Consider the following 288,358-nt stretch of genomic DNA (forward strand, 5'->3'; position numbering starts at 1 on the left):
CAAACACAAGTAATATTTTAATATATATCTTTGTTCAATAAAAACAGTTCTGACACATTCGTAATTTTAAGACTAAGTTTCACATATAACATAAATATTCACAAAATTAATTCCTCGTACCGTCTAATTGTTATACAGTTAAGAGTAATCATTCCATTTTTAGTGCTATGTGTACAAAATTTTAGTTTTACAAATGTCTTTAATCAAAACTATAAAATTTTATTTCAGTAAACAGTAAAAGTTTTTACTGTTAGGTGACATTGGTTGGTTCAATGTTAGTCAAAAGGTAGCTGTGGTGATATTGGTTTTAACCTCTTAGCAACCTCTTAGCAACCTCTTTGCATGAACATTGTTTAACCTTCAATATTACCTCTTATTCAAATCTATGTATTAATTCATGTAACAATCTAAGTCATGTTTTGTGCTTAATAAAGCCTTAGTTTCTGATGATAAGGTTTATTATGTCAGTAGCGCAGTACTGTGTCAATGTACGATAAGAAATCTTGTAACTATGTAGCATTTCGCTGGCACTCATGACATTATTTTTTAGCATTTGGTTCTCTCTACTTTTGGCACATACAGTGTACTATTTTCATGTCGTCATATAGTTCACAAATACGAAATACGTCACAAATACTATATTTGACGTTGTTGTCAAAAAGTCTAAAAAATTAAATTCACACAAATACCTAAATCCCTGTGCGAAGTGTATGTAACCGATAATTGCTCATGTGAAAGCAGATTATCTCCAGCTGTTCTTTTCGCGCGTGCCCTAAATGTCAGCGTGTATAGTGAAATCTAACATATTTGATTTCATTTAATCAAAAATATAAGCTCTAGATTTCAAGACACTTAATGTGCCGTCACCCGACCTCTGTGAAAGGTCCGGGGGGTACCTGACGGGCGCTACGGGCGTCTCGATGCTGTGGTTGTCCGGAGGGGCGCCAGGCTAGCGGACTGCTAGGCCGTTGATGTTGGGTCGTGGGTACTCTGCCCCCGCGTGCCCCGCCAGGTACACGGCTTGAATCTAACCTGAATGGTTCTCCCTTGACTGTGAAGGCCGCTCGGCCGTGTGGAGGACGGGAGACTACGGAAAATTATTGTACACGAGTTGGTGAGAATTACCTTTGATTTAGTCCCGCTACAAAAACTCTCACCAACACTTGGCGTCGTCTAGCGGTTACACAATTAACACAAAAAAACACGACACTACGCGACACCAATGGTTACCGCGGCAGTCTCGCGGGACGTGGGTCGATGCTCGCTGGAGACGGCCAGCGCCGAAAGTTAACGGGTGCAGGGGGGGCTCTATGAGCGGGCCCATAAGTTTGGAGAAACACTTACGTGAGTGCAGCCGGCAGGCATATGCACGGCATCCTTAATTAAAAATACTTTCGCTGGAGTCGGCCAGTACCGTACGTTCCGTGATACGATACGTAGCGCGGTATCACACTGAAGACGGTCGGGATAGGCCCGGTTCCGCAAAATATGCGCCGAGTCGACGTGGGCAGCGGTGAATTAATAAAAGGTTTTAAATTTGAAGATGTAGTACAGAATAAAAATAATCAATGAAACAAACTTGAATGCTGCCCACGGACACACGTCTGTTCCCGGCGCGGAGTGGTTGGAGACTGCCGAACATGGCTGCCTCGCAAGGAAGAGAAACTTTCTCTTCTTTGTGAATCGGCACCAAAAACTTATAATAATTTAATTAGTTATATGATGAGTAAAAAACATGCTCCAGGTGCTTGATTAAAACTTTGCACCTGGTAAATATTAGCCTAAGGCTTAGCAATTGTTTTACTTGAATAATTAATTTAAAAAGCGGCACCAAGTTGGCGACTATAAATTTAACTACAAATTGTCTCAATGTGCACTGTTTGGGTTTGAATTCCCTTAGTTTGGCTAGACCACTATCATAGGCCAATTAATCAAGGCCCGTAGCCGCTGTGGCTAGTAACGAGGGTTGTTTTCTGTTCCGTGCGAGCCGCGCACGCACGGAATCTCTACGACGCACTTGCTCACTGCATGTGATTACTTAATTTCGTCCTAATGCCTCGTTTGGGCATTGTTTTCCGTAATCGAGCCCCCGGGGTTTCGTGTCCTGTTGTTTAAATTCAGTTAATTGAGGTCACGCCCGGGGCGCTCGCTTGACTCAATCCGGCTGGGCGGGGGGTGCGTTCCGATAACGGGATACGGTACTGGTGGTGCGGAGCACGGGCTTAACGGCCATGGTCGGTATGACGTCAAATGTAATAAAAATATTGTGATAGTTTACCTGTGCTAAAATTATATAGTTAGATTCGTGTTTGGTGTGTATGACATCGTATCAAATATTTCTGCGAGACTGCCGAGACTCGCAATAGCTACAATGGAGCACCTGTGTTTACTGTTCATATATCCGCCTTATCAGCTCACCATGACTGCACGCGGCAGTATGTTCGGCCGCTGAAAACGCTAAAAACAAACAGGTAATATACAGACAATGCAACAAATAATGTTGCTGCGGGATGTCAATTTGCGAGTTTCCTACGAGACCAAAGTTCGATAGGTGACGTGAACGCTACCCTGTGGCCTGGCAGTTCATTGTAAACACATTAATTAGGCGGCAATGCTGTATTTGCTCGTAAGGGATTCAAACCCATGGTCTGATTCTAATTACTGTTATTTAACCCAAATTAACTATAATAATATGGATGTGCAAACAGCTTAGCTCCCGGTATACAGCATTTGGTGGAAGTAATTTCGTAAATTGAACAGAAGTCGCATGAAACATAAATGTGCAACCGCGGAGCTGTCCAGTTTTCTTTATCTTAATGGGAGCAGTTTAATCACATAGTTTAAAATTTCCATCTGCAAATTGAATGATTCGATAATTGACTTAACTACTCCGGCAGCGAATACTAGTGGCAGGTGCATAAACGTCCTGAAATTTAGTTGAAAACACAATTTGTGTATATTTATCACGCTCAGCCTTATTTTGAAGTCCAAGTTTCGTAAGTGTATTTTCAACATGAGAACACATGAATTTGCTCGTTAACGAGATTGGATGTTACACATCACTGGTGAGTACTAGAAGACTCGCTCTATTTTTATTAGCTCATTATAATAATTACATTTTATCCTATCCCCAAAAAAACATTTATAAACTAGTTGTAATAAAGTAAACATCATTTCAGTTAGTCACTCAAAACAACCAAGAAGTTATCACAACTGGAGGTAGGGTGACAGTCTGCCGTCTGATATTTTACGAGGACCCGCGGTGGGAGATATGATGGTAACATATGGTTTTGTAGCACATTGTACTTCAGAAGCAACCAGTCTGAACTGTTTCACACGATCTGTGTACGCTATTAATCGGGTATAAAAAACTACAGCAACGATGTAAAACTGATCTGAAAATAGGAAAACGAACAATGTTAGACATTACTGTTTATGTCCACCTGGAAAGAATTGGTTCGAGCATGAAGATGAATGCTGTGGGTCAGGGGCGAAAATCTAAAGGATTACCGGGGGCGGAGGAGGTTGGCGGGATTAACTTTATCGATTCCGTTCCTCAGTTACGTTTTTATAAGCGCAAGCAAACCCCCTCAGAGAGGGTCTTTTTGATCCCAGAGGAAGCCCTGGCCCCACTTCCCCTCCCCCCCCACCAACCCGACGATCTACGTCCATGGAAATCTGTTCTAAAGTTAGTCGCTCTGACTAGTGATTCGTTAACAAATCAAGCCGCAGCTATATAAAGGTGAGTAATAATTTTTCAGATGTCATCACGAAAATAGTGACATTAACAAAGATTTTAAAAACGTGTTAGCGAGTATTTATCTTTAAAATTAATTTTAACAAAAAAAATGTTTGTAATTGGGAAAGAATGTGAGGGGGATAAAACTTATATTATCTTCAATATTAGCATGGCAAATATTACATACACACATGCTCTAGCTTCTTACCTCTGCCGCCGCCCGGGTTCTCGTGTTCGAGACCGGGCGTGTATCCTAGCGGGAAAACTGGCTCCGATTCAAATTGTGTTCCGGGAGGGCGTCAGATTAGCTCAGCGTCTAACCAAATTTGGGTTTCGTGGGTGCGTTGCCCTGCGTGGCCTGCTAGGATCGTCTGCGAAGTTCGTGGTTGGAGGGGTCCCTAGCTTGTATCACATCACAGGCTTTGTGCAGCATAATATTAATGGGTTTAAGATTTTCAACATTTACCGCAGTTTGCAGAAGCCTGGCATTCAAGTGACAAAGAGTGCACTTTAATTTTCAAGCAAAAAAAAATTTAATAAAATAACAAAACAGCAACAAGCCTTGTAATTTTGTTTTTTAAGTCATTTCAGCCTTTTTATGATTGTACTATTACATAGGTATGAATGCTTACTGAAACTTTACTTTTAATTTTTATTTCAGTTGCATAGAGAAAAAGAATATATTTCTGCAATACAGACTCGTAATACTTACCTGTTTGTAGCTTTATATCTATGCATTTTTTTGGTCATGTTTTGAAATATTTTGTGTTTATTTTTTCAGCTAATTGTTCATTATTATTATCAAAATTGTAGTAATTTTTATGTTATTGATGATATTGTGCTAGCTGTGATATGTAAAATCTTTTTAGTCTCCAGTTAAGTTAAGCAACCGGATTGGTTTCAGATTGTTTGGCGCACTATTCAAATGATATGTTAACTCCTGTTATTGGCTCGAATAACTTTAAAATTATGTGATAGTGAACCAGGAGGTAGAGATTAAAACAGAGGGCTCTTCTGCCATCATGGAAGAATGATTGATGTAATTTGGCTTGGCCCATTTTATGGCCTAACGGATATTCTAGGCATATATCCGAGTTAAATACTGTTTAAGTTTAAAGCCAAAAGAACCTGAAAGTATTTATATTTAGTATGTGTGATATAATTTGTACTACGAAGATATTTGATTATATAAAAAACAGTGGTTGATTTTGTAAATGGCCATATCCATTTTGGTATCTTCAGCGTGAGTTTAACTGTTCACCAATTGAAATTACATAAACGTTTTGACTACTTGAATCTAGAGCGATTAGGCAGCAAGCTTTGATCAGCAATAGTTAGCTAAATCCAGAGGTACTGAACTGTGATTTAAGAGACCTCTGTCTCGAACCTTCTAAGTTTTAAAATGTCATATTTATTTTTTCCTGAACCCAGAGAATTAAGAACTAATATGAAGCACCTAACATTGGTTTCGTAAATTAATGATTAATTTTTAACCAATCTTTTAACTTTTTAAAATACAGAGCACCAGCATAATTTTTTAGCTAGGGAATAGGTAAATATGTTCTTGATTATATTAATGTGAAAAGTATGGTTTTTCTCGATAACAATAATATATAATATTTTAATACTTGTAATTCTATTTAAGATAATTGTGTACTAAAATACATTGTTCATGTTGTTAAGTTTGTGTTTTTATGTTAAAATTAGATATACAGACAGGATACTGCATCAACATAGAGTGATAACCATTTTAGAGAGTCGATAGTAGATAACTACAATAAATAACACTATATACTAATACTACTCTCTTCATGAAGCAGTGTGGTGAAAAATCTGCGAATCATCATTTGATTGTGTGATAATTTTATTCAAGTATACCTGCTGTGAACTGTGATACTTAACTTCAATATTTTCTTAACTCTTTTAGTCCATACATCCACTGAAGTGGATAATTTATATACCAATGATACATGGAGTTTGTCAAACCTTGAATGTGTGGATTAAGGTGTATGGGTTAAAGTGTACCTACATTCTAGTGGACATCATATTTTATGGCTATTAAATAAATTTAATTTAACTTTTATTGATTATAAAATAATTATTCATTAATATTATAATTATAGTGTAAGATTATTACCAAAAATTCAAAAAAATAGTATAGGCCTAGTTCAATAAAAAATAATAATTAGGACTATCTTACGAATTGACATATTGTGACAAAAAGAGTTACGACTTTTTATTTAAAAACTGTGAATGGTGAAATTATATCAGAATATTTCATTTGAGAGAGATTAGTTTTCATTGAAATTTAATTTTTATAGATTATGTATTGTGGTTTTTTGTTTATAAAATATGAATGAAATACTAATCGTAAATTGTTAGTGGAAGAATGAAAGAAAAGTAAAGTCACATCTCGACAAAATAAATTACACATTCCATGTCAGTTTATTACAAAATTATATTTTTTACTATTTACATTAAATATATATATATATCACTTTAATATTTCTCAAAATCACATATCTGGTTCCTGTACACAGTAATGACTCATGACATACCAATTTCACACAGAAATTACATCTTTTCCCATCTTTTCTTCATTGCACTTGAAAAACTGATGCTAGTAATTTCATTACCGTAGTAACTGCCAGCCTTGTTTCACTGATGTGGTTTCATGTTCGACAGTAGGTACACATGATGCACCTAGTAATACAAGCCACTTATTTGCTTGAAGTATTTGCTTGATACCAAGAAGTGTAATAATGTAAACTAAGATATGGTGTTAGTCTGATTATTTTGATGCAGAAGTTCCTACATGTGTAGTATTAGTTGAGATACATATTGTTAATATTGTAAACAGATAAATATTGGTTACAACTAAGCAAAATTTTTTAACTACCTAACCACATTCTACTTTCAAGTATATTTGAGAATTTATTGTCATCAGTGTGAGAAACTTCAAGTTAAAAGATTACAAAAGAATTAAAACAAAACTCTTGTGTACTGATTTGGATAAATATAACCTTTTAGTCACACTCAATGAGTACAAATCATTAGCTCTCAGCCTTAATGTGAGACATTTTGCCATTACTGACTTGATGCTCAGTTTTCACTGCAACGAATGTAATATGCACATTTTCCCACAATACTTACTTAATGTACACATATTTACAAAATGTTATGTGCAAATGTCACACCTCAGTTGACTAAGGAATTGAACGTTCAAGACACTGTATATTATAAACTCTATGTCTTAGCCTTCTAGCACAGTTAAAGATGTGTTTTTTCGGTCTTCTGTATCTTAAAATATACAGATCGGATACCATTATTTACTATGATAACTTCTTACCTGAAATTATGACATTCAAAATAATGAAGTTTTGTGCTATTTCTTTTTAATAGGCATTACACTGCTTTGCTGAGTTAAGCACAATTAAAATTACAATAAACACACTAGTTTTTATTTGCAAACTTAGAACTTGTTTATATGCTTTCATCCATTAATTAAAGCATTAACGGACCATGAGTTAAAACATACACAACACATCTTCCATACAGTCCAGTAAATATAAGGTCCATAAAACTAAGTACATATTTCTACATTTAAGCTACAAAGTTAACTGTTAGGGTAGGTACTATAAATTACGTAGTGAAATATACAAGAAAAGCTGTATAAACTTTACAAAACAAGTAAAGAGACAAGTTTCATCCATCACGCTGAATACCTAACATGAACTATCATATTACATATATACAATAAATATTCAGAGAAAGAGAAAACGTTGCGAACATACAACATTTATAAATCCCTATTGCAACATTTTTAAAGATAACCCATAATTTCTCCACGAGATCACAACTTTACAACCAAATAAAATCTATTTGAAAATAAATTAGTATAGTGAAGTGGAGGGTGCTTCATGAACAGGAATACATCATTAACTGATTGTGATAAGATTATCCTATTTAAAACATGATGCAGTGATGAGATCAACAATTAATACTTTGTCCATTCTCTCAAGACCAGAGATGCTGCCATGTACTGCCTCGTGCACAGATCCAAGGAAAACTGTCGCGTTCGGGCCGGAGCATAAAATTGCACGCTCAATGGCGCTACTGGAAGAAAATAATAAAACGTCCTTCGGGCAGCCAGGGGCGGCTCGAGGACAGGACAAGTCAAGCAGGCATCCTGGCTCGTGCCGATGTTTTTCGCTTGAATTTTAATTGTTCTGCTAATGTTCTCTTTTAAAATATGGACATTAATGGGAAAAGGAAAATTAAAATTTTATCAGCATGTCACAAAAAAAAAAAAAATGAAAAATCAAAGATATTACGATAAAACTCTGCCCACGGGTATCAAATTTGGCTGCGGGGGCAGGGCTTAGCCTTTCGAGGAGTGATGGTTGGTGAACCTGGAGGACTCCGGGCCACTGAACAGGCCTCCTCCAGGGACAATGTGCGGAGAAACAACTGGAGTCTCAATACTGCCACGAAGGCACGACCTTCGAAGAGTCAGCACCGTTTGTTTTGCCTCTGGCTTTGGAGTGCACGAGTATGATTGAAATACTGAATCCAAGTGCGACCAGTATTTTCTGTACAGTACAAATCGTATATTAGTAAATGATATGTTAAATTATACATAAGTTTTACCTTCTGCAGCCAAGTTTAACAAGTGGCCATCTTTTAATTTGTTTAATTTATTGCTGATCTCGCAAGCATAGTATTGTACCATTTACCCTGAGTCTAGCTGGAGCAAGGCCATACAAATATTTCAAAAGATGTAACTGCAGTTATTCACCGAGAAGGGCGGGTTGCAGTATTCTGAATACTTAAGAGTGAACTAGAAAAGAGAAGATCAGAGAGCTGGAGCAGACGATTCACAAAATGTTAAGCTTAAGGAAAACATTCACGTTTAGGTTTGCACAGAAATCCTACTAGCTTGCTTGCAACAACCAAATTAACGCACCCAGCAGTCTTGCATTGTTTGTCCTCTGGACATCTTCATGCTGCCAACAGTTAATATTAATTAGGGCAGCTGTTTAGTTCCATATATGTTCTGACTTGAGTGTGCTTGGGTTTTAGCATACGTTTGCTCTGAATTCTTCTCCCCAGTACACTTCAGCGATGAGGTTGGATCACCCCAATCAACTCCTGTTTCGGTCACGTTGGAATGTGTTCAGGCTTAGTTCTAATCACCTCAAGTAGTCATTATACTCTTAACAGGTTACGTATGTCGCTTTGCACGATGGTTTACAACGCGCTGACAGTGGCTCCGTGGTTGGAGCAGCAAGGTCTAGCGGGCGAGGCAGAATGGCAGAATTGCATGGCAGGTCCACCAGTGGTTGAAACAGTAGGTCCACTTGTGTTGCTGCTGGAAGGCCAGGTCTACCCGTTGTTGAAACAGTAGGTCTGCTTGTGTTGCTGCTGGAGGCCAGGTCTACCTGTTGTTGCTGAAGGCCAGGTCTATGAGCGGCTGCTGGGAGGCGGGCGAGGTGCGGCACGTCCACCTGCTGCTGAGCGACAGGTCCACCTGCTGCTGCTGCTGCTGCTGCTGCGGCTGCGCGGGGCGGTCCGTGCCGTTGAACAGCAGGTAGCGCAGCTTGGAGGTCTCGGTGCGCAGCGCCGTCACCTCGTAGCGCAGCTTGAGGTTCTCCTGCTCCAGGAAGGCGGCGCGGATGGCGAGCTCGTCCTCCTTGGCCCGCCGCGCGTCGCGCGACCTCTTGGCCGCCTCGTTGTTCTTCCTGCGGGCCGGCCCACAAGCCTCACTCCCCGTGCTCCGTACTACCAACATCCTGAACACACTCATTGTTGAACGAATGTCTCAACATCACGGCCGGTGCTAGGTAAATTGGCGCCCTAGGCGAAAAACCTTAATCTCACCCCCCCCCCCCCCCCCCCCCCCACCGCGGCCGGACACCCAAAAAAAATTGTCCTTGCCTCAAAATACATCACGTAAGACTAATATTTTGTCAACAATCAAATGTAAGCAGGCTTCTGTTTTTTTTTTGTTTTTTTACTGTTTGACTTATTACAAATCATAAACAGGTCACCGTGGACTTTAAATAATTACTTATATCAATATAAACATTCCAAACTGTAAAAAAAAAATAATCCATTTTCATCTAGTTTCAGTAATCGTTAAACATATTATATGAGCTGTTATGTGTCGTGCTGCGCCGCCCCCAACTACTTGGCGACCTAGGCGGTTGCCTAGTTCGCCTAAATGGACGCGCCGGCCCTGAAGGGACATCGTGATAATCAGAGACGACGAGGGATGAGGTTAGACTGTAGCGTAGGAGAAATGGAAATGTGAGGGAGGCGGCGCCCCCCCCCCCCCCCCCCAACCCCCCCACAGATAAGCCCGCCGGCTTACGCAACGTCCGCCATGTTTCCCACTAGCGGAAAACCGCCGGGTTTTACCCGGTAGGCAAGTGTCATACCGTTAAACCACCACCCCCCGCCCCCTGTCTCGGCCTCCACCAATGGGTTTCTTGTCCAGTACTTTGATGTGGCTACAAGAAACAGGAAATGTAGGTAAAATGCATCTGGTTGGTCACAAACGTACGTGAGACAGTCTGAACGGCTACCCCGTGGCTAGTGACTGCTGAGCGGAGAGGAGGCTGCAGCAGTTGCAGTGCTCGGATTCTCGAGAAGCGCTAAGGGCGACAGTGGCTCGCGCAGGCCTCTGGTCGGAGGGTGAAGCCTTCTTTTCACAGACGAGAGAGTCAAACTCCCGATCGTGCATCTTGGGTTTTTTTTTTTTTGTTCATTGTAAAAGGTTAGGTTAGCTACATTATAAATACTTTTAAACATTGTGGACGGTTGATTTGGTTAGGACAGCTACATTAAAGATACTGAGAAATCACGTAAACGGTTTCCTGGCCCTGGATGGCTACATATTAAAAACTTATTTTGCCAAGCAACCATAAAATGATTTTACAGTATTTTTTAATGTAGCTACACTTACCTGATATAACCAACCATCCACAATGTTTTAAAGTATTTATAATGAAGCTAACCTATCCTAATCGACCGCCACGCCGGTTTGTACAATGAGATAGAACGGGGGGGGGGGGGGGGGGGGGAAATAAGCTAGCATGAACTTGGGGTAACCTCGGGTGTGTCTCTCTCGTCTGTGAAGTGAAGGTTCGCCCTGGTCGGAGGGCAGTAGCAGCAGTGGTACCAACCTCCTCCGCTCCCAGTAGGCGGCGCTCTTGCCGCTATCGTCCCCGGGGGCGGGCTCGGAGGACGAGGGCTGCTGCAGGGGGCTGCCCGGGGCGCGCGCCGCCCCCGCCGGCCGGGACGCGCCGCCCCCGGAGGAGGCCTGCAGCTGCTCCAGCATGCGGCGCCGGAACTGCAGGTACGCCTCGCTGGAGCCGTAGCCCAGCAGGCTCTCCGTGGCCGCCATGCTGAGCGGGTTCTTGGGGTAGGCCTGGGGGCAAGCGTGCCAACACTAACTTGTAATGGTACTCGTTTTTGACGTGACAACGACTAACAAATCGATGAACGCCGGCTGCAAAAGGATGACTCATTGTCCCGTTACGCTCATTGTACGCTTGCGCCGCATCTATCTCTCTTCCACTCGATTGGGAACAACCATCGATTCGACTTTTTTCGAGGCACATTAAACTTGAAACACTCCCATTCGTTTCCTACTTTTTCCTATCATCGTCCTATCCTTACCAGAATAACACAGATTGGAAGAAGTTAAATAGCAAACATGTATAAAAGTTCTAGTTAAAATAATCTCTTCGTTAAAGTAATAAACATATTTGAATTAATGAGTGCAAATAAAAGTAAATTTATCAATTAAATTGTAGATTTCATTTCACTCCTTCTTTGTATCCATACGAAATACTGATAATTGAATAAAAATGATTCAATTTTATTCATAAAAGTATGCAATCATTTCATCAATGTTTTGTTATGACGTTGTCACGTTAAACTATCGTCCGTAAACCGACTTTACAGACAACCAATTTTTTTTTTGGGAAACTTCTTTGGGCGCGATGTGAGTAAAATATCAAGGCCGAATTTTAATGCAACATTTTCGTGAAACATCGTTTCTTACGCGAAAAGGACAAAGAATAGGTGTATTTTTAATCATTGATTTTACAGTGAGTAATAGTTGTTTATTAGGTAATCATTGTTGATCGATCAATAATTATTGAAATCCTAAGCAGTTATTTCGAAGCAAATAATAATTTTGTTAGTTAATGTTTATTAATTTATTTTTATTTTAATCAAATTTCTACAGAATACAAAATGGGTTAGGATTCTTAAATATCTGAAAAATAAATGAAAGCCAAATCAAACTGTGCTGTTATTTTTAGAAAGTTGTCTTATTTCTCTCTTTCTCTCTCACTGCCGTTTTACCCCTTGCGATATACTTTGACGTCGTCCCAAGTGCTCCGGCTCGCGAGAGCGACGCACTCGAACGCATGCGCGTAGTGTACCTGTTACAGGCCAGCGCGAGCGTTTGCAACGAGTAGCGTCCAATATTCCAACGCAAGAGGGAGAGAGAAAGAGAGTGAGTCGGTAGATCCCACGCACATGCGCGTGGTATTCTTGCTATGCAGCGAAGTAAACAGTGTGAGCGTCGTGAAAACCAAAGGGGAACTACCATTGATGCAGTTTTTGCAAGAAATATTGAAAAAATAGAACTCAAACATTTCGTAACTTACTTAAGTTATCATAATCCCATTGTAAATGTTATATATAGATTTGGATGTTTCTCCACTCGAAAATGATAATTAAAACATGCGATCAATTGTGAATTGTAAGCAATGTTAATAAAGTTTGTCTTAAATAAACAATATGATTTCACTAAAAAATCAATTTCTACCCCTTCCTATTTTCATTTGCACATTACGAAGTTTCACTTCTTCCGCGCGGAGGGACTCCACGCACTATTTTTTTATGAGTAAGTTTTCTTTATAATTGTGTTTTAAAAGAAAATCTTCTCACTAAAATCTCAGGGAATAGTGCACTTTTTGAAGTTCAACGTTTACGCTTAGAAATTTCAGTAATGATTTTGCCTGAGAGAATAAAACAAAAAATACTATATTGTTGTTTTTATTTAGTTGTTTTTAATAATTTTTTAAGTCAAATGTTTGATGATTTCCTTAAAACCAGTCTTAAATTCATATATCAATTGTATTTAATATATGAAGCACACATTTCAAGTTTGTATGAAATACGTGCTTACAAATAACACGTGGGCAAAATGGCATACTTGGAGACACAATTCCTGCCGCTTCTGTTGAGGCGTGTTTTGGTCGGTGGGAGAGGGAACACATTGTTGCAGCCCACTACGGATTACAATAATCCCTACAGATTAATTTCTCTGAAACATAATGCAGCTAAGTTGCTTTACATTTTTTTTTGTTTTGACGTGATAACGTCTTATAAATCGATGAACGCCGGCTGCACGCACGAAAAATTGTCACGTTCCACCGTGCGAGAAAATCTTCTATAATATCAAACAGGTTAAGGCGGGCTTTTTAACTAATTGTTTGTGATTATATTTAAACTAATTATTTAAATTAAATTTGCAAAAAAAACTGTAAATGATATTTGAAAATTAAAAAATTACGCAATTTTTCATCAATGTTTTCTTACGACGTTATCACGTAAAATTATCGTCCATAAACCGACTTTACAGACAACCCCCCCCCCCCCCTTTTTTTTTTTTAATCCTGGAAGGGAGGGGTCCGGTCCCCTGGCAGCGCCCCTGAAGGCCCGTCTACAATAGCAATGTCCTAAACTGTGTCCGAAGGACGCTCGTCGCTGATTGGTCCACGTGACCCTCTGACGTCATGCGTCAAGTGGGCGAAGGTCCGAACCTACCTGGTCCGGAGACATTCGTCAATTTGAACTTTTTGTTCCAACCTGCGTACTTCGGACACAGAAAAAGAACAGAACACTCACGATATTTGAATTTCCCGGTTCCCGTTTGAAAACGTGGTGTTTGTTTTGTTATTGAAGGAAATGGATTTTGCTGTAAGTCAAGAAGAGCCACTTTGCCCTTACTGAATAAATTTATAATATTGAACTCCCACAACTTTCATAAGTTCAATCTCAAACTACAAAGCATCAAAACAATTAAAAAAAAAAAACATTTGGTTTGGCACATTTACTGCGCTCTGGTGACAACTTTAGAAATAAAAACATTCGGACGTCGGACATCGCAGTTGCGGACAGGGCAGTTTTCGGTGGGACAATGTGACGTCACTCACATTCGGATGAGGACACGGACCACGCACGGGTTCGGACTATTGTAGACGGGCTCTGATGCTACCACAGGACTCCAACTGGGACGTGACGGCGGAGCGCGCGAGCGACTGACCTTGAAGGGCCTGGTGGGGCGGGCGCCCTTGTTGTGCGCGCCCAGGATGGGCGAGAAGACCAGCTCCTGCTGCTCCTGGGGGCTGAGCGGCGGCGGCGGCGGCGGCGAGGCCGGGGGCGGCGGACAGGCGTCGCGCCGCCTCCTCAGGCACAGGTCCAGCACCTCGTCCTGGCCGGCGTCTGGCGGCGGCACCTGCGCGCGGGAGGCGGTCAGCCCCTGGCCCCTGGCCCCTCCCCTACACTCCACGCGACACGCTACAGTCTTTGAATATATATACTGTATAGAAGTCGCGAGTGGATAGGATTTACTCTACGTTTTTCAGAAGCGTATGATGAGCAGCTTGGGAACTTCACCGCTGCAGTGCGCTGCCGTAACGCCCTGTATCGTCTTAGTTGTTATTTAGACGTTAGAGCGCAGCACTGTCGCCCGCTGTCATTCCCGCACCCCTCATCCATCATTCACTGCAGCTCAACGTCGTTCAACAGGAGGGGGAAGGGGTGTTTGAAGAGTTTGACACTTGTCCGCTAGGGACCACCACAAGTCGATGCCCTAGAGATGGTGGCGATTGCGGCGGTGAATTAACCAACTACCTCAAAACCGTATTAGAAATTTTAACCTGGGCTGGCGACTTCTATACAGTATATATATTCAAAGGTTCAGCACCGTCTGTGTTCCGTGATCGGTAGAGAGACCGGGAAAAAATTATTTCTCTCAAATAATCACCCAAGGGATGGATATCCAAGAAACAAGACTTTCGTTTCATATTAAACCCACTGCTCTACATTGCTAGCTAGTCTGAGGTTAACTGGATAAGTGTTAAACTTAAATTGTGCATAAAATTCTAACTTGTGTACATAAGTGAAAAAAGGAATGTTATCGAGAGCAACTCAATGGCAGTATTTATAGTTTTCATGGAAAATAGCTCTGCAGAGTTCAAATGGTAACTATATTGTAAAGTTCTGTACCTGCTTTTGATCTGAAGGATAATTATTACTCTGATAACTTCATTTTATCAATTTGTGAATCTCTATATCAGGATAGATTCCAATATCCTCTACACACTCGGGCAAATGCCAACTTTTCATTGGCTGCTGACTTGTGAGTCATCTGGATTGTGTGGGCCTGTGATTCGACGCTTCTACGAGTGACGGGTCTCTAATTGGCCCTCAGTCCTCCAGATTAACAGTGGACCAGTGGCAGAAGCAGCACTAAGGTATAATAATTATTTGAATTTTAGCATAACACGAAATGAATCCGCGAATTTGTCAGGTCTCTAGTGATTGGTTGGACTTGTTTTGAGCAAATGTTTACTGTTGGTACTCACCTCCCACGAAATTAAATTAAATTGAATTGGCCGTTTTTTAGTCATCAATGCCTTGCAGCAGAATTTCAAAGTCTGTTATTTACAAAACCCTCAAAACATTTTTATAGGTACTACCTTTGAATATATTCAAAGGTACTACACAGGAGGTAAGGGGTCGCATTCCGCGACCTGGGACTTCTTGCGGGCCTCGGGGTTCGGGTACTCGGCCTCTGGGTCCGCTACTGGCGGCGATGATACCCCTGTTGGCCAGTCAGCGATGACTGCTGGGGGTCGCTTCATTAAGCTATTAATTAATCTGAGGTACACGACATCGCAGCCAGTGTGGACGCAGACCCACCGCTTATACTAAGTACAGTGTAAACTCTTTGTAACTAACGACAAACTCCTTAAAACGTTGAAATCGCTTGACTTTGGTTGGTTTGCCTTGTTTTATAAACAATAATACACTCTATATAGCGACACGCTCACTCTATTTAACGACAACAATACGGCATTATAAATCATTGAGCAGTACTTTCTATGTTGTCGAAGTTGATAAGAAATGCAGCTGTGTACTTTCTTTTTGTTTGCTGTTTTGTTGTTGTATTATCTAGCACGTGTTTACTACTACTGACGTACCGGAGATTCTAACAAATTTTGTCTTTTGTTTTTGTATGATGAACTTGCACATGTTTACCTCGGTCACTAAGACTTTTTTTCAAGTTGTTACACGTTATCATTACGGCAGTTGCTTACAGACATTCGAACTGTAAACATGGCGAGTAAACGAAAATCTTTGTGTATTGACGAAAAAGTTTTGTTAATACGCTCAATAGAGGCGGGAGAAAAAATCAGTGATGTTGGAAGACGCTTTGGATTTTGCCGCTCTGCCGTGTCTACAATATGGAAAAACAAAGAAAAAATAACAGACTATATGCAATAAGTAGAGACCTGCAAAATTCGCGGATTCATTCGGTGATAGGCTAGAATTCAAACACATATACCTCGTAGATAATTTTGCTATTGGCTTACTGTTCATCTGGACGAATCTCAACCAGTTATAAATTCTCAACCAAAGAAGGATCGAATCACAGACAAACCAGCTGAGAAGACTTAGAAGTCGGCAGCCAATGAACTTGCGTTATTTGCCTGAGTGTACAGGGGTATGTACAGTCTATCCTGAAGCCCATCAAAACCGCGAATTTTGCAGGTCTCTACTTATAAGTGTTATTTGTATTAATATTAATGTTCATGTGCAAAATGTGTACTATGTAAATACATATTATTATAGAATGGTAAAATTATATCTTTTATTTCTCTCTATTTAAAGACCACTCTCTATAACGCCGAAACATGCTCAGTCCTTTAAAGTCGTTATATAGAGTTTACACTGTATATCGTTACACACATCGAGTCATCTCGACGTGGAGTTCCCTCGATGGGGTTTCTAACCACAGAAGACATCGAGAGCAAGTTAAGTGTTTTCCAAGTACGTAATCGTTAAGACGTTTCAATGGCTCGGGTAAGTTCGGGTTTTTTCGATTTCCTATCCTCCTACCGAGAACTTGAGAGGGCATGACGTCACAGCGACAACGTAACGAAAGAAAAACAACCCATGTAATTCTTAAGTATTACAAATAAAACACATTTTGTTTTCTGAAACACAAATTTGCTGTATTAAAACATGTTATGATTTTTAGAATCAAAATTTTATTGGTTGGTAGAATAAGGATAAAGTGTAATTATAAAATATGTAGGTCACTCACTCCCGGGATTAAAAATTTGAGTTTCCAACTGTAGTGACACTGCGACAGTTTATACAGCAGAAGAAAAGCAAAAAATGGGTTTCTTAACACATACGATACCTAAAGTACTAACAGAAAAACAGCCAACGCAATTGCCGACCAAAGAAACTGCTTATCTGTATAAACATAAACATGTTTTTGTTAAATAACCCAAAATATAAAAAAAGAAGCCACGAAAAATTCAGCCGTTTATTATGAACCTATTTAACCCAGGAATGGCGTTTTGATACTTTATAATCTATACTTCACTTGCAAGAAAATGCAATTAAGTTGACTTAATATGTATTTTAAAAAATCCTGTGAAATTTTCGACTTGACGAGATTAAATTTTCTTTGTTATGCAAGCTTGGAAATTGGTGTCTGCTTTAGATGTACGTGAGTTATTTATGATATAAGCTTATAATTAAAGACCGGAAAAATTCGCGAGATCATTTCGCGATAGGCTAAAATACAAATAGTTATATTATATGCAGCCTCTGTTATTGGCTCACAACACACCTAGATGACTCTGGACCAATGAGAAAAACTCAACTGAAGCAGCATCAAATCACAGGCTGATACGTTGGAACGTCTCACAAGACAGCAGCCAATGAGTGGGTGAAATTTGATCGAGTGTAAGTAGAACTATGGAGTTCATCCTACAGGTCATTGAACCCGCGAATTTTTCCGGTCCCTACTTATAATTCAATGTGTTTAGTCAGCTCATGGAGATAATTCGCAGCTCGTTAGACTGCACTGAGGTATTCCCTCGCTAGCGATTTTTTGCTTTGTGATTGGCGGCCGTCTGCGAGAGAAGTAATTGCCGTGTCTGGGCCGGGCCACTGAGGACGGCTGTGATTGGTGTGCCGACAGTGGAGTAACCCCGGCCAACCACGGAGCAGCACGACCCCAGTGTCTCTGCGTGGCTGAAGACGTACCTCGTCGTCGAGACAGCGTCTCGAGAAGTGGGACAGCCTAGGATGTACATCAAGCTCTGTCCCTGCCCGAACACGCCCGAATATTCACCTTCGGCCAACCTCGGGATTTGTTTTATTTTTGCGCAGGAAAGTGCTGACTGGCGGCGGAGTGAGTGGTCAGTGCAACCACGTACCAACAGGGGCGCTTGCGTCCCTGGTCACTAAATCCGGTACTGGACAACTGGAAAAGCGGACCACGAGTCCAAGTGCCCAACCCCCTGTATGGTAGACTCTTTTCTACTCTGTCCAACACTTCATCCAGACCATCCTCTGTCTCCTGTAAATTCCTACACGTAATGCATGCCAATTTGCATCCCGCATGAATGTGCCCAGGGTTTTCCCTGTGTCTAGGCAGGTTTTACCTGGGCCCAACCTATCTCTAGTTATAGTCTAGATTTAAGAGTGAGGGGAGTTGGTCATGGCGCCAATCGCTGCCATGGCTGGCCAATCCCCTCCTAGCACATGATGCATGCGACCCTCTCCTTGCATGGCTAATCCCAGCATGACTAAGCGTATAGGCTTCGGCCTGAGACGCACCTAGGTCCCTCCCTAACCCGGACCCCTCCAAAATACACTTAGTTTTAGTTAGGTTAGGAAAAAACAATCGCGCAGGAAAAATGAATTCAAATATTAAAAGTGGTCGGTTAGGTTATCTGCATTAAAACACTTTAAAACACTATGGACGGTTAGTTAGGTTAGTATAGCTACATTAAAATAAACAGAGAAATATAAATATAAATACAAATAAACCCGAGGTTGGCCGAAGGTGAATATTCGGGCGTGTTCGGGCAGGGACAGAACTTGATGGACATCTTAGGCTGGGTTCACAATTGAAAAAATAACAGTAACAGTAACAGTAGGTCGTGTGCGTAGGATATGAACGCCATGTTTCCTAACCTAACGATTCACAACAGCAGAAAATTGGTCGTGTGCATGGGAGCGAGGTCGTGCGCATAGGAGTGAAATGAATATATTTTATTTCGGTCGCGTACGCATGGCACAACAGCCAATGAGAGAAGAGCAGGGTGCTTTTTTGGCGGGACTAGAAATATGTATATAAGAAAATGTCGAGATAATAATAGAATTATCGTTATTTTGAAAGTTAATATGTTTATTTACAAACACTGCCAACAGATGTCGCATAGTTCACGAAATTTCATTGGCTGAAACTAACAGTAAGAATTCAATTGTGAATCGATTTCGCAGTTCGCACAGGTCGTGTGCACAGGTCGTGTGCTGCATAGCTTGCTATGCACTCGCTTGATTTTTTTAATTGTGAACCCAGCCTTAGGCTTCCCCTCGCACAAGCATTGCGCGCGCGCGGGTGACGTGGTGACGTGGTGACGTCACTGGCCTGATGTCCGACCCGGCACACAGGCGCGAGTTTACCCTCGAGTGACACGCCAATCACCACGTCATCCAGTCAGCAAACACGGCCGCAGATAGGCCCGCCACTCGGCATGACGTCCGTCGTGTCGGTGCAGTTGCGTGTCTGGCGTGTGTCACGCTCGCTCAGTCCGGAGATAAGCTTTAGCCGATCAGATCCTTAGTGTTCCAAGCATTCGATATTCCAGGGAAAAGATTAGAAAAAAATAGTTAATTTCAAAAAATGGTTGTAAAGTCGGTTTACGTACGATAGTTTGGCGTGACAACGTCATAACAAAACAAGGTGAAATTATTGCATACTTTTATGAATAAAATTGAATCATTTTTATTGAATTATCACTATTTTGTATGGATACAAAGAAGGAGTGAAATGAAATCTACAATTTAATTGATAAATTTACTTTTATTTGCACTCATTAATTCAAATATGTTTATTACTTTAACGAAGAGATTTTATTACATGTGCTTAGCAATGGCGTATGTCCAAAAGCTAACATCAGGTCATGCACTCCCATTGCACAAAGCTTTCAAAGATAATATTAAGTTTTATAAATTAATTTAAGAATGACGTAGGCTCATGTAGGACCACGATGGTCGTGTAGTGAATTACAACAGTTCGTCACCTCCGTCCGTGTATCACGAGACCTGCAGCCAATCATACAGCCAGAAAAATTACATCCGTCCGTCAAAAGATTCATAACTCCGTACTTTTCACAGACGGCCGGATAAAATTATAACCTCCAAATGGTTGCAAGGGGTTTGCACGTCAAATTTTATATTAGAATTTTTTTTTTGAAGTTTGTTTAATTCTTTAGTGGCTTCATAATTATTTTTTTAAAATTATGTTAGAACACACTTGGAAAGTTTATGTTTTTGAAAAAAAATCGTCAGATTCACAGAAATGTAATTAATTACGCATGCTAATTCTGGTATGTTGAGAGAGAGAGAGAAAGAGTGAGAAATATTCAGTTGAATGAGTTATAAGAGCATAGTTTACATGACTGTCAAACAAATCTAATTATTTAAGATATTTTTTTCTCCGCAATTCAAATGTTTCTCATAATTTGGCAGCATGTCTAAGGGAGATGATTATGTAGAAAGAACGGAGAGCTGTAAATCGCTTGGCGGACGAACGGACAACGGACGGACGCGACGGACTGTTGTAGTTCCGGCTTAGATCCGAAGGTCGCACGGCTGTCAGATACACTGCAAGTGTAAGCACTCGATTCGCCGCCAAAAAACATTTTTCTCCCGTTTCGTGCGAAAGTGACTTCAGTGGAGTCTCTATTGTATTGCCCACTATTGACTACTGTGATGTGGTGTATGATAATTCAACGGAAGACTTGCAAATCAAATCTACAAAGGATCCAGAATACCTACATTTTAAAGGTTTTTTTTTAATTCTGAAGTCTCGTGATTGTCTCTGGGTATTATGACCAGCTTCGGTTGGTTGCGACCTCGTGGAAGACGGATATGAAATCGTTTAACAATCGTCCGTAAAAATTTTTTTAAGTCCTGGCAAAGTTTATTCGAGCAACGGACTGGTCTCACTAAGTGCTCAGATCAACTGCTTAACGAAGCGACTCCAAGCAGCCATTGCCGACTAACCAACAGGGACACTATCACCGCCAGTAGCGGCCCCAGGGGCGGAGCACCCGGATCCCAAGGCCCACGAGGAGTCCCAGGCCGCTGAATGCGGCCCCCAACCTCCTGCTCTGTGCCTGTAAATAACAAGTTTCGACGGGGATTTGTGAAATAACTGACTTTGAAAATTCGCTGCGAAACTCGGTGACTACAAATGGCCTGAGTTAAATTTCATTTATTTTAATTTCGAGGGAAATTGATTTATTTTTACGTTAAACTCGTGTGTTGTCCAGCCTCAACTTTGTGTAAGGAGGGAGGGAGGGGGGTAATTTAATATTTAGCTGATTAGCTGGCCCTAACTGCTCAGGTTATCTTGTTGATTTTTTTTTTTATAAGTTGAAGTGACGTCCACAAGTTTTCATACACGCTCTAAACCGGACCTTGAACTTCGTATCCCCGGCCACAGGACGTAGCGCTGTTCCAACTGCACAGACTCTGCGACGCGACTGAACAGACTCCCTGCAGAGTTGCGAGGCTCAGAAACACTCTCCGAGTTCAAACCAGAGGTTGCCAAATACATCTCTCAATGTCGCCAGTGTTCCCACAACCACAGCCGCTTACGCGTGTGTGCAGTGTTTTGTAAACCACTTGTATATACCTGCTGTATTCCTGTTTTAAGTTCGTTGCATTTTTAATGTTATTAACTTTTGTTTATACTTATTCTTTAGTAGTGAGCAATTTCTGGATTTTAAGTTCTTAAGCTATTAGTAGAGACCGGAAAAATTCACGGATTAATTTCGTGATAGGCTAAATTCAAACATGTGAACAATTCTGCTGGTTCTGCTATTGGCTTGCAGTTTAACTGGAGCTCTCTGGGCAAATGACAGACTATTGACCAAAGAAGCGTCGAATCACAAGCTACCCAGTGGAGACGCCTCACAATTTAGTAACCAATGTTTACTTGAGAAATGCAGAGGATAATGGAAGCTATCCTAGAGGTCATTGAATCCGCGAATTTTTCAGGTCTCTAGCTATTAGGTTAGTTTAGTATTATAAGTTTAGGAAGTATGATTTCTGTGTAGTTGTGTAGTACACAAACAGGCTGATGACGGGGACTGACGCCAGTTCTCCGAAACTTCGCAAATATTTTGTCACAGGAAACCTACGGTTGTTATGTTGTCCGTAATGCCTGTTTAGCTCATCGTTGTGTTCTTTGTTACAACTGCTTACCATGACCACTTCGCCGCTACCCTACTGCTTGAATCTGTGTGTGAATGTGCGAGTGACTGGTTTTAATGTATACAGTAGCACCTATTTTTTTTGATACTATTTGCTGTATGTTTAATCACTTTCCTTTTTATGTATGTCTATGCTTAATTTTTAATTACTTTAAATTAGTTATGGTTGAATCTTTTGTAATAGTTAATATTTGAACATTAAGTTAAAATTTTAATTTGTTCTCTTAATATCTAGTCAACATCTGCTTATATCATGCTTAATTTTTAATATTCCACTATTTGGTGTAATTGCAGAAAAGTAGTTAAGTGTAACCTCGCCACCAATAAAGACGATAAATAAATAAATTAATTAATTAATATGTTTGCTGCGTTGTCAAGGTTTTGTTACCTGTCTGCATTTACTCTCGTCGTTGTTAGCCAACTCTGCTCGTCCGTGCTGTTGTTTTTTTTTTTTTCATGACTAAATTCCTTCCACGTAATTCTGTGTTTGAATGTGTTCGTCCCTGCTGTAGTCATTGTATTGCACATAATACCTGTTTAGGTTCATCGTTGGGTTTATCTGCTTGACATCAACTGATTTAAGGCTTGTTTCCTGTGAGTTTATGTTTTCATTTTTAATGCTTATTTTGCATGTATGAATTTTTTCACATGACAAAACAGTTGCAAAACTGAAATGACGTTCGTCCAAGAAATTGTGTTAGATATAAATTCTCCATCGCATGAATTATTTAAAGAACGTGTGCAGTGCTGTGGTTAATTGTTGGAGAGGGCTTGACGCCTTTAAGGGGCCCGCCTCGTTAGTGAGGCGGGATGATAAGCGCGACGCTCGCTAGTATGTCTAGTGCGGTATCGCCTCTAAGCGCAAGGCTCTGAACTGGCGCGCATTCGTCTCGTCGTCACAGGACAACTGTGAAATTTGAGCGGTGACCGTAACATTAAATGGCGGAGAAATGAAGGTAAAGGTGTAATGCAAATCCCTTTAAGGGCTTTCAAGAATCTGTACCGGTTATTTTACGCCAAAACAAATTACTCTGAAAACATGCGTTTTAGCCATTTTAACTCTTCTAAATATACAGTGTAAAAACTTGATCCGAAATCAAAAGTACTTTTCGGTCCTATAGGCGAAATCTTAAATGCTTTTCGTGAGCAGACCCCACTCGGATATCTCGAGTAGTTTTGAAATTGCGTTGTTTTTCCTGAAGCTCTGCGCACCGTGTGTGTGTCCGGGCAGGCGGGGCCTCGAAGTAGAGTGTGTGTGTGTGAGTGTGAACTGTGATTGCCTGGGTACCAACCTGCTGATTGGCTCCTGAGGGACCTTTTGCAGTTAAGATACGGAGTGCCTGACCTTGCGGTCGTACCTCCTGCCTATTGAAGTGAACACTCGAACAGAATCACTGACCTGCGGACAGTGCAGCGGCCAGGAGCGCAGTGGGACGCAGGTCGCGACATCCATGACGACCCTCTGGGCTGCGCGGCTGCGGACTCGCTACTCGCTGGCCTCCAGCGCCGGCCGGGGGTCAGTTCGCGCACAGGTGACGTCACCCGCAACCCTTTCCCGCTCCGCCAATGGGCGCGCTCCTCCGCCGCCTCCCCCCTACTCCTCCCCGCACACACACCCCCCAGGCTGCGTGACACATTCCAGCGCGTAACGGCGCAACAGCGGCGTCCGGTAGCGCATAGAGCCTCCCCGGGCTGGCTGCGCTACTGTGGTGTCACTACTCCTGCCACTGCTTGCCTCTGTAAGGCCCCCGCCTACCCGGGCACACACACGGTGCGCAGAGCTTCAGGAAAAACAACGCGATTTCAAAACTACTCGAGACATCCGAGTGGGGTCTGTTTACTAAAAGCATTTAAGAGTTCGCTGAGGACCGAAAAGTACTTTTTGATTTCGGATTAAGTTTTTAAACTGTATTTTTAGAAGAGTTAAAAATGGCTAAAACGCATGTTTTCAGAGTAATTTTTAGGCGTAAAACAACCGGTACAGATTCTTGAAAGCACTTAAGGGACTTGCATTACACCTTTATCTTCATTTATCCGCCATATAATGTCACGGTAACCGCTCAAATGTCACAGTTGTCCTGTGCACTGGGAGAAGACTGCGCGCCAGTTCAGAGGAGACAGCGTGCTAGAAGCACCAGCGAGCGTCGCGCTTATCATCCCGCCTCACTGACACATACACCCCTGATGAGGCGGGCCCTTAAGAACGGTCTCGTCAATTACAAGGAACGCAACGCCAAGAAATCAAAGTAGTCAGAAAGCAAGCAGGTCTCATGACGTAACCAACAGTATCACTTGAAATTGTAAAGATAGTCTAAAAGAAACTGTGAACAATTCGATTTAAAAGTGTTATTTTTTTTCCACTGTTTAAGAGTTTAACAAGTAAAAAACAGGATAGGATATATTATATACATGTAGGGGCGGGCATTTTTTCGCGACGTAATCTAAGTGGCCATAAGACCGCAATACTGCGGCAGCGTTTCCTGCCTTGCAATCGTTGGCTGTCTTCCAGCCATCACTTTGGCCGAGCTGTTTGGGACGCGTTTATTTCTCCTCCCCCCCCCCCCCCCTTACTCCTTGCAACGAATTACTGTGATTGGTGTGCCGACAGTATACTTGTAGCTACCCCATCACGAAACCCAGACGCGAAATAAATTTCGTAAAATATACACGCCCCTAGCTATACATATATACATGGCCCCCACAAGGGTGGGGCTGGGTAGACCCCTGGATCCAGGACCCGGGTTCAGCCCTGCTTATTTTTATCTCAATGCGTGAAATAAATATACCTAATCGCTATGGTTATTTTAAAGTAAAAATAATTTTATAAATAAAGCTTAGTTTGGTCTAAAAATAGTAACCATGATTTTACCCTGCATTTTCAGGTTAATAACATACTAAAAAGAGTGTAGGTAAGAAATAACCATGCTATTATAATGTAGCGCGTGAGTGTAAATTTGTTTTATGGGGTTGGTGGCCGTGGCCGTCTCCGATCCTGGGTGGAGAAGCCTAGGATGTACATCACGTTCTGTCCCTGCCCGAACACGCCCGAATATTCACCTTCGGCCAACCTCGGGTTTATTTATATATATTTATATTTCTCTGTTTATTTTAATGTAGCTATACTAACCTAACTAACCGTCCATAGTGTTTTAATGTAGCTAACCTAACCGACCACTTTTAATATTTGAATTCATTTTTCCTGCGCAAAAAAAAAATAAAACAAATCCTGAGGTTGGCCGAAGGTGAATATTCGGGCGTGTTCGGGAAGGGACAGAACTTGATGTACATCTTAGGCTTCTCATTCTGGGTCCAGGGCCCGTAATCGAATGTGGAGGCCATGCACATATATTAAAAAGAACATATATGAGCATGCGGAACACCTCTGTTCGAAAACGGCTTTCGGAAAACGCAACACGCCGTCGCCGACCCATCATGTACATAATATGTTGCCATCCGGGGCGGTCAGTCAGTGCGTGCGAGACCAGAGATATCGAAGTTTCCTCCAACCCGCTCTCTGTGCGCATTGTGACTCAGGCGCAACCCAAACACTCCCGTCGTGCAATCACGTGCGGATCACGCGTGCGCGTGGAATATCACGCGGCGCGTAAAACCGTGCGATCGGGCCTCCGTCGTGGCGTGAAGCTGAAGGAAGGTTACGTACGTTTCCCTGGCTCAGAATAATTGCTCAGTGAAGCAACCCCAGGTAGACTCTCGTCCGGCCGACAGGGACCTCATCATCGCCGGTGTGTACCTGGGGGCCCGAGTGCCGCGACTGCGCATCGACCCCCGAGGCCCGCCTATTTGCGACCCACAACCTCCTGGTTGGTCCTATAGTAACTTTATTTTGGCTTTTTCTGATATTGTTTTCTAAAGTATGCTGCGAAGCAGTGGTGAATGCAATTGGCCTTGAATATTTAAATTTAATTTCGTGTGTTGACTTTATTTTAAACTCGTGTTGTTGTCCAACACTCCATTTAAGTTTAAGTTTAAAGGGGGAAGGAGGGGGGTGAACATTAGGTTAAGCTGAGCAGTTGGCCTTAGCTGCTCAGGTTGTTTTGATTTTATTACGTTTCCCTAACGTCGACGGAGGAGGGAAGCCCCCCCCCCCCCCCCCACATAAGTTGGGTTAATCAACTGGCGTGACGTAGAGTCGTGTTGCTGAGCATTTTGCACATGGCTGTACGGTAATGACCCTTGTCCAAAGGCAACAAAAGGGGTGGCGGAATGGGAACAGACCTCCCCCCCACCCCCCCCGCAACATATAGTCGTAACCTCAGAACGGTGGTTTTTTTAAATTTCAGTTATAATGCACCTCATTAAATAGCTTAAAATATCTAAAAGCATAGCACAATTATTTATGGACATAAATCATATTGAGTGATAGGAAATAAGGATTTACCCTTCATATCTTTTTAGCTAAGAATTTCTGGTTATGAAAAAAAAAAAACTTGAAGTTCCTCAGATAGCTTTCAAAATGCGTGTTCAAGCATCAGCTCTTCACATAATCTCCAGGGGAGGTCTCCCGGAAACCCCCCGTCGCAGACGTGGCACGGAACAGCTCGTGTGACATGTGACATGCTGGTGTGGCGCCAACCCAGGCGGTGAGGAAACACCGCGGCGCGCTGCCATTGGCGCACGAGCCTCCGCGTGGGCGGGGACAAGTGTCCGCGTGTGCAGCAGGAAGCCCGCCGGTGCAGTCACGTCACTCGGGGCCTCCCCTGCCGCGAGCCGGGGTCCGCGGCAGTTACATACGTGAATACGTATATAATATATAGTAATGTATTCCATAAATATAATTATATTATTATGTAAATATGATTATAATATTATAAATATATAGTTAATAATAATATATTTAAAAATACGCAAAATAATAATAAAATAATACGTTAACATTAGAAAAAAAATTATAAGAATGAATAATTCGCCGATGCCGCACTTCCCTTCGCTCGCGGCACTCTCCGAACTCTCGCCGAGCTGTCGTGGGACTGACGCGGAGGCCGACAGCTTCAGTCCTTCAGGCGCCCTTCTCGAACCGACGAGAGCCGCTGTGACGAGTAGCGTCATCCTGGGCCAGACCCGACGCTTGAAACATCCAGAAAGGCGCCGCCCGTTCTCGCCGCTCCGCGCGGCAGGCCCGCGGGAACCCCAAGGCTGCTCAGTGACAGAAAACAGCTCCGAGGCAGGACGATGCGCGGGGAATGTGGGGGGACGGGGGTAGTTCCGACCCTTGCAATCCGGCCAGGGCACGAGTGGCATGCCTCACGTCAGTGGACGGCACGTGACGTCAGAGGCCGTGCGGGGCCGCCAGCCAGCTCCGAGCCTGGCGTCGCGGTCTGGTCTCTCACGTTCGTAACAATATATATAAAGAACTTTTCGTTTATTGGAGTTGCATACTTCGTTGAAAAGTCTGCCATTTTACTATAATTTCGAACAATGGGAGCCAAGAAAATTCAAACGCTAATTCCTTTATTTTGTTTAACAATACTTAATGATGATTATTTAGCCTTTCAAGTAACTTTTAAAAAAACTCGCACAAGTTTTTACAACACAAATTAATTGTTTTACCAGCCAGAGTGACAAAAAACTTGATCAGCGGTTCTATCCATGCACTGATACCTCCACGACCCCGCAGCTCGCAGTAGCTGGGACGCACTGTAGGCGGCCGGCCTGGGAGGTGGTGGGGGAAGCCACGCTTGCTCGTGTTGTTCTGGCTCGCAGTAGCTGGGACGCACTGTAGGCGGCCGGCCTGGGAGGTGGTGGGGGAAGCCACGCTTGCTCGTGTTGTTCTGGCTCGCAGTAGCTGGGACGCACTGTAGGCGGCCGGCCTGGGAGGTGGTGGGGGAAGCCACGCTTGCTCGTGTTGTTCTGGCTCGCAGTAGCTGGGACGCACTGTAGGCGGCCGGCCTGGGAGGTGGTGGGGGAAGCCACGCTTGCTCGTGTTGTTCTGGCTCGCAGTAGCTGGGACGCACTGTAGGCGGCCGGCCTGGGAGGTGGTGGGGGAAGCCACGCCTGCTCGTGTTGTTCTGGCTCGCAGTAGCTGGGACGCACTGTAGGCGGCCGGCCTGGGAGGTGGTGGGGGAAGCCACGCTTGCTCGTGTTGTTCTGGCTCGCAGTAGCTGGGACGCACTGTAGGCGGCCGGCCTGGGAGGTGGTGGGGGAAGCCACGCCTGCTCGTGTTGTTCTGGCTCGCAGTAGCTGGGACGCACTGTAGGCGGCCGGCCTGGGAGGTGGTGGGGGCAGCCTCGCTTGCTCGTGTTGTTCTGGCTCGCAGTAGCTGGGACGCACTGTAGGCGGCCGGCCTGGGAGGTGGTGGGGGAAGCCACGCTTGCTCGTGTTGTTCTGGCTCGCATTAGCTGGGACGCACTGTAGGCGGCCGGCCTGGGAGGTGGTGGGGGAAGCCACGCTTGCTCGTGTTGTTCTGGCTCGCAGTAGCTGGGACGCACTGTAGGCGGCCGGCCTGAGAGGTGGTGGGGGAAGCCACGCTTGCTCGTGTTGTTCTGGCTCGCAGTAGCTGGGACGCACTGTAGGCGGCCGGCCTGGGAGGTGGTGGGGGCAGCCTCGCTTGCTCGTGTTGTTCTGGCTCGCAGTAGCTGGGACGCACTGTAGGCGGCCGGCCTGGGAGGTGGTGGGGGAAGCCACGCTTGCTCGTGTTGTTCTGGCTCGCAGTAGCTGGGACGCACTGTAGGCGGCCGGCCTGGGAGGTGGTGGGGGAAGCCTCGCTTGCTCGTGTTGTTCTGGCTCGCAGTAGCTGGGACGCACTGTAGGCGGCCGGCCTGGGAGGTGGTGGGGGCAGCCACGCCTGCTCGTGTTGTTCTGGCTCGCAGTAGCTGGGACGCACTGTAGGCGGCCGGCCTGGGAGGTGGTGGGGGAAGCCTCGCTTGCTCGTGTTGTTCTGGCTCGCAGTAGCTGGGACGCACTGTAGGCGGCCGGCCTGGGAGGTGGTGGGGGCAGCCACGCCTGCTCGTGTTGTTCTGGCTCGCAGTAGCTGGGACGCACTGTAGGCGGCCGGCCTGGGAGGTGGTGGGGGAAGCCACGCTTGCTCGTGTTGTTCTGGCTCGCAGTAGCTGGGACGCACTGTAGGCGGCCGGCCTGGGAGGTGGTGGGGGAAGCCACGCCTGCTCGTGTTGTTCTGGCTCGCAGTAGCTGGGACGCACTGTAGGCGGCCGGCCTGGGAGGTGGTGGGGGCAGCCTCGCTTGCTCGTGTTGTTCTGGCTCGCAGTAGCTGGGACGCACTGTAGGCGGCCGGCCTGGGAGGTGGTGGGGGCAGCCACGCCTGCTCGTGTTGTTCTGGCTCGCAGTAGCTGGGACGCACTGTAGGCGGCCGGCCTGGGAGGTGGTGGGGGCAGCCACGCCTGCTCGTGTTGTTCTGGCTCGCAGTAGCTGGGACGCACTGTAGGCGGCCGGCCTGGGAGGTGGTGGGGGAAGCCACGCCTGCTCGTGTTGTTCTGGCTCGCAGTAGCTGGGACGCACTGTAGGCGGCCGGCCTGGGAGGTGGTGGGGGAAGCCACGCTTGCTCGTGTTGTTCTGGCTCGCAGTAGCTGGGACGCACTGTAGGCGGCCGGCCTGGGAGGTGGTGGGGGAAGCCACGCTTGCTCGTGTTGTTCTGGCTCGCAGTAGCTGGGACGCACTGTAGGCGGCCGGCCTGGGAGGTGGTGGGGGAAGCCACGCTTGCTCGTGTTGTTCTGGCTCGCAGTAGCTGGGACGCACTGTAGGCGGCCGGCCTGGGAGGTGGTGGGGGAAGCCACGCTTGCTCGTGTTGTTCTGGCTCGCAGTAGCTGGGACGCACTGTAGGCGGCCGGCCTGGGAGGTGGTGGGGGAAGCCACGCTTGCTCGTGTTGTTCTGGCTCGCAGTAGCTGGGACGCACTGTAGGCGGCCGGCCTGGGAGGTGGTGGGGGAAGCCACGCTTGCTCGTGTTGTTCTGGCTCGCAGTAGCTGGGACGCACTGTAGGCGGCCGGCCTGGAAGGTGGTGGGGGCAGCCACGCCTGCTCGTGTTGTTCTGGCTCGCAGTAGCTGGGACGCACTGTAGGCGGCCGGCCTGGGAGGTGGTGGGGGAAGCCACGCTTGCTCGTGTTGTTCTGGCTCGCAGTAGCTGGGACGCACTGTAGGCGGCCGGCCTGGGAGGTGGTGGGGGAAGCCACGCCTGCTCGTGTTGTTCTGGCTCGCAGTAGCTGGGACGCACTGTAGGCGGCCGGCCTGGGAGGTGGTGGGGGAAGCCACGCTTGCTCGTGTTGTTCTGGCTCGCAGTAGCTGGGACGCACTGTAGGCGGCCGGCCTGGGAGGTGGTGGGGGAAGCCACGCTTGCTCGTGTTGTTCTGGCTCGCAGTAGCTGGGACGCACTGTAGGCGGCCGGCCTGGGAGGTGGTGGGGGAAGCCACGCTTGCTCGTGTTGTTCTGGCTCGCAGTAGCTGGGACGCACTGTAGGCGGCCGGCCTGGGAGGTGGTGGGGGAAGCCACGCTTGCTCGTGTTGTTCTGGCTCGCATTAGCTGGGACGCACTGTAGGCGGCCGGCCTGGGAGGTGGTGGGGGAAGCCACGCTTGCTCGTGTTGTTCTGGCTCGCAGTAGCTGGGACGCACTGTAGGCGGCCGGCCTGGGAGGTGGTGGGGGAAGCCACGCTTGCTCGTGTTGTTCTGGCTCGCGGCTGTTTGTCCCTGGCGCAGGAGGGCGAAAAACAAACCCCCGGGTGTTAATTACAAAGATATTCCGCCTCTGAAGGTTTCCCGCTGCACAATCGCCCGCTTTCCCTGGGCAGCTGCCTGCCACGTGACCTTGAAGGCGCGCAGGAGGCGTGGGGTCTTGCGCCGCGCCTCAGGGTCCGGCCAGGCCGTCACTCAGACAAGCTGTGGCCGCCATCTTAGTTGCCACTGGAGCAGTTCTGTCAGATGGTTCCTTCAAAGTATTTAGTTTCGAACAAGTTTTTTGACGTGATGGATGTCTTCTTACAAATCGGTGAACGCCGGCTGCACGCACGTAAAAGCATGACTCCTTGTCACGTTCCGCCTGAGCCGAGCGTGCAAGAACCGGCCAACCACCGTGCGAGAAAATATTCTATAATATCGAACCGTTTAAGGCGGGCTTTTTAAAAGCAGCAATTAAAAAAAAATTGATATTACGTTATCACGTAAAATTATCGTCCGTAAACCGACTTTACAGACAAACACACCCCCCTTTTTTACCACTATACTATAAATTTCCATTTTTTTCATTTTCCATCCGTCAGTTATAATTCTGCTAGTTCTTTCAGGGTTTAGAAATGAAGTCTCGAGCACGTACGACTTATTTTTTCCCGGGGGTGCATACCTTTGTTTTAAAAAAGAAAGGGAGATTCAAATATTTATTTTTAATGCAATTTTTTTGCACATACACCATTGCAGTTTTGCATTGTTTTGTCACGGGAAAAAAATTAATGAATACAAAAATAAGAAATAAAAATGAAAACATAACACTGTTAACTTTTCTTTATCAAGATGTTCAGGTGCGGGTCGCAGAGCGATGTTTTCCTTTAACATTTGTGACGTGAGGTTAAAGTTAACACAATGTGGCAACATACAAAGATAACATAGCGACGGCCGACCAGACCGGAGAAACTATTGTGTTTCTTTTGTTTCTGTATTTATTTTCATTTTAAGCTATCTCCTCTGGTACTTGAGGCAATTTTTATTGAAGGTTAAAATTGATTTCTTTGTGAACATGAATATTTTTATGTTACATAACATAAAGTTTTCAGAATCCTCAAAAGAACTAAAAAAAACTGTGGCTTCTAAATAATCAAAGAATTTGGTTAATATGCAAATATAATGAGATCGTATGAAAATAAAGCAGGTAGAAAGATGTGTTATCAAAATATTAATCTAAATTCATGTCAAAAATGTTTTAATACATTCATCGTCTAAATTTTCAATTCATTTTTAGTTATTTTACAGGAATCAAATATGTTTGGTAGTTTTCCATAACTATGACACTCACTAGCATGGCATTCTTAACTTCAATACGAACTTAGTTAACTGCTGTGTACGAGCTCAGACGTAAAGTAAACGTAAAATGAACATAACGAGCCCTTTTCGATGCGGCTGGCTCATCAGGCAAGAAATGCAATAATGCAAGAAACGCAAGACGCATACAGTTCAGTAATGACGTTTACAAACACTCGTTTATAAAATTTGCAACTCTCAAAATCACAACGCAAGCATCGCCCTATTGTAAATTTCATAAGTTTTCATGATAAAAGTGAATTAAAAAAAAAGAGCCAAGGGAATAAATTTGATTTAAATTGTTTTACAGTTTCAATTATAACTTCCGTAATTTATAAACGACAGTGGTGTTTGCGTTGTTGTGGTGGGTGTGATGCACAGGCGCTGAACGCAGCCCGCTTCTCGCCGGCGTGGTGCGGGTTGCCTGCCAACGCCAACAGGAGCTGCGCAACCCTGCCTAGCTGGCAACACTGGAGACAACCACTGCGCATGTCTGCACGTGTGTCACTGCCTGCAGCCTCTCGGTCCAGTTGCCACCGGGCCGGGGGAGTCACGCAATCCGCGTCATTAAGTGGACTGTTAGCAGCCGGAATCCGTTGTTTCTATTTCTCATAATTTCATACAATAGAATTAATAGTCATTAGTCATTATAATAGACATTTATTTTACTTTCGAAAATTCACTTTCTCAATGTATTCGCACGAACATGATCCGCCAAGTGCGATATTTCGCGGAACGATACACAGTGATGCGAAGTAGATTATTAAGTGAATTCTCAAAAAAGGTTTCGAAACTTCGCAATACATAATGTTGTCAGTTACTGTAACTTACATTGTCTATGACAATGAGTCATGCTTTTTCGTGCGTGCAGCCGCCGTTCAACGAAGTATAAGACGTTATCACGTCAAAAATAAAGACGGAATCAGGGAAAGATGTCATGTTATGAAGGAAACTCCCATTCAACACGGTGTTGATGACTTGTGCTGGCGCCGTTGGATCGCGGGCCGCCGCTGAGAGAGAGGGAGACAGAGAGAGAGAGAGAGAGAGAGAGACGCACAGGCGAAGGGAAGCCTTCTTTTCACAGACGAGAGAGCCAAACGCCCGATCGTGCATCTTCGGTTTTTTTTTGTTCATTGTAACTCATGATAACTAATGGTCAATTAGGTTAGGTTAACTACATTATAAATACTTTAAAACATTGTGGACGGTTGATTCGGTTAGGATAGCTACATTAAAGATACTGTGAAATCATGTAAACGGTTTCCTAGCCCTGGATAGCTACGCGTACATATTAAAAAGTTATTTGCTAAGCAACCATAAAATGATTTTACAGTATTTTTAATGTAGCTATACTTACCTAATATAACCAACCATCCACAATGTTTTAAAGTATTTATAATGTAGCTAACCTATCCTAATCGACCGCAATATTTAATGCCACGCCGGTTTATACAATGAGATAGAACGGGGGGGAAAGCGAGCATGAAGTTCGGGTGTGGCTGTCTCGTCTGTGAAACGAAGGCTCCCCACAGGCGACAAGATGGCGCCCGGTGACTCAATGCGGCGAGGAGCTGTTGACCGAGGGCTGCTGCGGGGCGCCCGTCACGCGCCATTGTTGTTCCTGCTGCGCATGCGCAGTGCAAACAACCGCCGGCCGGGGAAGTCACTCGCAAACAGCCGGGAAGCCTGAGATGTCCATCAAGTTCTGTCCCTGCCCGAACACGCCCGAACAATTCATCTTCGGCCAACCTCGGGTTTATTTATATATAATATTTACTCTAATTAAAGTAACGATTGAAAAACAGTATTTAAAGATGTAGTCAGCTATAAACACACTACGGCATTCCTTTGTCGACATACATTTTACACTCGCGTATGCGCAGAACACAGCAGCCATCAGCCTGTCCAAGAAATGAAAAATAAACGAATCAAAATACCAACGAACTAAAACTAAAACGAGAAAAAAATTGAAATTCATGATTCATGGCTTCGTCATTAAGAGGAATGGAGAATAGATAGACAAGATGGATCAAAGCGATCTGAGCAAAAACTCACATTTTGGTTCACAGACTTCGTTTGTTAATGATTAAAGATAAAAAGTAGTGCGTGTGTGGAGGAAAAAGTGTTTTTTTACAAAAGCAATGTTGGGAATTACATTTCGTTCATTGTTCTCAACTAAACGTGAATTAAACCCAGCAGTGATCTACGGGCAGTAATATTTCCAAAGGTTGTGGCTCAGCCACCCCTACTCTCGCCTATGGTCAAATGGGGTACCCAAGCGGACCGCTGCTGCGCAGTTAGGCCCGTCCTGCAGTTGCACGTGAACGGAGACACGTCACTATCGCACGGAAACGCAACAAACGACAACCCATTTCGCAAGTGTTCCTGTAGTAGAATATAAATTAAATAATAAATATTACGTTTGTAAAAGAACTTGTGGTGTTTTATGTCTCTAACCTGGCACTTTTGTGGTATTTTTACATTAAATTACATGTTTAGCTTCGTCCATAGATCGAACCAAGTATCGATTCAATATTTAAATTAATGTGTAATTTTTTTAATGAATTTAATATATTTTTTTTTAAATTTGTGGGGCAAAAAATACAAATTTACAAGATGGCGGACATAGCGAGTTATAGGATGTTGGTTGGCTAGGAAATAAAGCCTCTTTAAGAATTCTGAATGAGATTTATTTAAATTATTATTTTTACATAAAATTAAGATTTTTTGCCTCGTCCATTGATCGAACCGATGACTTCAAGGCCTAAGTGCATTTTTAAATTGTGTTGAATTATATTTAATATTAACATTTTTTTTATAATTTTCGAAATTTTTTCTGAATTTCTAGCATACAAATTACTGTTTTTCAAGGTGGCGGCCGTAACGAAAAGTGCAACGCTCTAGAATCTAAAATGGTGGGCATAACGAAAAGTGTAACGATGACATCATACTCAACCAAGATGACGGGCGTAACGAAACATGCAACATTTATAGAATCCAAGATGGAGGCCGTAACGGTATTTGCAACGGTTACAAAATATTAATTTAATCAAAAATATATAGGTATAGGTATATTAAGCTTCCAGATCATAGCACGGACAGAATTTACAAACAATATAAAAATAACTAAAAATTGGTTGTCTGTAAAGTCGGTTTACGGACGATAGTTTAACGTGACAACGTCATAACAAAACATTGATAAAACGATTGCATACTTATATGAATAAAATTGAATCATTTTTATTGAATTATCATTATTTTGTATGGATACAAAGAAGGAGTGAAATGAAATGTATAATTTAATTGATAAATTTACTTTTATTTTCACTCATCAATTCAAATTTTTTATTACTTTAACGAAGAGATTATTTTAACTATAACTTTTATACATGTTTGGTATTTAACTTCTTCCAATCTGTGTTATTCTGCTAAGGATTGGACGATGATAGGAAAAGTAGGAAACGAATGGGAGTGTTTCAAGTTTAATGTGCCTCGAAAAAAGTCAAATCGATGGTTGTTCCAATCGAGTGGAAGAGAGATAGATGCGGCGCAAGCGTACAATGAGCGTTATGGTACACAGCGTAACGGGGCAGTGTGCGTAACGGGACAATTTTTCCGTGCGTGCAGCCGGCGTTCATCGATTTATTAGACGTTGTCACGTCAAAAAGTAATAATCGAACAACAGATATTTTTGTACTTGAATTTGTTTTTTAAACAAACATGGCTATCACAGCAGCTTCTATCGGTCGCACGCAAGAGCTCAGCTCTGCCGAACTAGTCCGCACGGGTCCGTTGCGGCGCTGCGTGCCGTGGTAGAGTCTCTGTTGCGTGAGATCCGTACGCCGCTCCCGTGACACGCAGTGAAGCATGGATAAGGGGGGATAGGGGGTCCACGTTGCGTCGGCGGAGGGGCGGGGCCGACGCTGAGTCACCCTCCGCGCATGCGCAGTGCCGGCCACGCCGCCATCTTCCTCGCCGGCGCCTCCCTTCCCTGCTGGCGGTTGCGTCGCTTCCGCGATTGTTTTTTTTTTCCCCCTGGGTATGAATGGCGGCCCCGGGAAGACTTCTATGGGAGGGGCTACCCAATGTTACAAGCACGGCAGTGTAAATAAATTTTGTATGAAACCCCTTATTTATTGATTTAACATGCGCACCTGTAGGTAACAGCAGACTGATAAAAAAAAAATACTGAATATACCTCCGGAATGCTCAAAAACGTATTATGAGAAATCCTCTTTCGTGTCAGACCTGTTGATATAGGAAGATAACTCTACAGAAAATGGAGACAGACAACTGCAATACATGCTTTTCAAAATACGACAAGTATTAGGCAATACCGTGCGTAGATATTTCAACGTTAACACTGGGCAAATTTTGAATGCATTCCAAGAACTAAATAGTAAAAATATATTCATTCCAATGTATCAGCCCCTATTTACGAAGTAAATGAATATTATTGACATGCTACCAACTTTAATCCTGTTTAGTTAAAATATATTTTTTTCCAAAATATAATTCTGATATTTACTAGGCAGATTTGACTGTCCCTAGTTTGTTTACTGTTTTAGTTATAGTAATAATTAAAGGTCTGCTTGATGTATTATGAACTCCGTAAAGCAAATTCTGTGTCATCGTTTTAAACAGGTTTTACAACAAATTGTTATTACTTATTAAAACATAGAAAAGTTACAAAACAAAAGGATTTCAAATTAAAATTTTAATTAGCGTTTTCATTTTTTTTCATATTTGAACCTGAGATCCATCCAGAAATAATATGAGCTAATGTAAAATAATATAAAATTAATTTTCATGCTTACCTTGCTGTGCCATTTAGAATGGCTAGATGCCGCAATTCGGATGAGTTATGATTAGAGATAAAAAAAATCGCCGATTAATAGAGACCTGTAAAATTCGCGATTTCAAATCCCTAAAGGATAGACTCCATGATCCTCTATGCACTCGTGCAAATTACATCTGCTGATTGGTTACCGACTCGTAACACCTGTTGACTGGAATGGTCGTGATTCGCTAATTCTTCTGTTATAGATTTTTCATTGGCCCAGAGTCCTTCAGATAAACTGTGGCCCAATCACTAAAGAAAAATAATTAGAGCCACGGAATTTTCGCACATTCATTTAGTCGCAAGCTAGAATGCAAACCTCCACACTGTCGCACTGTGTTCATGATTTGACCGCAGTTATCTGGACACGCCCCTCTACGACCGTGAGTCAACGATGTCCAGCTAGGAGAGAAGTAAGCGAATAAGGCAGTGCCAAATAACAAGGATAAAAATGTTCTCGCTAAGAAATCAACCAATGGGAAAGTAAACATGGGTCGAGCACACCTATAACTTTGAATTCTATCCTGAGGCCAGAAGAATCCACGAAATTTCCGGGACTCTAAAAATAATGTCAAAGTATTTGGACTCTATCCTATCGCGAAATGAATCCGCGAATTTTACAGGTCTCTACCGATTAATTAAACGATAGGCTAGAATTCAAATACATATTTTATTTTCCTATTGCCTCACTGTTCATCCGGATGACAGTGGGCCAATGAGGATTCCTCAACTCCGCACATCGCGACTCACGCAGGGAAATCACGGTCCACGCACTGCTTACGACGCTTAACATATTTCCTCTCTCCCAGAATTAGAACCATCCATGTTCAGGCATTAATCATGCCTCACTTTGACTACTGCTATGTTTAGAGACCGGAAAAATTCGCGGATTCATTTCGTGATAGGCTGAAATTCAAACAAGTGTACTATTCTGCTGGTTCTGCTATTGGCTCGCAGTTTAACTGGAGCTCTCTGGGCCAATGAGAGATACTATCGACCAAAGAAGCATCAAATCACAAGCTACCCAGTGGAGACGCCTCACAATTTAATACCCAATGAACACGCGTGTTTACCTAAGATGTGCAGAGGATAATGGAGGCTATCCTAGAGGTAATTGAATCCGCGAATTTTTCCGGTCCCTAGCTATGTTTTTTTTCCCCGATACGACAGTTAAACAGGCGAAGAGGCATCAGAAGCTCCAAGACTTCTGCGGAAGATTTATTTTCAACCTGATATCACGAGACGATCTAATCCTGTACCATCCGCAGTTGAAATGGTTGAAACTCACTCAGAGACGAAATATGCACACACTGGTTTTTACTTGTAATTAGAGACCTGAAAAATTCGCGGATTCATTTCGTGTTATGCTAAAATTCAAATAATTATAACTTAGCGCTGCTTCTGCCATTGGTTCACTGTTAATCTGGAGGGCTGAGGGTCAATTAGAGACCCATCACTCATAGGAGCGTCGAATCACAGGCCCACACAATCGAGACGACTCACAAGTCAGCAGCCAATGAACAGTTGGCATTTGCCCGAGTGTGTAGTGGATATTGGAGTCTATCCTGAAGGTCATTGAACCCGCGATATTTTCCGGTCTCTACTTGTAATGCACTGCAGCCGCGGATACCCTCGGCCAGTTTAAATGACCCGCGCAGCTACCGTAGCCACGAGGCACGATCCACAGACAACTCTGCGCTGGCAATCCCCAGTCATCCAACAGCTTATCAGGACCTCTGGCAACTACGAGCAGCAGCTCTGGAACCAACTGCACCAGGCGACAAGGCAGATTATTCCGAACTTGCGGCCGGCATCCTCACGTTCCCATCCCACATGTGCGCCCTAATAAGTAGGGACCGGAAAAATTTCGCGGGTTCAATGACCTGTAGGATGAACTCCATAGTTCTACGTACACTCGGTCAAATGTCACCCACCCATTGGCTGCTGTCTTGTGAGACGTTCCAGCGAAGCAGCCTGTGATTCGATAAAGCTTTGGTTGGGTGTTTCTCATTGGTCCAGAGTCATCCAGGTGAGTTGTGAGCCAATAGCAGAGGCAGCACTGAGGTATAACGATTTATATTTTAGCCTATCGCGAAATTAACTCGCGAATTTTTCCGGTCTCTACTAATAGGGTAGGGTGGGAGTAATATTCCAGATCCTTTTTAATACACTACAGAGCTTTTTAAAAGAACATAACTCTTAGGGATCGCACCCTTTTGTTGATCGGGAGGGTGTTAGGGCTTCGGCAATGACCAGCGGCTGGGGCCACCAACCCAGCATAGTCACCGCCTCAACCCTGTACCTCACTCAGCTGACCAGACAGTTGGCTGTGTCCTGAGCACTGCTGGCGCCTACATCACGCTGGAACCCAGTGAACCCGTGGTCCGGTGGAGGACTGTCCAACCTCTGCCAGCTGTCCGGGCTAGCACCGGAGCTGTGTCGTCAGGCGACGAGGCAGTCTGACAACCTAGCGACCTTCAAGCACAGGCTTGAGCACCTGCTCAGCGTGATCACTGCGCAGCTCACCTGCTGTGAGAATGTCCATGAGATCGCTCAAGGCGTGAGCGCTGGGCTGGATGCAGACAGCTAACTGCCTCGCCGTATAGAGGTGACTTGATAGAGCCGGCCTTAGACCGGGTTTGTTAATACACGCAAGGAATGAAATACAAAGAGTTCAACAACGACGTTTTCAAATACCCGTTTGTAAAAACTACGCAAGACGCAAGAACGCAATGCAAGCATGAAAGTTATAAGATATGTGTTTCTAAGCAATGACAGGTGTATGTTGAGTGCTTCTAGGCAAGTACAATGCCAAGGTGTGTGTTTCTAAACATTGACAGGTGTATGTTGTGTGCTTCTAGGCAGGGGCGCAACAACAGGGGGGGGCAAGGGTATTTTGCCCCCCCCCCCCCTTCTGAAACCTTGAAGTGGGGGCAAACGGGGGCAAAGAAAGTGCGCTGTGTAATCAATTTTTAGATAATAAAACTGCTTAAATAGCACCATTTTCCACCTTGAAATACAAATTTTCCCGGGGGAGGACCCCCCCACCCCCCGTTTCAATAGGGGGGAATGATGATTCTTTATAAAAAGGTGTATTGTTGCGCCCCTGCTTCTAGGCAAGTACAATGCCAAGGTGTGTGTTTCTAAGCAATGACAGGTGTATGTTGACTGCTTCTAGGCAAGCACTGAACGTGTCGCCAGTGGCAGCAGGCTCCAGCAGGCTCCAGCAGGCTCCAGGGGCAGGAGGCTGGGCCACCCAGGAGACATAACGGGGCCGAGGGATGGGGTTGTCCCGGACAGAGGGGAGGGGGAGGGATATTCGCGCCACATAACGGGAACTGCCTCGCCCCACGTTACGCACGGAGAGGCGAGCATGGCGTCTCCCGGCTCTCGCCCCTTTTCAAGCCGAGCTGCGCCCTTTGTGGCCGGGCCCAGTGACTACCCCTGGGACCGCGATGTAGTCGTCGCGTCGCCTGACAGCCGCCAGGTGCGGGCCGGGGCGTAAACACCCGCGCATTCCTCCCGGCGGAGCCGTCAGGCCACATCGGGCTTAGGTTTGCTTATCTCGTGCAATGGGAGAGCATGACTTGATGTAAGCTTTTGGACATTCGCCATTGCTAAGCACATGTTTGTATGTAGAAGAAAACTACAAATAACCAAAAGACAAAAAAACACAAATTAAGCAAACATTACTGTTGTCAACAGGATATATACACCACATAATATTCCATAACAGAAATATGGTCAACAAACAAAGAAAAACAAAGAAAAATGGACTAAGATAACGAAAAAACCCAACAAATGATGAATTGAACCCCCAAAAAAATTCAGCACAACAGTTGAAACGAGACAAAAACACAACAAAACGAAAAGACGAAACAAACACAATAGTTTTCCAAAACAGAAACAAGCCAGCACAACAGTTGAAACGAGACAAAAACACAACAAAACTAAAATTAAACCTAATATTAGGTTTACTGTTCATCCACTTTCACATCATCTTAAAAATGTTCACATTTTTATTTTCTTTGCTAAGGGGCCTGCCTATGTTTACTTTTAGGTCTGCAACAATTATTGATTAAATTAACTATATTTGTACTTAAGAGAGTTTGTTACGAGGATATTTGCCTACAAGATTCTAAATTCAAACAAAACTCCAAAGAAACATATATTCACAATATGATTTATATTTTCCCATGAATAAATAAACCTATTCCATAGGGTTCAAAATATATTTGTTTCCGTTATGTTTTCATTTTCTTAAAACCTTTAAAAAAAAATTTTTTTTTGTTTAGTGGACCCAATAGTGCGTGTAGTTTCTACCGCCCCGTATACACAAGGTTGGTGATTAGATTATTTGTTACACCTAATCATAAATTACCACTAGCCACAACTATAAAATGAATCATGTTAAGCAGTACTACTGCTGTTGTTGATCCGTTAGTAGTAACGTCTGAACATAATAATCACGACGCGAAAGGAGACACAATAGGGTATTTGATTATAGTTAAAATATTGATTTAAATGTTGTTAGCTTTACAGTAAACATTTTTCAAAACCAATTTAGCCAACGCATTATTCAGAAATATATATGATTATTATAAGAAATCATTAATAAAATAATTAAATTCTCATGTTTGACCACGTGATTGAAAACGCACGGGATTGGCTGAATCTGGCGTGACGTCACCTGCTTGTAAACAGTAAATGCCAGTCGAAGTTTTGTACGGTGCATCGGTGTTTTCTTCAAGGTTTTTTTCGTCATATTAACTAGTATTCTTATCTAATGCTGACTAAAAGTAAGAAATTATTGTAATTATTAGAAAAAATATAATGGAGAACAACTTCATTAAAGCTGAGAGTGGAAACCTCCCGAGAATAGACGCAATAATGGTCGGACTATTTTTTAAAAACAATCCCGATTTTTATGCTGCAGAATTAAAGAACGTGAAAGTAGCGTTGTAAGTGTTATTATAAATGATTAAAATATACTTTTAAATAATTAAGTAAATTAGAAAAGCCTAAAAATATTTTATTTTTGTAAACATTTTATATAATGTTGACAGATTGATTGGTTTGACCATTCAATAACAAAAGTAGGGCTCCCGTTAGAACTAATTTAAAGCGAATAAAAAAATGAAATGAAGTATGTATTTCAATGTATATAGATATAAAATTATTCACCAAATTATATTTTTGTGAACCACAGTTATGTCAACATTACTTTAATAGGTAAGAGTTCCGTATCGCGTATCCAAATTGGTCTCTTGCTATGGATGGCATGACCCTGTACATTTTTGTTACTGTGGTACATAATTTTTCTGTTTTAGTTCGTCGAAAGATCCTGGATATAATCAAAATTTGTGGTAAAATAATTACTAATGGTCGTAAGTTGAATGCACGATATATTTCACTTTTTATTCAAATCAAGATCATAATTAATTGGTAGATCATAAGTTTTTGTTTTATGCAGTATATTTCCACGTACTAAATTTAAACAGCAAGCATCATTTACCACAGGATCAATAATTATAGGATCATGCCATTAGGAGTAAGGGATAAACCTGGATACGTGATACGTAACACATGAAAGCATTAGTACTTGCTGCTATATCTTTCGGGTCTCTGCGAGCGAGCATTAACCACTTTTGTACGATCTTACTGTTCTTCGGAATGCTTACAAATATTTTCTCCGGTGTTTTAACGGACGTGTTAGTGCATTGTGGCACTACGCACCATTTGTAAGCCATTTCACATAACAGTAAGAATATCAAAGTTCTCACTAGCCGCATTGCGACGTGTAAGCTGACAGTTTGTTTACAAGCATGTGACGTCATGACATCAGGTGACCTGCAAACATGGCGTCTCACCGTTTTGGCGGCTTTTTTATTCATTTAAACTTTGATGGTGATTTTCATAGAAAATAGATAACTTCACAAAGAATTAATCAAATTGCTTAGGAATTATGTCATAATGAAAATTTTTAGACATTTACCTAAAACCTGTCAAATACCCTATTGAGCAAAACAAAGGAATAACCTGCAATAACGGACAGTTACATACGTAATGGTTTATGACAGCGGTAGAACAACACACTGAGAAACAGGATTGTTTAAATTAACTTTTTTTTTGACGTGATAAAACGTCTTATAAATCGATGAACGCCGGCTGCACGCACGAAAAATTGTCAAGTTCCGCCTGAGCCGAACGGGCAAAGAACCGACCAACCACCGTTCGCGAGAATATCTTCTACAATATCAAACAGGTTAAGGCGGGCTTTTTAAACTAATTGTTCGTGATTATATTTAAACAAATTATTTAAATTAAATTTGCAAAAAAAAATTATAATTAAATATTTGAAAATTAAAAAGTATGCAATTTATCATCAATGTTTTCTTATGACGTTAACACGTAAAATTATCGTCCGTTAACAGACTTTACAGAACACCCCCCCCCCCTTTTTTTTAAATAATGCTCCGTTAGCAGTAGAATAAAATACGAAGGAAAGAGAGGAAGTTAGTGTTAACTCCAGTTGGTTCGAGTTTAGAAAATGCTACTACACTCAGATGACCGGGAAATATCGTCAACACGCTTGCGGGTGCGCGCAGCAGATGCAGTGTTGGGATGAAAAGTGTCGAGACGAGCCACGTGCTGTAAGCCAGGGCGTCAGGGGGGAAGTTCCGCGCTGCCATTTCCCAGTCGTGCCTTCCGCTTCCGCCACCCCTCCCACCCTCCTCCTCCGCACGGGGGGCGAGGAGGGGGGGGGGGGGGGCAGCTCGCAAAACCCACCCCTACAGCCGCGACCGCACATCTGCCCTGGGAGGGGCGGCGCGGCGACAATAATATAAGTGGTGGGCCCGCGCCCTGAGAGGGTGTGAGGGGGGAGGAAGGGTTGAGGGCTAACGGGACCCGGCATTAGGGCAGACAAGTGGCCCCTCCCCCCGCCCCCCGCCCCCCGCGGTCTGCAGCTCTGTTGGGGCGCAAACACGACGACCACGGCTGACCCACTGGCGCGTTCCTGTCGGCCTCAACCCTGTTATAATGATAATAATAATTTATTTCCCCATTTTTTTTTAAACTTTGTTAACAACATTCACTTAATTAACCAGGGAATTTAGCACTCACGAAAGTAAGCTTGTATGTGAGTGCATCTAAGTCACTTCAAATTACATGCGGTATTTGGACGATTGTAAACATTTTTGTAAATGTATAATAACTGAGAAATAAATATATAAAATATATAACCTAAGAAACTTTGCATTAGTTACATAAAGATGAATGTTAAAAAAGAGCAATTTATTAAAATTCAATATTATGTATAAACAAAAAAACGTATAAATTATAACATTGTTAGATGGATAAATGAAAATATAATTAAATAAAAAATAGTATTTAAGTAAAGTACACGTACAAAGTTCTAACAATAAAACATACTTAAATACTAAAGCCATCTCTTCATCAGTTAAATTATGTAGCCAAATATTAACATATTTTTTAAAGTATTTAATACGAAATTTTCGGACATACGCCTTGCAATTTTGCACTGTCAGTCACGAGAACAAAGAAAAATTCAAGAAAATACTATACATTTATTGACGCTCATCACTGAATCACTCTTTCACTTTTCGAATGTGATCAATTAACTTCGCAAAATAAGTAAGTATTCATTTTGTCGCTGAAAATCAATTGCGATTATTTATGTCCTTATAATTCATTAAGGATGATTAAATGAGACAATTCACCACAATGTAGGTTTTTCAAGAGATTTTTTTTTGTAAAGCTAAGTACACATCATTTGCTTTTCAGATTTAGAATCATTTTATGTATTAAATTCATATTGACATTGTTTTGGTTTTTTTCACGTTTATAACCTTGCTGGATCTTTAGGGCGTTTGAAACTCCCGCCAAGGTGCGGTGAAGAGACATATTTTTGAATAGTGACCAAGCGACAAAGCAAACAAAAAATCTAACTTCCTTTAAGTACAGGCTGAAAAAACATATTTGTAACAACTGCTTACCATGACCACTTCGCCGCTACCCTACTGCTTGAATCTGTGTGTGAATGTGCGAGTGACTGGTTTTAATGTAGTAGCACCAATTTTTTTAATACTATTTGCTGTATGTTTAATCACTTTCCTTTTTATGTATGTCTATGCTTAATTTTTAATTACTTTAGATTAGTTAAGGTTGAATCTTTTGTAATATTTAATATTTGAACATTAAGTTAAAATTTTAATTTGTTCTCTTAATATTTAGTCAACATCTGCTTATATCATGCTTAATTTTTAATATTCCACTATTTTATGTAATTGCAGAAAAGTGGTTAAGTGTATGAAAAGGCGTACTGCCTTAACTTCGCCACCAATAATGACGATGAATAAATAAATAAATAAATAAAAACAACATGGCGGTACTAGGCCAGGTCATCAGCACCACTCCACTCGGGGGTTATTTAAGAGTACAATGAACTATCACCCCTTGCTACGTACATACATGGTGAAAGATCTTCGTAGAAGTTGGCTGACGTGGAAGTGTTCATAATGGGTTGCAAACGAAACACAGGTTTTCCGGGTCGTATTTGGCTTCGGTACTTCGTGTGTGGTTGTGAAATTTTCGACGCGTGGAATAATCCTAAGGACAAAGTAATCGTCTATAACACGTACTGAAACTGCGGTAATTACTTCATTCCGTTGAGAAATGAACAAAACTCTCTAATCGTCCATGTGTAGCTAGTGTAGGGTGACCAAACGTCCCGTAAAAACGGGATTGTCCCGTTTTTTAACGATCGCACACGGGGTCCCGAAAAAGTCTCCCGGGACGCCTAAATGTCCCGTATTTACGTTGGGTTGATGATACACTTTAGTCGCACCTCTCATCAGGCCGTCTTCCCGCCTCCGCGACAGTTGAACTCACCCATTTTAGATACCTTGTTTAATTATGTTTTTAAGTATGTCAGACATACTTATAATAAATAAGTATTCACTGCAAAGTTATTGTTTTTATTTATTATACGCCTCACAATTTAAATTAAATTACATATTCATAGGTAAATTGAAAAAGAATCATAGGTCTCAAATAAGCAAAAAAAGAGCATGTTTCAATGATTACGTCTCGATGGCGGCGCCTCGGACTCCCCTCTAGCTGGAGGGTATCGCCCCCAAACCCTCCTTGGATGTGTCCCGTTTTTTCAAGTTTATGATTTGGTCACCCTAAGCTAGTAGCAATGACGAGATGGAACAGAGCCCTGAAGTCCGTGCTACAACGACACGGAAGAGTAGACCGGTAGCCTAAACGGAGACGGATCTAATAGAACGGAGTGTCTACAATGGCACGCATGCGGGCATGGAACCGTACGAAGTGAGTCCGTTCACGTGACTCCGTGCGACCAATGAAAACCGAGTATTTGGCTGTGGTGGCACGTTAAAAATTCTTTCTCCTGCATGGATATATAGTATTCTGTTATTACTTTGTGGTTCATTTTTAATATAGATGAAAATCTTGACATGCTATGATTTCGAAGCTCAATCTCTTTTGGACGTGATAACGTCTTATAAATCGATGAACGCCGGCTGCACGCACGAAAAATTGTCACGTTCCGCCTGAGCCGAGCGTGCAAGAACCGGCCAACCACCGTGCGAGAAAATCTTCTATAATATCAAACAGGTTTAGGCGGGCTTTTTAACTAATTGTTCGTGATTATATTTAAACAAATTATTTAAATTAAATTTGCAAGAACTGTAAATAATATTTGAAAATTAAAAAGTATGCAAATTTTTATCAGTGTTTTCTTATGACGTTATCACGTAAAATTATCGTCCGTAAACCGACTTTACAGACAACCCCCTTTTTTTTTTATTAAATTAATATTCCGGAACCGTGAAATGCAATCTCATTGGTGGCCATTTGTCACGTTTCCGTGCGCTGTGGGAGCGACAGTGAAATGTTTCCGGAGATCCGTCTCCGGTTACGTGTTCCGTTTCCGATCCGTGTCGTGTCGTCGTGCAACGGGGCCAAGGGACATGTTTGCTGCTCAAGAAGAAGGACGCGACCTGACTCAGCGTGTTGCGACAGTGCTCGGCAGGAGCGCTGCGGTCGCGGCTGCAGATACCATCTGCCCGGTGACGTCACACTCGCCGAGTCCCCGCAACGCCCTGCTAACGACCATGCCACAGTTACAAATCCCCCCCCCCCTGCCCCCACCGACCCGTCTTCTTCGGAGAAAGCACCTCTGGCCCGGGGCTGGGCGCATACTTCCACAGGTCCTCGACTTTCAAGTCCGTGCTGACTGGCGGCGGAGTGAGTGGTCAGTGCAGCCACTCACCACCAGGCTGGTCACTAAATCCAGCCCTGGATACACGAGTCCAAGTGCCGAACCTCCCGCATGGTAGACTCTTTTCTACTCTGTCCAACTCTTTATCCAGACCATCCTCTGTCTCCTGTATTCTCCTCCCCTAATACATGCAAATTTGCATCCCGCATAAATGTGCCCAGGGTTTTCCCTGTGTCTATGCAGGTTTTACCTGGGCCCAACCTATCTCTAGTTATAGTCTAGATTTAAGAGTGAGGGGAGTTAGTCATGGCGCCAATAGCTGCCATGGCTGGCCAATCCCCTCCTAGCACACGATGCATGCGACCCTCTCCCTGCATGGCTAATTCCAGCATGACTAGGCGTATAGGCTTCGGCCTGAGACTTTTTGCTTTCACGGAGGCCCTCCCCTGGAACATTTGAAAAATTAACTCTTACAAGCAAAATTCTAAGCCAACCTGAAACATACATTTCGACGGTGGGTTTTATATATTTTAGCTTGAGAAATGATATTCTTATCCTGGTAAATATCCTCGGGAAAGTTGTATAAATGCTTGCGTTAAAATTACGGTGAAATCGCGTAATTATACGTGGAAAAATATTTGAAAGTTTTGTTTTAATACGATATCATGGATTTAAATTGGTATTGACCAGGACTTTAGTTTAAATTCTATTAAAATTTTTACTTTCTTTTTGCCACTGACGTCCATATTTTTAACAGAAAACTAGACAAACAAGTAGAATAAAAATGGAAAACTCCGGCGCTCGCTCCTGGAGCCGCCCCTGGCCGCGTCGAAGGCAAGAATTTCACCGACGTTTCGGTTGATATTGCAGTCGCCATCATCAGGGTAGCTGCAACACTGGTCAGTGAGATGACACTTTGGAACGAAATTTAATGTTTGTGTTCTTTAAATGTATATTTAGGTAGGGATGTAGGATTTTCTTGATGTAAAGTATTTCAGCATAGTAAAAAACATAAAACACCTTCAAAACAATAGTTAGGTACTTTTTTTAAAATAATTTATTTTGAAGTAGTATGGAAATAAAAATAAATATTACCATATAAAATCAGAGTAATGGATTTCACAACAAAAAAAAATTATTGTTTGAAATAAATGTTAGATTCCACGAGGAGTTGGAGACGGTTGATAAAACAGACAGCAGCAGTTCACTCTTTGCCGCTCCAATGCTTCACATCACTAGCACTCACTAGCTCTCACTAGCGCTCACTAGCGATATCTGTGGTCGTCGGCAACGACGGGACCTGCTGGTGATGATGGCCGCAGTACCTATTTATAGAGACCTGCAAAATTCGCGGATTCAATGACCTCCAGGATAGACTCTACTACACTCTACACACTCGGGCACTTGCCACCTGTTCATTGGCTGCTGACTTGTGAGTCGTCTCGACTGTGTGGCCTGTGATTCGACACTTCTATGAGTGAGGGTCTCTAATTGGCCCTCAGTCCTCCAGATTAACAGTGAACCAATTGCAGAAGCAGCGCTAAGGTATAATTATTTGAATTGTAGCATATCACGAAATGAATCCGCGAATTTTGCAGGTCTCTACCTATTTATAAAGACCGGAAAAATTCGCAGATTCATTCGACGATAGGCTAGAATTCAAACACATATACCCTTTAGATGATTCTGCTATTGGCTTACTGTTCAACTGGACGAAACTCAAACAATTAAAAACTCTCAACCAAAGAAGGATCGAATCACAGACAAACCAGCTGAGACGACTCACAAGTCGGCAGCCAATGAACTTGCGTTATTTGCCCAATTGTACAGGGTAATGTGCAGTCTATCCTGAAGGCCATCGAAACCGCGAATTTTGCAGGTCTCTATTGATAGTAAATTTAATGTGGGAATTTTGAAGTGTGTGGTGGCGCCCTCAGCGGGAGGCCGCTAGGTGCTCAGTTCGCACCGAGCAGTCCGAACTGACAGTTTGAACTGAACTGAAGCCTTCCCCACACACGACCAGTCTTGTGGATGGTGCTGCTGTTGGATGTATCGTCTCATCTAAAAACATGGACGATACTTTGGATGTGTTAGTTGCAGTTGCACTTTCAGTTAGAAAAAAGGGGGGGGGGGGGTGATAGCCAGAAACAACCAAAGAGAATGAAAAAAAGATGTCTGCCGCGACACTCAGCTGTTAGACTGATGGACTGATGGACTGATTGTTTGGACTACGAGACGCTGTTCCCACACTTATTACATGACGGTAACTAAAAAAACTTTGTATGAGAACCTCTATTCCGATTTTTTAATTGCTGGTAGTTATGGGCCCGCCCAACAGATAGCGACACTTGTGGCGTGAAACATGGTTTCAGTTTCCACTGCAAGAGTCGCACTTCTTTATTTCCCTCCTTGTTCTGTGGTTCGAACTGAGGGTTCTCGAGCCCGCGGCCCGATTTGACGGGAAGCCATCAGTTCCGACTGATAGTGCGTGGGGGCCGCAGCGCCCCCTCCCCTCTCCCTAGCGGGCTAAGCCTCACGTGACCGCGCGCCGCCTGACAACATGGCGCGTCATTACCGCGCCATTCGTCTCGCTCGACGCCCGGGCCTGCCCCTTCCGCCATGTTGGATTCCCTGCGCTCCCCGGGGTAACCCCCGTAGACCTGCGGCTTGTGAACCACGCAAGGGTCGCAACTGCAACAACGCAAATAAAGTACAGTTGTTTACAAAGCACGTCGCCAACCATGCCACTTGAGATTGTATAACAGTAGAAAACAAATCTCTTCCTCTGAGATTATTTTGATAATTCATTTTTGGACATATAAAAAAAATATGAAATTGTAAATAATTTGATTTAAAATTGCTATAATCTTTCACTATGCGAAAGTTTAACAGGTAAAAACGCCATGGTTGTTTCTAGGCACATAACGTCTACCTACGTATTTAGAAGTTTTCTGAAACTTAACTTTATCTATGGATAGTTGAAACGCAAGAAGTTGGAAGTTGGGCGATACTTGCGTTGCGGTTTTGTGTCGTGCGTGATTTATAAACGAGCATTTGAAAATTTTGTTGTTGAACATTTAGTAACACCGAATTTCTTGCGTTTTTGCGTTTCCTGAGCAGTTTATCCTTCTTTGTTTACCCTTCTTTAAAATGGCTTATTACTTACCACACCGGCTTATTGCACCAGCCGAAATTAATTATGTTTACGAGGTAACTGCATTCAAATTGACCTTTATTTTCACATAAATTTGTTTCGTGTTACCAACCCCAATTATTTTAATGAAATAATTTTGCCACAGCGACAAAACTCGCGTTGGTTGTAGAACTTTATTCAATCAATCATAATTTAAAAGCTTAGTGTTACATCTTATATACTTTCTCTACTATTTTAAAATAAAAAAGGGGGTTGTCTGTAAAGTCGGTTTACGGACGATAATTTTACGTGATAACGTCATAAGATTAAATTGCTGCTTTTAAGAAGACCGCCTTAACCTGTTTGATATTATAGAAGATTTTCTCGCATGTTGGTTGGCCGATTCTTGCACGCCCTGGCTCAGGCGGAACGTGACAATGAGTCATGCTTTTTCGTGCGTACAGCCGGCGTTCATTGATTTATAAGACGTTATCACGTCAAAATGTTGTTCAGTTGCAACTTCTAGGATGTGGGATGCTAGCCATGGGGAGCACTTTACATGTTAAGTCGTTTAAATAATGTTGTCTTGAAGAACCTCTATCCGAAGTTCGTTAGTCGAATTCGGACTCACGTATTGCACAATATACGCACCAGATGTCAAATTAAATAGTAATTATGATTTTTTTTTTTAGTTTTGTTTTTACACATTCATAGTCGTAAAAAAACCTACTTAAGAGTTTATTTCTATACATTATACATAGGGACCGGAAAAATTCGCGGGTTCAATGACCTGTAGGATGAACTCCATAGTTCTACGTACACTCGGTCAAATGTCACCCACTCATTGGCTGCTGTCTTGTGAGACGTTCCAGCGAAGCAGCCTGTGATTCTATACAGCTTTGGTTGGGTGTTTCTCATTGGCCCAGAGTCATCCAGGTGAGTTGTGAGCCAATAGCAGAGGCAGCACTAAGGTATAACGATTAGTATTTTAGCCTGTCGCGAAATGAACTCACGAATTTTTCCGGTTTCTAATTATACAGCATCTTTGGTAATATTGACTGTGTGGGGTCACACTTGCAGTGCGCTGTCTCTGCTAATGGGGCAGAGTTCCAGCTGACTGTTTCTTGTGAAGCAGTGCTCGATAACGTGTTTTGAAAACAGCGGCGGGCGACTTCTGCCGGAGGGAGTGTCTGGCATGTCATTCCGCAGATGGTTTGTCCAAGTAACTAAATCATCTTCTAAAGAAGGCATGGCCCCCACAAGGGTGGGCCTGGCTGGACCCCTGGGTCCAGGGCCCAGCCTAATTTTATTTTTCTATAAATATTTTCATTTTTATCTCATTGTGTGAAATAAATATACATACTCGCTGTGGTTATTTTAAATTAAAAATATTTTATATATAAAGCTTAGTTTGGACTTGTAAAATAGTAACCATAATTATACCCTGTATTTTCAGGTTAAATAACATTCTAAAAAGAGTGTAGGTAAGAAATAACCATGCAATTATAATGTAGCACGTGACTGTAAAATCGGGGGGGGGGGGGGGGGGGGGGGGTCGTCTCCGATCCTGGGTCCAGGGCCCGTAATCGAATGTGGGGGCCACGAAAGAAGGTGCTACGGTGCGTAGGTATCTGAATATTTTTTCTTATGCGCGGTGTTGTAGCCATGTTTTTACCAACTGTTGAGAAAGCTTAGCATACATGAAATTTGGTGACGCTCTATAAAATTTATATTTTCGAGTTGGGTCATAAAGTTAAATTGCCGTCTGTGATCCATGTTGAGCCAGTTCGTTTTCAATGGTTTCTTGACTTCTTCAAATTAAAAAATCGTAACGTAAACATGCACTCTGCAGTAGTTTCTGAATTATATGTCAGTGTTTTGTCAATGCCGACAAATAATCCTGCACCCTCCAGCAATAGGAATCCTTCTTTTCACAGACGAGAGAGCCAAACGCCCGATCGTGCATCTTCGGTTTTTTTTTTATGTTGGACAACTCATGATAACTAATGGTTAGAGACCGGAAAAATTAGCGGATTATTTTCGCGATATGATAGAATCCAAACAACTGCACCTTTATATTGCTTCTTTGATTGGCTTACAGTTTATCTGAAGGACTTTGAGCCAATGGAAAACCTTCAACCAAAAAAGTATCGAATCGCAAGCGTCCCAGTTGACAGGTGTCATGGTCAGTAGTTAATGAGCAGGTGGCATTTGCCCGTGTGTAGGGGATTGTGGAGTCTATCCTAGAGGTAATCGAAATCGCGAATTTTTCCAGTCTCTACTAATGGTTATAGACAGGAAAAATTCGCGGATTCATTTCGCGATACGCTAAAATTCAAATACATATATGTACCTTAAAGCTGCTTTTGTTATTGGTTCACTGTTCATCTGGACGACTCTGGGCCAATGGGAAATGCTCAACCAAAGAATTATCGTATCACAAGCTAACTAGTTGAAACGACTCACAAGTCAGCAGCCAATGAACAGGCGTTATTTTCCCGAGTAGGTATACTGAGGACTGTGTAGTCTATCCTGAAGGTGATCGAAACAGCGAATTTTTCCAGTCCCTACTAATGGTCAATTAGGTTAGGTTAGCTACATTATAAATACTTTAAAACATTGTGTGACGGTTGATTTGGTTAGGATAGCTACATTAAAGATACGGTGAAATCATGTAGAACGGTTTCCTAGCCCTGGATAGCTACATATTAGAAAGTTATTTGCCAAGCAACCTTCGGGGAACTTCGGGTGTGGCTCTCTCGTCTGTGAACTGAAGGCTCCCAGCGGGGCTGCGTCACGTGTTCGGAGCGGCCTGCACACGTCACCGCGACAAACAGTTGCGCCGCGACCCACAAATATTTGTAGCAGCGACGCGGCGCCTCAAGGCTGGAGGGAAAGGGCTGCTCGGCGAGTGTTTGTCGCTAGTAGTATATGACAGTAGGTCCGGGGACTGGATTATGGGTGACCGCCATCTTGAATTGTGACGTCACGGCGGCCATCGAGGATGATCTAGACCTTCAAAATTTGCCAAAAATAGCCAAAATTTACTCAGAATTGCAAAAAAATTCACCAAAATCTGTAAAAACTTCCAGTTTTTTAGAAAAAAAATTCTGCCAAAAAATCTCAAAAAAATCAGAACAATAAAAATTACCCTATTTCAAGGAAACATTTCCCGTTTTAGTCCTCGAAAAAGTTAACAGCTTGAAAATTCCCCAAAGCGGCTTACATTCCCCATGGACAAGCCGCCCTAAGTCGCCGAGGTCATGACAACGACCATTAGGACGTCATGGCCGCCATTTCAAATTATGATGTAACCGTTCAAAGTATCGTTACTGACGCCATCTTGAAAATCCGTAATTATATGACTTTAATGTGAATTTTTTTAATTAATTAAATTTTAATAAAAACATTCTGCCAATTTGGATTATGACTTCATGTCCGCCATCTTAAAAATTTATAATTTTCATTCAAAAAATCAGAAAAAAAATTTTATTACAAATATTTATTAGTCAAATTTAATTAATAAACGTACTTACATCATAGTCTTCGGTTCGAACCCATTGAGAGCAAAAATAAAAATGGCGACAGATCCTTCCTCCACGAAAACCACGGGCAAACTGACCTCCCACTACTAATACAAAGATATATTTCTCCAGCTAGTGTGTCACGTCCGCCATCTTGTTTTTGTCTGCTGGAGGCCGCCATCTTTAATTCGATATACTGTTTTTGCCTGCTAGAATGTGCTACCGCCATTTTAGTTTTATTTTACCTACTAGAGTGCAATAATTAATTTCCAGGGCGTCCTCCATCTTGTCGGCCATCGTTACCGCCATCTTGGAAATATATATTTATTAGGCTAAAAAATTCGGGGAAAATTCTAAAATTCAACAAAAATTCACTTATGAAAATAATGTTTGATTTGAATCAATTACAGTGATTGGTTTGATAAAAAAAAAAGTTTATTCTAGGTAACATAATATTTATTCTATTAAAGCTGCTTATTTTCAAGTAGCCTAAGTATAGTAGGTATTTGATGTAATTATATTTTTATTTTGAAACATTTTGAATACTTTTATTTACTATAAAGCAAGGGTAAACAGCTACACTCCTATTAACTCAGCATGGAGCCTACTGCAGTTAGTAAGTGCGATGGTGCTGATGCTATCTATGATTTTTGCCGGGGAAAATTGCATCGGTTGGATGCGAAACGTCTGCTCTGGATGCGTTGGAACAAAAAAAAAACTCAATTTCGTTGAAAATGTTGGGTAGGCAGAATTGTACGCTCAGCGGCGTTGTTTAAATCCTGAACGCGCTATGCTCTCGGAGCTTGTAACCCGTTAAGTTCAGTTGCACGGCTGCCATTTTGTTAAGTTTCCGTGCATCGTCTCCGTTGCCGTGTCGCTGCAGTACGGGCCTTGTCGATAAACGGTGGCGAGTAAGAGAACGAAATGACTAAGCCTGGCTTGCGCGACCGGGCATTTATAAAAGTGTTGGGACGACGTGTTGTTATTATTATTTCCGCATTCCCGGTGCAGGGGGTAGGGGGCAGCACGTGCCGGCTGCAGGGTTGCTGATAGACGCGGAACTCGTGGCGGGGGAGGCGCGTGACCCACATCCCTCCCTCCCCTCCAACACCCCCCGAGCAGGGAGGACAGACTCGCAAACAAGCACTCCGCGCGGCAACAATGTTTGATCAGCGCTCGGCCCCGGGTTTCCACACACAGCACGGGACCAGCCAATGGCCGGCCTGCGTTGCTATGCCGCTTTCAAACTGTTCGAAGTAGGTACTCATATACAAAGCATCTCTCACTGTCTCCTCATAAATAGAGACCTGAAAAATTCGCGGATTCATTTCGTGTTATGCTGAAATTCAAATAATTATACCTTAGTGCTGCTTCTGCCATTGGTTCACTGTTAATCTGGAGGACTGAGGGCCAATTAGAGACCCATCACTCATAGAAGTGTCGTATCACAGGTCCACACAATCGAGACGATTCACAAGTCAGCAGCCAATGAACAGTTGGTATTTGCCCGAGTGTGTAGAGGATATTGGAGTCTATCCTGAAGGTCATTGAACCCGTGATTTTTTCCGGCCTGTACTTATAAACGACCCTCTATAAATCTCACTATATTTCTCTCTATGTATAAATCTCTCTGTATCTCTATCTTTTAATATCACAATATCTGTCTCTATACATCTATGTTTCTATTTATACATCAGTCTATCTCCCTATCTACATATTTCTGCATATTTCTATATTTGTATATACCTGATCTATCTCTATACATCTGTATATATCTCTATACCTCTCTCTATATATATAGCTCTATCTCTCTGTGTCTAAATCTTCCTATCTACGTCTTTATCTTTACAAAACAGAAGACGAACACAAAAATTTATATATTTATATATATATAGGTAAACATATATTCTTCTTTTTATTCTTATATTTTCATCTGTCATAGGTGTGACATAGGTATATAAAAACACGCGCATAATCGAATGCAACGTTGTGTTTGAAATTTCAAAGCAATCGGTGAAGAACTTTCTGAGATTTAAGATTTTCAACGAAAGGAAATTTACATTTATTTATTTATTTTTTGGTACAGATTACACTTCAGCATTGTGACTGTTACTCACTTGTGGGAACAAACCGAAATCGTAATTAATCAGGGAAATTTTTTGAATTAGGATACGAATATTTGCCTGATTTTATTTGAACTGCAGGTAACGTCTGAAATGTACATAGCCTATATGGTGCAAAAATAAACAAAAATTAATTTTCACTGTTTATACGTTGTGGTGAAATATCAGTAAAAACTGCAGACGAAAATGGCAATAAGTCTTTGTGTGACTCTGAGAAGTAGTAGTATGCTTATTAGGCATTTCTGTATCTGGTCCTATACACAAGAATGGATTTTGTTACTAATCTGGATGCTAAACTTAGGTAAAGACTTAAGATAAGACTTAGGGCAAAATTAGGACATTTACTAAACGTAGGGATATCTTGTTTGGCTAATCAATATCACAACTTTTTGATTCGAAGTCACTCTAGCGAGATAATCAGCAATGTTCACTGGAAGTCACTAACTATTAAATATATTAAATAAGTAGCCCCCTTAGAATTCTGGGAAGCTAATATGATTCATACAGTGCAGTGTCACAAAAGTATAAGACTACTTCTGACAGTTCTAACCAATTGTAAAAAAAATTATCAGAGACTACCGTTATCAGAACCTTCTAGAAGTTATGTGATCATTCTGTGTGTATTTTATCAAACTTTTTTTTAAAGAAATCAAGACCTTGAAATTGTTTTCTTAATTATTTTGCGAAATTTACTGAATTTGCCTAATGCGTTCGTTTTTATAGTCAATCGGAATGAAACTACAGTAAAATCGCTTGATCAATAGCAATTACAAGAAAATTAAACAATCAGCATTGTGGGAGATCAGGGGCGTAGCCAGGGGGGGGGGGGGTTTAGGGGTTCAACCCCCCCCCCCCTTAGCACAAAATCTTTAATTAATATCTTATTCATCACTCAAACAAATATCATATTAAAATTAATAAAAATTTTACCATTACAATATTTAAATTTAAGAACCGAAAACTGCTAAAATAGCACTATTTTACACCTTAAAATCCAAATTTTCCCGGGGGAGAACCCCCGGACCCCCCGCTTTAATATGGGGGGGGGGGCCATGCTTCTTGACACCCCCCATACACAAATCCTGGCTACGCCACTGTGGGAGATCGAACCTTAATCACTTGATCAGCAGCCCCTTAAGGTCCGCCTACCCGGGCACACACACGGTGCGAGCTTTAGAAGAAACCACTGCTCAAGACATCCGAGTGGGGTCTGTTTACGAAAAAAGTATTTAAGAATACGACAAAGGTGGATGAGTAATTGTTTTCCTACTTTGTTTTTTTAACTTAATTTTTAGAAGAGTGGTAAGGGCTAAAACGCGTGCTTTCAGAATAATATTCAAACACAAAACGACCAGTAAAGATTGTTGAAAGCATCCAAGGGAATTTTATTAAACTTGTATCGACATTTCTCCGCCATATAATGTTATGTCCCACCGCTCAAATTTCATGATCGCCCTGTGACGAAGAGAAGACAGCGCGCCTTGCGCTTAGAGGCGACACCGCGCTAGAAGCACCAGCGAGCGTCGCTCTTATGATCCCGCCTCTCTGACAAGGCGGCCCCCTTAGCCAGGGTTAAGTCCCGTAATACGCCGATAGTAGCCGCAGTGTCTTTGAGAGAGAACTGGCTAGGGTTCAAGCCCCTGCCTTAGATAAGTAACCCTATTCCAAACTCCCACTATTTCTTATGTTAAGATGAAACACTTAAAACAGGTGACATGTTGAAACGCTATGATTTTATTTATTTGAGGCTCGTATTTGGTTTGTAAGACGTTAAAGGTAAAGTAACATTTATCTCGTAGGTAGTCTCTAACGCACTCTAGGTACAGTAGAACCTTCACAAGAACTATTATACTACGCCTTCGTTTGAGAATACTCGGATACAATGTCAGTACCCTTATTTTATCAGATTACATCATCGTTCACGCTGACAACCCCACCCCCCCTCCTTACTCGATCTACACTTGTACCGAGGTCTTAGCTCCTCCACAACCATGCTTGTACGTTCGTGCGCGCGGGAGAAATGTCGTGTGTGTACGAGGGAAATTAATGTATTATATTTATGTCACGGACGCGTGGCGCATCTACGAACCACCAATCAGAGTAGAGTACTGTGGCATTTTGGCGGAAGTTGAAAATCTTTTTTTCTTTTTTGCATCATGGCGGCGAGTAATTGCCAAAATATTGCTCGGGTAATTTCTTAAAATAAAAAATTTAAAAAAACAATCGTTAGTGTCTGGATAGGTGAGTACTTATTTATTTTTTATTTATTTATCGTCTTTATTGGTGGCGAAGTTAAGGCGGTACGCCTTTTCTTACACTTAACCACTTTTCTGCAATTACATCTAATAGTGGAATATTAAGAATTAAGCATGATATAAGCAGACGTTGACTAAATATTAATAGAACAAATTAAAATTTTAACATAATGTTCAAATATTAACTATTACAAAAGATTCAACCATAACTAATTTAAAGTAATTAAAAATTAAGCATAGACATACAACTAAAGGAAAGTGATTAAACATACAGCAAATAGTATCAAAAAATAGGTGCTACTGTATACATTAAAACCAGTCACTCGCACATTCACACACAGATTCAAGCAATAGGGTAGCGGCGAAGTGGTCATGGTAAGCAGTTGTTACAAATATGTTTTTTTTCAGCCTGTACTGAAAGGAAGCTAGATTTTTTGTTTGCCTTGTCGCTTGGTCTAGTTTATTCCAGAGCCTGCTCACGGTTGCAAAATATCCCGACAGACATTTGGATAAAGGTTGTCAAAATCAAGGCATCGAAATGGTTTTTATATGTTGAAACAAAAGTGTTGTTAGTCTGCTGGTCATATATGTGGCAAAATAAACGCTACCAACAGATGTCGGAGTCATTGGCTTGAATTACAATCGTGAACTGGCACAGGTGGAGTGGTTATGCCCTTCTGCCCACTGGTTGCAGCCGTGGCAGGACGCCGCCATGTTGTCGGCCGGCCATTCACAAGCCGCGCGGGGCCCTTGGGGGGGAAGGGGGGAAGTCGTCATCCATCACTGCCCCCCCCCCCCCCTGGGGCGGTCAAGGCACCGCACAAACAAGACCGCGGCCTGCCTCTGACCGCAGACTGGACAACTATTAGCAGGGAGGCCGGACACTCTGTCCGCCATCTGCAGCTACCCGCGTCCTCAGGTTAGCTCTGCTGACACTCCCCGGTTTGTGTCATCTGCCGAAAACATCTCTAAAGGTTTTCACAAGTTTTGTTTTTCAATATTCTTTACTAAGTCTCCTAACCATTTTCATTCACAAAAAAAAAAGGATAGGGGGTTGTTGTCTGTAAAGTCGGTTTACGGACGATAATTTTACGTTGATAACGTCATAAAGATTAAATTGCTGCTTTTAAAAAGCCCGCCTTAACCTGTTTGATATTATAGAAGGTTTATCTCGCACGGTGGTTGGCCGGTTCTTGCACGCTCGGCTCAGTGCGGAACGTGACAATGAGTCATGCTTTCTTCGTGCGTGCAGCCCCGGCGTTCATCGATTTATAAGACGTTATCACGTCAAAAAAAAAATCATTGAGAATGTCTTCCGGGATTATAAACTGTTATAGTAAAATAACGTTTGGCATTTTTTTTTTAAGTTCAGAAAAGATTTTTTTAGACCTGGCTTGGTGCACACTGATTCGAGAGCCGTTTCAGCTCTGGCGATGTCTAGATGTCTGGCAAGTCTTTTGAATCGTGTCCACAGTTAGAGTTGTGATTGCTGCGGCGACTCTCTCTTTGAGATGCTGGATAGTCACCGTATTCTCGGTGCAGGAGATGTTTATTAACGTATTCCCACAGAAAGGAGTTAAGTTTTCGCGCGAACTTGCATGGCACAGTAAATAGGTTGGCATTACAGAAAAACATACAATTCCCCGACTTTACCAGACGTTATAAATTCCCTGCTATTTCAGTTTTCCCTGTTTCTCCTGAGCCTGACAGTATAGTGTTCGATACGCAGTCCATTTGAACAAACAACCCTCTTCCAAAATTTAGTGCTGCATTGTGGGTGCAGAAAGGCGAGGGAAAGGGAATTATGTGGCAAGTCATAGGTGTTGAGTCAACTCGAGTTATTTCAAGGTCTTAGCTCAGGTAGTGACTGATTTAACTATCGGACGGAGTGTTGCGAGACACTGCAGTAACTCCCAATTAAAGCCAAAGGGAGACTTCATAATATTAACTGGTTAATGGATTTTTAACAATATGAGCAGTATATGAATAAAATTCCTTGTCAAATACCAGGTACACAGCCGGGTTTGGTGTTACTTCAAGTCATTTTCGCTTTCATCGGAGTCGTTTCATTATATAAGTATTTGAACATTTCGCTCTGCAAATCTAATGATTCAATAGTCCACGTAGTGTTCCGGCAACGAATCCCAGCGGCGAGTTTGGAAACTACGTGTGATTCACGACAAGAAATGTAGTTGAAAAACAATGTTTGTATATCTATCACGTTCGCCATTATTTTAAATAATAACACATGAATTTGCTAGTTACCGAGGCTAGATGTTACACATCTCTGGCGAGTAAAGACTCGTTCACAATTTTTTTTAAATAATTATTTTGGACATATCGCCATTGCTAGTTCGCACTGTATGTTATAGAGAAAATGCAAAGAACAAACAAAGATGAATGAATACACAAACACACAGACAAGCCAAACTGAGCCGATGCCAAATGTTGAATGCAAAGAAACCACAGAGAATTCCGTGGAAGGAATCAACCACACAAACATCACAGCGCAGACAAACACCGTGGGTTGACAACGAGAACAGTAAACACAAACAACAACTTTGAACTGCGCAGCCACAAACAGATGAACCGAGCGATGATACCACAGATAAACAGGACGACACACCGTCAATACAGCGGAACGCAAGCGAACCCAGGGATGAAGTTAAACAGGTGTTCTGTCGACACGAAGAACGCAGTAGGCTTCCAAAGACAAAAAAAAAAGTCTTATCATGTTTTTCATGTTGCAAATGAACCTTTTCTACAGGGAATTTTATGAAAGGACGTTAGAAGTTAAACTTTCGTGACATTACTAAAATATTAACCTGAAACATTTCAAAACACATATTATAACACTTCGTATATGTTTGTATGCATTTGTTTTTGTTTAAACGACTGAAATCAGTCTGTAAATAATCATTACAAACAAACCTTAACCTTTTTGAGCTGATTATCAATTATTATTACATAACATTTTTTTTATATTTCATAAAAAAAAGTAAAAAAGGACAATTTTTTTTTACCAGTGACGAAATTCGAACCACGTTCCTTGAGTTTCATTGACGCGCGCTAAAAACTAGCCCGTTCACATATTACAAAGAGAATATGTATTATAATCACTGTAATGCCAGATTGCTTAGGTGTTTTAAACCTTTACTTTTTTACTATGACTATTTTAGTTTGCGAAATATATTTCGGGGTAGTTTCACTATCATACAATTTCAACTGGCACACCAATACGTTCGTTAGGTATGTCCCCTGATGTTTACGAAAGTGACTATATTCCGGGTTTATGTTGCTACACGTGGGGTCCGCCATCTTTGTGCCACATTTCCGTTCGTCGACTTCCGTTCCATTTTCTCGCCTTACACCGAGAGCTAAGATGCTAACACATCAGGAAGTCGCGAAGTTTCGGGAAGTGAGATCTGCTCCCATCATCAGGCACACACGGGCTGATGAGAGTACAACTGGAAAGACAGGTGGTCGTCGTGGTTTCAAACCACGCGGGAGAGGTAGCGTGTATTTGTGCTTTGTTCGGCGAGTGAACGCCATGACCGACTCCGACTACGGCTAGCCTAAGTTGGCATGGAGCTAGAAGTTGCCACAGGAGACGGAATGCTGTCACGTATTTGAAGTCACATTTTAACCTCGCCTTCCACCATATTTAATTGTCCCCGCGGGAATGGTGCTTGATAACGTCATCTCCGTCGTTAAAAACCTTCACTTGAATGAATCTAGTAATTTAAAACGGGGACGCACCACAACGCCAACAGCTAGAAAACTGCTGTGTACCACAACGCCGAATTACCACAACGCCGAAATACACAAACGCCGAAAAATGTCATTGCAGGACTGCCACAAAGGTTAGGTTAGGTTAGACTAGGTTAGGTTACGCTAGGCTAGGATATGCTAGGTTAAGTTAGGTTAGGTTAGGTAAGGTTAGGTTTGATTGTGGTATTTCGGCGTTAAGGTACATTTAAGAAACACACACAAATTCATTCAGTTGTTATTTCGGCGTTGGTGGTACACAGCAGTTTTCTAGCTGTCGGCGTTGTGGTCAATTTTGACATTCGGCGTTGTGGTAACGACCCATTTAAAACTGTTTCCGCAGTGCAAACACCGCACTTGAGCCAATGTTTCGGGCGACCAACCAACAGAAGAAGTGACCGCGCAGACGGGGAGCAGGTGCGGACTGACCAGGCGCCGGACAGCTGTCCCGGCGAGCAGGCAGCACGCGACAACAGCCTCCCGCTACCTGGACCAGGCTCCTGTCCTGGCTCGTCTCCGGCCGTCGCCGACACGCGAGGACTTCTCCGAGTCGGCAGCCCGTGGCCCGTCTCGATCCTTATCCTAGCCGCGCCCGTGGCCTCCACCCTCCCCTCCCGTCCGGGATTTCAAAACCAAAACAGAATTATAAAAAAAATTGGTTGTCTGTAAAGTCGGTTTACGGACGATAGTTTAACGTGACAACGTCATAACGAAACATTGATGAAATGATTGCATACTTTTATGAATAAAATTGAAAATTGTACACTATTCCGTGAGATTTTAGTGTGAAAAAAAAAATTCATTTTAAAATTACAAAAAAATTCCATTATAAAGAATACTTACTTGTGAAAAATTATATAATGTTAATACTGGACGCTCTCCTTCAAGGCATCCTCGCTACGGCCTTGTGGACAGTATCCACGACTACCAACACTTGCGTGGCCTCTGGCAACTCCAAAATAACGTCTAGCGTCTGGTGGCAACATTTGTGACCCAAACACAATTGCAAGAGAGACATCAATACAATTTCACAGCTAAATCCCTTAGTTAGCAGAAACGACAAGCAACTCGGCGTGCGAGACGAAACCTTATCTATGTATAGAGACATGCAAAAATTCGCGGATTCATTTCGCGATAGGCTAGCATCAAAACAACTATACCTTCGTACCGCTGGCCCACATTTTATCCGGGGAACTGTGTGCCAATGGGGAAACACTAAACCAAGAAAGTGCCGAATTACGGACAGCCTATAGTTGAGATGTCTCCCGCGTCAGTAGCCAATGAACAGGTGTCATTTACGCGAGTATTTAAAGGACTGTGGAGTCTATCATAGAGGTCAATGAACCCGCGAATTTTGCAGGTCTCTACGTTATGTAACATGTGCTTGCCTGCCTCGCAGGTGCACTTTCACCCGGTAGGCAAACAAGTCTCGACGCGAATGATCGTACACCCGCCTTCAATGGTTGCATCGTGGTTCAGTTGACATGCAGAAGAAGTGTGGTCCCGATCATACTCAACCCGGGCCAAGTGATGACAAGCACTTGAACTTGGTACTGGCCGAAGAGCAAACTAGTGACATGGTTGTCTCGGACATGCACGGAGCAGTTGGGTCTGCAGCGTGGAGCGAAACTAATCAGCGAAATAGTCGCGTTTGCACCTACAGAAGATCCCGTTGTACAGAAAAGTACAGAAAAGCTTAAGCTTTCATCTGCGGACGTAAAAATGAAAATCATTCAAACAAACCAAATTAAAAAAAAAACCTTCCATTAATTTTCGTAACCTTTAAACGCAGTCTCACTGGTTGCAATTTGTTACGTCCCCGTGCCATAGTGGAACGGGCCCAAGAAGCCATTGCCGACAAACAAACTAAATTTAAATCACAACGTAAATAACAGTAAATAATATCATCAAGATTACCAGAGCAGCAAAGGCCAACTGCTCAGCTTATACTAAATTAAACCCCCCCCCCCCTTCTTTTTTCACTTAAAGGGAGGGCTGGACAACACTACGATTTTAAAGTAAAATATAAATTGATCACACGAAATTAAATTTAAATTTTTCGGCCACTTGCATTCACCCCTGCTTCGGAGCATTTTTTTAGAAACACTGTATTCAAAAACGGTCAAAAACAAAACTCACATCAGTCAAATCAGGAGGTTAGGGGTCGCAATCAGGCGACCTGGGACTCCTTCACGGGCCTCGGGGTTCGATGCCAAGTCCCGGTGCTCGGCCCCCTGGGCCCGCACGGGGCGATGATGAAACCCCTGTCAGTCAGACGTCACGTCTGCTTGAGGTTGCTTCATTAAAGCAACTAATTCTGAGCCAAGAAGGGGTAGGTAGGACAAGAAAGACGTCAGATTGGTTTCAAAAAGTTTTAATGCCGAAACAAAGCGGACAGTACATGGCAGGGGCAGCAGCGCTACTTCTTGACGACGTGCGGCAGGTCGTACTTGCCGCGCACGCAGCGGATCTTGACCCCGGGCACGTCCTGCAGCCGCCCCACGCGGCACAGCACGATATTGTGCTCCTGCAGGTTGTGGCCGATGCCCGGCACGTAGGCCACCATCTCCTTGCCCGTGCTCAGGCGCACCAGCACGCACTTGCGGTTCGCCGAGTTGGGCTTCTTGGGCTTCTTGATGAGCGTGCGCAGCACCACGCCCTTGGCGAAGGGCTTGCCGTCCAAGGGCTGTCGCGGCGGGCGCGTCTTCACGTGCGGGCCCGAGCGGTGCATCTGGATCAGCGTGGCCATGCCGGCGCCGCGACCTGCGCGCGGGAAACACACGTCACTTAGAACTGTCATAAGTAGAGACCTGTACAATTCGCGGATTCATTTCGCCATAGGATAGAGTCCAAATACTTTTGACATTATTTTGCTTCAGTGATTGGGCCCACAGTTTATCTGAAGGACTCTGGGCCGATGAAAAAATCTTTAACACAACAATTAGCGAATCACGATCATTCCAGTCAACAGGTGTTACGAGTCGGTAACCAACCAGCAGATGTAATTTGCACGAGTGCGTAGAGGATCATGGGAGTCCATCCTTTAGGGATTTGAAATCGCGAATTTTAAAGGTCTCTAGTCATAAGTTAGAACGATCACAACTTAAAAACACGTAACTTAGGAACACGCAACGCAGAACCACACAACTTAGAAACGTCGTAACGTAGAAAGTCATAACTTAGAAACACGTAACTTAGAAACACACATCTCAGAACAGGCATAACTTAGAAGATTCTATATTGTGTCTTTCTAAGTTGTGACAGCTCCCCCAGTGCACCATCTCTCTGTCCGCGCCTGGCCGGACATCGCAACCTGGCCTGTAAGCCTAGGCTGAAGCGCGAGACACTTACTGCATCGCTTTCTAACTACACTCCACGCCGCCAGGCACTCTGGCATCGCGTGTCCCGCGCATTTCCTGAGGCCCAGTTACACTGTCCAATCTTCGTTTCCAACACCTTCCAATATGTTGTGTCAAATAATAAAGTTGGAGGGTTGTGACGTCACCGAAAAACCTCACTAGCACAGCCATGTTCGTTTTGACAAGCTGAATGATTTGAGTCTCCCATCAAATATTTTGAATTAAGGACTGGTTATAAAATATGTTTGATGTTGGACGTGATTGGCCAATCAAAATACCGTTCCACCACAACGATTTTTTTTTTTAAAAATGGCGAGGAGCACATGGGCGATTTACGAAGTTATACAACTTAAATAACTTAACTTAAATAACTAAAATAACGTTAATATAAATATCTTACGCAAAACATTTTATGAGTAAACTGAAATTGTTTCTATAACTTTAAATAATGCATCATTATGTAACGTAAATTATTGTAATGTAGATTCATATACATTCAAAAAATTAAAAAAAATGAACAAATATAAATACAACATGTTAAAAAAATTCACCAGCACTGTTTAGTTACATCATTGGATTTAAAATTGAAAAGTTTGAGATATCTCAGACCAAAAAATTATTTTTTAATGGTGTGACAGGACTTAAAACAAATCTGAGGTAATCGGTCCAAACGTATTTGATGCAAGAACATCGGAAGCACCTTTTTTCCGTCCGATACTATACCTGCAATTCTACTGTCTAATTTATTGGAGACACGTAATTAGACGGCGTGCCAGGGCACTTCACCAGTTGTCCCGTGTTATCCCTATTGCCGAGTTCGGCCGAGGTCACAGGGGAAGCCTAAGATGTACATCAAGTTCTGTCCCTGCCCGAACACGCCCGAATATTCACCTTCGGCCAACCTCGAGTTCATTTATATATATTTATATTTCTCCGTTTATTTTAATGTAGCTATACTAACCTAACTAACCGTCCATAGTGTTTTAAAGTGTTTTAATGTAGCTAACCTAACCGACCACTTTTAATATTTGAATTCATTTTTCCTGCGCAAAAATAAAACAAATCCCGAGGTTGGCCGAAGGTGAATATTCGGGCGTGTTCGGGCAGGGACAGAGCTTGATGGACATCTTAGGCTTCTCGGGGTCACAGCGATGGAGGGTGATGTTAGCACGGATGACAGATGGATGCAAGGCACCCTTCCCACGCCCTGCTTTATCGTCATCATCAATATTTACTACTCTCCCGTTTTCGTGGTCGCAATTTAATGAAATCATTTTGGGCTTGATTTGCGAGTGCGTGTTCCGAGAGGTCTGCTTCCCTCGGGCGAGTTATCGACCAGAGAGGAGGAAGGGTGACTCACCTCCCACCCTTCCCCCTGCCTCATCTGCGGGTGATGGGAGGGTGGTGGAACTCTAATGAGAGACCGGTGACCATCCTGCTGCTTGCCGGACTCTAACGCGCTCTGCTATCGTCTGCCGCGAGAGCGCAGCTGCGTGCAAGAAAATAGTACGGTCGAGTTGAGGTCTGCAACTGACACTATTCCACTCCTGATGCTGTGACGCAACAGCCTTACTGAGCTCGGATCAGCTTCAAAAGAAAAACACGTTTAGAAATTATTTGTGTACGCATTTTATGTTTACATGAATAAACATATTACTATAAAAAAAAAAAAGTTGTCTGTAAAGTCGGTTTACGGACGATAGTTTGACGTGACGTCATAACAAAACATTGATGAAATGATTGCATACTTTTATGAATAACATTGAATCATTTTTATTTTAATAATAAAAGAATAAATACTTGAAATTATACAAGTAATCAGATTTTTTTTAAAATGCAAGAATAATTAACCTTTATTGCCGAAATTGTTGTAATAAGCAATGAAAACCACATTAACTTTTCACTTCACTTTACAAACACTCGACGAAACAGTTCAAGTGTAGATGACTTGTAATTAATTTTAAAAACTGGTGTTTAGCTATAAAGTTTAAATATAATTATGAACAAGTTTTCATATAAATAAATTGTAATCAAATATCTATCATCAATTATATGAATCACCATAATTTTTTAGTCAATTGTAACATAACCTATTATTACTGCACTCGCCGACAGCGTAACGGACCACAGTGTAACGGAACAATGAGCGTAACGGGACACCGCGCGTAACGGGACACTTTTTCGTGCGTGCAGCCGGCGTTCATCGATTTATTAGACGTTGTCACGTCAAAAAAATTAAAATTTTGTTGAACACAATAAAACATCTCTGTAGCTAACACTGCACAAAAAAAAATTGTAAACAAATTTTGCTGTCCCTTATACGCACAAGGGCCTTAAAAATCAAGGATGCGAACACGAGAAAGACCAAGTATTTTGATATGTTGTCTACCAACGGCGACAGTATCGCTGTGTCCAAATTTTGCTTTACGTTATACTTTGACGGGTCCGGTTCACGTTTCATATAATTTGACCTGGCTAAGAGGACGACAACTTTTAGACCGATGTTGTGACGAATTACGTAGCAAGTAGACATTCACGTAAACTGCCGGAAGCTGATGATGCGCCGCTGGACAACTGCCCCCAAATCAATGGCTATCAACAAGTGGCTGTCGCGTAGCCCCGACCCGCGATGATACGATAATAGGTTGTAGCAGGTTGGATGCTGCTCCAGGTTGCACCATGTCTCTCCGTCATTTTACATCATCCCGTCATCAGGCACTAGCTGATATATGACACTAAACAGGAGGTTTCAACCCTGCAGGAAGGGTGGCATGCATCTGCGCTTCAAGCAGTGGCGGATCCAGAGGTTCACCTCTAGGATTTCAGAATAGCCAGAGAAAAAATGTCTTAAAATTACTAAATTTGTATTTAATCTACCCACACTACACATAACATCCAACCACCAGATTTTATGAACGTATACAAGAAATTAATTATATTAAAATAATTTATTGGTTTCAGAAACAATCATTTTTGTCGGCAATATTGATGTAGCAGACAACTGGTTTTTCGGACGGGGGGGGGGGGGGGGCACTTGCCCCTGGTGCCCCCCCCCCCCCCCCTTGGATCCGCCACTGGCTTCAATCGGGGTTGGCCAGCCATGGCAGCGACTGATGATGACATGATGCAGCGCGTATGAAATCTATGGATTTTTGAACTACAGGGAGTTTCAGGTAGTTAAGGTTAATTGGACCTGGCTATCCTAGTTACCAGAGGCTTCTCTCTCTAAATACAATACAAAATGTTCACAATTCAAGAATCCACAAAATAAAAGAAGTGCGCTTACCTTGTGGCACTGAAGGCAGAATGCTCGTGTTTAAAGTTCTACTAAGAACCTGAGAGAATTTTTGGCAGAGGAAGTTCATCTTGCAATCGTCACGGAACTTGTAACGTACCAGGTACCTGACAAAAAAAAATTAATAGGGTTACATCCTGGTTCTACGGACAAAAAAAGTCACACGGTCTACTCAGAAAGTCAACGTGATAATTCAATTAATCCATAATTCACATTTCTAATATTAGGTTCCTCGGTGGCTGTGGCATTAGAATTCAGGCTTCCTATCACTGCAATTTCGGAGGATCCTCGGTGGAAGTAGGCTTTGCCCTTGCTCTATGGTGGCTCCTATCTTAGCTAAGAAGGAATTGTACAATTGTATAATAAACAGTATACCAGGGTTTCGTTGTTTCCACAACGATATTAAGAACCAAATATTTCTGATTTTATACGTTCTTTAAATGATTCGTGCAATGAGGAATTTTGATTTAATACAATTTATTTTTGTTTGTCATGAAAAAAAAATTCAAGAACGAAAATTAAGAAATATGTAATCTGTTGTCAAACAGATAAACCTAACGATGAACCTAAACAGGACTACACATCGACGACAGCACAGACTAACACATTCAAACGTAAATATCGGACAGAACAAGAATTCCGAGGAAGGAATTTAGTCATGAAAAAAATAATAACAGCAAAGACGAATACAGCGGGCTAACGACAAATACAGTCCGGGCTAACAACGACGAGACTGTTTCAACAATAACGGTAAGTGCAGAAACATAATAACAAAACCTGGACAACGCCGCAAATATACGAACACAACAATGAAGATAAAAAATATATTATCGACAACACAACAACACCACCAACGAACGCAGTTGGTTTCTCTGGTCAAATTTCCAAAGGCGGGTAGTTTGCACTTGTTTCAGGGCTAAGGTCCGTTCACCCCATTACCCCAGGAGACACAGACAGTATCGCGTCAACCAGTCTGCGCAAACACGCCGCGCCGTGGCCAATCCCATGGCGGTGTCTAGGACTGACAACCAACCTCTGGCCTGATCACCTCACCACCATCACCACCATTAACACCATCATTGTAAGTCATCAAAAGTCAAGTTCAGGAGCCACAAGAAGGAAAAATACACACCTGTCAGAGCTATGTTCAAACAAGAAGACATTTTTCCTCGATAACCACTCAATATATAATACATTTAACAGCATGTCCATACTTTCACGGTCCACTACAATCACACATAACACTTATTACCTTCTTGTAAAACAAAAATCATCATATATTACACATTGTTTATATGTTTTCAACTCTAGGAGAGTACCAAGCTTTGTTTATAATTATATTTTTTGCTGTTGTAAGGATCAGTGATTCATCAAGCTAGGCTAGGTTGTATGATTTTTGTGTTTTTTACCCTTCTAGACTAGGTTACCATGTGTCTACTGTGATTCATCCCTCCTATCAAACAAGAACGTGAAATTATGAGTACTTAAGAGGTTTTATACGAATCGCCCATTAACACCAAGGTAGATTCTGTTTGTAATTTATTTTTTACAAACCCTAGGTTAAGTTGGTTAGGTCAACAACCTTTTTATTACTAGCCCTATTACACAGAACCAGAAGCCGCACTTATAAAAACCATCCAGCTTACGCTCAGTCCTAAGATTTTCCACTTGGAGCAAAATATGTATTTCACCTCGCTGGGGATCGAACCCGGGATCGTACAATGCACTTGACCCAAACAGGAACGCAGTGATGAGAGGCGAGTGATCTGAAAACTTAACTATTATGTTCCTCTGGACTACAATGTAATATTGGAGGATTGGAGGTTATTGGGGCGAAAGTGTAATGCAGGCCGTGGATGATTTCTTGCCACCGGCTAAATATCTAATGGCAAGAAGCAATAGAAATTAACAATCACTATGGCCAAGGATATTAAGCATTTGCTGTTACTGGAATGCCAAACGAACTTTTCCACTTACCAATATCATGTAGGTTAATTTCCAAACGTTTGTGGACTGTTATGACATAAAATTATGAAACAACCACGTTATTTATCAAGTTGAAGATTTACGAGTTAGGTTAAGTTGCTGCAATGTACTTTTTGAATTAGCACAGGTCAATTCTAAGACGCTTTTTCACTTATTCTGTCACTGCATTTTACTCAAAAAAAATTATAACTATCGTGATAGTTATCTCTACGAATACTTTGTTTATTTTAAATTTTTCTGTTATGATTGAAAACAAAAACAAAATTAGTTTCCACTATGAACAGTATGTTAAACATTATAAAACCAAAATCCTATAAATAATACGTAAAACTTGTTCCATTTACGGAATTTTAATGTCAGAAATAAAGCGATCTACATATGTAAATATTTCTTATTAAATTCTGATTTCCAATAAACACTAAAAAAAATTTAAACGACAAAAAAAATTACTATTTGTTTACGCACCTTCAATTATTTGAAGGAAAAGCAGACCGTCAACCCGCCAAGTAGCAAGTACCACATGAAATGTGTGTGGATGACATGTGCAGTGGTTATGTGTGATAAAAATAAAATAAATTTTGATAACTAATAGTGTGTAGATATGAGCAGAAAATAAATTTGATGAAAGTTTACACTTATTGTTTCTTCCAGAAGTCACGTCTTACAGTATAGAAAATGCAAGCACTGTTAAATGCATACGGCGTCGGGAAAAGACATCCAGAAGACCCATTTTTCGAAGAAGGTGATAAACTATGTAAACCTTACAAAAGAGAGGGTGTATTTGATGTTGATGATGAAGACCTTTGCCATGAAGTGTAAGTACTTGTATAAGAAATAAGTAAAATATAAAGAACTGACATTAAAAAAAAAAATGTTTTCAACCTAAAAACTTGGTACTTCATTAACATTACGAAAATTTAAATTTGTGCAGGTCAATGAATACGATGTAAATTGTGTTGTAAACGATAAATAAATTGCTTAAAACAGACCTCGGACAACTTTAAGAAAAAGGACACAAACTCATTCTCATCTTTGTATTTAATTATTTAATTACTTTTGAACAATTTAAGAAACAACTGTACAACTCAATAACCCATCATAAAAGCATAAAAAGCTGAACTTTAGGGGCTATGAGATGACATGCATGTCATGTATCATCTTAATATACGTGACAAATGCCTGTTTGTGCAATACTGCATACATAAATTCTAAAAAATTGTATTTAAAAATAAATATTAAAAAAAAAAAATTAGTTATGTTTGTGATGCAAAACTGTATGATTACAAAAACATATTTGATTTTTAAAATTAAGTCTTTGAGGAATGTTTTTCTGGGGAACAGTTATTCTGTGTAACATGTTCTATTGTATTAGTATTACATAAAAAATTTAAGCAAGCAGTTGAATGTATTTGGAATGTGAAACTGTAAAATTAACAAAATATTTTGAAGGTACAAATTTTAAAGCTTTCATATAAATTTGATAAGCAATAAGGAACATTGTCTCCAGGAGCATTAGTTTAAATTGTGTAATGTATCCAATTGAATATTAACATAAAATATCGAAATAAAGTAAGCAGTTAAATGTTTGTGATGCAAAACTGTACCATAGCCAAATATATATTTGATTTTGAAAATATGAATTAGGCCTACATAACTTTGATATAAACTGGATTCCCAATAAGGAACAATTTAATGCCAGGTGGGTTAGAACTAACCCACTAGTTTGTTTTCTTTTCTATTACTTGCCATGTGGTTCATCATAGGCCTACAGTTAATTTTTCTTTTTTTTTCCCTTTAGTATCGAAACATTTTCGTGCACCGTGCTCGGCTGTCATTGGCAGATGAAGTCCCTCCTGGAGTTCGAAGCGCACTACAACTCCGTCCACCGCTACACGTGCGCAAAGTGCAAGAAGCATCTGCCCACGCCTCACTTGTTGGATCTGCACGTCGCCGAGACGCACGACTCGTTCTTCCAGGCCCAGGCCGAGAGACAACCGATGGTGCGTACTCGACCCCGCTCGAAGCGACGATCCGGCCTCCGTGTTAGCGCCCAATGAGAGGTCCCGAGCAGCCGCGATCACAGTCATGCCACGTTCGCTGGCGGCCCAAGGGACGAGCTTTGCTCCTGGTTGAACTAGAATTTTTTTTTTTAAATTTAATTACTGATGCAGCTAGCATTTCTCAATTTACAGCTGAACAAAGATATTGGCTAAATCACATAAGTATACCATATTCATCACTACTCAGTATTTGATTTATACGTTATAAAATTTGCATTGGTTAAAAAAGTCTATGTGCTCTAGAAACCCCCACATAAAACAAATAGGAGAGACACAAGAAGCACCTGAAACACTTGAACGGCGTACATGTTCCTACAACTGCATCTGGTTGCAATTAATTCAAAGTGGTTATTCATGAGTCTGGAGCCCACCCCATTCTTCGAGATTTTATTGCCTTAAAGCTTTTCTTTTGCAAAACTATTCTGTGTGAGAGCCCACATTTATTTTACTCCAGGTACTGCAACCTTTCAGATGGCGAAATATCCAAGATGCATGTGTTTTTTACTCACTCGTTCAGATTGAAGGTTGTGTGCTACACAAACCATGGATCTCATCAGAGTCGCAACGCCAGCCTGGGGCCACATAACTATCACGAATGACAAGATACTCCATGCTACATTATCTTTTGAAAGATTTGTGCAATGGGAATGCATGACTTGATGTAAGCTTTTGCACATATGCCATTGCTAAGCACATGTATGTCTGTAGAAGAAAACTACAAAAAACACAAAAGACAAAAATCACAAACACAGAGTCGCACCTGTGTTTTCGTACCATGTGCGTATCTGCCTGAGGACGGGAGCAGATAGTTCTCGAAACGTCACGTGTTTCTGTTTTAGAAAACTACCTATTGTGTTTGTTTCATCTTTTCGTTTTGTCATGTTTTTGTCTCGTTTCAACTGTTGTACTGAATTTTTTTTGGGTTGAATATTTTTGTGCTGTCGTCATTAGTGGGGGTTTTTTCGTTCTCTTCTGTTTTTTGGAAAACTATTGTGTGTGTTTCGTCTTTTCTTTTTGCTGTGTTTTTGTCTCGTTTCAACTGTTGTGCTGAATTTGTTTTTTTTTTTGGGGGGGGGTTCAATTTTTTTCTGCTCATCATTTTTGTGTGTTTTTTCGTTCTGTTAGTCCATTTTTCTTTGTTTTTCTTTGTTTGTTGACCATATTACTGTTATGGAATATTATGTGGTGTTTATATCCTGTTGACAACAGCAATTTTTTTTGCTTAATTTGTGTTTTTGTCGTTTTCTTCTACAGACATACATGTGCTTAGCAATGGCGTATGTCCGAAAGCTTACATCAAGCCATGCCACATCCGTCGCCCTCACTTTGGCCAGCAGAGGAAATGTTTAAATGATAAAAGTTCAGCAGAAAACAAACGTGCAAATGTCGGCACTCCAGCATAGTTCCAGCACCGCAGTGTAGAGATGGTGAAGGTAGCACCTCTGGCCGGATTCAGGCTTTTATTTGTGCATGAAGTTTGTACCACAAATTTTGCATTAAAAAAATTGGAAATCGTTTACTTCTTTTTATTCTTGAAGCTTTCATTAGTTACGATGTTAGTGCGTTTTCCAAACACAAAAATTCTTAACAGATTTATTTCATTTGTTATGAATAGTTATAACTTGCTCATTACAAACCATTATATCATAAAAGTACGTAATGTAACAATCGAAATGACAATTTTGGAGAAATTAGTATCATGGAATATTTAAGTGTCATATTTGTTTAGTAATATGTTATATTTTTTTAATAAACAATTTTCATAAGAAATAAAACCAGTAACACAGAATTCTCCTGTTTTAAAATCGGGATCGGCCTGAAAACAAAACCCGTAAAATCTCGTCTATGCATTAGTAGAGACATGCAAAAATTTGCGGATTCATTTCGCGATAGGCTAGCATCAAAACAACTATACCTTCGTACCGCTACTGCGATTGGCCCACATTTTATCCGGGGAACTGTGAGCCAATGGGAAACGCTAAACCAAGAAAGTGCCGAATTAAGGACAGCCTATAGTTGAGACGTCTCACGCGTCAGTAACCAATGAACAGGTGTCATTTCCGCGACCATTTAAAGGACTGTGGAGTCTATCCTAGAGGTCAATGAATCCGCAAATTTTGCAGGTCTCTATGCATTAGATAACATTGTAGGTGGAAATGCACAGTATGTGTGCTGTTGTTTGTCGGCAGTACTGCTGCTACGTGGAGTCGTGCCAGGAGAAGTTCAGCGACCCGCCGTCTCGCCGCAGCCACTGCGTGCAGGAGCACAAGTACCCGGCAGACTTCAGGTTCGACGCGGTGCGCACCAAGCACGGGAGCACCCCTCGGAGGCACGGCAAGAGCCGGCCGGCCGGCAAGGGCGTGCTCGGGCCGAGACACGGCATCGGGTGCGAGTGGCACACCAGGGGCCGGCGCGCCTCCCGGGACAGCCCCTTGGACGGCGAGGCGTTCGCGGCAGAGCTGCGAGACAGCCTGCCGCAGTGAGAGTCGGCGATGTTTGTTCCGCCTCGCGTGTCGTTCCTTACTGGCATTTTGCACCAGTAACCGTGTGTCCGATTCTCAAAAAAAAAAACGCACTGTACACGTCAACCCAGGAAACTAAAAATTCCAGATTTTTTTCCTATACAGTTAAATGTCTAGTGAAGTGACCTATAAATAATAGACAGGTGTAAAAAATAAAAGTTTTTATTTTCAGGGAGTAGTTGCGATGATTGACGTGCATAATTTTTAAAAGCAAACAACACAGGTGCAAATGGTGATAAGAAATGTCTTTCAAACTACAAAATTGATGATCAGAATTGACAATATGTGGGAATTGAGCTGAAAAGTAACTCCCACCAGAACTGGGGAACTGGCTGGTTTAAATGGAATGTGATTTATTATTGTATCCAGAATTAAATATACCTATTTTAGTTTCGTTGTACTTATTAAGATACTTTTACAAGTGAATATTAACTGAAATAAAATTAACAATGAAGAACAGTATTTAACTAGTCAGCTATGAACACACTACACCATGCCTTTGTTGACAAATTTTTTAATACTAGCGTATGCACAGTTTTTGATTCTTTGAGCACTGCTCTTAGATAAAATATTGTATTGTGTCATATTCTGTGTCATTCTGTGTCTTACCCTCTTAATATAACAAAGCACTATTCATTAGTAAACCTTAGTCAAAACCAATTTTAATATAGATTGCTAATTTTTTTAAAAACTCAGGAATTGGTTACATTATAAAAATATCTTTTTTGCACTGTATATTTTTATAATAAAGAGCTGAAGAGATGCCTTTTTTTACACCTAAAAAGCTTTATATAACTGAATAATTATGTTTCAAGACAAAAAAATAATACATTTGAGGCATTACTATGAAAGCCAGATCTTGTTACAAAAAAAATTTATTTTACAAACTTTTATTTACATCAGGTGTCCATGTTACAACACTTAACAAGTGAAGGAAGGGTTATAGTTTAGGTCGAAGTCTTAACCTGACAGCCACCCAGCAGGCTAATCAAGCGGCAACTTTGCACACAGATTTGAGACATACCGGCACACGCAGAAGTGGTTAGCACTTGTTCGATGGACGATGGTGAATAAAACACATTCTTATAATTTTTTTTTCTGATCACCTGTAAACAAATTAATGTTTTATAAACATATTATTTAAAAAAAAAAAGCTTTATTTACATAAAGTTGCTAAAGATGATGGAAAATCACATTTATAAAATACTTCATAGAATTTATTTTGCAGTATTTTAAACTTACTCAAACTAAACAACCACTCATATAGGTAATTTATTGTAGGTAATTATTTGAATATCACAATTCTGCTATTACAGAATAATCACAGTAATTTCTTAAAAATGGCACACAAAATAATTTTTATTAAATTTGTTTCAGCACAATTTGCGACTGAAGAATACTACCAGAGTGAGTTTACAGAGTTTGCATTTATCTTCTTTTGGACAACTAAAACATAAATCATTAGGGTGCAATTTTAAAGTGGTGTCACGCGACAGAATAACGAATGTGTGCCACTTATGTCCAACTTTAACTGAAACGTTGCACTAATAAGTGCTGCTTTTAACATGCATTTTGCTTCACATTTACCAGGCTCAAATGTAAAAATTAAGAGATGTGATTTCTGTTATATGGCATGGGGTATGTTACATACAAAATTTGAAAGTTTTAAATAGATTGAATTATTAGCTTCAGGACACTGCAACAGTGATTGACTGGTTATTGCAGCATTTGATGAATTATTAGCTTCAGGGCACTGCAACAGTGATTGACTGGTTATTGTAGCATTTGATGAATTATTAGCGTCAGGGCACTGCAACAGTGATTGACTGGTTATTGCAGCATTTGATGAATTATTAGCTTCAGGACACTGCAACAGTGATTGACTGGTTATTGCAGCATTTGATGAATTATTAGCGTCAGGGCACTGCAACAGTGATTGACTGGTTATTGCAGCATTTGATGAATTATTAGCTTCAGGGCACTGCAACAGTGATTGACTGGTTATTGTAGCATTTGATGAATTATTAGCGTCAGGGCACTGCAACAGTGATTGACTGGTTATTGCAGCATTTGATGAATTATTAGCGTCAGGGCACTGCAACAGTAATTGACTGGTTATTGTAGCATTTGATGAATTATTAGCGTCAGGGCACTGCAACAGTGATTGACTGGTTATTGCAGCATTTGATGAATTATTAGCGTCAGGGCACTGCAACAGTGATTGACTGGTTATTGCAGCATTTGATGAATTATTAGCTTCAGGACACTGCACCAGTGATTGACTGGTTATTGTAGCATTTGATGAATTATTAGCTTCAGGGCACTGCAACAGTGATTGACTGGTTATTGTAGCATTTGATGAATTATTAGCGTCAGGGCACTGCAACAGTGATTGACTGGTTATTGCAGCATTTGATGAATTATTAGCGTCAGGGCACTGCAACAGTGATTGACTGGTTATTGTAGCATTTGATGAATTATTAGCGTCAGGGCACTGCAACAGTGATTGACTGGTTATTGCAGCATTTGATGAATTATTAGCTTCAGGGCACTGCAACAGTGATTGACTGGTTATTGTAGCATTTGATTAATTATTAGCGTCAGGGTACTGCAACAGTGATTGACTGGTTATTGCAGCATTTGATGAATTATTAGCTTCAGGACACTGCAACAGTGATTGACTGGTTATTGTAGCATTTGATGAATTATTAGCGTCAGGGCACTGCAACAGTGATTGACTGGTTATTGCAGCATTTGATGAATTATTAGCGTCAGGGCACTGCAACAGTGATTGACTGGTTATTGCAGCATTTGATGAATTATTAGCTTCAGGACACTGCAACAGTGATTGACTGGTTATTGTAGCATTTGATGAATTATTAGCTTCAGGGCACTGCAACAGTGATTGACTGGTTATTGTAGCATTTGATGAATTATTAGCGTCAGGGCACTGCAACAGTGATTGACTGGTTATTGCAGCATTTGATGAATTATTAGCTTCAGGACACTGCAACAGTGATTGACTGGTTATTGTAGCATTTGATGAATTATTAGCGTCAGGGCACTGCAACAGTGATTGACTGGTTATTGCAGCATTTGATGAATTATTAGCTTCAGGGCACTGCAACAATGATTGACTGGTTATTGTAGCATTTGATGAATTACGTATTAGATTCAAGTCACTGCAACAGTGATTGGCTGGTTATCGCAGCATTTAATTTCAAAACTCAAAAACTGAAGGAAAAACACTGGCATGTGCTGACTACTTCGTACAAACCCGTCTCTTGGTTTTGCTGTTAAGTGGCGAGCCTGCACGACGCTCTCCACTCACGCGCGCGCCTCATGACTCGGTCTGGGCCGCCCGTTCCGGACTGTGTTTCACAAACTCTGCTTGCACCTTCAGGAGGTCGTCTTCCGCCGCTTTGTTGCTGTCGCACTCTTTCTGGAACTGCCGACCGGAACGCTGCTCATTTACCTCTCTTATGCCTTCAAGTCCCCTATACCAATGCTGTATGGAACTTAAAATAATGGCAAATGTTCAGCAAAAGCATCCTTTACTCAACTTTTTAAGTGATGGTACAATGTTGAGGGCAAAGTAGTAACTGTTAACATAGCGAGTGGCATCTCTAAATGAGTGCTCTAGGGCTCCGTTATGATACACTTTCCCACAGTTAGCGCTATTGGTGGTTGGACCTAGATGTCCCATTACTCGTTTTGAAAACAAATATTTTTTTTACCCCCTTTTATCAATTATATTAGATTTTTACAAAAAAAAAATTTTCCAGTGTGCTAATAAAAATTTCATAAACTTTAAATACCATCAAATCCTTAGCATTCAAAGGATTCAATATTCTAGGAAAAAAATTTGAAGACAATAGAGAAAGTAAAGTAAACTTAAAAAAATTCAACACTGATAACCCCAGAACTTCATTAGGTAAAATTTTTTTTTTCATGCCTGTCTAACCATCCCCTAAAATATTGTACTATGTATTAACATGTAATTATATAAATAAAATTACATTATGTAATGATTCTGGAAACCTAGTTTATGGAACAACCATTTAAAGGATAGAATGTATCAACACCATGGTTAATATTTTTAATTTATTGTACATTATTTCAGTTTTGGACCCTTAACACCTAGGTGCGGATTCGATGGGTATACATATTCGAGGTATCTCTGGGATTCAAACCGTAGATTTGGATTCAACCTATCAGGATCACTAATATCTTTATCTTATTACTGTTAGTTTGATTGCACCCAGCAGGCTGACACTGCCGCACCCTCCACCTCGGAGCGCTGAACGCGGCAGTAGTCACCAGCGTGCGACACTACCAGGGTAGCCGCTGCGCGCACCTCTCTGCCGACGGAACTGATCCTCTCGCACATGCTGGAGCTGAGGAACTCTGCCCCGGCCAGGAAGGACACCTCCGCGGACGCGGTGGCCAGCTGCGTCACGCGGTCCATCAGCCCGGCCAGCTCCTGTGCACCGGCAGCCTGCCTGTGTCGAGGCCGAGGGACCCAGCTCGCAGAGCACAGGATAACCCGTGCGATACTGTAGCACGGTCTCATTCACGTCACTTTTGGAAGATAAAAGTTTTTTTTTTTTTTTTAGAAACTTATTACCATATTTACCTGAAAATAATGCGACTCCGAATATAACGCGACCCCAAACTTTTTGATCGTAAGTTTATGAAAAAGACTTTACGGGCTTTAAATCACAATTTAAATACATAGCACTCAAAAAATATTTAAATTATTACATTTATTCCATATATACTTAATACCCTCTGTGGTGCCACTTTCGTCAGTAGAGTGATTTATGTGGTTTCTTCTAAAATACCAAGATGCAGTTAGAAAAAAAAAAAACTGTGTTTTATGACTGTAGTTCTAGAAGCAAAGAATGGGGTGGTGGCCTTTGTCGGCAGCCACTGTGAAGAGGAGCAGGAAGAAACCAGCCTCTAATTTCACTGCATCTCTCATCTGTCACGCCTGTGCAGACGTTCAGGAAGTCCCGGACTGAGTGGCATGAGTGATGCAGTTTATCGGCGGAGCCTGTAGTGGAGGTTCAGGAGGCAGTACTTAACAGCGGTCTGAAGTCACACAAGTGACACATTTAAAATGCAGAGTCTCTAGATTTTTAACTAAGCTATTTTCAAGATACAAATTTGCGATTGCTATGCGACCCCTACTTTTAGTTTCCGCAGTTCGGGAAACAATTGTAACGTTATATTTAGGTAAATACGGTACCATGTATTTTACTTGGAGATGAAATCAAACACTAAGTACGATAAACTCATTCAAAAGGAAGAAGAAGAAAAAATTCAGGCACGGTCAAATATCCACAATAGAGATTGTGCAAGTTTAGAGAACACTTGTTTTGATAAAATTAAAGTTTGACTGCACAAAACTGTGTCCACAACAAATACTAGCTCATTTGAGAAAAAAAAAACAGTTATTCATATAAATATGATTGTTTTTCTTGCTAAGAACAAGATTATTCAACACATTTTAAAATTTGTATCACATTTACTGCCTTTTTTTTTTTTGAAACAACAAACACGTTTCAGAAAACTGCAAAACTTTTTAGCCTGAAACCCATTTAAACATGAACGTGGAGCACCTCGGCGAGAGGCGAGAGGCACTACCGCAGAGAGCCGTGTGCGGATGAACCGGGGCTCGTCGCGGACACGGGGAGGGGCACCCCGGCAGGTACCTGCAGCGAGGTGCGCAGCTCCTGGGACTCGAGGCGGGCGTCCATCACGCCGTCCCACAGTCGCTGCTTGTACAAGTCCGACACGCCGGGCTCCATCAGCTCCGTCATCAGCCCCGCGTGTCTCTGGACGGCCGCCCTGGAACCAGCAGGGCGCATGCACCCTCGGTGGACAGCGAACGCGATCCAAAACCATATTCCCAACTCCGATAACAACATAATCTACCAAAACTTAAAACTTAGAAACTGTAGCAAGCAATCAAATAAGCTGTGTTAGTATATACAGTACACCCTGCAACTTATAAAGCTTTATTCTAAACCTTCCTGTTTCATATTTGTCATTAATTACCTATTTTAATCGCATTTACAACTCTTTCTTGGCCCTGAAGAACAACTTGGAATATGAGACTCAATTAAATAAATTAAAATTTAATTTGTTACATTAAACTTACTTACATATTTAGTAACCTAGCCAAAAAAAAACCGTAAAAAGTACCATAAAAGTATTGTTTAAAGGCTTTTCAAAATAAAATAATTAAATATCAAAATTAATTACAAGAATATTGCAAACAATAAAATATAAATGCAAAACTATGGCCCTGTGACCTTGAGCTTACAACTCTGAATGGCAAAACATAATATTTATTCCTCGAAAACAATTCCCATAAACGCTGGGGAGGGCAGAGTCTTGCAAACGTTACAGGCCTTTCTGCACGGCTCGGCACCACAGGATTAATTTCCGTTAAAAAGAAGGATGATTTACCAGTCGCAAACAAGTCTGATAAGGCTGTCACTTCCAGTTCACGAGTATTCGCGTGCCATGTTCTATCCGATCTGCCAGTGTTCACCTGTAACGACCAGAGACGTCACTGAAGGCGTTGACGGTGAAGGTGAGGAGCTGCAACGACGTCTCCAGGCTCCCAGCACACGCCTGTCTGATGAGGGACCGGTGCGTGACGTCCCCCATGCCCGGGATCTGCACACACGCCCCGAGCACCGACAGCTTGGTCGCGAGCCAGACTTAGTGAGACGCTCGCGAGCGGGTCAAGCCAACTCCAACCCATCAGCTGACGTTCGGGAGGAAACTTTCACGAACGTTTCGAGCTCCGCCCGATTTCGCTACCCCGTCCGCCACTGAAGTTACTGCAGTCCGGCACACGTTGAGGACCAGCAATCTGGCCTGCTTATCCAATGACATTGAAGTTTGCATTGTAACAAAAAGAAAAATTCATATACAGTACAATGGTATTTAAAACAATTAGCAATAAGCTTTTTTACAAAAATAAAAAAAATTAAATACTGTTGAATGTTTGTCTTCTAAAAAAAAAAAAAAAAACTATTACAAAATGAACCCATGAAACTCCCTAGAAAATAGGCAACACTGTACTGAAACCAAAACAGACAGTAACCAAGTTGTCCACATTGTGGAAAGTCTGGGGTAAAGTCAGGGAAGTTACTTTAAAACCTGTAAAAGTCATGAAAATTCCCCAGTGACAGTAATTTAAGCATCACCCAGACTTTGAGCATATTTTTTTTTTCTTCCAGATGGTGTTTCAGGGCACAGTCACTCTCTCAGTAAAATGGAAAATGCAAGGTTCTGTTTGAACTAGTACAGCTCTAGGGATGGTGGAAGCTGGACTGTCTTTTATTTCTTTCAGAAAATTGAAAATTGGTAAATTATTTTTAAACATTTGTCAGGGAAATTTGTAATTTCAGTCGGAAAAGTCAAGAGACATACTGATAACAACAAACTCTGAAGCAAACTGAAAATGCTGGCAGCGCATTTATGAGACCTTGCAGCCTAGCTCAACAACTGGAGTTTGAACGCGATCGACTCAACTGACGCTGAATTTGGAAAGAAAAAAAAATTAATAACTTCTCGTAACAAAATTTAACTTAAATCTTTTAGCTTAAATCTTTAACAAACACAGTTACTTTGGCTTCAAGTTAAAAAGTTGAACATAAAAAAGTTATAACTGGCACACGAACGCATATTTTCAGGTTCATAATCATTTTTTTAAGTTAAATGTTATTTATGCAAGGAAAAAAATTATTGTATTGTAGGAGTAGGTAAATTTAAGGTTATGAAGTTTTTCATAAGCTGCTTTTAAAAAAAAAGTGCACCGCAATACAAAACACAATAAGCAAACAATGTGAGCGAGAGTGATTACATGAGCAGCAGGCATTAATAAAATGAGGCTGCGGTAACGCACTTTCCAAACAGCCTCTCAGAGACAACATCGCTGCCTGTGGCCACACGTTTGCACCGCGGTCACATCCTGACTCTCTGCCCCTTGAGCGAAGCCATGAGGGTGCGGGGTTCAGAGCGCATCTCTGGGTGCGAGCCCTTGGACGCAACCACGAGGTTTCACACGGACGTTGCCGTCGGGTTGTCTTGGAGAGCTCCCAGTCGCCAGCCTCTGTACTCAGCCCCAACTATCACATCACTGCTTCACAGGGCCGGATTTAGGGGAGGGCAACCGGGGCGAAACGGACTTCGGAAAAAAAATCTTTCAACTTCCGACAAGTAAACACTAGTAAACATCTTTTCCTTTGATATTCTTTTTTAGCTGTTTTACCTTTACCTAAAGTACTTTGTACATACATAATTATATTATTGTTAAATATTAACAGATATATTCATTAACACTAAAATTTAATTTTCTATAATTCTTGTCTCCGATTATATTTATGTATGTTTTTTAAATACTAAGAGAATCTACTTGATTTCACTATAAATTATTTATTGGAAAACTCAACTGAAAAAAATTGTTCATTTTATTTGGAAAATAATTTGGGGCCAGGGGGCCTCCGCTCCTCTGTTGCCCCGAGGCCTCCAGACCTCTAAATCCGGCCCTGTTGCTTTATGTCCTATTCACGAATGACCGGCAGCTGCGAGAACCACCTGGAACTGCCTCTGCCCCACTGAGACAGTTCATCAGGTAAAAAAAGTAATTTTCAAACTAGTGGCTACTTAATTCAGTTTTAGTTTCTTCACAGGTTTGTTAAATAATTATTGTAACAAAGATAACCTATTTGTGACACAAGTGCCATCGTCATGGGACGACAAAGCCGGGGATGCAAAGAAAGAAATCAAGTTATTTCTCGTACCTCTACCTGAGTTATCGAAAGTGGTTTTTCCTGTGCATTGCTCTGGGCGTATGCAATGAACAAACCGCTTTTGAAGCCTGTTTCCAGTATCGGCGGGACCCACCTTGCCTGGAAATAAGTAACATTGAAGTATTTAAAAAAAATTTAATGGTAAAAAAATTGTCTACCCAAATTGCATGATCAGTTTGAAAATTGTTTACTTTGTAGTCCACAATGAGACATAATACGTGAAAACATTCTTGCTGTCCTGTGCTGTACCATCTCCAGCTCTCATATTTCCACCACCAGATACAGGTCCCAAGGAGCCGTCACATACTCCCACCATTTGTTTCACCAACACGGAATATGCCTTTTCCTCTACCCTACCTCCTGATCATGTTAATGTCCTACCGATCAATCCCGTTGCCCTCCTTTCCTTATAACACTCTCTGGACCTGTTTACCCCACCCCAAGTCGCTCCGCAGTCACGCCAGGTACTTACACTCCTGTGCCTCCTTGCCCCTTCTAGCAACACTTCCTTCTCTTAAACCTAACCACCTTAGTCATTTATACTCAACCAGTGATTCAGCTTTATCAGACCAGCTTCCAAATGTCCGCGTTACAGGGGAGAAGGGTGGAAAGGTTAGTCAGCTGTATGAGGTGATAAAGGTAGAGGGTGGCTGGGGTTAGCTGGGAACTAGGGTACACAGGATGGAGAGATCATGAGGCTTCAGAGGGAATGGAGGTGAACGGAAAGAGGGTCGGCATGCCTTCCTTGACAGGACACAGGGAGGGAGTGGAATGGGCTGGAGGATGGAATGCTGGGGGTGACAGATGCAAGGGATCTGACGAGACGACTAAAACCGGAGGGGGAGGGGAGAAAAGGGAGGACTCCTTGCCACCGGGTAAAAGCCTAATTGCAAGTCTAATATATCAACTAGCATCCTCCCATCCACTGCTGATACCAGATCCTCTAGTAGTCCAGCTATCTGAGTCTCGCACTAATTTCCCCCTCCTATAACCCATGTTGCCTGTCACCCATCAATGCCAACACATTTATTTTTTTCATAACATACCTGGCTCCATTTCATGATGTAAACAAATTACGATATTATTCGTGGTCGAATCTACAAATGTTATCCTCAAAAACCATACGTCTAGATCACCTGTATTAAGATATTTTCTCCTAATGCATAAAATAAAACATTTCCTTATACCTGCGTATCTACACACTTACCAAATAACCTGATAATACACGAAACGCACGATTACTGATTTTTATTGTAAATGACATAGTGAAAGTTGCTAAAGAAACGTTTACTTCATTTTATTCTCAAAGTTGAGGTTAGGGTACTGTTGTGTATGTTAGTTGATAAACATACGATTAGTTGGGTTCGAGTAGAATGTTTCTTCGAATTACGTAACCGAACTGCTGCAACTTTATATTTCTTTGTTCTCGTTGGATACACGTTTGGGAACCTGCCATTAGATATGTAGTAGGTGTAGAGAGGAACGCGTTTGCTGGAGTCACGGGATGTGCATTCATTAGAGAGATGCTTGAACAACGTTTTGTTTGTGTGCACGCTGCACGGCCGTAAGAGCGCTAGTGTGCTAACTGCTCCATGTTTGTTTACGATTCGTTGCTAAAGCTCATTTGTAATGGCGGAAATTTTTCTTTCGTATTTTTGTTTAGGACTTTAGGTTATTTGCGTGCTACTTGCTTATTGCTTCGAAGGTGGAAACTGTAAAATATCTGGCGTTTATTTATTCAATTATTTAGTGGTCATATTTTCATTGAGGTAAGATTGTTAAATTGAGTATAAAATTACGTATTAAGTAAAATACAATGCCGCCACGTGTACGAAAATGCTGTGTGCCTGGTTGCGAAAATAAATTTGCTGTTAGACACCGCTTCCCAGTTTACGAAGAAACGGTATACAATGAATGGATACAGAGAATAAACGTCGAGAAACTGAAAACTCTCCACCCTTTTAATGCTGTAGATGTGATTGCAAACTTCAATAGTAATTAGAGCTGTAGCGAACCGTATGTATTCGTTACTGAGTAACGGGTGCGCCGTCTATATACGAGTAACGAAACGTTACACACGGCTGCATTTCGTTACTCGCATCTCGCATCTTTCGTATGTTTCACGCATGCGCGCGCATATTCGATGAATTTACGTTACAAAGAACGATGTTTGTTTATTAAGTAAAGTATAATTTGGAAATTCGTCGTCCAAGTTATTTTACTGTTTATTAAAGGTATTGTGTGTGTAGACAAAGTTTGAGATTGGAACAGAAACAACGTAAGAAAGTATTTTTTACAAATTAGAAATATGTATGTTTTTGTTTTTTTATTATCGCGAATTTTCACGTTTTTTTTATTATCTTAAAAGAGATAATATAATAAGGCCGCTCTAATGAGATTTAATTGTTTCTTGGTTAACAAAAACTGTTAATTATCAAATATTGTTAATTGTATATATTCTAATTATTATTATTTACACGACGTCATACTGTACGCGTACGCAATACGACTCGATTCGTTGCATGTTATGCGGTATCAGAAGTAACGAGTAACGATACGATAGTAACGAGTACTGAATGTTATAGTAACGAATACATAAGGGTACGCTTATTTTCGTTACTTTTACAGCTCTAATAGTAATGCTAGCTTGTGACATAGGTGGTTTCAGCATAAATAGCTACTTAGGTCATTCTTCCACCAATATTTATACGGTTAGTACTGTGCACGGCCACAACAGCGCTGCAAATAGTGTTCTAGCTGTTATTCAGAGAGTGGCCTTTCTATCCCTCCCTCTCTTTTCTATGGCTGGAGTGAAAATTCCTTAAGGCCCTGTCACACTGTCAAATTTTAGCTTCCAACTCCTTCCAATATGTTGGATCCAATATCTTTGAGGGTTGTGACGTCACGTTCAACGTCACTATCGCAGCCATGTTTATTTGAGAGATTGAATGTCTAGAGTTTCCTTCAAATATTTTACGTATAGGACTGGTTCTAAAATATGTTGGATGTTGGATGGGATCAGCCAATCAGAGTTATCTAAAATAAAGCGGCCGCTTTTGTTTCCGTTTCCGAAGTGTAATAGTTTAAATATCAGCAATGGCGAATGGGAAATAAATGCAGTAATTGAATTAATACTATTTTATTTCCTGCTGGAATATGTAATTGTTATTGTATATTTTCCTCCAATTGAATCTGTATGTACGGAAGTGCAGGTTAATATATTTGACTAAAAGAAGTTACTGTAGTTTTGGAATATTATGGTCCTTAAACCAGAAAACATCTTCTATTCAACTTACGATCATTATTTGATTGCTATACCAGTTTTGCTTATGTTCAGGTATTGTTGATACACTAAATTAAAACAGCAAGCATTGCGTACAAAATGTGCCATCAGGAATGAGGTATCAAAACTAGGATATGCATTTCGGAACTTTTACCTACAAATCCAAATTAATAACACCTAAAATAAATTTTAAAATATTTCAATTCAGAGACTTAATGTAACTAAAATTATTTTGGCTTACCTAATCAATCTTTCTTATAAGTCATTGTTCTCCTTATTTCACAATAGCTGCTTCTCTGTAAGTATTGTCTGGAATTTTCTGGAATATAGACTCATAATTTCCTGACAATAGATGGTACTGACTTATGTTAAAGCAGCATCTCTGAGTAAGCAAGTAGCTCTGGTGATTTGCAAGAAAGGCCTAGAAATATTAAAATTCTGCCTACGTGTTCACTTATTATTACCTATTTAAGTTTTAAAAGTAATACCATTTTTCGTGAATGTAAATATTTGTGTAGCAGATCCTTGTCAGTAAGCCTATACTTGCCAGGCTGTACGAAACAAGCATACCTGGTCTAATATCTCGTTAAAAAATTATTTTAAAGAGATAATGTGACTGAGGTGAAGTTAGCTTAAAGGCTCAGGTTGAGGTTTGTAACAGTAAATACACTTAATTCAAAATAAAACAAAATTGCCAATTTCTAAACACAGCAAAAATCAACACATTCACTTTAAAGTATAGGAACAATTTTGATGAAATACAAGTGAAAGTGTCCATACAACAGCAGCTAGTTGGGTGAGAAAATAAGCGGGAATGAGAAGGGATATGCCTACTTGCAGATTTACATTTAATTATATGTTTTATTCTTACTAAACATACCTTTAAATATTGTTTTTGAAGAGCACTATAAATTGCACTGACGTCGTACCGACGCTACCCTTAAGCCGGTTTCACCCGATCAGTGGCAGGTTGCCCTTTCGGAGCGCATCCTCTCCAAACCCCGGACGAGTCAAGTGAGAGCTCCGCCACGGGACCTAATTCGATGCATAACTTATAAACATAATATAAGTACAATGATCAGTCCCGTTAATTTCAATCACCACCAACACTTTAATTACTTAGTTAATCAATGCGCATCAGTGTAATTACGTGTAAACAACAGTCGTCCACTGACTTATATTTTCAAACAGTTACTTGCTAGTTTGTCATATATCAAGCCCTCAGCAATTAGTTTCCAGATACTAATTTGTAATTAAGTACCTGGAACGATTTTTTTACTTAAACTTATAGTTGTAAGGTGATATAAGTGTCTTGGCGCGCGGCGCGGGGTGGTGGGGGTAGCCCGGAAGCTACCCCGCGCGGCGGCCATCTTCCGGCAGTCTTCTCCAAGCTCAGGCCCGGGGCGCAACTAACGTTCCGTGAGCGGCCATCATCTTTGAATTCAACGATCACTCATTCTGCCATGTGAGTAATTACCCCAAAACTTCCTTTTATTAGCTGCCCACGTGTCCCCGAGCCCTTTTTCCGCGGATCCGGGACTATCCCGACCGGCTTAAAGAGCATCGAGTGCAACTGCGCCACTGGCTCCACTTGCGGTACTGGCCGTCTCCAGTGAACTTTTTAATTAACATGTCGTGCAAATGCCTGCCGGTATCACGAGCGAATAATTTGTAACGCCAAGCTTCGTAACGCCATCACGCGACCCCCCATGGTAACATACGGCACTGGCCGCCTCCAGTGAACTTTTAACCCGCAAGACTGCCGCGGAGTTAGATCGTAGCGTAATAATTAATTAGTGTTTTCATTGGGTAACCCGGAACTTGTACCGTGTACCAACGTAACTTGTCATTCGTGAGTAACGACTAATAAAGTTACTCAGAAACGTCCCCGTGTGTAATTTCAGTGTTCTTGTAATCCCATCAGCCAGGCATGCAACCCCCTATACCGTAGAATGGGGATACTTGCAATGGTGGGGTAACTTGCAACAAAACTACAGGTAAATATATTTTGTGTGTTGGCTACCATGATTCAGTTCGATGTGTACATGTTTCTATTGCCATTTGTTTACAAATGTCTGTTGCAGCTTGTACATGTTGTTTTAGGCGGTACTTATTGTTTTGTGCATTTGTTTTTCATAAATAAATATTATTATTGAAAATCTGCAAAAAGTAACATCTGGAAACTTCCTGTAGAAGTTCTTAGAAGTACACATCTAAAGACATTGTAAGGTATGTATGGCTTTAATGTAGTGTCAAGAAGTGTATCCTATAGTCATACCATGCAATGATAATTCGTTTTCTGTCAGTTGGCTTTTTTATGAATTTGTGATTCCAGTGGGGTAACTTGCAACCCAGACACACCCACTTTTGTTATCAATTAAAACCTAAAATACAACCTTCACATATGTTTTTCTGTAATTATTACATACCTACCAACTTCATATTAATTCCCCTGTTAGTTTAACTTCGGAATGTTGCCCTTTTATGTAGGTAAATGTAAAGGCTATGTAATTTTTTTTTTTTTTGTGTTTTAGGTTATGGCCAGAAAACACAAGAAAGTTCCAGGACATCGTAGTTATGCCAATTTTTCGAAGGAAAGCCTTTTAGCTGCAATAGAAGATGTAAAAACAAAAGGCCTTTCATACAGACAAGCTGGTGAAAAGTATGGAATCACTGGATCAACAATCTACAGGGCGTTCAAAAAGAAGCACCCCAAAAGTTATGGAAGACCTGCAGTGCTGACAGAAGATGAAGAACGTAAGCTGGTTCATGGGATTTTATTGGCGAGTGATTGGGGGTTTCCATTTGACAAGTTGGATATTTGTTTACTTGTTAAAAGCTTTTTAGATAATGAGGGGCGAACAGAACTTAGATTTAAAAAAAATATGCCAGGTAGGGATTGGTATCTTTCTTTTATAGGAAGGCACAAGAAAATTCTGTCACCACGATTTTGTCAGAACATTACGAGAGCAAGGGCTGGTGTTAGCAGAGAAGTTCTAGAGAAATATTTTGCTAACTTACAGATCTCTTTGCATGGAGTAAAACCAAACATGATCGTCAATTACGACGAAACCAATATGACAGATGATCCGCAAAGAGCAAAGGTGGTGGTTAGACGGGGGGCAAAGTACCCAGAACGTGTTATGGATCACTCCAAAGTTAGCGTTTCTGTGATGTTCTCAGGAACAGCATCAGGCATTGTATTACCACCCATGATTGTTTACAAGTCTGAGCACCTGTATGATACATGGATGGAGAACGGACCAAAGGGTACAATATACGGGTGCTCCAAAAGTGGGTGGTTTGATGGTCACCTATTTCAAAAATGGTTTTGCAATATAGCATTGCCCTATTTCCGATCTTGCGATAAAGGAGGTGGAAATTCTCCAAAAGTCTTGATTGGGGACAATCTTGCTAGCCATCTGTCCATGCCAGTCATTGAAGAATGCAGGAAACATAACATTAAATTTGTTTTACTGCCACCAAACAGCACACATATTTGTCAGCCTCTCGATGTAGCCTTTTTTCGTCCTCTGAAAATTAAGTGGCGACAAACTCTTGCAGAGTTCAAAGCAAAGTACAAGGGGACAATACCAAAAAATTTATTTCCCAGATATTTGAATGCAACACTGGAAAAATTGGAAAATGCTTCGCAAAATTTATGCTCAGGGTTCAGAGCAACTGGCTTGTATCCGTTCAATCCGCAACAAGTTTTAAATAAACTTCCAGCTGAGAATGAAGATTCCTCTGCCAACTCAACAGCAGATGGCTCTTGGTCTGAAGCATTCATTGAGGTTCTGCGAGAAGCCCGATTTGGCCAGTCATCAGCCCCTCGAGTTCGCAAGAGAAGGGTTGTTAATGTTAATCCTGGTCTAAGTGTAAATGGAAGTTTAGAAGATACCAGCATTGACCAGGACCCTTCTTCAACTTCAGCTCCTTCAACTACAGCTTCTTCAACTTTAGCTTCAACTTCAGCTCCTACAACTTCAGCTCCTACAACTTCAACTCCATATGCAAAGGCTAGAACATGGTCCAAGTTTTCATCAGAATCTGTGGATTTTGAAATGACAGATGTGCATCAGAATGCAGAAAGTGAACATGAGACTGCGAACTTCTGTCTTATCAAAACCGGTGACTTTTTATTGGTGAAGTTAATGTATGATAGCAGATCAAATAAGGCAGTTCAAAGGTTCTTTGTTGCTAAAGTCTTGGAAAAGAATGAATCTGTTGTTTATTGTTCTTTTCTCCGTAAAAGTGCTAAGGCCGAAAAAGTATTTCTCTTCCCATCAGTGGAAGATACCTTTAATGTGATGAAAGAAAACATTGTGAAAATATTGAGAGAACCAAGAGTAGTACGAGGACGACATATTTTTACAGAGTATTTTACTGAACAAATTCAATGAACTCACCTGATTCATAACATGCATTGTTAATTTTTTTTTTATGGGTTTACTGATCAGTTTCTTGTGACATTTGGTTTCTATTTTATTGCATTTTTACTTAAATATAGTATTTAAATATTCCAACTGTTGCAAGTAACCCCACATAAGTGTTAACTTGTAATTCCTAAATGATTTAGTAAGTGTTGCAAGTTACCCCACTGATGGGGTTACTTGCAACAGCTATATTTTGTCATTATTCGTGAAAACTATTTTGGGTAAAAACATTTTGTGCATATCATTGTATTCTACATGCATATATTATGTACCATGTCTATATTTATCCCATTAACATGAGTCTGGCATAGTGTAATATATTGTTGAATTCATTCTCTGTTGCAAGTATCCCCATTCTACGGTATTGCTTAGGGCGTATCCAGCACCAACACAGTAAGTTCGTCGTCATCGTAAGCCGACTTATCTAGCGGACCACGCTGGGGCAGAAAGAACCCACGATTCATCTCATGGTCTAGTTCAGGCTAGCCTGGCGCCCACCGGACATTCAATCCACATACACGTCACTGCAACCCGCTAGATATTCCCCCTCAGCTCCCACAGAGAGACGGGCGGCGGCAAATGGCGCCCCTGCGTGGTGCGTGACAAGAAAAACGAAATCAGAAAAATTCGAAAAATTCGCAGGAAAAGTAGGAAATTACGACGGAGAACGACCATTTTTAGAAAGCGAAGGGCGAATAGTCGCGGGCGTGACGTGGAAGGCAGACAAAGGTTTTTCCACCCCCCACCCCCTCAAGATTCAACATTCCAGCAGGACGTGCGACGCGGGCGACGACGTCACACTACCCCCACTCCGCGGCGACCGTTTCGCTCTCTGCTTTGTGCGGTGTTCCGGGCATTCCTCCTGCCCACCGTTCGTTCTCGCTCTTCGCTTCACACAGCCGGCGCGGCAGCCCCTTCCACCGACGATTTGGATCGGCGCGCGCAGCTCCAGCTGCCACCATTATCGGCCTCTGTTATATGCGACAGTCCGGGCACCTAGCTCGCGACCCGGCGTAGCGCGCACGCGGACACGCAACAAAACAGGCACGTACAGTGCGTGTCATCACACGGCCACGCATACGAGACGAAAGTTACGTGTTAACACTAGACATCATGTCATACCAGGGCGGCGGATTACCGGCTAATATGGATTTATTAACCGGACCGGAACCCGCCTGGGTACAATTCCTAAGTGGAAAGGGGAAAACGGAACCCACGACACAAGTTAACAACGGACTCACCGCGCCCGGAGCGACGGCTGTTTGCCCAGCGGCAAATCACGCCGAACACGTGCCCCAGTTACAAGACACCACGCGGTACATACCTGACTGGGCCACGGTGACCACACTCGCACGACCGAGCACTGGCCAGGCGATGTCGCTACCCGAATTCGGAGGGGCCCCACACGAGGACCCAAGCATGTTTCTCGAACAATGCACATCGCGGCTAACGCATAATGGCACACACCCTGCCGAATGGGCGGAGAGGGCCAGCGGGCAGCTACGCGGCGCGGCGCGGACTTGGTGGACCAGGTGGGGGCGCTTCGGAATGCCGTGGTCCGAATTCGCCGACAGCTTTACGCACCGGTTCGATACCGGATGCCCACTCATAGACTGCTCGGCGCAGTTTTATGGGGTTAGACAGCGAGAGGGTGAAGATGCGGAGGCATTCGTAGCCAATAAGATCAGGCTGTTTCGGCGAATTTCGCCTAACCAGGATCCCGCCCAAGCACTGCCAGTCGTGACCAAACTGCTTAGGGACGACCTACAGCCATTCATGCGGCTATACCAAACCACGTCCGTCGTGGACTATGCTCGACAAGCACAGGCCACGGAAAACAACCTCGGCGCCGGGAACCAGCGTCATCAGGCGTCCACGACCCCGCGACGACCTTCGATACTACCCCCACCGCCTCAGGCGACGCAAGATGTTCGCGGGCACGAGGAGCAGTCACGCGGGACAGCCGGACGAGCGCCAGACGTTAGGGTAACCGAAGCCCGGGCCCCCCAGTGCAGGTTAGGTTGCCCGCGCGGCACGTTCCATTGGCACAACGACTGCCCCCGGAGGAACGACTCACCCGGCCCACCGCCACCCACAGCACGACCGGACCCGCCCCCGCAGCGACAGACACCCCCGTTCGCCCCCACCATGTCGGGAAACGGGCCCCGGGGGGACCATTACTGAGTCCCCCGGCCGTGGCACCAGCTGTCCCGCCGAGCGCCCATCAACCCCTACCGACCCTGGGGCAACTGCACAGCCTGCCCGCCGGTCTTATGCGTGTGCTCGTGGAGGTCAACGGACACCCAGCCACCGCACTGATCGACACCGGAGCAAGTGCGGTCTTCGTGCGCCCCAACCTGGTGCCGCCTGGCACAATGCACCCGGAGCAGGGCGAACTACGCCTGGCCACCACCGCCCACACCGGACGGATGATCGGCCGCGCGGATATCAAGGTAAGCCTACGGGAGCTCGACACCAGGGTAAAGGCCATTGTAGTGCAGGATCTGAACGAGGAGGTCGTGCTGGGCATGCCGTGGTTAATTGACCAGGACGCCGTGCTTGAGCTACGTCATGCCCGACTCAACCTGGGCCGGACGGAACGCTACGTGGCTTACGCTATGGGACAGACGCCCGTGCCGGAAGGCACCATCACGACGTTAGCCGACATCCGTCATAATGTCCCTCCACAACACCAGGCCGACATAAACCGAGTGCTGTCGGGACGACCGGGCGTCTTCATGACAACAGGCCCGTTGAGACGCACCACGGTGGCAGAACACCGTATCCCGACCACCTCTGATCAACCAGTGTACGACCCACCACGAGGTTATGGTTTCCACGAACAGCGAGCCATCCGAGAACAAGTCACTGAGATGCTACTGAGCGGCGTTATCGAGCCATCACACAGTGCCTACAACTCCTGTGTCGTTCTGGCCTCCAAGAAGGACGGTACGAACCGGTTCTGCGTCGACTTCCGCCCCCTGAACGCCGTCACTGTTAGTGCCCCGCCCCCTCAAATCAGCGTCGAGGCCGCCGTGGCCGGACTGGGGAAAGCGTGTGTATTCAGCACGCTAGACTTAAAGTCCGGTTACTGGCAGGTGCCGATACGGCGCGAGGACCGGGAAAAAACGGCGTTCACGGTACCCGACGGACGCCGATTCCAGTTCCGAGCCATGCCCTTCGGACTGAAGTGCGCCCCAGCCACCTTCCAGACCATGATGACCAGGGTCCTGGAGGGCTACATCGGGGAGTTCGCCCTGGCATACTTAGATGACGTCATCGTGTTCTCGGAGTCGTGGGAGGACCACTGTCGACATCTGGCGCTGGTGATGGAGAGACTGGCCACCAATCACTTGACCGCTAATCCCGCAAAGTGCCACATTGGGGCGACCGAAGTCGATTTTCTGGGACACATAGTTAGCGAGGACGGCAACAGGCCACAACCGGGTCATCTCCGGCAGATAGCTGAAGCGGAAGTGCCACGCACGCGCAAACGGCTACAGCAATTCGTCGGTCTTATCAACTGGCTGCGAAACTATATACCTAATTTTTCGCAACGGATCGCGCCGCTTACAGACTTGTTGTCGCCCCAGACTCGTTATCGATGGACCCCGCCCGCCCAACTGGCCTTCGACGAGATAAAACAGGAGTTCACCCGATGCCACACACTAGCGCGCATAGACCCTGACCGGCCCTTGGTCCTACAGACCGACGCCAGCGCCCTCGGAACCGGCGCTGTACTGTTCCAGGTCGACGACCAAGGGGAGCGGCAAATAGTGGACTATGCTAGCGCTAAGTTTGGGGCAGCCGAAACACGCTACCACAGCAACGAACAGGAATGTCTCGCCGTCGTGTGGGCGATTAAGAAGTACCGCCCACACCTGGAGGGCCGTCCGTTTACGCTCCGCACGGACAACCGCTGCCTCACCTGGCTGCATACCATGCAGGGGCGGAAGGGGAAACTGATCCGCTGGGCACTGCTCCTACAGTCCTTCGACTTCGTCGTTGAGCACGTGCCCGGCGTCGAGAACCAGCTCCCCGACCTGCTCTCCCGTGAACCCGACACCAGCGAAGGGGTGGTGGATGACCACGACTGGGAAGACGTCCTGCCCCCAGACTACGCCACGGCACGAGGCGCCCAACAACCCGCCTACGCTCAGAACATCGTAGGCGAGGCCACGGACGACGCGCCTCCGAACACGGCCGCCGACGTAGACCGCCGCGTCTTAGAGGCCCAACAGCGATCTCCTGATGCCCACCGCCGTCGGCAATCGGCCGAGAGAGTGGGGCAGACGACCTGGCTCCTCCAAGGGGACAGGATAATGAATAGGTCTCCCGACCCGACGGGAACATGGAGGACCTACGTGCCACCGGAGGCCCGCGAGGCCGTGTTGCTGTTTCACCATGACCACGACCTCGCGGGACATCCGGGGGCAGATCAGACCCACCGGGCCATCGGGCAGTACTACCACTGGCCCGGGGTAGCTCGGGACGTCCGTGAATACATCAAGGGGTGCGAGGTCTGCCAGCAGCGCAAGGCTCGGCGTGGGGACGGGGTGCAACAACAACAACCCCGCCTACCGTCGACGCCATTCCAGACCATCGCCCTCGACGTGATGGGGCCCTACCCGCGCTCACCACGTGGCAAACGGTTCCTGATCGTCATCACGGACATGTTCACCAGGTGGACCGAGGCCTACCCCTGCGGCAACTCCCGGGCGGCAACCATCATCGGCCTACTGACCCGCGAGTTCCTTCCTCGTTGGGGCTACCCCCAATCCGCACTGACGGACAACGGCAGCCAGTTCCTGGGTGCACGTTGGAGGGACTGGTGTCGTGAGGCCCACATCGACCACCACACGACGCCCTCCTACCATCCAAGGGCGAACCCCACTGAGCGCCGGAACCAAGAGCTCAAGATCCAGCTACGACTCCGCCTCGGGGACGATCATGCTCAGTGGGACAGCCACGTCGCCGACGCGCTCTTCTGCGTCCGGAGGCGCGTGAACGCCGCCACCGGCATGACACCTGCGGAGATGGTACAGGGCCACAACCTCCCTCTGCCCGGCGAGTGGGCCACCCACGGCGTCCCCCACCCCGAGGAGCGAGGGGGAGAACGCGACCAACGGCGCACAGCTGAACATGATGCCGCCCGGCAACAGCAGGAACAGTATACCCAACATATCACCCCCCAGACCACCAGGGCACCACCCCCTCTACGGACGGGAGACCTGGTGTTCGTGCGGGTCCACCCGCTGTCCACCGCCCCGCGGAATTACTGCGCCGGACTCGCACCCCGTTGGCGGGGGCCCTACGTTGTCCAACGCCGCGTGGGAGCGACCTCGTACCGGATCAACCTGGGTGGTCGCCATGTCCGGAAAATTCATCGAGACGACCTCCGGCTAGCGGCCGTACCGGGTGCCCCGCCGCCCGATGGAGCGGATGACGACGGCCCAGTGGAACCCCGAGACGACGATGAAACAACTCCGGCCACCATGAGCCCGACGCCGCATGGGATGGGCCCCGCGGACGAGCCCCACCCCAACCCAAATGGAACCCCGGACCAGGCCGTTACCCCTCAAGGGGCTCAACGGGGCACCACGCGCCCCAAGAGGCTCTGCTTCGCCCCCACGACGGCAGGCGAAGAAGGCCACGGAGCTGGGCCCGCGTCTCAGAGGGGCGAGGGGTCGCCTGGCGAGAGAGTAGACCGCCCCCGCCGAAGACGACGCCGCCCTGCTCGGCGTCGGGGCTGTGTCCCCGACCGCGCCCCCGACGGGAATATGACGAGTCCCACAGGCGAAGTCCGCGTGACACGCCCAAGCGACGGCCCGGGAACCAGCACGGACAATCGGCTCGGCACGTCCGGCCCCGGGACGCCAACGCCCGGGACCCCCCCATCCGACCCGGCCACGGTCTTCATGGGCCCCGACGGGGATTCCAGCCGGAGCACGAATAGGCCACGACGGGAGCGCCACCCTCCGACGTGGCTCCAGGACTATGTGCTCGACGACGGCGAGCCAGGCGCCGCAACGCCGCCGCCCGACCCGGCAGCCACTGTCGCGTCGCCCCGCAGCGAACCCGCCGGACGTGAACACTCCCCAAACCGGGAGAGCTCCATCGCCCACGACGTGGCCCTACAAGGGGGAACGGACCGGGATTGGTCAGGCCAGTGTCGAATTACGGAGGCGACGCCGTCGGAGCTCAGGGACCTTGACGGGAACATGTCCGACGCGAACCCCGTCATCACGGAACCAGACGAGCCACTAAGCATTGCTACGGGAAGGCCACGACGGGAGCGCCACCCGCCGACGTGGCTCCAGGACTATGTGCTAGACGACAGCGAGCCGTGCGTCGCGACGCCGCCTCCCGGCCCAGCTGACATCGCAGGGATTGGGGCGGCGTCCCCATGCGCCGCGATGCTGCCTCCCGGCCCCGCTGCCTTCGCAGGGACTGAGGCAGCGTCCCCGTGCGCCACCGCTTCGTTCATCGCGACGCCGCCTCCCGGCCCAGCTGACATCGCAGGGATTGGGGCGGCGTCCCCATGCGCCGCGATGCTGCCTCCCGGCCCCGCTGCCTTCGCAGGGACTGAGGCAGCGTCCCCGTGCGCCACCGCTTCGTTCATCGCGACGCCGCCTCCCGGCCCAGCTGACATCGCAGGGATTGGGGCGGCGTCCCCATGCGCCGCGATGCTGCCTCCCGGCCCCGCTGCCTTCGCAGGGACTGAGGCAGCGTCCCCGTGCGCCAACGCTTCGTTCATCGCGACGCCGCCTCCCGGCCCAGCTGACATCGCAGGGATTGGGGCGGCGTCCCCATGCGCCGCGATGCTGCCTCCCGGCCCCGCTGCCTTCGCAGGGACTGAGGCAGCGTCCCCGTGCGCCACCGCTTCGTTCATCGCGACGCCGCCTCCCGGCCCAGCTGACATCGCAGGGATTGGGGCGGCGTCCCCATGCGCCGCGATGCTGCCTCCCGGCCCCGCTGCCTTCGCAGGGACTGAGGCAGCGTCCCCGTGCGCCAACGCTTCGTTCATCGCGACGCCGCCTCCCGGCCCAGCTGACATCGCAGGGATTGGGGCGGCGTCCCCATGCGCCGCGATGCTGCCTCCCGGCCCCGCTGCCTTCGCAGGGACTGAGGCAGCGTCCCCGTGCGCCACCGCTTCGTTCATCGCGACGCCGCCTCCCGGCCCAGCTGACATCGCAGGGATTGGGGCGGCGTCCCCATGCGCCGCGATGTTGCCTCCCGGCCCCGCTGCCTTCGCAGGGACTGAGGCAGCGTCCCCGTGCGCCAACGCTTCGTTCATCGCGACGCCGCCTCCCGGCCCAGCTGACATCGCAGGGATTGGGGCGGCGTCCCCATGCGCCGCCATATCTATGCAGCACACGTTCAAGTGCTGTATTTGGCTGAAGATACCAAGTGACGTCGGAGACTAATCGGCAAAACCGGGCTTCTCTAGGGGGGGGCGTTTGACGTCGTACCGACGCTACCCTTAAGCCGGTTTCACCCGATCAGTGGCAGGTTGCCCTTTCGGAGCGCATCCTCTCCAAACCCCGGACGAGTCAAGTGAGAGCTCCGCCACGGGACCTAATTCGATGCATAACTTATAAACATAATATAAGTACAATGATCAGTCCCGTTAATTTCAATCACCACCAACACTTTAATTACTTAGTTAATCAATGCGCATCAGTGTAATTACGTGTAAACAACAGTCGTCCACTGACTTATATTTTCAAACAGTTACTTGCTAGTTTGTCATATATCAAGCCCTCAGCAATTAGTTTCCAGATACTAATTTGTAATTAAGTACCTGGAACGATTTTTTTACTTAAACTTATAGTTGTAAGGTGATATAAGTGTCTTGGCGCGCGGCGCGGGGTGGTGGGGGTAGCCCGGAAGCTACCCCGCGCGGCGGCCATCTTCCGGCAGTCTTCTCCAAGCTCAGGCCCGGGGCGCAACTAACGTTCCGTGAGCGGCCATCATCTTTGAATTCAACGATCACTCATTCTGCCATGTGAGTAATTACCCCAAAACTTCCTTTTATTAGCTGCCCACGTGTCCCCGAGCCCTTTTTCCGCGGATCCGGGACTATCCCGACCGGCTTAAAGAGCATCGAGTGCAACTGCGCCACTGGCTCCACTTGCGGTACTGGCCGTCTCCAGTGAACTTTTTAATTAACATGTCGTGCAAATGCCTGCCGGTATCACGAGCGAATAATTTGTAACGCCAAGCTTCGTAACGCCATCACGCGACCCCCCATGGTAACATACGGCACTGGCCGCCTCCAGTGAACTTTTAACCCGCAAGACTGCCGCGGAGTTAGATCGTAGCGTAATAATTAATTAGTGTTTTCATTGGGTAACCCGGAACTTGTACCGTGTACCAACGTAACTTGTCATTCGTGAGTAACGACTAATAAAGTTACTCAGAAACGTCCCCGTGTGTAATTTCAGTGTTCTTGTAATCCCATCAGCCAGGCATGCAACCCCCTATATTGCTTAGGGCGTATCCAGCACCAACACAGTAAGTTCGTCGTCATCGTAAGCCGACTTATCTAGCGGACCACGCTGGGGCAGAAAGAACCCACGATTCATCTCATGGTCTAGTTCAGGCTAGCCTGGCGCCCACCGGACATTCAATCCACATACACGTCACTGCAACCCGCTAGATATTCCCCCTCAGCTCCCACAGAGAGACGGGCGGCGGCAGCACTACAAATTTCAGGTAAAAATTTTGAGATGGTGTTGTGTGGAATACTTGTAGAGAACATAAGGGACTTAAATGATTCCCCTGTCGCCAAAAATCTTAATGTAACTGCCAGCCTCTGCTTTGCTGGTATAGACTGGCACAAATGAGTATCCTTCTTTGCAATGCGAGACTCCACAATTGAAAGAAGAAAATCAAAACTTTCAGAATCCATTATTACATAGTTCGGAAATGAATCGGCATCTTCGTATCGAAGTTCATGACAAAAAGGGGTAAAACACCATTTGTTTGCCGGGAAAGTATCCACTGTCTCGTCCACCATCTGCGTTTCTTTTTCTTAGATTTCTCTTCTAGTTTACTGAGACTTGCTACAATTGCAATTACAGCTACAGCTTTTGAAACACTTTGATGCTCTTAATGCAGGCATTGCAAACACCTGGAAAACGTAAATTTTAAACTGTGTATGATCACAATATACCTAAATTGGAATATAACTTACTTAAAAAAGCCCGCGTTCCTTGACCCAAAATTTGTTTTTTGATTCTAAATACTGTCATTTACAGTTCTCTACAGAATGTTTGGTAAAACGAGCTCATTCAAAGAAAATTGATAGTGTGAAATGACTTCAAATATATTTTACATTGCTCGTCAAATAATATTGAATACAATATATTTGAAGACGTATTTAATCCAAAATCACCCTTCAAATTTTGTTGTCCAATTTATTGGATACAATATATTTGACAGTGTGACAGGGCCTTTATAAACAATTTCGGGCAAATGAAATAAAATTTTATTCCAAAAACTTGTTCAATAAATATTATTGCTTAGTTCTCAATAAAGCCAGAAAAGTTATTTGAAAGACATTAAATAAGTTTATAAATGGATTGTGTTTTTACAGGACTAATGGTACATTGGCCGTTGTTGCACTTAATGCAACTAGTTAAAGTTATAAACATAAACGGTTTCAATATTGGGAATTAACAATTAAGAATTCAAAGTCCCCTATCTTATAATGTTCTATATTTTCTAAATAATTAATTCCCACGCCAATTTGTAGTAAATCATGAGCGAATTTATATAACATGGGCAGAAATAACTAGCACTGAAAGTATGGAACTCCAGAAATCGGCATCTATGGTAATATACAAAGGGGGAGATGTATATATCCCACTACATCGTGAAATTTATATATAAAAAAAAAAACTATTGTTCTCCAACAAATAAGAATTTCAAAGCAAACAGCAGGCAAAGAGATTCTATCTATCCCCTTCCCTCCTTTTTTTCACTGTCAAGAAAATAAAAACCTGATCGGCAGCTTATATAGAACAGCAAACTAACACTTTCTTTGAATGCAGGTAGTGGTGCAATTTTTGGATGTGATTTTCATAAGTTGACTAGTATTTGACAGATGTGGAGGCTTTGGTCCATAAATTACCTCCCTTTTTTCTTCTGTATGCACCATACCTGTTGTCTACTGGCTTAAACTGCCATTACCTGCAGTCTTCATTTTGAGACCCGGGATGTACCTAGTGGAGGCTTGCGTGAATGAGGTTGACTTTGCTCTGGGAGGGTACCAGGCTAGTTCTTGAGGCTAACATGATGTCTCGTTGGTCGTCGGACCCAGCATGGCCCATTAGGCTCGGAGGCTGAGGTTTTATTAGAAGCCCAATACACACCAGACACTCGCATCACAGGTTAAGCTGAAAAGGGTCTCTGAATGAATCATTTAGAACACATGCACTGCACACCTAGCGATCAGAAGACCTACTTATTAATAATAGCCATGTGAACGTAAATACGTACCTAACTGCACCTTGAAACGCTAATCACCAAACGTAAGGTTGTCTCACGTCAGCTTAGGGTCCAGACGGGATAAAGACCATGTCAACCGGCAGCACCATGTATGAGCGTAACATGCTGAATAAAAACAATCTTAGCAGGATACCAAAACCTTCACTGCAAATAGAAATAACCATCGCCTGCCACCTGCTGGCCACGTCACGCCCCGAGAAGAAACCTTGTGCCCTGCCTGTATACTAGCATACAGGACCATGTTAATTGCTAATTGATGCCTCGGGTAATGATAGCAGAAGGCGGTAGGAAGACAGTCTGTATTTTCGTTTATTTATCTTAATGTTAGTATTTCTGTAATGCTTAATGTCACTGTATGTTCCCCCTTGTCTGACCCCCTCCAAGCTTTTCATTTTCAGTAGTCTTTAATATTGAGCAAATGATTAACTAACTGCTTGTTAAAGCCCGCGATGCGCTGCCCAGAAATGAATTTGCTGATGCTGTTTGAAGTTTTAAGTATTTGGTCTTTCAATCTGCTATTTCAGCATGTGCGAGTACATCATGGCAGTTTTGGATTGCTAGTCCCTGTTTAACTTCTACTTGGGTGGGCCTGCCACTCGGTAACTCTTGCCTGGCTGCGAATTTTTGCATGGATGAAAACCACACGTTTTGCCTCTGGGCTCATGCTGTGTAATCTAAGTATTTAATTGATCTCGCTGTTTAACTTGTAATCCCTGAACATCTGTGCTGAGAATCGTAATTATATTGCCTTTAAATTTTCACTACAGTATTATTTTGTTATGATTTTGGGTTACCATTTGAATGTTTAAGTAAAACTGTATATTTATATTTATCATAATTCAATTTTCTGGATAGCCCTATGTAGGATATTTTCTGTGTCAAACTTTTTGTGCATTGTGACATACTGTTTCGTTTTTATTACTCGTAATCAACTACAAGAAATATTTGTCTAAGCATGTGGCTGTGATCACAGACATTCAAAGCTAAATTCATTTGTTATCAGTTTTTCAGAGGTTTTTATTTCATCTTTACGATGCAATGTAATGATTGTTGTTAAACATTATTGCTTTGTTTTATTTATTATGAAAGAAATGAATAAAATGGCAGGCATTAAACATTCATCAGAATCCCTTGTAATGTGCCTTTTTGCAGTTCAACATTCAATCTTTGCTTCTCCAATATAGCTTAGAGCCTTGTCGTCAACTCTTTTTCTGTACATATATGTATGTTTCATAACTTCTGTGGATGGTTTAGAGAGGAACAAAGTAGCTAGTGCAAAGGACGTTGAAATACCACCTAACATATATGTATATAAGTGCTATTAAGAGGTAATTAATAATTATTTGTATAAAAAATTACTGTATCATATATTAGTAGTCAGTTAATCTGAAGAGAAAATGTTTAATCATATGATAGAAAAAAGTTATAAATAAAATTTTAAATTATGTAGGTAAGACAAATTTTGTTTAATGGGTAACACTGTTTTCTTGCTTCTTTCTAAATTTCTACTCAAAATTTTCTAATACATTAGATTTTGTCTTAGCCTCCATATTGTAACTATGACATTATTTATTCCAAATAATCAAGTCACAATGCTGTCACAAAACCTGGTACCTATTCAAATGTGTGATTTCCCATCCACGTACACCTTTTGCACTATTTAACCCACTTTTATTTTTCCAACAGATGTAGCATACATGTGCAGGTGTTGTAGTTACACCTTCCAGTAGAACTTAATGTAATGTAGTACTGGTAGGTAGTAGTAGCAATCTAATTATGGAACAATAACACCAAGTTAAGTAGCTATTTGGTTACTGAAGTCGTCGAAGGCACAGACCACGCAAACACAGTTAAAGATTCTGGTAGTGTGTCTACTTTGTGTGACACTAGCCTAACAGAAACATTCACATTCTTATCAGTTAAATAAAAATAAGTTGAGGAAAAAATAAAAAAATTTACTCTTCGTATTTTATATACACCTTTACTTCCATGTAAATACAACATGGTTACAAAAACATTCATAAACAAAATATAAGCATACAAATTTTTCCCTGAAATCAAATACATTATAAATGTAGAAACTAACATCAGACAGTGATATGCTACCAACACAGGTGAGCATGCAACCAACAATCTGGTAGCATCAAGTACACTACAATAATTATTAATTATTTTATGAAGTAACATAAAGTATATTAACCTGCGACAAACATTCTCTTCTATCCAGAAATTTGAAACAACTGGACGTGTATTTTTTTACCATAAAATTGTTTTGTGTAACAATAAAAAATGTTTTGCAAAAAAAAAAAAAGTACTACAAGAAAGGAACCTTTTTTTACCATCATAATGTTTATATAGAAAATTTTAAATAAATACAATGTTAATACTGCACTTATTTTCTGCCATTTATTGGACTGGTGTGATAATAAAGACAGATTTGTCATCATGAAGCTATACAACAGGGACTGGAAGTAACGCGCTATTAGTAACGACGTTATTTGTAACAGTTACTTTTAATGGTAACGATCATGGTAACGCAATATATTAAGTTTTCAGTAACTGTAACTGTAACTGAATTACATTTTTTGCCTTAAAGTAACGATAATTGTCGTTACTTCTTGCGTTACATTTTTTAAATGAATTTCTTATTGAACGAACAACGATTTGTTGATATTTTCAATCCCAGAACGAAAATCCCATACGAGCATATTATTTGCGATGGTATTGCTTGTACTTGTAAAACTGCTGTTGGCTAGCCTGCGCTCGTATTTTGATTGTCATTTCTTTAATATTTGCGGCATGCGGGTTTACTGCTGTGCTGTTTAATTAATTAACCTACCTGTGCACATGCGCGAAAGCAATGACAGAATCTAATGATGCGAGAAGCCGAGAAAGCAGTCCAGAATTTTCGTTGCAGTGGCCTTCATATTCTAATTTTTTCGAAGTTCGGTCGAGTGATAAAAATAACCTTATTGTGAAATGCTTGTTGCGTGGTGCTGCGAACAATTTTGTAGTGTGAACTAATTACTCAATGTAATTTAAGACCTATTTAAAAATTTTCAGTTTAAATAAACATATATCTTTACTAAACACAATATGTTTTATTAGCTTTTAATTAATTATAACAATATTACGTATCACATTTTTAGTTTTTCACAAAGTAACTGTTAAAGTAACTTACAGTTACTTTTCTCATAACTGTAACTGGTTTATTTTCAGTAGTGTAACTTGTAGTTGTAACAGGGTTACATTTCCAATGGAATATTTGTAACTGTAACTGAGTTACTTTTTAAAAGTAACTTTCCGGTCCCTGCTATACAGTCTTGATTTCTAGCATATTTGCTCAGAATTTATTTGAGAGTTTTCATTTGAATACGTAAAAAACACAAAACTACTTTTGTAATTTATAAAATAATACTTAATTTTTTTACCTAAATCAGTATTAAACAGAAAAATTCAAGATTACACACTTGAAAAGTTTTAACATATTTCTGCAAATAGAACATAAGTGATTGTTTCATTATATTTTCCACATTTTTGTTGGTCAATACTAAACTTTTCAATGAAACTAAACATAAATGTATGCACTGTGTCTGCATAGCAAGTCATTTAGCAATGTAACAGAAAATGCCCTCACTCTGGTTGCTACTATGGCAAGTTCACGCCTGAACTAACTGCACTAATGAATTTGCAAATTTGAGAATACATTTTCTCTTGCATCAGTCAATTCCTACCACGAGATTAACCACGTTAACTAACAAGTACATCACTGAACCCTGCTGCATAAGCTACACTTCTCTTTTTATTTTTATTAACATATTTACATACATACTTACAAAATCATGCAAATAAAAGCCTTCCTTAATTAAAAGTATTGAGTACTCTTAATTATGTATTTTTGAATAACAAGCAACAAAATAAAAATACCATGTAATGGAGAAAAATGAGCAATATATTTATATTAAAATCAGGTCATAATTCCATATTTTGTGCTAGTACCAATTCTTGCCGTTTTTTCCAGACACCAGTTTGCACTAACTGTTCCAAAAGCACATTATGTACAGCTCTTTTAAGTCTCTGATATATTTAGTACTGTGTTATTATCTTCAGTTGACAAATTCATTCCTCTGCAACTTCAAGCATGTTGAAAATGTCTTTAAAATGTCTTGAAAAAGAACTACATAGCAAAACGGTTAAAAGAGAAATTTACTACAGGTTATTTGTAATACTAATACAAGCTTAGGATACAACTAAAAAAAAAATATATATATATATATATATATATATATAAAATTATTTCTTTAAGGTCTAACTTAACCATGTGGAGGTACAGTGAACTAACTACATATAGCCTAATTATGATGCTTAAAAAAACCTGTATATATTGTAACAACATACAAATTAGAGGAGTAGCAATGCAAATGTGTATTCATTCTGATTGGCTGAAATAGCTTCATAGTTAATAATCGTTATCTGCAAACTATGGAATATTGGTAACACTGTGACCGCGCAAACTTCATGTTGGGAGCCAAAAGTAAAATAAAACAACTTTGAGAGCTGTCGTTCAGTGTTGAAAACAATGTAATTAGAAGTGATCTTGAAAATAGTGCTTCTATTTCCAAAAATATTTTTGAGATACCCATGGAATAAGAATTATCAGTAGAAACTAATGAAGTTAAACCATTAGAAGCCCCACTCATAAATTAGAAATTCAATATTGGTACATCCCTAGTGAATATCCGTCTTTTGTAAACCCATTTTTTTAAATTCATAACGAATTTTGAAACAAGTATCAAATTATTCACAAAAATCAAATACTTTACAAGTCAAATTTTAACATACTGTGAAAACGTTTATTTTCACACTTCACACGAGTCCAAGAAACATTAATGAAAAATGTATGGAACCATAACTATTAACGAATAACAGAAAAACTGACTGCAAATTTTTTTCCAATTATTATTTTAAGTTTTAAAATTGCTTTGTTAATAATCTGAAATCATAACCACTTTATTTTTGTTACACTTGCAACAAATGTTGTAGAAAACAAATCTAAATTTCTCAACAAATCTTTTTGGCTTCATACATATTATCCTTATTCAATTTTGTTGCGAATGAATCCCACTTGCTGTATCAAATGCCATGCTGGTAAATGAAAAACAATTATTCCTTTTCAAATGTCGAATCATATCTTAAATTACTCATCATTACAATCAAATATTTTCAGACCCCTAATAAAAAAAAAGAGCATAACAGACTAGTAATAGGGAACACACGTGGTAATAAACAAAGTAAATACAGAACATGTTTTTGCAGTGGGGCCACTTGTAAAGGCACCAGCGACGCGCCACTCTCCTCGACCGCTCGGCTCAGCTGTCCTTGTAGCGGAGCGCTCCACTTCTGGCCAAGGAATCTGCCATCTCGTTGCCCAAGATGCCCGCGTGGCCACGAACATGGTTCTGCGACCCAACACAGACACAGACGACTTCGACACACACTCGGTCCAGTTGCTAAAATATGGCGTTCTGCACTAACCAAGGCGAAGAGGACGGTTACCGTGTACAGAAGAAGTCAATCATATTTCTAGAACATTTAAATATTTTGGCAAGTACAATTTTGTTTCTTTTTTAACAGAACAATACTTGACACTGTGTCAAAATTTTCAAAGCAATCAGTGAAGAATTTTTCAGAGATTTAAGATTTTGAACGAACCAACATTTTTATATTTTCACGCAGACAGGTTTCCTCGCTACCTTCACGGAGGCCAGTTCTATCGTCCCTCCCCCCGCCGGGCACTCACCCACTTGACGCTGAGCCCCCGCAGCGCCGCCTCGAGAGCCTCGAAGCTCTCCTTGTTCTTGACGGGCCCCCCGCCCGACAGCTGCCACTTGTTCCTCTTCCACTTGTCCAGCCACAGGGTCATGCTGTTGATGAGGAACATGGAGTCCGTGTTGATGCACAGCTTGCGCACGCCTGCAACACGGCAGGCCCGCGTCACGCTTCTCCGCGGGGTTTCCTCGCAGCTCTTCACGTAGCGTTTCACATTCGCTCCCTCGGCAAGGCGATCGATCCTTCTTGCAAAACTTCCCATTAACAAGTTTCCCTGCTAAATAAGCATCTGTAATTTGTACAAATAACCATTTTTTTTCTTCCCTCAGCAAAGTTTTGTTTTAAATGTATTTTTTTTTTTCCCCAAGCCTGTGTAGTTTAAAACAAACTGCAAAAACCTCTCAAGCACAACCTCAAAGCTTGAACCCCCTTCTCGTACGAATGTCGTTACGAGTTCCGATGAAAAGCAGCACGTTTCGGCGACAAACAAACAATACCATGTCGATTCTTTACTCTCTTAAGAGACTTTTTGTGACTCTTTGGGGTAATCGAAATATGTTCGTGGCCTACAGTGTGCCCCATCCTTAGATTGCAGTGTGCATTTTGAAGGGCATTCGCTGTTTATTTCCAATGCACAATATCTGCTATTAGCGTTGCTGTCCTTGTTTCAGTGTGCTGTTGCCAAACACATCCAAAAAGCACAATAAGTTTAGACAAAAATTTATCTTAGTTAATTTTTTTTAAATGAACTTAAAAACACATTAAAAAAAAAGACATTGTAATGAAAATTTTGGAAATACATTTTCTTATAGTTCATGAAGAGCATCACCTAATAATATTCAACTCTAGCTTCAAACGTAACAGAGAGAAGCCATCTTATTTTTTGAACATTTTGTCCCCCTCCCTTTTTTTTTTAATTTTGTTTAATATTAATTTTTTTTGCCATATTTTACCACAGGACATAATTAATGGATTTCCTTGTTGTTTTTTTTATTGTGACTGACTGCTAAAAATAGTTTCTCCTGTGAAATAATAATTGGTGTATGGTTTTTCTTCTCCAGAATGTTTACAACTGTAATAATACAGGGGTGCCCACAAGGGGGGGGTAACGACGCAGACTGCGTTATTAAAATTTCAGGGCGGGGGGGGGGGGGGGGGGGGTTAAAATACGAGAAAAATGTATATATTATTTACATAATTATAGCTTCTAATGTGAAAATACGTTTCTGGTGTTTTGATAATTGAAAGGGATCTTGTAAATCAAATTGGCAACCCCGCACTTTCCTCAACAAAAGCAGTTTGGCATCTGTCGGTTCAGGATGGAAATATTACCTGATATGACCAAAATTATTATTAGAAAATCAGTTTTAATTAATGTGATAAAATATAATACTAAAAAAGTATAATATTATAAAATAATTGAGTAAATCATTGAGAAAATGGCATAACAAATTTCGGGGGGGGAGGGGGGGGAGTCATAGTGTTTGGGGGAGGGGGGGTGGGCACCTCTGAATAATACCATAAAAAAACACTATTTTATGGTCTTTCAAAATTAACAAATAATTAAATAACATTTATAACATTAATAACATACTAAAACTTATTGACAGTATATAAAATAAGAATTTTTATTTAGTAAACCAGGTAGCATTAATTTGGGAACAGTAGACTCATTTGCTTTGTAAACTGCAATCTAAGCATGAGATGGACTATAATAGACAAACTGCAGCATGAACTTATTCCAGAATGGAAATGGCGAGTACTAATTTATAGTCACATTTCGAGCCGCACTTATGCCACAATGATTTGCGATTATCATTTTTGCTGTAGCCATAATAGATGAACTGTTACTCTAGGATAATGGATTTCTGATCCACTTACGACTTGTGTCTTCTGGGTATAGTTTGAGTCGCCTCTACATGGACTCTGGCACCAGACAAGGACTTAATTTATGCTATTATAAATTACGAAGACCAGCTGATAAATTTAATTATCATGTGAAACAATGGCTCATCAAATTCGGAAGCCTGTTACAAAAAATGGCAGGTGAAGCTCTTATCACTTACGTACTTGATGATGCAGCACGTAACTCTGTGTTTAATTTTCTGCGGCAAGCGTGTTTCGCTCACCTGCGCCGCGAGCCAACTCCGCTGCGTACTGGGCGGCCTGTATCTCTGCCGTGTTGTTGGTCGGCCTGCCCCTGACAGGCTCTGATGAGTTCCTGCCAAACAGAGCACCTGTCAGCTCGGCATTACCGCCAATTTTATATGAAATGATACATGAAATAAATAATTGGTGTTTGCAGGATTCCAGTTTCAAGTAATCTTCACACACAAGTCATGAAAATGTTAATTATTATCTGCTGTAAGAATAAACAGCCCATAAACCATACAAATATATTTGTTTAGGATCAAATAGAATAAAATTCAGCGAAGAACGTATTTTCTTTCTCTGTATTTATTACGTTTTCCCGTAATTAACATTTTTTTGGTCCCATTTACGTCATTAAACGCTGTATTAATTAGTTTTCCAAAAGATGGGTTAAAGATAGTTACCGCTGAATAAATATTAATAATATGAATTTCAGAATTTCTTCGTAAGAACTAGAGTAAAATCTAATATCAGAGTACAAGCATGAAATAGTAAAGTTTATAAAACTTAAACAGTGTTTTGCATATTCAATGACTCGATAATGTTGACTGACACAAGAAAAAGCTACACGAGGCTGTGGCATTGTTCTCAACAATGCACGGAGATTTCAAATAACACGGATGAACGGACACTCACAGTGGGTGATTGTGACCGAACCAGACGCCGATCCCTGCCTTAGCCCCGGAGAAACCGTTCTTCTCACACGCGCCATCTGTGTAAACATGGACGTAGCCGTCGGGGTCCACATTGAAACTGTAACTGCCCCCGCCGTCCGCTACGTCATCGCCGTCGGCTGGCTCCTCTTTGACGGTCGTAACTCCGTGGTTCACCTCCGTCTTGACCACTTTCAGCGGAGGCTCGTCGCCATCTTTCCCGTCCGTGCTGAAGCTTCTGCAAACCAAAAACGAGCACTAACTAATTCTAAACCTACCTCACCAGCCAATCCCACTACAAGTTGGGTGGTGGTGGGGGGTCAACAGAGAAACACAAGTCTGGCCACTCGTACACATCCTTGAAACACTACGTTCATGCTGAAACTTCATGTCATGCTAAGCAACCTACATCTCACATCTGTGCTGGAAAGAAAGCTAGGAATGTCAGAAGGTCAAAATGAAGCAAGTTCACTACCAAATTAGTCTGCGTGATTTTGTCTTTATTCTGATAACTACTGTTTTGTAAAACTTACTCCATTAAAACAGTGTATTTGTATGCTGCAATTTTACGATAAAATCATTTTTAATGAATTGGTCTAAAACAGATACATTCCGAACAATGAAAATAAAATGGTGAGCATCAGTGGTTTAAAAATGATTAAACAAGAGAATCATAATAACACAAAGTAAATTAATTTTCTGAGCTATGCACTTTGGTATGATTTTTGTCAGGAAATCATAACATTCCTTGAATCGCAAACATTAAAAGATTATTCTTTTTGTGATCTGAATTACGTTTTGGTTAAATGCTGCCGAACTCAACTTACATTTTGGTGGTATGGGGTGTACTGACATTGTTTTCGGTGTTATTTCAGTTTTATCACAATTCACTATACAATCTTGTCCCTAAGTATTACTTACGAGACTCCCAGTCAGGCGAACCACAAAGGAGTCAATTTGCAATCACTTTTTTAGAGATGCTATGGGTGGAAAGGAAAACGTTAACAAATAACGTACAATGTTAAACATGCAAACAGAAAACACAACAGACACTAAATGACATACATCAGCCATCGACCGAAGCAAGTGTGTTTATGCGTCCAGTAGGATATTGACTGATATCAGATACAGTGGAGTACACGTTTGGTGCAAAAATTAATAATAATAAAATAATTTGCAATATTAATACAGTGAAACATTGGTAAAACTTGCAGTCAAACAACACTGCATTTTACAGCCTGCCCATAAAAGAATGTGTAAATTTTAATAGTACCTAAGCATTGTAGAGTGTAGTTGGTCACAATTAAAGAATAGCAAACAGTTTTAGATAAGCGCATGCGCGAGTACTGCTGTGTTGTTTTCTCGCTTACAGCGCCACCTATGTTGAAAGAATGGCTCTTTCCCCAATTAGTAGAGCGGATGATTGGTCGTAATGGTCAATACGACAGAGCTCTTTATCATTGGCCTCCACATTCACCTGACATAACGCCATGCAAATTGTGTCTACTTTCCACCGCTACCTAATGATTTGCCAGAGCTGAGATACAGAATTGAAAAGGCTTTTGCTTCCATTACTCCAGATGTGTTAACCAAAGTGTGGGAAGAATAATTGGACTTTAGGTTGTATGTGTGTCGTATAGCTAAAGATGCACATATTGAACATTTGTAAGAAAAACTAGAAAACTAGGTTAGTTTACCTTCAATTTGATGTTATGATTTGTTGCAAACAGTCTAAATTAAACTGTTATAATATATAATTGGAACTTGGACGTTCTTTTATGGAGACCACTTATTTGCAGTTAGTCGCATGTACTAATGGTACTGATACAACTCATCAAGGACAATGAAGTAGGAAGGTAGTGCACGATGCACCTCAGCAGAAACGTACCTCTTGTTGGCGAAAAGGACCTGTGTCGGGGTCATGGGCTGCATCATCGCAGCCAGCTTCATCCTGGCGGATGTCGACCCCTTGCCCCTCTTAGCCTTCCTCTTCTCCACCCGGGCGACCCTGGAGAGGTGGGCCGAGCCGTCGGCCAGCGACGACACCATCGCCGCTATCTTGTCCTCGGTCATGCGCTTCTGCAGGGCGTGCACCTCCGCGCTGAAGTCTACCATGACGGCCTTCAAGCGGGTCTCGAGCGAGCCCATGCCCTGCGTGATGGACGCCTGCAGCCGCCGGTGGGCCGGCGTGTCCTTGAACGCAGTCCTCTGGAAGTTCTTCAGCCTCTTCTTGGTGCTCCGCATTTCAGTCACCATTTGCTTGTGGAACTCCATGTACATTCTCATGAACGATTCGAATCGCGTTTCCAAATCCTCGGCCGGGAGCGCCGGGGGAGTGCTCGTGTGATCAGAAGAAGGACCTGGAGTAGCAGTTTCTGGTGCTGCGGCATTGTTCGCATGTGGTTCTTGTGTGCCGTTACTGAAAGGAACATTGTTAACACCTTGAATCGTATTCTTGTCGAATTTAACCTGCGTCTGTGACAGCGGTAACGGCAACCTCCTGGTTGACGAAGGCTCCACTGGGTCTTGCGACACCCCGATCACCTCCATATCTGAGTCGTGTTTCTTCTTCACGGGTGACAGAGCCAACGGCAAGGACCTCACCGGAGCAGCAACGGGATATTTTTTGGCCGAGACAGTTGTGGCCGGAATTGCAAACTTTTTAACAAATTCATTCGCTTCTTTAGCCGTATTGAACTTCCTGTACATAGCATTGGCCATTTTGGTAACCTGAGCTAGACAAGTGTCCCTGAAACAAATTATTCTCAAAGTAATTATGCTCTAAATGTTATAATATAATTTCTTAGGTAATTGCTAACTTAACTACTTATATATTTTAAAATTAAATAAAAATTCAAAAAATTTTATAAATTAAAATTACTAACATGCTGATAATCCTACAAAGAGGCATTATTTGATTCAGATTATATTTCAAGAAATTTATTAGTGTAACAGGCTATGAAGAATGAATAGGTACCAGGAATTTTCTGTCATAAATCATTAAAAATGAGAAAATATTATAGGAAAAATGCTAAAAATTGCACATATTAACACCATTCACACATTACAAATGTATTTACTAGGAAAATAAATATATGGAATCCTCAGAAAATACTACAAATTCTTCATGTAAATGACACATTTTGGAAGTCCTAAAAATTTTGCAAAGACTCTGATGATGTGCCCAGGTGTCTTTCGAAATTCCTTGAGTTGTTTATCTGGAAGCGTGCTGGGCCCATAACCCAGAGGTCTGGGGAATAGAACCACGCTCTGCTACCCAACGACAAGGGCAGGGAGTTGCACCTGTGCGATGAACATCTCAGAAGAAAAAAAAAGTGATGACGGAAAACCTGGATATACCACAGTTAGAAAAAACTCCCTCAGCAACCTTTGCCTCAAAAGTAGACATGACATACATGACTATTGTACATGTAACACTCATACACAATACAAGTAAAGGGGAAAACACTACAAAAAGAGGACAGAAAAATTATAAATATTTTCAAAATCAAATATATTTTGGTAATTATACAGCTTACATCTCAAACATATCCATATCCTTTTTATTTTAATATTTTACATTAAAATACAACTGGATATTCAATTACAAACCAATTTACAAAAGAACATGCATTTAATTAATTCCTGCAATGTAGTTCAAGAATTTTCTAAGGGAAGATTGCAATACTTCATGTCACTGATAGTTTAAACACTCTGTTAAACTAGGTAAATTAGGTTGATTAGGATAAGTTAACCACATTAAAAATACTGTGAAATTTTGTAAATGTGTGGACAATTGGTTAGGTTAGCTACTACATAATTGTTAATTCCTAACCAACCATTCAAATGATTTAACAGTAATTTTAATATGGTTAACTTAATATAATCAATTGTTAAGATGATTAACTATATGAAGCCTCACAAAACCCTCCCACAGAATGATTGGAAAACATGTCACAAAGTAAAAAAATTTAAGTTTGTAATTTTTAATTTTAATGGTTAAATAACTTTTTTCTATGAAATTTTAGATAAATACCAAGCAGAGTTGTGCATTATGTAAGTACTGTAACATAATGTGGACGGTTGGTTAGGTAAGATTACATTAATTACAAATATTAAAAAATTATGTTAATGAGTAGTAAACAACGTACCAATCATTGTAAACACCCGGGTGTCTTCCTCGAGCAACAGCATAAAACTTAACCATCCTTGGAAAATAAAATAAAAAACAATTCGCCACACTTTTGCTAATCATTAATTCTTAAAAAAAATTATAATAAATAAATAGAGAATATTATTTTTTTCTAACCATGGCCTAGGATAAACACATTGACATGGAACAACGGTGTATCATAGATTATATAAACAAAATAGAAACATACCTATATAATATACACACCAACGTGGAAAAGTTACGCACATGCAACCCAGCCTATCACAAAGACAGCTATTTTAACAGAAAAATTAAAATTGACATATAGATACGTTTTTAACAAAAATTATATATTTTCAAAAAGTTAAAAAAAGTATTATTTCATTGAAAAAAATAACTATTCAGGTGTGGTTGTGGCTTTCATTTAAATTAATTGTTGGAAACCCAAGATTTAGCTTTAGTGTAGTATAGCAATCTATGCGTAGTTTCTCTGGTTCAATGGTCGGCTGTGTCATATTAGAATCAAATATTTGGTAGAGTATTTGTTTGGGCTATATTATTACGTGTTGTTTGAAATTGTTTGGTTTGGGTGTGATTAATTGTGAGCTCTGTTTCATTCATAATGATTTTTTTACTGTCAGCGTTTAGAAAGTGATAGTTTTAGTGACCAAAATGTCCAAGTGGAGTGGGTCGCTTTCTTCTATACTTTTCGTAGTGAAATGTTGATATTTCTTTTACTCTAGTAAGTTTATTCGGGTCCGTTTTGGACCCGATAATTTCAAACGGTTCAAGCTGCTTTCAACTATGTGGCATGAAGCTAGAAAGCAAGAAAAGAAAATTCGCGGCATAATGGTTGACTACAAGAAAAGAGCGGAGCGAAGAAGAGATTTCTACGAAAAAATCGTAAGTAGTAGCGCCAGTTGTAGCTACTGCAGGAATTGTATCTTTTTACAGCAAATCTCGTGATTGGCGGCTTTTTAATGAATAAAATACGAAACTGGTACTTTCGAGCATTATATATCTATACCCGAAAACAGCGTTCTCAAATTGCTAATGGATTCTAAGAAACTCGCTGGTGTGCGGGTACATGAAGTCGATGGCAATTGTAGGTTAAAAGCCATTAAAACCAGTAATATTTATTGTAAAATCATTAAAGTCTTTAACAAAAATATATGTACAGCTAATTGTGCTGGAGTCACAATGCCACAACAAATACGTTTTATACAACGTATTATACGTTGTACATCATTCAGGTACGACAGTTAATAGCATAGGGTCACAATACGACAACATTGACTCGGCAAACTCTAATATAGCTGTCTTCAAATCTTATGCCAGATGCTTCAGTAAAAGTCAGTATATAATGACGGTCTTGTGGCTCTCGGTCGGCAGAAGGCAGACCCGACGCAGTTCCTCCAGATCCATGGCCGGCCCGCGAAGATACACCTGGACCCCGCGGTGGTGGCTGCCGCAGACAGTCCGGCCAGCATGTGAGTGCACTTCTGATCCTGTGCAGATGACACCTTCAGATAACGTTTCTTGAAAACTTAATTTATTTCTTTTATCACTGCATTATCCAATCATTTGGGTCATGCCAATGGTCGGTTGTAACAAATGTCATGCCTGTTTGGTAGCAGGAACTTTTCAGGTGGACCTTATAGGACAATTGTAAAAGCTAGTGTCGACAGTGTAAAGTGATGTACATACAGTAAGTTCTTGTGGTAGATCAGTTTATTATGTGGTCCAAGGTCATCATGATTTTTTTGTAATTATGTTTTATCATTTTTCTGTAAGAAATTCTGATATTTAATTATTTTTATTTAACTACGTTTTTAACAAATGTCACATGTCGACTAGGCTCCTATTTAGGTAAGGGTGATTTACAATATTTTATTTCATTTAAATTTTTTTATAGCTCTTTTTTTTTCATACCAATTTCATAGTGTGTTGGTGACATTTTTAGAACATAGGACAGAGGTTTTTGTAAAAGAAAGAAAGATGCCTGATGCCATGGTGCCGAAATGATAGACAATGTTTCATCGCGTCCAGTGTTCTAGACAGAGATGTCCACCAGAACCATGGGAGCATTCTCTGACCGAGAGTAGTAGTTGTAAGAATCATCTTTGCAGCCAATAGGAAGCAGCTTTTCTGGGGAAGTCCCCAGTTTGTACTCTGCTTTTTCTCGTCGAGTCATTCGCGTGCTGGGGCAAGAGGTCACGCCATTTTGACAGCTCAGCAAAAGGAAAAGAGTAAAATTCAGTTCAAACACTTTTATTTACATTCAACCAGTAACAGTTTTCTGAAAGTTTAATAATCATAACCAGAACTTTACACCCCACCACCTGGAACTTCAGATGGTACATATTTTTAAAGTGTTTTATTTGCAAGGAGTAGTCGTGGTCTTAGCCAGGCACAATTGTGACCTGTTACAAGTTTAACGACGAGAAAGCTAGACCAGTATTGAGAGGTAGCGCTAGCACTTTGCTGAAGTGGCGACTGCCCGGCCCCTTGCAGCGCTTCGCTCTGACGTGAACACGTGGTCACAGGTCGGAGACCGTGGGAGTCAGGGTAAAGATCGCTGAAGTTGTAACTTTTAATCTGATAACACCTGTGGGTGTCAAAAATAATTTTGATTATGAATGATTTTTTTTTTGATTGTGTCCTAATTACATAAAAAAACATAAATAATAGATACATTTAAATTGCAACAAATTTGGCTTAAAACAGTAGAATATTTTATATTTTGGTGTGCAAGTTTGATTTAAGTACACGTAGGGAAATTCTGCTGTTTTTCGTTTGTGAAACCTGATGTGTGATGTTGCATGACAACTTTTTAAGTTATACTTCATGTAATTTGGTATTTGTGTGTACGTATTGTTAAGGTACTCAGTAGTTGCGTTAATTGTTTGTTTTAAAAAGATTTTGTATCAATGGTTTACGTTTGACTTCATGGTTAAGTTACTAGCTGTATCGAAGGAATATCTGGCATTGTATTTAGTTTAGTACAAATTTAAGGTTGATACAGGCTGTCCACAGTTAGTACTTTCGTACTAGATCTAGTACTTTTATAACTTTTTTAGTTGTTTAGTACAGATATAGTACATTTTTCTTTAATATAATAATATTATTGTAACTCCAATATGTTTTATTATTAAGCGTAATTATTTAAAAAAAAAAAATTATGGAATGTATGTGTGTGTGGTGTGATATTTAAGTTCGAGCATTGCAATGTCATAATAACTTCCTAAATTGTTAAAAACCGTAACAAATTATAATTTAGTACTTTTTTTTTCTAATCTAGTACTTGTTTCTTGCCTAAGTTGGTATGAAATATTTTTTCCTTGTGGACACCCTGGGTTGATAATCATTTTGGGGAAGCCTGTGAAGTGAAGGTTCACAAGCGGAGGACCGTGCTGTTGGCAGGATGCCGTGGCAGGGCCACCAGGACCTGCTGATCGACCGGTTCGACGTGCGGGCTCACCTCGACCACATCTCCGAGAACGTCTCCAAAGAGCCGGCCCCCAACGAGATAGTCCCCCGAGAAGACAGAATGATAAACTACGAGCGGTACAGGATTATAGTGCAGAATGAGTTCCTGGGAGGTAATGTGCCCTTGCATTAGTCGTACAAGCAGTCGCTGTGGTAGTGTGTCGTGTCAAAGATCTCTGTCTCGTAAATTTTGGGCGTTTGCTGTTAATTACATTTTTAATTACATTGCTAGTTTTAAGAAGTTTAACTCAAACATTCGTGCTTGTGTTGGGAGGTGAATAAGTATACTAAGGAAGCCAGTTCATTTATTATTTTAATCGACCGTTTTGAACGAAAGATTTTTTTTTTTATTGAAAAAATAATAATTATATTACAACTTCATTTGTGTTATGTAATGAACCACACTTCTGTAGATGTTTCATAGTCTTACACTTACGTCATTTGTGTTAAGCGTACATATAACTTAGAGTATAAGCTAAAACTAAAGCTATCAGATTGATTTTGATCTGTGTTCATGCATTGTTCGCTATGTTTATGGCCGGTCTTACCACTTCTAGGCTAGGTGTGCCTAATAAGTAGAGATCCCGAAAAATGGTGAAGTGCGAAATTCACGAAATAACGCGAAAATTTGATACTTTAAACAAATTTTGCGACTTTCCTTTGATTTTGACATAGTCGCGAAATTCACGCTTTTTTGCACAAAATAATGTCCTTATGTCGTAAGTTCTATTTATTTACGCAATCATAAACATAGGTGTGAAATAAACATAGACTGAAAGACTAGTGTCGTGATATTATCTTCGTTTTGACACGTTACTGAAATCCACGTATTTTTATTACTCTGTTTACAAGCAGTAAATATTGCCATCACAAATGAAAAAAAATGTAAAAATTGTCAACAATCGATATGTGCGCACTACCAACATAACAAATTGACTCCACAGTTTTCGTGTTTTGAATAATGGTCGTTTCTGCCGCAAGGCGCACTGGTGTCGATTTTTCTAACCTAATTTAATCGCATCGAGCTAAGATGGCAGTCATTTTTGCTTGCACATTTCTATGAGTGTTTACAACTACCGTCCACATTTTGTAAGTTTTGTGATACAATTGAATTTGTGGCTAAGATGCCGAAAACTTTGACAAATTTTGATCGCGAAAGAGAGATAATATCGGAACATTGGCAGGATTGGCCGTTAGATGTGCTGGTTTTTTGTTGTTGCTGAGTTGGCGAACTGTAAAGTTTGTGACACGTGTAAAGGGTCTTGAATAGTTGCTACGCATTCCAGCTAATGTGAATATTTTGGAATCAACCTTCGTAATTCTCTCCGGTCAGCTAGAACATGTTTCACCTTACAACTTGTAAGAACAAGTAGAATTTTTAATCTGACACAGGATTTCCTAGTGTGCTGTGAAGCATCTTTAGATTGGTTGCAAGATTCTGGTAGATTATAAATATATTTGAAAACTAATACGGATAATTTTTAAACCCAGAAGTTAAAATGTAAAAAAAATAATTATGTGTAAAATTGGCATACATGTTTTATCTAGTGTCGTGAACAGAAGAAGGTTGGGTCCCACTGTTTTAATGTCTTCTTGACAGAAAAATTAAACGCATAGCAAGAAAACAAAAGTGTTCAGTAGTGAGAACATCCTCTTAAGTTACTGTTTAGTTTTATTTGGTTTTCAATTTCTTGCGAACAGCTGGGTCATTAAGGGTGGTAATATTCAACTTTGAAATTCAGGGATGTTGAGAAAATAATCAGCCATTTCGATTGTGTGAAATCTAGGGTTCTTGAGGCAGGAAAAAAACCAGGAAAAATTGGGGAAAAAATACTGAAAACTTGGTTTTTTTTATCAGTACACAAATTTTATGGAAAAATTGGAAAAAATAAAAAAACTCAATACTACTAAATTTCCTTTAATAAAAACATAATAGCCTACTTAAATATTTATAACAATAAAAGTAGATTCAATAATTAATAATATTAAATAAGTTACATTTTAATTATAATTTCTTTTTCCAATTTTTCGGAAAAATTGGTTTTTTTCTTGGTTTTTTATCTGGTTTTTTTTCCCCGGATTCAATATTTTCGGAAATTTTAGAACCCTAGTGAAATCATCCCGGTGTACGTCGGGAGTGTTTCGGGAAACCAAGGGAGATTGTAAGGGCGGAGTACAGGTTCTCGGGAGGCGAATCCGTGCATACGTGGCGGTGAGCAGCGACGCGGCTGTTGCAGTGGACGAGGAGAAGTTCCTGCACCAGTTGTACCTGGAGGAGCAGTTCGGGCCGGTGCCGCGCCCGCCCGAGGACAAGAAGCAGAAGCAGCCGCGGGGCGGGGAGAAGGCGGCCATCCCCTACACGTACGAGGACACCCCTCCCGCCCCCGTCCCGGCGGAGAAGCCCGACCCGGAGGGCCCGGAGCCGGCGGAGGAGGCGAGGGACGATGATGACGACGATGATAGCGACATTGACTTTGGTGAGCCAGTCCGGCTCGTCCGGAGAACCTCGCCAGTATCTCGGTTTTTCGTTTTTTATTTTCATTCCTACAATTGGATAGGCCATACATTTTCACTAATGCTTATAGAATATTCTGATTTTTAGTTGGTTATGAATTTTAGTTTTTTTTGGCGACACTTTGGCCTTTGTCACAGGAAAAAACAATTCCCGTTCACAGGAAAACTCACTATCCTACATATTGAGGTTTGAGCATGATTGGTGCTGGAGCACTGTGAGTGTGACGCAAACCGGCCGTGTTTGCCGCAGACCTGTGCGTGGACGTGAGCCAGGTGTCCCCCGACCAGGCCCACGAGATGAACAAGTGCGGGGCCAACTACGGCATGGTGGGCGTCGACTTCTTCAGCTTCCTGACCAACGATGTGGAGGAGAAGGAGAGCCTGCGACTGGCGCGCGAGCAGGAGGAGGAGAAGGCCATGTACTCTGTGAGTCTGCGGTGGTTTCACGTCGCCTGTAGCCCCCTAGCCTGAGTGGTCTCCTGTACATTTGTATTCCTGTTCCTCGTCTCATAATTGTGATGTTTTTGTTGCAGGGGCGTAAGTCACGAAGAGAAAGAAGAGCATTCAGGGAAAAGCGCCTTCAGGGACGCAAGATCAGCCCTCCCAGGTAAGAAATTTAGTCATGGATTGCACTAGCTGCATACTATGGATTTTTAATTGAATATCGTTATTTACCAACACATGGAAATATGAGAAATTATTGTATGAACCCAGTTTTTGTTTGAAAGTATTTATTAAGTCCAGGACTGTAGCTTTGGAATCTCTTTAAACTTTTTGACTATGATCTTGGCTTGGTTGACAATTCTTTGTCATTCAAAGATTGTTACACCTATTTTATATGGCAATCTTTTTGTAAAGAGTATCTGTGGCACTATCTACAACCATGTTACACATAATGTTCTTCAATTGTAAAAAAATCCAGTAAAGAATTAAAGTTGTACTATGGTAATTTTTTTAGTTAAGTTAGTTGCTGGTTTCAGCAACTGAATTCACAATCTGTCCTAAAGGTGTTTATTAGTATTCAGATACTGGCCGTTGGCCGAGTGAAGCCTGACACAACGTCACAGCACTGCGGTGTGTTGCAGCTACGCCGCCCGCACCAGTCCCACGTACGACCCCTACCGCAAGTCGACATCCAAGTCCCGGTCCCGCTCGCACTCGCCGTCGCCCAGCGTGCCGGGCCAGATCACCTACATCACCAGCTTCGGCGGGGAGGAGGAGGGCGGGGCTGCCCCGCCACAGCCCCAGGCAGGCACCTCCAGGTGTCCCCCGGCCAGCCGGTCCGTATGTCGCCCCCCCGCCGCAGCCTGTGTGGTCCCCCGCTTCTCTCTCTCTCTCTCTCTCTGCCTCTGTCCGTGTGCCGGAGTGCTCCAGGCCTCTGCACTGTAGCCTGCGCCCGAAACTATCTCTCGTCTTGTCATTCAGTGCTGACCGGTTGGGATGGCATGTGTCGGGTGCTAAGTGCGAGTGGATAATCAGGGGTAGATGCCCCTCTGCAGGGTGGGACAGAGAGGCAAGGGCAAGAGTGGGACTGGAGAGATGTGCACTCGGAAAAGAGAAGATTGGAAAAATTGTGGGATGTAGAGGTGGTGGAAAGATACAATAAATGGAGGCGCTCGTGCTATTAGTATTCCCGCTCGGTGGCTGGGAACATGGTGGGGATGATGGCTTTATTATGATGTGGTGAAACATGTAACATTATGTAATGACGACCACCATCACAGCACTTCATTTTGCTTGAATGGTACAAGTTACAGTTTTCAGTATATTACCATATCTCGATGATTACTTAAAAATGCCGCTGCTTTGACTGTCTTAATATCTTTCCATCACTTTTCGAGCTTCCATCAAACGGTGTTGTTACCTCATTCTTTATTCATTGTTCCATGTGGGTGCCTTTCACAGATAAATATCCTTGCTGTCGTGTTACGTTCAGTCTGTCTCTTGCCATTTCCTGGACGTAGTCTTGCCTTATTAGTTATTATGCGTGTCCACTCGGTATTCACATGACAGTATGAGTAGTTAACGAGGACGGAGCGTACAGCGGTCGGGCGCGGTTCAGTGCAGGGGCCGGGACGTGCCTTGTGTGTGAGTGGTTGGTGCTGTGGCACCCGTGGTGGTTCACGTGCCGTGTGGCCCCCCCCCCTCCCGCAGATCTCGCTCCCCGCACAGGCCAGCCGCCTCCAAGTGGAGCTCACGCAGCAGCCGGGAGTCCCTCCTGGACAAGTCGAGGGCCTCGCGCTCCCCCGACCGCTACAGGGGCAGGTGAGTGGGCCCCATGTCGTGTTCCCCCCTCCCCGCCCGCACCTCGCGGGCCCGGTCTTGTCGCTCACACTCCCCCTGCTTGTTCCAGGGTCCGCGAGGAGAGGCTGTACTACCGTCGCAACCGCAGCCGGTCCTCTTCGCGACAGATGTGAGTATCGCACAGCAACTCTCCGAGCACTGTTCAACCAAAAAGTTTCGAAAATTAATGATAGTTAAATAACATTTAATGACTATCTTTGTATCTTTAAAAAAAAATGTAATTCTAATTATCAGTTATTTGGAATTTTTTTTTGAATTTTTTAAATAAACACGTGATCAAGATAATTGTGTGGATACCAACCAAATAAGCAGCTTAGCAGCTTGGAAACATCCACATGGCGATATGCTCTTAGGTCTGTAACATAGTAGGGGGAGCACACGGGTTCTGGGGCACTGTAAACAATCAAACAGGTTGGTGTTGGACCACGTGTCCGGGTGGGCGTGGCCGGGAGCCACGTGGAGGGGAATCCTCAGGTGGTCGTTGACGTCACGTGGAGGGTCGTCTGCTCGTGCGATAGTTCTAGTTTAGTGAAGTGCTTTAATTTTCAGCAGTTATCATACATGAAATATACAAAATAATCTTATCAATTGAAATGAAATAAATCCACATATACCGAAATGAGTCGGAAACTTAATACATCAAACAAAATGACTCAATACAATAGAAATAAAATGATTTGCAACCAAATGTATGTACTTACAAATATAAAAAAGAAGTAAAAAAAAATCAAAAAGCATCAAAGGTACCAATTTTTGACGAAGAGAGACAATTGTCTTCTTAGACCCACACACAAGTGTGCAGAACTTCAGAGGAAACGAGACGTGATTTGTAAACTGCTCAGGATGTCACAGTGGGGTCAGTTCACAAAAAGCAATTTAAAATATGCTCAGAGACTGACGTGTGGCGGATGCGTGTGGGTGGCAGGTCGCGCAGACGACGCAGCGCCAGCAGCAGCAGCCTGGGCTCGGAGCGGTCGCGCAACCGTGGCAGCGTGCACAGCTTCTCGAAGGACCAGCAAGATGCTGCCACACAGCCTCTGCCGCCGCCGCCTGTGCGCAGGTCAGTCCCGTCCTCCGCTGTCGCTGCCCCTCGCAGTGTCTGGGGGTGGGTCACACGAGTCCACATTCAGTCGTCTCTGGCAAGAAGTTTACAAGTTTTCAAACTCTTAATGTAAATTCACTTTTTCAAAGCAGCCGTCTTCCAAAGAAAGATACCCGAGAAAAGAGCACATCGGCCCACCTACTGTCACCAAAAACAAGCATAATAAATGCAATCCTGAAACGTTTCCCGAAAACTGGGACATCGGAACGCGTAAAAGTATCAGGATCGCTATTTTTTTTTTTTTTTTTTTTTTCATTGGACAGGGAAAATATTTTTTACTCATTTAATACAAATCAAAAGTCCGTAGGTATATTATATTATTTTTAACGTGCTGGTTGTCAACGGTTCATAAAAAAAAAAACTTAATTAGTCATCAAGAAATGGTTATCAATGCCAAAAGAACAAAAAAATTTCAGAGTTTCATGGAAAAGGGTGGTGATAGAGAAGTGATCTTAATAATTGGGGTCGTAACAAAGGTTTTGCTGTGTTTTAACGAGTACCTCAAATTGAAGTGCTTGGTTCTGATATTCCACCGTGCAGCAGTCGTGTGACGGTGCTGCGTTGCAGGTACTACGGGAGGCGAGGAGCGTCCTCCTCGTCGGAGCTCGACGTGTCCGACTCGGACAGCGAAAAGAAAACTGACTCCACGTCGGAGCGAGACAAGCCAGCGACAACTAAGTATGCACCTGCGTTACCGCTGACCTGTTGTTTGGTTTTCTTCGCACTGAGCAGTCATTCCACTTGATGGCATGTTATGTTATATACTTTAAACTTTAATCCCAGTGCAAAGGTAATTTAGAATGTAGCTTAAAATAACAACAATAAATTAAGTTTGACCGTAATACATACCTGAATTAAGTGTGGAGGCCAGCTTTTGACCTCTGCACATCACATCACATCACATGTAAAAAAAAAAAAAAACTTTTATTCTAAAGATAATGAAGAAAACTAACTAAAATTAGATTTTGCATTTAGTACAATCTGATTACAATTAATGTTTCAAATGAATGCTGTTCCCATGTTCACCGGGTGAAGGTTTTTGAGATTTAAGTAGACTTTTGTCACCAACATGAACATACTACTTCATTTTTGTTATTACAACAAAGAAACGTGTGTAAGCAAATGTTGCTCATTCGTTAGACACACGGACTGTTTTTTCCTCCGGACGTTACGGAACGGTGTCTGTTCTGCTCTTGTTTCAGGAACCTGGGTAGCACAGGCTTGTTTGGTAATTCTGGTGCCGGAACCAAAGTCAGTAAGAATCTCTACTCTACCCTACTTAAGTATAGTTAGGCCTACTCTTACTGAGTGTCTTTTTTTTTCCCCTTTAGTTGTGTTGAATAATCACAAGTGCCATTGTAACAACTTCTCATACCCAACTAAATAGGAAGTAATTTTTATTATAATAAACAAAGTGGTGATAATCATTTTGATATTTTTGAGATGATTAGAGTTCATCTACTTATCTCAAACAGTGGAAGGGTGTACGGCCTTCATTAGATTACATAATTACATGCTTTTCATTTTTTTAAATTTGTAGAGCTTTTCATTTTATTAAATTGTAGATTAAGGCACAGTCCCACATCTTCATTCGTAAATTTTATGTTCTTGTGTTGTGAGTGTGATCCATCAGAAATCGTTAGTTGAAGCTGTGAAGATTTTGTTGGTTACAGGTCGATATATGATTAAAATGTTTTGTTGCCTCTAAACACGGTTCTGCGTTAAAAATTTTCTTCGCATATTTCCAGTGTGTTGATTATTAGCAGATTTACGTGGGTACCCGTTTACGATTTTACAATTTCTAATAAATATGTATGTAAATGTTTATTAAAAAAATTCTGTCAAGAATTAGTAGGTAGTTATTTCTGCTTAATAAGGTTCTTTTTTGCTCTTGGAAATACAAACTTTGGTTGTTTTATGCTTTATGGCCTGCATTCAAAGTATACACCACTCAAACCAGGTTTACCATACATGTCCTATTATTTTACACTGTCACTTGAGGTTTTTAATTTTTTCATGTGAACTGTTGTTAATGGTATATCAACTTGACCATTTGCTTCCACCGTACCTTTTCACCGTCTTCTACCACGCGGTGGTGAAAATGGTTTCCATTTGTTTGTTCGGAATACATGCTATTAGCATATTTTACGCAAGATAACTTATTGTTCACTCTTTAAACTTTAAGATAAAAAGCACGTTTGGTTGGTAGTTAGGTATCTAGTTGTGCAAAAGTAAAACATGTCTTGCTTTTGGAAGAACTCAGGGTTCTAATCCCAGTCCATCCTTATTTTGGTTTTTCCCTTTTCCATGGGTTCTCGATACGACTCCAAGGGAATACCTGATGTCTTTTCTGTTCCTAGATGGGTGTTGGTATAAATTTTAGTCTCTAGATTTAACGTTTAGCATTCAAGCTAGTTTTATAACTTACCTAAGTGCATAATTGTCTGTGGCTAGTGTTTGGAGAGGTACATTTACGCATGAATGTTGCATGTTTAGTTTGTACGTAAGTTATTTTAGACTGAGTGTAAAGTATACATATGGTGAAGTCTTATGGCTGGATAAGATTGATAATTTGTGAAATAGGGAGAGCAGAAAACTTGCAGCCCTAAGAAGATACACCTTCTAAAGTTAGAGATGCGTGATCTAAGTGATTAGTGGTTGCGTTTGTGTTCTGCGAGTTTTGCTTATTGTTTGTGTTTGGTATGCTGGTGTGCGTTCACTTGTTTCAAGTCTACGCTTTCAGGATAGTGGTGTTGCCACCAGCTCTTTTTTATTCAACTTGTGTTATAGCATCCATATCTAAATGGAGGTAGCATAAAAAAAAACGGTACTTTAAAAGTTACTTTCGTACATTAATATGAAAGAGAGTGTGATGAAAAAAAAAATTTGTTATGAAAGGTTTTTTATTCTAAATTCATAACTAATTGATGTATTTTTTACAAGTATTTAAGCTATATTAATTTTTTATTGAATTTATGTAAATGAAATTTTATTTTTAGTTTAATGCGTAGAGAAAGCAAGCTCGACTCAAAATGAATCCTGACTCGTTCTTTCTCTTGTGTCAAATCTGTATTTTGAATCTGCTTCTTTACAATGTGTAACTGGTGAAGAAATACAAAATACAAACAATTCACACTGACTTAGATCTCTTTGTTGAGATATTATTAGTTTCTGGTGTATTGAATGTGTGTCTTGTCATCTGAATTGAGCCGCCTCTGTTCATTTTTTTTTTCTTTCCCAGTCTAGTTACAACCTTGTACGTCATCCTACAACATAGTATTTCTTTCTCGTGTTTTTATTACTTGCCGTTTGCATTCACGTGCCTTCCCCCATACTCGTCCCTCTACTCAGGTGGAAGGGGCGACCAGGGGTTGAGACCTCGTCGGGGCCACAAGACGTCGAGTCGCAGGGGGCAGGCACAAGTCGCCATGGGTGCAGAGAGCTCTTCGTGGCATTAACGAGGCTGGCGTATCTTGCCAGAGCATGCACAAGGTCGACTGTAAATAACTTCTCAAGACAATTTCCAGTGCTGTGTCATTTGTCGTGCTGACGAAAACAAATGATAGAATCTGGCCCCCTTGACATCTGCCCCTGAGTGCCGTCTGAGCTAACAGAAAACGCACCAGGGCGCAGAACTGCCTGCGACAGTCGTGCATTCTTCTTCGGGTCTCGGCGGTTGCGCGCTGCCACGGAGAGGCGTCTTGTAAGTAGATGGATCAACACAACGCTGTCCCTCTCTCGTCGCGCATCAAACGAGACTCGGCCATTGAAGGTCACTATAGTAGTGTTGAGCCAAGCCCATATTCCTTTATGGCGTGCGTCGACGTGTTTTTCCTAAGCTGTTCAATGTTAAGTTTTGCTTCTTTTGACATTCTTCTATATTTTTTTTTCCAAGATCACTACAACACTGCTGTTCTAGTATGTATATGCTAATGTCTTCAACAATATCAAACTGTTGCGTGTATTCTTGAATTCTGATTCCTTACTCTCTTAAGTCTGGAAGGTTGACACTGCATACATCTCGTGCTCTTTCATGAATGACTTATCCACATCACTACATTTAACTTTTACTAAGCTGCTCTTTGCTGTATTGTTTGGATCATCTAAAATGCTCGAACAGTTACTTAACTTTCGCAATGATTGGTAGAAATTTCGAAATAGTTCCTTGCTTTCAAGACTTCCAAATCCTGCACATCGGAATAACATATAGCCGCTGACTTTCTGGTTTAAATTACCAGATATACAGTTTCCTCATCAGCTAACTTCTAATTCATGGTATACATTATTCTTATGGACATAGTACATTGACAGTCCTGCAGCTATTGGCATTATTAGTGGATTGTTTTCCCGAGTTGAATCAGGGTGTTATCAGGTAGGTGAGGCAGGTGTGAGACCCATGTACGAATGCTGGTTCTGACACAGCAAATGGAATGAAGAGTTGAAGCTTTCATGACTCGTGAGGGATTCATTCGCCCACAAGCCAACTTAACACGCCCTGTCGGTGCTGTTTGCGCCGTGTCCGTGTACACGGACCGACTCATCTTTGTTGTGCTCGCAACCTGTGCAACTTCATTTTCTTCAGCGGGGTTTGCCCGCCGCGTCTTGAATGTCTTGTCGGCAGTTCTAACACGTGTGCTTGTGTTCCAGCAGAAAATTGCACCTCAAGAACGCCTTAAGAGGAAGATGCAGATTTTGCTAAACAAGCAGTGTAAGTAGAAGTGCTGCAGGAATATAGAAGACATAGCTTAAGAATTTTAACTTGAAATATATGTTTTTATTTTTAGTGATCAGGGATAAAATAAGATTCGGAGAAAGACCTAATTCTGATAGAATTAATAAAAACAGTGTGTTGTAAGTCATATTTTTTAACGTAGTTCATAGTATTCTGGCTTTATGGCTCGCCAGTCGCCAATAATTTTAATTTTATCTGCATGAGACCTTTTTCAAGGACCCACTCTGAAATGAAAGAATACGTAATTTTAATGTGGGATCTAATTAAACATCTAGGTTTAAATTAATGTTCTAGTTAATTTAAACAAGTCTAGGGCTCGCTTGCTTAGTCGTAACTTGGACAGGAAAGTATTACTTCATTCGACTAACCTGCAGAGTTTTTGATCAGATTTTGCTTACCTGACTGTACAGCTAGCCTAAGTCCACTTTTTTTAAGTGCAGTTGTCAAAGTAATGTCTGTTCAAGGGAATAACTTTGTAGTTAATTTGCCGTTCAGAGCATATAGTATTGTACTTCACACTTGATCCACTACTTTTGACTGCACTGCATCATAATGTGTTCTGAAATTTGGTCATGTTCTGTGGAATAGAGATTTTACTTCCATTTGGACCAGTAAGTGAATTTAAGTCGTAATTTTCCTACAGTTCTGCTCGCTGATATGAGTTTTTGCCGTGGGGGGGCTCGAAACTTGAAGCTGCTTTAATCCTTTTAGCCACACTTTGTCAATTCCTAAGACATACATAATTATGATATTTTTTATTGTAACCAAACTTTTTTTGTGTAGTAATAATATTCTTACACTATAATTGTAATGTTAATGTATGATTATAATTTTAAAATAATTAAATCGAAATAAAATTTAATTCATAGCCATGAATTATGATATCTACTAGAATGTATTAACCCACACATTTAAGGTACTCCACGTATCAATGCGATTTAAATAGTCCACTTCAGTGGATGAATAGACTGAAAGGGTTAATATCATCCAAGTTGATTTTGTTCTGTTGCGTTCTCCCCTTTCCCCCCCCCCCCCCCCCCCCCCCCCCCCCCGGGTCGTCATGGATCAGTTGGCTTGAGGTATTCTTGGGGTGCCGGAAAGCGGAGGTGGCCATATGAGGTGTGCCTGCTTGCAGTCAAGGCAGACAAGCGCGCGGAAAGGTTGCGCTATGCCAAGCAGGAGCAGGAGAGACAGGACCGCGAGGACGAGCTGCGCATGATGGCCATCAAGCTGCGCAGGAGGTAACAACCGCTCTCGTACGCCCCAAACGTGTCTGTTCATCTTCCGTTCTGTAAATATATTGGTAGGAGGATGTAGAGAGATAGAAAGAGGGAGATAATGATAAGAGAGACATACATTTGGAGAGATGTAGAAAATGATAGATGTATAGATAGTTATGGACAGTGGCATAGCCAGGATTTGTGTATGGGGGGGGGTGTTAAGAAGCATGCCCCCCCCCCCCCCCAATCCGTATTAAAGCGGCAGGGTCCGGGGGCCCTCCACCCCGGGAAAGTTTGGATTTTAAGGTGTAAAATAGTGCTATTTTAGCAGTTTTCGGTACTTAAATTTAAATATATATTGTAATGGTGAAATTTATATTAATTTTGATATGAAATTTGTTTGAGCGATGAATGAGAAACTAATTAAAGATTTGGCGCTAAGGGGGGGGGGGGGGGGGGGGGGTTTGGAACCCCTAAATAAACCCCCTGGCTACGCCCCTGGTTATGGATATAGATTGAGATATAGAGATAGTGCAATGGAAAGGAATCACTAACATTGCGAGCGTATGAAGCGTGACCCTCGTCCGGAGCGCCGGTGGACCGGGAGGTCGGGTGGTCGCAGGGAGCGCGAGAAGCGGCACCGCATGAAGGACGGCGACGAGGAGGAGGACGACCTGGACGGCGAGGAGTACCTGGAGGACGGCGAGGACGAGCGGGAGGGACGCGACCCGGGCCTCAGCTCCGTGAGCTCCTCGTCGCCCGTGCGCTCGCCCAGCCCGCCGCCCGCCCAGTACCGCCGCAACCGCTGGTGAGCGACGCCCTCCCCTGCTGGTGTGATTCCTTGCTACAGGCCGAGGTCGCAGAAACTTTCCCAGCTTGTGTTTGTATTTCCGTCTCTGTTAATGAACTTATCGACAAACTTAATCAGGGGAGGGAGCAGAGCAGTTAAATTTATACTCGCCCCAAAATAAGTATTAAGAGTTATGTAGGGTTTGAATTATAAAGTTAGAAGAAACGCAGTTATTCAAAGTGTAGTACTTGTGGATAGTCGCACGCTGGAAGCAAACTGTGCTAATATTGCGAAAATACTACTTGCCGGTATTCATTAAGACTGTGATCAGACTTCAAAATCTGTGCAACCTCAGCCAGTGTGATAATTAAGAAATGATTTAAAAATAGAAGGAAAAAATTAGGAAAAACAAGTGATTTACCAAGCAGTTTTGTTTTTATTTAATATTCCAAATTGTTTATGATTGTGCCAACTATAGAGGTTAGGTATTTTTATTTTTACCCCTACCACTTTTTTCAGGTTAGTTCTACCCTAAAGGAAAGGCCACACATGATTGCCTGCACACGTCTTCATTGTGTGCTGTTTCCTGAAATCGATGATTGAAGGTTTTAATTGTACATCAAGCCTCTAGTAACAGGATAACATGACGCGAGGTCGCTCATGTAGGCCAGTTGGCTGGAGTGGGAAAGTGCTGCTGCAGTTTCGTGGCACTGGCGTCCACTAACAGAACTTGATGGCTCGCAAATTTGAATTTGCTGACCGAAATGCTTTCGACTAACTTTTGTTTCATTTGATCAGTATCGATGCTCTACTGTAGTACATATTTTGTCTTTACTTTCTAATGGCTCACGTCTTTTATTATTTTGTTATGATTTTATAAAATGATTTAATGAAATATTTGTTTCTTTTTGTGAAAGTCCACAGAAAATTCTTTATTTTAGCAACAAAAGAATTTTTTTAAAAATTGCCTGAAAATTAAAATCTCTACACAAGGGTAAAACTAACATTCTTGAAATCTTGTTTTGGTAGCAAAAATGTTAATGTACTTCTTGCTGCAACAGTAAAAGCACTGAGTCGCAATTCTCGCTGGTTGTAAAGCGTGGGGCGTGTGGGGCTACCGTAGGGACCAGGCGGACTCCTCGCGGGATCGGGAGATGGAGCGGCGACGCGAGTTGCTCGCAGAGCAGCACCGCGAGATGGATGCAGGCCGGCGACGCGAGGCTGAGTTCGAGCGCCGACGCCAGGCAGTTGGCGAGTGGGAGCACGCGGAGATGTACCGGCGCCGCAGGCCGGAGCACCAGGACTACCGGCGGGAGCGCGACAACTACTGGGACAGCTATCGTGAGGGTTACCGGGAGCGGGTGCCGGGCTCCCGAGAACGGGAACCGGGCTACCGGGAGCGGGAACCGGGCTACCGAGAACGGGAACCGGGCTACCGAGAACGAGACTTGAGCTACCGAGACCGAGAGCCGAGCTCCCGAGAACGAGAACCAGGCTACCGGGAGCGGGACCCCAGCTACCGAGAGCGGGTGCCAGGCTTCCGAGAGCGGGAACCGGGCTCCAGAGAGCGGGAACTGGGCTCCAGAGAGCGGGAGCCGAACTGGGAGCGGGAGAGGCCCAGTCGCAGCCCGCCACGCAAGAGCAAGCCGAGGTACGGGGAAGACCGGCCGTACAGCTCGCATTGGCGCTCGTGATTCCCGCACCTCTCTTGCTGCTTGTCAAACCCCTTGTTTGTGTGCAAAAAATAAAGCTTTCTGGCAACCCACTTGGTAAGGTAGGTTTTTGTTAATTCTGATGAGTCATTATCACTCAGAGTTATTGTCTGGTGTGTTTTCTTTCTGTGTACCAGGTTATACAGTTGCTGAAGATTATATTTTGCTTTTTGTAGACCCGCCTGTTACGATTAATTTTTATTTTGTTCTAAACTGATTTACTAGTATTAGGTAGTTACTATCATGCAAAAGAAATTTGTAAATGTGTTTATTTTTTATTTTTCTCAATCGTGTTAATAAATATCTTAAGTGCAAAAAAAGTGTTATTTTTTATTTTACATCACCCCATGTATTTTATTAAAAACTAGCTGCCCGACCCGGCTTCGCACGGTTGTATTAATGGGGGGGAAATGAGACCAAATCTCTTATTTACAGTTATAATAAATGAAATAAAATGAAAATTAATTAATTTTGACAAAAACTTAATACAATGCTTTGTAATGTACCGAAGAAAAAACGAATAGCACCGATGGTTTCCCAACTCTCGAGCACGCAACGTTGTCATGGAGACGAAGTACCCACTGTTTCCCGGGCTTAAACACCAATCAACATTGATAATCAGTTTATTATTAATTATTAAGACCATTAATCGAAATAAAATCTATCCTATCTCAAGTTGGAAAAAATTACACATAAATGCCAATTTTCATTGAAATTGGTTGACTTGGTGAAGAGTTCACTGGAAACAAAACATCAGGACACTGGATTTATATGTACTGACGTCGTCCCAGGTGCTCCTGTGGCTCGCACAGGTCGTTATGCCACCTCGGTGCCTCACTGGTCGGCATTTGTGGTCGGTGGTAAGTGTCTCGAATGGGTGTAGGTCGATTGTCATGGAGAGCGGAGATCGACTCAAGCCCTAACGGGACCTGTCAGGACACGCCAGTTGGCCTTCACCCCTCGGCGCGAGCAGTCGTGTGCGGACCGGACAGTGTGTGTGCCGACAACGTTTTAAGTTAGTCGTGTGTGTGGTCCAACCACTCCTGCCTGCCACGTGGCGACGTCACGACCACCGAGAGAAAGGAGTCTCGTGCTGTGAACTAGCCCACAGCAGCCACCACCATTAAAGGTTAGTTGGCGCCCTCAGACACCACCCATCCACGCATCAACATCGGCAGGACGACAATACGTATATTAAGATTTTCAAAAGGTGCCATGTCCAGGACATGAGTCCTTTTGCAAATTCCCTAAATATTCATAGTGCATTTAACTGTGCTAAATTAATTGGACTTTTTCCTGCTGAATAGATAGCCCATACTTTATAAATCATTTACATTGTCATAACTCATTTTCGCCAAAAAGTGGACTGTGTACCTTTTTCAAATTCCTGGTTAAATTGTTAAGCCTTAAGCACCCAATTACCAGGTGCTACCTTTTAATTGGGCACCTGGAACATGTTTTTAGCTTATAATAGAGCAAATTAAGTTAATATAAGTTTTTGGCGCCGACTCACAAAGGAGGCGAAACTTTCCCTACCTTGCGAGGCGACCATGTTCGGCAGTCTCCAACCACTCCGCGCCGGGTCAAGACGTGTGTCCGTGAGCAGCCTTTCACTTTGTTTCACCGATCGGTCATTCTGCAGTTATCTTAATACTTAAACCTTTTCTTTTATTTCACAGCTGCTCACGTCGACTCGGCGTGTATTTTGCGGGCCCGGGCTTATACCGACCGCCTTCGTTAGTGGTTCCGCACCGCGTCGCGGATCACGCCACGTACGGCACTGGCTGACTCCAGCCAACACGCTTTCGATAAACCACCGTGCATATGCCTGCCGGCTGCAACCACAAGTAAGTGTAATTTAAGGTCACGCTCACTGAGCCACCCGAAGACTCGGTACTGGCCATCTCCAGAACACTCGCAACCGCATCCCGCATGACTACCGCTGCGAAATGATTGTGTGATATTAGTGTCGTGTTTTGTTCTGTAAGTAACGTATGTTCATGTAACTGTTTCGCGTAGTGTTTGTAGCAGTTCTGCCACCGCGTAGAGTATACATAGGGAGTACCGCGTACCCATGCGTACCACCAGAGAAGTCCGTTAATTAAATGTAAATCCACATAACCGATTTCGCTTACAATTATTTCGCGCCACCCTGTCCTCCACACTGCCGAGCGGCCTCAGGGGATTTCAGGGTTGACTTCAAGCCACATACCTGGCGGGGCACGCAGGGGCAGAGTACCCACGACCCACCATCAATGGCCTAGTGTCTCACTAGCCTGCCCCCCCCTCCCCCCCGGACAGCAGCAGCACCGCGATGCCCGTAGTGCCCGTCAGGTACTTCCTGGGCCTTCTACAGAGGCCGGGTGACTGAAACATAAACGAACCTTTAATGTATTAAACTTTTAAAAATTACTTAAAATTTAAAATCAGTGTCCTGTTTGGTGCATTGACGTCACATTGCCAGGCGCAGCAGAACACACAAACAATAAAAGCAAAAGTGATCAAAATCCAATGTCTTTTTTTTTTTTTTTTGCCTAACCTAACTTAAAGCTATGAGTGTGCGGGAGGGGTCAGGCCGAAGCCTATACGCTCTAAACATGCACATTATTAATAATGCAGGAGAGGTAGCATGCGTCATGTGCTAGGAGGGGATTGGCAAGCCATGGCTGCGATTGGTGCCATGACTAACTCCCATCACTGACTATTCTAGACTAAAACTATGACGCCACTCCCGCTGCCTGGTTTTAGCTTTTTAATTAATTATTAGTATTGTAAAAGATCTCAGGGTTTTAACGGGGGTTCGGCCTCGTGGCTGCAGGCAGGAGTGCGTCTCGGAGTTTGAAAATTACGTTCAGAAATTACCTGGGCTGTTTAGGCCACCCAGGACGCCTTGAAAATAATTAATAAACAGATTATCAGAACACTGCACTTTATTCAACGTCGATACACTGGATGGTCCTTTTACTGGCCGCGTCCGTTGTCGTACCGCTGTGACACACGTAAACGCCGGTGAATAATACGCGCGACCAGGATAGATTGCAAAGTGGATCGACGGATTGAAGCTGTGGCTACGTGTCTCTGAGTAAGATTTAGCATACAGTCACGGAGTTGTGGACGCAACAAATTATACAGAAAAGTTAACTAATAGCGGAGTTCCCGTGATTAGGGTGGTTTGCAGTCTAGCTTGCGACAAAATTACAGACTCGAAAAGTTATGCAATCACGTCAGTGAGCGACGTACGCGTAAAGTCTCAATGCGTGGCAAGATGGTCACTTAAAACACATGTTACCAATTACACTAAAACATGATGAAAGTTACAATATGAAAGTTATTCAGTCTTTCACAAGATTCTCGACGATAATAATTAATTGGCTACTGGAGCCGAAAACTGCGTGCCAATATTACGCGGTCCTTAAACTGGACATGGCCTTACGTATTACGTTAAAAATCCCTAAAGGGAATTAAATATTAAGTTAAGTGTCGCACGAAGTATCGTGCGACTTAAGTGGGGTCGGCGCCGAGCTAATTGAAAGGTTTGTAGAAACTTACACTATTGCTGAAATGTTGATGAGAAACTAGAAGTGCTGGCCCGACGTTCGCGAAGCGTCCGACCCCTGTGAGCCCCCGATCCAGACTGAGCGCGAGACCGCCCGGCGGCCTCGCGTCTAAACGCGTGGAACGCGGGAAAACCGACCCGACCAGTTTTGGACTTAGAAACAAATTACACAACATATGCTTATAAGACAATTAGACATAATTACCCTTACATGAACCCTTCTTTTAAATTGTTATTAATTTGGTTGTTCTAATTAACAAAATAATCAAGAGTTTAATTAGGCGCATTGCCACACCCGGCCGGGCGCTGTCGTCGTCGCGGCGTTCGTTGCGGTGCACTTTCTTACACTTTGTGAAGATCATTCTCGGGCGTGTTCGTTGCACTTCGGAGCCAGTGTTGTTGTGGCATAACGACCGTTGCGGACCAGAGGGAGCACCGGCGGTTGGCGTCAACTAGGTAAGTTGGCCCCAGATAAAACCTGCATATACACAGGGAAAAAGCCTCGGCTCTTTCATGCGAGGTGTAAATATGATTAATTATGGATGCAGGTTGGTCACTGGAAACAGAAGGATGGATCTGGAAGAACAGTTGGACAGAGTAGAAAAGAGTCTACCATGCGGGGGTTGAGCACTTGGCATTGCTGTCCGCATTGGTTTGGTTGACACTGGTTGTTTTGGGGGCATCTTTCTGATGGCAACTGATTTGGGACTGCTTTGCCTAGGCTGGGTTGACCTCCATCAGAGGTAGTGTTTACAGGAAATACTTATCAATCTGAGGCCGAGTCTAGGTCACATAAACCAGTTACATCGATTTGGAAATTTAAGTACACTGCTGGGTTAATTTTTTACCCCCTTTTAATGTCTCCATTAAATCAATATATAAGTAAAGAACACACAATAGTTTTTCTGCAGTGATCATCGCGCAATCGATAGTCTACCTTGTGTTCGAGACCGATACACTAGCTGTGTTGCACTGTTCTGCCTTGGCTAGTGCATGGCCCTACCCCTGCTACACAAACCTGAGTGGGATGGTGATTGGACATTGTGCGAACAGAGGGAGCACTGACGGGTGTCGTCACAGTTAATTAAATACAAACAGAAAAAAATCCCAAGTACATGATTTTAATGTGTCAGCTGCAAAGAAGAATCAACGCGCTAAATTAACCCCTCTTACCATTTCCGCGGTACTAATGGTGTTTGTAGAACATGCCATATTACACTTATCTCATTCATGAGAACAAGGTGGATCGGCGAGCCAAGAATAGTATTTGATTCCCCGAAGCACGATGGTTGACTTCCAGAGAAGAGGTCGCCAGCTAATGTAAAAAAAAAAAATGTACTTGTCGCTGTACCATATAAATTTAATGTACAATGAAATAAATAAACAGAGCTTTGTAACTATCAATGTGGCGGTAAAGGGACCTTAAGGGTAGCTGACAGCACCAAACGAACCCCACCTTTTTATCTCTCTGATGCCATGACACAGGGAACTAGAATCCTGATGGTTGGTGTCATAAAAAAATAAAGTTAAAATTAAAATAAGTTGTAACTTGAAGTAAATTTTGTTACACTTTTTTTTAACCTTGCTGTGGTGAATTTTTCCTGGGTGGGTTTCTAGTTTTTGTATTTGCTAGGGATTTTCTCTCAAACGAGGGATAGAAATTTATTTAAAATATTTATTTTGGGTTGGCATTGTCAATGTGGTGAGAATTTGCTTTGATTGTTTATAAACAATGTCGTTTATTAATTTTGAGAGTGGTAAAGTTATCGACGATAAACGAGACGCGTTAAGGAAAGCTAGGGATAATGTTTTGAAAAAGGTCAAGTATGTTTGTTTACAGAATTAATTTTTGAAAATTTTTGACCTTTCAGCATCATCCCTGTGGTAAGGAGATTTTTAACTGTATTAAACTGACGCCGTCCCCACTACCTCTATTGAATTTTACGTGATTTTAGTATTGTTCGGAATCTCAGGGTAGGTTCGGCCTTGTGGCTAGAGGTAGCGGTTCAACGCAGTAGGGCCCCCCGAGCTGTTATGGCCACTCGGGACGCCTGAAAGAGAACACGAAAATACTGATTGATGTCTGATGAATTTATTACGGCACAGCCCTATACATAGTGCTGCCCGTCCTGGCCATAACGGTTGTCCCGAATTGAATAGTCACACGCGCGACCACTTCCACAGTGGCGGCTCACGATTTTATTCCCCGGTAAGGTCATACACTTGGGCACGATGCGCTGATTATAAAACTAACCCTTACACGACATATTAAAACCTGACAAATAAAACACTTTACAAATACACATTACGTATTACACTGGGCTAATGACACGTAGGCCCATAGCTCCGGCGACTCTACCTGACTCTTAGACTTGTCCCAGACACTGACTCGTTATTAAGTTTGCGTGCATGTTTTGCCTACTGGCTGCCCCGTGCGGGCTGAAACTAGTAGCCGGTTGGCTAAGTTATCGCGTGAAGCGCCGACGTAACATCTCGTAGATCACACACAGTGCTTACGTATTACGACGAACGCTCGTCTTGGAGCACTGAATAATTTAAGTTAAATACCTCATGGTAAGTCGAGGCCGACCACGGAACTGAAAGAAAAGGTTTACGAAAGATTACGACTATTGAAAACTACATATCAGTGAAAATGAAAGTTGCTGGTTCCATGTTGCACGAAGGCTGCCGGCCTCTATGAGCTCCGGAAGGATACTGCCGCTCTCACCGCGTGTGACCCCCCTCCCCCGCCAGCCCTCCCGCGGAAACGTGTGATTTTCGTGGGAAACTGAACCAGCCAGGTTCGGGACAAATCACACGGTGAAATTGGAGAAATTTTGGAGAAAATGAAGTGTTAAATAATGAAAATAATGTCTAATAATATCCTGTGGAAAAAAATACATACATTACATTTGTTGAAGTGCGGCGGAGGGATATGCCACACCCGGCCGGATCCTTCCGCCGACGTAGCACTTGTTACCTGGCGTTCGCCCCGTTGCACTTTTGACACTCCAGTGCGCGCACGAGCACGTTCGGTGCACACGCCTTCGTGAGACGTTGATGAGGCATAGCGGTCTATGCGACATAGAGGAGCATTGGCGGTCGGCGTCAAAACCTCTTATAAGTCCTAAACTGCCGCACCCCTATTGCCTCTTCCAACCTCCCGTTTAACTCCGGGTAATACCTCAGAGAAGCGACTTCTGAGAAATATGCGAATAATAACTTAAGTAAAACTCTGGTTAGGTTAGGTTAGCCACATCAATAATATGTAAAGACGTAATAATTTAAATATTTTTACAATAATTTACGTATCATTTAAATAGTTGACACAACCTAATGGAGTGCGAACACTGGAACTTGATTGACATTGAGTGACTTGTGAATAAATATTTTTAAGTGCAAGTGATTGGTGATAAGACATTTTTAAGTACAATTATTTATTAGTAATTAATAAAACTAATGAAACTTAATTGGACTATCCCTTACGAACCCAGTTCTCTCCAAATAAGCTCGTAACACTGTGTCACATCCTTTCTCCCCCTGCCGAACCATTATCTAAGTGTTACAAAAGGTTTTCCTCTCACTCTTGTGCCTAAATCAGCACTGGGACCATGCACACCGACTTAGTGCTATCAACAGTGCTGTGATAAAATAATTTACAATTGTCTGCTGCAATAGTGAAGTGCGGTAGGCCTACGAGTCATGATTTTGAATTTGACATTTTTAAAGTTATTGGTGACTGAATAATATCAGTGGTCAGGGAAATAATTTCCCCATGCCTGGAAAAGTCAAGGAATTTTTAATCACAGGTTTGCTAGCCACCCGTAGAATACCTAAACAATGAACTAGAATCATGAAAGTAGTGAAGAACATGGTAAAGGTATGCAATGCGGGTGGGCTCTTACCAAAAGAAATATTTAAGTTAAATTTCTTTAAAATACCTTTTTCATAGTTTTATTGGCCTAGTGTACTAACTAATGTTATCTACTTTTTTTTTTTTTTTTTTTTTTTTTTCCAAGTTTTGTTTGTGTGTAGGCAGAAGAAAAGTTTCATCAGCAGAAGGAGAAAGAAGAGAGAGCTAAGCGGCGTGGGGAAGACAAATGGATGCTTCCATCTTTGGAGAAGCGTTTGAAGGAAGAAGGAAAACCTAAGCAGAAGAAACACAAGAAGAAGAAGAAGAAAAGAAAAAGAACTACAGATTCTGTGAGTCTCATTTTTAATCGGATGTCTAGACTTTGTGAGATTCAAGTCTGTGTTGTTTAGGGTCTTGTAGCCTGGAAGGATTTGATCAGGTTAGAATATGTTTGATAAAGCCGTTACATATTCCCAAAATTTCAGTGAAACCTGAGCTCACCACCAGCGATAAGTACTCTCAGTGCCAATTCAAAATAGTGTGAAGCACACAGGTGTATGTACAACCCCCTCGGGTTCTCTGCCTGTCGTGTTAGTGCTGACTCTCATGTCTGATGGCATCGCCCGCCTGGCAGGCCTCACCTCCAGTGCTGGCTGTGTTCTGAAAGGCATGAGATTTTGAATTGCAGCTTTAATAAATTAACTAAAATTTCCTTCTTCGTAATATTAAGTGGGCTGGCTGGCAGCTTGGCGGGAAACGACTAAAGTCGCCCCCGAAACAACCAGTGCCACCCGGACCAATGCGGACAGCAATGTCCAAGCCCCCAACCCCCCCGCATGGTAGACTCTTTTCCACTCTGTCCAACTCTTCTTCCAGATCCATCCTTCTGTTTTCCCGTAAGCCTCCTGCTTGATACTAATGCATGAAATTTTGCATCCCGCATGTCAAAGCCCAGGGTTTTCCCTGTGTCTATGCAGGTTTTACCTGGGCCCAACTTATCTAGTTTTAGTCTAGTATAGTCAGTGAGGGGAGTTAGTCATGGCGCCAATCGCTGCCATGGTTGGCCAATCCCCCTCCTATCACATGATGCATGCTACCCCTCCTGCATGGCTAATACCCTGCATGATTAGAGCGTATGGGCTTCGGCCTGAGACGCACTTAGTCTCCCTCCCTAACCCGGAACCCTCCCCAACACACTTAGATTTAATTTAGGTTAGGAAAAAAAAAACCTGAGCTTAGGCTAAGTTCTTGTACTTCAGTGACACTGGTAAGACAGTGGTTCGCACGTTTCAGAACCTACCTGCTTGCTGTATAGGGTAGGTAGTGGGTGTGAGTGGTTGTAGGTGAAGAGTGTTAGTTTGGCAAGATGGTTTCACTTTTTGTTGGTATGTGTCTTCTTTTGTTTGCTTGCTCCACCGTCACAGATAGTCGCATAAGCACTGTATGTGAGGTTGCATCCAAGAGTGCTGATGCGTACAGGCTTAAAGCGAAAGGTCTCCGAGGTTTCGGTGCCGACTCGGTCCTCGCCTCGCCGCGGGGCGTGGAGACAGCTGGTGCAGGAACGCTGGCTTGTCCCCAGAGCACGCCGGAGGGGAGCAGCGACGAGGGGGAGTGGGTGGAGAAGGCGACCCCGCCCGAGGCAGTGGAGCGCGACAAGTGGATGAGCATGCCCATCGCGGTGCCGACCGTGGGCGTGCTCGAGGCTCGGGGAGGGTCTCGTCGTCGGGACGAGGAGGCCAAGAGGGCAGAGCGGGAGAAGATCATGTTGGACCGGGTGAGTGCTGCAAGTACCAGTGTTTCATCCCCAGATCACCACGGCTACAGGATTTAGTATCTGTTGCGGATATTTACCTTATTCTTTAATCAAGGAAAATGCTTGCACATTTTTCAAATCCCACATTAAGGAACCATTATTTTGTATATTCCGTTATTTAATTTTTTAATTGATTAAATCGGTGATTGTAGTTTGGGATGTTAACGGAGCAGTGCAAGTCCTTTGAGTGCTTTCAAGAATTTATACCAGGTGTTCCACATTAAAAATTATCCTGAAAATAATCATTTCAGCTGTTTTCACTGTGGTAAAAAAAAAACTAATTTTGAAAACGTAATACGGAAATAGAACTAAATACTCATCTGTGCTCAGCACCACTCGGATATCTTGAGCATTTGTCAAATCACATGGGTTTTTCCTGAAGCTCTGCACACTGTGTGGCCCTGATTCCCTGAAGAGAGAAGTAGTTCACATGCATCCTTATCACTGTCAGTGACTAGATTTGAAAAGCAGAATGATAACAAAGAATGAAAATAAATGTACAATCTTTGAAAACATGTGTACCCCTTCTGCACCAACTAAATGTTATTTTTACCCTTTCGTGGCTAGCGTCAACTGAGCCAGCAAATTCGTGGCTTCAGGTTGAGGATGGTCTGTGACGTTGTGGCGCGCCTGGGTGCATCCATCTATACTCGAGCTCTAGATGCTCGACAACGGCTTCCTGCCAATCACTGACCACACAATTTGACATTTCAGTTTGATTTATATTTTCAACTATTTGTTACCAATATAGAGATAGGCCTACACCATGTGGAACTCATTCACAAAAAGATTTATTGTAAAAATGTAACATGTATGAGGCTAAGACAATTTATTGAGACATTTAGATTTGGTTTATACAAAATTATTCACACATTCTTTTATATTTAACAAATAATTATTTTATTATTTATAATTATTTAATTGTTATATAACAATTAACTTTATGATCTAAAATTTAAAATTATTATATAATAAATTTCTATGCATATAAGTAATAGATCAACAAAGTGTTTTTAAAAAAGAATTTTTTAACTTAAAATTTTACTGGTTCATGTAAATTCACTGTCAGGTTATTTTATATTACTTGATTTTACATGGTTCCACGTCTGTTCCTTTATTTTACTGTATTTTGGATCAAGTTTCCTTGGACTCCTGTGAAGTGTGAAAATTAAGTTTCACTGTAGGTTAAAATTTGATCATAAAAAAATATTGTGATATTCGATTTAGAATTTGATTGGAATGAAGAAAGCAGCACTCGCGGAAACCCTACGCACCAGACGTGCTCGATCACCGGGGTGCTGACAGGCTGACGAGCCTTGCCGTGGTGACGAGCGTTGCCGTGGTGACGAGCGTTGCCGTGGTGACGAGCGTTGCCGTGGTGACGAGCGTTGCCCGGGTGACGAGCGTTGCTGTGGTGACGAGCGTTGCCGGGGTGTGCCGCAGCCGGGGCAGAGCAGCCGGGAGCTGAACCCCTACTGGCGGGACGGAGGCTCGGGGCTGCCGGGGGCCGAGACCCCGGGACGGGGCGGAGCGGGCGGCGTGGGCGACCGCGGGGCGGACTGGCTGCGACGGGCCCTCCAGCGTGTCCGGGAGCAGGCCTCGGAGCAGGGCCGGACTCCCGAGGCGGTCGCCGCGGAGCGCTGGGGCGTGAGTGAAGGGGGCAGCGACCCATATCTTGATTACTTGCATCTAGCCCATGCACGGCATGTATGTTAACCTTGCAAAGTGTCTCCATTTTTTTTTTTATCTGCAGTATCTGTTCTATAGATTAATGGGAATAATCAGGACTTCAAATACGTGCCTCAGTGCCTAGTTTAAAGTGCACACTGTAAAAATAAACTTTGAATTAATTAACAACAGGTGACAGGCCTTGGTACACCACGTGCTTGCTATGCCATAGAAGAGACAGACAACAACTAAGCACAATCCATGATCCATACCTGCTGAAAAAAATTATTCTAAGTCAAATTTTCTTCCCTGTCCCCTAATTGTAGTGGGCCTTCCACAGAGCGGTAATACAATCTAGCCCATGGGCACTTTTGAACGATAGGAGGCTTTCCCCCCTTCCTTTTTTTTTTCCATTTCCTTGGGATGAGTTTGAATTACGAGCAAAACTTTTGTTCTTGAATAATGAGTATGATACTCATGTTTGAAGACAAACATTTCATGTGTGATCTAAATACAGTTACTAGTAAATGAAAACTGTCAAAACATCGTTCGGTAATGTGATCAATCCTAATCTTGTTATTACAAAAAAAAACATAATTTTGTTTTTTCCTTGGGGTTCTTATTCAAAAAGGTTTTGAAAATCTTTCACTATCAAGTAAACTTCAAAATATTTACACATTTTAATTTACTAACCTGTGAAAAAAATTATCATAAGCTTCAAAGTGGAATAGTGCCATAGTGGAACACTAACCGCTATACACAAAATGCCATAAAATTACACAACAGTTGTATTATTTCAGCAGAGGCAGCTGATAGGATTTAAAGAATGCATTTTCCTTTCTGAAAGCTGTTAGTCATTTGTAAATTAAAAGCTCGCAGTTGTTCATCGCTGCGCGCAGTGTACCGGAGCAAGCGGAGTCGTCACGTCCTCTTGTGGCGACTCCCTGGCTGCTCTCGGAGCTGATGTCTGAGTGGCTGGGACCCGCCAGTGATGCCTGGTTGTCCCGGCAGTCGCTGGAGAGGCTGGAGGCGATGCTGGCGGAGGCGGAGGGCCGCGACGGGGACTCGGGGCGGAGCCGAAGGGGGCGGAGCGAGCGGGACGGCCGGGCCCCGGGGGCGCGGGAGAGGCGGGACTTCAAGCGGCCGGGCGAGGGAGCGCCCGCCGGCCGCGACAGGGTGCACAACTCGACGGACCGCCGGTGGAAGAAGAGCGACGCCCAGCCCCGCGAGGCGAGCCAGCCCCGGCCCCCGTCCCGCTCCTCCTCGTCCGACTCCGAGGCCGCAGGAGCGGGCGAGCGGCCGCCGCAGCAGGACTGCCAACCGCTGACGGACAAGGAGCTCAACGAGCTGGGCGCGAGGCTCGTCAAGGCTGAGATACTGGGGAACGAGGTGAGAATCAGTGCGACTGCATGCCCTGGCCAGTTAAAACAACGGACTGTGTGGTATCACATTAAGCATTCTATGTATATTAATTCTTAATGGAGGTAAATGGTGCATTGGCAAGGTACTAGAGTTGCAGTCTAGAGTACCTGGGCTTGGGGTGTAAGGAGGCCTGTGCGAATATTCAAAATTTGTTATACAAATAAAAATAATAAACTGTTCGATTCTACCTCGAATACTAATACTTTGAAATAACTAATACTTCGAAATAACAAATAGTTGCTTGCTTACGAATATTTCACATAGCTTACCTCTTGAGTTTGTTTTGCGTGTAAATAAATATACACAATCAATTTAACACCATGCGTCACAGTAGCAGCTTACTTGCTGAATGTATCTATAATGAAACAGATGTTGTAACTCAAAAAATACATAAAAAATGTAAATAATGGTTTCAGATTTTAGTAGAATCATGTTTATAATATTATATGTGTTTTTATCCGGCTGCTGTTACTAATGAAAAAATATGACTAAGTAATTTTAAAATAATTTTTTTCCAAATTAGTGATAAAATTAGCTCCATATTAAATATTTGAACCCTACTTAGTCACACATTTTCATTATTAACAGCAGCCAGATAAACATATTTTAGTTCAGCCTTATTAAAAACTTGATTCTCCTAAAATGGATTACGTTGAATTTTATGGTATTATGCAGTTGTTGAAAATATTCTGGATCAATATATAGAGTAGTAGGTTCTAGAAAATATGGTGAATAAGAACTGATATGAAAGGTTGGTTTTTAGGTTAGGTTATGTTAAGTACAGTTGAAAGCACAATTTTTCATTTTATAATTACATATAACATTTAACAAATATTTCACATATAATTATTATAGCTGACTCTAACTAACCAACCATTCATTTTAGTTTCATTTGTCTAATTTCTCAGAAGCCACTACACTACACATTTACATTTTCTTTCCCCATTAGTTAGTTGTATGATGTGAAAAAAAAAACTTTTAGTTGGATTCTAATTCTCATTCTTACTATTCAAATTCAATATTCGTGTTACAGAATAAGTGAAGAATGGATATCGGCACAGGCCCAGTTGTAAGCCAGTCCTGTGTTGCAGTCGCTGGCCGCGGAGCTGAAGCAGCGGCTGGAGCGCGGCCGTGCCGCGAGGGCCCGGCCCTCGGGAGCGGGGGCAGAGGCCCGGGAGGAGACGGTGCTGCTCACCAGGACGGGAGCCGGGGGCCTGGTGCACCCCCTGCCCCCGCCGGGAGCCCCCGAGCCGTCCGGCGGCCGGCGCAAGCGGCAGAGGGCGGGCACGCACGTGGACGGCAAGCGGGTGCGCTACTTCGCGGACGACGACGAGTTCACGCTCCAGGAGATGGTGAGGGGCGAGCGCTCTGTACGCTAACCTGCCCGTGTTACTTCAACCCGCCGTCGCGGTCCGGCGTTTCCCTGACCTGCGTCGTGTCTTGTTCCAGTTTGAACGCGAGAAATTGACGACCGTCGACGATCAGAATGAAATGTTCTCGAAGATGGCAGCAAAGGTTTGTGTCATAATCGTAACAAAGAAGGTGTTTCCCGCTCCGGGAGGAAGAGCGTCTGTGTGGTTGGTGGATCACCGGGGTCTCTGTCGCAGGGCGCGGGGCGCACGGGCAGCGAACACGACGTGGACGACGTGTGCGAGGAGCGTGCCAGCCTGAAGGAGAGCGAGGGGCGCGCCCAGGCACGGGAGCACGGCCGTGCCGTCGCGCAGCACCGGCGCACGGAGAGGGCGCTGGAGGGCTGCGCGCTGTGCCTCGACGGCAAGCTGATGCTGAAGCACTTGCTGGTGGCCCTCGGCTCCAAGGTGAGTCCCCGTCCCGATCACAGCGGGAGCCATTACCCTGCGATGTGTAGATGTGTAGTGAACTTAAACTTTCCATTAAACCTTTTTTTCTTTCTGTGTTTTTATAATGACCAAACGGTACTTACTTTCTGGACGCGCCTCGTAATTTAGTTAAAATAGCGTGTGGCCGAAAGGGGAGGGTAAAAGGCAGAAGGAGCAAGCGGTAAACGGGGTGGAGGGGGAAAGGGACAAGCAGGACACTCCGCCTGTCGGGTGCACAGTAGCATCTGTCCGCTCGTCTCCAGGCCAACAGTGGCGAGAAGGTTCCAGTCGCCGGTTCAAGTTGCTTTTGGTTGAAATGTATGTATTTTGCATGTGGATTACTCGGGTAGCTTGTCGGCACTCCGGCTGATTGATGGTCCGTGTCCTCGCCGTGTTGTTTGAATGGGGGGGGTTGGGTGTTCCGGGGGGCAGGTGTTCCTGTCGCTGCCGCCGTACCAGTCGCTGACGGAGGGGCACTGCCTGCTGGCGCCCGTGCAGCACGCCGCCTGCGCCACCGCGCTGGACGAGGACGTGTGGGCGGAGATGCAGGTGCGCTCCCGGGCGACCGGTCACCTTCCTGTCGGCTGCCATTCATTTTATCTTTTCCTAACCTAACTATTAACCAGGGGCGCAACAACAGGGGGGGGGGAAGGATATTTTGCGCCCTCCCCCCCTCCCTCTGAAACCTTGATGTAGGGGCAAACGGGGGCAAAGAAATTGCTGTGTTATCAATTTTTAGATAATAAAACTGCTTAAATAGCACCATTTTCCACCTTGAAACACAGTTTTTCCCGGGGGAGGACCCCCGGACCCCCCGCTTCAATAGGAAGGATCGAAGATTCTTTATAAATAGGTATATTGCCCCCCCCCCCCCCTTGTAAATTTAGTTTTTGCGCCCCTGCTATTAACTGAGTGTGTTTGGGAGGGGTCTGAGTTGGGGATAGACTCCAAGTGCGTCTCAGGCCGAAGCCTATACGCTCTAATCATTCAGGGTTTAAGCCATGCGGGAGAGGTAGCATGCATCATGTGCTAGGAGGGGGATTGGCCAGCCATGGCTGCGATTGGCGCCATGACTAACTCCCCTCACTGACTATTCTAGACTATAAACTAGATAAGTTGGGTCCCAGGTGAAACCTGTATAGACACAGGGAGGCTGTCATTATGTGATCGGCAGGGGCAAGACTGTATGGTGAACAGCAGTCAACTGAAGTAACAGCAAATTTGAAAGTCATTACAAACCACCAAACACCGAAATGCAAGGCAAAGGTCACGTCAGTTTGCCTCGTTTTGTTTTTTAAAATATAGAACTCACTTGATAAATCTTTGAAACAAAATATCATGTGCCAAGTAAAAATATTTAATCAGTAATGTATGGTTTTTCAAAGTCAAGTCAAGTAAATAAAAGCAGTCTATAGCTGAGACCATACAGATTAATTAAATAAAAAATGTTTTTTTTCTACTGCTTAAAACATTATGTAGGATTGATAGGTGCAAGTTACACCATTTGGTGTTCTAATATTTGAGCAAGTTTACTTGAAAAATATAAAACTATAAAATAATGACTAAACATTGCATTTTAAAAAATTAATTGTATTTTTTATTTTTATTGTTTTAACTTTCTCATGAACTAAGGAATGTTACAGAATAAATTTGAATGTTTCAGATGTGGTTTTTCATTCAACGTTGTTATATGTATGTACGTAATAGTGGTTTATTTACACATTTTAAGGGTCTTGCAACAAATTAATTGTTTAAGCAGTTGATCAATGTAAAATGTGCTTTATACGTACCTATTATCACAAGTGCTTTAATTTTTAGTGATGACAATTTAGTGATGACAATGATGAAATGTAGTAGTTTATTACAGGGGCATAGCCAGGGGGGGGGGTTTAGGGGTTCAAAACTCCCTCCTTAGCACCAAATCTTTAATTAATTTCTTATTACTCACTCAAATAAATTTCATATTAAAATTAATAAAAATTTTACCATTACAATATTTAAATTTAAGTACCGAAAACTGCTAAAATAGCACTATTTTACACCTTAAAATCCAAAATTTCCTGGGGGAGGATTTAATACGGGGGGGGGGCATGCTTCTTAACACCCCCCATACACAAATCCTGGCTACGCCACTGGTTTATGACATCATCAGTGGTGGAAGTCGGACCAGCAGCGACGAGCGAGGGCACGTTGTGTTGGGGGCGACAGTCGTTCCGGAAGGCGCTGACGGCCATGTTCGGGAAGATGGACCAGGACGTGGTGTTCTTCGAGACGGCCGTGCGACTGCGCCAGTTGCCCCACATGGCGCTGCACTGCGTGCCCTTGCCGCGCCAGGCTGGCGACCTCGCCCCCATCTACTTCAAGGTGCGTGCCCTAGAGTCACAAAGTCCCAGTATGGGAGGTAACAATTTGCTGCACCAGTTCGCTAACTTGCCTCTTGTTCATCAATGTCGCAACTGAGTAGCGTTGGTTAGGCGATGCTGCGTAAGCAAGAAAAATTATTATAATTCGTGGGCATGCAAGGAAAACCCTTTAAGAGGCCACTCCAGTGATTCAGGGGCACTACGCAACCCGCGTTAACCTCATAAGATTCAATGCTATTTTCATTTTGCTTATAAATAATTAACTAATATAGATTTCGAAATGATGCTTGCTTGATATGTAAGACAACGATGCTCTTATCGAAGCCCCTTTCTTCAAAAACGTGCATAAATTATGGTTCAAACCTAGACAATACACTTATTCATATTAGTAAAGATTGGTATAAAACCATATCTATGTTTTAAAGTTAAAATTAGTATTTTGTATTGTCTGTAATTTACTGTAATGAGTATGTTTGTAACAAGTCATCTGTGACAATAAAACCATAAATAATTTATTTGTAAGACATAGAACATATAAGGTTCCAGTTTCTATTTGTGAATGAGGTATGTACCGAAAAAGGCACTGAATTTATAAAAGATAATGGAAATCCCCAAAAAGTTTATAGTTATCAAGAATTTTTTTTTAAGTCACCAAAATTTGCTGCTTTTAATTGAAACTTCTTTAGAACAAGTTGGTTAGAAACAGTCTGGCCAAAGAATCATTGGGTGTGATTTCTTAAATTTTTTTTTTTTGTATTTTTTAAGTTATTTACCAATATTTAGGGAAAAGATTATGTGGTGAATTGCGATAAAACCGAAATAACACCGAAAAGCATATCGGACAACATCAAAATTCAAGTTAACTCTCCATGTAGCACCAAAATGCAAGTTATAGCATGGAATTAAGCAGCATTTAACCTAAACTTAATTCACACATATAAAAATACTTATATTATAATATTTTTAAATTCAAGTAATGTCAATCCCAGACAAAAAATTATATCAAAGTACGTGGATCAAAAATAAATAAATAAATTTTATTGTGCATCACTTATTAAATCACTTTTAAACCACAAATTTTTGCTATTTTATTTTTATTGTTCTGAATACATATGTTTAAGACCAATTTATTATAAATTATTTTATTGTAAAAATGCAGCATATAAATTTTACCTCTATTTTGGTGAAGTGTCACAAAACAGCTTTTATAAGAGCAAAAACAATAACACCGAAATCTTCTGTTTTAAAAACTAAATTGGTCTAAAAATTAAACCAATAAATCTTGTCTCTACCAATATTTTTTTTATAGTGAAGTTGATTGTCGAAAGATTGTAATTAAAGTTTCCTTGAGAAGGCTGCTTCTATTCACCCTCAGTTTCTACCCGCCGGTCCCACAGTGTTTAGACCAGTTGTAATACGCTTCTCAGGAGAAATGATAAATTCTGGGCGGGCTGTATTTTGGACTAGAGCCGCCAGGGGTTTGTTTCATGAATTTTCCATCGTGCTGGACTGTAATGATGTATATGAAATAAAATAATTTAACAAAATTGATGTTCGATAAACTCAGCCCATCGTTAACAGCCGCTGGTTCAACTGACTATTTCAGCATCGGAGAGAAAATCCTTGTCCATTACCATGCAACTTTCTGCATTCCCCGTGGCTTCTCGCGAGGTAGACGGTTGAAGCTCGCTCGAGCGCAAATTTCATTTCTCGTTCGGGGTTTTGTATTGCTTCACTGTCTCATTTCTCTCGGCTAATTATTTGCCTCATTCGATACCTACGACACTTCTCTGCATTTTTAATTGCTTCTGCTCTTGTTTCCTTTCTTTCCTCTAACACAACATGTTTTCGCTTAGGCATTTTGCGATTAATGGCTCCGAAACCGAAGTTCGTAACTTTATAGTTATTCCAATCAACTAGCACAACTCAGTGCTCACTCAGGAGCAAATAAAAGTTCAAATCACGCAACTCTGTCTATTACTCTTGCAGTCACAGCTCTCACTGACTTCGATTCCACGCTCCCCACCAATGCTCATTACGTCATCACTGCAAATGTGAACCGGGTGAGTCATACGTGACGAACACGAGCAAAGTCCGCTCTACTGAGATATTTTTTACTTCAACTCTGTAGCTGTCATAGTTTACGAGTGTTGAGCGGTGTCGAATCCTCAGCCGAAGCGACACCCAACCCGAGATTTCTGTCGGAAATGCGTGTCTAAACCGCGGACGAGGATGGGGAACGCAAGCAGCGTGTGCTGTAAGTGGTGTGTGAAGGGGCCGCCAGCCCTGAGACGCGCTTGCGTGCTGCAGAAAGCCATCCTGGAGTGCGAGACGGAGTGGGCGACCAACAAGAAGCTGGTGGAGCTGGCCGGGCGGGACGTGCGTCGCGCCGTGCCCCGGGGGCTGCCCTACTTCTGCGTGGACTTCGGGCTGCAGGGCGGCTTCGCACACGTCGTGGAGGACGACTGCCTGTTCCCCGCCAACTTCGCTCAGGTCTCGCTCCATCTGGGTGACAGTTACATGTTCCCTCGTCAAGCTTCCTTCTCTTAACCAGGATCATGCCCTAACGGGATCAATTGCCTGGGGGAGTATTGATGTCAATTAGAGGTGTGAACCTAAGTACATGTCTGTTTCATAAGAAATGTCACCGTGTTAAATAAAGTAATTACACTTTACTTTTGAAGTTATACTTCTTTAGGCACATAATGAAAAAAAAATTATAATTAATTTTATGATGTGCATATGCACCAAGCAACAAAAATTGACAGGATGAAAAAAATGCTATATACACATAAAAATTATTCATGTGCTTTTAAATCATATACTTACAGCGACTAATCAAGAGTCCTGACCTCCCTGGGCTAATTATGAGGATGCGAGTTGGTGTGTTACGGTCGCCCTAAAGAAGTAGTATGTTAGTTCTGACTTTGCTTACTAGTTTGAAAATTTTAACATGGTTCATACTACCTATAAAAGTTAAAAATCAGGGAGTCCCAAGCTTTTTTCAGTTCACGGCGCATTTAGTTTTAGTGTTTCGTCTCGGTCTAGTTGAAATATGTAGGGTAGATGAAATGATGCTAGATCAATAGCGCATGCGAAGACACGATCCTCGCGCCCTAGGCTGCAGCCTAATTAGCCTAAGGGTTAATCAGACCCTGTATACTTAAGTGAGATTGATGTTGAATTCTGGTCCACACAATTAAAAGCATGTGTTGATTGTGTGGGCAGGAGATCATCGGTGGGATGCTGGATCTGGACCACGGCGTGTGGCGGAAGCAGCGTCGAGAGAACTTCGACGCGCAGCGCAAGAAGGTGGTGCAGTTCGCGCAGTGGTGGAAACCGTTCGACTTCACGCGCGACGGTCGAAGCAGCTCTTGCTCGGACAGCGACTGAGCCGCTCTCTCCGGCTTGTTTGTTTGTACATAGCGTTATGTAAATAAACATTTCTACCTTGTGGTATTCCTGTATCGAATGTAAATTAAAATTTCCACATATTATTATTTTCTAAATTCATTAAATTGTTATGGCTTTTATTTTTGGTTTGTTCGAGTAGCATCTGAAGAGAGATTAGTTATGTACTTTTTATGTTTTTATCATCAAAAATATGCTTTAGGAATAAAAAAAAATTTATTAGACAGGCACTAACATAAATAAAAAATTAAGTTGTAAAAACTAAATTTCATTATTTTGTAAATATGGGAAAGCCAGATGGGAAGGTTGTAAGAAAGTATTGGTGAAGCTTCTCTGAATTGTATAGACAAGTGAGACGGAACTGGACGTATAGTATAAAGTGAGGGAACTAGACATGGGATAATGCTGACAAATGGAAGTGTTGAACCCGGTGTTATGTTGCTCGAGTAATCATCCCAAAACTTTGCGAAGAAGAGTTGCAGCTGTGAGGTCCTCAAAGAGTGTGGTTGGAAACACGTGTTCGTCCTGGAACTCCTCTGTTTAGTTCAACTTCTTGTTTAAGGCGATTGGTGCATGGAAAATATTGCGACGAAACTAATTGAACATTACATATTTACTTTTGTTTCTCCTTTTTAAGTAATGAATATACATTAGTTATTTTTCAAATATATTTTTAACTGAGTTATGGGCTTGTAAACGTGACCTACAGAGGCATCTAGACACTTTAGTAAGCAACTATCCAAAATTCATTGTTTTCTGAGTGGTGACCGTTTTTTACTGTGCTCCAATCGCCTTAATCGCCGTGCGAAGCGAGTTCTTCTAATCAACCTGAGCAAAATTGGCTTTGAACCGTTAATTGGATCTTTTCAATAATAAAATTTGGTAGCAGGTGTGAAGGGCCAGTAGAATTTTCAAGTTTGTATATGATCTAAGTTGGTAGAGGGGTTGTTGATATGTTGGAATCAGAGTTAGTATTTTTATGAGTTTATCATATCAGTGGGGTTATCCTATGAGAGTATTTTGTAAATTTAATAACTATTCTTTCGGCTTTATTTTTTTAGTCAATAATCCAAAATATAGTGAAAATTTCATTTAGTAAGCTGCAGTTGAATCAAGATGGGGTTAAAATTTACTAAGTCAAATAAAATTCATTACAAAAGTATTCACACATTCACTTTTATAACTACAACTACGATACTGTGTGAGGTCTTGGTTCGAGGAGGCAAACTGCTAGTTGATTGGAAATGACCACGTGTGGTGTTAAAACACTTATATGATGAACTTTCTTAATCTTCAAACAGCTCACTGTTAAGGAGATATTACAAATATTCTTGAGATTGATACATTTTTATTGAAAAATAATGCAAAGCAGAAATTGTTGACATCACTAGTAAGCTCCAGGCACCTACATCTAATAGTCAACAAAGTCATTAGAGATGATATGAGAATGTAGCAGCAAAGAAATGCATGGTTTGGGAAAAAAACATGAGTGCCCCGAGAAAACTCATCAGCTCATGTCATCAGCCCATGGTAACGTCTGCTGCAATTTCTGTCAACATTAAATTTGGAATTGAATCCTCCTTAGTTAGAACCTGACTTCTCGCTTATCGTAACCCCATTTGGTACAGTTCATTAATACAATATTAATAAATGTGGTCACCTAAAGCCCGTGTGCATAACTGTATGTCGTAGAACCCTACAGGTCATCAGGGAAGAATAAACCATTAATTATGGAGGCCTCCAATTTCTGTGTCACATGGGCGTATATGCATGTATTCACATCTCACCAATCATGTTTCGTGTGGAGAACAAACAGAAGGTGTTCATGATAAAACATAACAATTAATGTTTGTTCAATTGGAAAGTAACCTCCAGTTAAACTTACCATATTACACTTCTTTTTATTTTATGTGATCACTGGTAACATTTATGAACAAAACTTGAATCACATATGACATACACACTATAAATATATGATATTGCAGACAGGGTTTATTATTCGTTCAGAGATTCTCAAGCAATGTTCATGTTGATTAGTTAGTAATTTTGACTTGCAATTTGGTAGGTTTCAACTGAGACATATTCACCATTCACATCTTTCACTCTCTCACAGATAATCAATTTGGTTAGTATTGAATATTGAAAAATAGATTTTAAAATGTACATAATTAGAAGGTTATCAATTTTATTAAATACATCTTTCAAATACATAAAGCCATTTATACCAACAAAATATAACAAATTTCAACTGATGGTTTATACTAAAATAATCATTAAAAATTATTAAGTCAATTTAATTGGTAACAGAATTCAATTTGTTATCTTTAAAAGATTTGTGCAATGGGAGCGCATGACTTGATGTAAGTTTTTGGACATACGCCATTGCTAAGAACTTTTTCTGCAGTCGCACCTGTGTTTCCATACCATGTGCGTCTCTGCCTGAGGACGGGAGCAGATAGCAGTTCCCGAAACGTCGCTTGTTTCTGTTTTGGTAAAACTATTGTATTTTTTTGTCTTTTCCTTTTGTCGTGTTTTTGTCTCGTTTCAACTGTTGTGCTGAATTATTTTGGTTTCAATATTTTTGTGTTGTCATCATTTGTGTGTTTTTTTGTTCACTTAGTACTTTTTTCTTTGTTTGTTGACCATATTTCTGTTTCGGAATATTTTGTGGTGTTTATATTCTTGTTGACAACAGCAATTGTTTGCTTAATTTTGTGTGTTTTTTGTCTTTCGTGTGTATTTTTATTTATTTTATTTATTAGTTTTTCTTCAACAGAAAAAGTTCTTAGCAATGGCGTATGTCCAAAAACTTACATCAAGTCAGAATTCAATTTGGTTGCCATGCCTATTTTATGCATTAAAAATTTATTAATAACACAGCTAACTTATTTTTATTTTAAAAGTAAAAAGTAACATTGAAAATTCATGTTTTTTTTTTTTAATATTATGAGTTTTCTTAAATAAAAATACAGAAATCTAATTCACAAAATATGTCATCATTTTCAAACAATATCAGATGATATAACACTGAAATCTGCCAAATTTGAACACTGCACCCACTTATTGGGTGTTCTGGCAATCCAGAAGTTGGGGTTCCTCTAACCCTGTTCATGTGTTGTCTGGATCGAACTATTAATTTTAATTTAAAATATATAAAATGCAGCTAAATTAACTAATAAAATATAAATACTTAATTACTGAAGGAACTTCTCTGCCCGGACTAGGCGCCGTCCTGCAAACATGCCACAGCTATATTTAAAAATGAGGCGGCCTTATAAATTACATTTGTAGACAATATGGTTATGTGGCTTTATTTATAGAATTTTTTTTTCAAGTTGGAGAAAACAAATGCAACCAGCCATGAATCAAATTTTTCAAATTTGCCATGTTTATTTTAACCATGATAATAGTAATAACCTTTGTGTGTTATTTGCATATTATGAGCTTACAATTGAAATAAATATTAAAAATTCCTGAAGATGCAATACTTAGCGAAAAAAAAAATCTTTATTTCAAAGAAAATCATTACTACGATTTTATGTATTTATATTAATTTACATTTGAGGTATTTGAGAGAAGTAATAATCATGTAGCATGAGACATAATCTTTGAAAAACATTTAAATCTACTTTTAAAATGTTAAATATTACCCTCATCGAAAGGTTCGTTGTGAGTGCAAGTCACGAGCTCAACAGTGATGAGTTGACCAATTACAACCGGCCTGATGCGCGAGAGAGGGGGACTAGACTCTATAGACGGCCCCCCCCCCCCCCTTACATGCTGAGGGCTGAGGGCTAGCGCGTGGCCACATCAGGGTCGGTCACGTGACTGCATGCGGGCCGACACCCTTCCTCAGCCAGTCCTCCACTTCACACGAGTGGCCAATAGTACTGAGCCACTGACCACTTGATAACAGCTGCGGGCGGGGTTTTCCAATTTTTCCCAGCATCCTATACCTTTGCTGGTAATACCTCATTTTAATTCTTTTTCTTTATTTTCCCCCGCTCGTAGCAGTGTTTACAAGAGCTGGAGCGTTTGAACCCAACTGTTGGTGGTGGTATTGTGTAATTTACACGAGTGAGTATCTTGCTCAATAGGTGATACCTGACTTGTCAAAACTATTTTTAAAAAAAACACTAAACGTAATAACAGTTAACATTAATAGCTAAAGAAAAACAACGGTCTTGAAAATAAAGAATTTGTTAAGTCAATCGTGTTCTTTTTTTATATATAAAATAAACTAAATGATAATCTACCAAAATAATTATAAAAATACAAAATTCCCGTTATTTACAATAATATTTCATAGTATCTGCAATTTATTTTTTACACTGTAGGCTACAGTATGGCTTTTTTTTTTCCGCGAAAATACGTCTAAGTTGCACGTCTACTGTCGGCACACCAATCACAGCCGTCCAGTGCGGAAGCAAACTAGCGCGTGCGTGCCTTCCTGCAGTCTGACGAGTGATTAGTTTTATTCGCGGGAAAAAAAAAACTGCCCCTACGTTCTCGTGCTTCTAATGTTGCGATTGGCTTGCATTGAAAAATATTACATTTTTAATTCAACCTCAAAATTAAAAAAAAAAAAAATGAATAGACGGGGTTGCGATTAATCCCCCTGCTTAGTCCAGAAACTAATAATTTCAAACTGCTTTTATAGTAACTCGAATTTCAGCACCTCGCTACAGTCAAAGGCTAATAACTATATATTATGTCATTTATGAGACATCACATGACTGTACTGTCGAAACACAATACGTATTTCTGAAATGCGTCCGAAACATTTTTGGTGCTGGGATGTTCATCCTGTGAGCTTTTCGTGTTATCAAAATAATATCTGACACACACACACACACACACACACATAGGTGTATGTGTATATATATGTGTGTGTGTGTGTTTTGAATTTTTACGATATTGAATCTCACAGTTCTCTCCTGGTTTGGATTTCGTCAATTTTTCATAATATTAAAAAAATATTGGCCTAATATTTGTTAGCATTTATATGATGTTTGTTATGACACAGCTAAGTATGTTCTACTGTTCGGAGCAATACATTTATCGTTCGATACTGCAATGAAAATAAAATTCGTTCTACTTGTCGAAAGATTATTATCGGAAGCAGGGGCGCAGCCAGGGGGCGGGGGGGGGGGGGTGTTAGGGGTTCAACCCCCCCCCCCTAGCCACCAAATATTTAATTAAATTACTTATTCATCACTCAAACAAATTTCATATTAAAAATTAATAAAAATTTTAAGATTACAATATTTAAATTTAAGTACCGAAAACTGCTAAAATAGCACTATTTTACACCTTAAAATCCAAATTTTCCCGGGGGCCACCGCTTTAATTCGGGGGGGGGGGGGGGGGCATGCTTCTTAACACCCCCCATACACAAATCCTGGCTACGCCACTGATCGGAAGTAATCGTGCGATATCAATCGGTTGCGTGCATACTGCCTTGCCGTAGAATGAACCTAGAAGCGTGTGTTGGCAGTTGGCACCTCTGTGTTACTGACGTCACGAGGGTTGTTTTCCCGGCCGGTCGCTCGGGGCGCTTCTTGTCGGCGGATGCTAACAGTTGACCAAGGACAGAGCGAGTAGTCAGTTGCCGAGTTCCATTCACAGCCGTGCTCTGTGCAGCTGCTAGCTCTGGAGCTATTGGCAAATATCGTAATGGGACAATGTGGGGAACTCTGGCCAATTAACATTGCCGAAGCGCGAGACACTTTTCTGCTTGGGAAGCCTTCATTTCACAGACGAGAGAGCCACACCCGAAGTTCACGCTCGCTTTTTTTATTTTTTTTTCCGTTCTATCTCATTGTATAAACCGGTGTGGCATTAAATTTTGCGGGCGTTTAGTATAGGTTAGCTACATTATAAATACTTTAAAACATTGTGGATCGTTGGTTATATTAGGTAAGTATAGCTACATTAAAAATACTGTAAAATCATTTGATGGTTGCTTAGCAAATAACTTTTTAATATGTAGCTATCCAGGGCTAGGAAACCGTTTACATGATTTCACAGTATTTTTAATGTAGCTATCCTAACAAAATCAACCGTCCACAATGTTTTAAAGTATTTATAATGTAGCTAACCTAACCTTTTACAATGAGCAAAAAAAAAACCGAAGATGCACGATCGGGAGTTTGGCTCTCTCGTCGGTGAAAAGAAGGCTTCCCTTTCTACTTTGCTTTTCTAGCTAGTTTCAACTGCACGTTGCTAGATGCCACTACTGTAAACCCTTTTAAACGCATTTAAAACGTAGGCAAAATCTAAACCGCCAGGTTCGCTGGCATCACTGGCCTCGCGTATTTCTTACCAGTTTCCCATATCGTCCCTATCAATATTTGGTGCAAGTTATTACACTTTGTTGAGTGTCGCGTGATACAGGCTAGGCCTGTGTGTATGCGCCATGTTAGCGGCGGACTGACATCACGACTGCTGACGCACGGCTTGCAGGGCGTAACAGCTGAGGCAGCGGGCAATTTGCGACTGGCTGCAACCTCGCAACTGGTTTAGGATGAGTCCTCGCGCCGGCCATTTCCCATCATCATACCAGATCACGTGCCATTTTTAATCATTATAATCACTCTACATTGAATCTAATGGACGTCACTGAAACATCATAACGTTTCGCACGTGTTGAAAATTTTATTGTATGTCATTTTTAATTATAATTTTTAATAGCTTAAGTGTTTTCGCGGTAATCGTGTGTGATTTGAAAACGAACAAATTATTATTTTTTTAATTGATTATGTAATTATAGAAAATAGAAACCTAACATTTATAGATATAGCTAATCATACGTATAATATTATTACTAACCTTTTTTCCAGTGGCCCTGAAGTTCCTTTATTGCAGGTTCAACCTTAGAAAATAAAAGATAAACTATAAAGAAACAAGCGTAGGGAATAAAATAAATATAACTAAATAATGTTCAATGAAACCGATCAATAACTCTATAAAATGTGTGAAGTCTATAAAATGGCGTTTAATTGAACTGTTTAATTTTTTTTTGTTCCTGTCTTTGAAAGAATCTTATTCACATATATCAACATATTAAGTTCAATAAATTTTAGACATTGTGTAAGGGCCTTGAGTTCCTAAATATATATTTATTTAATTATTAGTTTTATGGACCGTCAAACGGGATGTGTAACTAATTCATCTCAGAGATAGTTTTAATTAACACAAACCTTAACTGTTACAACCTTTTTATTTCATAATGTGTTAACCAGGGGTGCCCACAAGGGGGGGGGGGGGGGTAACAACGCAGACTGCGTCATTAAAATTTCGGGGGGGGGGGGGGGGGGGGGGTTGTTAAAAGACGAGAAAAATGTATATATTATTTACATAATTATAGCTTCTAATGTGAAAATACGTTTCTGGTGCTTTGATAATTGAAAGGGATCTTGTAAATCAAATTGGAAACCCCGCACTTTCCTCAACAAAAGCAGTTTGGCATCTGTCGGTTCAGGATGGAAATATTACCTGATATGACCAAAATTATTATTAGAAAATATAGTTTTAATTAATGCAAAATGTGATAAAATATAATACTAAAAAAGTATAATATTATAAAATAATTGAGTAAATCATTGAGAAAATGGCATAAAAAAAATTCGGGGGGGGGGCGCATCATTAAGTTAGGGGGGTGAGTAATAGTGTTTGGGGGGGGGGGGGGGCACCTCTGTGTTAACTGCCTCATAGGGTTGAGTGGAACAAGACTTTTATCAAGAGGTTTTATCTGCCATTTTGAATTTTTGGTTATTCACTAATTGTCATGATTTACTGAACAATCCAAGTTGTATATGAAATTTATTTCCTGATGAATTTTATTTATCGACTTTATTGTTGGCGAAGTTAAGGCGATATGCCTTTTCTTACACTTAACCACATAAACATTTACATTTCTCTATATTAACATTGCATATTAAAAATAAAATAAACTTTAGCAAAATAATACTTTTGATATTTCTGCATTGTTTGATACAAAATAGTAATGAAAATAAGAAATAAAAAAGTTGCCTCCTGTGAGGTTTGAACTCACGACCCCTGGTTTACGAGACCAGTGCTCTACCACTGAGCTAAAGAGGCAGGTGGTGGGAGGGCTGGTTATAATAGTATAAATAATCTTGATTTGCAAATATTTCATAAATAATTTTTAAAATTATTTATTTAAAATCATTAACTATACATTAACGTTACATATTTACTGATTCTGTTATACATGTTTAAAAAAACTCAAATGTTATAACAACGAATAGAGGCTGCGTTTACTGGCTCTTTGATATGAAAACAAACAAGAATTTGTGTATTAAAAAATACTTACGTCAACAAAAAGGGTTTGTACAGTTACGTTAACTTTCTCTACGTATATCATTTCTTGCGTGGTTAAAAGTTCCATATTTTGAAACAGCTCACCTGGCATCACTCAAAATAACACACTGCCTTTCGCCAAGATCTCGAATTTCTTTTAAAAATTCGGAGGTGGAACGCCTCAACCCTTATGACCTACTAGATGGCGTTGTGAATCGCTCGGCAAGTTGACAGACCCGTATGATCAATTATTGAAGTACTTTGGTTAAAATGACGGCTGCTCGCAGCCCACATGGCTCCAGAACATTGTCTCGCTGATAGAGGCACTGGACAGTTGATGCCCGTGCAAATGTCGCCCTTAGAGCCTCCTTGTTTTCGACTCTCAAGTAAGTAGCAAGTAGCGCACTCTACGGCGTACAATTGCATGAACGAGTCGTAGTGGGCCGGGCTAATAAACTACGCAAGAAACGCAGCAACACACACACAAAAAAAAAGCAAGATAAAGAAAAATGCGTTTTCGAATTCCAGTTTCATAAATTATGCCTGACGCAAAAAGCAACGCAAGCATCAACCAACTTTCATTTTCCAGCTTTTCCGCCTTTGAATGACGTAGGCGTAATGCGTATCGAAAGTAATAATTTCATTTTTATTATACGCTTTAGGAATTCACTTATTAAACCATCGTACAGTGAAATAAAATTGCGCTTTTATATCAAATTATTAAGAATTTCTAACTTTTTTTCTGTAAAAAAAGCATTATTTATTATAACTAAAATTGATATTTAAAATTGAAGTTATAGAGTTGTGAATTGGTGTTCTCTACATTACCGGGGTTTTTTTTTTTTTGTTTTTTTTTTTTTTTTTTGCGAGCTGTGTTCTTGCATTTAACTTAGGCGGAAGTTTCTGAACTCGCTTTGGATCATTTCGTAGCACCGATCCGCCATTTCTCCCAGGTTAGATGTTCGCATCTCATTAGCGGATGTTTGTAGTTTTAAAACGTTGGAATGTTGGTACAACCTATTTAGTCATCTTACTTACGAAAATGTAAGAACCGGACTCCATTGTTCTCTGAAAACAATGGGGCACGCACTCTTGTCAGACAGTTAGGCTGCGCTCGTGACGTATCGTTCCGAGAAGGGTCTAAGCCGACAACGCCATTCCGAACATCTTTTCTTCCACGCTGAATGGCTGTGATTCGTGCACCAACAGTGGACGTGCGGCTGAAAGAACCCCAACCAATCACAAATCACAGACAATGCTACAGTGTTTTAACACTCGGCTGGTCTCGATGTGTTCGCGAACAATACGCGGCCGTGTGTGTCTGCCTTGCGCGTTAGTAGTGGGATGTAGTGAGTTCAGGAACAGACACGAGTGGAGCTGGAGCTTGCTGCCATAGGAGGCGCGGTGATTGGCTGGCTGATTCCCCCCGGGGAAATCCCGGAATGCTCGCGAGCGGGAAACAACAGCACGGAGCCGTGTAACGGTGGGTTTTCTCGGAGTGCTCCAGTCCCCCCACACCGCTCGCAATTCGTCAACAATGCGACGTGTAACCAACCTCCAAGAAGATGTACACTGGTCAACAATGCAAGGGCTTAGACCCTCTCCCGGCCATTTTCGCATGCAGGCAGCATTGAATATTTATAATTGGATATGAATTCTGTTTTAGTTTCCAACGAGTTGTGTAACTGAAGTGATCAGGATTACCAACAGACACTTGTCACATACTGAAACTTTTTACTCTGTACTGAAAACTTTAGAAATCTACGTGGAATGCCTTTTCGTAACAACTTGTGACTACAGGAGCTTTATTTTTAAATTATTGATAAAAACAAGGCTTGTGCCTTTGTAACACGGGCGCAAAGATGCAGTGATACTTGCGGAAGACGGTTCTTCGGAAACTGACCAATGAGAATTTAATGTTGTTCGTTATGTGCATGATTGCGGAGTAGAGCTATGCGGAGCTATTGGAAAAAATGAAACTTTTTATGTTTAACTGCAGTGCCACTGGCTACTTCAAGAAATGGTTTGAATTTCTTTCAGAAAATATTAATTAATTTTACCTGGCATTTAAAAATTCTCAAATTTGTTACGATTTTGACAGCCAAGAAACGAGTTTTTGTGATAGAAATGTAAACCATATCATTAAGTAGCCAGTGACATTGCAGTTAAACCTAAAAATTTTCAGTTCTGCAATAAATTAAATTCTCCTTATTTGTATAATCCAAAAACGTTAAAACTGTAACTTTGGCAGCTAATTATGCAAAAAATATGCGCTGTATAAAATTTTTTTCGTGAAAGTTAAACAATTTAAAAAGTCTAAAAGTTGATCAATGATTAATATAAATATAAAATCATGACCTGAAATGGGAGGCTCTCCTTTAAGAGGGAGTGGAGAGTTGGGGTGGAGGGGAGGAAAACCGGTTGGGGATGCGGCGCAACAGAGGGTGGCTGTCGAACAAGGACATACAACTCGCCAGTGGAGGGATTTAGGAAGCCTGGTGGCCCGGCGGGAAACGACAAAAAAGACGCCCCCGAAAAAAAAATAAACAGCACCGCCCAAAAATCAATGTGGACAGCAATTTCCAAGCTTCCACCCTTTCTTCTTCCTGAACCATCCCTCTTGTTTCCCGTAACCAACCTGCTTGCTTAATGCACGAAATTTCTCACACTGCATGAAAGCGCCTTTGTCTATGCAGGTTTAGCTTGGGCCCAACTTGTCTAGTTTTAGTCTAGAGTTAAGAAGCGAGGGGAGTTAGTCATGGCGCCAATAGCAGCCATGGCTGGCCACTCCACGCTTGGGAACCATAGAACAAGGAGAGAGAGAGAGAAATAGAAGTGCGACTCTCACACTGGAAAATGAAAACCATGTTTTGAGCGACACGTGGCGCTAGCTGTTGTGTGGGCCCATAACTACTAACAAAAAACAAACTGGGGCGGGAAGTTCAAAACCAAATGGTTAGTTTTATAATATTAATTTAACTAATTGATGACTAATTGCTTAGTTACAGAGATTTAACCTGTGCGAAAAAAACTTAATGCTTTTTGTAAAAATTAAAGAAAAAAGAATGTTCTGTATAAATTGGTAGATGGTGGAATTGCTGGTATGCCACACCACAAAATATGTGGCTACCAAAATAAAGTAATTTAATTTGTACTTGTTTGTTTGTCTGATAATAGCTAATGCATTACTTCTCACAGTCGGTATAGCCTTGTTAGTGATATATTATGAAAGATGCTATCTAGCGGATGGACCCAAAACTACTTAAAAAAACAAGGTCTCATCGGCAATTAAGAGTTTCTGTTCTGCGGTGGGAAGTCCGTCAAACCGGTCAGTAGGCACCACGTTGCGCTTCTGGCAGAGCGACTGTTCTGTGCTCGGGCTGCAGTGTCGCCGCGCGGCGGACGGCGGGGGAATTATAGCGCGTGCCGTCAGACGCCGCGGCGCGGGGAAAGATCCAGGAGCTGCTGTCTCCCGCCGCCATTGTTCCCGCAGACGGCGCAGAGCGGCAACCTAACCTCAACCCCTGGCCGGCTGAGCCGTCCATGCGCTGACGTCACGGTGAAGGGAAGGGGGCTCATGTTCGACGGACCCAAGAAACACGTGTTCACACCTGGAGGGTCAATGCGCTGACTGGCTTTCATAGTGGCATCCAAAAACACTAGAAAAAAATTTTAGTGTGACCCAAAAGCGGGGACGCACCACAACGCCGAAATGCCAAATTGACCACAACGCCGACAGCTACAAAACTGCTGTGTACCACAACGCCGAAATACACTAACGCCGAAAAATGTCATTGCAGGACTGCCACAAAGGTTAGGTTAGGTTAGGTTAGACTAGGTTAGGTTATACTAGGTTAGGTTGGGCTAGGTTAGGTTAGGCTAGGCTAGGATAGGCTAGGTTAAGTTAGGTTAGGTTATATTACGCTAGGTTAGGTTAGGTTAGGTAAGGTTAGGTTTGATTGTGGTATTTCAGCGTTAAGGTACACAGCAGTTTTCTAGCTGTCGGCGTTGTGGTCAGTTTTGACATTCGGCGTTGTGGTATTTCTGCGTTGTGGTAACGACCCACACAAAGCTATTGTTAGTGTCCATCTTGATTCCAACTCGTCACGACAGTCATTCAGTTTCCTCGTCTCCCGACGTGGCGACTGTCGCTTGTTCCCGTGCGAGTGGCTGGAGGGCCTCGCTGGCCGGGTCGCTGCAGGGTCGCGGGTTCGAGTCCTCCCCCGGCACCAGCTCGCGACCCCCGAGCTCAGACCTGGAGACCGCGTGGTCTCGTGAGGCGCAGCTCCGCCTGGCGTCTGCTGCAGCGCACTTGCTATGAACCCTGTGTTAACTATGTTTACAGAGTGTGTTCCTATTTTAAAAAAATTGGTTTTCTGTAAAGTCGGTTTACGGACGATAGTTTAACGTGACAACGTCATAACAAAACATTTATGAAATGATTGCGTACTTTTATGAATAAAATTGAATCATTTTTATTGAATTATCACTATTTTGTAAGGATACAAAGAAGGAGTGAAATGAAATCTACAATTTAATTGATAAATTTACTTTTATCTGCACTCATTAATTCAAATATGTTTATTACTTTAACGAACAGATTATTTTAACTGTAACATGTTTGCTATTTAACTTCTTACAATCTGTGTTGTTCTGTTAAGGATAGGACGATGATAGGAAAAGTAGGAAACGAATAGGAGTGTTTTAAGTTTAATGTGCCTCGAAAAAGTAAAATCGATGGTTGTTCCAATCGAGTGGAAAAGAGATAGATGCGGCGCAAGCGTACAATGAGCGTAACGGGACACAACGTAACGGGACAATATGCGTAACGGGACAATGTGCGTAACGGGAATCTTTTTCGTGCGTGCAGCCGGCGTTCATCGATTTATTAGACGTTGTCACGTCAAAAACATCAAATGAATTTAACGATGCCGTACAACTCTTAAACTGTCCTACATATAAGTATGTCAAAAGACATTATTTTTCTACCAGTCAACATTTAAAGAAAAGTTTTGTGTTCTCACGTACGTACGCGCGGCTTTAAGACACTAAACTAATTTTAAATTTACTGTAAATAAATTAATAAAATAAATAATCAGTATCCAATATAAATATTAACACGCGTTAAATTAATTATTTATTCTAGTAAAATAATCGAGATATTTTTAATTAATAATGAAAATAAATAAATATGCTGAATTTTTATTCTAAATTATTGATTTCAATTATTTATTAAATAAATATATTATAATTTATAATGCGAATAATTTTTAGTTACGGGAACATACCTCACTTACATAAATACACTTGAAAAATATTATAAAACAAAGCAATAAATGTTTTTATTCAATGGACTTGTATTCTACATAAATCACTCAAGTATAATATTTAAAAGCATATATATTTTTTATTTTAATTTACCATTTTTTTATTCTGTGGAACTTCTGTTGCATGGTGCGTTTTCATAGTAAAAATTCACCCTCCTCTCTTTTTTTTTTTTGCATAGTGCGCCTAAAGAAGTATAACTTCAAAAACAATCATTACTACTGAATCTGGAAACAGAATACACACTACATATGTAAACAAGTTTTTTTAAATGTAAATTATGGGTTTTAAGTCAGAAGTCTGGGTTTGTAGCAACTTTGAATATATATACTGTATAGAAGTCGCCAGCCCAGGTTAAAATTTCTAATACGGTTTTGAGGTAGTTGGTTAATTCACCGCCGCAATCGCCACCATCTCTAGGGCATCGACTTGTGGTGGTCCCTGGCGGACAAGTGTCGAACTCTTCAAACAACCCTTCCCCCTCCTGTTGAACGACCATGAGTTGTAGTGAATGATGGGTGGGGGGTGCGGGGAATGACAGCGGGCGACATTGCTGCGCTCTAACGTGTAAATAACAACTAAGACGATACAGGGCGTTACGGCAGCGCACTGCAGCGGTGAAGTTCCCAAGCTGCTCATCATACGCTTCCGAAAAACGTAGAGTAAATCCTATCCACTCGCGACTTCTATACAGTATATATATTCAAAGGTAGCAACGACCTTCACCACTCAAACTCTTCTGCCATCTCTGTGTCTTTCATAACACTTCATGCGACCTCTTACATGCGTCAGTCAAGTACAACTGTGATAAATATACCATTACTGACTTACTCTGATGCTTTAGTAACCTGCGTGTACCCCAATTACACATTACAATATATAGCTACGATCTAAAACTTTTCTTTTGACGTGATAACGTATATAAATCGATGAACGTCGGCTGCACGCAAGAAAAAGATTGACTCATTGTCACGTTCCACTTGAGCCGAGCGTGCAAGAACCGGCCAACCACCGTGCGAGAAAATCTTCTGTAATATCAAACAGGTTAAGGCGGGCTTTTTAACTAACTGTTCGTAATTATATTTAAACAAATTATTTAAATTAAATTTGAAAAAACTGTAAATAACGTTTGAAAATTAAAATGTATGCCACTTTTTTCATCAATGTTTTCTTATGACGTTATCACGTAAAATTATCGTCCGTAAACCGACTTTACAGACAACCACCTCAACCTTTTTTTTTTTTTTTTTTTTTTTTTTTTTTTTAACCAAATTTATAAACTAATACCATGCAACATTTAAATTATGATTTACGTGACTGCCGACAGAAGTATCTAAAGGGACTATTGGAACATCGTCCAGATAACACGTGCAGAACGTTGCGCAAGCAACAGCGAACAGCGCAGCAGCAATAACTTGTTAATTCCTTGCAAGAGCTTCAAGGGTGTTACATAAGCCACAATGAGACAAGTGGAAGTTGAAAGTCTATGAGAAACAGTAAAGCATCCCGTAAGACTCTGTGATCCAGTCAGTGCGCAGTCGCAGTAAACATCTCTCTCTCTCTCTCTCTCTCTCTCTCTCTCTTGATGGTTCGTCGAGTAAGCCTCTCCGCTCGTGACGTCAGAGATAAGGGTTCAAGCCGTGTACTTGTGTATGAGGGAAGGTTTGTCGCGTTATCTCGTCTTCTGCCGCTGGCAACAACAGATAGCAGTGTTCTCGAAGAGTCGTATCGGAATCCTGTTTCAGACCTGCCTTTTCCTGCTCTTCTATACCGCGAGCTGGTTATTATTATTATTATTATTTATATTTCTTGAAAGTTTGAAGGCTCTCCGTCGTCTGTGGTCCTGGACCTCTTTGAGAATGTGACTTAGTGCCGTTGGGGAGGGGGGGGGGGTTGCGACATAATGCCACCGAAGATAAAACGGTTGGTCGAAACGCCAACTTTCAAACGAGAGAATCCGGTATTATCTTTGAAAGATTTGTGCAATGGGAGTGCATGACTTGACGTAAGCTTTTGGACATACGCCATTGCTAAGCACATGTGTGTAGAAGAAAACTACACAAAAAAAACCCAAAAGACAAAAACACAAATTAAGCAAAAAAATTGCTGTGGTCAACAGGATGTAAACACCTCATAATATTCCATATTCTTCCATATTCTTTGTTTGTTTACCATATTCCTGTTTTGGAACATACATGTACTTAGCAATGGCGTATGTCCAAAAGCTTACATCAAGAGAGATTCCGGGCTCTGACCTTGGGAAAGACCCTGTGTATGATACGATTAGCGCCCCCCCCCCCCCCCTTTTCTCATGCGATCAAAGTAACTCCACACAAGCGGGAGCCGAATAAAACTATAACTAGAGACAGGAAAAATTCGCGGGTTCAATGATCTTCAGGATGGACTCCAATATCCTCTGCACACTCGGGCAAATGCCAACAGTTCATTGGCTGCTGATTTGTGAGTCGTCTCGATTGTATGGGCCTGTGATTCGACATTTCTATGAGTGAAGGGTCTATAATTGGCCCTCAGTCCTTCAGATTAACAGTGAACCAATGGCAGAAGCAGCACTAAGGTATAATTATTTGAATTTTAGCATAACACGAAATGAATCCGCGAATTATTCAGGTCCCTACTAAGTATTTCATATGCGTGCATCATTTTGTACGAGGCTTAGTTGTTTTCTCAATTAAACATGCGATTTTCGTTTCCCCGCAAAATCTTGAAACTTTATTATTTTTTTTTAAATTTAATTACGTAAATTTCAAATGTTGACGTGAAGAAAGCTGGCAGTGAAGCGTTCCGAGGGGAGATTGTTATCGGGCGTATGGTGAGAGATAAGGCTGAACACGAAGATAGCGGAGTGTGTGGGTGGCATGCTCGCATGTGTGGGCGTTGATAACAGAGAAGACAAGTGGTCGCGTCTCTTTGGCGCTAGCTGGCTTCACTTTGCTTCGCTTCCCAGACCGCGAGACACACAACGTACTTCCACTGTTTGTTAGACTGCGCCTGGCGCGATCTTGTGAACTACCTACACGACTGTTTATATCTTTATCTCATATAATAATGAACTTAAAAATATATATTCATTTATTTATTGACTTAATGGAGAACTTGATGTAAGCTTTTGGACATACGCCATTGCTAAGCACATGTATGTATGTAGAGGAAAACTACAAAAAAAAAACCAATAGACAAAAACACAAATTAAGCAAAAATTGCTGTTGTCAACAGGATATAAACACCACATAACATTCCATAACAGGAATATGTTCAACAAAAAAAAATGGACTAAGAGAACGAAAAAAAAAAAACCCACAAATGATGACAGCACAAAAATATTGAACCAAAAAAAAAAAAGCACAACAGTTGAAACGAGACAAAAACACGACAAAACGAGAAGTTTAGGCTTTTAGCCTACTCTTACACTTAATCATAGTACTACAAAACTACACAAAAATCGTACTTCATATACTTATATTACTAAACTAACATAAACTAATACTTAGGAACTAAAATCCAGACATTTGAACTACTAGGAACATTAACAAAAACAATCTAATAACATTAAAAATTAAAAAAACTTTAAAAAAAGAATACAGCAGATATACAAGTGGTTACAAACGTCACACATACATAAAAGCGTAAGTAGTTGTGAGTAGGCAGGGTTTGTAGGTCCTGGGACACAGGCTCCAGGCTCGGGATGCAGGGATTCGCGGCGGCCATCTTGGATCACGTCACTTCCGGTGGCCATCTTGCTTTAAGTCATTCCCTGCAGCCATCTTGGATGACCTTGGCATTTGACCCAAGCGACCATCTTAGATTCCGCCATTTTGTTTTTAGAACATTCAACCATTTTGTTTCATTGAACATTCCACTATTGAGAATTATGACATCATGTCCGACATCTTGAAATCTATATTCATTAACTTATAAAATTAAAAAAATTAAAATTCATAAAAAATATTTAATAACACTTTATTTTTAAAACACAATTACATAAACATTGAGGGCCCCAATCCTTACGTTAAACTTTTTGTTATGCAGTCATAATAACCGAGTGCCCCATGTTATTTTTACTGGCATTACACTTTTCGTTACGATGACATTAACATCAAGCGCCCCACTCATGTGCGTTGCACCTTTCGTTATTATGACATCATCATAACAAAATCTCTAAATATACGCAGAAAACAATAAATCTCGAAACATTGTACGATTTATATGAATGTGCTCAATTGTTGGTTGGTAGATTTATATTTGCAAAAGGAGGCCAACAACTTGAATTATATTTAACAGAAGGGTGTTAGCCATGCAGGAGGGGTAGCATGCATCAAGTGCTAGGAGGGGGATTGGCCAGCCATGGCAGCGATTGGCGCCATGACTAACTCCCCTCACTGACTATACTAGACTAAAACTAGATAAGTTGAGCCCAGGTGAAACCTGCATAGGCACAGGTAAAACCCTGGGCTCTGACATGCGTGATGCAAAAGTTTCATGCAATAATATCAAGCAGGATGCTTACGGGAAATCAGAAGGATGGATCTGGAAGAAGAGTTGGACAAGAGTAGAAAAGAGTCTACCATGCAGGGGGGGGGGGGGGGATGGGGGCTTGGACATTGCTGTCCGCATTGTGTTTGGGTGGCACTGGTTTGTTTCGGGGGCGACTAGTCGTTACACGACGGGCTGCCAGCCAGCCCAGCTGATACAGAGCTATTATGAACAGCGACAAGGCAAACAAAAAATCTAGCTTCCTTTAAGTACAGGCTGAAAAAACATCTTTGAAACAACTGCTTACCATGACCACTTCGCCGCTATCCTATTGCTTCAATCTGTGTGTGAATGTGCGAGTGACTGGTTTTAATGTAGTACCACCTATTTTTTTTTCCGGTTTTGATACTATTTGCTGTATGTTTAATTACTTTCCTTTTTATGTATGTCTATTCTTAATTTTTAATTACGTTAAATCAGTTATGGTTAAATCATTTGTAATAGTTAATATTTGAACATTAAGTTAAAATTTTAATTTGTTCACTTAATATTTAGTCAAATCTGCTTATATCATGCTTAATTTTTAATACTCCACTATTTGATGTAATCGCAGAAAAGTGGTTAAGTATAAGAAAAGGCGTACCGCCTTAACTTCGCCACCAATAAAGACGATAAAATTATATATATATATATATATATATAGACACACACACACGAAGACATGTGGTATCTTGGTGGTCTCGCACCGCGCGGTGGCTCCCAGGGGCCAGAGCCGGGCGCGCGGTGACGTCACGGGGCGCCGCGCTGACGTCACGCGGAGACCGCCACCTGGCGCAGGCGCGCGCGCTTCGCGGAAGCAGCCTGTGGTCTGGCGAGGCCAGCTTGCCTCAAGGACACGTGTAGGCAGCTGAGCGGGCAAGGTCTCCGCAACACCCACGCTGTTCAGGGAATTACCTTTGAAAGATTTGTGCCATGGGAGTGCGTGACTTGATGTTAGCTTTAGGACATACGCCATTGCTAAAGCACATGTATGTCTGTAGAGGAAAACTACAAAAAAAACCCAAAAGACAAAAAAAAAACACAAATCAAGCAAAAAAATTGCTGTTGTCAACAGGATATAAACACCACATAATACTCCATAACACGAATATGGTCAACAAACAAAGAAAAAACAAAGAAAAATTGACTAACAGAACGAAAAAAAAACCCACAAATGATGAAAGCACAAAAATATTGAACCCAAAAAAATTCAGCACAACAGTTGAAAAAGGCTGTCATCATTTGTGTGTGTGTGTTTTTTTTTTTTTCGTTCTCTTCTGTTTTCGAAAATTATTGTATTTGTACCGTATTTTCGTTTTGTCGTGGTTTTGTCTCGTTGTGGTACACAGCAGTTTTCTAGCTGTCGGCGTTGTGGTCAATTTTGACATTCGGCGTTATGGTATTTCGGCGTTGAAATAACGACCCCATCGAACCTCGTATGCTGCTATTAACTGGAGGTTGTGTTGCCGTGAAGGGTGAAGGAGGGTCGGGGGGGGGGGGGGAGTCCATGGGATGTTCACGCCATTTGATTGCTTCCCCCGACCATACATGGATTGTGCTTTGTAATGGCTGAGCAGACGGGAGAGTTCTTTAACACTTTTATCTAATCTCGATGGTTGCGCTGGGAATACCGTATATATTTATATGTACAGCCATTCATCATTCGAACATACGTCCTCGTTGTGTTTTAAGGTTCGTCTGTTCAGCTGGCGGGTTTATCAGTTGTTTACATCCTTTTTTTTTTACTGCATCCGTTTGTGCTGCTGTCCATTTTCTTCGACTTTGAATCAACTAGACTTAATTAGGGAAAACAAACAAAAAAAGAGGAAATAATGAAAAATAAAGTTGGGCATTTTAATGCCGCCATAGATAGATATTTTTTTATTTACTAAGTCTCATGAGACACCAACCGCATACACATCTGCTGTTCCAGTTACATGAAACAGACAGTGCACAAGAAATGGAAATTTGGCCATCCATCTAGATATCATTGTAATTAATATCAAGTATTTAAAATCAAAACTCCCCCTCAAATTTTAAATTAGTACTTGATGTATTGATGTAAATGTATGTAGCTATTCATCGTAAAAACTGTATACAGCAACGATATAAGAACCAACTTATTTTTTTTTAATTTACAGGCATTTCAACAAAAAAAATCTTTGCAAACAACACTGAAGATGCCTGCTGCAATGCAGAGCGAAACGTCGGTGGACACTTCCACTGCGACGCGAACCAACCTCAAGAGAAGATACAGCTTAGACTGCAACAACGTGTGTCCTTCCTTGTAACTGGCGACCAGCTTCAAGTGCCTCGTGCGTAGAGGCGAAATGGCGTGCGATGCGCGAGCCCGTGTCGCCCTTAGCGACCCCACGCTGGCCCGGAATACTTTCACGAGAACACCTCCTTTCCCCTGGCCCCATCAAGGCGGTAATATCCTTTATTATTCCGCTTCCATAATTTCGTGTTTGGATCATTATTTTGAACGAATTCATATATAACTTTAATTGCTTATAAAGTTTTTTTTTTCCGTAAATTTAATACACATTTATTTGATATTTTTCAGAAACTTAAAAGGCCAATTTTTATGTCAACCCTAGCATGGACTAAGAGCACGTAATAAAATCTTGAAAATCTCAGGTTTGTAGCATTGTGGGTAAACCGATTTTTTTATTGATCAATGGATGATATACATAGAATTAAGTAATACACGGCAAAGGGTTGACATAATAACTGACATTTAAGTTTCTATAAAATGGGGGTTGTCTGTTAAGTAGGTCAAATCAAATATTATTTTCAGTTTTTGAAAATGTAATTTAAATAACTTGTTTAAATATAATCACGAACAATTAGTTAAAAAGCCCGCCTTAACCTGTTTGATGTTATAGAAGATTTTCTCGCACGGTGGTTGGCCGGTTCTTGCACGCTCGGCTCAGGCGGAACGCGACAATTTTTCGTGCGTGCAGCCGGCGTTCATCGATTTACAAGACGTTATCACGTCAAGAAAAAACTTATAAACTTAATCAATTTATATCACATTTCATTACACAATAAACAAAAGTTATATTATTAATTTATCTAAAAATAATAATAATAATAATAATAATGCGTAAAAACACGAAATGTTGGAAGCGAAACAATGTCGGAAGCCACCCCCTTGACCTGAAGTTTCCCACTCTCCAGCTGCAGAAGTCGCAGATGGCGCCTGCGCAGGTCAGCTCGTCGCTTCCGCTTCCTCCAGCGCCGCGCGCCTACGTCACCGCGCCGGCCTCCAGTCTGGTGACGTCAGCTCTCTCCCCGCCGCGTCACGCGCCCCGCGGGCCAATCAGAGCGCCGCCTCCACGCTCCCTTGTTTGGGGAGGGGGGGAATCCAGCCGCGCAGACATGTCGGAGCGCGCCCTGCTCTTTTATTCTCTTTGTTTCGCAAGGACTCGCGCAGTTTCGGAAGTACGTACCGTGGTACACAGCTACTGACTCATATCCGCGCCAACACGTTTATACCAAGTGCTGTGCCTTCTCAGTCGCCGGTTTCCGAGAAATACTTACCTTGGGCAGTCGCTGTAGAAGTGACTCACGGATTTCATCATCAGTTTGGTTTTTGAGTAGAACCTCCTGGTCTATAGAACGTGCAAACAACCACGTAGTAAACAACCACGCAGTATACACACGTGCATTGCTATGTGCTTAGGAAAAAACCTTCTCTAACTTCTAAAAATAGATTACTATACAAACTACATTTCACGAAATATAACAATTTGTACAAATGTAAAAAAAAAATAGTGGTATGAAACAAGTCAGCCATTCTTACACTAAATATTTTTAATAGTTTTAATATTTTCTATGACAAAAAAAAAATTAATGACAGTTCCGTTTTTTTCTCTCTTATTAGGTCAAAGAATTTATTCATATTGTAGGAAAGTGTTTAAGTTTTTTTTATATTTGTATACAGCTTATATATATATAATTTTAATCTTTTGCACTAACAAATTGTAGAGTGTAATGCACGTCATGTAATTTCTACCTATCTCAAATTGTCTGGTGTTATGATTGTTGTCCTCAGTTTTTTGGATTTTCTGGTGTGTGAAAATGTTTTGTGTTAATGTTTTTTTAAATTCCCTATGAATGAATGAAAATACTCTTAGGGTGTTTTAATTTTAGGCGGTGAAGATTTTAAGGTAATTTTTTTTTACTTACAGTGAAGATATATTTAATTATTTGATACTATACGAATAGCTTTTTTACTTCTAATCTTAAAATGTTTCGACTCCCACTGTATTACCAAAGTTCAATTATTTACGTCATCACCGAGTGGAAGTAAACATTGTGAAAAGTTCTCAATGTCGAACAATTCTTTCTTTAGTCCTTTGTACTGGGTCTTTTGGCTCCCTGAGCTGTATGTTTCTGTAACGACAAACGCAATTCAGTTTCAGGCCAACAGTCATATATTTTTGAGTTGTAATAATAATAGTAACGTACTTACTACCCTTACTTATTAGACCAAGCGACAAGGCAAACAAAAAATCTAGCATCCTTTAAGTACAGGCTGAAAAAACATCTTTGTAACAACTGCTTACCATGACCACTTCACTGCTACCCTACTGCTTGATTCTGTGTGTGAATGTGCGAGTGACTGGTTTTAATGTAGTAGCACCTAATGTTTTTTTTTCTTTTTTTTTTCGGTTTTGATACTTTTTGCTGTATGTTTAATTACTTTCCTTTTTATGTATGGCTATGCTTAGTTTTTAATTACTTTATAATAAGTTATGGTTGAATCTTTTGTAATAGTTAATATTTGAACATTAAGTTAAAATTTTAATTTGTTCTCTTAATATTTAGTCTATGTCATGCTTAGTTTTTAATATTCAAATCTTTGATGTAATTGCAGAAAAGTGGTTAAGTGTAAGACGATAAACAAACAAACAAACAAACAAACTTCTGGAAGGGTAAGAAAGGACGTTAATACCGCCGATAAAAGACATCTTTGAGTTATCATAAATTCCAGTCGAAATGGCAAAATGGGTTCAGACAAAAGAAGCACTTCCCAATCTAGTGCCAGTCTCCATCCAATAGTAATTTGTTTGGGGGGGGGGGGGGGGGGGGAAGGTTCCCTTCGTTTTAACAACTGCGTGCCACTTGACATTTTTAGAAACGTTGGTGCACGACTAGGCACTAGGCCAAGTTAATCTTTTAGTTTTAGGTAACATATAAGATATGGTTATATTTCGAATGTAGGAAAAATAAAATGTATATTGCAAAATGGCAGTTTTATTTATATTTCTGAAGAAAAAACAATTATAGACATACATACAAATTGAACAATATTTAAAAAAACTAATTTTAGACAATTATTATAAATGAGTCCAAAAATCAAGATTAATAAAAAATCCAGTTATTGTTATTGGTAAACTTGTTGCTGTTTGTTCATTATCAAATTATCAATATCAGGGTCAATGGAACTTAACTTGACTCTTAAGTACTTTTTACACTGATTCTGTTCCTGTTTTTTTTTTTTTTTTATGTTCCACCTGCAACGTTGCCACGTACCACTCGTGGTACTCGTACCACATGTTGGGGCTCCCTGCACCAGACAGTAACCGCCGCGCTGGTCCTGTAGTCGGGGCTTACAGACTCACACCTCGAGCCGGGGAGATCCTGGGTCGACTCCCGGCGGCGACGGTTTCTCTCCTACTCTCGTACTCTCAAACTCTCGCACTCTTTACTTCTCGTACACACGTACTCTCGTACTCATGTACTCTCGTTCTATCGTACTCTCGTCCTTTCGTTGTATCGTACTTATACTCTCGTACTTTCACTCTTTACTTTCGTACTCTGGTACTGTAGTTCTCTCGTTTTATCGTACTATTTACTCTCGTACACACATACTCTTGTACTCTTAACCTCTCGTTCTATCCTACTCTCGTACTCTTGTACTCTTGTTCTCTGTTACTCTCGTACTCTTGTTCTCTGCTTCTCTGGTACTCTTGTTCTCTGGTACTCTTGTTCTCTGGTACTCTTGTTCTCTGTTACTCTCGTACTGTTGTTCTCTGGTTCTCTGGTACTCTGGTACTCTTGTTCTCTGGTACTCTCGTACTCTTGTTCTCTGGTACTCTTGTTCTCTGGTACTCTGGTACTCTGGTACTCTGGTACTCTTGTTCTCTGGTACTCTGGTTCTCTGGTACTCTTGTTCTCTGTTACTCTCGTACTGTTGTTCTCTGGTTCTCTGGTACTCTGGTACTCTTGTTCTCTGGTACTCTCGTACTCTTGTTCTCTGGTACTCTTGTTCTCTGGTACTCTTGTACTCTGGTACTCTGGTACTCTGGTACTCTTGTTCTCTGGTACTCTGGTTCTCTGGTACTCTGGTACTCTGGTACTCTTGTTATCTGGTACTCTTGTTCTCTGGTACTCTTGTTCTCTGGTACTCTGGTTCTCTGGTACTCTGGTACTCTGGTACTCTTGTTATCTGGTACTCTTGTTCTCTGGTACTCTTGTTCTCTGGTACTCTGGTACTCTGGTACTCTGGTACTCTTGTTCTCTGGTACTCTGGTACTCTTGTTCTCTGGTACTCTGGTACTCTTGTTCTCTGGTACTCTGGTTCTCTGGTACTCTGGTACTCTGGTACTCTTGTTATCTAGTACTCTTGTTCTCTGGTACTCTTGTTCTCTGGTACTCTGGTACTCTGGTACTCTGGTCCTGCAGTGGCCCCGACACGCAGAAGCACGCAGACCTGGCGGTGGCGCGGCGAGGCACGTACAAGTGTTTATCGGCAGAGCGCGGAGGTAAACAGGCGCAGATAAGATAGCCGCAGTGGAACATAAACACGCGCGCGGTGCCGGCAGAGGGACCCCAGCACACAGACAGTCCGCGGCGATCAGCGACGGCGTCTCGTTTTCATTCTTTTCAAGTTACATTAGAGTTGATATCATAATAAAAAAAAACATAGTGGAAATACGCCCAACATTACCTACCTGTCTGTCTAGGATTTTAGTTAACTTATAAACAAACCACTACTGCAACTAATATATATTTGTTTAAATATAAATGTAAAAACGTGGATGATATTTCTAAAATATGGAATGTTTACTATAAGCTGTTTTCCAGGGGTTTGTAAGGACAATAAATTTAGTCTTCGAACACACTTTTATTTTAATTATATTTTATTTCGTGCCTTAATTTTCTTACTACAAATGAATTAGTTAATGTTTTAGGTAACTGAGCGCTAATTAGGAAGTTGTCAGAAAAATGTGGAAAACACATTAATGAAAAATTTTGGTATGAAAAAAAAATATATAGTATATAAAGCCCACAATTGTTTTTAGAAATCAGTTTTCGATCCAAAAATCGTTTTTATTTGCTTATACGAATTTGTGTACCACTTCCTCCCTGTAACTTTCCGTTATTGAACAGTGAACGAACTGTAATCTATTTCAGAGCCACCAAGTCATCGATAAACATTTCTAATAACATTTTAAAACTCATAAGTACTTCTCAACAGAGGTTAGACTGTGTCTCAAGGCATTCTGCAGCTAAACCAATAGATAAACAATGTTCGCAGGCTTTCACGGGCCGTTGTCTGAAGCAGCTTGGCTTCTGGGTTTGTAGCCGCGTCCTCGGCGAATAATTCACCGACGTTTCGGTCGACATTGCAGTCACCATCATCAAGGGAGCAGTTACCAACCAGTTCGCCAAGGACGCGGCCACAACCCCAGAAGCCGAGATAATTCAAACCAACGAACAGTCGGGAACAGAAAGTTGTTGATCGAATGTTGACGTAACACAATGTTTGTGACTACCGCCGGCACTAGCACGGCGGCTCTGGGGCCGGTACGCTATCTCCGAGGGGCCCCGAAAGAACAAGAACTGCAACTAGGAGATAGCGTGTGGCAGCCGATAGCCGTAGCTCGTTCGCCGGGGCAGGTTCCGCGGCACTGCCAAGGCTGGAACACAAGGTTGTCTGCAATCTTGGGAACACCACATAACTTAGAAAGTCACAAATTAGAACTGTCATAACTTAGAAACACGCAACGCTGAATCACACAACTTAGAAGCGCCATAACGTAGAAAATCATAATTTAGAACTATCACAACTTAGAAATCTCATAACTTAGAAAAACGTAACTTAAAAACACGCAACGCAGAACCACATAACTTAGAAACGTCATAACGTAGAGAGTCACAACTTAGAACTATCACAACTTAGAAAAACGCAACTTAGAACTGTCATAACTTAGAAACACGTAACTTAGAAACACGCAACGCAGAACCACACAACTTAGAAACACCATAACGTAGAAAGTCATAACTTATAGCTGGCATTACTTAGAAAATTCTAAGTTATGTGTTTCTAAGTTGTGTGTTTCTAAGTTGTGTGTTTCTAAGTTATGATAGCACCCCTGCAATCTTCACTCTTCGTTGCTGGCGGTCACGCGACGGGCACATCCATCACATTACGGGATGTCTGAAGGGCGTTACTTTAAGCCCTGTTTTGCAATGGCATGGCAGGCGCCGAGCAGAGAAACAAACCACCCCGAAGTACCCAGAGGCGTGTGTTACGTCCCGCTTATATTACGTACATTCCAACCTGCAAGTAGCGCACTTTTTTTTAAAAAAAAAGCAGCCTATGTTTGATACGTATGAAAAAAAAACTAATTTAAATTTTACCTGGGTTATACTTCGTGAAAACTGTTAACACTAACCTGAATATTCAGAGAATATAATACTATATATATAATTCTATACTTCTACACATTGGCGAAATCTGTGCCATGACATTGTCGCAGAGATCCATACAGGTACAAACACCACGAGGGCACGTCTGTCGAGCCAGAGGAGTGGGGGTATCGATGACCTGGGAGGGAGACGGGGTATGTTGCTACTCGCCGCGGCCATCTTTGTTCCGCGGGCCGAGGTCGCGTGACGTCACAGACATGGCCGCCGAGGCCGCACTGCCTTTTGTCAGCCGCGGTCGAACTTCTGAGGAGCTGACATGCCGTCACACAAACAAAATAAGTAATTAAATTTAATTAGCAGGATGAATCACGTGCAGGACATACATACAGCGCAGTCAGAAACGTCAGTGAAAACTGTAGCTCACGTGCTTCTGTTCGTCGCTATAGCAGGGCGTAAACAAGGGCGAATAGGGTGGGTGGAGGGGGGGGGGGGAAACGCTGCCCCCTTTCTGAAGTGGGAAAGAAAAAACTAAATGGAATCAAATTACAAACAACAAAAGATTAGAAAAATTTTATAACATTTCGAGCTGGATATGCCATTGCAAATAGGTAGGCCTACCTACACTGGAAGAAGTAGCTTGGTTTGTGGGTTGTAGCCGTGTCCTTGGCGAATAATTCACCAACGTTTCGGTGGAAATTGCAGTCGCCATCACCTAATCCCTGATGATGGCGACTGCAATGTCGGCTCGAAACGTCGGTGTATTTTGGTTTGTGGGTAGTAGCCGTGTCCGTTGGGACTCGGGTTCGGCTCGCAGATACAGGTATAAACAAGCACCTTACACCACGGTCCCTCCTGCGCAGTTCAAGTGCAATTCATTCCGGGCGTATCTTATCGGTCAAGAGGTCCCGGGCTATCTTCACAGAGGCGCTATCTTCACCTTCGCGCTTCACCGTCCCAGCACATCATGTCCGCGCACGTCACGTGGTGTAGCGCGAGCTGGCGGCGCCATCTTGCCACCTGAGAGGCACGGTGCTTCATCACAAGAGACCTGAGAAAAACGCGGATTCATTTCGTGTTATGCTAAAATTCAAATAATTTTACCTTAGTGCTGCTTCTGCCATTCGTTCACTGTTGATCTGGAGGACTGAGGGTCAATTAGAGACCCATCACTCACAGAAGCGTCGAATCACAGGCCCACACAATCGAGACGACTCACAAGTCAGCAGCCAATGAACAGTTGGCATTTGCCCGTGTGTGTAGAGGATATTGGAGTCTATCCTGAAGGTCATTGAACCCGCGAATTTTTCCGGTCTCTATTCATCAACCGCATTTACAAATCGCTAGAGACCTGAAAAATTCGCGGATTCATTTCGTGTTATGCTAAAATTCAAATAATTTTACCTTAGTGCTGCTTCTGCCATTGGTTCACTGTTAATCTGGAGGACTGAGGGCCAATTAGAGACCCATCACTCATAGAAGTGTCGAATCACAGGCCCACACAATCGAAACGACTCACAAGTCAGCAGCCAATGAACAGTTGGCATTTGCCCGAGTGTGTAGAGGATATTGGAGTCTATCCTGAAGGTCATTGAACCCGCGAATTTTTCCGGTCTCTACAAATCGCTGATCCAGCCGTACTATTGGTTTTGTGTTATTCGTCCAACCATGTTCTTTCCAGTAAAATGAACCAAAATTTTCGCGGATTTCTTTTGGTCGCAAGGTAGACTGCAAACGTTTATTTGAAGATTGATTCACAATCCTCTTGACAATATCCTCTACTGCTGTGAACCAGTCAACCAGCTAGTTGAAGGGATTTTTTATGAAAAAAAATAAATTGGAAAAATTGCCTGTAAAATTTGTAAATTAGTGGAAAACTAAAATTTCTTTTTTTTTTCTATGAGATTTTTGTATGAACTTAAGACCATAATTCACGTTTCGAACGATGGATGTACGTAGCCCAATTCTATTTTGGTTTAGTTCGTTATGGTCTTGCAAAGGTTTTCGGGAAAAAAAGGAAAGTCGGAAGATTCGGAGAGACTGCAAAAATCATAATTTTTGTAAGCTCTCTCGATCATAACTGACGTTAGAAACGGCATGTTTGGTTGATTCTTTTTTTTTTTTTTTTTTGTTCGTTTAGCTCCCAGAATTGAAAATAAATTTATATATGTAGTATAATATATAGTAAATATATATAGCCAGATCGGTCCAGCCGTTCTCAAATGATGAGCTTACCAACGAACATCTTTTAATTTTTTATTTATATAGACGAGAGCGTACGCAGTATTTCATTTACGCAGTGATTTTTTGGGGGTAGGGCATATAACATATTTTCCTGTTGTTTGCTTTCAAATTCTTTCCTTTTGTCAATGGGACTCTTTTTATGATTTCGAGGGGAGAGGGTATATCCCCCAATTTGCCCCCCCCCCCCCCCCCCCCCCAATTCTTACCCTTGATTATTAACAATTCACATTCTCCGAAGAAAGGAGACTGCAACCTTTTCTGAAATACTTTACATTAGCAGATAACATTGTTATTTACCGAGTAATTTACCAAAATAAAACGTTTTCACTTTACAATGTGCACATCGTATTAATTTAATTTAATATTCTTGCGGGGGTTTTTAAATCGTGGAGTTACAGCTGGTTTCTTTTTTTATGTGAATGTTCTGAAAACTGTTCTCGCTCGAGGCTTATCTGATACGGCACCACTGAAGGCACAGCTCGCACTCGAAGACAATAGCCGACTGCCTTTTCGCCGATTTTACGTTCCGCGAGAAAAAAAAAGAAAAAGAAAAAAAAAAAGGACACATTTTTGGCAGCTGGTTGAACTCGCTCAGCTATATGTACACCTCAGCGACGAGATAACGCGTGGCTTCGCTTCAGTAGCGTCGGAGCTGAACCCCGAGGCCGGCGCGACCTGACCTCCCCCCCCCCCCCCCCCCCCGGGCAGACACAACACGCGATAGCAGCGCCGGGGAGCCGGGGGTCAGGGGTCAGAGGTCACCTCTCACTTCGCTCGGAGCTACCCCCTCCCCTCTCCACCGGAGACCCCAGCCGGCCGCGTGCAGGCTTCAACCCCGCGGACACTGCGAGACACGCGTGGGTTCGAGTCCCTCCCGCGACCCCCGCCAGAGAAACACACAAATAGTTACACCTCAGTGCTGCCTCTGCTATTGGCTCACAACTCACCTGGATGACTCTGAGCCAATGAGAAACACTCAACCGAAAGCTGTATCGAATCACAGGCTGCTACGTTGGGACGTCTCACAAAACAGCAGCCAATGAGTGGGTGACATTTGACCGAGTGTAAGTAGAACTACGGAGTTCATCCTACAGGTCATTGAACCCACAATTTTTTCCGGTCCCTACTTATAGCGTTGATTTTCCGTGAAGTACTAATAATTCTCAGTTTTTTTTTTTTTTTTTTTCGAAAAATAGACATTTTCCTGTATTTACCCTGAAAACAACGTTTCTATATTCCTACTGGTTTCTGAGAAATTTCCGTTTATATATCACATCAGATAGCATGCAGGGATGACGAAGCTTTGTTGGCGAACGTGCCATTCTTTATAGGAAAAAAAAATTGTGGCTAGTACAAGCCATCAAAGAATCTTGACTTAGTGAAAATAATAATGGATAAAGGTAAAAAAAAAAAAAAGATGCCATTTACTTAAAATTTGTACAGCAATCGCATTTTTTTTTTTTTACTTTTAGCGATGAAGTACAGAGAGTCTTTGATTATTGGCGTGTCATTGGTTCGCCATGCGTGGCCCGTGCATTGAAGCGGCAGACACCACGTTGTGCCGTGCTTTCTGCTGCATGAGAACGTGTTTGTTTTGTGTTTGGACATTGTGACGCGATGGAAGGTGAATAAATAAAAAAACCGCGAGTTCCTACACGACTCGCCGTGGACCCAGTTGGGGAAGTCTCGCAAGCAGCATTGCGCGCGGGCAACACTGGAGATCACGGGGCCTGCTGGGAGGTGCTCGGACTAGAGCTGTAGCTTTGAATATATATACTGTATAGAAGTCGCGAGTGGATAGGATTTACTCTACGTTTTTCAGGAGCGTATGATGAGCATCTTGGGAACTTCACCGCTGCAGCGCGCTGCCGTAACGCCCTGTATCGTCTTAGTTGTTATTTACACGTTAGAGCGCAGCGCTGTCGCCCTCTGTCATTCCCCGCACCCCCCCCCCGCACCCATCATTCACTGCAGCTCAACGTCGTTCAACAGGAGGGGGAAGGGGTGTTTGAAGAGTTCGACACTTGTCCGCCAGGGACCACCACAAGTCGATGCCCTAGAGATGGTGGCGATTGCGGCGGTGAATTAACCAACTACCTCAAAACCGTATTAGAAATTTTAACCTGGGCTGGCGACTTCTATACAGTATATATATTCAAAGGTTGGGCCCAGGTAAAACCTGCATAGACACAGGGAAAACCCTGGGCACATTCATGTGGGATGCAAATTGGCATGCATTACGTGTAGGAGGATACAGGAGACAGAGGATGGTCTGGATGAAGAGTAGGACAGAGTAGAAAAGAATCTACCATGCGGGGGTTGGGCACTTGGACTCGTGGTCCGCTTTGAATTTTATTTGTATCTGGAATATTTGACCAGGGATACTGAGTAACGGGTTTGCCATCTAGTAGCGAGTAACGAAACGTTACACACGGATGCATTACGTTACTCGCATTTTTCAAGTAGTATGGATAATTTTCGACACCTATTTGTTGCTTTTTCATTATAATTGACGCATAATGGATTGCGATGTTATTGTGATATAACATAAGCTCACGGTTAAAATTTTCAAAATAGTAAATCCATTGTAAATTTAGTAGATTCCGTCAACATTTCACTTGTAGTTCTACACTTTACCTATTAAATCAAATTAAATTTAGAATGACAAACACAAGTCTGGTTCAACATACGGAAAAGTGAAAAAAAAAAATGCACCTTACGCAGTTTCGTATGTAATGTATAACTGCATGTTTTCTACAAATTACGAATGTGTGCGACGCCGCGCCGTCATACTGCAAGCGTACGCAATACGACTCGATTCGATATGTTCTAACATATCATAGCATGTTATGAGTAGTGATCGGAAAAATTCGGGGATTAATTTCGCGATAGGTTAAGATTCAAATACATAAAACCGTGCGATATTTCTGCTATTGGCTGACGGTTTGTCAGGTGGACTCTGACCCAATTAGAGACGCTCACCAAAAGAAGTGTCGAATCGCGAGGAACCCAGTTGAGACGTCTCACAAGTCAGCAGCCAATGAAAAGGTGACATTTGTTCTAGTATGCATAGGACAATTGAGTTTATCCTAGAGGTCATTGAAACTGCGAATTTTTCCGGTCCCTAGTTATGAGGTATCAGAAGTAACGAGTAACGTAAGGATACGCATGGGCGTCGCAAGGATATATTTTTTTGGGGGGGGGGGGGACTTCAATTGATTTAGTGTTAAGGAATATCCATCCCCTGGAAAAAAGCGGGGGGTCCGGGGGTCCGGGGGTCCTCCCCCGGAAAAAGTTGGGGTTTGAAGGTGCAAAAAGGTGGTTTTTAGGCATTTTTCTTTCCTAAACATTCTAATTATAGTTGGTTGCAATATATAATTTATTTTTTATAAAAAATATTTTCAGAGAACAAATTTGTAAAAACACAGTTAACATATCTGTATTCGGTATCGGACCTGATTTAGATTTTACACAAAGATTGAATTAAAAAGTGCTAATATTACCACGATTGGACTAAATGCAACATATGGGTTATATCACAGAAATCATATTTTTAATATAACTATGAAACTAAATATATTATTGGAGGGGACGAAATTGAAATCTTTTATTATTGGGGGGGACGTGTCCCTCCCCTCCCCCACCCCCCCCTCCCCACGGTTGCGACGCCCATGGGATACGATAGTAATGAGTACATACTGGTACGCTTTTTTTCCCGTTACTTTTACACCTCTAGTTCGGACCAGCACGTCGGTGGGGTGGATGTCGGAAGAAGACCCCCCCCCCCCCCCTTCCTGAGACGACGCGACCGAGGCCGGGCTTGAGCAAGTGGGCGGAGCCACGTCGCCGCCGATAAGCGCCGCCAGGGGCGCGACCTTCGCTCCGCCATGCCTCGAGCAGCGCCTTTGTTCCGGGCTGTGCGCGGTGCAGCTGCACTCCTGCAGTGTATCAAATAATATTATAGCAACACGATGAACAAATAATATATATATACACATGCTTAAAGCACGATTTGCATAACCCAGTAATAAGTAATTTAAAAAGAAGTAGAAAAAGGTGGGTTGTCTGTAAAGTCGGTTTACGGACGATAGTTTAACGTGACAACGTCATAACAAAACATTGATGAAATGATTGCATACTTTTATGAATAAAATTGAATCTTTTTTATTGAATTATCACTATTTTGTATGGATACAAAGAAGGAGTGGAATGAAATCTACAATTTAATTGATAAATTTACTTTTATTTGCACTCATTAATTCAAATATGTTTATTACTTTAACGAAGAGATTATTTTAACTATAACTTTTATACATGTTTGCTATTTAACTTGTTCCAATCTGTGTTATTCTGTTGAGGATAGGACGATGATGGGAAAAGCAGGAAACGAATGGGAGTGTTTCAAGTTTTTATGTGCCTCGAAAAAAGTCAAATCGGTGGTTGTTCCAATCGAGTGGAAGAGAGATATAGATGCGGCGCAAGCGTACAATGGGCGCGACGGGACACTTTTTCGTGCGTGCAGCCGGCGTTCATCGATTTATTAGACGTTGTCACGTCAAAAATGTTCGGGGCGAAGAGGCGTGTGCCGTGTGGTGCTCGAGCCAATGTCGTGCCCTGTCAGCCGGCCAGGCGACCACCTTGGTGACAGGAACCACGAGCGCCGATGCTATCTGGCGGGCGCCATCCGACTTGCAGATGCTGCGACTGCGGCGCCGGTCACGCGGTGAGGTCGTCTGGGACTGCGGACATCCCCCGCGGAGGAGGCGTGTTGGCAGGGCGAGTGCTGTCTCCCGTCTGCCTCCTGCCCACAAGTACCTACAGTAGCATGTCCATACATGACTGTCACAGCTTCAACGGTATATTATCAAAGTTTAATTTCGACTATTTACAACAAATCATACATCAAATTGAAGGTAAACTAACCTTGTTTTTCTCACAAGTGTTCAACAAGTGCAAATTTACTTATACGGCATACATCAAACCTAGAGTCAAATTCTTCCCATACTTTGGTTAACAAATCCGGAGTAATGGAAGCAATTGTCTCTTCAATTCTGTGTCTCAACTCTGGCAAATCATTATGTAGCGGCGGAAGGCTTTATAATACATTTATAAAGCTTTATAAAGTCTTTATAAAGCCTCAAGGGAAAAAATCGCATGGCGTTATGTCAAGTGAACGTGGATGCCAGCGAAAAAGAGCTCTGTCGTCTCGACCATTACGACCAATTCAACCGTCAGGGACTTAGACGTTCAGCCACTCTCGTGCAAAGAGATTCCAACGGGCAGGGGCTCCATCCTGTTCACAGGTTCACCCTCTACTAATTAAACTCAGGAGTCACTATTTTGCATAGGTAGTGCTGCAAGCGAGAAAACAACATAGCGCTTATCTAAAACTGTTTGAGTTACTCTTTAACTGTGATCTTGAACCAACACTCTACAACACTTACAGTTCATACTATTAATTAAAATTTATAACTGGGACATTCGGTTAACGACATGTTGTATGTGCATTAATCCCACCATCAAACGGAAAGAATTAGAAAGCAAACAGCAGGCAAAGAGGTTGTATCCCCCTTCCCTCTGCGTATACTCTCCTGTTGTCGTATTCTGTATTTTCATCGCTCTTTTCAAGCTGCACCAAGTCAACAAAACTAGTGCCAACTGAAGGTTCGAGTCATATCCACAAAGTCAAGATCTGAGATTACTTCCAACAAGAACAGTTGCCAAATGCCGGGAGTGTGTTATCAACACGTCTAGCGTTGTGTCGGCTGGCATTGTCATTCAAAGAACTAACAACTTTCTCAGTGACGCGGGCAGCTGATATTGCTGCAAACAGACGTTTTGTATCGCAAGTCAAATTATTGTGGACTCAAATAATTTTTAATGTCCAAACAAAAGAAATTTTTTTTACTGACAATGATATCGTGATTCTTTAACACTAACGTTAATTTGATGCAACGTATATGTATGATTTGTCCACAGTATCAGTTTGGGTATTGTTGTTCCTTGCTACGAGAAAGTGGGGTTCAGAGTGAAGCAAGCAACCCCCTCCCCCTAACCCTTCCAGACATCCATGTGATGGGATTAACGTATCAGCGAGGGTGCTGAGTGGTGTAGCGACCTATCTCAACTCTAGCACGTCTGTCACGGAGTGTCCATCTGCCCTTTATTTTTGTATACGATAAACACGTCAAAATATACGTTGATGTTGAACACACAAAAATGGCAGACATGAAAGTAAAAAAAAAAAGTCGGTAATTCAGATACAAATATAGCCTACAAAGATAAAGTAGATTCAAGTATGCACGGATGGTTGTAAAACAGCAATACAGCAGCATATAAAGACCAAAAAAAAGATACAAGTATTAAAACATATAAAATTAAAATAGATACAAATATATTCTCTTCAGTCACAAATACATCCAAGTATGCACATACGTGGTTCTACAATCCGCGGCCTCTAGGCTGCAGACCTGGCGTCCTCGTTGTGAAACACCCGGTAGTGCGGTCGACACTCGGTACTATTCCAGTGCGTTATCTCTTCAAGGTCAACGTCGTGATTTCGTGACGTCAGGACCACCGAGGCCGTTGATGGGCTCTGTCCTTAAAAAGAGAGATCAGCCACCAAATGCCATTTGTTTTAATTGAAATGGCCCAGTGATGCAGGATGAACCGTGGGCAGATTTAGTTGCCTTTTTGAAGTGAAACTTCTTTACAGTCTTTAAGGTTTAGGGTAAGCCAAGATCAAAGCGTAACGAACAACGAAAAGTGCAATACTCGGGAGTAGAGTACTCTATGGCGGCTACATTGATTGTGAGAAGTAATGCATCAGCTATTTATATCAAGCAAACAAAACCAGTGAAGATTAATTCACTTTATTTTGGTAGCCTCGTGTTTTGAGGTGTGGCATACCAGAAATTTTGAATGTCCCACTCATTAATGTAAAGCATGTTTTTTTTTATCACAAAACAGCATTAAGTTTTTCTCTCACAATTTAAATCTCGGTTATCAAGCAATTAGTCGTCGAGTAGTTACATTGACATTATAAACTTAACATCCCATAGATAGGATAAGAATTAAGCTCTAGAAAAACAGTTTTTTTTCCTAATTATTTTCAGAATAAGTGAGTAATAATTTTTTTTTTTCAACGGAGTCTCGTTTTCTTATGTGTCACATGAAAGAGCAGATATGGCTGAATCATGTAATGATTCACATTGTATTAAGGGTAGCCTCTCATGCCAGACGTCATTTTATATATATATATATATATATATATATATTCTGTGCCAAACAACTACTTACTCACTTAATTATCAACCAAACAATAAAAACCTCCCGTACGAGTCATCTGCGCTACTAGTTAGAGATGACACAACTTTTCAACATATAGAATATGGGTCAATTATAATATACAATCATTTACCCGTGCTTTACTTATAAAAAATTATTATTTAGTAAAGTTTGTGTAGAGTTGTTGATACATCTAAGATAATATAAAGTAATTACAATTTTGCATCAGTTTTGCTGAGTCATGTAAAGTAAACACCCCCCCCCCCCCCCCCACACACACACACACACGCGTCGTATTAGGAGCCATGCCGTCACAACACTGAATGCAAAATCACTCCGTCACAATACAACACTGAAAAGACTCAATGCGAATATAAAATCAGTTACTAGATATACATCCACGTATCTACTTCCCCGTCATCACCGGCCACTGGCCTTGTACAACAGTCACCTGTCACTGCATTGCAGTGTTGCAACTTACAACCTGTGAAATTCCCTACCGTGAACGCCAATATTTTCCTTTTTTTCCCCTCCTTTAAAATAATAATTTGTTCTTTCCGAAGCCTTCGGTCCACCATTTTTTTTCCCTGCCAAATTTAATTACAGATAATTTTAATAAACTTAATTTATTCAAATTCGATATCCAAAAAAAAAAACATATTTCGGCACTAAAATATCGATATTTTTAACCTGAAATATCAATATGACAGCTGGACATAATAATGTGCAGGTAGCCAATTCGAGTCATGATAGCTACGAATACTCAGCAAAACCTAGATAAATACGACCTATTAAAAATTTTTTTAATGTAGTGTTATAAATGTTAGCGAACAAAATAAAAAAAAACAGTTATGAATTTAAAACGAGTTTTAAATACCCCTATAACTTTAAGTTCGCCTTTCGGTAATTTTTATAAACGTTTTATTCGTGTCTATTTGCATTATTTCTTACGCCAAAATTCTAAAGTAATATTAAGTACAAACGTAATAAAACACGGTTCCGAAGATAGTGCATGTAGGGGCGCATCAGTGGACGCGATATCGCATCCCTATAATCCCTGTTTTAGTGGACACATGCAGGGATGTATCGGCATCTCTTGTGGGAATCTAGAAGCCACGCAAAGATGGCCGCGTCCACTGCTAAGGGGGAGCCAAGCGCGGCTCCAGAAGGGGGGCGGTGGGGGCGATTTTATTGATTAGTGTATATTTATGTTTACTGAAATATTTAATTTCATATGATAAACTATTATCTCATCAAAAGTTGTGTCGCGGGTTTCACTAGAGGAACAGGACACACTAACAAGGTAGGAAAGAACGGATGCGAGTGTGTCAGAATTGGGTGCCCAGAGCATTTCGTAAAAACAACATTTTATAAACAGCAAGGTTCTAACAAACAAATAGCTCATCTCCTTCTCGAACTGGCATAGATCTTTTGAAGCGGCACCCCTGAGTGGTGGGCTCGAATACCCTTCGTGGACGGCTGTTAGGGCGACGTGACTTTTAGGGGCACTCTCGATTCTGAGTGTGTACGACGGTACACACGTTACAGTTGCATGGAGCTACAACTGGGGTTCTGTATTTGAAACCTGCAATTTGTAAATAATATTCCAAGGCCAATATCTGACCAATTTTTTTTGCAACTACGGCCTTTCTTTTGTGCGATGGCCCCTCCCGGAAAGTCATCCTGAAGCCGCCACTGAAGGGACACGGCTAAGGGCTCCATCGGGCCGGCATGTCTCTACGAGGGGTCCCTGGGACCTTTGAATATATATACTGTATAGAAGTCGCCAGCCCAGGTTAAAATTTCTAATCCGGTTTTGAGGTAGTTGGTTAATTCACCGCCGCAATCGCCACCATCTCTAGGGCATCGACTTGTGGTGGTCCCTAGCGGACAAGTGTCGAACTCTTCAAACACCCCTTCCCCCTCCCGTTGAACGACCTTGAGCTGCAGTGAATGATGGGTGCGGGGGGTGCGGGGAATGACAGCGGGCGACAGTTCTGCGCTCTAACGTGTAAATAACAACCTAAGACGATACAGGGCGTTACGGCAGCGCACTGCAGCGGTGAAGTTCCCAAGCTGCTCTTCATACGCTCCTGAAAAAAGTAGAGTAAATCCTATCCACTCGCGACTTCTGTACAGTATATATATATTCAAAGCTGGGAGCTCGGCAGTTCCTGGAGGGGTCCCCGGGTCACGGGGCCGGCGCAGTGGAAAACTCCAGTGTTGTTCAGAGCAGCGCCGCTAGCGGGAGGAGGAGGCGGTGTTGTCTGTTATCTCCGCGCCTCCCCCCACCACCACCTACACGCTATCTCGCCGTGACGTCACGGGTGGCCTGATGTTTACGGGAAGCCTTCTTTTCACAGGCGAGAGAGCCGAACCCCCGATCGTGCATCTTCGGGTTTTTATTTTTGTTCATTGTAAAAGGTTAGGTTAGCTACATTATAAATACTTTAAAACATTGTGGACGGTTGATTTGGTCAGGATAGCTACGTTAAAGATACTGTGAAATCATGTAAACGGTTTCCTAGCCCTGGATAGCTACATATTAAAAAGTTATTTGCTAAGCAACCATAAAATTATTTTACAGTATTTTTAATGTAGCTATACTTACCTAATATAACCAACCATCCACAATGTTTTAAAGTATTTATAATGAGCTAACCTATCCTAATCGACCGCAAAATTTAATGCCACACCGGTTTATACAATGAGATAGAACGGAAAAATAAAAAGCGAGCATGAACTTCGGGGAACTTCGGGTGTGGCTCTCTCGTCTGTGAAATTCAGGCTTCCCCACACTACACGAGCATGCTCTTTCTCTATAAAGACAGTCGGTGTTGTACTCGCACAACGGCTGCAACCAGCATTGAACTGTTTGGCGGATTGTTTTGTCAGGATGAAGAGCCACTAAAAAAGACACAAAGTGATTGGTATAAAAGGTGGCTTGTGGAACGAAATCGTTATAGTGACATGTCGATGCTGACAGAGCTGGAAATCTCAGAGCCTAAAGACCTGCATAGTTATTTGAGGATGGATAAATGTACATTCACATTCACAAGTAATGTTAATTCACATTTCACTGGCTTTGATATACCTATTGACATATTCCTTACTCCTTATATCCCACAGTGATCGAAGAGTGCGATATAAATTTATGAACTCCTCCCAAAAAAAAACCTTATTGTCATTAAAAGACATGATGATGCGACAACAGTGGGCTCGGGGCGAGCATGTTGGGACCTGCCACACACTAGCGGATATGCTCGGTCCGGGGCCGGCTCGGAGGGAACTGCCATGCCCGGTCTGACAGAGGCCGGACCATAGAGTAAGTAAAGGGAGAGGCGCCACTCCCATAGTATTAATCGATCGGTTAAATTTGTAAACAAAACCCTTGCGATCATACCATTTCTTTGCAACATGACAACGAAAAAATTACAGCCAAATACAACCTGAGGAAGGTTTAGCGCGTGATAGTTGGCATCTTTATTCACAAGCTTGGTGCAAATACGGCACATCAATTCTATTTATTTTACTTTGCTCGTGTTTTTGTTTGTATAAACGGCGAAAGCAACCTCAACCTGTCCTCGATAATTGTGTAAACACTAACCCCCGTATCACGCCTCACTGTTATTGTTACGAGAATGTGTGATACGGTTTTATGTTCTTTGCAACACATATATTTTTAACTTGCGTTAAATTAAGGTGCTAAGCTTTAAGTGGTGAACAATTTTTTTTGCAACAATGGCACTTAAGTACATTGACTCGTTAATTAATTTTACTAACAGTTCATAATATTACATATGACACAATAAATTTAGTATAGGTCTACTTTCACTAAAATTAACTAAAATTAATTTAAAACTATTTATAATTAGAATAGAAGTAATTTCTAGTACTGTAACAGCAACTTAGATTAACACAAATTAATAACAACTGGACATGTAATAAACTAAAGAGATCAAAACTTGTAATCTATTTTTCCCGAAGTTGGTGAAACATGGTATGATCCAATTTTTAAGGATTCATTTCAGTTCGTCCTATCTACTGCCACCCCCCTGAGCCGGACCAGGCCATACACTAGCGGATATGCTCGTCGAGCCAAGTCGGCGAGAATGTCCGCTAGTGTATGGGGCGCTTTGTAAAGTAGAAAAAGAATTTATTCAGCCTGAGTTTGAAATTAGCAAGGTTTTTTTTATTACCTTGTCGCCTATGTAGTCTAGTTCGTTCCAGAGCAGCTTCTCGTGGCTGCAAGTGGTCCTGAAACATATTTAAAGGCATAATTTTTTAAATACGAAATTCAATTCCCTCCCCCCCCCCCAAAAGTATAAAATGAGAATTATTTAACGAGTCTTAAATTTATTTAGATTTTCTATCAATTATACGTATAACCTTCAAAACGCTTTTTTTTTTTTTTTTTTTTTTTTAATGGCGTGATGTCACTTCCTGGGACAAGCACGGATAAATACATACTTCAGGCGAATTCGGACACAGCACGAATCATCGTAAAACAATTTTTTTTTTTTAATGAGATAGTGATCCTCCACACAAACGGCTCTGTCAAGCAAAACCAGGTAACAAGGCTCTGAGCTGGCGTGTGAATCACTCAGCTGTGGCATCACACCACAGGAAACAGCTTCTTCGTGTCAAATGTATGTATGTATGGTACTCCGTTGCAGAAACTGGCAGTACTTGGTGAACTACTATCCCTATAGACCTGCAAAATTCGCGGTTTCGATGGCCTTCAGGATAGACTGCTCATACCCCTGTACACTCGGGCAAATAACGCAAGTTCATTGGCTGCCGACTTGTGAGTCGTCTCAGCTGGTTTGTCTGTGATTCGATCCTTCTTTGGTTGAGGGTTTATAACTGCATGATATTCGTCCAGAAGAACAGTAAGCCAATAGCAAAATTATCTAAGAGGTATATGTGTTTGAATTCTAGCCTATCACCGAATGAATCCGCTAATTTTGCAGGTCTCTAGCGATGGGGCTCTAATTGGAGCTCAGTCCTCCAGATTAACAGTGAACCAATGGCAGAAGCAGCACTAGGGTATAATAATTTTTTGATTTTAGCATAACACGAAATGAATCCGCGAATTTTTCAGGTCTCTAACCATCCCGAACAGAAACATTGTTGCGATGAGTCATCGTGAGGGACTGGGTACACGGGGAGGGGGAGGCTCGGGGCAGCTCCCGCAGCACCTGCTGTCACGTCACGCGGCTGAGGTCCAGCCAGTGTTGCCAAGTGTTGCCCTCTGTCACGTGACAGTGACGACACCCCGCAGAGAACACGCCCTTCGCCCCTGGCCCTGGGGCGCGCCGACTGCCCAGATAGTGGACCGCACGTACACACCGGCCTTCTCGGCTGTTCCAGAACACCACTTCGCCGCTACCCTACTGCTTCAATCCGTGTGTGAATGTGCGACTGACTGGTTTTAATGTAGCAGCACCTTTTTTTTATATACTATTTGCTGTATGTTTAATCACTTTACTTTTTATGTATGTCTATGCTTAATTTTCAATTACTTTAAATTAGTTTGTTTGTTTGTTTGTTTGTTTATCGTCTTTATTGGTGGCGAAGTTAAGGCGGTACGCCTTCTCTTACACTTAACCACTTTTCTGCAATTACATCAAAGATTTGAATATTAAAAACTAAGCATGATATAGACTAAATATTAAGAGAACAAATTAAAATTTTAACTTAATGTTCAAATATTAACTATTACAAAAGATTCAACCATAACTAATTATAAAGTAATTAAAAACTAAGCATAGACATACATAAAAAGGAAAGTAATTAAACATACAGCAAAAAGTATCAAAACCGAAAAAAAAAGAAAAAAAACATTAGGTGCTACTACATTAAAACCAGTCACTCGTACATTCACACACAGAATCAAGCAGTAGGGTAGCAGTGAAGTGGTCATGGTAAGCAGTTGTTACAAAGATGTTTTTTCAGCCTGTGCTTAAAGGATGCTAGATTTTTTGTTTGCCTTTTGTAAAAGCTAATATTCGAACATTAAGTTAAAATTTTAATTTGTCCTCTTAATATTTAGTCAAAATCTACTTATATCATGCTTAAATTTTAATATTCCACTATTTGATGCAATTGCAGAAAAGTGGTTAAGTGTAAGAAAAGGCGTACCGCCTTAACCTCGCCACCAATAAAGACTATAAATAGACCGCACAAGTTCTTTCGTAGTCCCAAACGCGAGCCGCGCGTGAACATTGTATTCAGTGAAATAAAACTCAGATTTTTTTTTTCTTTTGACGTGATAACGTCTTATAAATCGATGAACGCCGGCTGCAAGCACGAAAAAGGCATGACTCAATTGTCACGTTCCGCCTGAGCCGAGCGTGCAAGAACCGGCCAACCACCGTGCGAGAAAATATTCTATATCAAAACAGGTTGTGGCGGGCTTTCTAACTAATTTTTCGTGATTATATTTAAACAAATCATTTAAATTGAATTTGCAAAAACTGTAAATAATATTTGAAAATTAAAAAACGTATGCAATTTTTCATCACTGTTTTCTTATGACGTTATCACGTAAAATTATCGTCCGTAAACCGACTTCACAGACAATCCCCCTCCCTTTTTTTTTTTTTTTTTTTTAAATATTTAGTTTGAAGCTGTCCGGCCCGAGCCATGTGTTCCTGGTTCTACTTCCGGCCAGGCAACGGTCCGGGGCTGTGTGGTCCTGCACCTCCACTCTCGGAAGGCAACGTGAACCCACGGCAGGATCCCGCCTGCAGGCAGCAAGTAGCAAGGACACACAACACATGGAAGTGGAAGTCGACGTCGCGACTTCGCAAGGTTAAGAATGGGCTGAAAATGTTCAGCAAGGGGCACAAAAGGGGGAGTTGGTACACTGAAGAAAAAAAGCATAGCAAAAACTCTCACTATAGATTCCTGCTGAATTCTGGTTACTGCAACCTTTGTAGCTCACTGCAGAACTGCGCTGAGGTCGCTCGCCCAAAGACACGCGAGGCACAGACACGCTAGGCACAGCCATGCCGCAGACAAATGTCGCAGTGCAACGGAAGTAGCAACGTCTGCACCCGCGAGGAAAACCCCCAGGAGACGAAGTCATGCATCCGTGATTGTAACACTCGCAAGTAACCGAGTTTCATACTTGGGAAGAGAACATCTTCTGGCCAACGAAGAACAATGGAGGAAGAAGAGGAACACTTACGCCAATCCTGCCCACAAAAAAATCATTTGTTCGCAGAAGTTAAACGTTAGGAATTTCAAGGATTCAACATGTTTACAAAAAAAAAAAAGCTTGAAGCTCTGTACTTACAAAATTCAGCTGCGTGAAGTTAAACCGAGCGACAGACAAACACAAAGACACCACACGTCTTGTGTATCCTGGACGACTCTGTGGATTGCAGACTTTCGTGGCCATTGTCTTACAAACCACCTCGGCTCTCGTGTCTGAGCCGCGGCCAAGTGCACCGACGTTTCGTCATGAAGTGCAGGAGCATCTTTATTCAGGGTTGAGTAATTGACTGAGAACTGAGAACTAAGCACGTGAAAATCAGAAGAGTTTTTTTTTTTTTTAGTTAATTTTCAAAGTAAAATAAAATAAGATCTCTTAGATTTACGACTGACATCCGTAAATTTTCAAAGATCCATGATTCTTCGTAAATATAAGATTGAGCCATGTATTTATTACTTTCTGGCTCTCCGAAGCGAGTCTGGCATATGCCCTGCTACAATGTTCTAGGCGCGACTGTACTGTCCCTAATGTCTTCCCTTTCCCACCCCCCATCCCCCCTATCTAATCTCCCCACCAAACTAAACACACAATTTCACCAGAGGACTACCTGCAGTGTTTCCCCGAACTGGGGGACAACAGAAACAGCAAAGCTAAGAGTGACAGTGACAATTTACTTGACAAGCTGTCGTTAGCGTCGCAATGTCATTTCCACTGTTGATTACAGCAGAATCACAGCACTACGCATGTCGGCCAGCATAGCACCCCTGCACGATATTCGAATGAACACTTAATTCTAAATGTCAATTAATTAAAAAGGTAAAATAACACTATTTTATACCGAAAAGGATCGCGGTCACAAAAAAAGAGAGAGATTCAGCAAAAATGAGAAGTAATTAAGAGTTCGCCAGTCCAACAAGTTAGGTATAATTTATTACTGTTCACAGAATCTAGTTTAGATATGAAATGAATATTGTACAGGCTAACTCAATCATGGACCTGAAGGAAAAAGTCAAAAGGAAATTCTCCCAATCAAACTACGACACTCTGGAAATTGTGTTACAACAAAGAAGAATAAATATAAAAATAATGACATTTATAAAATACTAATTAAATATTATTCGGCATTATTTTAAATAACTCTACGTTCAATTTCGTGTCCGAGTTACTAATTATAAGCGTATTTGCAACATGATAACACATGGATTTGCTCGTTACCGTGGTTAGATGTTACACATTTATTTATTTATTTATATATTTATTTATTTATCATCTTTATTGGTGGCGAAGTTAAGGCGGTACTCCTTTTCTTACACTTAACCACTTTTCTGCAATTACATTAAATAGTGGAATATTAAAAATTAAGCATAATATAAGCAGATGTTGACTAAATATTAATATAACAAATTAAAATTTTAACTTAATGTTCAAATATTAGCTATTACAAAAGATTCAACCATAGCTAATTTAAAGTAATTAAAAATTTAGCATAAAAATACATAAAAAGGAAAGTGATTAAACATACAGCAAATAGTATTTAAAAAAATAGGTGTTACTACATTAAAACCAGTCACTCGCACATTCACGCACAGATTCAAGCAATAGGGTAGCGGCGAAGTGGTCATGGTAAGCAGTTGTTACAAATATGTTTTTTCAGCCTGTACTTAAAGGAAGCTACCGCTTCCGAAATCAACTGCCAGAAGTAAGCTCGAGTGAATGAGAAACCAAACTACAGTACACGCTTTAAATAACATCTTGTCATTGTTAAGAAGACTGCATATCGTCGCTCTACCACTCTGGTTCTGGGGTAGAGCGCCTGCCTTGTGACTTGTAGGACCCGGGTTCGCGCCCCGGCTCCTCCAAGGCGGATTGCCCAGACGAAATGGTGGCATTTTCTCTGGTAGGAATACAATCCCTTGTAACAAGTCAGGCTACCAAAGAAACGGTGGGTGGAACAGAAAAAAACCTTCCAGGTGGCTTCCAAATGGGGAGCCCGTTTCTTTCTAGGGCTCCCCATGCGGAGGCCATCCGGGGGTTTCTCCGGATTATGGAAAATTTTTCCAGCCCAACTCTTCTATCGGACCATCCTCTTGTCCTGTGTTCGACCTGCTTGCCATATGGCACCAGGCAGGACTGAGCCCTGGTTCTCTTATACAAATTATAGCCACGGCTGGCCAATCCCCGAACAGAGAAGACGACTCAGGCGAAACCTTACCTGCAAGGCTAATCTGAAAGCTGTCTAGTCGTATGGGAATCCGCCTGAGACGCACTTAGATCCGTCACTAACCTGATTTAGGGGGAGGGGGGGGGATTATTATAGTGTGCCGTGCACACTGTCGCTGATATGGCGTTCCACATAACAAACACCCAGTGTAACAGCTCCAACGATGAACATATCTGTCTCCTCTGCTTGACCTGCGCAATTCACCCACAGTTACACATCCCGTTTATCAGACGTGCGACATTTGTCACTGGTCTGCAGACGACGACTGCCGAATGTGGAACATCTGGACGCCACGCGAGCTGGCTAATGACTGGCATCAGCAGTGATTGACGGCTACAGTCGTGGACTGCATCACCTGGTCACTGGCCGAGCGCGTCACTGTGCAGTGGCCACTCACCACGCGGGTCCGGGCTAGTGAACTACGCAACACGCTATCAACGAAAGAAAATAGCAGTCGTTTATAAAGCACGCTGGTCGCAATACATCACCAACCATATAACTTAAAATTGTAAACTGAAAAAAAAAAAAAAAACAATCTTCTACCTTGGGCTTCTTTTGAAAACATCAATTTGATTTTAATTTTTTTTTAAATTTCATTGTATGATAATTATAAAAGTGAAAACGTGATGCATACAATAAAATGAACAATGGCCTTTTTTTTTCAGCACATATTTTTGAAACACAACTCTAACATAGGATCATAAATCTAATAACCTTAATTTTTTTAAAAATAATAATTATGTTAATCTTTTGAATCTTCAGGAATTGAATGAAAGATGCTAAATCAAACTACTATATCTGTCTTGCCGGTAATAAGACTTCAATTAACTTTAATTTTCGAGTTAAATATATATATAAGACATTATATAATATTAAAATTTCTATCCAAACGTATAATGTTTGAAATAATTACATTACTGGAAATGATATGAATTCAGTTTGTTAAGAATATTAAATTAGGTCGATTAATTGTGTAGGTGGCTGTGTTTTTCGCGCTACTTTTCTTACTAGTTTGCAACACCCAGTTGCAAAATGCAAGCTGTGACGCGGAAAGGCGCTGGACCCGAACCACGGAGACCTGGGTTCGTAACTCGGTGCGGTCCAGGGGCGCAACAACAGGGGGGGGGGCAAGGGTATTTTGCCCCCCCCCCCCTCTGAAACCTTGAAGTGGGGGCAAACGGGGGCAAATAAAGTGCTGTGTAATCAATTTTTATATAATAAAACTGCTTAAATAGCACCATTTTCCACCTTAAAATAAAAATTTTTCCCGGGGGGGTACCCCCGGACCCCCCGCTTCAATAGGGGGGATCGATGATTCTTTATAAAAAGGTAATTGCCCCCCCCCCCTTTGGATATTTAGTTGTTGCACCCCTGGTGCGGTCACGGCCTCCTGTGTTCACGGTCTGCGCAGCTGGGGACGCGCGCGTTACAAAAGAAACTTCACAGACAGAGGCACAACAATGTGCAATACGTCCATAAAAGAAATTCCCCAGTTATAAATTTTAATAGCAGCAACCGTAAGCGCTGTAGGGTGTTGATTCAAGGTCACAATTAAAGCGTAACTCAAACGAGTACCGCTTTGTTGTTGTTTTTTTCCGCTTGCAGCGCATCGTACGCAAAACGGCGACCCCCGAGCTGCAATTTGCTAAAGAGTGAATCTTTAATTCCTGTTCAACGTTCGTTTCGTTTTTAATTGTGATCACCTAATGTGTAGAGACCTGAAAAATTCGCGGATTCATTTCGTGTTATGCTAAAATTCAAATAATTATACCTTAGTGCTGCTTCTGACATAGGTTCACTGTTAATCTGGAGGACTGAGGGCCAATTAGAGACCCTCACTCATAGAAGTGTCGAATCACAGGCCACCCAGTCGAGACGACTCACAAGTCAGCAGCCAATGAACAGTTGGCATTTGCCCGAGTGTGTAGAGGATATTGTAGTCCATCCTAAAGGTCATCGAACCCGTGAATTTTTCCGGTCTCTACCCATGTGGCAAAAAGATCCGCCGATGTTATAGATATTCAGTTCGAGACGACAGAGCTCTTTTTCGCTGGCCTCCGCGTTCACCTGACTGAACGCCATGCGGTTTTTTTTCCTTTGGGGCTTTATAAAAGATCGCATCTACGTTCAGCCGCTACCTAATGATTTGCCAGAGTCGAGACACAGAATTGAAGAGGCTATTTGCTTCCATTACTCCGGACTTGTTAACCCAAAGTGTGGGATAAATTGAACTTTAAGTTGAATGTGTGCTGTATAAGTAAAAGTGCACATATTTAACATTTGTAAGAAAGACTAGGTTAGTTTGACGTATGTTTTGTTGTAAATGGTCTAGATCAAACTGTTGTATTATACCATCGGAACTGCGACATTCTTCTACGGACACCTGTATAAGAATGTGTGCAAGTATAAAAGTGTGCCATAGCGCAAACATGTCGTCGATCGCCCCACTCCTGATAGTCGAGGTCTGATGACGTGGTCGTCTCCGAGCAGTCTCACTTCCGGGCAGGACAGGGGAAGTGCCGGGAGCGGAAACGAGGGCCGTCATCGCCGCGATTGCGGGCGGAAGTCGCAGCTGCGGCGGGAGACTGCGTCACCGCCGCTGAAGACACCCGGACAGCGAGTCACCGCCGCCTTTGAATATATATACTGTATAGAAGTCGCGAGCGGATAGGATTTACTCTACGTTTTTCACGTATGATGAGCAGCTTGGGAACTTCACCGCTGCAGTGCGCTGCCGTAACGCCCTGTATCGTCTTAGTTGTTATTTACACGTTAGAGCGCAGCACTGTAGCCTGCTGTCATCCCCCGCACCCCCCATCTATCATTCACTGCAGCTCAATGTCGTTCAACGGGAGGGGGAAGGGGTGTTTGAAGAGTTCGACACTTGTCCGCTAGGGACCACCACAAGTCGATGCCCTAGAGATGGTGGCGATTGCGGCGGTGAATTAACCAACTACCTCAAAACCGCATTAGAAATTTTAACCTGGGCTGGCGACTTCTATACAGTATATATATTCAAAGCCGCCGCTGAAGACACCCGGACAAGTCACGGCTCGAAGGCCCTCGCGGCTGTGGGTCCCAGGGCCACTGTCTGTCAGGAGAAACAGTCATAAACGCAATCAACTGTGCGAGGGGAGGAGGTCGAACATACACAAACCCCCTGTTTTCCAGAGTTCCGTGTCAGTCTGTTTGTGCCTGATGACGGGAACAGGTGCCATTTCCCGAAACGACGCAACTGTTTTGTCATAGGGAAACATGATATGGTCGTCGGTGTTGTCATTGTTGTGTTGTCCATGATACCTGTTCAGGTAGACCGTTGGGTTTATATGTTTGACGTCAGCTGATTTAGGCTTGTTTTCTCTGGGTTAATGGGTTTAATTTTTCAATTGTGAATTTTTTCCCCGTGACAAAACGGTGCAAAACTGCAATGGGGTATGTCGTGTGTCCAAGAGATTGTTCTGAATCGCGATAACGCGCGAAGTGTCTGTTCGGCGAGGCTAGGTGCTGCACAGCTCTCTCCGGTCGAGGCAACACGCGGCGCGGAAGGCCAGGGATGCGCGGGGATGGGAGACATCGGGCCTCGGCCGGCGGGAGGGAGGGTTCCCCGGCAGCCCTCGCTGCAGGACGGGCGCAGCTGCAGCTGCAGCAGAGGGCGCGGCAGCTCGTCCAATCAGCGGCCAGCCGTCTTCCTGCCCCGCCGGACGCGAGCTTCCCGGCCGATGAGACACCGTCCGAGTCCGTCCTCCGCCGACTGGAGACTGTCCCTTGTTCGCTCCAGACAAGGCGTCAACGTACCCCACACACACGAGGCCGCGAAAGCCTGCGATTATCGTTAGATGTTCACCACATTTTTTTTGACGTGATGACGTCTTATAAATCGATGAACGCCGGCTGCACGCACGAAAAAGGATGACTCATTGTCCCGTTACGCTTTGTCCCGTTACGCTCATTGAACGCTTGCGCCGCATCTATCTCTCTTCCACTCGATTGGAACAACCATCGATTTGACTTTTTCCGAGGCACATTAAACTTGAAACACTCCCATTCGTTTCCTACTTTCCCTATCATCGTCCTATCCTTAACAGAATAACACAGATTGGAAGAAGTTAAATAGCAAACACGTATAAAAGTTAAAGTTAAAATAATCTCTTCGTTAAAGTAATAAACATATTTGAATTAATGAGTGCAAATAAAAGTAAATTTATCAATTAAATTGTAGATTTTATTTCACTCCTTCTTTGTATCCATACAAAATAGTGATAATTCAATAAGAATGATTCAATTTTATTCATAAAAGAATGCAATCATTTCATCAATGTTTTGTTATGACGTTGTCATATTAAACTATCGTCCGTAAACCGACTTTACGGACAACCTTTTTTTAAATAAAAATAATATATATAATAAAAATAAAGAATGGACTGGAGTGATATCATAAATAACAGTTGGTAAAAAAAAGCCGCAAAACTATCGCGATCGGACATCGAACCACTGCTCCAACTTCGTCGCGATCAGAGACTGTCTGACGGCTGCGGTGTTTTGCGCATGCGCGAGTGTAAAAAATTTTTGCCAACGAAGGCATGCCGTAGTACGTTAGTGACAGACTAGCTGAACACAGTGTTTCATCGTCACTTTAATTTGAATAAATATTCACTTGTAAAGTATTTTAAATGATTTTTTTTTCTCATAATGGAGCTGGATTCATATCGTTTAGTACAGAATACAATCCATATTTGAAGGAGTATCAGGACAATCAGTTGGTTTCAAGGACGTGGGAAGAAATAACGTGAAGGAAACACAGGATCAAGCTGCCTCGTGTGATGACGCGCGGGAAGCCATATTTTCACAGACGAGAGAGCCATAGCCCGATCGTGCATCTTCTGTTTTTTTTGTTCATTGTAACTCATGATAACTAATTGACAATTAGGTTAGGTTAGCTACATTATAAATACTTTAAAACATCGTGGACGGTTGATTTGGTTAGGATAGCTGCATTAAAGATACTGTGAAATCATGTAAACAGTTTCCTAGCGCTGGATAGCTACATATTAAAAAGTTATTTGCTAAGCAACCATAAAATGATTTTAAAATATTTTTAATGTAGCTATACTTACCTAATATAACCAACCATCCACAATGTTTTAAAGTATTTATAATGCAGCCAACCTATCCTAATCGACCGCAAAATTTAATGCCACTCCGGGTTATACAATGAGATGGAACGGGGGGAAAAGAAAGCGAGCATGAACTTGGGGTAACTTCGGGTGTGGCTCTCGTCTGTGGGAGGAAGGCTTCCCTTGCCGAGCTGTGCCCAGCCTCGCAGCCTGTGTGTAGCCCGGCGGGCTGTCACCTCTAGACGTCCTCTCGCTCGACGATAGTGACACCAGCTAGCCGCAACACTTCCCCTTGTCACGTGACGTGACGTGAGGCGAGGACACGAGGACTTGCACCAGCTCGTGCAAGTCCCGACTTGCTGGCGTCCGGCGAGAAACCTCGGAACAAAGGAGTGCGACTCTTGGTGGAGAATGAAACGGGGACGCACCACAACGCCGAACGTACAATAACGCCGAAATGCCAAATTGACCATAACGCCGACAGCTAGAAAACTGCTTTGTACCACAACGCGGAATTACCACAACGCCGAAAAATTACGTTGCAGGACTACCACAAAGGTTAGGTTAGGTTAGACTAGGTTAGGTTAGACTAGGTTAGGTTAGGTTAGGCTAGGCTAGGTTACGTTAGGCTAGGCTAGGATAGGCTTGGTTTTATTAGGTTATGTTAGGCTAGGTTAGGTTAGGTTTGATTGTGGTATTTCGGCTTTAAGGTACATTTAAGAAACACACACAAATTCATTCAGTTGTTATTTCGGCGTTTGGTACACAGCAGTTTTCTAGCTGTCGGCGTTGTGGTCAATTTCGACATTCGGCGTTATGGTATTTCGGCGTTGTGGTAACGACCCGAATGAAACCACGTTTTGCGCGACATGTGACGCTATCTGTCGGGTGGGCCCATACCTAATGGCAAAAAGAAAAAATTGGGCTAGAGGTTAAAATCTTTAGGTTTATTATAAGTAAGTAGTTAATTGACACAGAAAATATACATAAAATGGCACCTAGCATGTGAGACTACCCTTAATACAATGTGAATCATTACATGCTCCAGTATTATCGGCTCTTTCATGTGGCTAAAGAAAACGTGAATCTGTTTTTTTTTTTAAAAAAAGAAAAAAACTTATGGTGAAAAATAATCAGTAGATTAAAAATATATATATTTTCTAGATCATAATTCTTATCCTATCTATGGGTTTATAATTTTATTTCAATTATTTGACGACTAATTGTTTAGTAACAGAAATTTAAACTGTGTGAGAAAAACACTTAATGTTGGAGATTAATATCTTGTATGCCACACCACAAAAAATGAGGCTACCAAAATAAAGTGAATTAATTTTCACTGGTTTTGTTTGCCTGATAATAGCTTATGCATTACTCCTCACAGTTAATGTAGCTATGTCAGTAATCTTTTATGAATTCTCCCATCTAGTGGGTGGACCCAAATCTTACATTATAATAGTTTAATTTAGACTATTTACAACAAATAATACATAAAATTGAAGGTAAATTAACCTTATTTTTGTTACAAAAGTTAAATATGTGCACTTTTAGTTATACGGCACACATCTTGCCACACTTTGGTTATCACGTCCGGAGTACTGGAAGAAAATAGCCTATTCAATTGTGTGTCTCAACACATGAAAATCTCTAGGTAGCTGCAGAACGTAGACACGATCTTTATTAAAGTCCCAAAGTGAAAAAAAAATCGCATGACGTTATGTTAGGTAGCGAAAATGAGCTGTGTCGTCTCGACCAACGGTCAGGGAAGTTCAACCACTCTCGTACAAAGAGATTCCAATGGGGAGGGGCTCCATCCTGTTGTCAAATAACGTTTACATGTTCACCCTTTACTGGCTGGGAAAATTACGCTCAGGTATCGCCATTTTGCCTGGGTGGCACTTATCTCAAACTTTACGAGTTACTCTTTAGTTGTGACGTTGAACCAACACACTAACCCTCTTACAGTCAAAACTATTAAAATTTATAACTGGGACATTTTTACGGACATTATGTACAAGAAACTATTACGCAAAATGGCATGCTTCTAGACTTACATGTTTGAGCTATGCGGTGTCTGTCACCCAGTGTTAGAGTTTCGTTAAGTATAAACGGCCGAGACACATGCCTAGCTCGTTCCCTGGACATTCCGTCTCCTAACAGACGGATCGCCTGATTTCTCGCGCTGACGACAGAGCTGCAAAAACGATAAGAACCGGCGATAGCAAAAAAGAAAGGAACACAGAAATAGTGCGCCGGGAAAAAAAAACTCTGCACTTTGCTTGGACGGACCTCTCGGTGACGTCACGAGATAACGCCGCAGATTACACACTTGCGTCCGCCGAGAGGTTAATAGGCATAACCTACAACCGTACAACCACTGAACCTTCCGAGTTGTTTGTTAACAGTTCGCAGATACATGCGTATTACGTTGTGGTAGATGAATTGTGACTGGATATGAGCCCTTTTTTTTGACGTGACAACGTCTAATAAATCGATGAACGCCGGCTGCACGCACGAAAAAGTGTCCCGTTACGCACATTGTCCCGTTATGCTGTGTCCCGTTACGCTCATTGTACGCTTGCGCCGCACCTATCTCTCTTCCACTCGATTGGAACAACCATCAATTTGACTTTTTCGAGGCACATTAATCTTGAAACACTCCCATTCGTTTCCTACTTTCCCTATCATCGTCCTATCCTTAACAGAATAACACAGATTGGAAGAAGTTAAATAGCGAACATGTATAAAAGTTATAGTTAAAAAAATCTCTTCGTTAATGTAATAAACATATTTGAATAAATGAGTGCAAATAAAAGTAAATTTATCAATTAAATTGTAGATTTCATTTCACTCCTTCGTTGTATCCATACAAAATAGTGATAATTCAATAAAAAAGATTCAATTTTATTCATAAAAGTATGCAATCATTTCATCAATGTTTCGTTATGACGTCACGTTAAACTATCGTTCGTAAACCGACTTTACAGACAACCAATTTTTTTTTTACTTATCTTATATTCAATTAATTTTAGACGGTCAGCACATTTTCGTGTCGCAATGCCGACAGAGACTTTATCTACATTGATTGTATCCATAGCTGATTCGAATAAAAGCTGTGTTCAAGCAACATTTCAGTAAACAGCAATGTAATAACTATACGGAATGAGTAAGAATTCGACGGGCAAACGTCATCTGAGCCGGTTCTTCATGGAAAAAAATATTAGTTGAAAACTTATCTACCACTTACGGTCTAAAGTTCTTCCCGATACTTGAACCAGCATCCTTGAGATAACTGTTTTCGTATCAACCTATTGCTAATACAGGAACAGTTATCTGACGGGATTTTATACCAGAGTGTAATACGTATGTATTTGCTACTACTACCAAACACTTCGGTAAAGTCCCGGCCACAATCAACGCAAGCTCTTCACAAGCAACAACACATTATTATACGTAACAGTTGAACTCCATGCAGTTCAGTCTGACTTGCTACAATGGCATTTACGCAAGCCCGGTGTTAGTATTGTTACGAACGTGAGAGACCAGACCGCGACGCCAGGTTCGGAGCTGGCTGGCGGCCACTGACGTCACGCGCCGTCCACTGACGTCAGGCATGCCACACGTGCCTGGCCGGATTACAAGGGTCGTCGCTTCCCCCTCCCCCCTCCTCATCCCACGCATCGTCCTGCCTCGGAGCTGTTTTCCATCGCTGAGCGGCCTTGGGAATTCCGCGACGCTATTCTCGATGCTTCGGGCGACGGGTCGGCCCGGTATGACGCGACTCGTCACAGCTGCTCTCGTCGGTTCGAGAAGGGCACCGCAGACTACTTAAAGCAGCGACACCCGGCCTCTTCGACAGTTTTTGGCGAGAGTTCCGAACTGATTCCGAGCGAAGGGAAGTGCGACATCGGCGGAGAGGGTGAGAGAGACACCCCCCCCCCCCCCACCATTGAGAGTGGCGCGACGCGGAGTCCGACTGGCTCGTGAGAGTGCGACTGAGTGGCGCGAGGCTGTGTGTGTGGTCTGGCGCGGGGTGAGGGGCGAACCACTATCGAGCCTAGCTCCAGTGAGGAGTGCGAACTGTGGAACTTGACAGACATTGAGTGACGTGAGGATAAACATTTTTAAGTGCCAGTGATTTGAGATCGGACATTTTTAAGTACAATTATTTATTATTACTGTAAATATTAGTAATCAATAAAAATGTAAAAAATAATTGATTGGGCTATCCCTTACGAACCCAGTTCTCCCAAAATTATAAATCGTAACAGTATTAAGTAGAGATCTATTTTGGTTAAATTCTTGCTTAATAGTATGTTATGCTGAAACTGTGATTTGTTTCCGGCCAATCAGGAGCTCTGGGCGTTCTGCTACGTTGTCATTTGAGTATTTAATTTAATAAATAAAAACTTTTGTGTGTTGACTAGATTGTGCCGAATATCATCCTCATTCTCAGCGACAGCGTTATGTTGGTCTGTTGGTCGCCGAGTTGACCAAGGTCGTTGTTTGTCTGTATTTTCTGTTCTTCTTACAACTGTCTGTTGTCACTCAACTGGTTGTCTGTGCTGTGATATATTCCTCCCACGTAATTCTCTCTGTGCTGCCTGTGTGTTTAAAAGTTAACATCAGCTGATTTTGGTTAGTTTTCTGTGTGTTTATGTTTTCACCTTTCTTGTTGATTATTGTTTTTTATCCCCTCTATGACATTCAGTTGAAACCAGCAATGGCGTTATGTCCTTGAAAATCTTGTAATTCAAGCTTCCACATCGCAAGAATCATTAAAAAAAAGGGGGGGGGGGGGGGTTTGTCTATAAAGTTGGTTTACGGACGATAATTTTACGTGATAACATCATAAGAAAACATTGATGAAAAATTGCATACTTTTTTTAATTTTGAAATATTATTTACAGTTTTTTTGCAAATTTAATTTAAATAATTTGATTAAATATAATCACGAACAATTAGTTAAAAAAAGCCCCGCCTTAACCTGTTTGATATTATAGGTTTTCTCGCACGGTGGTTGGTGCATATGGGAATGGAGGGTCGAACCCCGACCCCCCGCTTGGACGGGCGTGTTGGTCGTGAAGCCATCTCCCCTGATTGGCCCGCGGCGAAGCCCGCGCAGCCGGTGACGTCACGACCCCAGCTGCGCCGCCTCGCCCGACGATAACACACGAAAAGAAAATTCCCTTCTTTTTTTTCGCTTTCAGCGCACGTCATCTTGTCCCGAACAAAAAAATTATGAATGCCGGCGAAATCTGGTGTGCGAAGGAAGGTCTCCGCGGAAAAAAAGTGCTCATTTGGCAGCCAGTCAGAGACAGGGTTTGTTCTGAACTGTTGTCGAGGGCTGGTGCGCACTTCTTCGATATGTAAGGGGAGGCAGGGTATAGTAGTATCTATAGTATATAGTAGTTAGTTTCCCTATGGTAGTAGTATAGCTAAATACATATGACTGTGGTGAATTGGGCGCCGTTGCTATACTATCCAAAAGGGTCTATTATGTTGATTGTGAGTAATTGAACACGTACATAAAAAATATGAATTAATGAGTAATAATTATGTTTAATGATCCAGATGTATGTGGCTTGTGACAGAAACATAACACATTTTAATAAATAAAGAACGACACACAACGATAACACATGCACTTAACAATCCTAACTATAAACAAATAACTACACAAAAACATAACACTTCAACTGCAAATAATCTGTAATTAACTATTTTGTTAAGGGGAAATAGATATGGTGTAGGTTGATAGTAACAAAATTCTGAGTTTATATGGTTTAATGTGGCTTTCCTGGTTATTTTTATGTTGTTTAATATTCAGGATATAGGTAGGCACAGATTTATATTCAAACAAAAGTTCGTTAATTTAAAATTATCATCACTCAAAAATTCATGTACTAGAAACAGTTTAGTGTTCAAACTCTTCAACTTACTTAAAATTACCGTAGCTCAGTGTCGGTAAAATCTAAGTGAAATAAATAAATATCGTAGAATTTATTCAATATATAATGTTTTCACCTCGGCTATAGCTCAGGGTTTGTAGGAGTTCTGCTCTAAGACCACTGAGTAGAATCAACTGTAAATGACACTGAAATAATAATATCAATTTGTAATAAATGTTCAATCAGATGTTAAAAAGTACATCATAAGGGTGATTAACTTTGCAATAATTAAAAGATTCCCAATTACAATCGCAGAAAAGTCTGTACTAGGGACGCTACCAAGCGCAAAAATGGCTACTTTTGGCTTAGAGCATAAGCCTCAATCTAATTTGTAGGTAACTTATCTCTTTGCCGCCGGATCTTGCTGCAAACACTCACGTTCGTAGCTACCACAATACAAATTAATATCAAGACACTGAATTTACTTTATTTTATAAGATTATGAAAAATATGCTAATTTAGATAAGGCCGGCGTCGGGATAGGCCCTGACGAAGAGACGCCTATTCTTACTTTTTTCTACATGACATAATTCACGGACGCATTTCCGCCCACGGCAGTATGCTATTTTACAAGATAGCCTGCGGCTGTAAACAATGCAGCCAAGAACAGGTAATCTAAATGTTGGTGATTAACAATCACATCAAAACAATATGTAAACACAATTAAATATAAAATATCTGTGGTGAGACAAAAATTACAATAAATAACAGAAGTGAAGTTACCACAATGAGTTAAATATTGAATCAGGTTAGGTTTGATGGTAATATAGTCAGTTCAATGTTTATGAATGCTAAGCTGTAGCATGACAGTTCCGTAGTTTGCAGGTCAGACATATTATATAAGAGGGTTAAACAACAACATAGTATCATTACTAATAAAGAAATACATATATGATAATAAAACAATTAATAAGTAGTCTTATGTTGCTGTACGCGGTACCATGTAACCGTACAAGGGGGGTTTGAGTTTCGAGTTTTTAACGTGATAACGTCTTATAAATCGATGCCGGCTGCACGAACGAACAATTGTCACGTTCCGCCTGTGCCGAGCGTGCAGGAACCGGCCAACCACCGTGCGAGAAAATCTTCTATAATAACAAACAGGTTAAGGCGGGCTTTTTATCTAATTGTTCGTGAATTATATTTAAACAAAATATTTAAATTAAAATTTAAAAAACTTTAAATAACATTTGAAAATAAAAAAGTATGCAATTTTTCATCAATGTTTTCTTATGACGTTATCACGTAAAATTATGGTCCGTAAACCGACTTTACAGACAACTCCCCTTGTTTATATGCATGAGTCCACCCTGACAGTAGGTCGAAATTACAAATCTTCTGCTGATACAATTCGTTGGAAAATTACAAGTTGGACAATACGCACAGGCGCATGTTACAGTTATGACCACAGTAAAATTTAAAGTATTTAAATATATTTTTTTTATTGTGGAATTAAAATATATATATATATATTACTTTGAGTAAGGCCAACATTATTATTTGCTCCTGGGTCCATGGTTGTCCTCGAATGCTTTGCAAACAAACATAGCTCATGTAGAGACGTGAACCGAACTTTAAGGGGAAACATAACCATTGCCATCTTGGAGTGTGTAATTTTCCTTTGGCGCAACAAGGCATATGCAATACGTCTGCAAGCTTTCTCGCGCTGTTAGCTTCAGGCTCCGCCATTTTACTGTTCGCTTAACACAAGGACAAGTCCTTAGTCACAAACTGATGTGATTTAACTCAATGTAGTAACGCGATATTTTAAACGATGTTAATATATGACCACATCGACCAGCTTCATGATATTCAAATCATGTTGACAATGTATTATTCGCTCACATGCGTCATTTGGTGCTCGATAATTGTACGCTAGATTAGCGGCGTGTACTATCGTGGCAGCGATAGTAACCTCGAAGATTGTTACGCAACTGGTATTGAGGCGCTGATAGAACGATGGAATGAGTGCATCAATATGGTGGAGATTGTGTCCAGAGAAATCAAAATGTATTTCAATGGATTATCACCGTAAGTTATTTTGTTACTTAAAAAATAATTAAATAACAAGGTTAATTTTTCTGTGGCTTTAAAACCAAATAAATAAATTGTTATACAATAACTTCATGCATATTTTAACTAAACACTGTAAACCGTCACTATGTTTACAGTTTTTATTTTTTTTATGAGATTATGAGTGCAAAATTGATGTAATTTATTTAAAAGGTTTTATGTTAAAAACAGTAGGAGAAAGATGTGAATAGAGAGCCTCAAATCTAATTAATGATTCTATTGCAAAGCTATTTTATCTATGCATTTATAAAACCATTACTATATTTTAGCGCGGTTTAAATTCTCGTTATTCCTACTTGCATAAGTCTGTGAATTTTCAATTCCAGCTTTGGTTAGTTCATCTATGGTTGCTATAAACAGGTATTCGTTCGATAGTGGTTTTTGGAATATGGATGTGTAAAAAAAAAACAAATAAAATAAGAAAAAAATATCTGGATAGGAAGATACGTACTGAGTGAGGGTCGTACTTCTCTTTACATTTCCGTTCAGCTCACAAGAAGAGACTACAGTGGAGTTCCGTTATTTTGGTTGATATCTACATTCATGACCATCCTGGGTTCGAATTTTCGTACTTTCCATCCCTGAAGGACGATGGTCGGAGCCGTCAGTCGCTGTCACAAGAATTCTGAGGCCTGAGTTCCCGTTACAACCATGACAACCATACATCCAAGGTTCCATGTGGTCTACGTCGCTGGTCGAAACGTCCTTGTCTCTGGTTACCGCTACCCAGATGTCCAGTGCTGCAGAGTTCGCAGTGTCTCCGAACAACTGAACTAGACGTAAGGTTACGTGAATCGAGACATTACTAGTATGAAATACCTTTAATTAGATTTTGGCTCTCTAGGAATATATGTCCGCATACAGATAACTATCACTGATATAGTATATATGAGATTATTTGATTACCTAAATAGATGTCATGTATGTTCGCTTGTTCTGTTAAGTCAAGGTAATAATAAAAAAAACTAATATTTTGGAAGGTATAACTAGTTATGTAAAAATTCCTAACCTTTGGCATTACTTTTAAAATATATATATATAATTAGGCGCCCAATTGCAATAATTAAATATACCACGTTCTACAACACACTATTTTAATATGTAACATTTATTTCAAAATAACTTTACCAGTATCTTTACTAGTCTATAGTTCTACATAATTATTGTACAGCGGGACTGTAAGTTTGTTTGTAGAAAATCAACTAAAAAATTGCCAGAAATTAAAATTAAAAATTATATTTCACTGTTATGAAATTACATAATTCATGCTGAACGCACAACGTAAGAACACATAAATTTGTTCGTTACCGAGGTTAGATGTTACTGCACGTGTAATGACACACGAAACTACAGTAAACTCGTGGAGTAACATCTTGTCACTGCTAAGAAGACTGCCGATAGTCGCTCTACCACTCTGGTTCTGGGGTAGAGCGCCTGCCTTGTGACTTGTAGGACCCGGGTTCGCGCCCCGGCTCCTCCAAGGCGGATTGCCCAGATAAAATGGCGGCATTTTCTCTGGTAGGAATACAATCCCTTGTAACAAGTCAGGCTACCAAAGAAACGGTGGGTGGAACAGAAAAAAACCTTCCAGGTGGCTTCCAAATGGGGAGCCCGTTTCTTTTCTTGGGCTCCCCATGCGGTGGCCATTCCGGGGGTTTCTCCGGGGGAACGGAGTTTTGCAAAAATATATATTTTTTTCAGTTTTGTAGCGTTTTAGATTTTAGTAACTGTAGCATTATCATTCCAACATGTTAAAAAAAAAAAGTTCAAACAAACATTTTAAACATTTAAAAAAAAATTGCTTTTGAACATAAAATATTTGAATTAAATGTGTATCAGTCAGTGAGTTGTTGTATACCGATGTTGTGTGTTCAACCATTTATCAGTATTTTTTTCTTGAAGTATTATTGACAGTTATGTAGTATTTTAGACTTTTTTGACGAAAAAAATATCTATAGGCACATTAATTTTATTCCAAAAAATAATATTTCAGAAAAACCACGTAGTTTTCAATCAGGAAGATCGTCTTTAACACACACAGTGTGTATGAATGTTTTAATTATCTTACAAATAGATGCTTTGCATGCTATTTCAATTTCATGATATTAGGTGATCAGCAAAGTAGTAGTTTATCTCAACTACTCTTTAATATTTAATAAATGATATTCCAACTGTAGTCGGAATTGATCAATTAAAGATGCTGAAGGGAAAAAAATTAAAAAGGAAATATGTTTGTGAAACTATTCAGCAAGATATTTCAGCTGTCCAGATCTGATGTTCAAGTTAACAAACGTCTCAGAATTACGATAGCATTTATTGAATAACCTTTAGTCAAAAAACTAATTTAATTAATCAGAATTATCACATAGTAAGTAATGACATTAAACGTGGTGTCCTCTTTTAAGACCTTCGAGTTATATTGAATGCCAAGCTTTTTTTTACCAACATGTAGATGATACTATTAGCAACACATAAAGATATTTAGGTTTTATTAAATTTAAAACTTTCTCTGCATCAAATGATTTTGATTAGAAAAGAATTGAAAGTATGCAGAAAAAGTTCTTCAATTAATACTTAAAAATTTCAGGCATTTAAATTATTTTGAATATGCTACATTACTATGTAACCTATTTGCATTTTCTATCTATTAGACGTTCGATCAGTTATGAACTTTTTATTATATATATTTTATTACCATTTTTGTTGGTTTAGATATAACATCTCGGTTTGGATTAAGAATTCCAACTTGCAATTACAGAATTAGTGACACTTTTAAAACCATTAGTAACTATCAAATGTGTAAAAAATTATAACTCCTTTTGAATAGTCTACTAATATTCATTGGTAAAACTTTTGTAATGTACATATTTATTTTGTATACACCATTTTAGTTTCGTTTTAAGATTTTTGTGAAAACCAAAGTAACCAGAGGTGCCCCCCCCCCCCACCAAACACTATGACTCACCCCCTAATCTAGTGATGCCCCCCCCCCCCCCCAGAATTTTTTTATGCCATTTTCTCAATGATTTACTCTATTTTATAATATTATACTTTTTTAGTATTATATTTTATCACATTTTGCATTAATTAAAACTGATTTTCTAATAATAATATTGGTCATATCAGGTAATATTTCCATCCTGAACCGACTGCCAAACTGCTTTTATTGAGGAAAGTGCGGGGTTTCCAATTTGATTTAAAAGATCCATTTCAATTATCAAAGCACCAGAAACGTATTTTAACATTAGAAGCTATAATTATGTAAATAATATATACATTTTTCTCGTCTTTTAACCACCCCCCCCCCCCCTGAAATTTTAATGATGCAGTCTGCGTCGTTACCCCCCCCCCCCCCTTGTGGGCACCCCTGAAGTAACTAATTGGTTAACATGAACTTTATATATCTGGGTGTTGTGTTTTGACGCATTGATGTGTATCAGTGTATGTCTTGTGTTATTGTTGTTATTTTATGTGTCATACAAACACAGTGGGCTAACAAAGACAAGACAGTAACTGTAACCGCAGGCAGGCAACAAAACCTGGACAACGCCGCAAATGTACAATCACAAAAGAAGCAGCAGTGATTGGCCAGACACCAAATCGCCCACATCGGTTGCCCAAGGAAAAGAAGTGACTTCTATCTTTATTCATCGCATTGCCCTCAGCAGCACGTGGGTTCGAGTCTCTCCCGCGATCCCGCCAGAGAAACAAATCTGAACACCGCCTTATAAGTAACCCAGTATCACAGACATCCACACATGAGCGAGAGGCGGTGGGCGGCACTCCACAGCCTGGGACTCCTCACGGGCCCTTGGTTCGATGCCTGGTTCTGGCATCCGGACCACGAGGCCCGCAGAAGCTATGATGACAATACAGTTTGCGGCACACTGTGTCGCAGTGTTGTCTGATTAAGCAAACAGTCTGAGCAACAACTCAGGCCTCCAGTTCGCCAGCACCTAGTCTGAACATTGGTGGTTCATGGGGCTTTCCCTTCACTGGTGGTAGCCTCGCTACATATCGTAGTCACCTTCTTTTATAAGTAATTATCTATTCACTATCAGTAAATGCAGATTGGTCTAGAGGTAATTAAGTTCCGGGTTCATTTCGTGGTCTCGTCGGGGAATTTCCCTTCCCCGTCTGAGGACTGTAAGCTGTGTTGTCGCTTCTCCCTGAGACTGAAGAAGGCAACGGCAAGCCATTGCGTGATACCTTTGAATATATATACTGTATAGAAGTCGCGAGTGGATAGGATTTACTCTACGTTTTTCAGAAGCGTATGATGAGCAGCTTGGGAAATTCACCGCTGCAGTGCGCTGCCGTAACGCCCTGTATCATCTTAGTTGTTATTTACACGTTCGAGCGCAGCGCTGTCGCCCGCTGTCATTCCCCGCACCCCTCATCTATCATTCACTGCAGCTCAAGGTCGTTCAACGGGAGGGGGAAGGGGTGTTTGAAGAGTTCGACACTTGTCCGCTAGGGACCACCACAAGTCGATGCCCTAGAGATGGTGGCGATTGCGACGGTGAATTAACCAACTACCTCAAAACCGTATTAGAAATTTTAACCTGGGCTGGCGACTTCTATACAGTGTATATATTCAAAGGTGATACCCTGTCGCGGTAGCGGGACAGAGTAGCTTCCACTACCGCAGCGCATTCACTTACCTAATGTATTTTTCTTACACTTAACCACAGTACTACACAGCTACACAAAATCACACTTCTTAAACTTACAATACTAAAACTGACCTCAACTCATCAGCTTCAAAAAAGATTTGTTAACAACACGTTTACAAATTTTACGCAGCGAAAAGCGTAATGTCACAAAGGCTACTGTTATCTGAAAACAAGAAATCGTTAGTGTGAATCGTGATGCATGTTGTACACAATAACACAATGTAAATACATGCGTGCGTGTGTGTGCGGACTTTGCACTCCAAGTGCGACGAGCCGTGAAGGGCAGAAGGGTGGATGGTGGATGGCTGTAGCGTGGGGGCGTGGTCTAGGCCGGTCGTCCGCCCAATCAGAACGCGGTGTTATCGCTGGGTCAGGGGTGGAACTGTACCCCCCCCCCCCCCGCCCCCAGAATCTCCAAGAGGGCGTGGGGGTCGCGAACTCTCACAGCTGATAGTGCTGACTCGCTGAGTCCCGACTTCGGCCAACACTAGACGACTAGACCTGTAGCAAACCGCATGTATTCGGTACTGAGTAACGGGTGCGCCATCTGTTTCCGAGTAACGAAACGTTCCACACGAATGCATTTCGTTACTCGCATTTTTCTTGGTATGGAACAGTTCACTTGTAGATCTACACTTTACCTATTAAATCAAATTAAATTTAGAATTACTTAAACACAAGTCTGGTTCAAAATACGGAAAAGTGAAAAAAATGCACCTTACGCAATTTGGTATGTAATATATGTTTGTTTTCTACAAATTAAAATGTTGCGACGCCATACTGTACGCGTACGCAATACGACTCGATTCGTTGCTCTAACATAACATAGCATGTTATGAGGGTATCAGAAGTAACGAGTAACGTAACGATACGATAGTAACGAGTAGGTACTAATTGTTATAGTAACGAGTACATACGGGTACGCTTTTTTTCGTTACTTTTACACCTCTAGCCAACACTCCCGAAGGCAGTTTTGCCCGCTCGTTTGTCCCTGAATAAACTCCAGTTGCTTTGAAAGGTCGGTTCGTTCGCAAAAATATATATTCAATTGCCAGTAGGAAAACAAGTACATATGTCATTTTTAAAATCCCTTTCTAGTTGAACACCAGTACAATTGTGCTAAAAAAATAAAAAATGGATTAAAACCCTGAAGGTACCCAAACGTTTCGGGACGGAATATGTCGACCAGAAACTACTGATTCGACTCGCAAGTTATGCCATTGAAACATGTGGAACGGTAGTTGCTGGATATTTCGATCAAGAGTTGGCAACCCTGAACACTACACAGTGGTGACATAGCACGGAAATTGTTTTCCGGTTGTACAGAGCGTTTCGAACCAACTAATCACAACATTTTCAAACCCTCATCAAGTCATTTCTTCCAGTCAGTAGTACTTCGAAAATACGCAACTATTACTTAATGGATTGGAGCAGTGTGGGCCAGTGCCACTGAGGACTGAGATGAAATCTGGAGAAAGTGGTTTTGCGTGAAACAACTTTATCGCTTGACAGACCTCAACACATTGTGCTCAAGTTTGAAAGTGGTCTTCCTTTGTTTGCTGGGGCGATGTCAGCGCGCTCTCTCTCTCTCCCTGCTGGTGACTGGCCAGTCACAATGCCCCGGTTGTGCCGTTGAAAGTTCGCAATTCGCTTGACAATAGTTGTGGCTGGCCACAGCCATCCCATCTGCCAAGCCAGAGAGTGAGGAGTGACACTGCACAGAAGTCGTTAAGGGCGCCTCCAAGTGCGTGCGGGGCAGGCAGGTTCGGCCTTACGCCCGCAGTGCGACAGCCGCGAGTTCTCTCGGGGGCTCAAGGCGAGACAGGAACACCTGGGGTCACATGACTCTGGCATTGACACAGACACACACATGGCTGTCTCAGCGACTACCACGTCATCAGAGGCGACAACACAGACCGCACCGACCAGGGACTGACACAGACACACACATGGCTGTCTCAGCGACAGCCATGTCATCAGAGGCGACAACACAGACCGCACCGACCAGGGACTGACACAGACACACACATGGCTGTCTCAGCGACAGCCATGTCATCAGAGGCGACAACACAGACTGCACAGACCAGGGACTGCTGCGACGTTCCTGATTGAGTCATCTCGAGGAACCATGTCCAACCATCTAGGCATGGTCGGACCGATGCTCGAAGCGGTGTCCTCCGAGTTCCGAGTCCAGTGTGTTACCACTGCGCCTGCTAGCTCCGACTAACCAACAGTGGACATACACGTAGGTGCAGAGAGACCAAAGGAAACTGTAGCTACCACGAAACACAAAAACCCTTGCAGCTAAGTCTCGAAATCATTTGGAGAAAAAAAGTCACTATCCTAGTTCGAGATAATGCAGCATGATACACGGGGAACTGAACCAATTTCAACACTTTAATTCCACATAGTTTTTTTTAAAATTGCGTGTAAATGTCTGGATAGGCACGAGTGTGACACAAACATCGATACGCGGTTTATTAGAGCTTCGTGTCGCCCTGCGCAGATATTGGAGATTGATGGCCTCCTTTGGTTGATCCCCGCTCGACGGTTGACTTCCGCGACTGGTCGAAACGAACGCCTCAGCGGGTCTGACACGTGTCCAGGCGTCGACACGAGGGAGATTGTCACGCGACAGTTGGTTGTCCTGATTCTCCGCTGCCCCGAGTGCGCGACCAGCCAGAGAAACTGTACGGGAAGTGGGCAGCGCTTCTCGTCGTCAATTTAACTATTGAAAAAATATATATATATAGTGGGGAAAAATTAAGACTATGAGAGTGTGTTTTAAATAATGTTACTGCCACTAAAAAAAAAATATTTGAAGACAAAAAACTTATTTCATTTGCTGAAATCGCGGTTGTGTTGTATATATTGTGGAGCCAGTTAGTGTCTAAAATGGAATTATCTAATTTATTTAATAATTTCCTCAATTCTAGCCTAAATCTCCCAATTATCAAGAATTGTGTTACGGTACTTGAGTGTAAAAGTCAAGGTAAGCTGTTTCAAAGGTACGTTAAATAATAATATCGTAACTTTAGACCTTGGAATAAAGTGTAATCAAAATCCAAATGTAATGTTTATATTCATGTGTAGTTTATGACGGTGACAAGACACTGCGACATATATAAAACAACACGTAACATGAAGATATAACTGACAATTAATGTGGGGTTAGATGCGGGGCAAATAAACACTTAGGCCCCTTACAGTCGATACACATAATTTATCCCTGCTCTCTTGAAAGATACGCTAACGCATATGATTAAATATCTAACTATCAAAAGTATTTAAGTTTAAATTTTTTATAACATAGGATCAATTAATACGCAGTAAGAAAACAATGTAGATAAAGAATTGAAAACCAGATCCTATCAGAACCCACTGCAGCCTGAGTGCAGGAAGGCGGTCAGGCAAAGTGAGTTAGTTACCTACTGTATACATTTTATACAAATTCTTAGTTATTATTTTAGTCATAAAATTGGCAACACAAACAGTTTCCCTTCATTTCATGAGCTTGATTACATTGCAAAAATATCATGTTTAGGCAAAAACATAAAATTTTTAGCCTATTGCCATAAGTCTAAGTATTAAAAAAACTAATGTATACCCACAATGTAAACTTTGCAGCCAGGTAGTAAAAAAGGCTTCAAGAGAAAATGTCGTTATTTCAGATGAAGAGAATAACTACTATGAAATTATTCAGTAAGATGAAGATGAGCAGTGTAGGTAGCAAACTTGAAAAATAAGCTAAAACTGTTTTTAGTAGGAGCTGTTTTTTTTGTTTTTTTTTAATTTCCTGAATAATAGTTCAGTGTTTTCAACTACATTTCATGGTAAAGTTATTTTATACAAAGCTAAAAAAATATTTTTTCAAAACTCCGTTCCCCCGGAGAAACCCCCGGAATGGCCACCGCATGGGGAGCCCAAGAAAAGAAACGGGCTCCCCATTTGGAAGCCACCTGGAAGGTTTTTTTCTGTTCCACACCACCGTTTCTTTGGTAGCCTGACTTGTTACAAGGGATTGTATTCCTACCAGAGAAAATGCCACCATTTCGTCTGGGCAATCCGCCTTGGAGGAGCCGGGGCGCGAACCCGGGTCCTACAAGTCACAAGGCAGGCGCTCTACCCCCAGAACCAGAGTGGTAGAGCGACTATCGGCAGTCTTCTTAACACTGACATGATGTTATTCCGCGAGTTTACTGTAGTTTGTTTGTCATTAGCACGTGCTTACTTCTGGCAGTTAATTTGGGAAGTAATTATGTACATATGTAGTGTATTAAAAAATTGTGAGCGAGGTTTTCAGTATCGCCAATGATGTGTAAACTTCTAACCTCGGTAACTCATTTGTTCTCATGTTGCAAATAATTTTGTAATACGAAACTCTGACAAAATTTAACATAGAATTATTTTTAAAACATAAACTGATAAATGAAATAGCAGATTTTTAAATACTAATATTTCTGTATGCGAAAAACACGTATACTTTAACCGGCCGCCGCTAGAATTCGTTGCCTGTAACGCAACCGTTGCTTGCCACCATCAGACGCCGATAGCGATTAGCATTTTAGACAAGGAATTTTATTCATATACTGCTCAGCTTGTTAAACTTTACAAAACAGTTAATACCATAAAGTTTCAATTTATAATTCTGTGAAATTACTAAAATATTAACATAAAACCTTTAAAAACACATATAATAACAATAATACGTTTGTATATATGTTTTTACTTAAAAGACTGTAATCACTGTGTTAAAAAAACTTCGTACCATCAAACATTAACTAAATTGAAATGATTTCACTCTATTATTATATTAAAAAATGGGAGCGTGTACTTGTACGCGCGTGAGAAGTTATACTTCTTTGGCATCATTAAAAAATAGTTTTGAATTGCATGCAAATAATTAATTACTATAAAATAATAAAAGGGCTGGAAAAAGATAGTCAACACAGTCAATAAAGTTCAGTTTAAATTTGAAAAATTAAATAAATACAATTTAGAGAATAATAAATATATGACATAATTTGTACTAAATATCATAAGATTCTTAATTTTAAATATTTATTATTGATTATTTAATATTTTAAAAGAAAATAAATAAATGTAATAATAAATACAAAAATTTAATTTAAGTTTATTCATTTTAAATATTAATTATTTTCTTAATTTAATATTCACTTTTCATAATTATAAAAAAGTTTTCAATAAATTTGTTCATTTATTTTTATAAATATTTATTATTTATTCAAATTAATAATAAATATTAAAAATTAATATTTTAATTTGATGTTCGATTTTAATTTTTATCACACATTTTTTATTCAATTTATTTCTTCATTTTGTAAATATTAAATAACCAATAATAAATATTTAACATTAGTAATATTTAGTATTAATTATATTAAATAATAATATTTTAATTTATATCAATAAATAATACATACGGATAGTTAACCTCAATTATATTGGAGCACTTGAAAAAGTATTAGTTGTCAGTTATAATATATGTAATAAACATTTACATTATAATAAGATCTTAATATATTAGTTCAACCCGTTTAAACTAATAAGTAATAGATGCATTAAATATCATAAACATACAAAATTTATCTGTCTTTGACTTAATGGAAACTGACAAACTATCAAAAACTGTACTGCTTATATGTTAAATTACTTTCCTACCTACATATGTTGTATCTAACCTACAGATTGTAAATAAACTTTTCAATATGCGTCGGTGTAATTCTAAGGTAACTCAGCATTATGAGGAGGAGGGAATAGGGGTCACAAGGTATGACATATTATTTAAAAAACTTTAATTTTGACCCAGTACACTTTTAGATCAGTAGCATTAATTTTTTCCCCCTCCTATTGCTATGGCAGTATGTCTTGATGAATACAAAGCAAACTATCAATTTAACAAGCGGTGAAAATCGCAGTCATTCAACTAATTTCCACTTACAGATTACCTCCACTTGACTATACTGAGCCGGAAGCATGGGCGTGATAATTGTTGAAATTTTTCTCTGGTAATAACTATTTGCCTGACCTTCCACATTTATTTGGAGACCACGCGGCCTCTTGCAGCCACTCTCAGCACACGCAGGTTGTTATCGCGCTATCCGACACAGTGAGAGCTGGCGGCAGACCAACTCCCCCCCCCCCCCCCCCCAACAAGGGCAACAGTCTGCCGGCACGAGGGAGACGGGGACGCACCACAACGCCGAAATACCACAACGCCGAAATACATTAACGCCGAAAAATGTCATTGCAGGACTGTCACAAAAGTTAGGTTAGGTGAGGTTAGGTTAGGCTAGTCTAGGTTAGGTTAGGTTGTGGTATTTCGGCGTTAAGATACATTTAAGAAACACACACAAATTCATTCAGTTGTTTTTCATTTTGCTCCTGTGGCCCCCCCCCCTCCTCCACGCAGCAACATTTTTCGGCGTTGTGGTATTTCGGCGTTGTGGTAACGACCTGAGGGAGACACCTCCTGCCAGGATGAATGCGCGGAAATGCGTTCCGTCGTAAGAAAATCCTGCTAGTTTTTCTGCGAATACCTGTATATTTTTATACACCCTCTTAATATACATTTCATACTCTAGCTGTGTTCATTTTTCCTTTTTTTTTTCCTTATGAATTAAACACGGGCTATAAAACAGGCGATATAAAACCGTAAACTATGTTCCAAACTTTAAATAGCATTATAACATTTTAAGACGGGTTCATTCATCCTTTCCTAATAAGCTAAAAAACAAACACGATGTTGTTATCTGTTATGGGCAGCTGTTTCCTGAACAAAAGGCCCTGCAATCACGAGCTGAAGACAGCCTCTGAAGGGACTGCCCGACTGGTGGTTTTTTTTTTAAATTCTACTTTTCCCCATGTATTCTATGTCTGCTTATAGTCTGTTTTATTATGTATCACTTTATCCTGTTTATGCTTCTCGATTATCACCTATTCAAGAAGAGACAATTTCGTCTGGTATTGCTGTTTGTGTGTGCATCGCAAGGTTTGTGTGTGTTTATTATTATTCTGTCATTGTATATATATAACCGTATATATAAACGTATATAATTATATACAATGACAGAATAATAATAATAAACACACACAAACAGCAATACAAACAATAGTTCGGTATTCGGCCTGGAACCGAGCCAAACTGTTGGTTGCAACAATAGTCACCGCGCGCCTCGATCGCGCTGGCTGGGACGGCAGCACACGGCGCCAAGATGGCCGACCTGGCCGGCAACATGGCGGACCACCACTCGCAGCCAGCGAGCAAGCATCGTCTGGAGGGACTCCGAGCCCCCATGGAGGTCAGAGCCGATCTCATCCGCCATCCAACCCATCAAACAAACATGGCTGCGCTAGTGACGTCATAACCCTCCAACTTTATTTTACACGACATATCGGAAGGTATTGGAAGCGAAAATGTGACAGAGATTTTAAAAAAAAATATGTCTATTTAGTAAAATTTAAATTAATATTAATGAATCAGTTGGTAAATGAAATAAAAATGGTCGTCTCGAGGTTCTTCCGCCCGGCAGCGCGCCAGTGCGCATGCGCGCTCCGGCCGTGAAACCGCGCGGGCAAGGCCGGGGCACTTTCGCTCTTTCACCGCCGCGTCATCACTTTCTCCTGGGCTGCCTCTCTCTCCCCCTCTCTCTAGCGTCGCACGGGCTGCGGAAATGAAAGTCATCACGCTTCGCCGCGCGGCCAGGCTGGCGACCATGTGGTTAGGTTTATGGTTTTCAAAAATGCTATTTATTCAATGAGTATATTGATTTCAAAGGCCGTGGCCAAATATATGTATGTATGCACTCTGGCAAAGGATCGCGCACTCTGCTCTCTGATTGGCCCGCTGTTTTACTACGCTCCGCCAATCGCGTTAATTCTAGACAGTGTTTTGTTTTTGTGCAGTTTATACGGCAATTTCTAACTCCATGGGTTATACGGTGCTCAATTGCGCGAAGTAAACAAACAATTTTAATTTTGCGATCGATCTTTTTAAAAATTTTTGTGATTTTGAAACAACAATGTGATGAGTATAAAAGGTCTCCAGTTTGGATTTATTTTAAAGAAAATGACGTAGATTCGCGTAATCTGCATAGCAAAGTATGTGATACAAAACTTCTCGTGGAGGTACGGGGGAAAAAGCTTTGACGTCGGGTTTGATAAATCATTTGAATAACAAGCATAAGGAGGAGTATCAGAATATACAAAAATCTATCCCAACGAAAGAAAACGCAGCGGATGATGTTATTCCCTGTTCAAGTAGTCCGCGAGGCAATTAACCCCTTACGACTGCCAATAAAAAAACAAAACAAAAATGGGATAAAGATGAACCTAAGTTTATGAAATAGGCCTACCATTATCATATTTCCAAATTTTTGCCGATTGATAATGAACCAGTGAACATTGTTGAAAGATCCTTATGTTCAGCATTAATAGAAGTTACATGATTAATTGACTACCTATGTTTTTTGTTAGTTCTTACTCCTGTTTATAGGAATTCGGTATTCGACCAAATAGAGAAAAATAAGCGAATAGGCCGAATAACGAATAGTTACCTAATATTCTTTGCTACTCTAATTTAAAACAAGTAAATTTACACTGAAGTATGTTAATGAAATCGGGCACCAAAGGTTTCCTCAACAACACGGAAAAACAATAATATTTCAAAATTGCCCGTGTTGAGTTGTAGTTCATATAAAAAAAAAAGTTAATTGGAGCTCAAACACGTATCGAAAGCTAGCTTTTTTTTTTTTTTTTTTTTTTTTTTTACGGGGCAATCCTTTCAGAACTGGAAAAACGAGTTTCACTTCTCGCAACGTTTATCCTGATCTATTAATTTTCCAGTTGGCCGAAACCTGTTGTATATATAACTTGCGATAAAAGTGCAAAGTCATGCTGTCGACCTTCGATTTTAGTTCTGCTATTGACTTCCTTTTAGTTGGTTTTTTTTTCTTTCTTTCTTTCTGGAATGATCTGTAAATTATCCTGGGACGTCGAGATAAAAAGCCACGAGGAAAACAAGTCGTGGCTTGTCTCGCAGTGACCAGCGTTAAAAATATTTACCGACAGAAAAAAATAAATAGTTCCAGACTTTTAAATGGCATTTCCCGCGTCCCGCAAAAGCAAAAGTGAGCACTATGATATTTTTTTATATTAATCTCGTACATCCGCCAAGCCAGCCGCCTGGGCACTAGCTGCTGAATCTCCGTCGGGTAGGGGGGGGGGGGGGGGCGCACTTCTACCTGCAGCAACGTCTGTCATGTTTACCCCTCGGCCTCTCCAGCCTGTGGAGTGGTCCGAACAAAGACACAATACGATTTTTTTGGTTGGTATTTTTACTAACGATTCCTTTGGGAAACCAGATGTCAAAATCTTTTTGTAATACTACATACATACAAGAAAAGTATTGTAAATTAGTAAAACAAATTGCTGTGGTTATTTTTGAATATATGAAATACTTATTTTTTTTAAATCTTATCACGCTCACGAAATTTAAAAGTTTGATTGATGATTTGATACAAGCATAACTTTTTAAAAATTTGAAAAAAAAAATCGATTATTCAAACAATAATAAGACTTTATTTCGTTTTATTGTGCTTATTAATGAGCTCAGTTAATACTGAAAAGCTAATCAGGGAAAGGTCTACAAAAACACAAACTTCCGGGAAAGAACCCTAATTCATTATTACTGCGAACATTTTTTTTGTAGCGATACAACTACTGATTTCATGTAAAAATATACAAATATCTGTAAGTTTAGGCTACATGATTATATAATTTAATTTACAAATATATATTTACAGTGTATAATGTATTTTAAGTATTCCATCGTGTTCTTGGGATTTTATTTATTCATTACCGACTTATGGTGAGTTTAAGGCTTCTAGACTTCACTAACACTTGACCATAATGGTACTAATTCAGACCCAAGACTTACCCCACCGTCTTCAATTAACGACGCATGCTGGTTACAAATTACCCAGGGATAATCGTAAGTTAACTAACTTAGAAAATGAATCCACAAAAATAATATTTGTATACAGTCAAAAATCACTCAAATACTGTTTAAGATTTCTGCAGAAACACGTGTGTGTTTACCGTGTTTATAAAGAAAAACATATATATATATATATTTTCAGCCATGGACAGGATTAGAACCTACGACCGGTGAGCACGTAAATTGTAGTCATCGAAGACCCTTGCCTTAATCCGCTCGGCCAACAAACCAACTGACGAGGGTATATTGTAACAATACTAATACCGCGAGTGCTCGAGCTGGAAAGTAGGTAGACGGTACGCATGCGCCGACTGCACGGTTGTCTCACTTGCTCTCACACAGAGGCTGGGTGAGGAAATTATTTAATCCTGTCGATCCTATTCAGGATGAGATAAACTTATTAAATTAGAGTATTGTCACCGGTCCTCGATAAGTGCACGAAGTTTAGATTAAATCTGTCCGTTTAAAGTGGGACAAAATAGAGTGCAAAGGAGTCGGTTACAAACATACAGGTGAAGCTAATATAAAGCGTGTAAAAACAGAACTAACAAGTCGAAACACAGCGTTGTTTTCCACGAAGAATGACTGATATCAGGAATCACGAAGAGATCTTGGTTTGTGCGTCAAGTGAAATCTTAGTTGAAAAGTCCGTGAATTTGGCTACTTGTAGTTTGTGGCGGTGTGGCTGGCGGATGGCATCTGCAGAGGACCAGCTGTGGTAGCGCGCCTCGAGGGCTGGTGAGTGGATGCCCCCCCCCCCCCAGCAGGGGGCAGTGTGGGCCCCCACCCGGGGGGGGGGGCACGTGAAGCCCGCACGCTCCCACGGCTGGTCGCGTGCGGGGGCATGCGGGCATCAGCCCCCCACACATAGTTGCCCCTCGTCTCCTCCGATGACCCACACACGCCACCTTCATTTGTTCCGTTTTTTTTTATTTGACGTGACAACGTCTAATAAATCTACGAACGCCGGCTGCACGCACAAAAAAGTATCCCGTTAACGCACATTGCCCCGTTACGCTGTGTCCCGTTACGCTCATTGTTCCGTTACGCTGTGTTCCGTTACGCTGTCGGCGAGTGCAGTAATAATAGGTTATGTTACAATTGACTAACAAATTATGGTGTTTCATATAAATTGATGATAGATATTTGATTACAGTTTATTTATATGAAAACTTGTTCATAATTATATTTAAACTTTATAGCTAAACGCCAGTTTTTAAAATTAATTACAAGTAATCTACACGGGAACTGTTTCGTCGACTGTTTTTAAAGTGAAGTGAAAAAAAAGTTAATGTGGTTTTCATTGCTTATTACAAAAACAATTTCGGCAATAAAGGTTAATTATTCTTGCATTTAAAAAATCTGATTACTAGTATAATTTCAAGTATTTATTCTTTTATTATTAAAATAAAAATGATTCAATTTTATTCATAAAAGTATGCAATCATTTCATCAATGTTTTGTCATGACGTTGTCACATTAAACATTCGTCCTTAAACGGACTTTACAGACAACCAATTTTTTTTTCATTACTTTTATTCACAGGTTTTTTTGGCTCTGACACAAATATTTAAAAAAATATATATATTCACTTAGTGCAACATCATGGGTGTAAAAAAATGCAGGCAAAGTCTTCGTAACTATCATCCTTTGCGGGTTTTGTATCTGGATGCAATCAACCAATAAAAAATCGTGCCTAGCGTAAACGTAAATGGCGCCCGTTTACCTCACAACGTATGTATGTTTAAAATGGCAAAAGACTCTTGGACGATTAAAGATGTTTAAATAGCTAAAATATTTCTAATATGAATGTCGTACATAAAATATTTTTTATTGAAAAATAAAAATTATGTTTCTTTAAATTTTAAGTGTCACCAAAAATTTATTTTAATATGTGCTGGGTGTAAATGTGTGTAAAATTTATCAGTGTTTTAAAAGTTTATAAATGCTCAAATATCATTACAAGTAAAAAAAAAATCCATCCAGCACTAAGTAAGATAAATTATTTTAATTTCAAAATGTTTGAGCTAGCCCAGCCAAATTAAAATATTCGGTAGAATATCACGATTAAAAACATATTTGTGGTTATCTGCTCAAATGTATTTGATGAAGAAAATTGGAAGCCATCGTATATTTCAAAATTACCTTTCCGAACTCTATATCATGTATATTTGTAGACGAAAATCTGAGTGTGTGACAGGCAAGGCCTGTGGGGTTCGAGTTGAGATGAAATAGTGGTTTTTGAAGAAGGTCGAAGGGATGTTGGCAGCACTGGGCCCGCGCCCGGAACAGGAAGTGAGCTCCGAGGTCGCGCCACTGCTGCTTGTCTCGACCCTCGCTCGCTCTCGTCTACATGATTGGCTGGAGTAAGTCACACGTCACGGCAACAGTTCGCAAACGGGAAGCCTTCTTTTCACAGACGAGAGAGCCACACGCCACACCCGAAGTTCATGCTCGCTTTTTTTTTTCTTCCGTCTATCTCATTGTATTATCCGGTGTGGCGTTAGATTTTGCGGTCGATTAGGATAGGTTAGCTACATTATAAATACTTTAAAACATTGTGGATGGTTGGTTATATTAGGTAAGTATAGCTACATTAAAAATACTGTAAAATCATTTCATGGTTGCTTAGCAAATAACTTTTTAATATGTAGCTATCCAGGGCTAGGAAACCGTTTACATGATTTCACAGTATCTTTAATGTAGCTATCCTGACCAAATCAACCGTCCACAATGTTTTAAAGTATTTATAATGTAGCTAACCTAACCTAATTGACCATTAGTATCTTTTTATCAACACCGCCATATTTATTTACAATGAACAAAAAAACCCGAAGAAGCACGATCGGGAGTTTGGTTCTCTCGTCTGTGAAATGTTGGCTTCCCGTCTCTTGTGTGCTGTTATTTTGATTATCCCCCCCACAAGAAGTGCGCAGTGATCCAGACAAAGGACCTGGGACCAGCTGTCTGGCCGAGGACGAGCGGGGACTGGGTGAGCAGGCAGTGACCTGGGGCAAGGTCGCGCTCCAGCCAGCACGCGGAAGCACCTCGAGACATTGCAAATGGCGGCCGGTCGCGGAACCGGAAGTGCTGCTCCTATCTGCGCGCTCGTCCGTCGTCACAGCAGAGCCTTCATCGGCCGTGCACAAAGGAGCCAAGGCGAGCCAAGACGTATCAGCTTGAGGCGCTTCATTTGCTTCCGTCTCCGTCCGTCTAATATCGGGTGTTCCGTGGTTGGAGTTGATTTCAGCCATCCTAGCCTCTGCGCTGGTAGACGCCCTCATTGGTCCCACGGTAGCGCTCAGCCTTCACGAGCCTCTCTCTACCACCGCCTTTGTGACTGTCACCCGGCACTACTTCTCTCTCTCTCTCTCTCTCTCTCTATATATATATATATATATATATATATATATATATATATATATATATATGACGCTATGCACCCGTACAAGCCAAGAAGTCTCTCCCAGAAATTAAGCAACCTTCAAACAATATTAAAATTTAAAACATCGTTCAAAACATTATCTTCGCGCCACGGACTCTGCAGCAATGCTAGTAGGAACAGATCAGCAAAGAGCAATGAAAATGTTACACTGCAAGCGCGTGAAAACAGAATTCACACAGCGTTACAGAGTGAGTCAGTGATGTGTGTGTGTATATATATATGAACTGACTATATATATATATATATATATATATCGCTAAGTTAACCTGTTACATCACCTCAATATCCACACGACTCACAAGTAACTCTTGTAACCCTTTTACGCTGCGGAGATATGACTAATTCTTTGGTCGCGCAGGTTGAATTCCGAGGCTTTTTTTTTCCCCCAACCCTCGGTGACGTAGGCGCACGTAGGCGTAAGTGCGATAGCAGGCAACGTACGGTGGTCTATTTCCAGAACACATACAACGCTTGGCGATACAACCCTCGAGTCACGAAATGTATAAAAAAAATTGGGTGTCTGTAAAGTCGGTTTACGGACGATAGTTTAACGTGACAACGTCATAACAAAACATTGATGAAATGATTGCATACTTTAATGAATAAAATTGAATCATTTTTATTGAATTATCACTATTTTGTATGAATACAAAGAAGGAGTGAAATTAAATATACAATTTAATTGATAAACTTACTTTTATTTGCACTCATTAATTCAAATATGTTTATTACCTTAACGAACAGATTATTTTAACTATAACTTTTATACATGTTTGCTATTTAACTTCTTCCAGTCTGTGTTATTCTGTTAAGGATAGGACGATGATAGGAAAAGTAGGAAACGAATGGGAGTGTTTCAAGTTTAATGTGCCTCGAAAAAGTCAAATCGATGGTTGTTCCAATCGAGTGGAGGAGTGATAAATGCGGCGCAAGCGTACAATGAGCGTAACGGGACACAGCGTAACGGGACAATGTGCGTTACGGGACACTTTTTCGTGCGTGCAGCCGGCGTTCATCGATTTATTAGACGTCACGTCAAAAATTTTTTTTGGCGACAACAATAGCGTTCCATCGCCGACTGTGGCGGGACCGTAGTGTGGAAGCCATGGCCCGGCCCTGTTTATTTTTTAAATGTTTATCTATCATAATTGTTTTTACAAACTAGAAAAAAAAATGGTCATTTTATAAATAAAGCCTAGTTTGGACTTATAAAATAGTAACCATAAGCAATAGTAACCTGTATTTAGATTAAGTAACCTTGTAAAACGAGTGCAGGTAAGAAATAACCATGCAATTATAATGTAGCACGTGACTGTAAAATTTGAGTGTGTGGGTTTGGCGCGGCTGTGGGGGGTGGGTTACAATAATCGAATGTGGGGGTCGTGGTGGAAGCCTTTTAAAAACTGTTTTTTTTTTTCCACGTTGAAAGTACCAGTTTTTATTTTACTATTTGCTGTATGTTTAATCTCTTTCCTTTTAATGTATGCCTATGCTTAATTTTTTAAATTTATTTAAATTAGTTATGGTTGAATCTTTTGTAATAGCTAATATTTGAACAGTAGGTTAAAAATTTTAATTTTGTTCTCTTAATATTTAGTGTACATCTGCTTAAATCATGCTTAAATTTTGAATATTCCACTATTTGATGTAATTGCAAAAAAAGTGGTCAAGTGAAAGATGAGGCCGCCTTAACTTCGCCACCAATAAATAAATAAATAAATAAATAAATAAATAAATAAATAAATAAATAAGATGTCGCAGGACAGTACTGGCCGTGACAGCTGCGCTCTCCACTTCCGCAGAGGAAGTGACGCACCCAGAATTCTCCCGCGGAAGAGCGGACGGACCAACCACAGCCGTCGACAGTCTTGTCGGGAGATGCGTGTCACGGAATACATGCATGTATGTATGTATGTATGTATGTATGTATGTATGTATGTATGTATATATATTCAAGCTCACCTCTGACTCACTCTGCAACGCTGTCTGAATTCTGTTCACGTGCGCTTGCAGTGTAACATTCTCATCGCTCTATTTGCTGATCTGTTCCTCCTAGCATTGTTGCCGAGTACCGTGGCAGCAAAGATAAATGATTTGAATTACGTTTTTGACGTGATAACGTCTTGTAAATCGATGAACGCCGGCTGCACGCATGAAAAAGTGTCACGTTCCGCCTGAGCCGAGCGTGCAAGAACCGGCCAACCATCGTGCGAGAAAATCTATAATATATAACAGGTTAAGGCGGGCTTTTTTAACTATTTTTTCGTGATTATATTTAAACAAATTATTTAAATTAAATTTGCAAAAAACTTTAAATAATATTTGAAAATTAAAATGTATGCAATTTTTCATCAATTTTTTTCTTATGGCGTCTTCACGTAAAATTATCGTCCGTAAACCGACTTTACAGACAACCCCCTTTTTTAATTTTACCATTGTTTGAAGGTTGCTGAATTTCTGTGAGAGACTACTTGGCCTGCATTAGTGGGGGGGGGGGGGGGGGGGGGGGGAAAGCATAGCGTCATATATTGACGAGACCGATAGTTTCAGCATTTTCCAGTGATGAGTTGCGACCCGTGGTTTAGTATGCCACGTTTTAGCCGCTGTCAAGTCTCGGTGTTAAATGTTGTGTATTTGTTGCATAAAAAGACGTATAGTTAAGTCATTTCCAACATCTTGTTGTTGAGTAAGCCATTTTCCAGCACATCATCGGTGAATTAGGTATTAACTTCGCAAAGTAGGTAAATATTCAACTTGAACTTATCGCTGAAAATACATTTGTATAACCAATTAACTTTTAGACTTAGAAATAACGAAACATCATCAAATTAAAGTGCGATATATTCATTGCTAAATTATATAAATAATCAATAAAATTGCTTAAGGAAAAAATTTAAATTTTAACTTAAATTAAAATTTAATGAAATCCTTTGTTCTTAAGCCATTTTATCAATATGACTGATCTAAAGCACAATGTAAAAATAAAATTGAATTTTTAATCAACATTCCACGTATACTAAAATGAAGTGTATATTGTATTCATTTTTCAACGAGAGCCTTACAATTCCCTAGTTATTATTATTTGACAGGGTACACTAGCGCATAAATGTGTACAAACAATAATCCTGGGACGTATACGGTGAAACTAGAACGAAGACAGGACTTTATTTCAGTAGGAGGACTAAAAGGGTAAATATTTTGGCATCGTATGCCAATATACATAAACATACATAATACACACACACACACACTCGCTTCGCTCGTACATTGACAAAGTCAACTTTTATAAAAGTGACAAATTTAGGTGTTCTGGTTTCCCTGGAAATAAAGAAAATTAGAAATACTATGTGAAAAATGCATACCAATTCTGAGTCAAAAGTCAAAGGACAGGTCTGCCAACTTTAAAAACTGCAGCGACGGTTCAGTGAGGAAAATAACGGAAAATTATGAGAAAAAATACACGAGATCCCCTAAATCTAATAATACTGTCTTACCTGGAATTAAAAATATAAAGAAAAAATAATAAAATAAATAGGTTTTAAAAATGGCGTAAAAATATTTTTTGCGTGCCGTCAATTTCAGCAATATATCGCGATTAAGAAACGGTGGGAAAACCCTGGATAAACTTCATCTTGGGATCTAGAGAGAGAGAGAGAGAGAGAGAGAGAGAGAGAGAGAGAGAGTGTGTGTGTGTGAGTGTGTGTGACAGTATTCCATCGAATAGAGGCATGTTGACGTCACATATTGTGTCGTTAGCCAGTCGAATCAACGGGAATTGAAAGCCTGTACCACGCCTGGCACATAATACCGAGTTTTTTTATATGGATAATGTATGATCTTCAGTGTTTCCCGTCTTCGTTTGTAGAGTTTCCCCCGTGCGCTCGTACTTTCCCGCATCAAACCGGAGAAACTTGTACATCTGCTGGCGGTTCCGCCCCTCGCCACGAGAGCGCAGGCTGGTCGGCTGCCGGCAGTCGATACTATCGACCCAACATGCGAGTCGACTCTCGCCTATCGACCAAGCCGGCCACTGCAACAGTGAAGAGACAAAATAGTATTTTGGCAGACAAAAACATTGTTTCGTCTTCATACAGGCTAAAAAAAAAGTCTAAAAAATTATGTTCTAGTTGATAATTAGTACGATTAAGTTTCAGAATACACTAATTTACTGGGTGAGAGTATTCTTAAAATTGTTTCAGTATTAAGGTAAAATTTTTGAAATAAAAAGAAACCCAGGAAAAAATGGGGTCAAATGAGATAGTCCATAAACCCTTAATACCTCGATCCTATTCAGGAGTGCATTTATAATTTTTTTTTCTAAAAGTTATAATGAAACTGCAATGAGTAAAAAGAATTAATATTAAATTTTTTGATTATTTAGTAGGTAATCAAGTAATTTGTATTGTCAATGTGTACTCATTTCTGATGTTTATTTAATGAATTCACTCATATACAACAATAGGTAATTATATGTAACTCAATGGCAGATTTAAAGCTCTAACTGTTCTGTAAAAGAAACTGAGAGTAGTTTATTGCCAAGCAGAGTATCCTATACACAATCACATACACACGCACAAGCACGTACATACGCACAACCGCACACATTCTCATATCCGTGTATATGTGTGTGTGTGTGTATATACTCAGACCTTGGAGTCAAGAAGTCAAGATGCAGAAGAACGCATTTAAATTACGCTCATGTCAACAATAAGTCGTGTATCAAATATTGATTGCAATTCAGTATTAAAATAAAAATAAAAAGTTAATTGATTGTGGCGGCTAAAATAAACGCTGAAAACCAACCGTAAAAAGAGTTTCATTGGGCGTTAAACGCATTTTAAAAATTTTTACGTACACACACACACACACACAATAGTTTGTTATTTAAATAACCATTTAACTAGTATATATACTAGTTTTTTATTTATATATACTAACAAACTTATATATACACTAGTTTGTTATTTGAATAACTTTTTGTTTTATTTATTTACTGAATTGTAATCAACATCCAAAACAAGACTTTTTGTGGACATGAGAATAATTGCAGTCTTTTGCATCTCGAATTCTTGACTCCCAAGGTTTGAGAACTCACGTATTGTGCGGGACATTTATAACTAAAAAAGTATCCTTTCAAAAAATATTTTGTGTTTGTAATGTGTTTTTGAGTGATAGTATTTTTAATTTAAAGTATAAATGTTTTCAGGATGACGACTTTGTCCTCGTCCAACGAATTGTTTACAAACCTGAACGTGTAAACAACCCACGCCAGGTTTTTTCTTTTTTTTACGTGCGTGTGTCCTTTTCGTGTATTGCGTCAAAGAAAACTTTCCCAATTCGCCTCGGCCATGACTGCTCCCAAGCCACTGACGTCTCCTCGAGATGGGAGAGAACTTCAAAAAAAGAAGAAGTCGTTAGAATGATGTAAAAATAATACAAGACGTGAATTAATCGGCCATCCCGCGGGACGGGAGAGGGGAAGACTGTTCCCGTAAATGAAATCAAGAGTTTTTTTTACTGCCGGCGCAGGGGAGTTGTTGATAACACGCGGAGTAGGGGGGGAATTTTTTTACGATCTGTGTCAGAGTAGTCATTGACGTAATGGGCGGCGCGCTGATTGGTCCGGCGGCGCGCGGAGGGGAGGGGACAGCCCCTCCAGCCAGTCGAGTGAAGGCTGGCGCGCCGACGCGTCTCGCGGCAGTAGTTTAGCAACGTTGGACGCGAGTGAACCGGACGTGGAAGGTCTGGTGCGGTGTAGCGCTCTGAGTGCCGCGGTAGTATTGTTAAAAAATAAATAAATAAACACTCGTTTTTAAGGAGAAAACCACCAAGTATTAACCGTTTGGTCTCATAAACCACAGTAAGCAAAAGTTACTTTTTATTTTTCCCTTCTCAATTTACATGTTTATTATTGGACGTTACCTCATTACCGAGTGATAAATTTCTTATCGACGATTATATATTGTTTGCAGTATTGAGAACCTGCGATGTCTACAGCTGTGATGTCTCCCTCGAGTGTTTACGATTTTGGGGATATGTTGTACAAGGTAAGAATCAAGTTTTGAATACCTTTTGTTTAAAAAGTTCTGAGTTGTGTGTTCATTCACAAAGCAGTTTTGTGTTTAATATATTTTATAGTTTTTTTAAAATAAATATTTTATGTATCCAAATAAAGTTTAGTTGGAAAATTTCGAGATTTAAGCTAGGAAATTCTGGTTTGTGGCTTGAACGTTGCGTTAGTTAGTACCGGCCTATTCTAAATGCGTGCAGTTACTGAAATTTTTTTTTATTATTAGGTACGTCTGCTTGTAGGTTTGAGTTACTGACAATTGTTCCGTTAATACGGTTTAGAATTAAGTCGAAATACTGTTGTACGTGCAATTGTCGGTAGTTTTTTTTTTTTTTAGGGTTTTAGAATATATTAAACCTTCATTTCTCGCCATTCCGTTAAAAAGTTATATAAAAAAAATTTTTTTTTCATTATGGTAAATTATATTTTTTACTTCGTGTATTATTTGTTTGGAACGCGCGGCCTGATGTTTTTCGCGCGGCCAGCGACGGCATTTGACGCAGGCGCCGTTGCGTCGCAACAATGGCCACCTGTTGACATGCGGCCGGGTTGTCAGGTGGCCACGGCAGCTGCCGGCTACCTGTTTACCAACACGAGGGCGCTGCCTCCCCTCCTTGCTGCTACGCCTCGAGGGGAGCGGATGGCCGGAATAGAAAGGGGAAAGGAGGCGTAACGTGATTCGTTTCGCTCTTTAGAATTCTTTTGCCTAGCATTTCAAATGCATTGTATACGTTGCACTATGTGAAAGTACAGGTGGCTGTCGTTCCAACGAAAAAAAAAAAAATTATCTTCATGTTCCCGACAGATTTAGTTTTTCAGTGTTTCTAGGTAGGCTAGGCGCTTTCAGAAGTTTTGAGTTCTTAGGGCGGATGTGTATAAATCAGGGACTAGAGGGTGTTTCTGGACAAATAGTGGTAAGTGGTAACTTTTAACAGGCGTAATTGCACTATTCGTACATATTCGGTAAATGTTTGGAAGATTTTGTTTTGTTGCATTTTTTTTTCAACAAGGCGATTTTCTATCAGCCAGTTATCCACTAGTGTGAAACCTTAGTAATGCCAGCGTGAGTATATTTATTTAGTGAAACCCGCAAGGGAGTATTATTTTGATCTTAACGTAGTGTAATCGAGCCTTATCTGCCTAACCGTTTTTGCTTTACGTATCAAGAATATCGATGTCCGAACAAATAGTTATAGTTACTGTGCTAGTAACAGCCTTTACATACAATCCCGTCCAGTTTCTTGTAGTTGGTTGATTGTTGGATATTTTTCTATTTTATTCTGGCTTTCCCGTTTGAATTGACGTTAGCATAGTTGCTGTAGCAGGTGCTTAGTTCTACAAACGTTCAGTATGATTCTTTTAAAAAGTATATATTTTTTTTCGTTATCTCGTATTGTTGTAGATGTTATTTATAACCGCCATCTAACTCGGTGTAAATGCAGAGTACACTATTGCTCTTGGCGGTCGGTTGGCAACTCGTTGCCCGCGACACACTGGCGGGCCCAGATGTGATCACGTGGGCGCCGAGGCCCGCAGGAACTCGCTCTTCCGCCCCCCCCCCCCCTCACCATCTACATGAACCCGGCTGATGGCTTCCGCGTATCTGTGCGGCCATGATTCACGTCTCGGGGTCCGGCCCGGGTCGGCACTAGCGTCCGAACAGACCATTCCCGCTTGCACGTGCTTTCGACTGTTCGAGGCGACGTGACCACTGCTCGGTGACTTGCAGGTTTTTTGATGACGTAGATTACACGCACGGGACAAGTCGATTACATTCACACGCAACATAACGGTTTACAGTTTCGAACGTTTTTTTGATTGATACACTTGCGATTGGGTTTTCGCCCGGTGGCAAGAATCCCCCCCCCCTTCTCTTTTGTTTTTTTTTCCCTTCAAATTCACGTATTTTTGAAGCCTCAAGTCCTTTCCTCTTCTGTCCCCTGTAAACACAACCCTTTGTTCAACCTGTCTCCCAGCTCCCTCCCAGCCCTCCTGAAGTAAAATCGCTCTTTTCCAGAAGCTCCACACACTCCTGCCCGCCTCTCCCCCTAATTACTATAAGCCCCTTCCCCCCTTCTTCATCCTGACATAGCGATACAGATCCGCCATATTCCCCCTATCCTCACTCACCCATATAGGCATCCTTTGCCTCCTTGTCTTTTTCCCCTGTTCCTGCCCCGGCCTCTTCATCACTGCTTTTAGCCCTTTCCCCTCCTAGCTTCTTTGAATTATTGTTTACCTAATCTAAGCATTTAATTTCTCCGTTTAATTTTTAACGACTTTTATAATAAACTACAAAGCATTGCCTCGCAAATAAATATATTTAAATTAGTTTCACTTTATATCTTTGAGAACTGCACATGTCAAAACAGTAGTTGTGGTTGTCTACTCTGCTGGTTGGCCACGAACAGAAATGGCCAGTTTTGCAGCTGCCGTCTACTAGCAAGTGGTTAAGTGTAAGAGAAGTGTTAAGTGTAACTTCGCCACCAATAAAGACGATAAACAAACAAACAAACAAAGCATTCCGACTGCCGCGCGTTCGCTGCTGCGACTGTTTCCAGCCTTGGAAAACTCTCGTGCCCGACGTTAAATAAACTTATAAGATGATTTAACTTCCAACCTTAGCGGGAATGCATTGTTGCAATGGCCGTTGTAAACCCGTGGACAAAAAGTGCTTGGAGGTTGTAGCTCTGGCGAGGAGTGGCTGGTATTTGTTCCACTTGTTCGAAATGGATTAAACCCGGCCAGGTTCTCTAATATCCTTGCGATTTACGAACAAGTTATTACGAATGGTCACTTACCGTACATAATACACATATCGGACTACACGGTATGAGTTTTGACGGAGCATAATGCCATGCTTAGTCACTTTTGTTTGTTTTGTATGCTGTATTGTTTTGATAGTAGTTATTTTATGCTGTTGGTAATTTCGGTGACTTGCTCATATCGCTAACAATTGTACTGCAGTACGAGACTCCACGACCAAAACCGTATTAAATAGATCAGAGAAGACCCTGAACTCGACCTAGATGGACAGTAACTGTCGAAGTCGCAGCTTCGCGGGGGTCCATTTCATCTATGTCGAAGAAAAAAAATAGATGGTACTATCACTACTCATCTGATAGTAAAAATTTACATGAGATTTTGTCATTTTATTACGGAAATGTTTTCATACTTTTGTGTGTAGCATTCGGCAAAAAATTTCAAAAAATTTTACCGGATTGTATTGTAGCCAGCCAGTTATGTAAAAACCTTTTGAATATCAGGATTACCAAAATACTGTATTTAGACATTTTCGATGCCACCTATAATTCCAGAAGCGAAAATAACGTTCCGGAATAGCAGGCAAACGACTTTGGCGCTTGTTACGCTCTTGTCCCACGATCCACTACAGCGCTGTTCTACCATGGAGGAGTGAGGTGTCTGCTCTGAAGCGAAGTCAACTGGTTAGCAGTTGGATAACAAATCAAATCGTAGCCGTATAAAGGCCGATATGCTATACATGTGTTAATAGCTTAGAAACAACTCGTTAGGCAGAATGTAAAGATGCCATGTAATGAAACACAAATTAACACGGCAAAGATTGTACACGAGAACTCCCTTACCTTCCATGATTGTAACGACGTCCACACAGATTGTCCATAGTCTATAAGTTTTTTAAAACAATTATCGAAAAAATATGTGATTGTTAGGTGATGCACTAAATTTGTCTCAATTTTTTCTACACCTTATTTTATCTTGTCAAACATTTTTCAGACTTGGAAGCTTTGTTACGGATCGGTAAAAAAATTTTTTAATATTTTCAAAACTTGTCAAAATTTGGGTGCTCAGGTTTTCTTCTGAAAAAAAAAATTCGTATTGGCCCAAATCTAGTAAAACAAGTTTTTTTTCAGGCGGTTTTTGGTGATTTTTTTCTCATAAATTAATTTTTTCAAGTGGTTTCGGTGTCTGAAAAACGCATTTTCGGTATTTACTTGTATAATCCTGCTGCATCTAAAAAATCAGACGTATTGCTATGATAAAAGTTCCAGTAAAATTTGTTGACACATTTGAAAATGCAGTCAGGTCAGACACGACGCGAAATTTTTTTCGATGTTTGTAAGTTTAATACGGTTATTGACCGTATTGCTGTCGGGTCAGACCATTTGGTCGTGGGCTCTCGTAACACTGCCTGTGAGGAAACTATCGCAGTTGTTGAGCTGCCTGTGTAGCGGCGATGGACTGGCGCCTGTATTGTCTACCTGCTGTGGCCACGGTCCCCAGGCCTGGCTTACCTGTCAAGGTCACGCAACTTTCCCAAACACTTCACAGATTGCCTTGGGGGGGAAAAAGGGGATTGTCTGTCAAAGTCGGTGTACGGACGATAACTTTACGTGATAACGTCATAAGAAAACACTGATAAAAATGGCATACATTTTTAATTTTCAAATATTACTTACAGTTTTTGTGTACGGTGGTTGGCCGGTTCTCGCACGCTAGGCTCAGGCGGAACGTGACAGTGTCTCATGCTATTTCGTGCGTGCAGCCGGCGTTCATCGATTTGTCACGTCAAAAAAGTATATTAACTATTGTAGTTCTATTAACGAGCATTTTATTTGTCTGGTCGCTTATCTAGCAAACCTTTATAGTCTACTCTAATTCAAGATATAATTGAGATATTATGTTCTGTAGTTAGCTTGCTCTTGACTTTATTATAAGCCCGCTTTAAATTAACGTGTTTACGTGATTTTTTTGGGGGGTGGGGATGGGGGGTGTGTTTCCTTAGCTACTACTTGCACAGGACGATAAATAAGAGATAGGTAATTCCAGCCTCGTTTATTTTCCTTGATGGCACGCGAATAGCTGAGACTGCCTTTTCACATATTACACACTCGCTTTAAATTTCCGGTTGAAGCGTTTGATAATTTGCCGATGGTTGAATGTCCAAAGCTTTGTGTGGTATTCTTATATAGCGTTGTTTTATGACTTAGTCTTATTGCGAGATACAACAAACTAGGTTCCAAATTTGGCTCATGATTTTCTATTATAACTGTCAAAAAAATATAGTAAACAAAAATCACGTGCGTTTATATACTTTGGTTTTTTTAATACACCAGCTATCATGTTAAAGTTATTATTTTGCAATTTATTGGTATGCCTTTTTAGATTTCTAGGGAAATATTTCTAAACTCAGGTTTTGCGAAGTGCTTCGAGGCATATTGTTTAGGTTTGAGTCGTGCCGGTTGCGCATCTAGTCTTTACACTCCGTCCTGCATCAGTCTACCAGTCGCTGCAAGCGTGAGATGAAGCGCGGCGCGGCGGATGTTTTCAGCGCGGGCGGCAGCCGGGTGCTCTCGCGCGCAGGCGCAGAAGTAGGCCTGTGTGCCACGGCGCAGAGGCTTCTGTCGGAAAGAGAGAGTTATTGGCGGGGAAATGGAGCGTGGTAACCCTGGCCGCTGACTGTCGTCTCTGCGACTGCGCAGTGCGCTGTGTCTTGTGCCTGCCTGTGCTGTTGTTATGTCATCGGCTGAGGATGGCCAACAAAGTGCTTTACAAAATTTTATCTTTAAAAAGAACGTACGATGTTATTGTTCACAACCGCCTGTGTGAATATCTTATTATAATGCTAATCAGGTCACTAAACGCACATTACTTTCAATTTTCCCCTTTTTAATTTTTTTTTACCATTGTTGCAATTGTGTTAGTAAGGTTGATACGTTAAGCTGAGAAAGACTTCATGGAATACAGTAAATACATTTGCCTGTTTTGAAACCCCGCTGGTAGATCCAGTCGGTGAAAGTTGCCACTTCAGAGTCCATGCTGCCTGCTACGAGTCCGCGCTATGGCCAAGAAGACAGTACTTGGTACAGAATGCCCATTATATAATATTTCAACTTGTATATTATTGTAATCCAGTAAATACTTATTGACTGCGCGACAAAATTAAACATTTGATTTTAATCTTAGGACTGTATTTGAATGACTGGGACATGCAAGAGCGTACGCAGAATTAAAATATGTTTGGGGGAGGGGGTAAATGTATTCCCAACTGCGTAAAATGTTGGAAATGTAGCTAATTATTCTCGGTGCAATATAAAGGGTTCATTAAAAAAAAAGCGTCATTTGAACACCAAAGTTAACAAGAAAGGAAACCATGTACGTGGCGAGATACCTTCCCCCCCGCAGTTATTTTCCTCGCGTGCGTGTGTGCGTGGATGTACGTGTAACATTCCTGGAGGTCGCCGGCGGGCATTAGCGTGGTGTGCTGGAGCGTGTTTGTCGAGTGTTCGGCCGGCGATGTTGGCGCCACTGCGCGGTGGCGGACTGCGGAACTACTGCCGCTCCGACCGAACCCCTAGTCGCTGCTGACATTACAGCTACTTGCGTACGGGCTGTGGCATTTAATTTTGCGGTCGATCAGGACAGGTTAGCTACATTATAAATACTTTAAACATTGTGCATGGTTGGTTATATTAGGTAAGTATAGCTACATTAGAAATACTGTAAAATTATTTTATAGTTGCTTAGCAAATAACTTTTTAATATGTAGCTATCCAGGGCTAGGAAACCGTTTACATGATTTCTTAGTATCTTTAATGTAGCTATCCTAACCAAATCAACCGTCCACAATGTTTTAAAGTATTTATAATGTAGCTAACCTAACGTAATTGACCATTAGTTATCATGAGTTACAATGAACAAAAAAAAACAAAACCGAAGATGCACGATCGGGCGTTTGGCTCTCTCGTCTGTGAAATGGCTTCCCCATGAGTACTTCGCTCGGTAGCAGTGTAAGGAAATAATTAGAGGTGTAAAAGTAACTGGAAAAAAAACGTACCCGTATATTATTTACTATAACAATTATTAGTACTCGTTACAATCGTATCGTTTCGTTACTCGTTACTTCTGATACCTCATAAAATAACACGCTGTTTTATGTCAGAGCAACGAATCGAGTCGTATTGCGTACGCGTACAGTATGACGTCGTGGTGTCGCAACATTCGTAATTTGTAGAAAACATTCTTATACATTACATACCAAACTGCGTAAGGTGCATTTTTTCACTTTTCCGTATTTTGAATTAGACTTGTGTTTAAGTCATTCTAAATTTATATTTGATTTCATAGGTAAAGTGTAGACCTACAAATGAACTGTTCAATACTACGAAAAATGCGAGTAACGAAATGCGTTCGTGTGTAATGTTTCATTACTCGTTACTGGATGGCGCACCCGTTACTCAGTACCGAATACATACGGTTTTGCTTCAGCTCTATAAATAATCTACACAATGACGCTACAGTTAACACAAGATCAAATAACATTATAAAGAATGCAATTGCTTCCTACTTTTCCTCTTGAAACTCCACGAGAATAATTATCAGTTTTACCTCTCGTAGGCATTGACCTCACAACGTATCGGCAGTCCGTTAAATTGCCGAAAACAACCTAAACGCTGTAGCCAATCAGCTGTTCCGTTTGTATGTGTTGGCATGTTCGTACCCAAACCCTGATGTAGCGGCGCTTTGTACCTTATCGGTTCGCCCACGCGGTGTAATGATCCCGCGTATTCCTAAAAAATATTGACGGTTTGCTGTCATGCTCAGTTCGCATTACACTGCGAAGATTCTTGGAATGTGATTTAACGATACAAATTTCAAATTATAATGCTAATAAGTTATACATGCGGTAACATAGCCTCACTTACATAAATACACTTGTAAAAGTTTATAAACATAATTTCTATGACTAATATTGAAAAAATATTTTTTTAAATAGTATTAACCAATATTCGATATAGATCACAAAAGTATAAGATTTAAAAGCAAATACATAATTTTTATTTATATGTAGTTTTTATTGTATGTAGCTTTTTTTTTCAACCTGTGAAAATATCGTTGCATGGTGCGCGGACATCGTATAAATTCACTCGGATAATTTTTTAACACGCCCAAAGAAATAAAAAACTTAAAGCGAAACTAAAATAGACTTCACGATGAAGTAGATAAGATAATATAAAACAAACTTGAATGATAACTAAATTAACAAGATAAAAACAAAAAAATATTTTCTTATGTAACTCGAAATTAATCATAGGCCTATAGGGTGGCTAGCAATCCTTTTTTTTAAAACTTAACCTGACATTACAATGTTTGAAAAAAACTGACATTAGTTAATTGCTAATAACTTATCAAAAATTCCAATTCTATTGAAGTTACGTTATAATACATAACGTAACTTAAATCATCAAAAACTTGTCCGTTTGCGGCAGGCGCTTTTCAAAGGCTGGAAACACACGAACGAATAAATTTTTGCAGTGTGCTTATAATTAATTTGTTAGCCGCACAGAATAAATAATATTGAAATCCCACAAATTTTTCACAAGTTAAAAATGAATACTCGAAACATAGCTGCGTACATATTTACAATGCCTTGTAAACAATGGGAAGAAAATTGTTTTTGGCGCTCTATATTCACTGCGCCCCGGTGACTTCTTAAAAAAGCAAGATTAGGACAGCGGACAGGTTGGTTATCCGTGCGGCAGTGTGACGTCATTCACATTGGGCCAAGGACGCGCACCGCCCACAAGTTCGGTCTGTCGTGGACGGACACTCCAACTTATAGAATGACGATATCTTAGGAATAGTGATTCTTAGGAAGAAAAAAATTAGGACCATTTCTGTAGATTATTTTATAATCAAAAATGTTTTGTCTGAGCTATATTTTTTTTGATAAAACTTACCGTTTTTGAGAAAAATCTAAAAAAAGGAAATTTTTGACATTTGACCGTGAATTAACTTTTTTTATAACATACACGGGATCAATGGGGACTTTTGGCACCTTATTTCTACTGGTGTACCCCAAGGTCTCTACCGAAATTCAGCTCTGTCGGGATTTTTGTTATTTGATCACTATTTACGTGATAACGTCTTGTAAATCGATGAACGCCGGCTGCACGCACGAAAAAGCATGTCTCACTGTCACGTTCCGCCTGAGCCGAGCGTGCAAAAACCGGCCGATCACCGTGCGAGAATATTTTCTATCATATCAAACAGGTTAAGGCGGGCTTTTAAACTAATTGTTCGTGATTATATTTAGATTAAATTTGCAAAAAAAACTGTAAATAATATTTGAAAATTAAAAAAGTATGCAATTTTTCATCAATGTTTTCTTATGACGTTATCACCGTAAAATTATCGTCCGTAAACCGACTTAACAGACAACCCCCTTTTTATGTCTTATTTTGCCTTAATTCGACGTGGATGCAAAATGTGTCAGGCGTTGGGTTAGTGAACGCGAAAAACTGGAAAAGGCCCCAAAAAAATAAACGCGCCTTCCGTGGAGGAAAAATGCAAGTACCCCCCCAAGTTGAAGATGAAATTTATACATATATAACGGACACAAGGAAATCGGGATATGCTGTGACAACGGAAATGATAACAAGTCGAGGCAAATCAAATTGCAAGACGATTGAACAATTCCACACGACGAATTACGTGCCAGCTATGGCTGGATTCGCAGATTTATGCGCAGAAAAATATCTATAAATACGTAGGCGGACTGCGGTTTCACAGAAGCTGCCAGAGCAGTTCGAAGAGAGAATGCTGTCCTTCCAGCGCTGTGTGATATCGCTAGGAAAGCAGCGCTGAGGGCGGTATTCCAAGATGTTTGAGTAAGGTAGCGAATTTGCACTGCCTTGTTGGGCAACTGCCGTACCGTAACTCTCGGGTCATATTCCAAAACGTGTCCTATCTGAAGTCCTGTTAGGAATCAGATCGGCAGCCGTTTTAATAAACGAGGACTTGTGCGAGGCTATAAACAGTTGTACTTCGTGGAATCCATCGTAATTTTAGCTTATTTTTTTAAACCATGATATTATGATGTGAAATAAAATATTTAATTTTGGTTGTACATGAATAAACTATGCATTTTTGGCAGTATTTAAGTTTGCTGTTTTCTAAGATATTAGGGGGGAAATTGTAACCGTAAAAGTTCCGTTAAATTTCATTGAAAAGGAAAAAAATATATATACAGTTATGGATCAAATCGGCAACAGATAGGACACCAAAAATCAGTGCCCTAAAAATAAGGGACTGGCTGTGTCCTATCGTGCACTTGGAATATGGTTAGGGTACAGGTATTGCATATTCAACACGTAAACCCTTATTCTTGTGTCTTGGCATACAGCCCTGAGTCGTGTGGTCACGCGGGTAGCGATGAAGCCTGCGCGCTGCCGCCGTGTTGACGGGACTAGCCGCGGACCCTGCAGCCCTCTGTGGGAGGAGGCGGTGGGGAGGTACCTGCCCTGGCGAGGGACTGACCTTCAAGCGCCCTCGGGGCCAGGGGTGTCCAAGGAGGTTCGTGGCCACTCGCCGGGAGAAACTCCACCAAGCGTTTGCATGCAGGCACAGCCTGTCCTTTCTGTCCCTGCCCGAATATTCACCTTCGGCAAACCTCTGGATTTGTTTCATTTTTGCGCAGGAAAAAAATGAATTCAAATATAAAAATAGTGGTCGGTTAGGTTAGCTACATTAAAAAAAACTTTAAAAACACTATGGACGGTTAGTTAGATTAGTATAGCTACATTAAAATAAACGGAGAAATATATATATATATATAAAATATAACTATACAAAAATATAAATAAACTCGAGGTTGGCCGAAGGTGAATATCCGGGCGTGTTCGGGCAGGGACAGAACTTGATGGACATCTTAGGCTTCACGTCCTTTTCAGTTCTCCACCACGCCCAAACTGAACACTTCTGAACATGATCGCTAAATCCACTACTAACTCATGTTGACAATTGAATTTCCTTTAAAACCATCAGTTACATTTCAGGTTGAGTGCTGTTTACTTTTAACTTTTGTGCATCGTAGTACGCGACAGCCTTTTTTTGAACTTGTAACTGTTGATTTTCTGCGAATGCCACAGCTCAAGAATATGAGTTTGTACGTTTCAGTAAATGAAAGAAGTACTTTCGGCTCGGATTTGGGTGGAGGCTTAATACATACATATCTGTTTAGAGAAACCAGAAGTTACTGAATAGTTAAGATCGCTTACGGCTACTACTTACTGTAGGCCCATATGTTAGTGTCAATAGTAGTGTAAGTTATTTTTGAATAGATGTAAGAAACTTCAAATTTTTTCTTCCCCTTCAAAATCCAACTTCAGAAAGAAATCCTGTATCTGCCATTGTGTCGTAGAATCTATGTATCTGAATAATGTCAGTATCTACAGTATATTTCACTTTTTTTTCTCGTTGCTCAGAACACTAAAATGGGATACATCAACAATATTGCCGACTGTTTATAAATTCGCGAATTAGATAAAATGTATGTTACGACGCCATGGCACAGAAATGCAAGGTGCATTTCAACTCGATAGTTGCTTCACAATTTCCTGATTCAGAGTACACCGTGTCTCTACCGGTTGTCAGGCCATAGCATTTTCTTTCTTTTTGACTTTCGCGAGTTCGCTTCGTTGAGCACAGCTCATAATTCAATTAGGGACTACTCTAGAACGCGATACCATAGCATTTTTTTGTGAAGTCACAAAGATGGGGTCGCTTACGTCATTACCACACATACTTTCTTTCGGGACAAGCGGTGGAGGTTTTAAGCAGGAAACACTTTATTTACTATTTTTTGTTTTGACGTTTTCTTATATTTTCCGTTGTTAACTATAATTCCTCCTCCCCCTTCTATTCAATATTACGATACCAATCAGGATTGTTTTACCAACTAACCATTTGTCATGTCTCATTTTTAACAATTATTATTGTTATCGCGAAATAAGAGTAGACCGGGTGGCACTGTACTTCACGATACCAAGAATACTTTGATACCAACACCACCAATAACTACACTGATACCAACATGAAAATGCCCTGAATTATTTTTTCCCCCCATTAATCTACTTCTATGACGTCATTCACTTCCCCTACCTTTCTACCTCATTCCCGTATTGTGCTTCCTAAATTGCTGGCTCGTTCTAGAATTGAATGCCTGCAATTAATAACTGCTTCAAATAGTTTCCCCAGTGAAGTATTGGTGTTAAATATTGAATTTATTTATCTGAATGACGACAAATGTGTTAATACTATCAATAGACACTACTTTGTTGGCTCTGTAAACATCTAACGGCGCCTAGTCAGGGGTGTATCTGAGTTAGTGAGGCTCTCAGGTGTTTCTATTATAGCCCGGTCTTTTCATAGCGCACAGGACAGCCATGGGATTAGAGCGGTAACCATAACAATACACTGCAGAGAAATGATGATAAAGATGCAATGCAAGTCCCGTGAGAGTTTTAAATATCTGTACCCTGTGTTCCATGCGTAGAAAAACTTCTGATAATACGCGTTTTGAGCATTATTACTCTAAAAAAAGTTTGCAAACGAGATCCGGATTGTATATTATGACTTTGAAGCTATTCTGGAGAAAATCATTACGTGCCACCCGAATTCTGATGAGCCATACACACCACAGTATCAAAAGCATATACAGCTACTGCATTTATGTGAAAGCAGATAACTGCATCATTCATGCAAACCTCACTACAGCACTTCCATCAGAGCCTGAATTGTATCGTGGTTGTGACGCAGAAGATAAGTTCATCTCACGCATTAAAAGCGTTTTGTATTGACAGCATTCGGTTGTCTGGAACTGCAGTTTTCACTATTATTTCGTCTTGGTCTTCTTGTCTTTCTGTTCCTAACTTTTATCTTCCTTTGTTTTCTGACGAAAACGGCAATTGTCACCACGATTGTTCTTCTGTGCTAGCAAAGGACACAGATGTGTTCGGACCAGTCGGAGCGAATCACACAATTTAGGACATCGCAGTTTGTGGCTGGGCCTTCGGCAGGGACGGCTGTAGGCTTCCCCCCTCCCCTCTTCATACACCACTCACACAGCTCCACTCTCAAGCTGTGTCGCAATTGGCTGGATGGTTGACGCCCGGCGCCCCTATTGCAGTGCCCGCGCGACCTTCACCTTTCACCGCCTGCGCGCGCATCCGTCCAGCTCCGACGCCCCATCGCCAGCGCGCTGTTGCCGCGCCTCGCGCCGCGCGACGTTGCCACACCGCCAGTGGGTCACTATCTGGGATGCTGTGGGTTTTCAGTTTCAGCCCATTGCATTAGTTTGTTCTTCTTGCATCGTTGCCTGAAGTTTGTTGCTGATTAAGATGTATATATTTTTTTCTTGAAATTCATTGGGGTTCATTAAGGGTATAACGGACATTCTCTAAACTATATTATAACATTGCCAGTTTTTAACATTCCGACCGTATGGCAAAAAATTGATTCTATTTCTTGATGTATTTACTAATACGAATTTTAAGGGCAACATTTTTTTTAAGTATATTGTAGTATAATTTGCTAATAACATTGTTCATTGTAATATAAGTAGAACTTCCATGTATGGTGATGGTTTTTAAACCGATCCTTATTAATGTTATGGTCAGAAAAAAATTGGTTGTCTGTAAAGTCGGTTTAAGGACGATAGTTCAACGTGGCAACGTCATAACAAAACATTAATGAAATGATTGCATACTTTTATGAATAAAATTAAATCATTTTTATTGAATTATCACTATTTTGTATGGATACAACGAAGGAGTGAAATGAAATCTACAATTTAATTGGTAAATTTACTTTTATTTGCACTCATTAATTCAAATATGTTTATTACTTTAACGAAGAGATTACTTTAACTATAACTTTAATACATGTTTGCTATTTAACTTCTTCCAATCTGTGTTATCCTGTTAAGGATAGGACGATGATAGGAAAAGTAGGAAACGAATGGGAGTGTTTCGAGTTTAATGTGCCTCGAAAAAGTCAAATCGATGGTTGTTCCAATCGAGTGGAAGAGGGATAGATGCGGCGCAAGCGTACAATGATCGTAACTGGACACGTTTTCGTGCGTGCAGCCGGCGTTCGTCGATTTATTAGACGTTGTCACGTCGAAAAGACGAGACTTGCGGATTGCTGTAACACGCGATCGTGGTCGACATGAGTACACCCGCCAATGCGAGGCGTCGGGTGACAAGCGCCGCTGCCTTGTTGGTGATATCTGACAGGCCTTGTTATTGTGTTTTGTCGAGCCGGAGGTTTCGCAACGCCTCGACGGCATTGTCACGGTGCTATCGAAGCCTTCTCGCGTGAACCTCGAGAGATTACCGGCAGATGTTATCAGCGTGTCATTAACTGATTAGGGAGTCGTGGCCAGGCACTCCAGATAACCTCCCGCGTTCAGCCGGGTGAACCGACCTTGTGCTTCAAGTGAACTGCAGTGAGGCTGAGTTCACAAGCGCGCCCGCAGCATGCCGCGCGCACGTACCTGTCAGAAGTCGATTCACAATTTAATTCTTACTGTTGATTTCGGCCCAATCGAATTTCGCGATGTATCGGACATTTGTTGGCAGTGTTGGTAATGCTGGAGGTGGAGATGTGCAGTTGTCAGGAGCTGCGCCAGTGCTCCGCCACTCGGCGTCACTGATGGGGGTCGCACCACAACGCCGAAATGCCAAATTGACCACAACGCCAAGATACACTTAACGCCGAAAAATGTCATTGTAGGACTGCCACAAAGGTTAGATTAGACTAGACTAGACTAGGTTAGGTTAGGTTTGATTGTGGTATTTCGGCGGTAAGGTACATTTAAGAAACACACACAAATTCATTCATTTCGGCGTTGTGGTACACGGCAGTTTTCTGGCTGTCGGCGTTGTGGTCAATTTTGACATTCGGCGTTATGGTATTTCGGCGTTGTGGTGACGACCCCACTTGACGGCGTGGTCGAGTGACCCGGGCCTTCGCCGCCGCCGGGGGCAGTTAGCCGCCGCCGCCTGACGCAACCCCGCGGCGTGTAATGAGCTCCAGCCTCGCGCCAAAGGCCGTGTGTTTCTCTAATTACTCTGCTGCAGTTGCCTTTTTTGGCGTGATAACGTCTTATAAACCGACGAACGCCGGCTGCACGCACGAAAAAAGTATGACTATTGTCACGTTCCGCCTGAGCCGAGCGTGCAAGAACCCGGCCGACCACCGTGCGAGAAAATCTTCCATAACATCAAAACAGTTTAAGGCGGGCTTCTTTTAAAACTAATTGTTCGTGTTTATATTTAAACAAATTATTTAAATTAAATTTGCAAAAAAAACTGTAAACAATATTTGAAAATTAAAAAAAGTATGCAATTTTTTCATCAATGTTTTCTTAAGCCGTTATCACGTAAAATTATCGTCCGTAAACCGACTTTACAGACAACCCCCCTTTTTTTAATACATGCACAAACCTGCCCTGAGCCCCACTTCCTGGGTGTTCTTGTGGCTGATCGTTCTATCGATTAACGGTTGAGAAATCGTATGAAAAAGTTTTAAGATCTGAGAACTGGTTTTGGTCACACGTACATGCCCTAGCCTGCAAACACACATACACCCCCCCCCCCTACCTCATACTCCCTAAAATATTTATGTCGAAAGAGGTGTATCTATGAGCTTCAATTCGGGGCTCCAGCCAGCAATAGCGCGACTGCTGTGAACAGCTGTTCTGTGACGTTGAAGGAAGGCAAACTTAACGTTCTCTTTTGATTATCCGTGCAGAATTTCGATGTGGCTGGGGGAGGGAAAAATCCTAATTGTGCCCGCATCAGAAGCGACCAGAGTAGGCGAGGGAGTAATGACGGTTATGCGTGATGCAATATTGTTGGTGTCTGAACGTGTGTGTGGGGGGCAAATTTTGTAAATGTTGTTAACCGCGGCGACGGGTGTGGTCTTGAGACCAATGGGGCTCGCCGACGCCTGCCAGACAAGGCGAGTCCGCAGTGCGATTTTGAAGTACTCGGATGTTTTTTCGGTGGGAAAAAAGGGAAAAGGGGGGGGATGTTTTGTCAGAACGTGAGAAACCCCCCGGTCGTCATGTCGTGGTGACGGCGGATCTGTCTGCAAGGACGTGGGAGTATTCCTCTGCCGAACTCTCACGGGCTGTCATTCAGCCTGGAGCTTCCTTCAGGAATACTGCGGTGTGATTGGCACATCCCATTGCGGCGCGCTTGTCGGCTCACGCGAGGCGCTGTATGACACCCCCCTTCCCCTCTGTACTTGTTCTTCGTCTCTTGTAACCCGTCTTCGTCTGGTTTTTCTCTGGTTAGGGGAGGGGGGGGGGCAAAACAAGGAACATTATTGGTGGACAGGAAAAGAGTAATTTTTATTCCCACCTAATTTAAAAGGCCGACAAAACCTTTCGATTTCACTTTGAGATGCCGCGTTCAAAGATTTTACTGCCTCATGTATATTCACGTGTGATTTCACCGGGGATTTGATAATAACTAAGGCCCGGGTATAAATTCGCTAGAAAGAAAGTCAGCATTTCTTGAGATAGGTAAATCATGGTTGAAGGTTAGGACCAGGGCCACTGCGAGGAATATTGGCACTGGATAAAAATTAACCGCGTACACGTTTAGTTTTTCCAAAGATCAAGGCCAACCGACAAGTCACGGGGTGTTTTCTCTCTCTCTCTCTCTCTCTCTCTCTGAAATGAGCTGTCGGCTATAAATATTGGTAAATTGACCTGTCTTGACATTTGCGCTGGTTCGTTTTTAGCATCGGCTATTCCGACGTACCACTCCGTCGTGGCAGGTGCTTCTGATCTTGTCAGGGTCGAAGACTGCTCGGAATGTACGCTCTTGCCGTTCTCTGCGTTTATATTTTACGTTAGAATACAATTGGATATACGTTATAGTTCGATGGAACTATTGTTTCAATGTTTCGTATCGCTTATCCAGTTTTTTATAAAAGCTTATAAAGTGTACATATTTAGAATCAAAAATTTTTTGGTCGTATTACAGTTTCAATTCACAAACACATTCATCTCCATACTTGGTATGTTTTACAATTGGATATGTTACACAGAACAATTTCTCTCCAGAGCAATGTTTCTCAAAAGTATATATACTTATTTTCTATATCAAATATATATATAATTATACAGCTTTGCATCACGAACACAACCAATTCCTTTTTTTTTTTTAAAACACAACTTGTTAAACGTGTCCGTTGGAAAGTATCAATCTTGGTTTCAACCAATTTTTAGATCATAAGTCATATTGGAAATGGGCGTCGTTAAAGCAAAGTGCTCATTTTATCACTGAATTGGCGACTGGCTGCTTAACAAGTAGTTTCCCTTGTGAAGTCACTGGCGCTTAGTATGAAAATACCCTTGAAAAGAAAAACACCTGTACTATAATACTGTCAATATACGCTAATTTATGTGTGCAGTTATTACATGATAAACAATTATGGTCTTTAAAACTTCAGAAACCAAGATAATTTATCTCGTCAAAGTTGCATACGGCTCAGTTCATTTCACCCAACGGCCATATATTTGAAAGACTTGATATATTTGAAAGACTTGATATATTTGAAAGACTTGAAACTCAACGTTGTTCTGTACCCACGTACAATCACAGACTACACTGCCATCTATGAATCTACAAATGACGTAACATGATAAAGCGCGTGACGAGGGAATATATTGGGATATCGATTGCCAACGGTTTTTTAGGCTCGAACGGAGGCTCTAGATAACTGTCTCGCATAGTATATTATTAATGGTGATAAATGCCTCAAGCCTTGTGCATTGTCGGGAAGCTCGACACAATTTCAGAACACGGGAAATTATTTTGTTTGTTTTAAAAACATTTCTTTACAGTATGGACTACGTTATGCCTGATAATTTCATTTTATTTAGATATTATAGAACCAGTCAGGTGGTAATTTATTTATTTATTTATCGTCTTTATTGGTGGCGAAGTTAAGGCTGTATGCCTTCTCTTACACTTAACCACTTTTCTGCAATTACATCAAAGATTTGAATATTAAAACCTAAGCATGATATAGACTAAATATTAAGAGAACAAATTAAAATTTTAACTTAATGTTCAAATATTAACTGTTACAAAAGATTCAACCATAACTAATTATAAAGTAATTAAAAACTAAGCATAGACATACATGAAAAGGAAAGTAATTAAACATACAGCAAATAGTATCTAAACCGACAAAAAAAACATTAGGTGCTACTACATTAAAATAAGATCACCGTAAAAAAAACTTAAATAATTGTTTTAGCTGCTGTTTATTATTTAATTCTTACATTTGTCACGGTTTTTTTTAAATTTAATATTTGGTTAAAAGTATGAACGCTCTCTGTGGACTCGATAAAGCACCAGCTCGCAGCGCAGCGCGTGCCCTCGCTTGTTTCCTGGTAGTTGCGGGTCCGGCCGCCAGGGCGACCTTGGCGCGTGTGTCGCGGCCGCCGGCCGGAACGACTGCTTCCGTCTGCGTCGCCGCGTGACACGCCACTGCGCACCGCAGAACAAGGAGGGAAATAAACAAGTGCGACTCTTACCGTGGATACTGAAGCCATGTGTCGCTATCTGTCGGGCGGGCCCATAACTACCAGCAAATAACATATCGGAATAGACGTTCTCATTCAAAGTTGTTTTTTTAAATGGGGGACCCCCCGCCAAAAAAAAAAAGACTATATTTTAAAAAGAGAATACTAATGGTTACATGAAGGGGAGGAAACATTTGGTAAATTTACATCAAAAAGAATTACAATAAATTATAGATACATACATAAATTGTCCCTTCCAACATTCAAGTCCTTGGGGGCAGGTGATTTGTGTGAGGTGAAGTGTCTATTTACATTTGGTGGTGGTGATGTGATGGTGTGGCCGGGTCAGTTGGCTCGTTAATACGTTTTTTTTGTTATATTCTTTTATCTCCTTGGTGGCGTAAAACTAATTTAATCAATGCGAAAATACTTTATGCTGTTTTGTAACAAACCGTCATGTAATAAATAAAGGAGTAGGAGGTGCAAAAACTCATTGTATTACACACCACAAAATTAGTGGCTACCTAAATATAGTGAATTTTCACTGGTTTGTTTGCTTATACATTACTTCCCCTTATAAATTAATGTAGTTATGTCAGCAATATATTATGAAAACTACTATCTAGCGGATGGGCCCATAACTACTTCAAAAAACTAGGTCTCAGTCTCGGCAATTAGTTTCTCCCCCATGCTGCGCACTTCAGTAGCCTTCGGGCGATGCTGAATTTACTGCTTCTTCCCACGTGCTCTGTTGCAAGGCGCGCGCCATAAGAGCGCCAAACCATAAGGCACAGCTTCGCGATGCAAAGTTTGTATTTTCTAAGATCAAACTTGGAATGAGAATTGTGGAATTACATTTTTTATTTCCGAAGGAAATGTAATTAAAAAGACGCATTCTTGGTTAACAGTTTCAATAACATTTGGGTTATATAATTTAATTTTAAGAAGTTAAGCTTTTTTTTTTTTTTTGCATTTCACATACCTATTGGAATATTTTTTTCTCTAAATTGGCATTCAGTTTTTTAAAATAAATCTTAAAACGACACAACCTTCTGTTACAATTTAAAAGCTCAAGTGTTCAAGCTTAATCACAAGAGCCAAGTTACGCGTAATGCAAGTACTGCCTCATATAATGACGTAGGTCGACTTATTGTATTCATCCTTGCTGTACGAGGTCATACGGAGCTCTTAGAACTTACACTTAAAAAAAAACATTTAAACATTTCGCATCTTCCTATGCACACGAAGCTAGCAGCTTTTAACATTTGTGTGTTTTGAAATCAACTCGGAAGTTAAGGCGGAAAAACAAAGCCTGAGTGACAGTCTTCATGCTTTGTTTTTTTTGCTCGGGTTGCGTAGTTGATAAAGTGTTGGCAATCGACGGAAGAATGCGCGGCAGACATTGACTCAGCGAGCTGCCAGTACAAACACACTTATTGTGCGGCTCGCGGGCGGAAGTCACAGGCGAGTCGACAACCTCTCGCCCTTGTAGTGATTTAGCGTCGCCGCTCGCTGACGGAGCTGGGTTGTGTTGTGAAAGTTCGCAGCGGGTTTCGACCTCTGTGGGAGGCAGCCACGCGCACTGGCGAGCCTCGGTTACACTGGGCGGGCTCGCTCGGTGCAGGCACGCTTACACTGGCCGGGCTCGCTCGGTGCAGGCACGCTTACACTGGGCGGGCTCGCTCGGTGCAGGCACGCTTACCCTGGGCGGGCTCGCTCGGTGCAGGCACGCTTACACTGGGCAGGCACGCTTACACTGGCTGTGCTCGCTCGGTGCAGGCACGCTTACACTGGCTGTGCTCGCTCGGTGCAGGCACGCTTACACTGGGGCAGTCTTCTATTCACAGACGAGTAAGCCAAAAAAAACCCGAAGTTCATGTTATTTCCGTATTTTTAATGTTAGCTATCCTAACCAAATAAACCGTCCACAATGTTTTAAAGTATTTATTTAGCTAACCTAACATAATTGACAATTAGTATCCTTTTATCAACACCTCCATATTTATTTACAATGAACAAAAAAAAAAGCCCCGAAGATGCACGATCGGGCGTTTGGCTCTCTGGTCTGTGAAAAGAAGGCTGCCCATTAAACTGAGCGGGCCCGCTCAGTGCAACCACGCTTAGAGCAGCTGCAGGTAGTATCCAGTTCTGTGAGAAACAGTCATCAATGAGGAAAAGTAAAAAAAAAAAAACTGTCGATTTCAACGGAGTATTCATGATTTCATATGATTAAAAACCTTTAAGAGATATTAATGCCTCATATAATGAAATGATTTTGCAAAGTTTGATCATTAGCATTAATAATCCTGTATGTATTTCTTCTTCTTCTTGAAAGTAAGTACATGAACATGTCTTAACATGAAACGTAGTTTTCAATAGTTTATTTTTTTTACCCCCTCCCCGGTAAGGCCCCTCTACAAAATAATACAACCTGAGAAGCAAATAGCCTTGTTTGTGGCCTCGCCGCATCTAGGGCCGACACTAGCCTTCACGAAACGTCGCGACTGCTTCGTCATCTGCTCGTGTCGTCCATTTTATCTGTTATTCGCCACTGGGTTAGTATGTCAGTTTTTTTTCTGTATTTACTGTTCTTTTACAACTCTCGTCGTCGGTCCATTGTGTTAGTTTGTGCTGCTTATTTTCTGACTCAATTCCTTCCCTATTTCGCGCCAGCTGATAGTCGCTGGTTCTCCTTTTCTTACAGATTCATCGCTGTCCATTCCTGAGGTTTTTTGTAGTTGTACTTCTATAGGCGCGTTTTGAAAAAAAATATTAATTTTTACGATGCGCGCTCAACATGCAACAAATATTTACAATATTAAAAAGGCTACATATAAATAAAAACATTATATATTTTTGCTTTAAAATTACATACGTTAGTGATATTGAATACTGGTCCATATCATTAAAAATATTTATTTATAAACTTTTCAAGTGTATTTATGTAATTGAGGTCCCCGTATGTATAACGATGTCAGGTTGCTTGTAAGCTTCCATTGTTGCTGGCAGGGAGTGTCTGTGGAAGGTTTAGTCATCTCCTGATCGTGTTTGGGAGGTTATGTTCCCATGTGTGTAATTTATGTGCATTATAAATTATTACATTACTTAATGAATAATTAAATTAAAATGTCACTTTTATTATTTTACAAATGTTCCGCCTGAGCCGAGCGTGCAAGAACCGGCCAACCGCCATGCGAGAAAATCTTCTATAATATCAAACAGGTTAAGGCGGGCTTTTTAACTAATTGTTCGTGATTATATTTAAACAAATTATTTAAATTAAATTTGAAAAAAAAACTAAGTAATGTGTGAAAATTAAAAAAGTATGCAATTTTTCATCAATGTTTTCTTATGGCGTTATCACGTAAAATTATCGTCCGTAAACCGACTATGGACAAACCCCCCCCCCCCCCCTTTTTTTTTAATTCGTTGAATTTTATACTTTATTAACTGAATTTATCGCTCCAGTCCTTTGTTTTTGTTTTATTTACATTAATTATTTGAAAGCACAAGTTGGTTGGTTAGTTATGACGCTGACGCCGAGCAAGTGTAACCTCTAAGGCGCGCGCGTTATGCAAGTGTGCGCAAGTGGCGGTGTGCGCACGTGGGGGGCGCGGCAAGTGGGTTAGCGAGGCCGGCCTTGCGCCGCCGGAAGCGCGCTGACGTGGCCTCGCGCCGGCGCGCTGTACCAGAACCACCTCGCTCCCCCTACTCGGTTACACTTGCTGCGCGCGGCCCCGCCGTCTACCTTCGCCCCGGTCCCGCGCCGCGGCGAGGAGTAGCAAGGGAAGCCTTCTGTTCACAGGCGAGAGAGCCAAACTCCCGATCGTGCATCTTCGGTTTTTTTTTGTTCATTGTAAATAAATATGGCGGTGTTGATAAAATGATACTAATGGTCAATTTGGTTAGGTTAGCTACATTATAAATACTTTAAAACATTGTGAACGGTTGATTTGGTTAGGATAGCTACATTAAAGATACGGGGGGAAAAGCGAGCACGAACTTCGGGTGTGGCTCTCTTTGTTTTTCGCTCACGTCTTCTCTAGTACCAAATGCTATTTTCAATAAGGTCACAAGTTACACAGCGTGGCATTTAACCAGTGTAAAGCTACTCTTTTAATATGTTAAAATATCTGTCGCGAAAATGTATACGTAACATTAATTACCGACAAAAAAAAAGCTATCGTGATAAATATATAAACGGACGAAACCAGCAGTACGTGTCAGACTTAAACCCCATTATTTAAATTGTGGATAGCTTTGGTTGATTTAAAAATGGTTTATACAAAAAAAAACTGTATTTTATAATGAATTATAAATCCCTTAAAAGGCTTATTTATATTTCAACCCCGTCATTAACTAGACACACATTCTTTTGGTATATTGCGTTTTGAAAAAAAACCGGTTCTCGTCGTAAATCTGATTTCAGAATTTTCATTCTTGATCTACAAAAACTAGTTTTACAGATTTCGGAAAAACCAATTAATATTTAACGGACCCTAAATACATATATAAACAGTTATGCAATGCTCACATTTACATGGTTGGTTCAAAACAGTATAGGTAGTGCAAACTTTCAGTTCATTCTAGATTGGAAGTATAAATCGTCCTTTTTTAAGTTTTTTAATCGTTATTAATTAAATACAGAAAACTAATCCCTTGCAATCGTTAAAACAGGGCCAGCTATCAACACGCCATGCTGGAATCTGTGACGTCAGGGCGATAAATGTGGCGGACTGGGCAGACTGGTCGATTATACTTATTTTCTATTTCTATCGTGTAATGGCGCGAAGTTACTTGAAATGAACGTTATAAATTTGATTTTTGAAAGAAGTCTAGGACTGGTGCAATGCTAATAGTATTATTTTTCGTGTATATTATAGGGTTTTGTTCACTAAATTTATCTTCTGCTTTTCTCCCACCGTTAAAGGATGTCTACATGAAATAATATAATTGGTTTTAAGGAAAAAAATATTAGTTCGTGTTTCTATCAGAGTTTATGTGAAAACATAATAATTACAATAATACATAGTACAATAAGTCCAGAGTTGCTTCAAGTGAGTGTGTATTGAATGAGCCTGTTCAGGGATATGGCAGACGTATGTGGCACCAGCCTTCTCTCGCTGTTGCTAGTTTATTGGGTTTGCATCTTTTGGCCATTTTCATGTGTAATATATTCGATTTTTTTTCATGCATGTGTGGAGGATGTACAAATTTGACACTAAGTTCATGTTTTTATTTTTACATGAATTTCGGCAAACATTCAGACTCTTGACAGCTGTAGCGCTAGACTGTGTGGTGATGCAGCGCATGCCGTGAAAGTAGCTAGTAGTTGGTGAGCTGTGTGGGCAGTGTGGCCTGTTAGTTGGTGAGCTCTGTACAATGTTAGTTGGTGAGCTCTGCACACAGTGTTAGTTGGTGAGCTCTGCACAAAGTGTTAGTTGGTGAGCTCTGCACACAGTGTTAGTTGGTGAGCTCTGCACAAAGTGTTAGTTGGTGAGCTCTGCACACAGTGTTAGTTGGTGAGCTCTGCACACAGTGTTAGTTGGTGAGCTCTGCACACAGTGTTAGTTGGTGAGCTCTGCACACAGTGTTAGTTGGTGAGCTCTGCACACAGTGTTAGTTGGTGAGCTCTGCACACAGTGTTAGTTGGCGGGCAGTGTGGACCGTGCTGACGGGCGGACCGTGTTGCAGAACCACGGCAGCAGCGGGCGCAGTGCAGCCGCCAGCCACCCCAAGGTGCTGCGCTGGGGCGCCGACTCCAGCCCGCGCGCTGTAGGCTCCCCGCTGCCCCACCAGACCCTGTCTCGCCGCAGCTCCACGCCGGCCACGGTCGGCTCGGGAGGCGACATGTCCATCGCGTCCCTCGTCAGCTCGGTCAGCTCGCTGCTGCTGGACAACATCCGCGAGCAGAGCGAGCTGCAGGCGCAGTCTGGCGGCCAGCACAGGAAGCTGGACCGCAGCCAGAGCGAGCCCGCCAGGGGCGCCAACATCAACACCAGCCGCTACAAGACGGAGCTGTGCCGCCCCTACGAGGAGAGCGGCTCCTGCAAGTACGGCGACAAGTGCCAGTTCGCGCACGGCATGCACGAGCTCAGGAACCTGGTGCGTCACCCCAAGTACAAGACGGAGCTGTGCCGCACCTTCCACACCATCGGCTTCTGCCCCTACGGCCCGCGCTGCCACTTCATCCACAACGCCGAGGAGGCGCGCGGCCGAGGGGCGGCCTCTCCGCCCCCGGCCCGCCCCCAGCCGCTCAGCATCTGCTCGTCGCACTTCGGCGGGCTGCTGTCCGGCGAGTCGACCTCCCCCGGGTCCTCCAGCCTCAGCCAGAGCCCCACCACGTCCGTGGGCTCCTTCTTCTCGTCGGACCCCGACGTGGTGGCGCTGCTGTCCGCCGCCGGCTCGCCGCCGCCCTCCGCCGCCTCCGTCAACAACGCCTTCTCGTTCGCGCGCGACTTCGCCAGTCCGCTGGTGCAGCTGGGGGCGGGGCTGTCTCCGCCGCCGTCGCCCGCCGCCTCCCTGTGCAGCTCGCGGCAGTCTCCCACGCCCCAGGGGCTGGACTCGCGGCTGCCCGTGTTCAACAGGCTCAGCAGCACCATGGCCTAGCTCCAGCTCCAGCTCCGGCGAGTGGTATTACACGTTTCCCTGCTCCCTCTTGTACATATGTGTCTTTTTCTTTTGTAGCTATTTATAATTTTGTATTGCTTTTATAGTATGGTAGAATGAAGACTGGTATATTTATTAACTGCATTCCATAGGCGAGGGAATGGAGTGGAGTAAAAAACATTTAAGGAGGCTGTGGAGAAACAAATTTTGATGTTAAGAAAAAGTCATGTTTGTATCATTGAAGTGCTCTTATATGCATAATATATAAGTTTGAATTTATCCATTATGTATATTGTTGTTTGTGATAAAAGAAAAAAAAAGCAATAAGAAGCAAATTATTTCAGTTACTTTCCAAGTAAACATTTGTTGCAATGGTGATAAGAAATCATGTGATGCACATTTATACATATTTTTAATATATATATTGTATCATAGTCTTGAGTGTATCGAGTTGATGAGGGTACCAACATTAATAAAGACATTTCGATTGTATCATTAAGATATTTTTGATGGCATTTTTTCAAAGTGTGTAAACATGCCTATAAGCACTTGTATTATAATAGGCTAAGTGATAATATTTTTGATCTGGAAGTTGGTAGTCTGTTAAGCTTACAATATCTTAATATCCTACATTGCCTTTAATGAGGTTGCAGAACTGAAAGGGAGATGTGTTTATTACAAAATGATAATAGTTCAATATAACTTAGTCATCCAATGGTATTCTAGTTCATATGACTGTGCATACATATTTATTTTATACATTAGAATATGGGACATGATAAAAAATTTTGTTTAGAAAGCAATTTCTTTTTTATTTGAATTAGTTTTCCCATGAAGGCTCAAGTCATTTTATGATGTAATCATATTCCTGGAAGTGTCCTGCAACTTTGGTTTGTTAACAAATAGTTGTAACACTTATGGTGCATATATAAATAAGTACATTGAAAAACACTTAATTATGATATTTTAATTTATTTTATTTGCAAATTTTAACTATTTTTATTCTTAATTTATATGGTTATAGTTCATTTTAGACTGAGTCATGTTTAAAATATTTTTGTGTGTACTACAAAATGTTATATTTGTATTTATATAACTTATTTATATTCAAGAAACATATTTATGAAGCTAAATGTATGTGGAAGTGAAAGAATGCTAAACACTTTTTTATGTATTTTTTTATTCGTTATTCAAATGTGTTTTTGTAATGACAACACATTTGTCAATAAAACGAGTTCAGAGTTGAAGATTTATATAATTCAATCTTTTTCATTTGTGTATTCCATATTCCAAGTTTGCAGAAGTTTTTAAAATTTTAATTGAAGTTAAAGTATGCAATATTAAATATGTATAAGTTGTGCATATTGTAAATCCGTGCCAACTTTAATTACCAAAATATTACCACTTTTTATCATGTATTCTTAAATTATGGTGTGTTTTTGTATGTAGTTCAAATGAGACTACTAATTGAGTGAAATTTGAAAAAGATGAATATATAATTTTCCTTTATTTTTAAAAAAAAAGTTTGCCTTTTTTCTTCAAACCTTTTTTCTCCCATTTATAAATAATGATACATCATTATAAGTACCATTTTTTTATATTTTAAGCTACAGCCATTTTCACGATGTGTGTTCTTCTGAAGTCTTGGTCTAACTGGTGTTTAGTAGTGGACTGTGTTAACTAGTAAGTCAATAAATACACACAGGTTTTAAATGTTATTGATGGGAAAGTACTAACCACACCATTGAGTAAATCAAAAGGTAAAATGTAAATTGAAAACCCTTCACTGTTAAAGAGGTCGTAACACAACACAAATATTTATGGAAATCCTCACAAAGGGGCCCTAGTGAAATGTAGCGCGCTGGGTTACTAGCCATGTGCTGCAGCTAGTGTTGGGTGGATGCTATTGTCACTATCTGCTGGAGTCCAGTTGCTGGGTTATCTGTGAACAAGGTCACAGTAATGCGAAGGAATGCCTACCGCTACATGCACCAACAGGATCAATCTCATATCGCCTTACTTGCTTTTCGACAGTGTTTAATTTGAAAATACATCCACGAATTACAAAAAAAAAAAAAAACTTTCATTTGTAAGTGTTTTAGTTCCTATACTGCATAATTTTAGGGATTACAATCATAAAGAAAAATAACAAAAAAATCGACGAATGGCTCATGGTTTCAAAACGTCGGCTACCTAATAAAGGTTAAGAAATCACAAAAATTCTCCTAACATTTTTACTTTCGAAATAAATATTTAAGTGACAATGGTTTTTCATGTGGTCACATGTTGATATAAATCTTCCGGTCTGCGACAAAAATTCACGTCCTACTATTAGAGTGTTTTCTAAAACTGAGAATAAAAAGATGGAAAAATTAAATATTTTTACTCACACAGCGCCTTTTTGCAAACAGTCCGAGATATCTCGAAAGTGTCTGATTAGAAATATTACTTTAAGAGCCATTGCACTTGGCCTGTACAAGTCTCTTTTTGAGCTATTGTCTGAAATATGTTGTTTTTTTTTTTTTTTGAGGGCGAAAAAAGGGTTGCACTTTTTTTTTGTCGCGGACGTTCTTACGTGTTGTAAGTGGAATACAGATGTGCAGGCGGCCTTTAATCTTCACTATTGCTGAAGAAAAATAAAGTCTCTTAGACACATGGCCAGTTCGGTGACTGGCACTTAGAGGCGTGTGATGGCGCGAGCCATTTTCGACCTTAGCGACCTTGCGCTCCAGGCAAGAACGTAAACTAGACAAGTTTCTATCCGAGGCCACAACTTATCTTGACTCTCTCCCCCCCCCCCCCCCCTGATTTCTTTTCCTCAAACCAGCCAAACGAAAACCTTTCAAGACACCTTGTATCGCCACCACAAATTTAGGGAAGCCTTTTCACAGACGAGAGAGCCAAAACCCGAAGTTTTTTTTCCGTATCTTAAATGTAGCTATCCTTACCAAATCAACCGTCCACAATGTTTTTTTAAAGTATTTATAATGTAGTTAACCTAACCTAATTGATTATTGGTATCCTTTTTATCAACACCGCCATATTTATTTACAATGAACAAAAAAAACCGAAGATACACGATCGGGGCGTTTGGGTCTCTCGTCTGTGAAAAGGATTCCAAAACATTTAACCCACCATTCCGGATTATTATTTTTACGTGTGTGTTTCGTTAAATATAAATTATTCAGTTCATCTCGATGAGGAAACAACAGTTTCAAATGATTTATTCAATGAAAGACACTTTTTAACGGCGGGGATCCTAATTCATACTTCGCCACCATCTGACGTCAAGCACCACTGGGACAGGACAACATGGCCGCCGCGAGACAGCGGACACCGGAAGTGCGGAGCTGGCATGTGACTTCCTGCAGCGGCAGCAGAGACCAGCGCTACTGTCAACTGGGGCCAGACTGTCGATACACCCGGGTGAGCAGTACGTGTTGAACGGGAAGCCTTCATTTCACAGACGAGAGAGCCAAACCCGAAGTTCATGCTCGCTTCCCCCCCCCCCCCCCATTTTTGCGGTCGATTGGGATAGGTTAGCTACATTATAAATACTTTAAAACATTGAGGATGGTTGGTTATATTTGGTAAGTATAGTAGCTACATTAAAAATACTGTGAAATCATTTTATGGTTGCTTAGCAAATAACTTTTTAATATGTAGCTATCCAGGGCTAGGAAACCGTTTACATGATTTCACAGTATCTTTAACGTAGCTATCCTAACCAAATCAACCGTCCACGATGTTTTAAAGTATTTATAATGTAGCTAACCTAACCTTATACAATGAACAAATAAAAACCAAGATGTACGATCGGGCGTTTGGCTCTCTCGTCTGTGAAATGAAGGCTTCCCGTGTTTAACCTGGCCCTGGGCCGCAGAAGATATTACGGCGTTCGTCGAACAAGGTACCTACTCTTACACGCATACTTAAACGACGCATTCTCTTTCGTGAATATTATGACGTGACATAAATTTCTTACGGGAAATAAATACAGAGAGCACTCATACATTGCCAAACGAGATATAAATCGGTTTCTAAAGTATTTGGTTTAGATATATATATATATATATATATATATAAGCGCAAATCAATAATGTAAACTAAAGTTACACTTGAGATTTCTTGTCCTATTGTTTTCGTACCTGAAATTCTCCCGCGCGGGGCACAAGTGTGTCTGAAGGGGGGCGGGTTCTATATCCCGGCGCACAGTGTGTCCCGCAAATCAAGGTAGGTGGACAAAATTCATTATCAGTTTCCCGGAATTTATTGACAGGTTACTGTCAGCAACACTCCCAAACCTCAGATTCCAGGAATTGTATACGTATTACATTACAGATTGAGTAAATTGAACACAATCAATTACCATATAAAAACTATACCTATAGATACAGTCACGGAAATCACGGAAAATAATTTTGTCCACCTGGCTTGTTCTGCGGGACGCACTGTGCGGCGGTGAGCTGGCAGGGCCGCGCATGTCAAGGTGACTGAGGACGTCGGTGAGTCAGGGGCTTATCTGCCTGCTCGGCGAGTTTCTGGAGGACGCGGTGATAAGCCCTGCGCGGGAGAGACCTCGCATCTGCCCCGCGCGGCTGTCTGACCTCGTCCGTGGTTGCACTCCGGTGCGTCCTCTTGATCATTCCTGGTGAGAACAACCACGAATAACGCAAATGCCACAAGGTAACGCCTCCTGATACACGTTATCTGCTTAGTTGACATTGTAGATAACGGTACTAATTTAAAAACAATCTCTCAATTCAATAGCCCTGAAAATGTACGAACAAAAAAATATAAACCCCCGTGCAGAAATTAAATCGTCCAGTACAATAACAAACAACGGCTACAAAACAGCAATTCAGTAGCCTACTTGGGTGTAGTTTTTGTTATTCTTGGTATTTGTTTTGCAAGTTTGTGTGTGGTGTTGGGCCTATTTTTCTCCATTCTTTAGTTAAAAAACACTCTTTAAGTTTTACCTACGTGGAATTCCTTTTTTCTCAATATCTGTTTATTAAGGCCCATAAATGCTCAATGGGGTAGTGTGTCTACCCGGAGGGTGGGTGGTTGTTTGCAGGACGTGAGTCTGTCGTACAACAATCAGTCCTTGACCTAGAGGTATGCCTCGGAACATTCTTGCTGTCAACCCAGCCTCTTTACGCTAGGCCCGGGGTTCTGCTTTAATATATTCAGATACACTACCTTATCCATAGTTGCAGGTATTACTGATACCATTATGCGTCTGTAGCCATATGAGGCTGCAGAATCTTACAGTGGAGGTCTTAGTTCGTCTCCCCCTACACACTTCGTTTGTCTGATGAATAAAATGAACAGAATTTGAGTTCATCGGTAAATGACAGCCCCCTCCAAGACTCCGGTGGCTTGCTAACGTAATGCTTATCAAAAGTGAACTGTTTCTCTTGTTTTCTTTGCTTATGAAGAGCTTCTAACGTCCCACTATTCCAGCTCTTTTCAGCACCCGTCTCACTGTGTGGATGCTGACGTTCTTCCCGTAGCAGCTGCTGCATCAGGGCGAAGCACAGTGCTTCGCTCATCTCGTCGTGTCAGCTTCCTTTGTCGTCCACTTCTTGGTTTGTTAATCACAGAAGAACTATTATATATCTCTGGATAGTACTAGCTACTGTTGTTGGTGGTATTCCTGTAAATTTCAAAAAATCTTTCGCCGTGACTTTCCGTCCGTTTGTGTTGGATAGTGTGATCCATTTCAACAACGGTTCATTCGTATCTTGTCTTGCTCATTCTACTCTCCAAGTGGTCGCTTACTCGCAAATACTCGAGTTCACACTGAATCAGTGCACCCGATATGTGTGCGCTTAGATTCTACAAACATGATTCAACACGGATAACGAAGTGGACGAATACTATTTATTGCGTTACTGTTTCCAAACACTTTTACGAACACGTTTTGACGTGACAACGTCTAATAAATCGATGAACGCCGGCTGCACGCACGAAAAGTGTCCCGTTACGCACACTGTCCCGATACGCTCATTGTACGCTATCTCTCTTCCACTCGATTAGAACAACCATCGATTTGACTTTTTCGAGGCACATTAAACTTGAAACACTCCCATTCGTTTCCTACTTTTCCTATCATCGTCCTATCCTTAACAGAATAACACAGATTGGAAGAAGTTAAATAGCAAACATATATAAAAGTTATAGTTAAAATAATCTCTTCGTTAAAGTAATAAACATATTTGAATTAATGAGTGCCAATAAAAGTAAATTTATCAATTAAATTGTAGATTTCATTTCACTCCTTCTTTGTATCCATACAAAATAGTGATAATTCAATAAAAATGATTCAATTTTATTCATAAAATTATGCAATCATTTCATCAATGTTTTGTTATGACGTCACGTTAAACTATCGTCCGTAAACCGACTTTACAGACAACCAATTTTTTTTAGTTCTATTCCACGAGAATAAAACATAATTATGTTGCTTTCATGTTGAAAGCCAAAGGCAGTATGAAACATAGAGTAGAGGTGATGATAAAATGTTGTTATTAATCTCCATCTCAACCTTGCTCTCGGACGAATGAATACTTTTACGATTAACTGCGTGTAGTTCATGAACTTGAATAGGCCCGGCCTCAGTCGTATAGGTGTCCGTATTCCCTGCTCTTTATGTTCTGAAGATTTTATGGAGACGGGATTTTGTGGGTCATTAGTAAATTCTGCTGTACTTGCTATTCGTTAAGTTCATAGATTATTTCACAGTGCTACTGAACACACATCACTGGTAATAGATATTGCATGTAGGCCACGCATAGTAACCGTCCCGCCCCACTAACACACACACACCCCTGACCAGACGACCCCATTAAAACAATGATATGTAAAATTGTATTTTGACGCAGAACTCATTTTAATTGTACCTTTTAGTCACTTTGTGTTACATGATGTAAGCTGTTGTACATATGCCATTGCTAAGCACATGTATGTATGTAGAAGAAAACTACAAAAAACACAAATTAAGCAAAAAATTGCTGTTGTCAACAGGATATAAACATCACATAATATTCCATAACAGGAATATGGTCAACAAACAAATAAAAACAAAGAAAAATGGACTAACAGAACGGAAAAAAAAACACAAATGATAACAGCACTCTTTGTTGATAAAACTTCTTGGATTTGTGCTGTGGCATACTAAGTGACAAGATGTGTCACCCACGTGCGACAGTTCTGTTGGCAGATAGGCCGTGCTGTGCTTTCAGCCGCGCGCAGGACTGGACCAGTGCCACACTTCATCACGTGACATAATACGTGTTTGTTTGCGCCTATGCACATTTCAAGCCCTAAGTAAGCGGAATAACTGTCTACTGAAATGGTTTCTTGTCACTAAATAAAGTCTGTAGTTTAATGGTTGAGTAGTTTATGTGTATCTCACGCGAACAAAAATTATAAATGAGTTAAACGGTCTGCCTAATCTTGTCTAATTCTTGTCAGCGCAGCTCACATCCCCAGGGGCGTAACTAGACTAGTTTACCACCCGGGACAAGAACTCATCCTTTTCCATACCAACCAAACCAAAACCTTTCCCGACAACACATTTTAACTCCACAATTCCAAATATTTCTGATTCAACTTGGATGGTAAATTAATACTTTTTTTTGCAGTCATTACATTTTTAATACAATACATCGCAAGTTGGACACTACGCTAAAAAAAAAAAAAAAACAGTTCTTTAATGCATGTATCTTTCAAATACAATAATAATTCAGTTCATCTGCCCTCCAATATGTTCTAACATTACGATATTCAATTAAATATCTTTAGTAAAGTTTATTCTGCCACCAGTTTAACGGCTTCCACCCCCCCCCCCCCCCTTCCACTAGGTAGGTCCCTGCACATGCCTGCCGACTACACAAGGGAAGCTTTCTTTTCACAGACGAGAGAGCCAAACGCACGATCGTGCATCTTCGGTTTTTTTTTTTGTTCATTGTAAATAAATATGGCGGTGTTGATAAAAGGAAAGACCATAAACAAGACAACGGTATTTATTTGTACGCCGCCATATTTTTTCGTTTGCCGTGTGTCCGTGAATGTTTATTTTGGACAACTCATGATAACTAATGGTCAATTAGGTTAGGTTAGCTACATTGTAAATACTTGTGGACGGTTGATTCGGTTAGGATAGCTACATTAAAGATACTGTGAAATCATGTAAACGTTTTCCTAGCGCTGGATAGCTACATATTAAAAAGTTATTTGCTAAGCAACCATAAAATGATTTGCAGGTATTTTTTAATGTAGCTATACTTACCTAATATAACCGACCATCCACAATGTTTTAAAGTATTTTATAATGTAGCTAAACTATCCTAATCGATCGCCAAATTTAATGCCACGCCGGTTTATACAATGGGATAGAACGGCGTATGCCGTATGAGTAAGCTACAGCACAAATAAATACACCTGTTGTGGTACGGAAAAAAAAAGCGAGCAGGAACTTCGGGTGTGGCTCTCTCGTCTGTGAAATGAAGGATTCCCCACGTCCACGGGTCTGCGCTGTGGCCGCGGGTATTCCTGTGCGTGGCCGCGCGCGACCAGTCAGCCGGGAGACAGAGACAGAGCCTGGCAGAACTCAGCTACGCAGTTGCGTGTTTGCGACACCGCGTCCTGGTGTCGTACTTGTCGTATCTGGAAGGTTTTTAACGTCTGGCCTTTTCAAAACGTACACGTTGTGTTCAACCTTTTGTTTTTTCGTCAAAGAAATTTGATTGGAAAATTTTGTTTAACTGAAATCAGTCATTTTTAACATCTCGTTTGTGTCCCTATGTTTCGTAAAATTACGCTCTTTAATTAATGTAAGTGCATGTATTTATGGAAACTAGCGGATTTTTAAATTCAATTTATTGATGTCAGTCTAATATAATAGTGTAAGTGATTTTAGAAATCTTTTAATTACTTAAATTAAATGCTGTTTAAAATATACGCTACAAAACCTTTTTTTTCTTTCAAAAATGGCGACGTGTCATTAACTCGAAGCTTAAACGTCGCTCATCCGAACAATCGAAAATCCGGATAAATCGGGTAATATAGGTAATAAGCAAAATAACAGTTTTCAATAATCAGACTGGCAATATATATCACGTCATTCCTTTACAGAGCATTCGTCAACTTTCTTCTGTTTTCAAACATGTACGGTGTTTGAACGAAGCACGGTTTATTGTTTTATTGTTTATTGTTGTTGTTAATAGCACAGATGCTAACATAATCACATAAAAATAAAACATAGATCCAATACTGACAACATTATAACATCGTATACATACAAAATCACCTTGGTATACATTTATACACCATCCGACTTATAAGTTGGTATTCAAGTCATTGCTGTCTTTTGCATAACAAATAGTTTCGTGTTTCCTGAACATTTTTAAAAGTGGACATTCTTTAATGTAAACTGGCAAATTGTTGTATTCCTGGAGACCTTTAGCATAGTTTGACTGTTGAGCTGAAGCAGTCCTCCTATATTGCAAATGGAACTTATTGCAATTACGTGTGGCATAAGAATGTACATTTGAATTTTTTTTTAACCTGTTGCTTAAATATTTTGGCAAGACTCCAATATTATTCTTAAATATAAAAATCATACAATTGTAATAAAGACATTCACGGACACTTAGCAAACACAATTCCTCTAGCATAACATCACATTTTCTCGTACCTATCTTTCAACAGTGTAGCTCGCATTGTCCTGTTCTGTAATACTTGCAATCTGGCTTTGTAGCTTTGATTTTGTTCTAACCGTCTTTGTTTAGCATGGGCGTCGCAACCGGGGGGGGGGGGGCACTCCCCCCCCCCCCCCCAAATAATAAAAGTCTTCAATTTTTGTCCCCTCCAATAATATATTTAGTTTCGTAGTTATATTAAAAATATTTTTTCTGTGATCTAACCCATATGTTGCGCATGGTGCATTTAGTCCAATCGTGGTAATGTGAGCACTGTGTTAATACAAATTAGTTCTCTGAAAATATTTTTTATAAAAAATAAACTATATATTGCAACCAACTATAATTAGAATATTTAGGAAAGAAAAATGCCTAAAAACCACCTTTTTGCACCTTCAAACCCCAAAATTTCCCGGGCACCCCGCTTTGTTTTTTCTTCCAGGGGATGGATAGTCCTCAACAACTAAATGAATTGCAGTCCCCCCCCCCCCCCTTTCCCCCCCAAAAAAAAATATATCCTTGCGACGCCCATGTATGTTTAGAATACATTTGTCCGCAGAAGTGTATCAGCGAGGGACGGGTACACGAGGTTCAACTACGTGGATTCGTTTACTTGCGCACTTCACTTACGCCCTTGTGATAAGTACGTGTGAGTATGCACGGCCCGGGTGTGGAAGCTTCTGGCTGGAGCGGCTGGTAGTCCCAAGAGTGGGGGGGGGGGGGGGGGGTCAAGCTCAAGGCTGCGGCGGACGTGCGCTGGCGGGCGTGATAAGGAGGCGCGCGCGCTGTTGCCGGCTGCCTAGCGCGGCGGAGCTGGCAACGCCGCGCGCTGCTCCCTCCTCACTTCTCCTTATCCGTCCTTGCGCGGTGTTTACCACTGCGCCTGCGCGCGAGACGTCTTATCGCCGCGACCACTGCGCAGGCTAAATATGTGCGGTCGAGGAATGCCAACGTCGGAAAACGTATTTCAGTATCAGACAATCATAGATATTTCTTAAACATAACAAACATAAATAAAAACGTAATTTTACTGTGCCTAATAAACTGTTATTTGTTGAACGAAATTGTGTGAATTCCTTGGAAAGTATTATTTTTTTCTTGTAAGAGTTCACATGTCCTTCATTAGGCACCTTGCTTCTTCAATGCTAATGTTCTATTGCAGTTTTCTATTACATTAATTGGTAAATATTTGTACTAATTCCCGAGGTTGATACACTACAAACATTCTTAGTTCATAAATTATGGAATGTTGTTTTAACGGAGTGGCGTATTGCAATATATTATACCTTGGAATAATATTTGTGAATGTTGAATTATTTTGGTAGCAATGAAATAAGCACGGCTGTTAAATAAAAATCGTTTATGTGTTTGTTCGACACGAAACTCGCGTCAATGATGCTTTAAATGAAATATATTTGAACTTTTTTTTAAAATTTGAACTAAACAATTTTATGCTACAACTAAACAATATTAACTGTTACCGGTTTATGTTGCTAAATATTTTATTTTACAAGAGTACCAGCTACACTTCTTATCACACACAACTATACCTTATACTTGTTAGTAAAAACTTTTGAAAATCTATGTGAAACTCCTGTTCGTAACAACTTGTGACCACACAATCTTATTATTTGCATTTATTAATATTGTTAATAAACGACAAGAATGGTGCATTTGTGAAACAGTCCACAGGAATGTTGAACAAGTGAATTCAAACAAGGTAACCCAGTCGCACAACATTTTTATTTGTAAGCTTTCTCTTAAATTACTCTAATTGGTTTCATTGCACATTAAACACCTTTCACCATATGTATGCGACACATTTTTAAAACTAAAACATTTTGTTTCTTTGCTCGCTAGAAGTTTATTTCTTGCATTCCTATAGCCGGTGAATAGGTATAACATTTCCCCTGCATTTTTTCTGCTTCATAAAAATCTAGAATTAAAATATATGTGCGCGAAATCTATCAGTATCGCCATGATGTGTGCACACCCTAACATCGGTAACGAGCAAATTCATGTGTTCTCATGTTGTTCGTGTTGCAAATAAACTTATAATACGAAATCCGGACACGAAATTAAAGTATAATTCTGTAAAATAATGCGAGTATGATATTACCAATATTACCTAAGAAAATTCATAACATGCGGTATAATGTATAGAAATAAACTTTTAAGTAGTTTTTTATGGAAGGGCTAGTATTACTTTTTTTATTATGTTAATTATTAAGTTTCTTTAGTGTTAACCTAATATTTTACCTTTCTGTAATATGTAAAAAAAACACGAGACAACTGAAAACTGGCCTAGTGCTGAATTTTGTTCATGTATATATAAATAAATAAATAAATAAATAAACTTGTTAACGGCTACAATATGTAGTATTTCTTCTTGATCTATTTGATACGATCAATAAAACTCCCATTATGTGATATATATATATATATATATATATATATATTCCACCCCTTGCAGTAATATATATGCATACACATATGCATGTATACATACATACACATAGATTTTGAGTTGACGATGGTTTTGGAGTCTATGGACCATGAAACGAAAAACTATGTACTACATATTTGTCCTTGCATTTAGTTCACAACACTCCTAGCAACAGCCTGCAATCAGACTCACTGCCAACTACAAAATGACGACATGCATACATCAGTCGGAACAACACTGCCTGTCTGGTGATGAAATGTTTTTTCCACCTGCCGCCATCTTGCCTGAGGCAAGGTTCAGAGTTCGCTTGTTCCCCGGCGTCCTTGGAGACGATGTAATTAATTGCGCATGCGCCAACTCCACGCTGCGGCGGCCAGTGTGAGTAGAGGGAATAAGTCGGTCCTGGCGCACTAGAGTTCTTTTTTTTGTCAGTGATTAATTTAATATTTTTCCGTCTACGCATTTCGTATCGTTCTACCACGTGTCAACAGTAACACACAGGCGTAGTTGATCACTAAATATCAATGGTTTTGCAAAAAAATAAAATAGTATTGCATTATTTGCATTGGGGAAGGATCTAAATGATTATTTTGGACATACGACGTATCAAGTTTGCACTGTGTGTCCCAGAGGAAAACGCAAAGAACAGACAAACAAAAAGATGAATACACAAACACACACAAAACAAGTCCAAATCAACTGATGTCAAATGTAAAATGTAAAGACAGCACAGATAATTCCGTAGAAGGAATTAGTCGGTACAATGTAACACACAGCACATGCGAACCTAGTGGGTTGACAGCGACAAAACAGTTGCAACGAAAAACAGTGAATACATACAACAACCTTAGAAAACACAGCGGCAGATAGAGGAGACCAACTATGATACTATTCCGATAATATGGGTAACACATCGACAATACAGTGACGCACATGCAAACCCAGCGATGGAATTTGAAAAAAAAAGTATTATGACAACACTACGACGACAGAACAGACGAACACAACAGGCTAACCTGCAGTTACAGGCTAACCTGCAGTTACAGGTTCTTTAGAACGAATTCGCGGACTGAATACACGAATCAGGGTTCACCGCTCTTCGCCTGGGGTGGGGGCGAGGTGAGGCAGGGACGGAATGTATTTCTGGGGGGGGGGGTGATGGAAACACCCCGAGGAAACCCACCGCTCCCAGCTAAGCCCACCACACTTCTTACCTGAGCGATGAATCGCTGTGAATCGAGCACCGGATGGCCCTGATTCCCCGTGGCTCCTTCGTGCACGCTACAGTGTTGTGCGCAGATCCGGACTTAACTTCGGTCGATTTTCCGTTTTGAAGAGTAATGTTAGTTCCAGAAGCCATTTTAATGGTTAAACTGGAATATATGGAATACAATCAAGCAGTAGCGGATCCAGAGGGGGGCTAAGGGGCTCAAGCCCCCTCCAAAAGCATCTGGGTCCACTATTGTTTTAGTGTTTGCCTTGATAAAGCCTAGCCTCAGCTGGGTCAAGCCCCTCCCAAACCAAAATCCTGGATCCGCCACTGCAATCAAGTGTTCAACTGCAAAGCGTGCTTTTTTTGAACATAATTTTTTTTTCTACTCAGTAGTAGATGTAATCAGATCCAATAATGGGCGCATTAATTTTTTTTAAGGAACTCAGACTTCTCCATTTGAGAGTTCATGAATTTATTTCTAGCTTAGTTTCATAGGGAAGTATTTATCATCTAGCCCCACCAGAGCAAAAAGCTATATTGCGACTGTTATTCTAAAATTAATAATTAGCTGCATTTGATGTCGTCACAGTTGTAACTACAAATACAAGTAATTATATATTCTTATAATTTAATCCCACGCGAAAAATTGCGACTGTTACTCCGTCTGTACTAGTAGCATCAGAAAATCAATTTTTCCTGAAAATTGGTTCACGGAAGGTACAAAAATATTCTAGTTGTTCATGCTAACCTGATATGTAACATTAACGATTAATGGCTTTGGTTGGATCGAATAAGTCCGAGTTCAAACAAATTTTTTTTGGTTTGGTGTTATGTAATGGGCTGTGTTTGGTTGGCGAACGTGTATTTCCGAGTACCCAAGGACTCCGAGGAAGTGAAGTCGAAACAGGAAGAATGTGGCTTTCCTTCCAACTACTTTGGTGTAATCTAATCTGTGTTTCCCTCAGCTTTTGCGCGACCGCAACTGTAGAGCCCCTTTCTCACGCTCGACCTAGCTTCAGACTGAAGTCATGGTTTACAGAATTCAGTTTGTTTTTAATAAACATGACGTCAGAGAGCGTGGTTCCAAAAAAGGGCACTAGCTCTTTCCGAGCCCAAATTTTATTTTCTGTGTTATTTTGTAGGGTAAAGTTATGTAAACTCAAATTCTTACAATCATATACGAAACTTTTCTTTCGTCAACATTTGTATTAAAAACTTTTAAAGTTCAATATTTGAGACCATAAATATGAAAATACTCCAAGACTATCTCTGATTTATTTAATTAATGTTTATGTTTTGTAACTGCAAATTTCTTTCTACGATATGGATGCTGTCATAACTTAGCTCTGCGCACTGTATGCGCGCCCCGGATAGGCAGATGCCACGGCTGTGATTGGCTGTGTCGCTGTGTGTTCATGTCTGTGACGACCTTGCTGTCGAGACGAACACACCTGCTGTCACGTGGGGCGGCCATTCCCCGGCGTCTGACAGTCTTCATCCGTGTTAGGGCATCCTCTACCCCTCATTCTATGAGCAAACATCTGTAATCATTACGTTAGTTTAAGGAAAATTGATTTTGACGTGACAACGTCTAATATCGATGAACGCCGGCTGCACGCACGAAAAAGTGTTCCGTTACGCACATTGTTCCGTTACGCTGTGTCCCGTTACGCTCATTGTACGCCTGCGCCGCATCTATCTCTCTTCCACTCGACTGTTTATAAAGTGAAGTGAAAAGTTAATGTGGTTTTCATTGTTTATTACAACAATAATATGGGCAATAAAGGTTAATTATTCTTTTAAAAATCTGATTACTTGTATAATTTCAAGTTTTTATTCTTTTATTATTAAAATTAAAATGATTCAATTTTATTCATAAAGTATGCAATCATTTCATCAATGTTTTGTTATGACGTTGTCAGGTTAAACTATCGTCCGTAAACCGACTTTACAGACAACCAATTTTTTTTTTTACTCATCACTTTGGACGTTGCTAGTTTGCACTGTATGTCATCGAGAACATCTAAAGAACGGACAAATAATAGACGAATACACAAACACACATAAAAAAGAGGCCAGAATCAACTGATGTCAAGAATGTTAAATATATAGACATCACGGAGAATGCCGCGGAAGGATTTTTTTTACAGAAAATACCACAGCACAGACGATCATAAAGGGCTAACAACGACGAGAGAGTTGCAACAGAAACAGTCACTGCGACAAACAGAGGAACCCAACGATGATAAATAAACATATAAAACTAACAACACAACGATGACAGCACAGATGAACTTCCCAAGACAAAACAGTTGCGAAGTTTCTGGAACTGGAATCTGTACCCGTCATCAGACACAATCCGACTAATTACGGCCGGGGACGCACCACAACGCCGACTGTACCACAACGCCGAAACCGAAAAATGTCATTTCAGGACTGCCACAAAGGTTAGGTTAGGTAAGGTAAGATTAGGCTAGCCTAGGTTAGATTAAGTTGTGGTACATTTATCGGCGTTACTGTATTTCGGCGTTGTGGTACACAGCAGTTTTCTAGCTGTCGGCGTTGCGGTCAATTTGGCATTCGGCTTTATGGTATTCGGCGTTATTGTACGTTCGGCGTTGTGGTAACGACCCCTTAACGGGCTCTTGACATGGGATGATTCCGGCTTGTTTTTCTGCGAGGTTTGTGTATTCATGTTTCTCCGTGCCTTCATCAGGTTTTCTCTACGACGACGTACAGTGGAAACTAGCAGTCCTAAAGTAATTATTTGAATCTTTGATTATTCTCATTACGTCTGAGGTCGAGAGAGACTTCGGATGCAGGCTGTTTGAGCTCTCGAAGAGTTACTGTGTATTTTGTTTTGTAACCTTCGCTGGCAAGTAATTTAATTAATTAACGTTTAAGTGCGGTCGACGCTGGGTTGCTCTGGAGACCTGGGCGAGGCGGCAGTCAGACGTGAAATCCATACGCAAAGAGAGAAAATATAGATCCGCCTTGCCAGGAACCGGTTTGGCGAGATGAGGAGATTCTTGTTTCCACCTCCCCCCCCCCCCCCCCTCCTTCTTCCTTTTCCTTGGCCTCTTCTTCTCCACCCATCCCCCCTTCCCCCATCACCTTCGTCCTCGGTTATATCTTTTCCTCTTTCGACGTGCGTGGAACCACAGCGGCGCCTCGAGATCCAGGGTGACGGAAATATTTTTGAAAGAAAGGTTAAAAATGGGGGGGAAGGTAGTTTACCACAGAGGTACGTACAATTCGCTTAAAGGGGGTGCCTCCCATTTCAGGTCAAGATTTTATATTTACAATAATTACAGATAAACTTGTAGACTTTTTCAATTGTTTAACTTTCGCGAAATGAAAAATATATATACAGCTCATACGTTTTGCATGATTAACTGCCAAAGTCAAATTTTTATGGCTTTTGGGTTGTACAAATAAGGAGGCACACACACGGTGCGCAGAGCTCCAGGAAAAAAACACAACGCGATTTGAAAACTGCTCGGGATATCCGTGTGGAGTCTGCTTACGAAAAGTATTTTAAGAATTTTTTTTCTGAGAGCCGATAAGTAGTTTTGTTTTAGGATCAAGTTTTTGACGTGATAACGTCTTATAAATCGATGAACGCCGGCTGCACGCACGAAAAAAAGCATGACTCATTGTCACGTTCCACCTGAGCCGAGCGTTGCAAAAACCGGCCGACCACCGTGCGAAAAAAAAACCTTCTATAATATCAAAACAGGTTAAGGCGGGCTTTTTTAACCTAATTGTTCGTGATTATATTTAAACCAATTATTTAAATTAAAATTTGCAAATAAACTGTAAATGATATTTGAAAAATTAAAAAAAGTATGCAATTTTTCGTCAATGTTTTCTCATGACGTTATCACGTAAAATTATCGTCCGTAAACCGACTTTTCAAAGTAATGATTCCTGAAAGCACCTAACAAGAACTCGCCGACAGGCGACGCTAGCAGCAGGCAGCGCCGCGCTAGACTGTCGCCGGCTGGCGTGGACCTTGGGCGTAGCCCGGGGAGACTCGTGGCAACTCGTTCTCCCCTCCCCACCCCACACCCCTGTGCTCCACGTGGAGTTGCGCCGGCGCGTGGGATGGAGTCATGGAGTTCCCGCGCGGAGCACGCCACTCACTCGCCCTCGGCGGTGAGAGACAGTTAGTACTTTCCTACTACCTCCAGTACTTTAGTGGTCTAGTTCATTTAGCTCTGATCTAGTACTTTTTTCTTTAGTACAATAATGTTACAGTAACTCCAATTATTAAGCGTAATTATATTTAAAAACTATGGAAATGTATATGTGTGTGTGTGGTGTGTGATATTTAAGTTCGAGCATTGCAATGTCATAATAACTTCCTTAATGGTTAAAACCATAACAAATTATAATTTAGTAATTTTTTTTTTCAAATCTAGTAATTTTTTTCTCGCTTAAGTTGGTACGAAATATTTATTTTCCTCGTGGACACCCCGGGTGGCAGTAGATAGGACGAACTGAATCCTTAAAAAATTGTATCATACCATGTTTCACCAACATCAGGAAAAAAAAAAAGATTACAAGTTTTGATCTCTCTAGTTTATTACATGTCCAGTTGTCATTAATTTGTGTTAATCTAAGTTGCTGTTACAGTACTAGAAATTACTTCTTTTCTAATTATAAATAGTTTCTTGTGATGCAATTTTTATAATTTTGTTGGGTTTGATTCTCTGTTCTGCGGTCGAGCTTCGAGCTATCATACGGCCATCTTTGTATTGTCTCGTGGTAATAATGGGATTTGAAAGTAAAAGCGTATACTTTTACACCTTAATTTAACGCAAGTTAAAAATATATGTGTTGCAAAGAACATAAAACCGTATCACACATTCTCGTAACAATAACAGTGAGGCGTGATACGGAGGTTAGTGTTTACACAATTATCGAGGACAGGTTGGGGTTGCTTTCGCCGTTTATATAAACAAAAACACGAGCAAAGTAAAATAAATAGAATTGATGTGCCGTTTTTGCACCAAGCTTGTGAACAAAGATGCCAACTATCACGCGCTAAACCTTCCTCAGGTTGTATTTGGCTGTAATTTGTTCGTTGTCAAGTTGCAAAGAAATGGCATGATCGCAAGGGTTTTGTTTACAAATTTAAGCGAACGATAATTTCTATGGTAGTGGCGCCTCTCCCTTTGCTTACTCTATGCACTCGCCCTCGCACTCCTGCGACCAAGTTCCGTGCTCGAAAACAACAAGGTCGTTTGGTTTTTTCTTCACCGACACTACGAAGCATTCATTGTGTACAGCAGGATGTCCACATTTTGGAAAGTCAGGGAAGTTGAAATGAGCGAGGGAAAGTCAGGGAAATTCACTTTAAAACCTGGAAAAGTCATGGAAATGCCTCAGTTAATAGTATTTTAGATTCATGTTGAAAGTAAGTGAACTCAGAGTCAGTAAATTTACGAAGGAAAACCGTGAAATTACGAAGATCTCCTTATTATTATGCAACCAGCGTTCTGCGAAATTTAAAGGTTAACATATTTAACACTGTGCAGTTAAGAAAAGTGGTCGCTTTTTTATTTTCCTCGTCACTGCGGGGGATTCCAGTTTTTGAGAATGTCGACTACATTTATGAGTTGAGGTAAGTAAACTCATCTGCAGGAAGTAATTACTTCATAAAGCAGAAGTATTGACTTTCCACCTGGAAAGTTCCATTTCTGTAGACGGATGGGCTCGTCACCAAAATGTCACAAGTGTGACTTTGACAGCTCACAATACAAAAAAAAAGTATTTTATTTTTAACTTCGTGACAGTTACGTAACATAAGATTTTTTTAAGTTAAAAAACACACCAATCTTCCCCTTTAAAAAAATCGGTTGTCTGTAAAGTCGGTTTACGGATGATATTTTAACGTGACGTCATAACAAAACAAAGATGAAATTATTACATACTTTTATGAATAAAATTGAATCATTTTTATTGAATTATCACTATTTTGTATGCATACAACGAAGGAGTGAAATGAAATCTATAATTTATTTGATAAATTTACTTTTATTTGCACTCATTAATTCAAATATGTTTATTACTTTAACGAAGAGATTATTTTAACTATAACTTTTATACATGTTTGCTATTTAACTTCCTCCAATCTGTGTTATTCTGTTAAGGATAGGACGATGATAGGAAAAATAGGAAACGAATGGGAGTGTTTCAAGTTTAATGTGCCTCGAAGAAGTCAAATCGATGGTTGTTCCAATCGAGTGGAAGAGAGATAGATGCGGCGCAAGCGTACAAATAGCGTAACGGGACACAGCGGGACGGGACAATGTGCGTAACGGGACCCTTTTTCGTGCGTGCAGCCGGCGTTCATCGATTTTATTAGACGTTGTGACGTCAAAAACTCCGACCTGGAGCGTCCAGTTCCCACCCTGAAGAACACCCACGCCTCAACCGACCTCAACCGCCAACACGCATGCCTCGAGGTCGCCAGTGTAGCCACCACAACAACCTGAGAGTGTCAGCAGTCGGGAAGCCAGCACACGGCCTGGGGGGAGGGGTCGACGGAAGCTGATTACAGAAGTGCTGGCGAGCCCAATTAGCGCGAGGCGTATCTGCTGCGTATCGCGGCTGCAGGGTTGCCAACAGTCCGCCCTCGGAGAGCAAGCAGCTCTCTGGCCGCCGATACACCACTTTGCCGCTTTCATTTAGCTTCACTCGTAACTTACTATGCGATCAAATCCTCCAATTTTGATCACTAACGCCATTTGCTGACTAGTTTCGCGGCCATACTATAACATAAGAAATTAAAGATACTTATAAATAACTATTTTTCCACACGAATAAATAAATTGTAGATACTTTAAATTAAATAAAAAGAAATATGGTAGCGTCAATCGTTAGCCGTGACGAAAACTGAGGAGTAGACAAACACCAGCAACGTTACGAGAATTCCGTAGCATCACTGCTCCTGGGCCCAGCCGTCTCCACTTCCGGCCGTTACAACTAGCACATCGTACCTATCCCCTCCCCTCAATTACCCATCTTCCCATTGGACCGCTAGCGCATGCGTTGGAGTGGCGTCGCCGCTGACGCACTCTCCTCTACCGGTTCCCCCACCACGAACCTGACTATTCCCCTCATGCGATCAGAATGTTTGTAACGCTCGAAAATTGTAACCCTACCAGCAAATAAGTTACACTTTGAAAAAAAAATCAAGAAAAAATAACTGAATTTCAAGTCTCAAATTATAGTTCTTAATTATGTTTCCCATTAACAGCTATTGCACGGCACTACGGGGTATGAGAGGGGGGGGGGGGGGAGTTACCTGCTGACGTCATGAGTGGTCTGGAACGTGGCTTGTGCAAATGTTGGCTGCTCTGCTTTAGGCAAATGCACAAACAGTATTTGTAGCAGTTTTACATGTCGAGTCTCCAACCCATAGCATGTTCTTGCGATGATTGGCTCTAATAGTCTATTGTATTTTCTTTAAAACACTCCGTTAACGTAATAGTTTGGACGACCCTGGTGTACGCTGGTTGTCGTGAGAAATCTGTGTCGTCTGAGCTTGTAGCGATTGTTGTTCGTGTGTTTTGGGTTCGTGTTGTTTTTTTTTATTAATTTTTTTATTTGTTCCTAACCTAAATTAAAACTAAGTGTGTTTTGGAGGGTTCCGGGTTAGGGAGGGAGACTAAGTGCGTCTCAGGCCGAAGCCCATACGCTCTAAGCATGCAGGGTTTAAGCCATGCGGGAGAGGAAGCATGCATCATGTGCTATAGCCCGTCCCACTCTTAGATTGCAGTACACGGCTTATGGCGCGCGCTGTTGCCAAATCTCTAACACATTACGAATTTCAGGAGATGCGTGTCTTTGTAATTTGGATCGAACAAGAAGCATTTTAAGAAATCATATCGTAATTTATAATATTTTATACTATTACACATATAAAATTGTAATAATACCACTTTTATGTAAATTTCAAATAAAAACTACCTATTGTAGACGAAAATTTCTTATAGTTTTCTTTTCTGTTCTAAAAATCCCATATATATATATATATATATATATATATATATATATATATATATATTTATATATATCAAATTTTCATGAGCCCGATAAATGCCGTATTTTTGGACAAGTCATGTCCAAAATGATAAATAAAATACAGTAATGGAAATTCTCGGTCGAGTAAGTTATGGGAAAAATCAGAACAATTGGTTCGAAATGGGGAAGATTTTTTGAAAAACAGAAAAATCGCAACAACTCCCATAATATGAATAATATCGAATCCGTTTTAACGTATGATAACTCGGATTACCTAATGCCGAAAAATGTTTTCTAAATACATTTTTGATACGACCAGCCATAACTGCATGGGTTCGAAAAAAATTTTCACCGGACAAAAAAACGTAACTGCCTTAGTAGACACCTTATCAAATCTGTTTAAATTGTTTGTAATAATATCATAGTTATTTTCCAAAACTTTGTCTAAAACAATGTTTGATAAGATGCTTGGTGTTGAGAAGGATAGAAAAGTAATTCAAAATTTTGTACCATGATCGCTATTGAATTCCTTCGTATTTATTTCATACATTTTACATATTATGTTCAAGAATCGATTATAATATTTTTTGTTGACTAAGGAAGCCATGTATTTGAAATTGCTTGTAGGACAGAACCCCACTTATCTAAACACACGACCCTGTTTCCTCTTACGACGGCAGCGCGCGCTCTTGTACTGATAAGACACATCTTTAACAGCTATTTCCACGGAAACTGTAGAAGCAATTGAGATGGGGCTGCTTTTAAAAACTAATTCAATTCATTGTGAACATTTTTCTCGCTTTCGTTCCCCATCTATCTTTAATATAAATTTTTTTTCTCCGCGGGTCAACTTTTTGATGTTTCAGTTTGTGAGAAAATGCATTTCAATATTTAAAAAAAATTATTTAAGTGAAACCTGTACAGTTTTTGTCTTAACATTTGTTCGGTGGCGTCCTAAGGCATTAATTTACTAATAAAAAAAATCTGAATGAAATACACATGTAGGTTTTCTTTTTTTGATGTGAAACATATCGGAATACTTCAAAACAGTTCGCAGCGAATACGTTATGTTTTTTAATTTTTTCGGACACTTAAAATATTGTTAAGTATTCAAAATAAGCATTGCCTGATGCGTATTTTGATTCTATACAATATGAAAAAAAGCTTGGTCCAAAAATTAAAATTTTAAATTTCGTTTGATATTTGGCAACAACGCACGAAGAAACAAGGACAGTGCTAACGGCAATCGGCGTGTGTTAGAGAGAGAGAGAATGCGCCCATTTACTTCCACACTGCAATCTAAGAGTGGGATGCTCTATAGGAGGGGGATTGGCCAGCCATGGCAGCGATTGGCGCCATGACTAACTCCCCTCACTGATTATACTAGACTAAAACTAGATACGTTGGGTCCCAGGTGAAACCTGCATAGACACAGAGGAAAACCCTGGGCTCTGACATGCGGGATGCAAAATTTCATGCATTAATATCAAGCAGGATGCTTACGGGAAATCAGAAGGATGGATATGGAAGGAGAGTTGGACAAGAGTCTACCATGCGGTGGGGGTTGGGGGCTTGGACATTGCTGTCAGCATTGGTTTGGGTGGCGCTGGTTGTTTCGGGGGCTCCCGGCCAGCGCAGTGTTGGTTGCCCGGCCGTAAGGCGCACCAGCCGCGGCGCTCTGGAGTCCCAGGAGGAGACAGACACCCGGTGCGACGCGCGCCGCTCAAGGGCAGACTGCGTCCTCGTGCCGCCGGCGAGACGGGCGGTCATCAGCCGGCCCGGGGGTCGCCAGCACTATCAGGTATTCATGCGCAGCCCGCGCCCTGAATAATGCATGATGCCACTGTCAGATATCTGCCTCGAACGCATTTGACAAGTTGTTTCGGTTCCGAAGCTCGGCCTAGCCTCACCACCTCCTCCTAGGTCTGAACCCGTGAGGGTACACCAGGAGCACTACTTGTCTGTTCGTCCAGATGTCAACCGGTGGTACGTTTAACCCCAGTTGTACCATTTGCCAAATTTTAGAATGGTGTGTACTATTCTTTTGCCTCAACCAGAAACAACTTATCCATTCTGTTTAGCCGCCGTGGCTTGGCAGTGCGACTCGCATGAAGATGCTCAGTTGATAAAGTCCGCTACAACATTAGCATGCTACAGTTGAAACGCCTTAACATCCATTCGCGATAAATTTAATCCTTTCATTAGCGCTGGAATATGATTCAACAGTGGTTGGTAGATTCAGATTTGCAAAAAGGAGGCCAATCACTTGAATTATATTAAACAGATATACGGGGCCAAAATTTGGCAAATTAGGCCACGCTGGCTATTTTATCACTGAAAAATGCTGAAACTATCGGCCTCGTCAAAATATTATGCTATGCTCCCATGCTTATTATCTTTGCGTCACGGCCTCGGCAGCAATGCTAGGAGGAAAATGAGGTCAAAGAGCAACGAAAATGTTACACTGTAAGCGCATGAAAACAGAATTATTACGCCGGTACAGAGTTGGTCTGTGAGTAAGTCGGTGAGTCAGTCAGTGAGTCAGTGATGAGTGTATTTATATTTACTAACTGAAGTTCCCGGCGTTGCCCGGGCTAAACACATAACAATATATAAAAATTGGTTGTCTGTAAAGTCGGTTTACGGACGATAGTTTAACGTGACAACGTCATAACAAAACATTGATGAAATGATTGCATACTTTTATGAATAAAATTGAATCATTTTTATTGAATTGTCACTATATTGTATGGATACAAAAAAAGAGTGAAATGAAATCTACAATTTAATTGATAAATTTACTTTTATTTGCACTCATTAATTCAAATATGTTTATTACTTTAACGAAGAGATTATTTTAACTATAACTTTTATACATGTTTGCTATTTAACTTCTTCCAATCTGTGTTATTCTGTTAAGGATAGGACGATGATAGGAAAAGTAGGAAACGAATGGGAGTGTTTCAAGTTTAATGTGCCTCGAAAAAGTCAAATCGATGGTTGTTCCAATCGAGTCGAAGAGAGATAGATGCGGCGCAAGCGTACACTGAGCGTAACGGGACACAGCGTAACGGGACTATGTGCTTAAAGGGACACTTTTTCGTGCGTGCAGCCGGCGTTGATCGATTTATTAGACGTTGTCACGTTAAAAAAACATTACTACCGATTTTCAAGTCTGTAGGATATACACTTGAAAAAACTGGATGATATGATTTTAAAGTCCCATTGATTGCACAATCTCTATGCATTAAGACTACGTATTAGCAAACCCGGGACGCCAATCTTCAGGTAAGGAAGGCAGGTAACCCCGAGGCAAGACGTGACAGACGCACCAAACGATAGCGCGTTACATATTCAAGGCAACACCATCTATTGATGAAGTTCCAAACTAAACTGTTATTGGCGCCTTTAGTTCGCTAGCAGTCTCGAGCTTCACCAAGCGGATGGGTTTCGTCAAGGAGAAGGATAGGAAGTTGCCAGACCTTACTATATGACTGTGTGGCGGACATGGGGAAATTACACAACTCACTGTTTATGTGTCTATGACCTATCTCCTATGATGTTCTATTGCAGACAAACACATTTTCGCATTTATAATATAAGTAGGTATATATATTTCTTCAATTTTTTCGGGGCATATTCTCGGGCACACAGCTATCCTTATTTAAAATCCCTGTCCTCAGAGCCGCAGAGCTCCAAAGCCTCGGAGCCTCATAGCCCCGGAGCCCCAGAACCCAGATCCCCAAAGCTAGAGACCGGAAAAATTCGCGGGTTCAATGACCTTCAGGATAGACTCCAAATTCCTCTAAACGCTCGGGCAAATGCCAACTGTTCATTGGCTGCTGATGACTTGTGAATCGTCTCGATTGTGTGGGCCTGTGATTCGACACTTCTATGAGTGATGGGTCTCCAATTGGCCCTCAGTCCTCCAGATCAACAGTGAACTAAAGGCAGAAGCAGCGCTAAGGTATAATTATTTGAATTTTAGCATAACACGAAATGAATCCGCGAATTTTTCAGGTCTCTAGCCATAGCCTTGGAGCCCCAGAGCATCATTGCCCTGGAGCCCCAAGGCCCCAGAGCATCATAGCCCCGGTGCCCCGGATCCCCAGAGCCACAAGAGCCCCATATACGCAAGTCCAACGGCGCCCGCCCCCGGCTAGGGCCTCCGCCGCCGCCGCCGCCCTATCGCCGCCACCCACGCGTGCTGACCGCGCCACATTCCGCCCCGTGTCACGTGACCTGCGCTGTCTCACGACGCGCATGGACCGCGCTCAGATGTCCCAGGCGCCGACTTCCAACTGCTTACTCGTCGGTGCAACTCAACCACGCGTGTTCACGGCCCTCGAGCTGATGCAACCTCGTGCCAACTACGCAACGACGCCAGACGCGAAACGTTCGATAACGACATTTTCAAATACCCGTCCATAAACTACGCACGACGCAAAATTTTCAACATCTCGCGTTTCTGCTTCCAAAAGGCAGGCTTGTAGAGAAGTCCACGAAGTTGTTCTTATTATATCCAAGATATTTTCACTTGTTAAACTTTCACAAAAGGAATAAAATTAAAATTTGAAATAAAATATTGACAATTTCGTATGTTTTCATGATGAACATGTATTAACGAAAGAAGCCCGGGGAAGTAATTAGTTTTCTAATGCGACTTCTTGCGGAATTCCGTGTTTTGTAAACGACCGTGTTGCGTCGTTGCGATTCTTGCTTAGTTTATAAACCTGGCCTTTATGTCCGAGATTTTACGCAGTGAGTGCGCCAAATTATTTCATTACTTTTAATGATTTTTTACAAATAAAACGTTTGGATGTTGAGGGACACTTGTCACGCAAAATCACATTACGTTGTTTACATCAGCTGAATGTGACAATGAAGTTGGTAAGCCAATATTGGCAGAGCACACCCAGAGAGGAGGCAGCTATCAGCTATGCATCAGCCGCCAGTTGGCAAGGGGTCCCAAACAGTAAAAATATGAATACCATTAAATTGTGATCCGAGACCGGTCTTCAGGCTGTGGTGAGCTGGGCCGACCCGCCATGACGTCACGGCGGCCATCTTAGATGACCTTGTCCTTAACCTTTGACCTTGATCTTTGGCCCTCAAAATGTGCTATAATATCGCTCAAATTACAGTATTTTTAGGGGGAAATTAGTAAAAACAATAAAAATAAAAATTTCAGAAAAATAAAAATTAACCGATTTTGAGGGGAAAAAATTCCCATTTTGATGGAAACATTCCCATTTAAATCCTAAAAAAAATGCCGACGGCTTGAAGTGTCCTAAAAGTGGCTTAAGAGTTCTTAAAAATATAAAAAATTCAAGCTGCTAAGCCAGGTTCGTGACCACGAAAAGTGATGCAATTTACATTATGGCCGCCATCATGAATTCCGCCATCTTGAAATTGAACATCCTAATCACCGAATGTTGCAGTTACCATTACATCCAAATAAAAGATGGCGCTCGTAATGTCCGCCATTTTGAATTCAGATGTCACATCGGCCATCTTGGTTTCTGATGTCACGTCTGCAATCTTGAATCTGACATCACAATAATTTTTTCCGAGTCTGACAATATGTCTGCCATCTTGTTTCGTCTTCTGGAGGCCGACATTTGGATTCTAGACCATTGCAATTTCGTTACAGTCACCATCTTGGATTATAGAGCATTGCACATTTCGTTATAGTCATCATCTTG

The 288,358-nt window shown here is 41.5% G+C and overlaps 10 protein-coding genes, 2 long non-coding RNA genes and 1 other non-coding gene across 25 annotated transcripts in view; 6 read left to right on the top strand and 7 right to left on the bottom strand.

Moving 5' to 3' along the window:
- Positions 1-9,176: 9,176 nt before the first annotated feature.
- Positions 9,177-23,812, bottom strand: LOC134534618 (hepatic leukemia factor-like). Its single transcript, XM_063373103.1, has 6 exons — positions 23,705-23,812; positions 18,067-18,174; positions 14,088-14,279; positions 10,990-11,171; positions 10,927-10,959; positions 9,177-9,480 (listed from the first exon to the last, which is right to left on the bottom strand). The coding sequence occupies exons 1-6, from the start codon at positions 23,810-23,812 to the stop codon at positions 9,177-9,179; spliced, it is 927 nt and encodes a 308-aa protein (XP_063229173.1).
- A 3,564-nt stretch (positions 23,813-27,376) lies between these two features.
- LOC134534619 (uncharacterized) lies at positions 27,377-59,192 on the bottom strand. Its single transcript, XM_063373104.1, has 6 exons — positions 59,164-59,192; positions 50,019-50,134; positions 47,378-47,458; positions 47,228-47,284; positions 28,095-31,013; positions 27,377-27,513 (listed from the first exon to the last, which is right to left on the bottom strand). The coding sequence occupies exons 1-6, from the start codon at positions 59,190-59,192 to the stop codon at positions 27,377-27,379; spliced, it is 3,339 nt and encodes a 1,112-aa protein (XP_063229174.1).
- A 5,412-nt stretch (positions 59,193-64,604) lies between these two features.
- Positions 64,605-71,323, bottom strand: LOC134534308 (small ribosomal subunit protein uS12m). 2 transcript variants are annotated; one of them, XM_063372681.1, is made up of 3 exons: positions 70,878-71,323; positions 68,892-69,007; positions 64,605-65,009 (listed from the first exon to the last, which is right to left on the bottom strand). In XM_063372681.1, the coding sequence occupies exons 2-3, from the start codon at positions 68,968-68,970 to the stop codon at positions 64,666-64,668; spliced, it is 423 nt and encodes a 140-aa protein (XP_063228751.1). In that variant the 5' UTR covers positions 68,971-69,007; positions 70,878-71,323; the 3' UTR covers positions 64,605-64,665. The 2 variants fall into 2 exon arrangements, with proteins under 2 accessions (XP_063228751.1, XP_063228752.1); XM_063372682.1 differs by lacking the exon at positions 70,878-71,323 and adding an exon at positions 70,547-70,680.
- Positions 71,324-71,374: 51 nt separating this feature from the next.
- LOC134534311 (zinc finger protein 511) lies at positions 71,375-75,922 on the top strand. The gene is made up of 3 exons (XM_063372694.1): positions 71,375-71,701; positions 72,685-72,886; positions 75,136-75,922. Exons 1-3 carry the CDS (start codon positions 71,562-71,564, stop codon positions 75,427-75,429), a joined length of 636 nt encoding a protein of 211 aa, XP_063228764.1. The 5' UTR covers positions 71,375-71,561; the 3' UTR covers positions 75,430-75,922.
- A 405-nt stretch (positions 75,923-76,327) lies between these two features.
- Positions 76,328-85,839, bottom strand: LOC134534310 (uncharacterized). Of its 10 annotated transcripts, none has more exons than XM_063372684.1 (7): positions 85,510-85,839; positions 84,294-84,401; positions 82,031-82,158; positions 81,186-81,321; positions 79,826-80,024; positions 78,742-78,916; positions 76,328-76,574 (listed from the first exon to the last, which is right to left on the bottom strand). In XM_063372684.1, the coding sequence occupies exons 1-6, from the start codon at positions 85,564-85,566 to the stop codon at positions 78,765-78,767; spliced, it is 780 nt and encodes a 259-aa protein (XP_063228754.1). In that variant the 5' UTR covers positions 85,567-85,839; the 3' UTR covers positions 76,328-76,574; positions 78,742-78,764. The 10 variants fall into 10 exon arrangements, with proteins under 10 accessions (XP_063228754.1, XP_063228755.1, XP_063228753.1 ...); XM_063372685.1 differs by having other exon boundaries at positions 78,746-78,916; positions 84,300-84,401; positions 85,510-85,838; XM_063372683.1 differs by having other exon boundaries at positions 78,746-78,916; positions 85,510-85,836.
- Positions 85,840-89,796: 3,957 nt separating this feature from the next.
- LOC134534312 (uncharacterized) lies at positions 89,797-92,376 on the top strand. The gene is made up of 2 exons (XM_063372695.1): positions 89,797-89,814; positions 90,120-92,376. The coding sequence occupies exon 2, from the start codon at positions 90,123-90,125 to the stop codon at positions 91,986-91,988; it is 1,866 nt and encodes a 621-aa protein (XP_063228765.1). The 5' UTR covers positions 89,797-89,814; positions 90,120-90,122; the 3' UTR covers positions 91,989-92,376.
- A 12,125-nt stretch (positions 92,377-104,501) lies between these two features.
- LOC134534313 (uncharacterized) lies at positions 104,502-115,536 on the bottom strand. Its single transcript, XM_063372696.1, has 6 exons — positions 115,321-115,536; positions 113,058-113,918; positions 111,153-111,407; positions 110,495-110,586; positions 108,337-108,509; positions 104,502-107,995 (listed from the first exon to the last, which is right to left on the bottom strand). Exons 1-6 carry the CDS (start codon positions 115,422-115,424, stop codon positions 107,906-107,908), a joined length of 1,575 nt encoding a protein of 524 aa, XP_063228766.1. The 5' UTR covers positions 115,425-115,536; the 3' UTR covers positions 104,502-107,905.
- A 258-nt stretch (positions 115,537-115,794) lies between these two features.
- LOC134534315 (CLK4-associating serine/arginine rich protein-like) lies at positions 115,795-133,505 on the top strand. Of its 2 annotated transcripts, none has more exons than XM_063372697.1 (16): positions 115,795-116,225; positions 116,715-116,812; positions 118,746-118,924; positions 121,049-121,288; positions 121,576-121,751; positions 121,859-121,932; positions 122,411-122,605; positions 123,480-123,590; positions 123,679-123,738; positions 124,555-124,689; positions 125,299-125,409; positions 125,934-125,982; positions 129,379-129,439; positions 130,599-130,704; positions 131,306-131,491; positions 132,597-133,505. In XM_063372697.1, the coding sequence occupies exons 1-16, from the start codon at positions 116,127-116,129 to the stop codon at positions 133,165-133,167; spliced, it is 2,451 nt and encodes an 816-aa protein (XP_063228767.1). In that variant the 5' UTR covers positions 115,795-116,126; the 3' UTR covers positions 133,168-133,505. The 2 variants fall into 2 exon arrangements, with proteins under 2 accessions (XP_063228767.1, XP_063228768.1); XM_063372698.1 differs by having other exon boundaries at positions 129,382-129,439.
- A 4,906-nt stretch (positions 133,506-138,411) lies between these two features.
- Positions 138,412-153,195, top strand: LOC134534316 (CWF19-like protein 2). 2 transcript variants are annotated; one of them, XM_063372699.1, is made up of 12 exons: positions 138,412-138,560; positions 140,777-140,944; positions 142,174-142,368; positions 143,851-144,054; positions 145,087-145,464; positions 146,589-146,849; positions 146,947-147,012; positions 147,105-147,314; positions 147,768-147,884; positions 149,544-149,699; positions 152,009-152,191; positions 152,927-153,195. In XM_063372699.1, the coding sequence occupies exons 1-12, from the start codon at positions 138,474-138,476 to the stop codon at positions 153,089-153,091; spliced, it is 2,190 nt and encodes a 729-aa protein (XP_063228769.1). In that variant the 5' UTR covers positions 138,412-138,473; the 3' UTR covers positions 153,092-153,195. The 2 variants fall into 2 exon arrangements, with proteins under 2 accessions (XP_063228769.1, XP_063228770.1); XM_063372700.1 differs by having other exon boundaries at positions 138,527-138,625.
- Positions 153,196-161,140: 7,945 nt separating this feature from the next.
- Positions 161,141-161,212, bottom strand: Trnat-cgu (transfer RNA threonine (anticodon CGU)). The gene has a single exon. It is a non-coding gene; the product is annotated as a tRNA-Thr (tRNA).
- A 27,393-nt stretch (positions 161,213-188,605) lies between these two features.
- Positions 188,606-216,899, bottom strand: LOC134534480 (uncharacterized). Its single transcript, XR_010075501.1, has 3 exons — positions 216,814-216,899; positions 193,684-193,741; positions 188,606-188,797 (listed from the first exon to the last, which is right to left on the bottom strand). It is a non-coding gene; the product is annotated as an uncharacterized LOC134534480 (long non-coding RNA).
- An 18,897-nt stretch (positions 216,900-235,796) lies between these two features.
- LOC134534317 (mRNA decay activator protein ZFP36L1) lies at positions 235,797-262,511 on the top strand. Its single transcript, XM_063372702.1, has 3 exons — positions 235,797-236,064; positions 236,177-236,251; positions 260,339-262,511. The coding sequence occupies exons 2-3, from the start codon at positions 236,192-236,194 to the stop codon at positions 261,251-261,253; spliced, it is 975 nt and encodes a 324-aa protein (XP_063228772.1). The 5' UTR covers positions 235,797-236,064; positions 236,177-236,191; the 3' UTR covers positions 261,254-262,511.
- A 21,855-nt stretch (positions 262,512-284,366) lies between these two features.
- The window catches only part of LOC134534318 (uncharacterized), a 13,504-nt gene continuing 9,512 nt past the window's right edge, over positions 284,367-288,358 (top strand). Inside the window, exon 1 of the long non-coding RNA XR_010075482.1 lies at positions 284,367-284,454. This is a non-coding gene — a long non-coding RNA (uncharacterized LOC134534318). The remainder of the gene's footprint in view (positions 284,455-288,358) is intronic.

Source organism: Bacillus rossius, chromosome 7 (assembly GCF_032445375.1).
Source record: "Bacillus rossius redtenbacheri isolate Brsri chromosome 7, Brsri_v3, whole genome shotgun sequence".
Classification (NCBI taxonomy): Eukaryota; Metazoa; Arthropoda; class Insecta; order Phasmatodea; family Bacillidae; genus Bacillus; species Bacillus rossius.

Coding starts and splice junctions, on each gene's coding strand:
- LOC134534315 (XM_063372697.1), top strand. CDS start 116,127: ATGTGGCATGAAGCTAGAAAGCAAGAAAAGAAAATTCGCGGCATAATG. Junction 125,983..129,378: donor ATTCTGGTGCCGGAACCAAA/GTCAGTAAGAAT, acceptor CTTGTGTTCCAG/CAGAAAATTGCACCTCAAGA. Junction 130,705..131,305: donor GCCATCAAGCTGCGCAGGAG/GTAACAACCGCT, acceptor GGGTGGTCGCAG/GGAGCGCGAGAAGCGGCACC.
- LOC134534618 (XM_063373103.1), bottom strand. CDS start 23,812: ATGGATGTCGCGACCTGCGTCCCACTGCGCTCCTGGCCGCTGCACTGT. Junction 14,280..18,066: donor TGGGGTCGTGCTGCTCCGTG/GTTGGCCGGGGT, acceptor TCCCGCGCGCAG/GTGCCGCCGCCAGACGCCGG. Junction 11,172..14,087: donor GCCCCACCAGGCCCTTCAAG/GTCAGTCGCTCG, acceptor GCTTGCCCCCAG/GCCTACCCCAAGAACCCGCT.
- LOC134534308 (XM_063372681.1), bottom strand. CDS start 68,970: ATGAACTTCCTCTGCCAAAAATTCTCTCAGGTTCTTAGTAGAACTTTA. Junction 65,010..68,891: donor TCTGCCTTCAGTGCCACAAG/GTAAGCGCACTT, acceptor TCCCGCGCGCAG/GTCGCGGCGCCGGCATGGCC.
- LOC134534313 (XM_063372696.1), bottom strand. CDS start 115,424: ATGATTAGCAAAAGTGTGGCGAATTGTTTTTTATTTTATTTTCCAAGG. Junction 110,587..111,152: donor TTCGGTCACAATCACCCACT/GTGAGTGTCCGT, acceptor TCTGTTTGGCAG/GAACTCATCAGAGCCTGTCA. Junction 108,510..110,494: donor GGAGTTGGCTCGCGGCGCAG/GTGAGCGAAACA, acceptor GCCGTGTTGCAG/GCGTGCGCAAGCTGTGCATC.
- LOC134534317 (XM_063372702.1), top strand. CDS start 236,192: ATGTCTACAGCTGTGATGTCTCCCTCGAGTGTTTACGATTTTGGGGAT. Junction 236,252..260,338: donor TTGGGGATATGTTGTACAAG/GTAAGAATCAAG, acceptor ACCGTGTTGCAG/AACCACGGCAGCAGCGGGCG.
- LOC134534316 (XM_063372699.1), top strand. CDS start 138,474: ATGTCGTTTATTAATTTTGAGAGTGGTAAAGTTATCGACGATAAACGA. Junction 147,315..147,767: donor TGGTGGCCCTCGGCTCCAAG/GTGAGTCCCCGT, acceptor TCCGGGGGGCAG/GTGTTCCTGTCGCTGCCGCC. Junction 152,192..152,926: donor TCCCCGCCAACTTCGCTCAG/GTCTCGCTCCAT, acceptor TTGTGTGGGCAG/GAGATCATCGGTGGGATGCT.
- LOC134534619 (XM_063373104.1), bottom strand. CDS start 59,192: ATGGCGGCGTCCTGCCACGGCTGCAACCA. Junction 50,135..59,163: donor TCCTGCCACGGCTGCAACCA/GTGGGCAGAAGG, acceptor GCGTTGTTGCAG/TTGCGACCCTTGCGTGGTTC. Junction 31,014..47,227: donor GCACTGTCGCAACACGCTGA/GTCAGGTCGCGT, acceptor CTCCTGCGCCAG/GGACAAACAGCCGCGAGCCA.
- LOC134534310 (XM_063372684.1), bottom strand. CDS start 85,566: ATGTCATTTACAATAAAAATCAGTAATCGTGCGTTTCGTGTATTATCA. Junction 80,025..81,185: donor AGCTGCGCACCTCGCTGCAG/GTACCTGCCGGG, acceptor ACCGTGCTACAG/TATCGCACGGGTTATCCTGT. Junction 78,917..79,825: donor TCAGTTCCGTCGGCAGAGAG/GTGCGCGCAGCG, acceptor TCCGGTCGGCAG/TTCCAGAAAGAGTGCGACAG.
- LOC134534312 (XM_063372695.1), top strand. CDS start 90,123: ATGGCCAGAAAACACAAGAAAGTTCCAGGACATCGTAGTTATGCCAAT.
- LOC134534311 (XM_063372694.1), top strand. CDS start 71,562: ATGCAAGCACTGTTAAATGCATACGGCGTCGGGAAAAGACATCCAGAA. Junction 71,702..72,684: donor GAAGACCTTTGCCATGAAGT/GTAAGTACTTGT, acceptor TTTTCCCTTTAG/TATCGAAACATTTTCGTGCA. Junction 72,887..75,135: donor AGGCCGAGAGACAACCGATG/GTGCGTACTCGA, acceptor GTTTGTCGGCAG/TACTGCTGCTACGTGGAGTC.